Source organism: Athene noctua, chromosome 2 (assembly GCF_965140245.1).
Source record: "Athene noctua chromosome 2, bAthNoc1.hap1.1, whole genome shotgun sequence".
NCBI classification, from domain to species: Eukaryota; Metazoa; Chordata; class Aves; order Strigiformes; family Strigidae; genus Athene; species Athene noctua.
Window position 1 is genome coordinate 142,084,554 of NC_134038.1, and position 243,793 is coordinate 142,328,346.

The following is a 243,793-nucleotide window of genomic DNA, read 5'->3' on the forward strand; positions in this document are numbered from 1 at the left end:
GAATAAACCAGAAGATGAAGATGACACAGGACTGGACTGTACAGTGACAAATGAACCTGACTCAGTGAAGGAATGAGCCTTACAAGATGACAGTGAGGTGGGTAGAGTTCAGGAGCTGGATGATTCCACCAGGTATGAAGCTACATGTTACAGTCAGGGCAACCTAATAGTAGCTCACTGCTGCCCACAGGGGGAAGATCCTGCTCTTCCTCTGCACCTTTGGCATTTTACTCACCCAGCAATAAGACATCCAATTTACATACCTATTAATGTCTTCTTGACAAGTAAAAATATGTGATGATTTTATCAATTTAATTTGGGTAAATTTGTTGTGATTTCACCTGAGGAAATGCAGCAGCCCACAAGCTTTGCACTGTACAGATAACTAAAGATGTTACAGGATGACGCTGTCAAGGAACAATGTTGAAGTCAATGTTTTCTTGAAAGAGGCCACCTTAGCAGAAACAAGGTAAGGCTCATGAGCAGACATTACAAAGCCAAAAACTCAAAACAAGCATATCCACCTCAAGGTTTTGAAATGCCTTAGCAAAGTGCTCCTTATCACTCACGTGCCAACCTACACTACATGATAAACCTTTGCTACTATCAATTATCACACTTGCTCAAGAAGTAAAAGACAGTGGCAAATCTAACCATTTAAAAAGTAACATGCAGATTATCAGTGCTGTGGCACACAATGGAAACTGATGGATTCTTCATAGCCTGCTTTCCTTGAAAGCTTAGGAAATCTTTCTCTAGACACTTTACTTCCAAGTACATCAATCCTGTAACATTGGGAATGTCAGAACGAAGTTTACATTTGCAACCTTAATTCTGCCTTTTGCATCTATGCATTATTTATACAGTACTTAAACAAACAAACAAACACTGTTTTCCACGGGACATCTGCATCAGTGAAGAGCAAAGCTCAAGTTTGGAAATGAATAAAAATGTATAATAAAGGAGCATACTTCCTTGTAACAGTAACCAAAGACAGCAAGCAAGCAAAATTAAGTTTCTAGCTAACATAACAGAGAAATGACCAGCAAGACAGTATTTTAATCCCTGTTTTCAGCAGAGTCATGCTAATGGAATGAGTTCATAACAGTGTGAGCTGATTTAAAGAAGGTCCTATTTCTTGCCCTGACTGCATACTGCCACCACTTCTACCAGCTCTGGCATACTTCAGACCCTTCCACAAGACATAGATCTGGCAGAGGATAACCAAACAAAAAGACTGCATAGCCTTCTGCCAGATCCATGAGTTAAATCAATTGACAGAGCTGATCGGGAGATGAGTGAGGGGAGCAATATCCTCACATCTAGCTGCAGAAAACTTATGTCCACTTAGCCGCCTGTGAAACTGCAGTTAGAACATACAGAACATTCTGGAAGTGATCTCTCATTATCTGCATATCAGATTTGAGAGTACACGGAGTACCAAACTGCATATATGACCAGCATCCACCTTTACATCTGAAGTCAACAAGAGCTGCTTTTGGAACACATAAAGAAACGCTAAGGACTTTGAAAACTTCTGCCAGTTATCTGTGTATTAGCTCCCACTTGCAACATGGAGATAATCACATCCTTTTCACCATTAAGATTAAATCTTTGTGAGAGATACAGTTATCAGAGCAGTCAATGTTATAGAAAAGCCTCAGAGAAAAATGAGTACCTGTCTTCAGAGCCAGGCTTACTACTGTTGTTTATAAATAAGGCCTAGAATAAGGATACAGTAAAATACTCTGCAGCCACTCATAATTTAGCATGGCTTATTCTAAAAACCTAATGAAGCAGAAAACCTGTGGAAAAAATGTCAGGATATATATACAGACTGAAATGGACAGAAGATAGACTTCATAACCCAAATGTTCTTTTTACACAGCTGTGAGCATTTCATTTTTAGAAGCCTCCGAATCCACACAGACACAGGTGAAACAGTCATCACGAGCTCTGGTTATCTGCAGAGGTTATTTCTTAGCAAAAATGTAAATCAACCAGTGATGCTGTCACCATTCAGAAAAACCTGGAGCGTTGTAACATTATGTAGTGCAACTTGAGCCTTCATACAGTCAATGACATGAATAGAGAGGGAGCTGCATAACCACAAGCTGTGGTTATGAAGCCCTGCCAATCCTGAGAGCACACAGTCATGGGTGATACTAAGGAGAAAGAGCGGGAACAACAGCTCCATCCCCTCCTCATCTGCCTATCCACTGGCATCTTCAGAGACTGGAGCAATGGGTATATGACATGCCAAAGCAGAACTCAATGGGAGCTGGATAGCTTACACTCTTTAAGCAAGCCAAAGAATTTGACAGAAGTACTTCTACTTACAGTCTCTTTAAAACCATGCCTCCTAAAATCATAATAAAACAATCTATGATGAGTAAGAAAAATGTACAAGTATGCTTTACAACAAACCTATCCATTTAATCAGACTTGGAAAGTCTGGGTTTAATTTTTTGCTCTGTGCCAGACATCCTCTGTGCCTGAGGCAAGTCACATTGCTATCGCATGTACTGATTCTTCCTCCATACAGTGACAAAGATAAGACTTCCTGAGGTAGCAGGAGAATGCACACATAAAGCTTGCGAGGCAATCAGACAAAACAGTGATGAGCATCCCAGAAAAGCCTATAGAAGTGTGTCCTCAATATTAATTCATTTTCACTAGTGACACAACGTACAGTACATCTCAGTAAAAGTTGTCAAACTATCAAAGAACATGAACAGTTCACTTTGAAATAAAAATACATAAACGTAGAAACAACTGCAATACATAAACATGAAAACAATTCCCTCCCATTTGTTCGGTGCTCTCAGTAACTGCAGTGCATCCCAATTAGTGTAACAAAAAGCGTAAGAATCCACAAGCGCAGCAGATAGGCACTAAGGGAAGTCTGCAAGACAAAATTTCTCAGCTCCCACGTTATCTACAAAAGCACACTCCTGTCCAACCACCTAATCCAAACCTCCAGCTTTTTCCAAATTCAAGTTCACTTTGCAGCAAGTTTTAAAAAACAACAAATTCACATCACTCTGGGCTGAACATACTGAACCGTACTAGAGGTGTCACATCAAGCGACATACCAGCAGCTCTTTGTCTCACACAGTGAGAGACGTACCGCTTTGGCTTTTCCTTTGACCTGACTTGCAAAACAAGAGAAACAGCAGCACACTGCAGGGCAAAAGCATAAAGGCTCTACCTGGCATCCTGCCAACTAGCTATAACAGATCTTGGTACTGTGTTGTTTTATATATAGCAAGAAGCAGGTCCCAGCCTTCTGCTCAAGCTTCAGATTTCCAAATGGTGTGAGCGAGTAATTGCTTGTAGAGCAGGCTAATTTTGAAGTGAAAGAGGGCACAGGCGATGGTGTGAGCAATACTGGCAGAGATGGTTGATGTCAGTCAGGAAGGAAAGAAATGGTGTATCTGTGGATTGTCATGTGAATTAAGACAAGACTATTTCAGACAGAAAAAAAAAAAAAAAAAAGGTAAAAATTGCATGAGACTGGACCTTCACCACTTTGATGTTTTAGATCTTCAGTGTCTCCCACTATTCTGTTTCCACCCACATGGGTGCACCTGTAAATATCTGTAACCACATAAGAGTTATTTAAGGTAAGTTAGCAAAACTGAAAACACTAACTTCAACCTCTCAAAATACTCCTGAGGGAGCACAGGGAGCAGAAGGGGAGGAAGAAAAAAGAGCAGTAAAGTATATAACCTGGCAGACTTGTATTGCTTTACCATATGAAACTTGGATAAAATGCAAATTAAGGAAAAAAAATCCATATTAGAGTAACAAAATAAAAAGGGGGAGGGGGGAGTGTAAAAGAACCTAAAATCTGGTAAGCTACAACTAGCTCGAATTCTCAATAAGAGAATTAGATCTGGTAACTTATAACTAGCTCTAATTCTCAGTAAGATCTCTGCATGTAAGCATTATGACTCAAGACAGGCTTATTTAAACTGAAGACAATTGAAAAACTATTATGTACTTACTATCATTTAGTGTTGTGAAGTCCAGGAACCGATATTCATAGCAAACATCTATCTTGGTTTCTACCTGGGGCCTCTTCAAAGTTGAATAGATATTACCAGGTCGTTTTTCATCATGTTTCTCCAGTTTGTTCAATCCACAACCCATTTCAGCAGCTCCTGATACAAAGAGGCAGGGAAAGGGAAAAGGGAAAATGCATAAAAAACATTTATTTTTGTTTTTTATTTACAGTTTCATGCACCACACTCACACATCACAGTGACTTTGTTTGGAAATGCAAGCTACCTACAAACTATATGAAATAGTGTAATTAAATAAACGCTCGGACAGTAACTGAAGTATGTACTACTCATATTAACCCTCAGGCATGCTATTATTTTATTGGAAAATTGACAGTTTAATGCATGTATTTTACATCTTTCAAATGTATTCAACCATATACTCTGGAAGACATATGTTCCATTATAAAAAACAGCTGAAAATGCAAAACAACTTGCTGATATAATGGTTGACAACTTAGTAACAATTTCTATATATGCAGTTACTATGAAAGCAGATATCATTATCTTTTATACAGATCTCTAACATTCAAATCATATCTAGACTTGTAATTCAATGGAAGAAGCAGGTTTGCAGAGAACTACCAGCATTTAGGAAACTACCTCACTTCCTTCCACCTCGTTTTTTCCAGTAAATCCCAGGAAAAAACGGCACTTCACAGAAGCCATCTTCAAACCAGAAGAGGCACGTGACCACAGAACTGGACTAGTTCTCTTTAATAAGCTGCCAGTCCACAACATTTTAAAGGATTACTCCTGACAACCATTTCTGCTACACAGTAAATGTTTCTCAATATCCTGCACATTACAGCTCATCTGAATATGAAAGAATAGAAGAATTGCTTGGTGAAAATACTCAGATGATCCAAATCCTCTCAATCTTCTTCAACAATGCTGGTCAGATTGAGGCAAATTATTTCAACCAGCAACGAGTATGAAAAGACACAGACACACCAGCTAGGTACCTGAGGTTCTTGTATTACAACCCACCCAGTATCCTGCCTCTGTTTATATGGAGAAACTCATGCTTTGGGGATGGGGAGGGGAAACGCAGAATAAACACTCAGCAACAAAGAGGGGCTCCCACAGGCCACCTGGACACTTTGAGGCATAGGATCCATTCAGTGTAATCGCTCTGCATGAAGCATCACGAAGATCGGTATTTCAGCCTCCCTGCAACCTCTGATGGATAGCAACAAGCACCTGAAAAACTTCAGTCACGGACTAGGGCTGCCTTTACCTTGACAGTTACTAAACCTAAAGGAGAGAATGAAAAATCAGTTGAGGATCCCTGTCTCCAAAGAGGTGCTTATAAGCTTATGCCACAGCTCCATCCCCCAAATGGTTAGAAAGTTAGTCAAATTTCCAGCCCCAATGTATTTGGTATCTATTTGTAGAAATTTATTCATACTTACATTGTGCTTTAACTTTTATAATTTTTGTCCCTCCCTCATATTTCCTTGTGAAATCATTTTTAGGAATAGTTACCAAATCCCTTCCCGTATTTTGCTAGCACAAATGTGCTCAAGTCCTTCCCTGTCACTTATAAGACAGGATTTCTGCTCCTTCCATCTCTCCACTCACTTTCATTTTTATCACTCCTGTTTTCATTTCTCTACGTGAACACAGGTGACCATATGCTCAAAATGAGATTTTAACAAGGTCTATTAAAACAACATTGATGCTTCCCTGTCTTCACTGCAAATAACATGCCTACCTCACCTAAAATCATCATTCACAGCTGAATCACATTCACAGTTTACTGTCAGCTTCCTAGCAAAGAACCCATTTGTCTTTATTGTCATCCAACACAGCTAACAGGAGTTTCCAACTCATCCCCCATAACTTTCGCATTTTTCTACTACTCAGTAATAATCTCATCCCATTCTCCCGCACCCCTGAAAGAACTGGAAGTCTTTCCAGGCTCAGCAATGCCACCCACCTTCACATCATCTGCAGAGTCCATAAGTGCACATCTACACCTTACTGCAAAGTCACTAAAAAATACATCAAAATAGGACTGACCAACACATGAAACCTTAAAAAAAAAACCCATAGTAAATATTTGATCACTCAGAAACTAGAAGCAGAAAAAAAAATTCCTAGAAAGACTTGCAGCATCCAGAAAAACGGATGATGTGTCACACATGTTCCTGAACTTTAAATATTTGGGGGATTCATCCACCAGACAACAATCTTCCCTGATTATTTTGACAGAAAAGTAAAAACTACTTTAACAGTTTCTATAAATGAAAGCTAGGTCTGGGGATTTATTTTTTCTTTTTGCATTTAAGGTTAGAAATCCTCAGGATCTTTTTCTGTTCCCAAAATGATATATTTATTCTTTTTTGTAATGACAACTACTACCATTAAGTAAAAAAAGGTTATTCTTTCATCTATGCAGCAGCTTCTTTCTTTTGCCCACGCAATATAATTAGCTTAAGTCTAAAATGTTATTTAATATACAAATGTATATTGTATATTAACGTTCCTAACATGGACTCTAATGAAAGACATCTAGCAGTATACTTGTGCTTTAATATATTGTAGAGTGAGCAACTATGACAGCAGTGTTAGCAAGTGTATCAGATTTCTTGTTTCAGCAATGGCCCAGTAATTCTTACACATCATAAGTATACAATACAGCATTTCGTAAGGAAAAAAATTCCATTTTAGAGGTCATTAGGCAGTAGTGCCTGCAAACCTCAGTTATGCAAAGGGTCTGAAATCCACAGGCCTTTTCAGACAGTGATGGCTGCAGAGGAGGCCTTTGGGACTCAATATTTCACATCACGGAAGAGTTTTGCATTCTTTCCTAATTTAGGGTGAAAGCGCTAGAAAATACAAGCCTGCTCTTCCAGCAGCAGCCATGGGCACTCTCCACTGCTTTTCTAGCAAACATTTCCTCAGCCCTTTTGAGAAAACCAGTCTACCCTCACTGCCCCTGCGAGTAATGATCTCTGCAAACTGTGCCAACCTAAAAGCCATACAGTATGGAGATACCTGCTCACCTGGGATTGGACTGAAAACATACATTTTTTGTATTAGTTCACTACTAAGTGACTGCTTACCAGAAGCCTGATTTTCACCTTCCTACTGCTTGGCTAAAACTTCCATTAGTATCCTCGAGGATAAATACTTCCTCACATTTCATTAAGTATAGGCACAGTTATATTTATGTTCCTAAAGCACACATACGAAAAAGGATGTTTTCACTTGAATAAAAATGAGGTATCAGTAGAAAAAAGAAGTTTCACAACATCACAATCTTTTCCACAGTAATTAGGATGCAAGTGCTGCAGCAGTAGAAAATCTCAAGAAATAAAGTTCCTACTTTAATGCAGGAGTCTATTAAAAAAATTCCAGAGATGTATGAATAGTTAAAGTTTTCTCAAAGATACTGATGATGTGTGTATGACAAGTAATCACTGAATCACCAAATTCTGCTCAAAGTTATCCCACAAACTTCCTACTGGGACAGCTTGCTTTATAATCTTCCAAAGATTTTTAACATTAGTTACTACCCTCTTCCTTTCTTTTGCAGCAAAGTTAATGCTGTTCAGTCTTTCCATCCTCGTCTGAAAACATCTCCTTGCTTTTCAGTTACAAATCTAGTTGTCAGCAGGACATATTCACCTTCTTAATTTCCTACATTGAAGTTACCAATGAGTGCTGTAAGAAATGGTCATCACTGATGCATTCAAAGTAATCTAAACCCACTTCAATCCCCTTTTTCAGCAGGTATATTGTTTTGCTATAAGTGATGCTTGAGGTTACTGTACTACATATATTTATCCTGGCTTTCTACACCTGCATGTGATTTTTTTTTTAATTCAGTATTAAAACAAATTATTATCACTAATATTCATTTTTTAATAAATTAAAAAACAATGCTTCAAAACCACTGTAAAATTGTCACATATTTTTTGCTCTGCCAGTAGGTTCTAAGACAAAGGTTCTTTTTCCTTTCAATTAAAATTAAAATTATCAACTCGCTAGTTCTATACTTACAAGAAATACCTTGAGTGAGAGAAAAAGTAACATCCAATGCAGAACACTAATCACTACAATTAAGATTTAGCTATGGGCTCTTATAGCTACACATGCTGGAAAAACTAATTCTGTCCAACTTAGATTGTGAATTAATCTTACACATGCGCTATGATCTTAATAATCTCTAAAATTGTTCTTGTGTTCAGCCACACGATGATAAAAATAGAACTGAAACCCAGATCTAACAACAGATTTATTTTTTTTTGTCTATACCTCATTTTAATTTTGAGAAACATGAAAAATGGAAGCTGTGATGAGTTGCAGAACAACAGCAAAGCCTACAGTCAATTCCTAAACTTGTCTTGTGAATGACAGCAAAGGCCCCACTGGTTAGGAATCAAGCAGTTTGCATCTGCAAACTAAGTTCAAAAATTTAACCCACGTTTTGTACATCCCAAGCAAACACCCAACTTGCAAGCCACAGAAGAAGCCTCTTGCCGCCACCACCTCCTCCTCCTCCCCATTACTGTCCTTCAATTTGTATTTTAGGAGCAGAGGAGCCCTGGAGAGCATCTGGAGGAACAGGGCAGAAACCCACTCCACCACAGCAAATAACCTGCCCCTGAACGCTTCTTCCCAATGCAAGTTTTATTGAAACTGGTACCATCCTTTGCCATGAAAAACAAAAAGTCACAACAAATTGTACTCAGCAAGAGGAAAAAAAACAGTATTTCCATTTTTAAGCACCTACATGATCCATGAAAATGAGCATATCTTGAATAAAATACAGGAATTTTTATAGCTCTTTTAAAGATCTGCCAAGTTTTCAACTCATCATCTCTGAACCTAAGCTTTGTTAAAATACTCTCTACAGTTCGGGTTGCTTTCTCACTTTACTAGCTTCTGTTCAAAATACATGAAAAATACAAGTTCAGAATTAGCAAAGAAGAACAACAAGCTAAAAGCATATCAAGAAGCTAACGACTTATTTTCTTGATAATAGTGGCTCAGGCCCCAGGATTCCTTTTCAGCAGGAAAAGGGCACAAAGAAGAGAAGGAAAAAAACCCTGCCTTCTATCTGATTTTCTGTTTGGGGCTTTTTTGGGAACAAATAGAGCTAATTTTCTGATGTATGCCCCCCTCCTTTCGTGGAACTCCGTAACAATTTATCTCCAAGGAATAATAATGAAAATTACACTGAAACGTAGCAGAACCACATGGCTAATGGAAGCTTGAATAGATTACCAGACTAAGTAATTTAAGGGATGTTTATCAACTGACTATATATTGGCTAAACAGTTTATTTCAACTATATCAATATTACAGAAAGCATTGTCAATGACTACCTACAAGGATGATTTGAAAAGACTTCCTACACAATTCTTCTAAGTATACATAGTATTGAACTGCTGAGCATACAGCATTAGACTGAACACTCAAATATCATCTAACACACTTGTAACTGCAATACACTACCACCTGAAACTAAAACAAGGTGATTTTGATATTTATAATGGCACCCAAAATAAACATGCTGTAGAGGCTGATTACACTACTGTCAGCTTGGTTTTAAGCTGTTAGTGAGAACAAGCTTGCTTGCATTAACACATTTTAAAAATTTATTGTCCAGAACTAGTGACCTAATTTTGTAAGCTTTATGATAATTTTTTTTTTTTTAAAAACATATCGTAAGCTACTGCTAAAGTTCCTGTCACAAAATTATGGAATATGATTCTTACTGGTGAGTGAAGCAGTGACACAAGGTAATTGCAATGGATTAATAGGTTTTCTCTCTTGATTTTGGTTAAGCCCTTTCATCCTGGTTCTTCTTTCCATGGGTAATACTTAGCTACCTCACAGGGATGCTAGAAGGCTTTTACAAATAATTACAGGACTTCACATTTGTTGTGCAGTAATGAGATGCACTTATTTCCTTAAACCCTCACTCCTGCGATCCTGACCTTTCCATTTTCAAAATAATAAGCACTTCATGCTCAGCTCAGTTCACTTGCTAGCATGTGGTCACTTAATTCTTGCATCCTTCCCAGTTTAAAAAACATCAGAGTGTTTAGTCCCCAATTCAGCTCTAAACAAACCCTGAGAGAGCTTGTAAATTATGACCGAGTCCCTTTCCTAGCATAGTTAAAGCAATGAAGCAGAAGAGCAATAACAAGGCAGAAAAAAACATCAGCCAGGGAAGCATAACCAAAGCAGAGGATTAAAAACACCAAACCTGACAAACTGGGTGTACAGGCAAACAAAGAAAGGAGAATAGTATGCTAGGATTATCCTTTATAGGTTCCCAGAATAGAGCTGTGCTCCTGACATATCCCCATTTTTCCCACTCTGGCTTACCACTATATGGGGGTTTTTGTGAGATTACACTCACTAAGAGGGAAATTCTATACCAAGAGATACCTACTTGGTCCTTTTTGAAGAGTATTACCATATAGGTAACTATGTAAGCATATATTCAGTAAATGCTGCAATAATTGTTCTTTGTGGGGAAGGATCGTTTAAGTAATTAATGTTTACCAAACAATTTAAAAGATTCTCAAAGATTTATTTTGAAAATACAAAGAACAATTACAGTAAAACAGTCCTATCCATTGCTGGATGTCACAACTGACCAGTTTTTTTCCCCGTATACTTACCAATTCAACTGGCGCTATCAGGATATTAGACTTGCAGATGATAACTAAACCTCTGCTTATAGAAAGGTTGGCGAAAAAATAATCCTAGATTTATTCTTTATGATTGATTTTCTTTAAATTAAACAGTAGAGCGACCCAAGTAAATCTCAATTAAGGTTTTCAATTTCAAAAAGGCGAATCTCAAAAACTAGGGGAACTCATTAGTGAGATGAACAGCAATGAAAAGTTGGAGGATGTGAACATAGGGGAGGTCTGGAACATGTTTAAACTACAATATGAGTATCTGCAGAATTTGTAACCCAAGGAAGTGACAAGAGAATTCATAAGAAGGTTTCCAGACCCAGCGAGATGAATTACCTAATAAAGAAGTTAAGGTAGAATAAGCAGAGAGCTTTCAAAGGACAGGAAAAAAAGCTCAGCAGAGGAAACTACAGTCTCGGATCAAGAAACACCAGCATCAAGTGAAATGTGCCAGAAGCCAAGCCCAGTTAGAGAGGCCAAAGATACCACAACTAAACGGAAGCAGAACACAAATCAGGAGGACTAATTTGGACTCATACCAAGAACCCTGGAAGACCTGTCACGATGAACTGCAAATCCAACTCCTAGAATTAAAAAGCAAACTATTGCACCAGGTTTCGCACCGTCTCTCTGGGAGACAAGAGAACATACTGCCTACATGAAAAAAAAGGGGAAAGATAATTTAACCAGTTAAGACAATTGCTAGTCTAGCCTCAAGAATTTGCTAAACTTCAGGAAGCTTGAAGAAAACAAAATAATACACAGATAAGTATGATATGGATTCAGCAAAGTTAGAACAGACTGGTAGGTCTTAATCACAGCTCACGGAGAAAGCACATGCAGCACGTCAAGTAACACACCGCCACAATAACATGATTTCAGTAAAACATTATTAGGTGATCTTGTTTTTATTAGGGTGTTCACAACACTAGTTTTGGGCTCAACTCTGCTGCCCTACATAACACACATGCACTTTCCTCTGCGCTGTCCCTGGGCCCGCAGGTCGCCGGCTACCTCAACCAGGGGCTGCCACCAGCTGCGCTTAACCCTCTCTAAGGAAACAAAGCTGGTTTGTGTGTGTGTGCGTACACGTGGGCAAGAGGGTGGGAGGAAGAAAGCAAACAGAATCAGAGAGAACCGGTAGAGGAGCAAGGCAAGTGTTGTGCTGGTGTTGGGGAGCAATCTGAGGAACAGTAGGCTGATGGAAGATCTTGCTTCTTATCCCACCTACATCACTCTATAGGATTTATCCCAATGATTTAATACTGGGTGATACCATGATGCTGTCTTTCAGTACAAGAAAAGGTTCAGATGTACCACACAGTTCTACAAAACACTTTTAGGCAAGGTATTTCTGGTCACTGGATAAAGCACAGGTAAAACTTCTTCTGAAATACCACGGCTGCTAACGTTCAAGCAAAATGCCTCCATGTGAAGACAAGAGACTACAGAGTTGCCAAGAAGGACTAGAGAAACACTCTCAAGAACTTAAGGGGAAACTACAGCAACCAACATTTATTGTCTAGCAAGTTAAAGACTGAATGGACCCAACATAAGCATGCATAGGAATGTTAGATACGAATCCAACCTTCCTTTAAAGTTAATCCAATGCCACTCAACTCACAGAAAACAAGCATGAAAAACAGATTAATATTGCAAGGTATGCACAGAAGCTTCAAGGACAGTGAATAAAACCATGGTAAAACACCAAGTTAGACAGACTTGACAGTCGTATGCTTACTGTCTTTTGCTAGTTTGCCATGGAGTAAAACCCTGGCCAACCCATTTGGTATAAAAGTGGACCACTGAAGCCAGATGTGAAGCTGTGGGATCTCACTTGAAGTTGGGGGATGGAATCATAGTATGGGATTTTAAAGACAGGCTTCATCAATTTTGATTCTTAATTCTTTGAAAGGCTGTGGCTCCAGCTTTTCAGCTTTTACAACACAGATTCTTAGGCCACTTCATTTCAGCCAGTATGGTATCTGTGTTTCCCACTACCACCACTCATAACTCCCCGAGGTATTTAATCACAGCTGTATATACTCATTCCGTGCTACATTCTCGCTCTCATACCAGGGGAATGCCAGCATTCAAGCACTGGAAAGCCCCTTGTCTAGTGTAACTAACTTGAGGTTAAGTTAGATTCCTAAAATAACCCTTCATTCTGAGACCTATTTTTCCTTAGATTAAAAAAAAAAAAAAAAGAAATTAAATACACCAATATGACCACTAGTATTGTGAAAAAAAGGGTTATTGCCAGTAACTTGTTATTCAATACCAGAAGCTAAAATGGCTTGGATTCATTAAAAATAAAACATAAAAGCAGATGTCCAAAAAGATCTCCCCTTGTAAAGCAGAGAGCAGCTATGCCTTGACAATGTTGGTTATTCTCCTACTAAATAAAAAAAAAGCCCAACCACGTAATTTTTTTATATATATAGGAATTAAGATAGAAGCCGTATAAAAGCATACCATAGCTTCCAAATGTTGGCTGAATACATTAAAGAACGCTTTGTCAGGTATGGTTAAATTTTTATTATTTCGCACCCAGCAAGCACTTTAGCACCCCAGCCGCCCCTCCCGAGACCCCAAGTGGACTCCAGCCCCGCCGCCTGTCCCGCCACAAGCAGCCGCTGCTTCAGCCGGCTCTCCGGGTCCGAGCTGGCGGCGCTCCGGAGCCAAGCACGCTCGGTCGGCGCGGAGAAGGAATGCCTGCCATTAATTACCTGACCGAGGTGGAAGTATCTCAGAAGAGCTCTAGAAGTCCATCTACGTAAATTCCCCTTTTCCAGCAATACGCAGGCTGCGAGCAGGAGTTTGCTCCGCCAAGAGTTCAGATAAACCAGAGAGGAGAGAGATGCATTCTCTACTCAGACATACAGATGCTGACCCGTGGTCACCCTGCCTCTCCTTATATCGTAACAAAAGCGTGTTGAAACAGCGTCGCGGACTTGGAAAAGGCAATATCCAGCCCAGCCTCTGAAAACAACTGTAAAATCACAGACCCCCGCCAGCCACACGATGGCACGTCGCGGTACCGCCGCGCCCCGCTGCCCGGCATGTGCCGAGCGGGGCCGGGCTGGGCGGACATACACACACACACCCCCCCAGCCCCGCTCGGAGCACGCTCCTGCCCCGGCTCTGCCCCACCGCGGCGAGGGCTGGACGTGGGGAACCGCGCAGCGATTCTCAGCGGTGCCGCCTCCGGTGCCCCGGCCGCAGAAAGCCGCGGCGGAGCCCCGGGGGTCCCCTCACCGTCTGACAGGACGGCGCCGGCCGCCGGCCCCGCCGCCTCCCCGGGCCTAACGCCCAGCGCCGCACCGGCCCCTCGGCAACGGAAGGAGCGAGGCGGCCGGGACCGCCGCTCCCTCCGGAGGAACGGTTCACCGGCGCCACGCAAACCGAAATCGGCTGGGGGAGAGGGCGGGAGGGGGTGCCTCCCCCCGCGAAAGCCTCGAGCAGCCCCTCCGCAGCCGGGCACGCCGGCTAGCCCGGGCCCCGCTCCGAACTTCGGGAGCCAAGGGGATCAAGGCGCCTCAGAGCCCCGGAGCCGCTTTCCCGGCTCTGCCGCGCCGACCCTGCCCAGTAGCCACCCCCCGGCCGCCCCCTCGCCAAGTTTGCCCGCCGGGCCGGGCGGGTGCGCGGCGGTACCTGGGACAAGCGGCGGGCGAAGCGCAGCCCGGCGGTGCTGAAGGATGCCCGGCGGGCGGAGACGGCCGGCCCCACTGACAGTGCTTCCTCCTCCTCCTCCTCCTCCTCCGGCTGCCGCCCGTGCCCGCCCGCCGCGCGCCGGGGCCGCTCCCCCCTCGGCTCCGCGACAGGGAGGTGCCGGGGTAGCGCCGCGCCGCCGCACGGCCCCGCTGCCCGGCAGAAAGTTTGTGCCGCGCAGCCCCGGGGCGGTGGCACGGTGCGGGGAGGCGCCTCCGCGGGGCCGGGCCGGGCAGCTCCGCTCCGCACCGCGCCGAGCCGAGCGCGGCCGGGCTGGGGCCGCGGCCACTTCCTCTTCCTCCGAGCTGCGGGGCCGAGCCCCGCGCCCAGCGGCAGCCGCGGCCAGGCAGGGAGAGGGGCAGCGACGCTTCCCGCCAACGCCACCGACACGGCCCTGAAAGGGGGAGCGCTCCGCCCGCCGGCCAGGGCTGGAAGTCCCTCACGCACTGCCCGCCTCGGCCCCCGGCCCTACCCCCTGCTGCAGCTTTGCTCCCTCCTCTCCGCCCCAGGGCCGGGAGGACTCTGCCTCGGTGCTTTCAGCCCCACACCGTCGAGCCACACCTGAGGTCTCCACAGTGCCACCGGCCGCCTCCTGCTCAGAGCCTGAGCCTCTCCTTTCAGCGTGCCTGTTATCCTCCCTCAGGTGGAGGCAAACCTCCGGCTCAGACAAGTTCAGCTCCCTCAGCCTCTCCTTGCAGGCGCTGTGCTCCAGCCCCGGCCTTGGTGGCCCTCCACTCAACTGTCAACAACTTTCTTGTCCCAGGACTGTGAGGGGAAGGATGACACACCTGGATGGAGCACAGCGGTCGAGAAGAGCTCTAAAGAGCACCGAATAGAATAATCGCTTTTTCCAAGCTGCTGCCATGCTGTTGTTACCTTTGTTGGCTGTGGTCACGTGCCCACAGCCTTTGAAACAGAGCTGCTACCCAGACAGCAGTTCCCAAGCCAGGTCTGTGCAAGGTGCTCTCCCTCCCCTAAGTAGAGCATTTGTCTTGGTTAAATTTCAAAAAGTTCACGCTGTCTTGTTCCTGAGCCTGCCTAGGTGCTTCTGGACAGCAGCCCAGCCCTGATGCATGTCAGCTGCACCCCAGTACGGGGTCACGCACGGACATGGCAACAGCGGGTCCTGCCCTCTCCTCCCAGTCCTTGCAAAAGATGTTAAAATAGGCCTCCAGGCAAAGTGCGACCCATTAAGCTGCAGCTGTCTGAGCTCAACCACACGTTGAGCTTTTTTACCCATCTAGCTGTCCACCCACCTAGACTACAGAATCCAAGCACATACAAAAATAGCATGGGAGCCAGTGCCAAGCACCTTACTGAAGTTGCCATGGCATCCATTACCATCGCCCCATGCCTACCAAATCAGCCACTCTATCATAGAAGGCATCTGGTGAGGTATGATGGCACCCTTTCTAGACACATAAGCAAGTCTGTGCCAAGGGGACTCAGTGATTTCTCCCAGGGACCAATTTCCTCATGGTTCCTCAAATTGTCCTTCTGGGCTTTCCTGAATATGGGTGCATGTCTGGCTTCAGTTGTTGTGGACCCTCCTCACCCCACTCTTAAGGCTTTCTGCTCCCAAAGCATCAACCAGTTCTTTCCAGCACCCTCAGACACAGTTCAGCTGGTGTAAGATTTGTACAGGTTAAGTTCCCCAAAACAATCCCTGTCGTGATCCTCACCCATTGCTGGTAGTTTTTTACTTGCTTGAACCTTGCCTCCAAGCACACAGTCAGGAAAACCGACGCAAAGGCAGCTCCGAGTACATCGGCATTACCTGTGCTCACGTTCAACAACGGGCTTATGTGCTCCTTGTTCAGCCTCTTAGTGTTAACATAGATTCTGAGAGTAACAGGAGATTCCACAAGCCCTTGTGTGCATCAACACCATCCTCATATGCCTTGGTAGCATGTCTAGTAACTTCTTCGCCATAAACTGCTCTTGCTTCTACAACGAGTTTTCCAAGGAAGTTGTCAGGTGTTCCACTTAGCCTATAGCATCCCAACTCATCAACTTTTCCTATTTGGATGTGCCGCTCTCGCATAGGCAAGACGTTCCCCTTAAAAACGTGGCAGGTTCATTCACCCTTCAGTTACCTTCCATGGCACCCCACTTACCAGTTGCCTAAATAAGCTGAAGTTTGCTCTATGAAGTCCAAGGACTTGCCTTCCTCACTCTCTTCAGGATTTTGTGCTTCACTGTATGATCATGACTACAGCAAGAGTTGCTATTATCACATTCCTGAACACCTCTTCCTTGGTAATAGACATCCATTTGTGCAACACCCCTGTTTGGCCCATTCAGTGTATCTACCAAGAAAGCTTCATGGAATCTGCTGGATTGCTTGCATCCCACCATGTTCCCCTTCAAGTTGGCAAGGAGATTAATTCCTCTCAAAGAATGAGGATCTGTGATGCCACTTAGTTGCTAATTTAATGAACTTTCATCATGAGTAGCTGGTCTGTAATGCACCAACACATCATCCTCAGCTGCTACGGATCAAAGGAGAGGCTTTCTCAACCAGTTATTGTTGTTATCCAAGAGTTTTATATGTTCCACCTGCTCTTTTTACAGGAGCAACCCTTCACCCTCATCTTCCCCATCTCTCCAGAAAAACATATACCCATCCCAAATGTCATATTTGTGGACCAAGTCTAGAACTTTGCTTACCACCTTCATTGTAATTCCCCTTATTAGGCCAGAAACCTATTCAACAGCTCCTGGAACACCCTTGATTAATACTCAAAACTGCTTGAGACCCTTCTGTCCAGCAGACCCAACTACATTTGCTACACTCTGTCCACTTAATTTCTCTCCCTACTGTGTAGGCACATAAAATAAATTATGTAAAAATATATAAGCAAACACTATGTTAGCACCCCAATTCCTTCCTAAGTGCAGAAGACTTCTGTATTTAAGGCTGCTAGTGTGACAGATTAAATCTATTTGGAAGCACTTTCTCCATTTTTCCCTCAAGTGCCATCAGGGAATGAGAAAATTTCCTGAGTGGTCTCTGTCTGCATTCAAGTTCTCTTAAAGCACAACAATCAGCATTAGCTAGTTGTCCATAGCCAAAGGCATAACATCAAAACACTGGAAGTGGGGAAATCAAGTTACTTCTTTACCGGTGCTGAACTATGAAGCTAACACCAGCAGTGCCTTTTGTGTGGTGACTTTAGCCATCTCCTCCTTCTATTTCCTTTTGTGTGTTTTGTTTTTTTCCTCTCCATTTCTTTTAATTGTTTAGTTTTTCCTCTTTCCTTGTCCTTCATCATTTTTCCTCCGCTCATTAGTTTCTCTGGCTTTCTGACTGCGTGAGAAAGCAGCATGCAGTCACAACAGGGTGCCATGTAACTGAGCTGTTTTTTCTGATACTACTGTTAAAGCATATGGGGAAGGATTGGCTAAATGTGTAGGAAGAAGTGAAGTGCAGCTTTCCATGTATTATAAACACTTCAAGTCATAGATGGCTCCAGAAGGAAGATTCTAGGCCCCAGACCTTGCAGACATTGTAGGATTTGCAGATCACACCTCAGGTTGAACTGAAAGGATGTCTGACAACATTAAAGACTTCTGATGGTGCAAAGTCTTCTCAGATACAGAAAAGATCATCAACACTAAGAAAACAGCATTCCTGGATGACCATTGATTGATATGAAGCAGTCCTGTGCAGATGAAAACTGTTCCAAATTAATGTTTACAGGGGGTCAACAGAGCACAGACCCAGGCACTACAAACCATCTTTCTACTACCCACTTCACATTCAGTAAGCTTGTCTGCAAGCTCAGAGCTATCAGATACAGGGTGTTTTGATGCACCATTTTCAACCTGGAATTCCTCCAGTGTTAAGGATACAACACACTAAGAACATTTCTGCACTTTTTAGAGACAAATTTCAATTAAAATTTTGTCCTGCAGGATTTTTGACATGAAGGTGTTTTTCTCTGACTACAGAAGTCTATTACAGAAGCACCAAATTAATTACCAGGATAGGATACACCTAAATAGGTGATAGTAGAGGTGTCTACATTGAAATTCAAGAAAAATAACATGGCTCAAGAGGCTAGTATCAAGGCACATAAGCTGAAACATACCATACAATCTAAACTGATGCTGTACATCTAAACTATTGTTTCTAGACTATCACTGTGAGAATTTCATAATTCCACTCTGGCTTGTTAGTGTTCATATATTCTTAAAAAAAGCCATATGCACTGCTCTTATTTTGAGATTATTTACCTCTCAGAACCATTCTGGTACAGATTTGTTATGACCTAGAACTTATTCTGACTGTAATTTCATGTGGTACTCAGAGGAAGCAACATTATTCCTATGAGAAATTTGATGAAAAAACCTCAACAATCATCCTAAACATTTTGGAGTTTTTTCTCATATATACACACACAGAACAATAAACTACTGCAAAGTGCAAGTGACTTGGTAATTAAATAGTAAAATACAGCTCTAACAACCATTTAACTATGAACAACTGAAGGACCTTACTGCTTTAATCAACACCAAGATGATGCCCCTTAGACACTCCATGAGGGAATATTCATTTAGCTTCAGAGTTAAAAAGTGCTTTGATACATTTGTTTCTAGCCATCATCATCTCTTGCAGATCCTACACTGCTAAATGTGTGAGCTCTACAACCTTCTGTATCACGAGCAGGAGTGATCACGTTTTCCATTTGCACTTTGTAGTGTGGGGTGCAGCTGGGTAAGGCAAGTTCAATGTAGGTGTAAATTGCTACTGGTAGGGCACTGAAGAATTCTGCTTTGCCAAATAGCTGTACTGATTTTGGCATAGGCAGAGAAAATTACACATTGTGAAAAGCAGTGAGAAATCACATGCGCAGCATTTCTGTCTCATGCAAGGTGTTTCTAGTTGTGCCACTAGATAATCCCTTGCTTGGTTATTCCAAGTGTAATTTGAATAACCAGTTGGGAAGATCCACATACATGTAAGCCATTTATTTTTCTTTATGAAACTCGGTGTAATGTCAGTTACTGTTTTTTTTTCACTACAGACTCCAGTATTCAAGTTAACCACATCCCATCTTTCCAGTTTTGACAGTAGTATGAAAAATATATTTAAAGCTGATTTAGAACAAAATTTGTTTCCTGTCAAAAAGCAGACACCTGTAACATCACACTGAACAGGATTCAGCAAAACTTAAGTTATTCTGATTAACTTATTCAGAAATAGATACAAAAATACCAGTAAAGAAAATTGAGCTTTGTTATTTACCTACCACTCTGCAGGACCATGTTTAGTATCTACTGAGATTTTTATTAAGATGACAAAACACAAAAGAAAAGCAAAAATGAGAAAAACTAGACTATTTGAAGTAGACAAATCATTTAGTTTATTTTCCTCATTTATTGTTACTGTTGAAGTTTCAGATCACCAGTACAAACTGCAATGGAACAGCTCACTCTTCCAAGATCAGATTTTGTTGACAAATTACCCTTCTGATTTCTAGTTTATATTCTGGGCACTATAGTAGAAAGCACTTCTGTCTTACCAATGCAAAATACATCATTCCCCCTGTACTCACTACTGCTTCCACCTTAACTGGTACAAATTGGTATGGCGGCTAGGGAAAACCATTCCTTTAGTTCTGCCTGGCAATAAGGAATTGTGCATGCAATCTGCAACCGTGGTAGTTTCAAGAAAGGATCTGTAGCTGTCTGACCTGTGTCCGGTTCTGATTTGTTTTTCCAAGGCTCTTGCACTCTCAAGATCTTGAATATCATAGTTTTCAACAGGTTTGAGTTATCAACAGGCTGAAGCACTCAAGACGCAGAGGTGATAAGCTTGAATGAAATTTTTCTTTTTTGATGAACCATTTTATTATTGCAAAGAAATTATTTCACTGAGTGTAATATTCAGAACTAAGCCATAGCTTCTCAGAAACACCAGAAAAACTCCCTCCAAATCACAGAAGGCACCAAGGCTTAACAGAAAGGTACAAAGAAGTCAAGTCTATACTGCTGCTAAGGAGAGAGTAAGACCAGTCTCCTACTGCTGCTGGTGGTATAATCCTTTGTCTCAGCAGCACACAATCCAACCTTTGCTCAGAAACAGTAGCTACTTTTGCTGTTTCAGGTTTCCAGAATAGGGAAGCAGCCTATGCATGCTTACATTCTCAGACTGGGTCACAATTTTAGCCCAATTAGTTACTGAAAATAGCTTGTATTTTATTTCCAAAGAAGAGTAACTTAAATGTGACTCCTACCACTACAGCATTTTAACGGCACAGGAAATTTTTAAAAATGTTTTATTCTTTAAGCGCTTCTACTTCTCATTTGTAGGCAGCTACTAGGGAGCTGCAGAGGCTACATATAATTAAGAATCAATTCTCTGTTTTGGAAGCTCTTTCTGAAAGCTGGTTTCTATAGTCTTGAAACTTAAAATACATTTATGGCCATACATTTCTGAAGAATGCATGTAACATTACACGCGTGTAATTTTGACTTGAACAGTATCTGATAGGATATGCCTCTGTAGGAGGAAAGCTGTGACTACATTGAGAATTACTGACAGTTATTTAGTTCATCCCCATTTATTTTACCTTTCTTGGATGTTTCAGTACACATCTGACACAGATTTCACATTCTCATTTCATTAATATTTTTGGTTAAATCCAAGCTGCAGAAAAACCCTCCGAACCAGGAGAGAGATGGCCCAAAATGGCAGCATATAAAAGGCTGTTGGCCAGAGAGCAAGATTTATTGCTGTATTGAAGTTGGTACTAAAGCAGCTCTTGCTCTAGGTGATAAAAATGGTGGCCAGATTTTCTCTGTCAGAAGAGCCAATCTAACCAACCATGAGAGAAGCTATGACCTGTTTCAGATTGTATTACTCTTGCATCTCTTCTCAAAAGTAAAAAAATTGAGAGTTATATTACTTTTTGTAAGGTACTTCAAAAAACTACAACTGAAAACCCTATATAAAAGGTCAACTAGTAATAAGGCAGTGCAGAAGGCTAAGTAAGACTTAGTGTTAACAAGAAACACTAAATTACTGAAGGAGCTAGAGCATCTTTTTCCTTTGTGTGGGTATCCAGACTAAACACTACTCAGTACTATCAGTAAGGAGTCAAGATATGTACTCATACATATTTCTGTTTCTTTAACATTCCAGAAGTTTAATAGAGCACTGTAACCAATTAATCTATTTTTCAATTTCTCCAATTGCATTAAGCTAATTCACATACAAGGGAGAGTAGTTCTTAGAAATCTAAACCATCAAAAGTTCTATCTACCAGAAACCTAGTGCCCAACTATACTAACAAGGTTAATGGAGCCTCATTAGACTAAATTTCACTAAAATGAAAAAAGACTAGGCAACCAACACTTTAAATAATGCAGAAAGATTAAGGAAATTTTTAGTTAAGTCTTAAGCAGTCCATTACCTTTATAGTAGATGGATAGTTAAGATACATCCCAGAAAATAAATACTCCACAAATCTGCAGCAGCCCACCTGTTCCAATGGTACAAGCAGTGACTAGACCAGGCAACAGACTACAATGTGTCACTACCTTAAGTTTATGAGCACTTTAGCCCTACTAGTCATATCTTGTAAAAGTTTGGTTCATTCCCATCTGAATAAACACTACACAGATACAGTCCCAGGAAATTCAGTACTTAATGCAATGATCTGAAAACTGGTACTTTTGGTAAGTACAATTTCCTAACCTATAGAATTAAGTATTTCTGGGTAGTAGAAGGGGAGAAGCAAGAACAGCTTGGTATAGGAACTTAACAGAATCTAAATTACCCAAGTAGATACTGCTTTTAACTTAATGATCTGGATCACAATCAGACATTCCAGTCAAGGAACACTTGTCCCAATTCAAAAGCCACTTTACTAGTTTAACAGGAAAAAACGTTAAGACCCTTCAAAAAAATACATCCCATGGCAGCCGTGATGCTTTACATGGCCCTCAGGCTGAGCTCTGGTAAAGGAGGGTAACAGCAATTTCTAGTCAATTTCACATTTGTTATCAGGGAATTTTCTACAAGACGACACTTGAGGCTTATTAGTGACAAAGTGATCAGATCTGTAACAGTCTCAATGGATGCACAGGACTAAGATCCAACTCTAGTTTCCAGGTAACAGCATTACAAGGACATGAAAAACACCACATGAACAGACACTGCAGTATGTAGAGCCTGGTTTACACTCAAATTACTATCTCAGAAATTCAGTATTGTTGATATATTTGAGCAAGCTTTGATGAAGTCCCAAACTTAGGAAAGATGTTGTACAGACACCCAGTACATTCAGTACAAGGTACATCATGTGACATCAAGCAACAGTAACTGGGGCAAAGTGCCTTGAGCCTAGGTGCTCTGTGAATACACCCCAACATTCAGCACCCTTGGAAGTATGTACCTACACAGGTAAGGCTATCAGGATGAAAGGGTAAAGAGTCTCAGGCAATTATTTATCAATTTGGGGCAGAAGAGAATCTAAAGATAAGATACAGAAACCTTGGAAATCTTCTTTTATAGCCAAGATCTTTATAGGCAAGTATGAGGAAAAATTTCATACATGCTGCAACCCAACTGAAAATGCACAGCCAATCCTCCAGTAATTACAATTTCACCAGCTCAGCAGAATTACATATAGATTCCTGACCTGCAGGTGAAAACTAACATGCACACCTAAGAAAATCATTACTAAGTATGGCAAACCAAACTTGTGCATACACAGCAGATGCATCTCCATGCTAGTTTGGAAACAAACACATCACTGAAGTGTCCCAATGATTACTGAATGAGAAAGCCGTAATGAATTCATTATTTTCCCAAACTTAGGATCTCACACAAGTTGTACATGAACTGTATATTTTAAGTGCGCTAATACACCCAGAAGTATCACCTTGGCCTGAACTACCCTACCTTTAAGTTTTAAGAATACTCAGACCTTCAAGTCTTCAAACAGTGCTTTACCCTCCACAGTAAAATGTGCAAAGACTTTCTATCTTCGTTGCGTACTGGATGAGATATAGCCAATAAGATCATTCTTGGCAAGGGAGAATATGAACAAGGACGATGGTCTACCCCAGACTCCCAAGAGGCAGTATAAAGAATTAATATAAAGAAGCACTTTCTATACTAGATACAACTAGACGTAACAGTTCAGGACAGGATTAGCCTTCTCCAAAGACACTCAGTTATCAAGAGACAAGCATGAACAGAGGAACTACACATTAGTTCCAGATTTTGAAAACTATAAAACCATACTGATCTAGGCAGTTCCATTATGGAAGAATTTCAGCATGCAGAACTTTAATCTGTAACACAAGAGACAAAGCCAGTGGTATTGAAGAGAAGCCACTTGAACATATGACATATTAACAAAATAGTATTAGAACAAGGTAAATGTGGACTCAATACTCATTAGCATTTTTATACAGATACAATAAAACATAGGTTTGTCTGATGTTATCTGTACACTTAATGAAGAATTTTATTTTACTAACAGGAAAAGCTCTTTTCACTATTGTAGTTTTCTGGGATGGTAAGGTACAAAACCTGCTTCAAGTCTTCAGAAACACTATTCTGCTATGCAATGCACTTAGGGATCAGTATTTGAAAAATAAACCCATTAAGTTTCATCCTTGACATTACAGTTAAGTTTGTATATTTAAAATATTTTTGTTATAGGTAACATACAGTAAAAGAAAATACTAATGACATTTGTGACTAGTCACAGCACTCCACTTTCCCTGCTAGCTCCACCTTCTCTTTATCACTAGGTATGAAGCACAACACACAGGATGAAAGAGCAGCTAACAGGATTCTTAAAATTTGGTATCACAAAATACAAGTTTTCAAACTTAAGTTTCCCAACAGGTCAACTCCCCATATTATTTAATTCAGACCAAAGTAAAAATGAACTTTTCTCTTGAATCAGGCAAGAAATATCATGTCTGTTTCCCACTGTGCCTTGCAAGAGGCACTTAACCGTCATTTCAGCCAATCCTCTTAACTGCTTCTATGCTTAAAGACAGAATTCTGTTTCCAGTGATGTTTGAGATTTTTGCTTTCCAAGCTGAAAAGCAGTATTTCCAGAATAATTAATAGCACTATGCAAAATAATTAGCAGTACAATACAATTCTGTTTCATCCTTTGCTTGTACATGTGTGAGGGAACAGACTCAGCAACATGAATTTTTATAGTTTCTGAAGCTGCACATTACAGGCCAAGCAAGCTGGTTTGAGATAATACATCATCTGTTGCCCAAACACAGAGCCCTGCCACTTGGATTCAGAGACCACTGTAGTAGCTGAACTCAAAAGCTTCAGAACACAGTCATTATTAACTATGTATGTCCCCTACATTTATTAGAAGAATCTTATTCGGACAGTACTTTATCATGCACACTAGAACTTCCTCAATTTAGCTTGTCTGGACACAACCTGTGGCCTCAGGAGCTGCTTCTAATCCCACATGCAGGACATCTTGGGCTGGTTAGTCAGCATATATGAATACACTAAGTTTCAAGTGCTGTGTATAACAAATACCAAGTACTTCTGGAGAACTCTAGATATAATACATAGTTATTATCTACTACTGCGTTCTTTTTACGCAGTTCCATCACAGGGTTGGGTTTTTCAAATACAGAAATTAAATTATTCTCAGAACACTTGAGCATGGCAGAAAATCTGTTAAAGGATCCTAATGGTCTATGAAATAAGTTTGCTTTGTGGTTTGATTTATTTTTTTTAAGTAGCAGCTTTGTTGCAAATTAATGGATTGTTATTTAGGTTAAAACATTACTAAGTCTGTAAAGACAAGCATAAAAACATATGGGACTCATGCAGCAAATATAAACTCCTTTTATTTATAACTGCATTCTGTGATATTGTGGCAAAATACTGTAGTACAGACTGCCTTGCTACTCCGTTCAATATATAACAAAAGCAAGGATCAAAAACAAGATCAGAAATCCTGAGGCACAAGCTGCTAAAAGCTGAGCATGTTCTTGAGGATCTATTTTCTCACCTTTTTACTTTTCCATTTACAGACAGGTTTTGAATAATGACCTACAACACTGAACTAGACAAACCTTGGTCTGGACAAGTATAGTAGATCTTAACTAAGACTGTTAAGGGTCATCACCAATTGTAGGAACTCAGCAAAATACTACTTTATTAATTTTTGCTTCTTGGGCAGTGCTTCTATAGTAGGATAAACAAATATCAAAGTGAACCCTAACTATTTTTTTTAATAGCCTGTACACTGTTGGCTTCATAATACCCTAATCATAAAGTGTCATTTATATTGGAAAATGTCACCCAAGAAAGCAAACATTTCAGCAAGCTCGTAATTCCCTAGGGGAAGCAGAGACAGCAACTGAAAATTAAGTTATCCACAATTTCTGCTAGATAACCACCTCCCCCCCTCCTCCAACCAATCTATTAAGGACCTGGTCCTAGGGAACACTGAAAACAACAGACAACACTAAGCACTAGTAGCAAAGGTAAACCACATAGCTGCATTCCCATCCATTGTCAGTTACTGTGTTCCTTTTACAAAAAGATCCAGAATGAGTATCCAAGTTTAAAGTGGTCCTTGTTCTTACTCATTTCAATCCTACCTCTGTAAAAAATGCAAAGGTGACTTAATGCATACATTCAGAATATACTGAGCTTTAAGTATCACTACAAGCTTTTCTTTCTACTATTTTGAATTAATCAAATTCTTGGGATTGTAGAATAAACTAGAGTTACCTGAAAGCAGGAGGAAGATCAGCACCTTTTCTACTTACACCGCTCTGAAAGTGTCAAGTGCACTTAAGGATTTGATTTGCAAGCACAAGGAGAGGAACTGAAGAGAGTTATGAACAAACCAACAGGAATTTTTCAGCTACAAAATACATCAGTGGTTTAAACTTCCCTATCCTGCTTCCCTATGAAGTGCCCAGCTCAGTCCTGACAATATACTCAGAACCAGTGTCAAACCTGCTTTAACAAACCCGGCATTTCTGTCAAACCCAGTCACTGTAACACAACCTTTGGTAATCTAAACAATGTTTTCATTACATTTCTTACAGCTGTATTTTTTTAACACAGAAATTAATTAGTCTACAATAAGAACTGCAACATTCTGCAGCGGACAGCTTTCATTGTAAAAAGGACAGACTATAGTGTTCAGTAAGAGAAACGTTTTATATATTACAGTATTTGCTAGGTTTTTGTTAGCTTAATGCCCCACCTGCTGGCTGATGACTAAATTACATTGTGACAGTTATCAAAGAAGTCACATGTCTATTATTCTGTTACCAGCAGGTAGCTATACGCTGTCATGGCAACTGGTACAATCCTATGTAAAAGATGGACTGCACAGCTGGGTCCACCACAGTGTGAAGATTAACATACAGAAATAGAACCTAAATGGTTATAAAACAGACATTTGTCTAAGATTTTTAATATCCATCTGGACTGACCACATGGAAGTATTACAAAGTGTAGTGTGAATAAGAAATACTACAAAAAACAGTGAATTTCTCATCTATCCTTAGTCTGTAAGAATTCCTACACCTTCAGCTGTGCCCAGCTCAGTCACCATACTGGGCTGTTATATTCAGGTATAGTTTCTCAAAAATGGATCAGAGTCTAGCAGAAGAGACAAAAGTCAAGGCTTATAACGTAAAAATATTTCCATCTTATTCGTGAATGCCATTTGAAAGAACAGTTTTAAAGCTTGGCTTATTTTAAAGAATGCATACAGTCTACTGCTCACTTTGTAACCAAACCTCCCTTGGTCAAAGGAGCTCTGTTTGCAGTTAGCACTAAGCCTGAGTTTAGGATCTGTTTAATTATTTGAAAAAGCATGACTAAGGGACCCTTCAGAGGCAAGATGGGCCTGTCATGTCCATCCCCTCAAGCTCAGGGAAACAGAGTCAACAGACACGTGCTCAGCTATGCCAAGACATGAAATGTTTCTGCAGTGGCCCTGAATTCACACAGGAATGTTCTTTTCCTGGACATACAAGCATTTGCTAAAATGTCAGTTCTAGGATTATCTTCTAGTTCAGTCCCCTTACTCCCCAGCTCAAGACTCCTGAACCTCTTGGAGATATTCCTGCATAGAATTAACTGCCTAGAAGACAGTTATTAGAAGCTGAAGAAACGTAAGTCAAGTAGCAAGGCAAGTCAAAAATCCCTATTCAGGCTTCCTTCACCCCAGCAGACACATTTAGTACTATCTCAGTGTTACAAAGCGTGCTGTGGCGTGAACTGTCACACAGCACAGCAGCTCCTCATTTTCTAGCAACCTAGCATTCTTGAGTGCTGTGCACTTAGAAAATCCCCAGAAACCACAGCAAAACAAAGCTGAGCAGCCCAGCCTTCACAATTTACTAACAAGCAACAACACTAAAATATAGTTTCTGAAACTCCACCACTATTGATCCTTTTTATCTTTGAAAAAAATCTATTTTTAAAACCTGTGAAGAGAATTGTAGTTTTAATGAAACTACCACAGACCACCTAAGAAAATGATTTTTGAGTCTGGCCATTTCCTAAGTCAGCAATAACTGTTGCAACAGTGAGATAAGCACAAATGACATTCTATGAAAGCTATTGTCACATTCAAATAGGAAGATCACACACACTTATTCCCCTGTCAAAAATAGGTAACACCATCATTTACAGGATATGTCTTCTCAATAAATATCTGTTGCAATATTTTTCCTTAGAAGAGATAACTGCTAACTACACACACAGATCTCTATTCTAGTGAAAAGTAGAATCGGAAGCAACCTCAATTAGCATTCCAAACATTTAGTGCTGTACCAGTAACTTACCTGCACAAGCAAAGTATCTAACAAAAGGAAAAAACACCCTTTTTCAAGTTTTATTCTGGTATTGCAAACAAATCAGTTCTGCACATTTGCTCAGAATAAAAGGTAATTAACAGCATTAAGGCACAGTAAGGGAGATTTTCTTCCCAATGTAAAGTTCTGCCTATATGCTTTGTATACATCTCAATCAATGCTGTTTTCAGCTTGATTGCTGTCTGACATCTCTACCACAGTGACCCTTTTCTGTAGCCCTGAATGTGAGAGACATCCAATGGCTACGGTGAGAACATGTATAGCAAACTTGAAATCTACCTGCAAATTACAGGGCAGCTGCTCAGTTAAATGGGGTATTGTCCTACAAATCCTGATAAGCCTGAAGAGGATTTTCTCCCAGTAATTAAACACACTACTATCAGAGATTTCTACCCTAGCACATAAGACAGAGGAAGATACTTCAAGGGTATGCCACAGAGCTTTGCAGGGAGAAAAATCACAGACCAAAGCCCAACTGGAACTTAATCTGGCTACTGTAGCAAAAGACAGTAAAAAACATTTCTATAAACGCATTAGCAACAAAAGGAGGACTAAGGAGAATCTCCATCCTTTATTGGGTGCAGAGGGAAACAACAAAGGACGACAATAAGGCTAAAGTACATCTTGCATCCTTTGCCTCAGTCTTTAATAGTAAGACCAGTTGTTCTCCAGGAACCCAGCCCTGAGCTGTAAGGCAGGGACAGGGAGCAGAATGAAGGCTCCACAATCCAAGAGGAAATGGTTAGCGATCTGCTACACCGCTTTGACACACACAAGTCTACGGGGCCAGATGGGATCCACCCAAGGTGCCAACCAAACTGTCAGAAACACTCATCAAGACACTTTCCATCATTTATCAGCAGTCCTGGCTGAGGAGGTCTCAGTTGACTGTGTGACACAAATCCAGAACAAATGTGACACGTATCTACAAGAGCCACGAGGATCAAGGGAACTATAAGCCTGTCAGTCCGACCTCGGTGCCAGGGAAGGTTACAGAACAGATCACCTTGAGCGCCATCATTTGGCACGTACAGGACAACCAGGCAATCAGGCTCAGTCAGCATGGGTTTATGAGAGGCAGGACCTGCTTGACTGACCTGAACTCCCTGTGTGACAAGGTGACACAATAGAGGAGGGAAATGTTGTGGATGTTGTTTACCCGGACTTTAGTAAAGCTTTTGGGTCTCCCATGGCATCCTCCTGGAGAAACCAGCTACTTATGGCTTGGATAGGTGCTCTCTTTGCTGGGTAAAAAACTGGCTGGATGGCCAGGCCCAAAGAGTTGTGGTGAACAGAGTTAAGACCAGTTGGTGGCTGGTCACAAGTGATGCTCCCTCAGGCTCAGAACTGGGGCCAGTTCTGGTTAATATCTTTGCCAATGATCTGGACAAGGGAATCGAATGAACCCTCAGTAAATTTGCAGACATTGAATTTAGCAGGAGTGTTGATCTGCTTGAGGGCAGAAAGGCTCTACAGGGGGATCTGGACAGGCTGGATCGATGGGCCAAGGCCATTTGTATGAGATTCAAGAAGAGTCAGTGCCAGGTCCTGCACCTGGGTCACAACAACCTCGTGCAATGCTGCAGGTTTGGGAAGAGGGGCTGGGAAGCTGCCCAGCTGAAAAGAACCTGGGAGTGTTGGTGGACAGCCAGCAGAAAATGAGCCAGCAGTGGGCCCAGGTGGCCAAGGCAGCCAATGACATCCTGACTTGTTTCAAAAATAAGTGTGGCCAGCAGGACCAGAGAAGTGATTGATTATTCCCTTATACTCAAGCACTGGTGAAGCCACACTTCAATTTTTGGCCCCTCACTACAAGACAGACACCGAGGTGCTGCTATTTCCAAAGACAAGCAACGAAGCTGGTGAAGTGTCTAGAGCACAAGTCTTATGAGGAGCAGCAGAGGGAACTGGGGATGTTGAAAGGAGCTTGTAGGGAGGTGAGTACTGATCTCTTCTCCCAATTAAGAAGTGATAGGACAAGAGGGAACAGCCTCAAGTTGCACCAGGTGTAAAAGGAATAAGCTTTTAGAAAACTCTTTTCTCTTAGAGTATTATTAATAGCAGGAATAATTAACATATTGTTTTATAGGTTTATAAGAGTACAGATGCTCTAGAAACAATACTGGCAGTTCAATGCATATACTGCTCATTTGTCCCCTGTACAGACCTAATCATGGCTGCCTTAAAACCCAGTCAAGCTGAATTACTAAAAATTTATCTTAGACATTAGGTTTTAGACATAACAAAAGAAATAAGTTATTAGCTTGGGGTAAGCAATTTAGAAAGGCTAGGTAATGAAAAACTAGACATATTTTAAAGTATATGTTAAACAGAATATTTTGGGTCTTTTTCAGAAGTCTAAATGTGAATTATGATTAAGATTGTTCAGAAGATAAGTAACCATGATGACTGAACTGCATCAGTGAGCAGTGGCATCAGAAGAATTGGAACAGAACAATGGCAATTAGCAAAATTGTGGAATATAATGGACTTTCTAAAATTAATAAATTTAAAGCTGAAAGTACCCAGGAAATCACCAAAGATTCTTTGTATTCCGTGTTATGTAGAATCATATATATAGAGGGCACTTTTTATTAACTAGTGCCACTCACTGAGGTGATGGCCCAACTCTGAGTTGTTAATAAAGCAAGCCTAGAGGTACCCAGAGTCTGGTGAAATCCTTCAACACCAGGCAAAGTTCAGATTAGGTTTAGGAAAAATTTCTTCACCTAGTTGAGTCACCATCCCTGAAGGTATTTAAACATGCAGATGTGGCACTTAGGGACATAGTTCAATAGTGAACTTGGCAGTGTTAGGCTTACAGCTGGACTCGATCTTAAAGGTCCTTTTCAACCTAAATTACTCTATGATGTAGCATATGGACTCTGACCAACACATATTCTGTTACCTGCCTTAATATCCTCCTGAAAGTCAGAGGTAGAAGTGTGCACCCATCCCAATTACAAGCATTCCTAAAAAATTACTCCACCACATGCATGCAGGATCCCCCTTTGCATATTTTAAGAAAGGCATTTATCATGCTTGTCATGATGCACAGGAGCCATCAGTCCTGTTTTAATCATTTAACTGCTTTCTACATCAGTTTAAAGCCAACCTATGGCAAGAACTGTATGGCTGCACAGCTCAATCACATATGACCACATGAACTGCTACAGACCAAAACTTTGAGAGAGGCGATTCTCCCCCTTTACGCCACTCTAGTGAGACCCTATCTGGAGTGCTGTGTCCAGCTCTGGAGTCCTCAAGCACAGGCAAGACACAGACCTGCTGAAGCAGGTCCAGAGGAGGCCACAAGAATGACCAGGGGGCTGGAACACCTCCCCTGTGAGGACAGGCTGAGAGAGCTGGGGTTGTTCAGCCTGGAGAAGAGAAGGCTCCAAGGAGACCTTATAGCGGCCTTCCAGTACTTAAAGGGGCTACAGGAGAGATGGGGAGGGACTCTTATCAGGGGGTGTATAAGTAGGATGAGGGGTAATGGTTTTAAACTAGAAGAGGGTAATTTAGATTAGATATAAAGGAGAAAGTTCTTTACTGCAAGGGTGGTGAAACACTGGAACAGGTTGCCCAGAGAAGTTGTGGATGCCCCCTCCCTGGAAACATGGGGATGCCCTATCCCCCAAACAAGCCAGGTTGGACGGGGCTTTGAGCAACCTGATCTAGTGGAAGGTATCTCTGCCCATGGCAAGGGGGTTGGACTGAAGACCTTTAACGGTCCCTTCCAATCCAAACCATTCTATGATTTTACAGTTCTAAGCACCAATTTCTCCCAGGGAAAAAAGTGAACAACCTCTATTAACTGGTGGTTCTAGTCCTAAATTGTTCTAGGAAGACTTCACAAGAAGTCTAAGAACTCCTTGAACACTCATTCATGGTGTACTAAAAGAACCAGCACAAATAAAGGGGAAAAACATTTGGTTGTTTGTCCTAGCCAAAAAAAGGCACTACTGAGCACAGCAATATTCCTCTAAATTTAAGACAGAAAGCATTAGTGGATAAAGTCAGACTTACCTTGAACTGGGTAGGGGAAGAGAAAAATCAGCCTCCTTGACAGTTCAAACAATACATTGAAATTTGAACACCTGACTACATAAGTACCAATAGAAACAGTTTAACAGGTAAAACCTTAACAGGGCATGACTACAAACACACCCCAAGAAGTGTAGAAGAGTACTGCAGACCCACAGGTAAAATACCATCTTACAAGTAGTACCTCTAATATTCCACTGTATCAGGAACATACTGACTGATTACAGCATGTATCTTTACTGGACTATGTATTCAGGGGTTTTCAGAGAGGTTTTGTGATTTTAATTATGGTCCTAGTCCTAAACAGTTACTGTATGAATAAAGATCCTTATTTTCAGCTCTGACATCATATTTTAGAGCAACGTATCTTGAAATGTAAAACCTGTCCTCCTCATTATTGTACATACTAGAACCTCCCTACCTTAAGCTAAAAGAATGAACAACCCTTTTTCATGTTTGTCTTGAGCACCAAGTACACAGACATTCACTCCAGATCTACTAGAAAAAAATTTTGTGTTCAGTCACTAAAGCCACAACAGTCACTGGAACAATACAAAGGCCTTTGTAACCTCAACTAGTGCCATCTTAAAGAAAAGAGTTACAGTGAAAGTGTTCCCCTTCTCTCTCCACACCCCTTCATGAAACTTTAAAGTGCTATTCACCTCAGAGTAGAAAAATAAAAGAATTCATCTACATTGTAAAGCTACTTAAGCTTTTTCTTGAGATGTAGGTTCTATCTGAAAAAGCTTTGATAGTTCCTCTTTATAGCATGAAATCATCTTTTTTTTAAACTTTCTCAGTTACATTGTAAGTTGCAAACATTCAAGCTTTTAAATTACACATCTATCCTAAAATACTGGTCTACTAAGTCATTCCTGTAAGAAATAGAGACTGCATACCTTTAAAGGACTTCAAAAATCCGTTCCATTAAGGTATGCAAAAGAAAACCCTGTGAAATACAGCTAAGGGAATAGCCTTTTGTTTCATTGTAGCCTTCAAGGATAAGATCACCTTCTCATAAGACAGAATTCAGCATCTTGGTTTAGCACACAAATACCTAGAAGGAAAAAATATTTCCATTTTGACAGGGAATTAGTGTCTGTGCCAGACAATCATTCTAATGGAGATCCAAGAATACCATCTGGCTGGCTGTCTTATTCCAAGAATAATTCTGTCAGGTGGCAAGGCTAGTGAACACAGTATGAAAAGGCCACAGCACCAAAAAGCTCACTGGGACACTTCAGGTAAAGAACTATAAAACAAGCCAAGTGTCATTCTATAATATCACGTAAAGGCAAGAATTTAATATATTTATCTTGTCTTAATCATTTTTCTTTTGACAAAAAACCTTTATTACTATTTACAGGAGACTTGCATGCTTTTGGGTCCCACAGAGACTGTATGTACTCTGTGCAAGCAAAGGCAGATCCATAAGAACTCCTTACTAGCTCACAACTAACACAGTCCACTTGATTTGATAATACAAGAGGTACAAATTTACAAGAAGCTCCAATTGTGCACCTATTTTGGAAATGCCTTCAGCTACAGCCATATTAAACAGATGTTTCAACTTTCTGAAAGCAACACAAAAGAGATTTACCTACCGTTTCTGTGTTACGCTTATAGGGTACTTCAAAAGAACATTAAAAATGCATGTCCTTAGTTATAACTTGTTACTTTTACTGGCTATGACACAAGATGTACAATTCCCAGATGGGAATAAAAAACCTAAGTTTCCTTAGGGTGAGAAATGGCTAACTAAACCAGCACAACATCATCTAATGGAAGAGAAAATAAATGGTGCTCATAAGGCCTAGGCTATGCATTTCACTGTGATAAGCCTTCTCAGCATGCTTGCAAGAACAGTTCCTATCTAGCACCACCATTTCAAACATACTGAACAATCAACTCACTCACCAGATGGTCCTATGGGTAACACTTGGTCAAATAAACATAAAATATGCACTCTATGTAGATATCTTGTTTTATCTCTTCTTTTGGTGTTGACTCTTCAATGAGAAGTACACACAGGCACTTTGTGTTTTCTTACAGCTCAAATAAAGCCTCAAATACATCCCAGGGCAATCAAGCCAACTACAACATTAAGCCAAAATGAAATCTGCATTTGCAAAGAAACAATTACCTTTATCAATAAACTGACATCATGGCTTTAACAGCCTGAGTAGGCTGTTTAGGTACATGCAGAACAGTCTGAGCAGAGGAAAGGTAAACTGACCTGAAAAAGCAAAGCTGTTAATATTATCAGAACATCAGTACAACTCTGCATAAAGGGGCTCAAAACCTATAATCATTTCTATTCTCCCCCTGCCCCCTAAATCAAGTTTCATCCAGAGCACTCCCAAGCAGGCCTTGAATATTTTCCATGCTGCAGCCATATTCCCTTAGATGTCCAGGCCTGCAACAGCTCAGTTCCCTTGTATACATTTCACTAACATCTACTTCTGGGCAAGTCTTTTCCTAGCCATTACTACTTCTAAACCTTCTGGAAATCTGCAGCAGAACATACAATCTTATTCAAACTCATGTATACATCCTCAACAAGTGAGGCATCATGTCCTTTTTTGTCTGAAGAAATTGAGGTGTTGGAGTAGGATGAGAAAAGCAGACTAGGACCCAACATGCAAGACTGAATACAGTTCTCAGTTCTACTCTTTCAAAACTGCAGCTGGTAACAAGAAAATGACGTTTGTTGCTACAAAATTGGAATTCTCATACAGGGCAATACATTTTTAATAGCGTCAACAAATCTTTATTATGCTCCAAGTCTTTTTTCAAGATAGTTTAAAATTAACTCTAGTTATTATACTAGCATGTCACCAGAAATCTGGGAAACCAAGTCAAAATAAAAATTTCTTTCAAATTACATGACTAAAATCTACATAATTATTAAAATAGGCTTACAGATATTCTTTGATTAACTGTTTGCATGACATTAAGGCATATTTTAAAGGCAGTATTTCCTCTCACAATTTTAACATACAGGTGTTGCTAAAATTTTTCAAGTAAAAAGTGTACTCTACTGAGTAGCCAATACAGCTAATTCGTGCATCTTAAATTACATATAGGAATTTTAGGGTTCTCTTAATTACTTTCCCAAAACTAATAAATGCTCACGACTGTAGGTACATCAACTGTCATTCGGGAACGTAACCACATTGATTAGGTAGTCCAAAGACAACCAGGACTTAAGGGCTTCAGCTAAGTTACAACTTAATCAGTGGAACAGAAGACATTGAGAGCTCAGTTGTAAAATACAAACTCTTGGGCAAATAACTGCTTCCATTTTTAAACTTCAAGAGGTAACTGGTCAGTATTAGTCAAATTGTGGTTTAAGAAAAACTCAGTGTAACATACAAACTGTACCTTAAAGCTCAGAAGAAAATCCACATGCATCAAAAACAATGTGTTTTTCCTACATAAAAACTCTTTTAACATTCCAGTTACCAGCAGAAACATGCAAACAATTAATAAAACCTGGAAGTTTGTCAACTTTTAACTTTAAACTTCAAGCTACTCAAGCAAAAACAACTATTGAAACAGGTAGAACAGGAACACAAACTTCAACTGGAAGCAACATTCTGAAAAAGGTTATACTGCATACATTGCTCAACTGAACTGTAGTAACATCAAATTAATCAATTCAGATACTCTTAAAGTCTTTGTTCAAACACTTTTGAGTACTGCTCTTCCTCTTCTGAAGTGATGCACCTTCCTCTCCTAGATTGACACAGGAGAAAAGATGGAAGACAATTTTTTATAGATAATGATTGGAATAAAGCAACTGAAGTTTCATGAAAAGTATCTCAAGACATTCTGCACTAATTTACCCCCCTCCAAAACTGATAAATACAGCTTCTGTATTCCTGTTTCAGAGTATATGTGCCTAGTTCATGCGTCTGTCCTTTTAAAAAACAGCAGTCTTATAAGATTAATAAACAACAGAAATTAAACATCACTTGGAACAGCATCAGAAACTGCAATTCTACAAAGACTGAAGACACACACAGCAAAAATATGATGACCTGCTACCAGCATGGAGTAGTTTATTGGTTAAAGCATAGGCATTTACACAAAGTATGAAGAGCTACCATCCACAGTGGGTACTTAACTGGTGTAAAGACTACAAAAAGGCTCAAACTCAACATCCTCCATCCAAACTGGGGAGTAACCCACTGTCCTTTCAAAAATTGTCATTGAGGAAGGATCAGCAAGCCTCATGCTCTTAAGTGTGAGTTGACTGTTAAGCAATTTTTTATGCAGTCTTGATTAAATCCACTCAGAGCTGAACCCATACATCCCAGAGCAGGTACAAGAAAAAAATTCAAATGGCATTCTAGATATGAAACCCTTAATCTTTATGATATCTTGCAGGTGAACAAGTTGAAGGTCAGCTGTGGTTTAGGATATGATTTTGCTTTCACTACATACCTTAAAGTAGTCTTCCTGCGATACAAAGGTGTTCCTCAGGCGGCTCTCGGGATTAAACAGACAGGATACTACTGTTTGTATGCTTCTGTCCACAGACTTCTGAAATACAGTTATACATCTACAACAATACTGATTTTCTTAGTTAGCCCACTACCAGCAGTGTGGGTGTCACTGTTTACTTTGCATTCAGGATTCCTCTCAACTGCCTTATTTATGTTTTCTGAGCTCTTGGTCTTTTTTTATCTTTTAATGCTGGTAACTCATTAATACCCTTAGATGTTACAACATAACGATTCTAACAGTGACATCTCAGTTCAGTTGTGGAATAGGGTGACAGCTGAAAAAGGAAGTCTCCTTTCAAAATTGAATTCAGTGCAAACTGCTGACCAAACTGGGATCACCTTCCACAAAAGAAAGCGAACAAGGGAATAAAGTGTTACCAATTCATAGGCTTGAAGCTTAAAATAAATCTGAGAGATAGCAGGCAGCACTACCTAACCAGCTTTTTCAGTACCTGCAATTTCCCCTGTAATTCTCAGACTAAGGAAAGCCTTGTCACTTAAAAACATTATTATACTTAAAGCAGAACATGCATTTTATACAGCCCTCAGCACTACAGACAAGCACTAATAGTTTCAACAAAATGTGAAGCTTCTGACGTTGTACACAGAAAGATACAGTAGATGGAGCAAACTGTTTAATACAGCAACTGCAACCTTAATTTCTAGGAGACCTGTCAGAGGCCCTCTTTACTAAACCACATATGCAAACTTCTGGGAATAGGATCGACAAAAAGCATTAGTTTTGAGAAAGCACTTACCTTTTGTGGACTGTTGGCAGACGACTGTGCAGGCTCTGGAACAGCACATTCTGTCTGTATAAATTCTGGATCCTCAGTGCAGTGATAGCTTACTGAAGTATAAACCTGTAATTTTTTTAATATTGCAGTATTTCAGTAACACTAGGAAAATGCACACAGTTGTGTTGTCACTGGTCCTCACCTATCCATAAGTATGCCAACTTTATCTTCACACTTTCGATAAAGTTTCATGAGTGGGGGAAATACCATACCTTGATCCATTAAGACAGTTCTACTTTCTTCCAAAAAGCATGTATTCTAACATCTTTCCTGCCCACTGTAATCACTCTTGAGATTTAGCTCCCCAACCTACTTCCTCCATGTATGGGTTTTGCCACCAAGCATATTGATCAATGAAGGAATTCACTGAGAATTTGAGACAACCAGCACATAACTTCAAGAAATTAAGCACTATAATCAAATGAAAGGGGAAGCAAAACATCTACTACTGCTGCCCTTCCAAGAAGTTGCTTCTCTCTGTACAGTTCCTTTCTTGTTTGAAGCTTCCTTCATGCTAATTAACTGAATTTTTTTAAGATGTAAAATGGTCTAGAAAAGCACAAGCCATTTTACAGATTTTTTTTTTTTTTAGAAGAAACCTCTCCCTACTTCTCCCTGCTTACAGTACAGTGGTAACCCAGTGCAGAGTTTAATTACAATAGCAAAGAGGCTGATAAAGTAGTTACTCTTTATGGAAGCACCCTTCCAGATGCTTCCAGAGAGGATTGGCAGCTTTTACAGACAATTTTACCAGGATCAAAGACAAGGTTAAGTATTATCACTTTTCAGGGGCCAAACTTTCCCCTCCCCCCCTCAAATTAGTCAGGTTTACCCAGACAGGACAGTAGCTTTCAGTTTCTTGCAACACCAGTCTTAAGGATATTGTTTGTGACTATACACAAGGTGTGCCACCCAGCACTCTCAAAAGCCCTTCAACACCAGAACTGTAATTCCAAGCTGACAATACTGGGAGAGGCAGAAGCCTACAATGTTCAGACACTATTCCTTTTCTGAGCACCATCCCAAACCATCAAAAAGGGTATCATCATATCTGACCTCATCACAATGTAGGCATTCCATTTATGCATGGAATTGTGATTATCCACCAAACAAATATGTAGTTATAAAGCAGTAGTCTGAAGGATGAAGTTTCCTATCTCCTTACATGCTTGTCCTCAAAGAATCTGGTGAGGAATGCTTAAGAGTCACTTAACTGAGCTACTTCCAAAAAAATTCTCTGCTCATATAATCAGGTTTAAAATGTCTAATGAGAACCATGATGCACACCTACTCTAAAAACTCTTTGGCTTGCTACCATTTAATTGTTGTGACATACTACACATTCATGGATGGTAGTCAATAAAAATTATTTCAAGTCAACAGGGTAATCAGTATTTCAGTGACTTCTGAACTCTATTTATTTATGCCCCCATTAAGTAAAGGTAATTCTCACTAAAAAACACAGACTATCCATGGAAACAAAAAGGCTGCTTCTCTGCCAAGAAGTTGAAAACAAAGCTTAGTTCATGACTGAAAGTGAGCAGAAATAAAAGTATTGTTGTAATATGATCAGATGCTTGTGGGCAGCAATATACATGTACAAAGTTCAATTTCCTTCATTTTTCCCCATTTACCTTCCACAAATTCTACAGACATCTGCTGGGAATTAGCTTAAAAGACTACTGTTCAGAAGAAGATTAAGTATTACAGCTTTTAAACGCTTAATAGGAACTGTACTCAATAAATACAAGATTATACCCAAAGGAACCTAAAAATGCCCTCAGATGCAAGTTTAAGTTCCAACACTTAAAGAAATACATAAGATTTTCTCCTCTCTTGTGGATGTCTCTTGTGTGAAGTCACAGAAAGCAAGCAATTTCTTTAGAAGCCTTCAGCACCATCTACAGTCTGCAGTAGTCTGGCAAATAATTTTAAAGGCTATTAAAAGGAGCCAAAAAAATAATTAGTACTTGCAGAGCAGAGTATATTGAGGCTTTTTAAATTTAAAAAAATTGCAACAATAAGCAGTAACATTATACAGATCTTTTAAGGATGTCACAGGATTGTGCATCAGGTCACTGCTTATTTTTCCTTCAACTTTATGAAAAATCAATTCCATTCATGTTAAATTTCCAGAACTCTGTGACCAGAACACAGAGTAATGCCATAAAACAGGTAGTTCTGTTCTGCCAGGCAGCCCCCCTGAAAAAGCACCATGTCAGTAGGAAATCCGAAACAATTACCTACTCTTATCAGCAGCTACAGATTTGTATAGACCAGATTACATACAGAACCAGTCACACAGCAGTTTGACTTCAAGTATTAAACTGTGAAAACAGTGTGCTAATTGAGAAGCCAGAAGTTTAACTTTGTAGACTTACCGGAGGCATAACATAATTTCTTTGCTCCCCAGCAAGCCATTGTGGTTGAACCTTAAACAAGAATTGGACAAGAACCAGCTTTTATTGATTCATTTCCAACACAGACTTTTTAAAAGCCACCATTTATAACTTTTCATGTCTGGATTTTTCATTAAACAGTAGTTAAGAAGTCTTCTGTCCAGCAAGATAGCTTTTTCATGTGTACCTCATGTAGTCTTCAACACAAAGTCATCCTTACCACAAACTCAACTTCCTCCTCTCCTCATTCCAAGATTTTTAAATAAAAAAATATTTCCAAAGATCAGGAAAATAAGTGGAATCACAGCAGCAACACTGAAAACTTCTCAAACCTGTAGTTCCTTCCAGTTGCTAAACTACTTCTAGTTTAGTTTCAGTAATAGGACTTACCCACACACTTGAGTTCAAAAAAATCAGTATCAGCTAAGTGCCACTTTTAGAGGTCAGGAGCACATCCCCTCTATATACATCCCGGATTTACGGTCTGGTAAGACTCAGTGATTCTATTTTAAGTAACTAACATCAACTACCTGCACTACAGCATGTAAAACCACAAAATTCCTTCCCATGAGAAAAAGTACTGCTGATCCATCTACCTTTTGCTAATTTGGAAGTTCTCTTATCATTGCATATTTAAGAAAAAAAAATAAACTAAAGAAGTATGCTAAGTTATTAAAATGTTTTCACTGTATTAGAATATCACTTTTTTTTTTTTTTCTGTGAAGCAGGAGCTGAAGGGAAATAGCACTCACAGAAAGAGAAACACAGAAAGATCAGGCTCCAGTTAACACTTTATTCCATTTAAGTTTTGTTAAGCATCAACCAACCTTTCTGCTGCTACTAAGTTACGTACCTGATAGTTGTAGGTTGGCTGGTATCCTACAGGAACTTGCTGCTGTATCAATAAAGCTGGTGAACTGTATGGATATGTCTGCAAAAATGAAAGGTTTTTTAAAAAATGCAAGATTGAAGCAAGATAAAAAGTATTATATTAGAAAGGTATTTATAAAGCCAGAAGCACATTTTTAGAGGTATGTAGTCACATTGTAACTTCAATTCCTGTTTCAGACTAGCTTTACTATTTAAAAGCAACCCTTCTAGATTACCCATTGGGCTTCATAGCTTCAGGCACTAAAAAACTCTAGAAGTGAGATTGTATTACATATCTAAAAATCCCACATCTGCTTGTAGCTGATCTTAAAGTCATTTCAGAACTCATCCCATAAACTCTCTAAAATAGATCTGAAACAGATCAACTACCATGAAGTAATGGACTGAATATCAGGTTCTTGGAGCCAAAGGCAGACTAAGTATTACAGTTCTGAAGTTTCCAGGCGTTTCTTCACTGCAAGCATTTTAACACAATGTTAACCTGGAACCTTCTCAGCTTCTTCAGAGAATAAAGGCACATTCCAGCATTTAAGAGAATTAGTTCCTCCGACACTATTTCACTCTCCCAATAGACCCAAGAGAATCAGCAACAGATCTACTGTCAAGTGCTCTACTTCAGAAAAAATATTTATGCAAGTCACTGCAGTTTGCTCATCTTCATTTGCTTAAGAAAAATACACAAAACAATCACTGTGTGACAAATATTGCCCTGATGGATCGTCGTATCATGTAGGGTTAATACAGGAAGAGACCATAATCTGGAAAGCCACCTATTCACTGTATAGGACTCAAAACAATGCTAGAAGTATTCTGCCTACATCTCAGTAAGAATGCTTAAGTACCAATCAAGTGATGTCCTGTAGGTGTACAGTATTGGTCACAGCTGTTTAACAGCAGATGCTGTTACATTGTATTCTTACAAAGACACAATAGTAGTTCAGAAACAAGAAGGGGGGGGGGCAGAGTACCACAGCCAAGTTCTGATTCCATACATATTTAGAAAAAGTATTTTTTCAAGTTTATGGTTTATTCTGACACAGGGCAGCAGCACATTAAATATCTGGATGCATTTGATTTGTGAAGTGCATCTGTAAGAACTGTTACATAATTAAATCTTAGCTCCACCTCTCATTCTCAAAATAAAAAGTATCTCCCTTTGTTTTATAACAAAAGAGATCACATCAATGAATTAATTTTCCAAGGTTGTTGACATTCTTTAAAGTGGTTTGAAGTCAGATGCTTCTTTTTGGGGAAGGTAATATGAAAACAAGCTGGTACATGAAGATTGGAGTGTCAAATACACATTACTAAAGTTGTATGTGCCTGCACCTTCAAAAATATTTAATTAATTATGTTTCAAAATCATTGACATTAACAGTCTTACCTGAACATACTGTGTTACTGGGCTCATTACAGCTGGAGGCTGCACAACTATCTCTGTATTTTGATTACCCCATACACTATGGAACTGTGGTGCAGGAGGATTGAGGATTAATGGGCTGGGATGTACATAAGAACCTTATTTTAAAGCAAAGAGAAATACAGCAGTAAGACATTTTCACATGTATTTCATTAGTAATCTGAATTCAAGCTGCAAAAATCCTTAAGTGTTTTGACTCTCAAATTTAACTCAACATTAACTGTATAGTACTGTGCTACCAAACTGAGTTACCACCAAAACTGTACATCACACAAGTAGTGAGGTCATAAAACTCAGAACTGAAGTTTAACTGTAATATACATGTTGCATCAGATAAAAAGGATTTGCGAGGATGTTAACATATAATTAAAAACAACTCTAATATATACTTGTAATATGAAGAAATTTGTTTATATATACTTACGCAAGTTTTGTTGCTTTCTAATTGCTGGCCCCAGTTTCAGCTTTTTGCCGTGGAAGTTGATTTGTGACTGAAAAACAGGTTATTGTGTAAACTGGGAAATCAGCAAGGTGGGTGGTTGGTTTGATTTTAAAGAGACTATACACTATACTCTGCTTCTACAGCAGAGTATTCTCAACTCACATACAGGCTCAACAGCCTCCATCCTCCTCTCCTGCCTCAACATCTTACACCTATTACCTTTAATTTCCTGCAACACTCTTGGCACTCATTTGCCTACTGCCTTTCCAAACCCATTTACACACCACTTGCTTCAACAGCAACATACACTACCAGTAGTTTGCAACTATGTATTAGTAGTGACTGTCAGCCTTCTCATTTTCTACACAGACTTCAACTATTCTTGCCTCAGTAAGGATATTTACATAGTGACCATAGTTCCCTTGAAACCCCATTTGCATCATCACTTATCTTCCTTACCACAACCTTCCTAAGACGCTCCCATTTAACACGTTAGAAGCTGCACACCTAGTATTAAAGGAAACAGAAGGGGTAAACCCCACTGTTTACCTGCACATTACTGTATTTTCTCTAGAGAAATTTTCAAGTCCATTCCTTCAGAACATTCAAGCACACTGGCATTTCAGAACTTTTCTGGCCAAAGCATCTATGTAGCACTAATCAAGAAAGAGTGAAACTGAAGTAAGGTCTGCATGTTCCTCAAATACCCAAACCCAGCATCTGAAAGACTTGCAAGACAGGGCTGGAAGCACTCCTCAGTAGTCAGCAAATGCTGGAAACACATGTAACTTCTCATCCTCCCAAGTTCTGCCGAAATGCTAGTTCACACAGAAGGCAGGATTCCAGACTTTCAATGATCAGTGACTTATTACTGTTCTGCAGCACAGTATCTGGAGCCATAACAAAAGCACAGGAAGAATTTAAAGCACTCTCCCTCCCTGCAGAAGTTGAATTCTATGTTCTTCAGTGAAACTGCTTAAGAGTTTGAAAACTAACACATTCACTGATGAATGTAGGTTGAAATGGCACCACAACATGCTTACACTTCTAGGTTTATTTGGACTGACTGTAGAAGAGGGCCTGTAAGATCTGTTCTCTACAAGATTACAGTTTAAGTCTGAAGTATATAAAGCTGCTTTAATACATGGATTTAAGCAGATTAATGTTTGTTCAGGTGCTCAGAAACTTCTCCACACAAAACTCCCAAAACAGAATTCACTTTTGGGTCTGACCTCACATCCTCTGCTAAAATGGTAACTAAAAACATGTTTACATACCTATGAAGATGTGCATAGCATACATGACTACCTAAACTAGGTACTGTTACAGTTCAGAGGGCTACATTGATGTTTATAAATGCTTTACACTGAGGAGATTTTTGTCTTACCCCAATTAACAAACTTAGTACCAAGTATTAAGATCAGAATTAGATGCAGGTACAGACTATGTAGATTTATCATGTCATGCCACACACTAAGGACTTGCCTGCTTCAGAAGAAAAACATGCAGTTTGTAATTTCAACAGACACCTCAATAAACTTGTTCTCACATTTCTAGTAAAGAAAGTGCTTCGAACAGACAGAAGCAGCTTTATTGTCCAATGTAAAAATAAGCAAAATAAGCAGAAAAGATAATATAAAAAAATGTCTTCTTCAATCATCTTCTCATACTGATAAAAATAGAATAAATAAGACATGGGTGGAAAAAAGGTGAAACACCCTGACTAGTAGTTTGACAGGTTTGTTTTGGTTTTTTTCTAACTGATCCTGCAATACTGTGCCCAGAACCATGCAACCACCTTTTCCACCTGAGCAATGAGAGCTCTTGGAAGACAGACCTCCCCTCAAAACAGAAGGCAGCTTTCTGTTCTGAACTGCTAACAAGTTCATGATGGACTGAAGTGCAGTTACAAATGGAATCAGACAAAAAAATACTTTCAGGTTGCACAAAGTTATAGAGCTAGGCAGATAAATACAGGCATCTAGAGTGCTAACCATGGAGAGACTCTATTGTGTTCATTTACATAAAACATTGTGACCACTCACTACAGATAATGTCCAAAACAGCTTAGCAAGGTGATCTCTGCTTATGACTTGAGCTCTAAAATGCAGATGTTCATTCTTTCCCTTTTTCCATCCCCTTCAGAAGTCAACAGCTCTGTAAGATGACTTCTATCTGGACATGCTTCTTCCTGACAAGGCAGCAATTATTTACTGCCTGTACACCTGCAATTCACACTGAAAAGAAAATCCACCATATATACCTCCAAGTCTTTCAAGACCTCTGGTATACAAAGTCACATCAGTGAGTCCTATATTAGTAGAGATACAGAACACTTTTATAGTTTCGAAGAAATACACAGAAAAACATCAATGAGCATGGATCAAATGACAATGCTACTCGAGACCTCTAAAGAGGTTGCTGCCTCACAGCAAGCATTCCAACACTGATCTAGTACAATAACTGTAACCCATGGTAAAAAAAGGTGATCTCATATAAAGTCCAAATACAGCAGTATTTTTGTCAGCTTACCATGAGTTAAAGAAAGCAAGCTTTTGAAGCTTTTTGGCAAGCATCAAGAACCTCCCGCTTAAATTTCACTGCTCTCCACTTTGTTTGAACATGTTCTCTTCCCCTTTAAGGAGCTGGACAGCCAGTAAACACAGCTGAACATATCACAGAACACTAGAATGGTGCCTGGCACACTTATCTGGATTTGTCTTCCAGATCTACTCTATCTGAGAGCTTCAGAAGCAAGTGAGAGACTGTTCATCCTCTAGGAAGATGGGAGTTTTCTGAAGCAAAGACTTCAGAGGGAAGTATTTCAATACACATTATTTTCAGTTATTCCACTCCATTTTAGGAGATAGCAAAACAAAAAGCTTTGTCAGTGGTTTGTGACCTGCTGAAGTCTATCGGAGCCAAATAACAGATTTGGTTGCAAGCACCGAAATTTAAAATTTCTCTGATACTGAACTCTAAGAGCAGGAGAGCTATAACAGTTCTAGCCCTTTACCTCCTGTGTGAACTACAGGAAAACTGTATGACATGTGAACAAGTTGCATCTTACAGTCTAGGAGGCTTAAAAAATACTTGCCCTCTGGGTAACATCCAAATGCACAAATACTGCAAGAGAAACACATACTTCAACTGCTGAGGTGAAAGTAAAAAATTAATGCTGTTTTCCATGTTACTGTTATTCCCAGTAATAATGCCGACTATTTATCTGCCAAAAGCACAAGGGTTCAAAGATGATCATCCGATACAGAAAGCAAGCAGCCAAACATACACGTGAGTCTTTCAAGCACATAAATGAATGAGAACAACCAGAAACAGAATGACATGAGACATTCAAGTACACCAAGGCTAAGACTAATTTTGTTTCTTTCTCAAATATACAAAGGCTCTACCCACCAGTAGAGACTTCAGCAAGTTTGCTTTTTGGCCTTGCCTTTACTCTACAGGGTACATAATTTGGTTTCCCCTGAACATATCTCCAACCTTCATGTATTAACTTCTTCAGATATTTTAGACAAAGAGCTTACTTCCACTATTTTTTGAACATCCACATTGTCCAGGAAAGATACAAATCCATACCTGAAAAAGAAAAACCAGGTTATTCAATAATCACATTTTGATCTGTTAGCTGCATCATTTGGAAGAAGATCTGTCAACAGCATATATGCCAGGTACATTATACTGCATGACAGAAGTAGGGCATGAATTTATAATTCAGCATGAAATCTATTTACTGCTGACCAGCAGCATATACTAATGGGCCAGATGAAAGGAACTGAATGCCAGATTCTAGAGTAGTATGAAACAGAAGGGCTATTCTTCCATTTCAGCTACTCAAAATGAGCACTATTGTTGATATTACTAACTCAAAGTAAAAAAAAGCCTTTTAAGATCTGAATTATCATCCAATTTTGTATTTAGTACAGAGTATGGATGAAGGCAGGCATTACAGGAACATAGTACCAGTGGGGGAAGTTATCCTTGAAGGTTTTTCAATTTCACTGCCCCCCTAGTTTATCTAGTCCATAAAATGGAAGATAATTTCAGAGCATTATAGGAACACAGTTGTGCCAATTAATAGAGTATGCCAATTCATTATTAATACTCAGAACATACACTGCCTAATGGCACATCAGAATTCACCATGAAGACTAGCAAGTGATATGAGGAAATAAAACATATTTCCAGCCCATGAATTAATACATATGCCTAAGATAAAACAAGACCTTTTAGGATCTGCTTATAGAATGATAGAAAAGGAACTGTGCTAGAAGAAATATCCAGAGAGTAAAGCCTCCTTCTCAAAGCAGGGATAACTTCAAACCGGGAAGAGCTTCCCCAGAACCAAGGTCCTACACATCCTTATCTGTTTCACCACAGACAATTAATTGAGAATTCTTCTATATATCCAGCGGGAACTTCCCTTGCTTCAACTTTGTTCAGTTTCACTCTTCAGCCAAATGAGTTTGGTTGTTTTCTCTCTAACTTATCCCTGAGTGTCAGAAGATAGCAGTCCTACTGCCTGGAATAGATCACCTACCCATTCTCTTAGTCATCCTGAACTCCCCCAGGTTGTTGTTTCTGATGGCTACTCTAGCCATCAGAAAAGTCCTATGAAACATCTGTCTGCATAAGCATCATACAAGTTTCAAGCTTTGTTTCCACTGGCTAAGTGGCAATAACCCTCTTTTCCCTGAACAGATAAACTGAAGTCAGAAAAATCAGGCTATTCTTTGTAAGATTATACAGATTACAGAACAATATAAATATACAGGTTTCACAGCGTTAATTTACCACGACAGAAAAATGCACCTAGCATTAAGGCTTAAGCATGTCAAGTGTGTTGCGAAGCAGCTGCTCCTAACATCTACGACAGAATTACAACCACCTAGGCAGCAACCTGAAACAACTATTCATGTTCTACTCACCCTCTGGAAACTCCAGTTCGGTCAGTGATTACTTTCACCTCTTTCACAGTACCATATCGTTCAAAGAAACTCCGAATTTCTGCTTCATTCATCTAAAAGAAACCAAGTCTTAAACTTCTTCAAACACATTCAACTGTGTAGAACTGATTTAAAGCAGCCAGTACCATTTTTTAAACCCTTCTTCTACGACCATAAGAACTGAAGTTACCCACCTGTTCCAAAATTCTCTCATGACACTGCAATACCTTAAAATTGGTAAAGACACATTAAATAAAAAACCCCAGGAGTTAAATTCCCATTTCCTTCCCACTGAAGTGCCCTATACCCATCTTAAGCAATTTTAAGTATATAAATACCTTTATATCAATGCCACCAACAAAGACTGTGTTTGGCATAATTTTTCCTTCTGGCAAAACATAGCCTGTACTGGTTGTTGACAAAGGGGTATTGTCCTCTGAGACACCTGCACGCTGAGCCTCCATGTTTGCCGACTGAAAAAATTAAACACAAATACATATTTAAGTCGAATTATTACAGTACACTTCAAAATACTAGAATGTCTGCATCTTTCTACAGATATAGCCTGGAAGAATGAATTTCAAAAGCACCTTCCCAATTCCTTAAAGGAAGTACTTGCTGCAAACAGATCGTTCATTGGAAAAAAGTTTAAGTAATTATTTTAAGAAGCTTTAAAAATTTAAATCTAGACCTAACCTAGGCTAATTTAAGTAGCCCGGTCTGGCTATATGAAGCTTCATGACCACTGTTGCTACTACCAGACACACAGCAAGAACACCAAAATAATTCATTTCAGAACTTTACTGAATTCCTTTCAGATGTAAGCAGTATAATATTTAAAGAATTTAATTTATAATTTACTGTAAATTGATTAGCCAACAGAACAAATGCCATCACCTTTCTGGTCAAAAGCTTTGAATACTTGAGATGTGAGTAAGCTTACAGTCTTAAGTTTAACTCTTGTTACCTGTGCTCTAAGTCAGCTACAAGAAGGGAAGTGAGACCTTGATGGAATATTCACACTGTTAATTTTCTCAGAAAAAAAGATTTTGTCAGTTTAAATACAACAGGAATATAAATGACTACAAACTTGTTTCTGAGTTGTCTGCACCAAAGCAGAATCTGAAGCATGCACTGCATGCACAAAAGAACATTATAGAGCAACTACAATCACGATATGCTTTGCACACTCCTGCTTCAGACACACCCTTTTGGTCCTAAAGCATTTTGACACAACCTAGGAGTTAGGGAATCATTCAGTGCAGAGGAAGATACAATGGTCCCTAAAACAAACAGTAATAAAGTATTTTTTCAGATGAACAGACCATATACAATTCCATTTCTTGTTACTGATGCTAGCAAACATGCACTTCATACTCTGTGTAAGGTCTGAAGTATGTTTTACAAGTGTATTTTAGAACTAAAATACAACATAAGCAGCATGGCCACCACAAACTCTGTAGAACCTCATGTCTTCTACTATCCTGAGTGAATAGTTCCACCAATGTGCCATGCTTTGCCTGGCTGCTAAGAACATAAACTACCCTGACAAGTTCAGTGTCACTCATCCCCCTGTACTTTGAAACATTAATAAGCTTTTCTTTACAATTCAACTGGTCTGGCATTATCCCTACTTCAGATATTCTGAACTTTGATTTAGTCAAAGTTACCTGCTATTTTGAAACCTAATAATTTGCAATAGGTAGCATCCAATTTTTCAATGTAACAATTTTCATGTTTAATGCACATTTGAACTGCAGCTGTGAGTGATAAGTATGCATTCAAACTGGACACCCAGTAAGGGAATGAGAAAATTACAAGAACCGAATTATACATGTAGCACTTGATTTGCCCAGCAATTAAACGAAGCCAAAAGAGAATTCAGCCCTCCAAATACGATTTCAGTGTGACTGAACCAAATTAACAACACACCATTACTAAAAGCCAGAGAGGGTTTGCCCGCACCTCCTCTGCACAAGTTCTAACACTTGTCAGTTCAAATTAAGCTGGCTCAAGAAATTTGGCAGGAAGATTAATGTAAAGTGAGCAGTTTTTCACCCAATTAGTATTCTGCTATTGTAGAGAATTCAATCAGCTTACTATTGAATCAGACAAGCACCAGATCCACCTCAGGATCAGTGGATGCATAAGAGGAAACACAGATGGAGGCAGCTTAGCCTATTCTGAGAAGCACTAAACCATCAGTCAGTTCAAAACCAGTCCATGAAGCTACACCCCGGACAGAATCCGATTCCATCACACCAGATACTGTTGCCTATGCTCAATTTACTTACCAACTATGCTTCCTACTGCAAATTCTCAACAGAAGTTTTAACTTGATCCTTTCCCTTTATCATCTAAGGACACCCTCTACCCTCCAGTGAAGTTACGAGACAGCAACTTCTACTGTTCCATGGCAATAAAGATTGTGTAATACAACATTTCTGCTGTAAACAGAAAGAGGGTAGTTCTCCCCCTTCCTTCCTATTGTACCACAACAACTCTTCATATCACCGTGCAGGAAAATCAATCCTACGTTTACATTTCACAGGAGAAAAATTTTGTACTATTCAGACACATCCACTTCTGATCCGAGCTCATTCTGCAGCTAGGTAAATACTTGTGCGAGTATAAGAATACAAGTGCAAAAGCAAAACAAGAGGTGAGAAGACCACTTCTGTGGCTGCACCCCAAGCTAAAGCGCATTTAAACCGGAATCTGAGACTGCAACTCCACAGCAACCTTAAGCCGGCCTGACTTGGCTTCTACTTCTCTTCTAGCCAGGTTTGCTGGAACAGATCCAGAAAAAAAGTATTCACTTTGCCGTGCTCTCTGGCAACCTAGAACAGGAAACAGCTCACAGCAGAGGCACCCAACAAGTGCTAGAAGCAGCACAAGAGAGTGGGTAGGCACGCAGATCCTGCTGGTATGCAGTCATCCATGGCCTCGGCTGCCATGGAAGTGCAGCATTCGTTTCTCACACTAATAACGCAGAACAGAATTTTCAACGAAAATACACTCATTTAATGCTTTTACAAAGGAAGCAAACAGGCTACTTAGGCATTCTAACAGATTGGTCAACATCAAAAATAAGCTTTGAGACCTGTTAATATCTTTATTTCTCAGAACCTGAAAAAGAGCTGTTGTTGAAAAATGCACCGTGGTTAAGTCTTACAGTATGAAGACAGGAAATAAAATCTTTCAAAGTTACTTTTCAAGTCTTCACTACTACAACACAAAAACTTCTGTCAACTGGAACAGCGTACTGCCCTACCTAAAACCACATTAATTACACACTGCATTGGTAAAATGTTGCTTGATTACCTGACGTAGCATTAGGTAAACAATATACTTTCACATACAGTATGGACAAAGAACTCACACTGCTGCTGAATCAGTGTCCAAATCCTAAACCACCTAAAGTTTTCAAAATCTGGAAAATCCTAAACTTGATAATTGGCTACCCCGAAACTACAGCATCAGCTGAAGTGACTCTTCAAAAATACCCTAAGTGGGGTTAAATTGTCTGTCCTTCTCAGTATCTTCGAAATCAAATTTCTGTGTATTAGGAAACTTAGGGCTTATTCAAAGGTTTTCACTTTATTGAAATAACATTTTTTCCTTTCATCACAAGGTAAATTTAATCAGCTTGCTCTTTGCATTATTCCTGCAAACATCGTTTAAATTGATGCCAGGAAACTGGGTTAACCTCTTGATTACAGTAGTCACGAGGCTAGTCAAGACTTTTGGCAAAATAAAGGTGGAAAAGGCCTACCGTTAGGGCCAGGTGGTCGAAATACCTAGCTACTCAAGTGGGTTACAAACATCACTCGGTTTCATGCACATCTAAGGGAGGAAAACCTTACATTTTTCTTTCGGTCACATAAGTCCCCGATTTCTTGGGCTTCTCCCTGTCTTTCCCCGACCTCATACACTCTTTGTTTAGAGAAAGTATTGAACATTTTGGGTTTTAATTTAAGTATTTAAAACTCCTGATTTACGTCTCGCACTTTCTGCGCGCAGGAATCGGTTACCATGACAACACACTACCTAAAGAAAGAAAATGTCCGCCGGTACAATGTGCTCTTCCCATTAGGCAGCAGGTGGAGCTATCAGTCAGGTACTTAAGACGCTCGCACGCTAACAGCTGCGACTTATAAGGCTTAACTTCTTTTAAAAACACCCTAGTCTTAAAAGGTGTTGCTCGAGTGTCTGGGTTACAGTCGCAAATTCAATTTCTCAAAAAAAAAATCCTTAAGAAGAAACAGCAACTTGCATGTTGAAGGAGCAACGTGCCAGTTCAGGCAGTAACTCCTACTGACCACACGGAGTCCACAACGCACTACGCGAAGTCATTTTTTTTGTGAGGTTGAAAGACCCGACAACCCAAAAAGTCAAACCACCACAGAGGGTGAACCTCAGGCGAGCGCGTCAGGGAGCCGGCGGGGCGGTCGCCTCACGTCCTGCGGGCTTCGCACCTCGCCTGCCAGACGGCCTCGTTACCGGGCAAGGCGCGGGAGTAGGGGGGTTGACGCCCAAAGCGACTCGGGGGGCGAGGGACGGGCAGAGGGGAGGCGCCCCTCCGAGGGCAGTGGAAGCTGTCTGGACGCCCCCGACGCCCGGGGCGAGGGTTCCGACCTGGCCCTCATGGCAAGCGGCGATGGGGTCAGAAGGTGGGGACGGGGCCGCCGGCGACGCTCGGCCAGGCCATGCGCAGAGCGGGAAGAGCCCGGCGCCATGTGGCAAGGCAGGGCCGCCACAAAATGGCCGCTCGTGGTGTGAAGCGCCTGCCATCGCGAAATCCTCACCAGACCGTGGCGCCGACGGCTGCCAGCCCTGGCACTTTCCTCCGCAAGCCCCGGGCTTTATAGCTGCGGTATTCCTTCCCTTGAGCTTAATCTCTCACTTCCTTTTAAAACTTTAAAATCCTCATGCTATTAAAAGTGGCAGTAACCCTCAGGGGCACACCCCAGGCAGCGGCGCACCCCTCGCTCCGTTACAAAGCGACACTACCGCGGCTGTGGGGATCCCAGTTCTTCACCCAACAAGCAAAAAAACCTCAAGTCTCACCTCCGCTCTCCTCAGAAGGACCCGAGCAAGCCACTACAGTCCCCAGCAAAAAGCCACCCCACGGCTCAGCATCCAAACGCACCCCTCCGTCCCACCTCCCTCGGTGCCCACCATGGCTCCCCCCTTCGTCCCGACCCCTACACTCACCATCATTCACTGAAGCTGAGGCAGCGCCCACACACTTAAAAAAAACCGAGGCCTTTAAAACAAAAATAAAACTAACTTTTCGGAGAAAACAAACCCTGGATAGTCTTTTTTTTTTTTTCTTTTTTCTTTTTTTTTTTTTTTTTTTAAGGTGGAGAAAGGCAGCTTCTTTTACGCACCGCTCTTCTCTTTAAGTAGCCCCAAGTGGGAAGGGGCGGGGAAAGGCCACACCCGCCCTCACCGCCCTCTTGCAGCCGGCACCGGCGCGGCCTAAGGGGGTCTCTGGGGGCTGCCCCCTCCCGCCTCTCACGGGTCAGCTGTTGGGTTGTCAGTGTTTTGGGAGACTGCAGACAGAGGCTGAAGGATATCGTAGCTTTTCACTTTGTTAGATTAGGTGGGACGACTATTTGTGGCCTTGTTGAGCGGGACGCTGTGGTAGCAGCATGCTCTTGTTTTGACAAGAACTAGAACTTCACTTGACTTGTTGAGGTTTCAGAGTGCTGTATTGTTGGAGAGGCTTTCACTCACTTTGAGACAAAAGCTGAAGCTTTTTGATCAGTGTTTTCATGAACCAATGTTGTCAATGCTCTGCATAACCAATGCTCTGTTCTAGAGCAAGCTGTTTCTATCACACCTCTTACTGCCTCTGCCGAAAACCAACCCGCTGTCTGTTCACCAATTGCTCTTTCTAGAGGGAAACCTCCCCTAAAGTCCTTCTGGTTCTACAGTAATAAGATGCTTCTGGAAGCATCTTATTACTGTAAATCGGTTTTAAATAGTTGTTTGCTACTGGTATCAAATGTTTAGAATAAAGACTGGTTTTGGAAAGTTTCAGGGAGAGGGGAAACTTACAGATGTCTTGCCAAAATAAACCTAATCTCTGACTAGGCTAGCCTAGTACATTTTTTGGGGTTTATGGGGTTTTTTTAATGTCAAAGGCATAAGAATGGTACTTGTTCAGGATGGAAAATGGAAGTCCAAAGCTAAACATAACCCGAATATATAACATGTAAGCTATTTTTTCCTGTGAGATGTTATTTCTTCTAATCCATAGATGTTTTTAAAATAACAGGTCAATGAAATGGATGAGATTTTGAAAATGTGGTCCAACGATGAAGGGAAAATATTACGTAATATTTACTTCAATAAAATGGATTAATATTTGGCCTTAAGAGTGGCAACAGGTTAGTACCACTAATTCTAAAGTGCGAAAAGAGTAATTATCCTTTTAATAACTCTTGAAACTCAAACTAATCTTAATAGTCCAAAGTAGAGCAGAAGCCAGATTGAGGGTGGATTGTGTGGGGGTTTACCTTATTTTCTTTTATGGCCCTAACTAAAAGTATTCTGAAGGATCTCCTGTTTACTATTAAATGAAAGATAACTGCCCTGGAAGTGATAATACAAATGCTCTTTCAAGAAAAAGAATTCTTTACCTTTTATCATGGAAATAGAGACTATTGTCCTTTTCTAGCAAAACTTGTATGATTCCAATGCAAAAGCAGAGTGGTGTAATTGCTATGGAAAAGCAACCCTTACAAAGGCATTATAGATTCTATTTTTTTGAGGCTATTTAGAGCTTTGGTGACTTTGGGTCAGGATCGTGTCCTGTTTTTCCTTAATTCGGTATTAGTTTCTAGAATTGCAGAACATCTGTTGCTCAAAACAAAGGAGAGAGTAATTTATTTTCTGCTACCAGTACACATCTCAAAAGGAGTCAAGGGAGTGGAGTAGGAAATTATTGTCTTGGTTTGTTTTATTAATATTGCTACTGGAATGGTTATTGCTTAATAGCTTTATTTGTTAAATGCACTAAGTAGCAGAAGAAGAAAAAAAGTTTTATATTCTGCTATACTGTACAGTACTTTTAACACACATTTAAAATAAAAAACCTGAGTATCTTAGCCAAATTGTGTTTGCCTGGAATCTTATGATTTTAAGTAACCTAGGAGCTATGATCAGTTATTGTGATTGTCTCAATGTTACCATAAAGATCGTCAGGTCTTGGCTTTCTGTCTTTAGGTTGTTTGTTTTTTGTTTTGTTTTGTTTTTTAAAAAAATTAAGAGTTACTGGTAAATCAAAATAATTCAGAGACTGCCTCTGGTTTGGGATCTGATAGGCTGCAGTGGGTGAGAATTCTGAAAAAAATCTGATTAAAAATTAGCAATCTAATTACAAAGTGTAGTGGTTACATTTTACAGTTTAATAGAAGTACATACTTTAAAGACCATGTTAGATCTAGTCTTCCTAGGTGTAGAACTGAAACTGGATAGCAAGAGTATCATACAGTATTTAAATTTTCATAGCATTTCTCAGAATTCTTCTGCAATTTTGGGACCTTTTCTTGAGAATCTTGTTGAGTCTTTCTGTAAAGCTGAAACAGCTAACTGCTTTTAGGAAATAATGTGAATATGAAAAGAAGAACATAAAAGAGATATGCAAGACATTAGGTTAAGAACAATAGAAGAAGGATCCAAGTTTTAGACAGCTAGGCAAGCTTGCTTGAGAAAAAGATGCTGAGTTACCAAATAGGATTTAAATGTCTGTTTTCTGAGTTTCCTATTTCATACTGAAAAGAGAGTACCACATGCATTTCACAACACCTTTAAAGAATCATGCCGCATCTAGTTAAATGTTGGACAACATTTATTTTACAGCTGTTTGCATCAGGGTAGCGATTTAAGGGGATATACCATGATGTTGTGATGAACATGATGAGGGGATATACCATGATGATCTGTATTTAAAAAAAAAAAAAACAAACCATGCTTAGTTCACATTGAAATTGCTAGAATTTCCATTGGCTTCAGTAAACAAAACAGAATCTATATTCTTATCACCATAGTAAAATCCTTTTAAATGTAGGGGATCATTTGCTGACTGATTTTTTAAAATGTTTTTTTCCCCCTAACTCCATGAGAAGTAATAGAACACAAATAGCTTATTTTAAAAAGACACAGTGAATTTCTGCATATAAAAAATTCCAATAAAATTGGGGTTTTTTTCCTTGATTCAAATGAAAACCAGAATATTGTTTTCAACATTAATCCACTGACTTAATTTTCATTAGTGGAATTCCTTTGGGAGCTTATTTTTATAGAAACTGCACTATTTTAGAACACTTTCATTAGTCTGATAATAAATTTAACTCAATACAATATACAGGCAATAATTCAGTGAAAACTTAACACTTAAACCATGCATGCTTGAGTTATCCATGATCTAAGCCAGGACAATGCTGAAGTCACTGAGATTGTTCTGTTGTCAAGGCTATATTTAACACTACCAATTAATTGTGATTAGCTTTTAGCCATTAAATTCTGACTAGTTCATTAAATTTTAACCTGAATAACTTTACCACTGTAGGAAAGCTGATACATGGTTTAGTTTGTACTATGACATATGGCATGACTAAAAAAAAAAATATATATTGTACAGATATGTAATATCCTTCATCCAAACATTTTACAAGAATGAATTATTCAAGTACATAGGAACATATAAAAATGGCTATATATGATTCAGATCAAAAGTCCCTCCAGTTCAGTATCTTTGTTCATGATAGCCAGCAGAAGTGCTTTGGGAAAGGATGTGAAGACAGGACAGGTGCAAAGTGGTTTTTCTTACTTTTATTTTCACTTTGTGCTTGGCAACCTCAGAAGCATTTCTTGAGGCCCCTTCATTACTTTATTTAATACTACTTGATTTTTCATGTAAATTTCTCTGGTCAGTCTTTGAAATCAACTTAAACCTAGCCCTGCACAACAGTTTGGCACCAAGTTGCTACAAGGCAAATAGGTGTTGTTTGGAAAAAGTACTTGTTTGCTTAAGGTTTTCTCCCAACAATTTAATTAAAGGCATCTTATTCATGACTTAACAGCCAACATTTGTCCTTTCGTCACATTTTGATGCCATTCATTATTTTATAGGCTTTTGTCATAGCAACCTTTCAGCTGTCTTAGCTTTCAGACTGGAGTCTTAACTGCGTTCTCTCTTCCCTCAGCTGCTTTGGCTTGCTCTGCTTCTCACTGGGCAGCAGCTCCTACTTTTGTTTAAACTGGTTTGTCTCCCTGTGCCACTAACTCATGTGCTACAGCAAGGCCTCAGCTACATCAGGCCACAATCAGCACAGAGCTTCCCCGCCATTTCAGGCCCAAGGTGTTGTGCTGCACCCTGAACAGAAATCCAGACTAGTTGCCTAAGTGTGATGAGACCACAGAGTCAGCTGGAGCTTGGAAGTGGATATCTCTAGGTCTTAAAATGATCTTTAAAATGAGTTCCCCTAAGGTGAAAAAGGCTTAAACACCAGAAGACCAGCTTTATTTGAACTGGTAATTAAACAGGACATGATTTTTTTTTTTTCCTGAAAGGAAAAAACCACCAAATAAGACATAATAGAAATTAAAATTGTTTATAAACAATCTCCCCTATGCTTCCATAAATCAACTTTATTAAGAGGTGAGAATCCACTGAGCCAACTGAAACTGAGCGGATAGGCAAGGGCTGCTCTGAATTGTAAATGAACTGTATACATCTCTAGGTTCCAGGAAGAGCTTTTCCATTGCAAGCGGAGTTTGAATATGTGTATGCTTTTCTCATTAGTTTCTTAGGTGTGCTGCAGGTTCTTCTACCTTTTCTCTAACCCTGCAGACTCTGAAAACTTTTCTTCCCTCAGCATGGTAAGGAGTGCTAGTTGCTTGCAATGACAGGTGCTGTGTCTGTTCCTTCAGGGAGTTTCACTTTAGTGCCTCTTGTGTTAAAAGAACAGAATGTAGAAGCTAGAACAAATAGAACAAATGCTATCTGTCACACAGGTTTCACTGCATGATGGCATCACCAATGTTGTCACTTTCTTGCAGAGCATCACCCTTCAATCTGCTACAAAAGAAAGAGGAGGCGGCAAAGCAGCATCCTTTAATGCTTTTCTGCATACTCTAGAGTGGATGCCAGCCTTAATAGAAACATACACCGATGGCTCAGAGAACCCTCTCAACTCTCTGCCTTGGCCCTGATTTAACACATCTTTTGCCCAGCTGTCAGCTTCTGAAAGGTTTCAGTGTGCTTCTGAGCCTAGTGGGTTCTCACGTGGTACGCTATATACTGTGGATATTTCTTTCTGGAGAAACTCTAAAAATCCCCCTGCAGTTCAGTACTATTGAGAACTAAAATGTTTATCCTCTTACGCCTCTGAATCCAAAGACAAATTTTTGCTTATACCATTTGGACCCATTCTTTGTTGTGTAAATTTCAACCAAGATGCCAGCAAAGCAACAACTTCCACAGAGTCTGCCTTTTATATTTGATGAAATCCAACTATTTGGGGTTTATAATTTTTCATGTTTATAAAAATTATCAGCTTAAAAGGAGAGAACTGAGGGAGGGGGTTACGGTGCTTTTAAACCTCTTATACAAAACCCTAATTCAAAATGCTATTTACAGTATGTGTTATAAATGCTTTGAGCTTTTTAAGATTATTTCTGACCACAGTTTCAAAGTTATGTGGGCATTTGACATGATTGTAATAGTGAGCTGCAATCTTATATACATACCCAGACTCTTGTACACTAATGTATAGAATTGGGAAACCCTAAAAAGAAACCTTAGTACATTGAATCTGCAGATATCCACTTGTATTTTGAATCTTGCACAAATCTTTCTGATTTTGGGCTCTCTTCATCTATGGATTAAAGTCCACAGGCTTCTTCTCTATCTTGTGATCTCTTAGATCTCTTGGTTCTGATTTCTAGCTGAGAGTTTTCACTTTCTATGGCACTGAACTCTACCCACTGGGATTACTATTATCTTAAATTCAAGCACACTGCATTCTACCTTCCCTGAAATTTTCAATCCTATATGCTAACGCTGTGAAAAAGATGGAAAAACAGTAGTGGGTCTTTACCATTTTTGCTCCTATAAGGAAAACTACCTCCTGATACAAACCTAGCACTGATAACACTGCATTTGCAGACGGCAAGTGAGAACCCACACTCTGGTTTTGGAAGCAAAATAGCTGATCCATAGTTAGGTAAAAGGGCTTATAACACTGGTTTGAACTCTTTCCGCTGCCCCATCAGTTTACTGCAAGACACTCCCTCCCTCATGGAACAGGGATCAAAGCTTCTCTCTTGGGAAGATGTCCCATCTGTCCTGTAAAAGTGACCAGAAACCTTTCCCTAGTCACCGAACAGCAGCACTTGGTATGGTATGAGGCTCCTTGAGTTTATTTATGGATGCCATTAGTCTGACACCTTCCTGACTTAAGTGAGAAGAAAGAGGACAATGAATTATATTTATCACCTGATGAGCTTTGTATCAGAATGAAATATTTACAGTAAACACTACATTTCTGGCTTGTGTTCTCCTTTCTTACCGAAGGAGTTAAACAGGCAATAGTAGGATATTTGTCAGTGGTTATTTGAGAGTTAATAGCTGTTTGAATGAGCTCTTTAACGGCCATTAGACCAGTAACTACAGACCTTTTACAGACCAGAACTGAATAGTTGAGGAGTATTTGCATATGACTGTCTACAGTTTAAAGGTTTGCTGGTAAAGCTACCTTTGTACTGGTCATGTCTACAAAGTCTTATGATGTAAACACAGTTCATATCTACATGACAAACGTCTAGAAAGGCCCATTTGCTGCAATAGGCTGTGTGTTACAAGAGAGGAGAAATAAAGTATATTATTCAAGTTAGTTCTTTAGTATAACTGCATTTGCAGTAGAATTTGTAGCTGAGAATACGGCCACCCCACCAGACTGCGTTCAGTCTGTGTAACAAGCATATTATGCCGAAAATCCTTGTTGTGTAAGTAAATCCTACACAAACTTTTGCAAACTTCGTACCTAAGCCTGTTTTCTAAAGCAACTTTGGGAAGGACAATAGCTTCCTAAACATGCTTTTGCCAAAAGGAGCCAACAAATTTGTTCAGGTAGTTTCTGGTATTATACCACTTTTTGTCTGTTGCAGTGTTGGTACTCACTAAGCCATTAACTCCCTGCAAAGTGCACTTGATTTGAGAGAGACGATTTTCCAAATCCTTTGCAATCTTCTATCTACCAGGTGAAAATCATACAGTCACACCATGAATAAGAAATATATAGGGTTTTGACTACACGAAGTTTATCACTGTGGTGTATCTCTTACAAAGTGTGTGTAGGGTTATAAAAAACAAAATGCACTTTATTTTTTTTTTTTTTTTCTCTACAGGATCACAATATCATTTGGTGATTGGTCATTTGAACAGGCAGCCAAAATCATTAGCATTCAGAAATATTTGAATTAAAGGAAACAAAGAGGAGGAAGGGCAAGTACTGAGAATAAACTTACAAGGGTACAAGTCTTAGAAATGTATTACCAGTCTAGACATATGTTATGCCAAAATTATTAGGTGGTGATAATATTGTTTGAACTGCAATACTAGCTTTGTGGCCTGAGCTGTCTGAAACCCTTCCTGGAAAACTCCTGTATGGGCATTTTCTTCTTTTCCCCTTCCACTTCAACACCAGTGTGCTGAGGCACCTCATTCCACCCTTTGTGTCAGGACAAAGCCAAGGTGATATACATGTATGACAAATAGTCGGATGGGGCTGTTGCTCTGTTATAGGAGTTCCTTTATTGCACAAGACTGAGGAAAAGAGAGGTTCCAGTCCTGTGTGCCATCTTCTAATCTTTGTCATGCAGTTGCTGTGGACTGTGAATCCTGACCCTCAAATAAGATCAGATTGGTTACAAAGTGAGAGACAGCTACAGGACCTGAAATCTAAAAGCCCTTCTTCAGAAACTTAAGACTTTTTGTGTTTTTTCACTATGGTGTATTTTTTTTTTTTTATACCTACTGAAAAAAATCAGTATATTACTCATTACTAATTAATATATTTTTATCAGGTATTTAATTTAAGATGCTCTTTCAAGGAGATCCATACAGATAGACCAGCACAAAACTTGTTGTGAATTAAAGCCTACTGATTTTTTTTTTTTTTTAATTTTGTCACAAGTAATTAAAATAGTCTACAAATGATTCTGATTAATTTCATGTACGGGCAACTCTCATTCCTGAGCAAACCAAGGTTTTTTAACTAAAATGGAATGAGGCACTTCTGTAATAAGAATGGCCCCATATGGAATTAATCAGGAACAGTTCCATGTGTAGAAAAGCTTTAATTAACTTTTGAATGAGTTTCATTTGCAGTGTCTTTGCTGGAATGTATATTTGGATCTAGATGTGTATATATAGGATACTAAACTAGCAAATCGGGCACGGAATCTTTGGTTTAGCGTTTTTGCCAGAAGTCTTAATGATTAATTTTTTTTTTCCCTTTCAAAAATCTTATTATAGATTAGTGGGAAAACAAAATTAGAACAAGAATATTTTTAAGATTTTAGTCAGTGTGTTATGCTTTCTGATTTAACATTACATGAGTAGCACTTTCCCTTTTTTAAGTTTAGGTTCTTGGTTTTACTCAAAAAATAAATAAACCTCTTACATGTTTTAATTACCAAAATTTCTCTAAGTAATATTGAATGCTCTGGAGTAAACTTTCACACTGCCAACTTTCATTGACAAAATGATTGGAAATGTCTTTATTAGGTAAATTTATAGATTAGTATGTTAATAGATCTTTATAGGTATGTTTGGTGTCCTTCCTGAGCTGTTTAATTTAGGACAAAAAGATAACATTATAGTCTAATGTTTTGGTTTATACTGGTAATTTAAGTGTCTTCAGTTTGAAATACAGTAAAGTCCATCCATTTTGATATAATAGAATAGTAAATCCCACTGTTCTATCTGTGAACATTGTCTCTACCAGTGAAAGTATATCCATTACAGAAGAAGGATGTTTAGGAATAAAAAATACATTTTTGTCATTTAATTGTTTCTTTTGAGTATGCACTAGCAGTAATTTAGCTATATCTTTGAGAATTTCCATTAATCTTTTCTCTTGTTCTGTTTTCCTTTAATATTAATGTTTTTTCTCAGTCTGGCTAGATTTTAGTGTTAGTTTTGTGCTGATAGACATTTCTTTGCATTCAGTTAAAATCATCATTTTATATGCATAAATCCTTTTCTCATTAGAAACATAGTTTTAATGGTGTCTAGAAAACCACTGCTCAGCTCTGATTTATCACAATGACTTGTATATAATGAGAGGATGGAGTGTTGGAGAGCAAAGCAGATTCCCAATACTGCTGAGTGTCTTTGTGTATAAAATGTACCCATAATTTCATTAATTATTTTTGTCTAAAGAAAAAATTTTCCATTTTATTCTCTGCTTTTAATATTTTCTTTCTTTACTGAATAGGACTGATGTCAAGGATATGTCAAGCTGCATGACTGGTGTCCCCTATTGGTGTGGCACAGCACTTAAGAAAAGTTATGAAATGCTTTTTGTCAGGGGAAAAAAGAAGCAAAGTCCTCAAAATCTTGTTTCCAGAATGAACCATTTATTTCCTTATTTATTGGAAGCATCAGTTACCTGCTCAGAAAACCCTTGCTTAACTGAATTGTCTGAATTACAGTTTACACTGTTTCTTTTGTGTCCTCCATTGCCTGTGCAATGCAGGTTAGGTGGGAAAGATATATGTAGCAGTTCATTTTGGAAGCCAGATTTTGAGATGTTTGCTTTTTATATCCCCTCTTCATTCACTTAGTTACAGTGGAATGTTTTCTGTCATTTGTGAATTATGCTTCTATGGCTATTTTTATAGAAACTTGTAACAGTCCTAAAGACAATATCTGGCCCTTTGATTGAACACTCTTTGACACATGATGACATGACACATGTAGTGTTGTGTAGAGATAGCTGAGTTATCTCAAATCATGTTATTTGCAAGAGCAGAAATGATCTAACCAAGTTGATACAGAGCTTTGAATAATTACTGCTGTACTTGGAAGACACAAATGGTGAAGTCAGGACTCCGATTTGCTATTGAAGGGAGACTGTTCAAAGAAGGCCGAATGCTATGTAAAACTCAAGTTCTTTTAGACAAGGATAAAGATTAGTGATTTGGCAGTACTGACAGCTGTCTGGTATTTCCCACTGCCTTGCAAGGCTGTACATAAGCCTGTAGAAGCGAGAAGTCTGACATTCCATGTATCCTGGTGTTAGGTATTGGAAATTAGGTATTGAAAGTTAGGTATTGGAAAATTGGGTGTTGGAAGCGTGGGGAAGGCAAAAGGGCAAAACAGTGGAAGGTCTGAGAAGCATACATTTTCCTTGACACTGAGCACCCAGAATAAACACAGCACCAGACCGTGGTGCCGTGGTTTGTGTTTGATGTGGTGCCAAGGAAGAATGCGAGGCGGGGTGCAGGTCGCGCAGTCCCATTCTTTCCCTTCAAGGACAGACTTACCTCCTGTTCTGCTTGATTCCCTTGAAATACGATTTTTTATAGCAATCTGCCAACTCTGTGCCTCATCCTCCCTTCCTTCCTACACAATCCAGCTGCACCTATCATATCAAGTTGACCTTGCTTCCCGTCCTCCCTCTTTTTTCCCACAAAAAACAGCTGTACCCCTTGGCACCATAAAACTAATTATGTATTAATGATAGAATAATGATTTGACTACAGTCCCACCCACTCACCATACCTACTACAATAAATAGTACCTCAAATTTGTACCTAACTTCGAGGGACAATAATCTGGCACCAAAACGGAGGGACAGATCAAAGGGTTTGTGCTCTCGAACCCCCTCAGAAGGGACACCTTGGCTACGCCGAGTGTATACCCGGGAACTCTGCGTGTGTGATTGCAGTCCTTTTTTTTTGTATAGTGCTATATAGTCAACCTGCAGTGTGTGCATTTCTTGTAGGCAATCTTAAAGAATCTGCAAATGTCTCATGAAAAATAAACTGTACTATTTGTGAATCTGACAGCTGCTCTTGAATGCAACAGACATACAGTATATGGGCTGTTTGGGCTGGGTCAGACTTACAGTCACGGTCTCAATTGGCATACCTATTAAGGGATAAGTCCAGCTGCTCCTAGCCCCTCTGGTCTCCGAGGACTGGGTAGAATGCAAGGGGATTTATCTCTTACCAGATTTATATCTCACCATAAACAAACAAAACACCTGGACAGCAGTCATTGCTCTGACAGTCCCAGTAAACATTTCTGCATACATATTGTTTCCACGTATATAAATAGTTACTTGTTGCTGAAGCTAAATTGCCTCTAGTTCCAAGCCAAGCTGCTTACAGTTAGCTTGGACCTTTCTGTCATACTATAGGATCTGCAGTAAGTATCCTGATAGATGTCACATGCATTTAGTGCTGGATACTGACTTCTTGTCATCTGGATAGTTCTGTCACTGATGCCTGAGTATGACTGGGCCTTGGAAGCAAATCTTGATACTTTACTAGTAATCCTGCCTTCTTATAATATTGACATCTCAAGCATTCAAAAATCATAGTTTAGGTCACAAATAATCATCACATGGCTTAAAAATTAGAAGCATGAGAAAGACACATTTCTGGTTCTTTTTGTCTGTTTTCTTTTCTTCCATTGCTTTGGAGTTGCATTTTCAAGCCTTTTTAGCAATCAAAAATTAGAAAAGTTTTCTGCCAGAACCAAGTGTTCAAAATAATATATTAGGTCTCCAAAAATAATTGATTTTAGAAGTATGATATTTTATAAAAGTACTTTGTCGTAGATTTCTGGGTGGGTGTCAAGCTTTTGCTGTGTGTATATATTTTGGGGGCCTCAATGGTTAATTGACTGGAAAGTTGTGTGGTTTTTTTAATTAAGAAATTTAGCATTTACATAGTTCTGTTAGTTTGAAGAACAATAAATATACCACTTCTGATAAAACCAGCATCTGTTACCTTACTGCATTATCTTGATGCATCTACCTAATTTCTGTCTTATCCGCACTGCAGTAGAGCAAGGGGATCTGAAAATGCCCATATGAAACCCTAGTGAGATGAAATTAGTTTCAGAAAATGAAAATAAGGCTTGCAAAATGAATTATGTCCTTTATGTATGTTAAAAATGCTATTTCTGTTGCATAAATTAAGATATCTCTACATCTAGTTATTATACTTACTATGATGATGAATGTTCTAGAGGTGCCTAAAATAAAGATATAAACAGTTACACTTGATTTTAGTGTGCATGTCCCCAAAGCAAAGGAATAGCTGGCAGATGCTCAGTACTAAATAGTGTTGACCCATGTGACATTTTACTTTGACCTTGTGTAGTCTGCACTAAAGCATTGGAAAGGTAGCTCTTTCCTTTAACAGCTAATTATCTAAGTCAGTGACAGAAAATATGTAGTAGGTCAGGGTGCTCCAAGCTAGGAAAAGGAAACAGAAATTTTATAATGAAAGTCTTGGAACATGATTTAAAACTAGTAGCTGTTGTGTATTTTCAGCCCTAAGTCTATATGAGCTATTCAGTGAGAGAGCTAACATTTCTGTAATTTCATCAGGCACTGACCTTAGATAGCTTGCCACACTTGCACTCCAGCATTAAAATGAGCTGAGATCCTTGACTGTAATGTTGAAATAAGATCGCTGGAAGTGATGCTACTCAGGCAAGTACTGATGGACTTTTGCTTAAAAAAAAAAAAAAAAAAGACAAAAAATTACTTTAGTGGTTCACTTAAATGTCTATTGTTCTGCATATCCCATTAATTATAAATGCATATTTTCTTAATTATAAAAATTCTATTATTTGTTTGGGAGTACTTGAATAGCAGTGGGCCTTAGCTCCACATGCTTCGCACTGACAAGGTTCAGGTGCAGGTGTGGAAACAGAACTTTATGTGTCCTCAAGAAATGCATTTGTGAAAATGTAGGGTTTGAAATACATACGGAGTTTGGTGGGTGTTTGGCAAATTCTGTATCTAAATGCTGCCAAGAGACTTGCCAAATCTCTCTGTAGGTCAAAGTGGGAATTTAAGTTAAAAAAAAGGTTTTGCTGAAGGTATTGTAGTGTGGCTAAAGTATCCACGTGAGTAACTAGAGTCCCAGGTGTGTTTATATGACACACATTGAAGTATGTTCTCTTGCAGTTCTCTTGGTATGTCAGCTTGTTAGTTCTTGGGCAGTACACATCTGTTTGCACATTTCACGTGACATTTGCCCCTTCCTTTGTAGTGCTATGGAGTGGGACTATAAATGAAGCGTAAGTGGAAAAGTTACATATTCCATATTAGGTGTTCTGAGTTATAGTCCTTATGCAGGGAAGCAATAGAAAATTAACTTGTTACCTCATATTTTATTTCTGTTACCAAAAAAAAAAAAAAGTTATATGCATTTGTCTGCAAAAACGTGGATGTGGAAAGCTATACATTATCTCAAATCTTCCTTCATTTACAGTACCATAAATTGTAAGCAATGTGAAGATGAACTGTGATAAGCAGTGATGACTCAGTGTATTGGTACTGTGGTAGTTTTATGATGTGATGCTGATTTTAAAGGGATGCCCTGATCTGCACAGCCTGTTTCAGCAGTTGTGGCTCAGGCTTTACCATCTTCCTCCCAAGTCAGTCTCCCAAAGGTGAGGATGGGTAGCTGTTGGCCTCTTAGCTCTGCCAGTGAGAAGGTGGAGAGACAAGAGTTGGTCTATACTGTTCCTCACTTCTCAAGTGATAGGGCTTTCCTTTTGTATAGTCAACAGAACATCTGTGTCTGACAGATGAATTTCAAACAGCTGTGGTCCCAGCAAGAAAGTAGGTAAATGAAGTAGTGCTTTTGAAAAAAAAATCATATCAAAGAAGACATCAGTGGGATCCCAACATCAGCATGCTGCAGCCTCCATCATGGGATGATGCCAGGCAGGTCCCAAGCACATCCTGACTTCTGACAAAATCACACTGATAAGGAAGCAATGAGAGAGAGAAAGAGAGACCCTTTTACCTAGTCCTTGTTAAAAGGCTTGGCAATATTATTTTATGTTTTGATATAAATATTGTGAAGGATTCAAACAATGTTGCCTCCAGCAGTTGTGAAGAATGTTAAAAAAAATGTAAGTATATAAGAAACATTCTACATCAGTTTTTAAGAGGGGAGAAAGCTGGGGAAAAAAAAAAAAAAACCAAACCACCAAGAAAATGAGAAAACAAAGAAGTGTTGGAGTATGTTGTTCATTCAGGGGTAACTGATGCAGTTTTGAATAGCTAATCAGTGTTTTAATGGGTAAATGAGATAGTCTTACACATTTTAATTTTTGTTTTTCTTACCTTGCAGTTCAACTTAAAATTCTTCAAATGTCTGTAATTAAGCTGATAAAATCCTTCTAGTGATGGTATTTACAGTTGCTTTTTTTGTGTGTGGCAATGTCTGCTTTTTAAAAAATTCTGTTTATATAGACTGTACCTAGTAAACATGGCACACAGGAGGCTGCAGACCCTTGAGGCTGCAGTATGAAGACCAACAAGCATCCTTTCCCCTTAAACTGTGGGTCGGTTTTCAAGTGCAGACAAAAAGTATCATTTTGATTTTGAACTCTGTAATGCTAGCAGCTGGATTATTGAAAATAAGCACAGTTATCTTCTAAAGATTGGACATTTTATATGACAATGCTTGTGAAAAAACAGTCTTAATCCCATACCTATTTGATGGTTGAGCTCTAATGAATATCTGATTCAAAATGTTGCTGCTGATAACTTGGGCCTCTTCATGAAAAATACCCTGCCTCCCATAATATTAGAACACTGCTAGTTGAATTCTTGGGAAAAAAACAAATAAGCAAATTATTTGAAGTCATGAAGAAAGCATTAAAATGCATGTTGTCATGTTTAAAAGTAGCCATAAGGCACCCAGCATTTGGAAACTCTGTGGGGAGGGTTGATTTGTCTGTTTTTAATGAGACTCGAAAGAGTTACTTGGATTTGGGTAGCAAAGATATGGGTTTGAGTTCAAAACTGGATTTTGAATTGAAAGACAAGCCATACACTGTTGTATTGAACAACAGTATGAAGATAATCATAGAATACCACGTTGGAAGTGACCTCAAGGATCATCTGGTCCAACCTTTCTGACAAAAGCACGATCTAGACCAGATGGCCTCACGCCCTGTCCAGCTGAATTTTAAAAGTGTCCAGTGTTGGGGAATCCACCACTTTCCCAGCCAGATTATTGTAGTGGCCGATTATTCTCATTGTGAAAAATTTTCCTTTTGTGTCCAGTTGGAATCTCCCAAGGAGTAACTTGTACCCATTACCTCTCATCTTTTCCACATGACTCTGTGTGAAAAGGGAGTCTCCATCTTCTTTGTAGCCCCCCTTTAAACACTGGAGCACGTTGACAAGGTGTCCCTGAAGTCTTCTTTTCTCAAGGCTGAACAAACGCAGTTCTCCCCAACTTTCCTCATATGGCACGTTTCCCCATCCTTTAGTCATCTTTGTGTCCTTTCTCTGGACCCTCTCCAGCCTGTACACATCTTTTTTGTATAGTGGGGACTGAAACTGAACAGAGGATTCCAGGTGTGGCCTGACAAACAGTGGGTAATGGGATAATGCCTCTGTGCTGGTGATGCCCTCATTGATGCAGCCCAGCATCTCATTGGCTTGCTTTGCTGCTGCAGCACACTGTTCACTCATATTGAGCTTTTTGTCCACCAGGACCCCCAAGTCCCTTTCCACAGAGCTGCTCCCCAACGAGTTACATACCAGCTTGTGCTGCACTCCTGGATTATGTTTTCCCAGGTACAAGACCTTATATTTGTCTTTGTTGAACTTCACAAGGTTGTTGTGAGCCCACTCTTCCAGCCTATCCAGGATTTCCCTGCAGTGTGGCATTTCTTTCCCAAGTGTCCACTTCCCACTCAGTTTGGTATCACTTCACCAGGATACACTTGATCCTGTCATCCAGATCACTTATGAAGATATTAAAGAGCTTTGGGCCTAGTATTGATCCCCAGGGTACCCCACTTGTGACAGTTACCAGTTTGAAAAGATTGGAGAGTCTGACATGAGCAAAGTCATTCTGAATTAATGAGACTTGATCCCTCCAGAGTAGTTGTGCAAAGTTAACCATTCCTCCCTACAGTAAATACTGCAGTACATATGCTGTACAAGTCCTGTCATATATTTGCATAAGGTGAATAGAAGATACAGGAATATATTTTAGCTGTGTTATTAAATTTGTTTAGAGAACTGCAGGGCTTCTATGTTTGTCTTTTTTTTTTTTTTTTTTTTTTTAAAAATCTCATCCAAAAATGGCCTGTGCATTTCAAATTGAGGTATGTGCTTAATTTTTAAAGTTTTCTGTAAGTTTGTTTCTATAAGTATTTTTATCACATAAGAAGTTAGTGAGTGACCTATTTCAATAACAGGAATGTCATGCTACTGCACTGCTTCATAAACTATCAGTATTTATACCCACTATGGAGTGTGTGTTTATATATAACCCATGCTAAGTAGTCCATGGAAAAATCGTTACTTCAGCCTTAATCAAAGTAGAACTGCCAGAATTTCACTTACATTAGTCAAGGACTTCTCACTATTTCCAATTTACTTAAGCAGAATGAATTTTATCCTTACTTGTTATCATTTAGGCATACCTACTGACCAAGTCATACCAAGCTGACTGAACTACTAGATGTGTTTTACCACTGGTTTTAAATTACAAAGCTGAAGCACCTGATTTTTGTAAGAGGTGTATACACTCGAGATCTCTGTCATAACATCTGTGTCCCTCATTTAGAAAAAGCTGTGTTATTATTATTATGATCCTTCCAGGAAGGATAGTTTTACTGCAGTGGTACAAACCTAGTGTGTCTATGCTGGAAGCACATTTATTTCATTGACTGTTACTCTAATACTGATGAACTGTAGATAGAATAGTTATTCTACTTTGAATTAATTTCCTGTCTAGAATAGATCATACTTAAACCTTAAAAGCTGAGTAAATTTGTTCATCTTCATTAAATTAAAAGTGTGTTTTTAACCTGCATGATCTAAGTAGAGGAAGAACTATTTTTCAGAACTCCAGTCTACATGGCTAACAAGTTGAAAACCACTGGGGAGTCTAGTTTCTGCTTTGCTAGTTCATATGAGAAAAGTGAATTTTGTGTCTTCAGTAGAACTGGAGCTCATCTTAATTACTGTGCCAGTTCTATACTGCTAAGATTTACTGGCAGAATGTTTTGACAACCCTTAAACATATAGTTATGCCAACACAAAAACTTTTGATAGTTTGTCAGTGTTATGTGTGTGGTGTCCAGAAAGAAAAGTGCTAGTGTTCTGCATTGTCACAAGGAGTGCAGCTATGCCATGTTACTGGAGTGGTGGAAATTCTTCTATTACAGGATAGCTCGTAGCCAAATTAATTTAAGAATTTGAGAAAAAGGCAAATGCCATGTTGCGTTTGGAACAAGCCTTCCAGTTGCAAATAAACCCATACTATTCCAGTTTAGTTGAAATAGAAATACTCAAATCAGCAACATAAATGGCTTCTCTAAATCAACACCTATTAAAGCACCAGAAAAATGGTGCTAATTACAGAATTTAGTGTTGATTTTAACCAGCATTTGTGTTTCTTACTTTAAATTGAAGCTTATTAAAATATATATGATAATAATAGTTCTGATACTGATACTATGCTTACTGAATAATCACAGCTTTACTCAAATAAGAGGAAATGGATTTTTGTCTCAATTGTATATTCAGGTTTGCTGGGTGTTTTTCCTGGTGGGTTCTGTGAAACTGGAACATTACATATAGAATCTGAGTTGGACTACAACAATCCTCTGTGGCACAGATGCCATGACTGCTTTTTATTATTCATAGTTAAGAGGGAAAAAAATTGACAATGGTTTTATCTTACTGTTTTCAGACATGGTTTGTTTGTTTAATTGTAGTTTTGTTAACATTTCCAAAAGTATTGAATCTGTCTGTCCACACATTTCCAGCAGACTTAAATCCATTCACTGCTGTAACTCTCCATACAAGCAACTTTCATAACTATGTGAAATAAACTCTTCTGTCAATCGAATCAATGACAAATTAGTGCTACCCACACCAGAGGCAGAAGAATCCCTTTTTGTGAAACTAGTCAAGAAGAAGAAAATTGATGGTCAAGGTGCAATTTTAAGGTAGCTTCATTTTGTATATGGAAGACAAACTCAGGGCTTGTTTACTTACGATGTAGCATCTGCTAAGAACACAGGAATGAGAATGCATGTGAGTGAAAGTATGAACAACTCTGCCTACAGCTAAATTAACCTTTAGAGTGGACTGCTCCAAAAACTACAGAAAAACTACACAAGCACTATGTTTTATAGTCTTCCAGCCAAGATTTTTGCTGTTCTATTTCTGTTAGAGCAGAAGTCAGGAAAAAGAACAAAAGCAGCCTCGGTGCCCGTTCTTAGCTGTGCCAAGGAATGGACAGTGTAGTCTCATCTTGCCCTTTATTTCTTTAACATCCTCCTGGAGGGAAAAATGGCAGTACTGTTGCAGCACCCACACAAGAGTCCTGTGCTGTCCAAAGACATCTCTGATGGAGGGATTAAAGGCTTTATCCTTCATGTTGGATTACTTGATAGTACAAAATCTGAACTTCCACCTTGTCTCTGGCATCATGATTATGGGCCTGATTTTCTCCACTTTAGCCAGGTTATTTTTTCACCCAATTTAATGGGAGAGTTACCCGAGTTAGAAGTTATACACCTGGATACTGGAGTTACTCCTTCTGTCAGTAATTCAAGACTTGAGCCACTACAATTTCACTGACTTTGATGAAATTACATTATGTTGGCCAGTAATAGTGTAGTTGAGAAAAGGATCAGTATCTGCATGGTTTTTACCATGTGATACTACAGGAAACAAAATGAACATTGAGTAAAAAATCCACCTTCTTGTGTTCCTTCAGATTTTTTAACATGTTATTTGAAGATGAAGGGGTAGGGAGAGAAGTGTTATGCAGTATAATCACTGAAGCATTTATTTATATTTTTCTAGCTCATATGTATACCGCATGGGAGAGATGAAGACTTTTAATCTATTGTTCCACTTACTCAATTTTTATGTTCCTTCAACTGCTACAGTGTTAAGTTGTATTTTCATTTGGAATCAAAGTGTGCTTTAGCTAATTTATCTTCCTCATTCTGTCTCATAAAATTCAAGTGCCTAGAAGTCACTGGATAGCCCTATGTAGGACTTGGCCTACACAGGACAATTTTATTCATGTTGTCAATGGCTTTACACTGAAATGACTTTACCCAGGAATTATGAAAACATTCAAAAAGTTATGCTAATAAACTATTTCAGTAATAGTATTTTCAGACTTTTGCTGGAAATCATCAAGGGAGTTCTGAACCGAGACATTACGCTGTGATCTCAGCCAGGACCTCATGACAGGTCAATAGTAAGGGTATGAAATGCTTTTAAAATAAAAAGAACCATCTAATTGTGATTCCTTGCTTATTGAGGAGCTGCCCACATCTTTGTCATAAGCCATCACTTCTGCTAGCTGATGACTTGGAGACCAGTAAGGCTTTTGATATGAGAACTTGTTAAAAGCCAAGAGCTTTTCTCAGGAAAAAAAAAAGACTCTGAATTCTGGACTTGAAATAAGCACTCAGGCTTACTGTCTTGTTTTCAGTTGACTTCGTAGTACAGAGAATGCTCAACCTATTAACCTTGCAGGAGACATCACAAGTGGTAAATCCTTTTTTTTTAATTACATGTGTCTTAATTGTGAATAATTACTTTGCATGTTTACACTTAGAGTTGGGTTGCTTTTGTCAGGTACAACTTGACATGATTATGTTAAGTGGATGTGAGACAATAATCTTTCTGAATGTGATTCCTGCATGGTAAAAATAGGGACTCTTAGGGGCCCAGTTAAGAACTTGTCACAATATTAAGAATTTAATAGTTCATCTCACTAACCCCAATCCTTGTAGCAGTCAGTCTGGTTCCTCTTCCTGCTGCCTCACTGTAACATTCGGCACACCTGACTTCTAAAAGTCACCATAGAAATATATTTACAAAGTGCCTTGCAAGCCAAGAGCTAACCAGTACATGAAGTAAATGTCAAAGTGTTATCATAGAAAATATTAAAGCATTAATCAAATACAGTAGCTTTAGACATTTTCCAACTATGAAATAGCATATTTTCAATGCTACAATATTTAAGGTGGTATCTTTGCAAACTTTAGGCCTGGGAAAATGTATAGAGCAGACACAAATTTGTAATCCTGTATATACTGACAAATCATTCCAAGATTTCATTTTATTTTACTATATTTCATTCCCTTGCTCCCCAAGAGATTAAAATGTAATGTTATGTGCACAGATTCTTTAAAGTCTCTCTCAGAGTGTTGTAACAGTCCAAGACAGAGATGCTTTATCATTTATTTTCAGAAGAAATAGCTATGACATTTCAGTCATTCAGAACATCAGGTAGGCAACATCAAAGCATATTTCCTGGACTTCTCTCTGCCTTCTTAAGAAGAATCTTCTCAGCCTTCATCCACAGAGATCAGCATCACATTTTCCAGGGTAAAAGTATATGTATGTTTGCAAATGCTACTACTAGCCACAAAATGAATGACTTAAAGGCTTAATCTGTGTAATCATCCTGTCACAAGACCACTTGCAAAAGATGCAACTGCAGTTGTCCCTTACATCTCTGAAAACTGTGACAAATAATTTACTACCATGATGTACAATAGTTGACAAATCATAATGGCTGAATTATTCCAGAGTTAGACAAGTATCTAAGAAATGGATCAAGAAATGGGTATAGGACAAAATGTAATAAACCATCTATCTGATTGTTGAAAGATCTTGCAGAAATTGAACAATTAATTTTTTACCTCTGTGACTGTGCCATTGATGTTACAGATGTTAATGCCAAAATTCAGTGTTGTTTGCCCATAACAAAGTACTTGGAGGCAGTCCACCCACTCAAACTCCCCTGATACAGAATGTTTCTGAGCAGCCCTATGGTTTCAGTGCTGGCAGCAAATGCTCTAAAAACCACAATCTTTAGCAAATCTGGAGTCACATGAATGAAAACTGCCAGCCTGTATGGCTGACTATGCCTGAAGTAGCAAATAATCTTTGATTATGTTATGATGGGGGATGAAAAAAAGTAAAGACGTTCTTCCAAAGTCTATTCTGTGATTGAGTTTTGGGGTGGGGTGGGGAGATTGTCACTGAGGTAGTGAATGCAATTGTATGGTCGTCAAAAATACAAGTATGAAAAATAGTAATAAAAACATAAATGGTGCTTTCTGATTTCATAATAGTTTCATAAACTGTAAACATTCTAGAAATTTTCAAGTTGGCTTAAGGGCTAGGTAGTAGCATATAAAGTAAAAATGACACAAAAATGTATTTAGAGGAGAGTGTTGAAGAGTGACATATACCATGCCAGTGAGATGCTGTAATCATTAATTTTATTTCTTGTTTTTCAGTTATTATAGTAGATATCTGAATACATCAGTTTCAAAGAAAGACCCTAGCCAGGAAATACCATCTCTGCAAAATAATTATTATGCTCAGCACCATTTCTTGTAAGTGACTACATACCTCAATTCCTAGGTCTTAACAGCAAGCCAAGTTCTTGAATGTTAAATCCACACATATATCCTATATTCATGCTACTGAGAGAAGAAAAGAGAGCAGTGCATTAGTGAATGCAATGAACAGAAAAGAACAAGCTATGAAAACTAGCAAGATGCCTACCAAGGTACTGGAAACTAAGAGATAATGCTCAGGAGGTAAACACTGGCCACATCTGGAATTGCTTTTTTCAAATTAGAGAAGCTGAATGGAGTTAGAATAGTTAATGTGTGTCCAAGTATTTTCAACAGGAAAGGTCACAGAAATAGGGAAATGTTACCAAAAAGCTAATGTAAAGCAATAGAGCAAATGGGAGAGATACCTTCTCCTTGTCCCTGTTAAGAGCTGGTAGAGTATATCTGTTTTGAGATAATTATTTTTAAAGTTTTATTTTCTAAAAAGTGTCATAAGATTGATCATCTTCAAAAGCAATGTGTGTCTGACATCGTCCTGGATCCTGTCCTCTATTGTTAAAATTTGTGTCAGAATTTATTCTGAGCAGAGATTATTCTCCCTCTGTAGTGTCTGCTACTGCAATTGTCAGAGACAGGGCTCAGGGATAGCATGAACCACTGGACCCAGAAGGGCATTTCTTGTGTTACTAGTCACTAAATCCAGCAGAATGGTGGGAGACCCTTTCCTGATGCTTAGAGCAAGGGTAGGGGGAGAGAACAGTAACACAAGGTGGGACAACTTCTGTCCTAGAAACCTCAATTTACATCACATTAGATATGAGACCAGATCTTCACTGCTACTATAGCATTGCTCGTTTGAGTTTTAATGAAGTTAAAGCAATCTGATGGCTGCCAAAAGAAAGAGAAAATATTATGACCATATATTGGAACAACTTTAGTATTTTTACCCAGCACTAGAAAGGCAAACAAAGTGAACATCTGTTGTATTTTAAACATTTGCTTTAAAAAAGAAAATTTCACACAAGCTTATACCATATACTTGCATATATGTAAGTGTAAAGTTCAGCTCGTTTCGCCGAAGTGAATTCACAAGGGATTTTAACCCATATAACATGCTCATACCAACACAGAAAAACACTGGTGGATTTCAGGGGTTTGAATATTTGAATAATTCCTTCTGTGCACCAGAAAGAAAATATGGGTAAGATGAATGTTCTTTGTCTTGTATCTTTGAGAAATCCTTTGGAGCCTAGGAATTACACAAGATACTTTTTTCACAGGAGGTAGGAGTATGCAGAAAGCTTTTCATGTGGCCCTGAATAAAAGAATGTCTAAGAAATTCCTGAAGGAAAAGATCATAGACTTCTCGATTCTTTTTTATTATTCTTTAAGAGGGTAAGGGTGGTTTTAAAAGTAGATGTTCCACTCACCTAAAAGATGGGTTTATAGTTGTGTAGTGTGTGGCTCTGGGATTTTTGGGAAATTCTGCTATTGTGTTGTTTGCATGTCACCTTTAATATAGTGATTCAGACATCAAAATCTTTGTTTAAAAAGTATTGTTCACATCAATGGGCACAAATTATTTTTAGCACTCATAGATCTGAGAGCACTAGCTGATCTCAGCATTGATATAAGGAGTTATTATGCAGATCTCCCTCTTTTAGCTCTACCACTTTATCACACCTCACAGCTTCTTGCCTACTCCAATCCTGAAAAATGAAGCATTTTTTTCTGGAATGCCTTTAAATAGCAAACTTTTGTATATGCTCGAAGTCAACCATATAATTTGGCAGCAAGGAAGAAAAGAAGTAGAGTTAAAACAGGACTTTTAATATCTTGAAAAACAAGTAACTGTTCAAACCTTGATGCTGTAGGTATTTGCTTTGCTTTGTCTCTGCTACTTGTTCCTTGCTTGCTTTGTGTTCATTTGAAAGGGAGAAAAATAGGTGATAGGTATCATTGACTCATTTGCTTTCTCTTGCTATTGAGACTAATATTGAACTATTAACATCTTTCTGCAATGCATTATTGATTTATTTGTAAACAAATGATACTGCATTTTAGGGACTAAACTATGTCATTTTGATATGAACATCTGATTTTTAAAATAAATTTTAAAAACAGATCTAATTGCTTTCTTTTCCACCCACTTTTTAAAATTTAGCTTTAGGATAGGCAGAACAGGTTAAAGGAAATTAAGAGTGACAGATGGTCAGACCTGGAGAATATAATTAAATTTACTCTAGACTAGCAGTTCCCAAACATTATAGGCAGTTTTTGCAACTTCCCCCATCCTACCTTTTGCATCTGCAGTGCCTTTTCTTCTAGATACAAAGCACTGCAGATTTGGCAACAGGGAATGAGGAAGAAGTAGGACTGGTAGGGTTATATAGCAGGGTTTCTCCTTCTTGTGCTCTGGACATGCTTTACTACTGTCTGGAGGAGAAAAGCAGTGCTGAGGGCCTTAGTGATGGGTGAAGAAGAGTCAGAGACACAGCACTACCTTCCTGTTCTCAGCCTGTGAACCTACAGGATACTCTCTTATTAAGAGATGAGAATAGAAGAAGCATCAAGAGCTACACTGTAAGGAAATAATTGGCTTCATGACCAAAGAGGTTGTGTGCAATATGATATATCTTGCTGTTAGAAATGGGTTTGAGGTTGTTCCATATTGCAAGCAAACAATAGAACAGAGACTAGAGGCAGAGTGAAAAATGACTTTCAAAGATGGGTTACCAGTGTTTTTCTTCAAACCGAGAGGGGATTTTAAGTTAGGTTCCAGCAGAGTCTGTCCTAAGATCATTTCTATTTAATATTATAATTAAGCACTTGGATAGTGGAAAGGAGAATGTGCTTACAAAATTTATGAGTAAGAGCAAGCTGGAAGAGAGGGCAAGTACTGTGAAGGGCAGAACTATCTTAACAAATTGGAATCATTGTCCACAATCAGAAGGATAAATTCACGTAATAGATCTGGAAAATCAAGACTTATGAAGCAGAAATCAGATACACAGAAACAGAATGAGGAATGACCATCCATCAGTTATACAGCAGAAGGAATCCAGAGCTTATTCTGGATAGCAAGATAAATATAAGCAAATAATTCAGTAGTGTCACAAAAGAGAGAAATAGTGTCGTTTGGGGAAATATTTGCAGGAAGGTCATGAATGAGATCATGAAGCAAATTATTCTGGTATGCTCAGCAGGGGTAGGACCTCAGCTGGAGTGCTGTGTCTGGGTTTTGCACCACACTAAAAAGATGTAGACAAACTATAGGAGGCGCAAAAATCAACAGAAATGAGAGGGTCAGGCTGGATGGTTTCCCAAGGCCTCATCTAGCCCTACACTTCTGTGAAATAATCTTTGAAAGTTTTATCTTCTATTTGCAAAATGTACTTTGTGTATTGTACTTTTGTAACTTTCCCATTTTTGCCAAGATTACATGATTGTAAAAGCCAGTTTGTCCATTGCTACTGTGTGAAACATGAAATCCCAATTTAGTTGAAATCTGTGTGAGTTTTAATACCAACTTCACTGAGACCAGGATTTGGCCTGAAATCTTTATCAAAATGTAACATTTACTTCTCAGTTTTATTTTGTACTGTATTTTTATTCTGAAGTTTATAGTAAACATTAGTTGTGCATAAAAGTAATTATTATTATCATCATGAAGGAATAACTGGGTCTGGATGAATAAATGTAGGGTTGAAATTTGGCAGATTCTATGTTTATACCTTCAGTATGGTTGCCTTTTTGCCCTGGCCATGTTCTCTATGCACTGAATTTAATCTCTTGTGAAACAACGATTCATAGCTACTTTTTGAGGATTAATTCTTGTTTGTATGGATTTGAATAAGAGTTATGCTAAGCATTTTTCTACAGTGATGTCATCTGTTATGTTTTCTATAACCACTCTTTATTCTTCCAAATCCATTAAAAGGTGAAGTAAACTCATAATTAAGATCAGGTATACACTCAACTCTTCAACAGCATTTGGTAGATTACAACTATCACAATTATAGGAATTGTAATTTGGAGATTTATATGGCTGGAGAGATGGGCTGAGAGAAGCCTCGTGAAGTTCAACAAGGGGAACTGCAAAGTCCTGCACCTGGGAGGGAATAAATCCAGGCACTCCCGGTGTATGTTGGGGCTGCCTGACTGGAATGCAGCTTGAGAGAAAAGCACCTGTGCGTCCCGGTGGACACCAAGTTGAACATGAGGCAGTAACATGCCCTTGTGGCAAAGGAGGTCAACAGTATCCTGGGCTGCATTAGGAGGGGTGTTGGCAGCAAGCCAGGGGAGGTGATCCTTCCCCTCTGCTCAGCACTGGTGAGGCCACACCTGGAGTACTGTGTCCAGTTCTGGGCTCCTCAGTACAGGGGAGACATGGACATACCAGAGAGAGGCCAACAAAAGGCCACTAAGGTGACGAAGGGACTGTGGCACCTCTCCTGTGAGGAAAGGCTGAGACAGCTGGGACTGGAGAAGGCTCAGGGGGCTCTTATGTATGTATACCTGAAGGGAGAGTGCGAAGAGGACAGAGCCAGGCTCTTTTCAGTGGTGCCCAGTGACATGACAAGAGTCAATGGGCACAAACTGAAACACAGGAGGCTCCATCTGAACATCAGAAAACACTTTTTCACTGCAAGGGTGACTAAGCACTGGCACAGGCTACCCAGGGAGGTTGTGGAATCTCCCTCTTTGGAGATATTCAAAAGCCATCTGGACGTGGTCCTGGGCAACAGGCTCTAGATGTCCCTGCTCGAGCAGGAGTTTGGACAAGATGACCTCCAGAGGTGCCTTCCAACTTTAGCCATGGAGTCTGTGATTCCATGAATACCTTGGAAACAGAAGTAACCCTTATCTAAATATTGGTTGAAAGAATAGGGTACTACAGAGCCAAACGATGTAAAGTACTAGGAAAAAGCATATGGTTAAAAGGAAAACAAGTTCGTTTTTGTACTTCTGTGAACAATGAACCCTCAGTGCAATTTTTATCATGTAATTTTGTTATGATGTCTGGGAATGTTTTAATTTCCTATGTGGTCATTTACTGTCCTTGCTTCTTTTACAACTAACATCCAGTTTAATCACTTGTCTTTTTCTTCTGAGCTTTACTCTGAAATTTATACTGTCCCTTACAAAATATACCTTTGTTTTATATTTAATGTCAAATAAAAGAACTAACTGTGTCCTTTTCATAATAAGTCCTCATGCTGTACTATGTTTGAAAAGATTAAATACTTAGTTATTTCTATTTACTTTGGCAGACTCCTTTAAAGAAGGTTTTTATTTACTTTGATACTTCATTTGCTAAAAGTAAGAGTATATGTCCAGATTTGCAGTTTGTTTTACATGGAATAATGTTGGTTATAGATTTCTTGTCTTCTACAGTGTTGACTAGAAGACAGACTACTCATTCCATTAGAGTACCTGCATTCTTCTTATGGATCATTTAACATGTACCATAGGATTCTCAGTGATTTAAAAAAATTATTATTATTTTTGGACAATTTAACCAGTATCAGGTTTTTATTAGGGAGGTGTCTAATCTACTTAATCTTTCTACTATTGCAGAACTTTCTATACCCTTGTAAGGTTTCCTACTTAGAAATCCAAAGACAGACAATTTTCCAAGGCTTAAAACTGTTTTACAGTGTGTTTTTCTGAATAGAAGTCCCAGTGCATAAATATAGTTGTCCTTGAGATTTTGGTTTTCGTATTCCAGCACCTGAAGTGAACATTGTACACCAGTCTACACAGTGAGTATGTATTTTTAGCTCAGAGTAAATCTCTCCATTCTGTTTCCTTACAGACACTTCCGAGTTATCCTTTAGGGATTACTTAGTAAATCTTTGACGTTACAAACTTTGTTCCAAGCAGAATGTACACACCTGAAAAGGGAGCTGCAAATGTAAAAGTTCTGTTAAATCTGCTGAATAACTTAAGAAGCTAGAACAAGTGGAACATTTAGAACATGAACTGCAAATTAGCCTTTTATCATTGTTGCTCACGCCACTCACTAATCCTTCTTGTTCTTCTCAGGTACCTCCCTTAGAGACATTTTGGGTTATTTTGAAGACATATCTAAAGATCATAGAAACATGTGAGTACAGCAGCTGTCAGCATTCCTAACCCGGATTAGTTGCCTATTGCAATGCAGGTGGACAGTGTGACAAGTGGCCTGAACAGATGTCTTCTGATCCATGAGGGAGAAGTCTGTGTGGCTGCAACTTCACTGCTGTGGGTATTCAAACCCTGAACTACTGGTAAGTATGGCAATCATATTCCTTGGCTGCCGTGCAGACCTGTCTTTTGTGCGTATGTAGTTAACCACACTAGAAATCAAATCTCTCCATCTAGAAACAAAGAGGTGTTTAAAATGCTTGTATATTTGGCATATGTGACTGCTCGTTAGTTTGCCATTTGGTAAATAACTGCCCACAGGTTGACATGTCCAGGATCTCAAGGATTTGTCGTCTGTTAACTGGACTATCATAAAGTGAGGAAGCAATTGAGTGAAGCTAGTTTATATGTGATATGAGAAGAACATTTTAATATCTAGCATGATAAATATTTATTTTTCCGTAGCTGATGGAGATATATTAGTGAAATATATAGAATTTTAATGTTGAATTTGCAGTTTACTTCTTCAGATAAATGCAAAATCTTCTTATGGCAGTGTTTCTTTGCTTATCCTTTATGTATTCGATTTGCTGCATTTTGAAACTCATATTTATCATAAACTGAGTGCATACTAAACCAAAACAGAACATATCTGCATTCATCCATCACTGTAATATTATCTTGTGGAGTTCCCCACTTGCCTTTCTGCCTCCAATGCCGTAGACCTTGCTTTACTATTTATTCACTCTTAGTATCTGGTCTTCATCTCATAAATCATGTTGACAATGAGCTAAATCCAAAATACATTCTGTTTTAACACGAGATTATGTTTTGCCTCTTGGGCACAGTTATAAAGTACATAAGAAAACACAGATTTTAATTTTGTAATTTTTATTGTTTTCTTTTTAATACTCTGTGATCTTTCTCACTGTGATTCTTACTTATTTTCCTAAATGGCTTACTCAAATATAATTTGATTTCCAGTTCTATTTCTTTAGTCTTGATCCACCCAACTCCTCTTAGCTTTCTACATCTGTGCTAATTTTTTCTTGCTCCTTGGTTCTTTCAGCCATTTCAATGCTTTCCACTTATTCATATTGACACTTCTGTTTTGACTTCCTGAAATTTCTGGGTGTTAGTAATTCACTTGATTTGGAAGAATGATGCACATTTCTTCATTGAGCCAAAATTGCTTCTCTTCTCTGTTGGTACCAGCTCACACATGATTTGCTTAAAAATTGGTTTCAAAGCAAAAAAAAAAAAAAGAGACTTCACAAAACAAAGTTTTAAGCATAACATTTGTGTAATTACCGTCAGAACAATTATTAATGCAATGTTTTTCAACCCACAGGGGTGAGGCCTCTCTCAAGCAATTTATTTGACATAAATTAAAATGGAAATTTAATTTTTATTACAGTAACGATTTACTGCAAAGGCTCAAGGTAAGATTAAAAATGCTTCTGGTGTTCTGAATTAATATAGATAATATACTCCTAAATAGAGCAGAATGGTTATATATATATATATATATATTCATGTTTACATTTTGCATATTATTTGCAGCAGCTGAGCTTTTGTACTACTGATTGTATTATTTGTTTCATTGCTGGGGCAAATAACTTTCTATTTCTTTCTACACTTGTAAAATGTGGATGTCAGTTCTATTTGTAATATTATAAGAAAGTAAGAAAACCAAGGATAACTTATTATCTGTTGGCCTGATAACGATCTCATTTATATCAATATAATTTCTCTGAGAATTATTAGTCCCAATATTGGGTAACTTTTCTTAATTTCCTTGGAAAAAAAACAACTTCTGTAATCCTTAGAAAATTCCACTGATATTTGTTCATTAAGCTTTCGTGATTTAAGGTATGATTTACTGTATTTCTCTTTCTCTGGTGGTGTCTATTAGTTTATTTAAATTGTTGTAGTGTCAAGAAAGCACCAGTGTTTTATAGTACAAATACATAGTAAAAGTATGGCCCTTTCAAAAAGAGATCAAAATCTTAGCATTGGTTCAGGGTTCCAGGTATGATTGACAAAAATTTTTAATTACAGTATGAGGATAAATCTGTAGGCAGCTGGCTTAAAGTATATGATAATATGAGATAATATAGACAAACTGCAGCAGACCAGAAAATTTAAATAGTTGTTATAAATCTATATTAAATTTTGGAAATTCCTAATGTTAATCATACCATAAATAGACAGTCATTCACTATATTCCAACTAACTTGTTGCTCTCTTCTGCTTTGGCAATTGGAGATTGATCTCTGCTTTGTTTAAGGAAACGTGATTTGTATATTCTTGGCCTAATTAGGTAACCTTAAACTCTATCATCAGTTCCTGATCCTGATGTTCTGAAAGAAATTGAATTTTGTTACTCTACATACAGACTGATGCTATAACATTATTTTGTAATTCTTTACTATCTTTCTTGAGACACTGGCACAGGTTTCCCAGAGAAGCTGTGGCTGCCCCCTCCCTGGCAGTGTTCAAGGCCAGGTTGGACGGGGCTTTGAGCAACCTGGGCTAGTGGAAGGTGTCCCTGCCCATGGCAGGGGGGCTGGAACTAGATGATCTTTAAGGTCCCCTCCAACCCAAAGCATTCTATGAGTCTATGATTCTATGCTTCATCTAAGTTTATAAAGCATACTTGTAAATATTGTTGAAAGAATATTACTAATATTGCAAAGTTAAGCACAAAAAAATAGACAAAGCAGTGCTTATGTTGTAATAGAGCAATTGCCTTTAGCTGTATGATACAGTATTTGCACAGTCACACTATTTTTTCACAAGGGTCCTGCTGCAGTCAGGAGAAACACAGCTGGTGCTCATTTCTGAGGAAGCATTTGATACTGCATTTCCTCCTAAGGGTTTGTGATACAGCCCTCTAAGTTATTGTTGAGTGTATGTCAGTCTGTCAGTCAGCTGGCTTTTGAATATCAGTTTGTTACCTAATTATGAACACATCTTTCACCTTTCAGAAGCCTAAGCTGTGTCACCTCAGGTTTGCAACTTGAAACCTTTCATATGCCAAGTGTGAAAGAACAACCAGTATTCCTAAATGAGCCAGGGCCCCCATCCATGTGCATTATGGATGGCATGATGATGACTGATGCACAGATTAACAGTGAAAAGGCAAACAGGAACAGTTTTTGTAAAAGCTCTCGCCAGGGCAGCAGTATGTGATGTTACATCATACATCTTGGGACTCTCCTCTCTCTTCTTGTAGTCTTCAGACTAATTAACCATGCAGTTTTCCATCTCTGCAGTGAGAAAAGTTGCTCCAGAAAACAGGCTCCATCACTGCACTTACCCTGTGCGCTAAGCATTGTGAGGGTTAAATGATCATTTAATTAGAGACTATATTAATAAAAATATGAACAATAAACAGAAATTAAGCTGTCACAGGCAATCCTAATCCTGGCATTTCTTATTTTGTATTAAAGACTTTTTTTTTTTTTTTTTTTTTTGGGTGTGCCATTACCTGTGGTTTTATCAATGCATGTTGAATAAAAAGAGATGTCACCACTGACATCTACAGAGGTCATCAGCAAAGCAGTAACTGCTATGTTAACTGTAGAAACTTCTGCCAACTCAAACTGACAAGCCAGCTCGTATCAGCAGACTGGTTGTCATCCTTTATAAGGGCCATTTCTAGCCTTGTTTCAAAGACAGTTGATAACAGCAGAGTAACAGTGAAACCTCAGTGGTTTTGTCTCATTTTAAAATCCCCGTGATTCTCCTACTTTGGTTGCCTTCCTCAGCCCCAACCCTCACTGCCTGTCCTCCTGCAGGGAGGGTGCAGGGTGGATAATCTCCATTCTGTTCTTCAATTGTTGTGCATACTCAGCATCCCAGCTGCTCGCCTGAAATCATGTGAGTCATTTTCAGCATCACCATCTATTCCCTCTTCTTCTTCCAAATCTGCAGACATATTTATGCTGCACACTGCAGTGCAGTGGATGCATAAATCACCTACTTAATGTGTATATGCATAGGTACTGCAAGTATCCTAGTGGCAGCTGCATGGAGCTCAGATGATAGGTTAATTTTTCTTGCCAAGAATTCTCCTTTTACAAGCTGGTCTGCTTGTGCTGCCTGGTTATACACTTGGCTGCACCTGTTTAAAGTATCCTGAAAGAATATGCATATCCAGCACTGCGATGACGACCACCGTGAGTGATTTTGTACCTCACACAGACTCTTTGATCTAGAAAACAGTGTATTTGTAGTTGGCAGCCAATACATGTTTTTAAATCAAATGCTTGTTTAATGAAGGGGAACACTGTGTGTGTCTTTTGATATTCTGTATCCGGATTCATCACTGCTTACAGTACATGACAGGTTTTGAAAAACAAAGCTGCTATGGCTTTCCTTTCTGTACTACTGCCTACTGGGAATGCAGATATTATAAAGTTACTCTTGGAGCAATTAAAGCAGTAGCAGTAAAGACAAATACTTTTGAATCTCTGCTTTAAAATTCTGCATGAATATAGTTATAAGCTATGTTTTTATGTAGAAGAGAAGATATGATTCCACTAAGCCACACTAAGTCAAAAATCTGAAAAGATATGAAGAATTTATCTGAAAAATTCTGAAGTCATAAAAATTCTAAGGAGATAAGAGTTCAGAGAAACCCTGCCCTTTATTGGGAAAACTTTTAACTGAAGGAGATATGTCCAGAAAGTAAATGAAAATTAAAAAAATATAAGACAAGAGGAGTGTTAAGAAAATAGAAACTCTGATAGCTCAGAGACAACTTCAGCTTAGAAGAAAATATGTCACTGGGATATAAGCCTCACTTGCCAAAAAGATTTCTGCTAAAATTAGCAGCAGTAACATAATTAATAATGGTAGTATGTGGATTTCCAAAGTTTTATTTCAGAACTTTTTACAGCACCCTTGTACCAGTCAGAGCTTCTGTTTTTCTGAAGCTGTTGATATGGACATAGACATGGCAAAGACTTCCTTGGGTCAATTTTGCTACTCTCTCCCTAATGCAGGCCACCGCATATATTATCCTTGCATTTACAATTTATTAATCTTCATCTTGAAATTGTTTAATTTTCTGCTACGATTACTCCCATCGAAAAGTTGTCCTGGAGCCTCAAAACTTTGTAGATTAAAAATATTTTTCTATTTCCTAGGTTAAATATATTAATGATCCCTTTATAGCATTTTACATTTCTTATAAAAAACCCCTGCCCTCTGGGTTGTATCTCTTTCTCCAAAGTGTCATTTATCATCTGATTTCTGTGTGGTCATTTTCCCTGGCAACCTTCATTTTTGCAGACTAAGTACACTGCACTCTTTCAGTCGCATGTCAGAGAGGGGCTCTGTGCTCTCTTTATCATCCGAGTAGTTGTGGTCCAGTGTGAATTCGTCTCTCCTAAAGAGTACGCAGCATGTATACAGCATTTGAGATGAAAATTCAGCAATTTTAAAAATAGTAGTATTCAGGTATCTTTGCTGGAAACACCTCCTTTTTACATTCTTTGTGATACTTGCCTTTTTCACAGCTATGCACATTTTGCCTCATAGTTTGAGTGGCTGGCAGTTGGCTGACAGTTTTCTGTGACTGTCTTATGTGTTTCTTTTCTTTCTGTATTTTCAGCCCCCAGCTCTTCATGAGGGTTCTTCTTGTTGCTCCCCAGCAGCATGACAGAGCATATACACTACCACATTTCATTCCATTTTATTATTCTGTTCATTAAGGGCATCCAGATTTTCCCAGTCTATAGCCTGGTCTGTCTCTGGGTTGATGACTGACATATGTTGTTAGTGCCAGAAAGCAGAACCAGGAGCCTGGACCTGAACCAAGAAAGCAGCTTGAATCTCTATTTTTTGAATCAGAACAGAATCCAAACCTTCCTCAGAAGGCCTTAAATTGCAGGTGAGTTTTTTTGTTGTTAATGCTTCAACTTCAATTTTTTGAACTTTTGTTACTGCAGGACTTCAACCAGCACAAGCTCTGCTTTTGCAGCATGGTTCTACCCTGTGCTGCTCAACAGGCACCAGCAGGACCTCCTCATCATGGTGATATCCAAGATGAACTCTAATTAAACTGCGCCTGCCTGGCAAAAGAGGGCTGGCCATTACTATGAATTCTCTTCTGCCCCTAGTGCTAGCAGTGCTCTGCAGAAGCCTGCTGGGCTCCATCGGCCTGAAGTTCCCCAGCAATCCCACCTGGGTGGGTAGAAATCGCACTGAATAGCAGTGTGGGGGTTTCCGTACCTCTTTGCATATGTACACTTGACATATGTGCATACATATGTTAGTTCAGTACCCTAAGTATGCAGGAACAAATTCACAAGGGAAAGAACATCCATCTCCTCCTCCTCCAGCATCTTGCAGGCGTCACTCATACATGCAGTTCAGTGCAGCATCACAAGTTCATTCTAGCTCCTCGGTTGTATTTTCCAGGGCTGGGGGGGAGGCTGGTGTGCCTAAGCTCTGACAGCAAGGACACTTATCTTTGCTAGTTCTTTAGCTACACTACACACTTTTACCAATTCCTGTCTTTAATATTTAAAAATAACATTTCCACATTTTAGAAATTTCCTTTATAAGCATAAGGGTAGAATTTACAATCCTGATTTTATTTTATTTATTTATTGGCTTATACTCTGAAGACAACTTATGCAAAAGAAAGTAGATTTAATGGATTTCTTTTCATTCCTATACAGGGATCTTTTCTTTATCCTCCTGAGAAATCTGATTCTTAACTGCATAATTAGGTGGCTGTAATAAAATGAAAAATTGCAGGATCAAAAGAGATATACCCGGTTTTATACCTCATCCAAGTAAATATTATTCTGGTCTAAAATTGCACAGGATGTAGCAGTGAAGTACGGTGGAAATTCAATCAGTGCTTGGGTTATGCATTTGTATGTCAGTGCATCTCTTATTGATACAGGCAATTTATCTCATTATCTACTGATATGTTATGAAATCTTGAATTTATAAAGCCTGTAAAATTCTTTTGCTGTGACCATGGCTGCATTGGTGCATTATATGTGACATGAAGGTGAAGGTCAGCTCTTATTTTCCATGGAAAAAATGGGAACCTGACATAATCTGATCAATGAAAAATATTTAACTAATATTCTCTAGGTTTATTCTGTCCTAAAAACTGAACAATATTAAAGTGAATAAACCATTGACTAGATATTTTTCTCCAAGCAGTTGTTATACAGCAGTCAAGCAATTAATCCAAAACCTATGTTTAAATGTGCCATCTCTTATTTCACTAAACTTTACCAAAAACATCTTTTTAGCTTTATTTTCCCCTTTCATAGTAGTGAAGGTCTGTATGCCCTGGTAGTTATTGCCATGTGTATTCACAAAAAAATCTTAAAATAACATCCAAACATGATATAACAACACATAGGGGAAGAAATTACAGTAATCGACACAACAGATGGATAGACAGCATTCTGATCTTCTAGTCACCTGCTGCCAAAGTCAGTCCAAATAATATGGCTCTAAAACATGACGAGCCAGCCACAAGGGAGAGAGGAAATAAGTTGATCTCTTAGTTGACCTCATGAAACCTCCTTTCCTGGTGATTTGTATTCCACATCCATGTGGTTGTCCAGCTTCCTCCTCCTCTGTATCTCCTGTGACCTCTCCTCCATTCCCTCTCCCCTTGCAGCCAGCAAGGACATGGGATGGCACGTGGCATCGCTGGTTGTGATCTAAACAGACTGTGGACTCACGCTGAGTGGGGGCACTAATTAAGGTGCCCTTTCTATTAGGCTTTTATTTCCAGCTGCCAATTACTAGAAAATTTGTAGGAGCTTACTATGTTTGAGATCTCTGTCCATCTGTCAGATTTATCTGAAATGGGCCAGTTGTTTCCATTATTACCAGGGGTCAGCAGAGATACAGGGTAGCCACAGAAGCCTTGTTTCCTTGGGATATCCACTTGAAAATCACCTGAAAATGAAGTAGTTTAAATTAAAGGTTTTGTTTGCTTGTTTCAGCTAAATAAATACATGCCTGTGGGGATGGATGTGAACTGGGACAGACACTGTGTCCTTAAAACTTTGACAAAACCAAGCAAAACACCCACTGTTTGGAGCAGACGATGGCAGCAGTTCCTGGTCCTGGATTGCTCTAATGAAAGCTCAGAGTTTGAGACAATCCACCCAGAAAAAACAGTAAACTTCTTGCATTTACTTGGCAAGAACAGCTCTTCAGAGAACTGTGCAGTGGATAACATTCATCGTAGTCCTTATAACTCAGATAAATAGTTCTTTCCATCAATCCTAACCGTTGTAAATCGTCCTGCTTTTGTAATATTGTAATATTCTGATTTTTCCTTCACACCTGTTGTCTTCATTAGCATATGTAGAACAGTCTTCTATCCCGTCACGGCGTGGGATGGATGATGGTATTACTAATCTCACAGAAAAACACCAGGACTGCAATTTTCATTTTTGCAGAATCGAGAAACATCATCTGGGAGAATCAGTGTGGTGGTGCAATTTGGGTGCTGGACAGAAGAGGGTGCCCTTCAGATAGCCTGAGATAAAGAAAGACGTTGGCTGTGAACACTGCAAGCAGCCAGAGGTCGGCAAACTCCCAATGAAAAAGGAAAACTTTCCCGGTGACAAGCCCAGGCCGCCTGCGCGGCATGGCCCGGGGGAGGGCTGGCTGGCATGCTGCAAGCCGCTGGGACACTTTAATAAAGACCGCCATAGAGCTCCATGTGAACAGCAGGACTATGAAATTACTAGTCCCCGGACTAGTGTTTCCATGTGGATAGAAATCCTGAGTGCAGCGTACTGGGAACGAACTATGCTGTTAATATTTCTGCCGCGTTCAGAAGGTGGCTGCAAGTTTATAGATTTAATGTAGGATACGAGTACTGGAGTCTCCATACTGTTCTAATCAATGCTTTAGAAGGTTGTCGCTTACTCAGTCAAGACTGTATCTCATAAACCACCTGAGGAAACAAATCCTGTGCTTGGTTGCCTGCACACCAATGTGATTTTTGACTCATAATTCTGGATCCCCTGACGTGTATGCTCCTACAGGGGGTAAGTTTGTATTGGCTGCATTGAATGAGCAAAAATGCTTCCACATTGTAAAACACTCCCATAACATTGATTCAAGTTTAATCAGTTACACCAGGTAGTTCAGAGAGTAGTTGTAGCTGTGTGAAGCACTTTATTCAGGGTTAGAATTTGTCTTAGTGTGATAACCAGGCAATAAACTCTGAGTCAGCTGTCAATTTTTGTAGAAATGAGGCATCGCTAGAGCTTAAAGATCTGCTCCAAACATTTTTATCAAACAGATCATATCTCCTGAGTGGATATTTCTACTGTTTTTGACAAGGAAGAAAGAAAATATTGTCTTTGGGTATATCTAGGGAAGTTAAATAACACTGGAATAATTGCAAGCCAACCACGTCTACACACAAGATTAATGCAGGTGTTCAGGGTGCAAAGATGCTTTTAAATCTTGATTTACACTGTGTTTTGCAAATTAACAGTGCCCTCACAGCTCTCACATTATACTCATTGGATCATTTTTGTGTCTACAACACATGCCATGTGTTTGAAACTGAATCTAATGCTTTTAAAGGAACTAATGATCAATGTTTTCAATAAGCAACCTGGAATCCAGTGTTAGTTGATGCGTCATGAAACAAGGAGAAGAACATACTACAATACATCATCTTAGCAGAATTGAAATTTCACTTTTTCAAATGCCACTTAAGATAGAATTGTCTTTTCAGGGGAACATACTTTCTCCACTGGAACTGAACCAGGTGCAGAATAAACTGCTATTAATTATGCAAGCCCCACCACTAAGAACATTACAAGTATTTTACTCTTCCTTAATTCTTACATTATGGTATGACAGCTTCATTCCAAACTATGTTTCATCTATAAAACTGTTTAAAGCATGAAATCTAAAGTGTATCCTGAACAAATGTAGCACAGCTTCATTCTGAATTGGTGAAAACCATAATTACAAGTGACCAGAGTTTATAATGTTGCGATACTTTATCTTTGCTGAATGAGGTCGAAATGTCTCGGGATAGTGTTTTGTGGCCACATTTACTCAAATACATGAGGTCAATCCTGAGAAGACCATTATGGGCTCTTCAGGAACAGTTACAAAAGCCAAGGGAAAAGTATTCCACCCTTGGAGAAGAAATACTGGCTTGCACGGGAGTAATGTGAAGAGGGACAATCTGTCTTTTGACCATAAATTCAGCTTCAGATGGATCATGTTCCTTTGCCCATTATTGTACAGACAACCCTGAAAAGACTCAGACAAGTATGAAGTAATATTATTTTCTTTATATGTGACATAGAAACAAATTAGGAGATGAAAATGTAATATCTGACTGCTTGTTTTGCTCATCTTTATCTTCCTAGAATACTCTGAATACTCCAAAGTGCTGTCTTCTACTATGGAAGCAATTGAACAAATCAGATATGTCTTTACTGCAGTTTCAGAAGAATAATATAAAGCTACTTGTTTAGTCTGTCTTGTTGAGCAGAAATTACATGGCATCCTGACAGCAAAATAGACTAATCATAACAAACTTAATTCATCTCTGCTATACTCTGAACTGGACTGAACTTTCTCTGCAAGACAGGGGAATAACTCATAAATGTATTATTCTGGAGGAATCAGAGGGAAAATCAATACACTTTGCTCATGATGCACATCAGTGTGTTGTCATAACAGTGATTATAAGTCTTCCATCAGTAGCCAGGGCTGCATGCTCAAGCTACATTAAAAGTTTCTCTCACTTGACCAAACAAACATGAGTCGGTACAGGTGATGCCACCCTATCTTTTTATTTGAAAAGCTGATGATTGACACTATAGACCTTGTTGCTCATTTGCCATTGACAGATGTTATGGTGTCATATTAATAGATTTCTTCAGTAAATGGCCAGAAGTAGTCTCTATCACAGGTCCATCTGCTTCAGTCATGACTTTCCATTGACTCTTTTCAGCAGAGAAAGAAACTCAGAAAACTAATGTTCACAAGCAGATGACAATTCCTATCTTTGCAACTTCAATATTTTTTCTGAGGAAGAGGAGTCCTTGTATGTAGACAACAATCGGCATTGTATCCTCAGGCTAATGAAGAACTAAATGCTACAAAAAAGCCTTGAAATAAAGATATCAGTGTGTGAAACTGAAAGGAAAATGTGAGGAGACTTTCATATTTGCTAAAAATATGAACAGCCAGGTGAAATGCAGCAAAGCTGGGAGAGATTTTCAAAGCAGAAGGTAAATGCTCTTCTGTTCAGATACTTAGAGTAGAATGTGCTGGGATTCAAGAGAAACCATCCGATGAAAACAAGAAAAATGAAAAATGTTAATAGATTAGTTTTGTGCTACCAAGGATCTGCAATTTGCAAATAATCTGTTTGTGAAAATACACAACCCTGTTAGATGAGGGGATCACAGTTTACATCTCAGTGCTGTTTGAGGGAAAAAAGGGACCTATTATTACAGCTTATCTGCTTGACAAATATGACGAGTTTTTCATGCTGCACATCTTACCTGTGGCAACGTGGAGATATTTTGGCATGTCCACCTGTAATCTGTGCTTTGTGTTAGTCTTTCCAGTGTAAGATGCACAACAGGAGTTGGAAAACCAACATCCTGCCAAACCTACTTAATCACCTCCATAAGAGGTAAGTAGTGCTGCGCAAGTCCTGAAGGAGCCTTTTGCTGGAATTATTTAGTTCTACATCAGTTTGTCAATTTGTTTCTTAGTTACTTAGCAACTTATTTCCTGGCTGCATAATTAGAAAATACTGATGGAATAAACTTCTTTCTACATGGCTAGACAACACATAACCGTGTTTCAAATCTAACAAATTAGTTCTGTTCAAGTAATGCTTTTTATCTGGGCTCGTATCATTCTTTCCCTTTGATAGCTTTTGTATCTATTGGCCAATGCAAATTTGGCAGAGAAGCAAAGGAGCACAAAGATAAGAAGTTCCTGTCAGCTTTGGGCAAATGGGTGCCCCCAGTGAAGGAAGGGCTTGCGTGCAAGTTACCTGCTCTGGTTAATCTGCTGCTACCCCTTCAGCACAGGTGACTGGTCAGTGCAGTTGTAGGGCAGTCACATCGTACATGGTCTTGCATAGTCAGAGGTTCGGAGGTGTGGTGGAGATGGGAGGTAGTATGGATTGAGGCTTTTAGTGTAAGTGAGGTCTTGTAAACACAGTGAAGGCAGCTCTGGTATTTTCTGACTGGAGGATGTAAGGGGTGGAGGAGAGGAATTGCGGTGTATGTGAATCCATAATAGATTGGGATGCACTAATTCCACTGCTTGTTGAATGACAACAGTACAAAATTACACTGAAACATCCATAGCAATGAATCAGGTCTGAGGTCAAGCTGGGAAGTCAAATCAGCAAGGCAATCACGGGATTAGCAAAAGATATAGCCAGGCACAGGCATATCTGTAACGCAGCTCAGGGAAGTGCTGATAGCAAGGGCCTGAGCTCAAATGCAGCTCTTGAGCCAAGGGGCAGAGGCCCCAGATAACACATCTTGCAGCTCTTTCTCACACAACACTTTTCAAAGAAGTCTGATCCAAAGTTGCACAACTCCACCGTATCAAAGCTGACCTTGAAGAGTGGCAGCCAAGCCCCTGGGTAGGGAGTGAAGAGGAAAGAGATTGTAGCGTGTGTGTGTATGTGCAAGTGGGGCCTGGCAATACACAGTGAAGTAGCTTTAAGGATGTAGGGTTGTTGGTTTTGGTGTTTTTCAATATTGGACTTGAGCTCCTAAATCTGTTGTTTCTGGAAGAAAATTGCAGAGATGGCTGAATTCGCGTTTATTCGAGAAACCGGTGATCCAACTGTGGTTTCTCATATGCAGATAAAATTGGCTCCTATACTAGTAGGACTTTCACCACGTCTAGTTATTACCTGCCATACCTATCTTTGTGTCTGCAGCTTCTCAGTTGGTGACCCATTGTTTGTAAGACAAAGACCATCTGGTTATCAGAAAAACTAGCTACAGTCGCATCAGAAGGTTGCTTCTGACCACCCTTATTCATACAAAGGAAATTGTTGTTGGACGCCTTGAAGGAGTTGTTTGAAGTAAATGTGCTGGCTGAACCAGGTGGTACTTGGGGCACATCCTTGGGCAAAAGCACAGGTATCTGAGTGCCCTTCTGTAGACAAGTTCTGAGTCATATATCCGTAGAAGTGTTCAGCATTGAATGTTACTGGAAAGAAAGGTCATTTGTGGAAAACTGGTTTTTAGCACATGCAGGCTTCAAGCATTTTAATTAGACAGAGAACTGGTTTGCTACCCAAATATTTCTTTCTCTGAGCTTTATGCTTTGATCCTGCAGCACAGATCTTGGCAATAGGGGACAGCTTGTTGGATTCAATCCTTGGTAAGGTGTACTATGGCTCAAGTGAGCACTAGAAGACATACAAGGAGGTCTCACAAGATTTGAATTGCTCTGGAAAAGGATTTGATATTTTAAAGATATTACAAAATTCTCATGTTTTCTGACCTCTGCTAACCCAACCTGATTGAAAGCTTGTTTGAAGGTTGGAAAGAACTGTTATTTTTACAAAATAAAAAAATCTGCAACTTTACTTCAGCTCAGCAGCTATAAAGCATAGCATATTTATTTTTCTGTTACTCTGAATATATTCAAGCTGCTGGAAAAAAATTAAGAAAGTACAGGATAGTCATATTAAAGTCAATAGGAGTCTTCAGTTTCATTGTCGTGATTTAAACTGTCAGTAAAACTGAAGAGTTATACTGAATGTGAAGTGAGGTTTATGAGAATGTATGTCTGTGCCTTGGGTTATACTCACAGCTTCTTGTTTCTATCATTGTGTTAGGTTCCCCCCACCCCCCACCCCGTGGATGAGCACTAATATGATTAGCATATCAACAGAGGGCATTTTCAGAGAAAAACAGCGTGTCCTTTTTTTTGAATGGTGATAGATCAGAATTTTTGTCAAACTCTGAAGACATTCTTAACTTATTTAATGTCATATATAGCTAATATTATTTTATAAAAGACAGATGCAAACCTATGTAGTTAAATAATTGGTTTTCAGGACTGCTTCTGTGATGGGTGTTTATCTTTATTCTGTCACAAACTGTTATACTATGCCCATCACTCTACAGCATTACTATTAGGAGGAGCTCTATAATGTCAGACCAGATGCAGTTACAACAAATATATCATTTCCCATGAGTAATTAATTCTGCTGTTACAGTGTTTATCTCACTTTGGTTTAAATTTTTCCAGCTTCAGCTTCCATTAGTTTGCTGTTGTCTTCTGCTGGATGGATAGGACGGGATAGGACAATACCAATTTTTCCTATGGATTTGTGTGTGTGTGTGTGTGTGTGTGTGTGTGTGTGTGTGTGTGCGCTACAGTAGGGTGCATCTGCCTTAGTTTTCTAGTTCATTCCTGCATTCATGCCCCATTGTGCATACTGCATGCATGTTGCTTCGGGCCCAGCTTCTCTTTTGGATCAAAGCAGCTGGTTCCCTGTAGGAGAAAACCGGGGTGTGTCTGGAGGCTTTACCTCAGTTACTGTTGCAGATGGGAGTAGAGATAAGATTGCACTAAATTTGACTCCTTGCTTTCTTCCCAGTCCTCCATTGCTGTTCCAGTATCATCTCAACCCCTACATGCCCTGGTGGTGTGCAGTACATACCCTCAGCATCATGTTACAATAACACTGTCCTCACATTTATTTTGGCTCTTGAAATGGAAAAGATAGGGGGGAGGGGAAAAAAAAAAGCGATGTTTTAGGATTGCAAGGGCAACAGAGGAGACTTGAAATTAGTGTTGTGCGCATGAGCACAGCCACCACTATTGCTGGTCCCGAGCAGTCTGTACGCGAGTCGCTCGCACCCCTGGGCTGGGAGGCTGCCTGGGGAGGACATGTTTAGAGGAATGGATGTTGCCTTTGAATCAAATTCCCTTCTGTGACAACCAAACATTTTCACTGATGTAAATGGGCGGCTTTAAATGCATTTAAAGGTTGATGTGGCCATAATGTAATTGGGGAAGGGAAAGGATTTTCTCAGTTACACTGCCACAGTGAGCTGGAATATGCACAGGGGCGTGACTGGTGGTAATGAGGGCTGTGCAGGTGAGGACAGATCCTGCCCCATACTTCTCTCTGTCTGTTCTTGTGTGACACTGTTCAGATCAGCAAAAATGAAGAGTTTTGCACTCTATGTTTCCTTTAGTTGTGGTTAGCAGTTAACAAAGAATTTTTTTTAAAAAAGAAAATTGCATTTTCCTATCTATCATTCCATCTCCCTCTCAGTAAAAGGTATACTTGGGCAAACAAAAGAGTGACGGGGACATATCTTAAGTGAAGAGCCTTGAACTCTAGAGGCAGGATGGACAATTCTGTATTTCTAATTAATGACATTCTTCTTCTAAGAGGTTTTGAAAAGTATGTCTTTAAAAAACTGATTTTTTACAATTATGTTTAAATTTGTGAACATCTTAACTATATTGAAAAATTATAGTTATGCCCATCATCTGTAAGGCTGTTTACTAGAAAAGCATGCTACATGAGGTAGAGATGAATGCCATGATTAGTGTTACAGGGTAATGGAGCCCTGAGTCTTTCCAGCTGTTTTCATTAGCCTGCAATGAACTTTCTTGCTCAGTGGTTTCATTTGTATCATCATTTTCCGTCACTAAACCATAAAAAATATACACTCCAATTCCCCGATCACTTTTGAGCACTTTCTGAATTAGATTTCATGACTGCTTTTGGCCTGAGTAGTATCTGCCTTCATTTAAAGTACTGGCTTGTTTTATGTATTAAGACTTTAGTCAGTTATGATGCTTTTCACTATATTTGCAGTCTTTTCCTTCTTGATTGTTTTGCCTTTCTCTGCTACCTGCAGGGAGAGTCTCAGCCCTGGCAAACTGCTGCCCCGGTTAAGGCTTGATCAACACGTAGTTACACCAATGTGAGAAGAATGTGAAGTGGTAGGGTTACAATTTCTTTTCCAGTAGTGCTACGTTGCACGGTTACTTGCATGCAACATTTATAGACAAACTGCTCTAGTTTATTCTGCTGTTCTATGACAGAATAAACTATTACAAGGTGAGCACCTTTTAATTGATATACCAGGGATGACACAAGCTAAACATACTCTTTTAACCTCTGTAGAATAACATGCTGCAGTTTTGGTGTGTAAACACGTTCTCCTAAGCCAAAGGCTTAAAAGCTGATCCCTCAGGTCACTGTGTTTCACCACTGCTTTCCTTCACCCCTATTTCAGGCCACGTATACGAAGTATGTAGATCACAGCATGCTGCATATCGGGTGTCTTCGACAGCTGGCAACACACTTGCAGTACATACATAGCACCAGTATTTCCAAATGCAAGAGGGAGCCCAAAGACTTCAAAGGTTTTATAAGGTTTGTTCATAAATTATGTTTTCTCCAGGTGGTGTTTCTATGTGTTTTGAAAAAAGTATTTCTTGTTTTCAAACTGAATAAATGATCAACCCCAAAAAAGCAGACACTCTACTGACCATATATCAGCACTTTTTTTCAGCTTTTTGAAGTCCTGAAGGGCACTCTGGGGACTATTATTTTTTTCCCCCAACATTCTGTAATATAGTTTCTATTTTAATTTTATACATTTTATCTACAATTTCTTGTGCTATCTATGCAGACTTTTCCTTTTTTTCCTTATTTTTTGGTAAGGAAAATATCCACAAGAAGAGAGAACTAGAGCCAAAGCAAGTAAACCTGATGTGATAGAATCTGGAAACTATACAGCAAAGGTACTTCCAATTCCTTTTACTGAAAGCAATGCCCATCCTTCCTCATATTTTACTATTGTATTGTAATGTATCTCTTCATATTGTAAGCTGGTTTTCAATATTTTCAATTATTGCTTTGTTTACCTTTTTAAAGTGACATCATTTCAGCTATTTATGTCATTATTTCTCTGATGGTAGTAAATGGAAATCCCAGCTGAGTTTCTGTCTTCGGTATGATAGTTACTAGACAAACAGAGTAAAATTAAATGGTTGCATATTGCAGCGTACTATCTGTTTTAACTATTTAACTATGGTTCCTCTAAAAGTGTTTACAACTTACAAAACAAATTGTAGGTTGGTCTTGAGGGATTTGCTGCAATATATGAATAAAATATATTATTTTTCCTACCTAAATGCAGTGGGAAAATTTCAAAAGTCACTTGCTTTAAATGTAACTACCTGAAGTTCAGACTATTGAAAATAAAATTTAAATCAGTTGACACAGAAGGTTCTGGAGAGAATTCAGATAATTTAGTTTCATTATTTAATCAGAACATGGCAGGCATATGCATTTATTGATGTAATACTGCTGATTGGAAGAGTCGATGTGTACAGAAAGACCACTGGAAGCAGCAGCTGCCCCTGTCAACAGATTAAAATCAAGGGAGAATTTAAAGTATATTTCTATTAATTGAAAATGTAATCATTTTACTTAGAAGTATTTTACTTTCACTTAGTCTCAGTGTCCTCATTACACACTTACACAGACTCCATGATCCTGGAATAAAAAATGGTTAGAGAGAAAAGAAAATGAGGTAATAGCAGAAGAGACATTTAAAAGGAGTAATAAGTAACCTAAAGACACGATGCCTGTGTAACTCTCACAGCACAATTGTGAATATGAAATAAGAGCGACTAGATTTTCACTGCAGACTTTCGGGGAGGTGGTGTTTTTGGTATGAAATAATACAGTATAAGCCAATATATACACAGAGGTTATCTAGATTTTAGTCAAGTATGCCACATCCAGAAGATCAAGCTAAGGTTGCCTGTCCAAACACAGTTCTGTTGCTCTATAGCCTGTCTTGGGCTCTAGGCAAGAAGGTTATTTGGCAATGCCTAGGTTACACAGTCAATTATCAGGCCACCAAGTCATAATTTTGAGCGCTTGCTCTTGCATCCTGGTGCTTGTCTTTTATTGAAGGCTAGAGTACTTCTGAGAGCATGTTCCTTGAGACAGTTGTTCTTATTAATTTGTTTCATAAAAAAAAAGAAGTTAAAAATCAATTAAAAAAAAATCACATGCTGAGTGAAACAGATTTCTATTCTATTCCATGGCTTTGATTGAACTCTGGGACAGGAGGAAAAACATGTTAAGAAATAGCACTGAGTGGAAACAAAGCAGTATGAGAGAGAGCAATGCTTGTGACTGATCTAAGGCAGAAGAGGCATTTTGCAACTAGGGATGGGGGACAGAAATCCTATTAAAAAAGCCCAGATTGTGACTGGGACACCACAGGGAGAGACTGCTTCCAGACACAGAAATAAATCTTGCAGGCAGCTTCAAACCATGCACAGTCTGGACAGTGCGGCAGACGGCAACCCTTCCCAGAACTGCTGGAGAGCATCGCGGCACAAACCGAGCGGGCTGTCATTTTCAAAGCAAAGAGAAAGTGCTTTGTTAATTTTAAGTGGGAGTCAAGCACACCAGTCACTGCTGCAGCTGCAGCAGCCGCCTTAGCTTGGGAAGAAAAGCAGCTATCGGCTGAGGGTAAATGGGTAAAACTTGAGTCTTATTCTTCACGGTGAGAATATGTGAAGATGAAGAGGGGAAATGTTTGCCTTTTCTCGCCTCTGCCATGGAAGGAAGCTGTCTTGCTGCAGAGGTGTGAAAACGAGCGCAGCACTTGAGCATCGTAGTCAACACTAAAATGTGAAAGCCTGTAGGCACAGCAGGGTTGCAGGATCTGGCAGGCATCGGCAGGCAGAAAAAGGGTTTTGTCTTTGCATATGGAAGGTTAGCATTAGGCAGAGCTGGTCATAAGCTGTTCAAGGCAAAAAGGCCTTGCTGAAAACTTCCCTAAGAATGCAGGGGACATGTCATCTACAAACATGTTTACAAGCAGACTCCACCTCCAGAACAAACTTTAGGGGTGGCAGACACACTGTTTTCAGCATTGGATAGCAGTTCAGTGGAATAAACTGCTTTATATATAAGCTTGTTTATACGTATATTGATCTGAAAAGAAAAAACAACCAAATAAACCTGGCTGGACATAGATAAATGTGGAGTCCAATTAACTAAATTATTTGTGAAATCCTAAAGATCTGTCCTAAAGATATTATCATAGAAAGACCAGAACAGCATTACTCAGCTCTGACTTGACAATTAAAGGGGCAGGTTTCAATTTTATCTGCATTTTGAAGGAAAAAGGACAGACACTCATAATGAGTTACATTAAAATACATGAAAATGGATACATGAAGCAAAGGCATGTAAAAGAGTCCAAGCTGGTAGCAGTGAAATTGCTGGCCTCCTAAAGCAAAACAGGTATAGATTTGTTGAGACAACCTGAAAAAATAATCTAGCTGTATTTGTTGAACACTAGTGGTAGACTGCTGCCATTCACAGTCCATCTGGACGATTAAAGGAAGATTTTCTGTCCACTCACCACCTGGTTTTTAAAAGGAAGAGGGCAAAGGAATATCTTGATATTGATACTCCTCTGTAAAGATGAGTAGCTGTTCCATCTTGCTACACCAATTCAAAGGGAAAGCAGGGATGGAGTGATGTACTATGTCCCCTGACTTGTGACTTGATTGTCAGCAGCTAAAAATTACATAAAATTAACCCTCTGGCTACTCCAGATTAGAAAAGCTGTGGGTAAATGAGATTTGATCAGGTTTTACCCATTTTATGCACCTGAATTCTTCTGTTCCTTGTATCTTAGAGCACTGGATGATATTAGGGCCAGAACCTTCTTTTGATAGGGAGAGACTATCAGGGAGTGTGGTGATAGGATGATGTGTAACAGATTTAAACTGAAGGCGGATAGATTTAGATTAGATAAAAGGAAGAAATTTTTTCCCTGTGAGGGTGGTGAGACACTGGCACAGGTTGCCCAGAGAAGCTGTGGCTGCCCCCTCCCTGGCAGTGTTCAAGGCCAGGTTGGACGGGGCTTTGAGCAACCTGGGCTAGTGGAAGGTGTCCCTACCCATGGCATGGGGCCTGGAACTAGGTGATCTTTAAGGTCCTTTCCAACCCAAACCATTCTGTGATTCTATGATTTTTTTTCCATTTTCTCTTCTCCATTACACATCCATCAGTCATTCTTCACATCTGTCAGGGAAGGCTGTTCCTTGGGGATTGGGGCACCAGGAGCGAGGGGGTCTCCTCACAGGAATGTCAGGGCAGGCAGGGGGGCAGCTGGGATTGGCCCAGCATTCCCATTGCCAGACAGTTCACAGGGTCAGGACTGGGGTCAGACAAATGGGTCCATGGCCAGGTGCAGGTGTAGCTGTGACACAGCTGCAAGCACACATCAGACAGGAACCTCAATTTAAAAGCAGCTTCCCGGGAAGCAAGACAGCCCTTGCTGAGGTCTCTTCTCTTTCTCCCCAGGCCACCAGCTCTACTATCTTGAAGCTGACCCTAAGCCCAGGAGGCTGAACACCCAGGAGCTTCTGGGTACACTCTGCAGAACTTGTTTCATCTATCTGATGAGGGACTCCATCCTATCTGCCGCTTGCAGCTGACCCTAACTTCCATTCTCTCCTCCTTGTTGTGGTCTTCAGAACTCTCACATACTCTATGCTATCACTAAATCAGGTTCAAGGCAAGTACCTCTTTCTTTGCTACAAGGTCAGCTTTTCCCCAGTCCTTTGCTTGCCATCTTATGTGGGCAGGTGGTTCTCTGAGCCTCCAGTACTACATGAATAACAGTGCTTTCTGCTGGATCTATAAAGTGTATTTACAGCTTAGATTGCTGATAAATCTTTGAGGAAGTTCTGTCTACAAATTAAGTACATTCTGGTTTGCCATAAGCTAGACTTTAGTGGGTATGAATTTAAGTAGTTTGCAGAGGAGTACAGTTGAGCTGTACAAATATTGGTTACCCGACTGTCAATCTTACAGGTTGGTGGGAATATCAAAATAAGAAGCAAGCTATTAAAAATATGTGAAGTTAAACTCTGAATCTTATTTAGCATTATCAAGTTAGAGAACAGAACAAGTGAAACCTAGATTTTCAGTACTTATAATTCATTCATTCTTTTGGTTCATAAACCCAATATGATCATATCATTGGAAACTGGTATCAGAAATGCTGGGAACTCACAGAAAGATGAGGAGACGGGTAGATGGATCAAACCACTAGTGTGATTTGGCTCTTGGCTTGTGACATTTCTTGTGAAAATGACACTCTGCACATATCTACTGTAGAAAATAATATTTGAAAAAGCAGTGCTACCACAAGAAATAGCCAACGGTTGCATGATTGTTTTTGCATCAGAAGGATGCAGATTGTGGAGAAATAGTGCCTTATTTAAATACCAGGAAGGAGGGAGACAAGAGTATTGATTCAAATATTTTGTATGAGAAAGTCTCGGGCAGTAGGTATAGTATAGCAGCCTTAACAGCAAGGGATAACTGCTCCTGAATACAGCAGGAGTGGATTTATTGCCACCTGGCAGAGCTAGTGTTGATTCTTCAAGGTGCTGCTTTGAAGCACCTGTGGCTCAGGCGGCATTTCAAAGTAATTCAAATACCATCAGCTAATGCATTGACTAGTATGTGAAATTCTGAATTATGTTAATGTTGTCTGTTAGCATCGCTGTGTTTGGAAAAAGAAGTTATAACTGTCTCCCAAAGGGGTTTTCCTGTAAACCCCTTTGCTATAAACCACTTGGGAACAGATTTTATTCCGTTCATATGGAGGACTAGAACTTAAACTATGAAAGAAACAGATCTCTCATTTTCTTTAAGCATCCTAACTAAACAGAAGCTGTACAAAGAAAAATCTAGGCAAGGTGGGATTTAGAGGCTTACAATCCCTGTGTAATTTAAATGCTTTTGAAAATCCTACTCATGGCAAGATGTATTTATTAATGAGTATCAGAAAGCTTGATAAAATGAACAGAGCTTAAACTAACTGTTTTGGGGAATATCCCGGTAATTTCTGTTCTGCAGGGTAGGAAGTGGGGTTTGTTGAGTCAGTGAGAGCAACAATGCTGAGGCTACAGCCTCTGGCAGGTAGAAAGTTACATTCTTGTGTCCACCCTCTTCCACCATGGATATACATGAATCTTCATAGGAGATCAACATCTCAGTCTACTGGCTGAGAACAGGTACCTATTTCCAGCTTCCCTCTGTAGTGTTTTAAATAGGCTTTCCTCCAGGCTACGGCAGTTACTGTGCCATGTACACATTCTGACCAGTACTGTTTGTGAGTGCAATTGGAAATACCGGCTTGGCATTTTGGTGCTGTGCATAATGAAGGGTTAGATGTATAGATGGTCCATGACATAGTTCTTTATGTGTATTCCCATCATGTGTTTTGCACTTTAAACATACTAATATATGGAGATAAAAACATGATTAGCAATCTTAAGCAACATTTTCAAAATCAAATAAAACCCTTATCTCTTAAATCAATAAGCAGTAATTTTATTCATCTGATTCTGAGGATTAATTCTGTAAACCAGTTTACTGTTCAGATCTGTAAAGAAAAAGAAACTTGAGTGCTATAGTAAGACATGTTCCACTCGAAGCAATAAATGTGTTTTAAAACTTGAGTGCATCAGAAAATCAAGTTTGGCCTAAGGTTTTTAAAGCTTTTTGTCTATTAGGTTATACTGATGGCAGAAAATTAGTATTTAATTTAGGAAGCAAATGCTACAGATTTTAATAATTTTTTAACTGAAATACAAGTGGATACAAAATGTGAGCCTAGTTGAGTAGCAGGAAAAGTAACAAAAGAAGTCTTCTTGGCATATGAGGGGAAATAACCTTGTTCAGTAAAGATCTTTCCTTTAAATTATGGGATAACATTTGGGATTATTGTAAGAGTTTTGGCCAGACATTTGTTTTTAAAAGGGCTATTTGTCCTTCTTAAACTGAGATGTGAGAGCAGCTCTGAATGAATGAGGTGAGTTATTCCAGCAGACAGAGAGCAGATGTACTGCAGATGAAATCATCGCCCTGCAGAAAAACTAAGGAATGTTACATGGTATGGAACGCATCATACAGGGACTTGTACAGTGTGAGTGGGCTCTGGCATTACTCGGAGTGTCTAAAGGTCTGTCCACTCTGGATGCAGACACGGATGAATAGTTTCCTGCTAGGAAGACGCATATGCAAAAAGTTTCAAGGGACTGAGCATCTAACTTTGGATAAACATTTATATTACTGAAATCAGATATGTAAATATGCAAATACATATTCTGAAATCCGTTTGTATATTGTTTTGCTTATAGTATTTAGCGGTGAAAATATAATGCAAATTCTGTATTCCTTTCAAATGCTTAGTGAGTCCTTAGCTGTGAAGCATTATATTCTAGCAGTGACCTCTGCCCAGTGAAAGCTGTTTCCTGTTATCTTGCTGCCACTATGTGATGGCTCTTCTATACGCTGCCAAGGCTTTGTGTTCAATCAAGATATCTGAGTCCTGAAAATCATCTTGATATTTTCTTCTTAAAAAAACAACCATAGGTGAGTCAATAATAGGTTGATTATCTTTCTCTGGAGATGCACCTTTTTAGTGTCTATCGATTTCTTCTTCTAGCTACAGCACAATAAAATAAAATGACAGAAACAATATACCTAATTTGGTGATTCCCACTTAAGCAGCATACAAGAGAGGAATTAATTTTTCCTCTCTATCATCGAAATTGGACAGTACAAGAAGAATGTTAAAATTTTAGAATTACCCGTTATAGCTATCCTGAAGTTTTTCGCTTTCATTTGGCCATGTATTCATTTTACCACTGGGCAACACGGGGGTAAAAATCAATCAATTTAAACCCTTTTTTTCATACAGTGCCATTACTCCAGCTTCATCTTGCTGTTTGTGCTTGCTGCTAGTTGTTGTATATAGACTCTATATTTCTCCCATTATATTGTCACCTAATTAAAAGGGAAAAAAGCCCAAAAGTGAAACTCAAACAAGAAGAGGTGCCTTGCATCTCATCCAGGCCTTTAGTTAGTCCACCAAGTAACTTCTTTGCCCATCAGCAGCTGAAAGACAGTTTGACTCCTTTGTGACTTGGGTGGTGCTATGTGCCACCCTGCGAAATAGCAAACTAGTCCGGATGATGAGTTTTTTTCCTGCAGCTGGTCAGTCACACAGACAATATCCAGTTCTTGGCTATAGGGGCCACCTACAAGAAATTGTGTTTTCCCCAGTTGTCTGAAGGGAAGGTGCTTGTGGGCAAAACAGCTGGCTGTCACGGGCTCTGGTTACCCAAGAGGAAGGCACATGAGGCCTGGGAACCCTTGCTGGGCTTCCCCTCATGTGTGTCCTTCCAGGTAGTGTCTTCCTGCCCCTCCAGCAGCAGTCGGACCTGTGGGAAGGCTTGCTGGGGAAAACTATGTGGGAAGGAGAATGGAGAGAGCCTAACCCTGCTGAGCTGCATCTTTAGTGGCCCACCCTCCTGATTGATGTAGCTTTTAGACTGATGTAGGACTTCTGGCTGAAGTCACCCACTTCAGATTTATTCCAGCATAAGCAACATCAAAGTCAGACCATGCTGCTTACTTGCTGTGTGACTGTTATACTTCTATTCCTGTTTTTCTCTTCCTCCCCTTTATTATTTATAAGCAACAGTAGATTGAAGTTCTTTGAAGCAAAAGACATTTCCTCATGTATTTGTACAATCTCTAACATAGAGCTACCTTGTGTTAGGGTCTCTGTGTAATGCCTATTGTACTATGTAATACACTGTAAAAACAATAAAAATACAACAAAAACAATAAAATAGAAACGGTGGTAAATACAGTTGGGTACACTAGGGAGGAAATTTTTTCATTTCATTTTTGAACAAGGTTTTGGAGAGTCTTGTTTTGGTCTACCTTCTGCTGACCTAGGTAAAGATACATGTTCAGCTTTAAAATTGGATCAGCAGACCTTGTACGCAGGCAGCCAGCAGAGCCACGGTTCTACTTGTCACACCTACCTCATCTCATCCTTTTTGGCACTGAGCATTTCTGAAGAGCCTTTCAGTGTCATCCACTCTCTACCTCTGCTCAGCACATATATATAAGCCCAGAAAACATACCTTGCCTATTTTTTTCCCTCTTCTCTTGGAGCATTTCATGTAAAAGCTTGGCAGAGTCTTGCCCAAATTACCTGAAGTCATACAAAACAAACAGTTGGAAGGTGGAGAAAAATAAATTATGGTTTCAGTTATCTTGCTTATTTATAACTGACTGAACTGACTTGAGGGTAATTCTGTAGTAAATCAAGATGGAATTTAAAAATTATTATTCTCTTCTGCCTTCCTCAGCCTGAGTTTAGCTTAGTTCATTTTTGTAGCACTAGCGCTTGACATTGAAGTTTGGTTTTGTTTTGTTTTAAAAGCAATTTAAAAGCTGGATATAGACTTTTTTACAAAATAACTGAAACAGGTTTTTTTTTTTTTTCTCAGTTTCTATCTATGCTAAATCAGATTTTCACTGGAATCAGAACATTAACCTGCTTATATTTTTTCACAGACTTTACATTTCTAGGGACAAGGCATCATGTCACACCTGGGATGTCAAACAAGCCTTGCCTTAAACCTTGAAAAAGTGTAAATCTTTTATTCTTTTGTCTGCGCCTGTGGTCTACAGCGAGCATGGCGGTCTGTGTACAGATCTGCTCTGTAAATAGTGATCTTCAAGATACATTGTCCATATGCACTTTCATCATTTGTTCTCCTTCCTCTCTTTCAGGGACTTTAATTTCTTGGGATTCTGTAAGTGAGCAGGCATAATGCACGCTATATACCTGTGCTCAGTGCAGAAGGAGAAAGTATATGTGTACGTCCATCCTAAAAGATATTGCTAATTGAAAAGCATTTGATCTTGAATGTTTATGGCAATGTGTTTGAGGATGTCATGTCTAGAAGAATTCAGCTACTTTTTTTCTTTCTTACAGAACCACAAAAACTTTGCTCCTCAAAGTCTGCACCAGACATGTATTCTGATATGTCAAATTTCAGCTATATTTTAACTTTTTTAGCAGACTCCCAGATGCAACACAATGGAACAAGCGGAATTTCAGAAACTCCAAACAACCACAAAACCATAATCTTCCCACTTACGCAGACATTTCTCAGGCATTGAGAATCATTATAGACAAAATTTCTGCAAGTATTAACCATGAGCCATTTAACCCTGGAATGTGCTTCATCTCCAGCTGCTGGAAGAACCAGTGGTATTCCTTCCCTTGTAGTTTCAGATTACCATATTCCCCAAAATAGAACTATAAACCCCAAATTGTAACCAGAGTACTATCCAAGCTAGTAAAAATGGTTTTTAATTGAATGGGCACTTTGAAATCCCTATCCCAAAAAGGCTGAAATCATTTATGGGTGTCTTGGAGGGGAAAGAAGGCGGAAATGTTTCCAAGAAGAGCAGACTGTTCTTCCAATAATAAAATATAATCAAAACTACTGTTTAACATTTAGAATTTACAAGCTGGCAGTGGCATGCTACATGCTGTATAGACAGTAATGATAATAATCGGTCATGCTCTTTAATGCAGTACAATCACTCTGTGCTATAAAATAATGGCAGTAGCTGGCCCCCTGACAGAGTAACTGGCACAGGGAGGATTACTTCATTTGAAGTGTGTGCGTGCTGTAGAGACCATCTAGCAACATTACTACTTCCCTCTCGTCATGGTTGGTATATCAAAGCAAAGGAAGAGGACTGAATGAAAGGAATTCTCTGACTAGATTTATTTGGAGACCTTTCTGGTTTTTGTGACCTACAAAAAGCTACCTCTAAGATAAAGGGAATAATCCTGAGCAACAAGAAGAAGCAGGGATCGCGAGTACAAATGATGGGCAGGTTTAATCTTCATGTTTCTCTCCTAACCATGGAATTGGCAGCACTGAAAAACAATGGAGGATTCATCTCTGATTACTGTTAGACACACATTTCTAAGAAGTTGAGATTAATATCTGTCCACAATGAGGACAGTTTGGATAAGAGCCCTTCAGCAATTGTTAGGGGAAAATGCAGAATTTGCCTTCACTGAGAAATAATGTCTTGAACCTGAGTATGCTAGATATGGTGTGACTGGATTCTCTAATCACTGGGTGGGGGTTTTTTGGTGTTTTTTTTTTTTTTTTAATTTTTTTTTTAGCCTGCTTATTAATTGTGAAACATAACTTTGTTCCAAGAGGAAGAGAAGATTCCAAACTTTTTGCTTTTCAGATACTTTTGCAGTGACTTTCATACTTAGAGCCCTCAGGACTTGTGCTTACTAAATCTCATAAATACAGTCTCACTTTGAAGTCTAGACTAGAGGAGTTAACTGTAAGACCAAGTGAAATGCTCTTTTTTCCCCTTGAATATCAAAGGTTATACTATATCTAGGAATACAGCTACTTTATTGGAGAATTGAAGCAAATGCTGCTGTAATTAATTCCTCCAAAGAAGCATCATACAGCTAGGCCACATATGACTTCTGTCATCTCAGAAAAAAAGCTAGCTGAGAATTAACCCTCTGAGCCAAAGGTTAAGTATGTAACCTGTAAAATGAGCATTCCTAGGAGGAGAAAAGAAAAGCTTGACCTTGGTTTTAGAGACCTGGGACAAAATTATGTACAAGGCTCTAAGTAGAACTGACCAAAAAGACCAAAATAAGGGACTAAAAGATCTTTGATACTTACAACAAGGAACAAGCATTGGCAGATGAATGAGGAAATGGGGAAAAGCCCAAGATATCCAGAGAAAATGACCAGTAGTTCTTTGAAGATTTTAACCTGGCCAACATACTAATGAAAATCACTATTGTTGGTTTAAAAGCAAAACACTGCAAAACACCAAACTCTATTGAATGGGATTCACTAACTTTTGAGAGTTAGTGATTTCCAGGGGGAAATGTCATTCCTTATTCTACGGTGAAACTTGACCTGTAAATAACTTGGCTAGAAAGAACTGTCTCTCAGTAAATCTGTACTCCAGGAGGAGTTTGGGTTAAATTGGTTTTGATATTGGATTAGTTATACATAAAAGAGGCAGATACGCATTAAGGATAAATGATACTGTGATACTTGTACCTCTAAATGGCAGAAAGCAAGGCAGAAATTTAAGATTTGCTAGGACTGAGGAGAAAGGAGGGTTGAATATAAAGGACAGAGACATTTGATGGTGAAACAGTATCCAGAAAGTGAGATAGGAAATGGAGATTGTTTCCTTGCCCAGAGATATGAGAACTAGATCATTTTCTGGCAGCAAAAAGAGCCAGAGTATAGAGCAGAAACTGGATGGGCTTCAAGAGCTTGAATGAATAGCAGGAGGGATAATAGGAGAAGATTGCAGGGTATACAGCATGTACAGAAAGCGTTCTGAGGAACAAGGGACAGGGAGAGTCCCTGTGAGAAGGGAGTGAAAGATGCAGGCAGACATTTATGATATACTGTATGGAGGTAGGGAATAACAGACAGTACAGAAGGAATGATTTCATATAGGGTGGTGGTAGACATCAAGATCCTGGATGTCAAAAGAAAGAATGAAGAAAACAAAAACAGTGTGAAAAGACAGAGATGGGAGGGAGGGAGGGAGAGTATGGGGGCCAGGAAAAGTCAAAAACAGTTAAAAATAAGGGAAGGAGTGCAAAAGGCAGATAAGGACAGTAGGGACAGGGGGAAGGATAAATTTTACAGTGACCTCTAAGTATGAATCCATGGAAAAAAGCAATTTGTCTAAAAAAATCATATAAAATACAATATCAATATACAATACAATGTACAGTTTATTACTCCCTAAGCTCTTTTCAGGGCTGGAATAAATAGGATTTGAATTCTCTGCATAATCTGTTTTAGAGAGGCAGTCAATAAACTAGCCATTTAAACAATATTCCCAATCTATTAAGTCAAATTCCAGTTTGTGGAGTTTGTGCAATACGGTATTTACTTAGATGTAGTATCTGTGCAGATAGACTCCACTGCAGTAAAATGCACCACTTCTCTTTGTGGCCTGTGGTAAATTTTAAAGTTATGCCACAATTTATTAATATATTTTAAAATTATATAATAAAGAAAAAAGAAATCAAACACAATTTCTCAGCTGATGGAGCCCACAGGCAAGGAAATGAGTCACACGGTTCCTATGGCTCCAGTGTTATAAATGGTTTCAGCCTGCTGAAGAAAAGTGTAGGGAAAGAACACTAAAACTAAAAAGTGAAGAGCAGACATCTTTGTTGGACATAACCCAAACAGAGTATATGGGCTTGATGTGTAGATGGCTGTGTTAGGTTCTCTGACCTGTCACGCCTGTGGCCAGACTAGACAGTCCTACTTAGTTGCTCTACTTTAAATACTCCTACCAACATATTCAGTAGAAGGTAACATGAAAGATAAGAAGAAGGTAGCAATGAGAAACAGGATACCAGAAAGACAGTAACAAGCATGAAAAACTGACATTAGTACTTAGCTGTTTAAAAAGTGCTTTTCATTAATAGATTTGGGGTAACTTTTCCAATTAACTATTGAAAACTTTTGTTATTGTCATTACAAATGGGAAAACTATGCTGAATATTTAATTATTTTATAAATTACTAGGTAATACTGTATCAGGTGATACCAGGGGCATTCTTCAGCACTGGGATGTGTAGTGATGTTGCCAACACACAGTTGCATTCCAAGCCCTAATATATATAAGGCTTGGCCCAGTGTTTGCTATACTCAGGGGGAAGATTCACCCTGACTTTTCCCATGTTACAGAATCATTTCCTGGTTGCAGCAGTGTTTTCTATCTCAACCAAAATAAAAAGAATTCTATCTCAGTCTTATTCAAATCCAAACTTACTGGTGACATAGTAATTTTGTTGAATCATAGACAAACAAAATAACTTTATCAAGTTACAGAAGCACAAGACATTACTTAGCTACCATCAGGGCAGAATTTTGGTAGCTTGATTCTTTCCAGTCTTTTATGGTGACATCTCCAGCCATGAGTTTGTTGGCTTGATTATGTATTGATTACATCTACTGAGTCTTAAAGCATTAACATATTTTCTTTAACTGATTATATTTGTTCTTGGCATCTGTTAGAATACTGGCTGAGATTGTTTCCTGTTTAGCTTTAGAGCACAAATTGCTTGGGGAGATAGTGGGTAGATGTCATTTCTCATGACTGTTTTGTCCTCAGAATGCCTCACAAAGCAAGAATTTCCAAACTGTCAGTCATAAATTTGCCTCTCTTCCTTTACCAGCAGTGTTAGTACATTTTGAAATAATGGAGGTTCAAAAGTTCACTAGGAAATTATTGGTTTTCTTTGCTCATTGAAAAATCTTTTATCCACACGTAACTGTAATTCAACATCATGTTAACGTCATTGGGGTACATAACACAGTAAATACTTACATGTTTTAACTAAAACTCCAGATAATTCTAATCTCATTAGTAAAATATGTTGATGGTTTCTACAGCATTCTGCATCGTGTTCTTGCTGGTTTACTCAGGCTTTTCCAAGTTGTTGTTATTTGGATTGGGATGCTGGTATTTTTCCTTAAAATACAGCTGTCTGAAGTGACTGCATTAGCTGACTGTGACAGCTAAGATTCTCAGTTTCTTGACAGAGTAATTCCAAAAAATGCATATGGAAATTTTCATGGTCCTGTAATCAAATAAAAAAGATTCTAAGTAGGCTATTTTTTAAAATGCTGTAAAATAAAAACTGTAGGTTAGGCTTTTGATTGTGAAGCTGAGAGGGAGAATAAGAACCTGATGTAATAAGGCAAAGATCTGGCATATATGTTTGTAGAGATCATACTAGATTTCTCTAATATGAAAATGCAAATTCTGAGCAGGTTCCCTTCCGCATGGGCACTGACCCTTCCTAGCGCCTTCTGCTAAGCCTTGATTTTGCTCTTCAATTGGAAATAAGCCTTCCCTTGAACGTTGGTGCTACCCCCAAGCCTGGATTCTTTGTCTGCTCTGCTGTTCCACTTTCTCTGCTTCTTGTCCTGCCACAAAAAGGCCAGCATTTGTGACATTTAGGGAAACACAGCTCTTATATAGAGTATATTGCTCCATTCCTTTGCCTCCTTTCCTGCTCCTCACTAGTGTGGCAGTGCATGGTGCCAGGCTCCCTAACCAATGTAAGACATAGAATAATCTAGCCTAAACCTCCCCCTGCAGCTGCAGGGAATGGAAGCATCTCCTGAGTCAGCAGGGTTGACCTTGTTGTCCCTAGGGTGGTCTGGCTGTGGCTGGGATGGCCTTATCATTGCCATGCCTGAAATGCACAGCCAGAGCTCCAGAAGTGCTCTGAGATCCTGGGAGTGTGCTCATCCTGAGCATGGAGGTTGTGAGAGGGTGGCAGGGGCCTGCTTTTTCCTAAAAAACCTAAAAATGGCATGGGGGGGGAAGGGAGGAAGAACACACTACAAAAAGAGGTGGGTTTTTTTTTCCTCTCCCAGCATCTCATAATTTTCTTTCTCTCAGTGCAGTGCTCTGCAGCCCTCCTGCTGCTGCAGCCTTCATGAGACCTCTCTCTGTCTCCCTGCTGTTTGCCCCCAGGGCTGTGGCTTCTCTGCTCAGCACCAGCAGCCCACTGCTGGGAAGAAGCCTTTGGGGAAGGCAGGGAGGCCCCCAGGGTGTCTGCTGGTAGCGATCATCCCCGCAGGCTCTGCCAGCCTCCAGCTGGCAGCTGTGTTCTCCCAGAAGCGTTCCATGAAGCCACCAAAATACAGATGCTGCACAGCCGTTGGGCAGGAAAATTCCCACAGGAGTCGACTGTGCTGTTGCTCTTTTGCCCAGCTAGGCAGGCCTGCCCAGTATGTCTAAATTAGTTCCTTTTGGGATCTTTGCATTTTCCCCAATATAGTAGAAATCTAGATTATCACAGAATCACAGAATTGTTTAGGCTGGAAAAGACCTTTAAGATCATCAAGTCTAACCGTTCCCTGTCAAGTCAACCACTAAACTATGTCCCTCAGTGCCACATCTGCGTGGCTTTTAAATACCTCCAGGGATGGTGACTCAACCAGGTGAAGATTTTTCCCAATAAAATAATGAAATTTTTCCCAATATCCAGTATAAACTTCCCCTGGTGCAATTTGAGGCCAGTTCCTCTTGTCCTATCACTTGTTACCTGGGAGAAGAGACCAACACTCACATCCCTACAACCTCCTTGCAGGTAGCTGTAGAGGACAATGAGGTCTCACCTCAGCCTCTTTTTCTCCAGGCTAAACAAGCCCAGTTCCCTCAGCTGCTCCTCATAGGACATGTGCTCCAGACCCTTCACCAGCTTCATTGCTCTTCTTTGGACGTGCTCAAGTAATTCAATATCCTTTTTGTAGTGAGGGGCCCAAAACGGAACATGGGTGTTCAAGCTGCAGCCTCACCAGTGCTGAGTGCAGGGGGACAATCTCTTCCCTAGTCCTGATGGCCACACTATTATAACGAGTAGCTGAAAAATGCCAACCTATTGGTGTGACTGCAGTGCTCAAACCAACTTCTCTATTAGTCCTCTAAGAAAAGACATTAATCTACAAGAAAAGCTCTCTTAAAAATGTTTTAAAGCTTTCCCTGTGCCTCAGCCTCTGGGAAAACACCCTGTTTTTCCTTCTCCCTGGTGTTCACAGTCTATGGGCAGGAATGAACTGTACCTAAAGTTTCCTCCCTGAACCTGAAAAAGGAGTAGACAACCTTTGCAAAGGAGCAGAGATAGACAGTGGACAAGATGGGATGATGAAGCTAATAGTTATATTACAGGCTACAGGCACTAAAGCTGGGGGAGACCAGTATGAACTGCAGAAGGACTGGTATGTATGGTTGGAGCTATCACTGTAAGAGACAGTTTGAGTCCAAGATAAAGTGTGTCAGTGTGAATTGTGAGGCACTGTAATTAATGTCAGGCTGAAAGGGCCAGAATGATTTATGGGACTTAGAAGATACAGGGTTGAGAAGTGTACAATAAATTAATGTTGAGATGGTAGGCATGCCGGAACCTCTGACTGAGGATAAGGGATCCAGTTTTAGCCATTTGGAATTTAGGGAAAAAAACGTGTCTTTTGTGTGACCAAACAGAAGTCTGTGCAAGTATATGTAATTTATGTGAGTTATAGCATATTTGTCATTGTTGCAAAATGTTGCCTGTTTTGAAATGCTAATGGCATCTTGCATCACTGGGCCAAATTCTGCTTCAGTTACTGATAAATTCACCAGTACTGCTCAGATGAGAGTAAAATGTAAGCAACTGACTTTTAAATTTTTGGAGTCATGTTGCATAGCAGTCATTGACAGCATGTTAAAAACATCTACACTGCAGTTATTAAATCAGTGTTTTCTCTAAGCTACAGAAAACTTGTGAAAAATCCTAATGTCTGACTCTGAAATCACTTACACCCATTTCACACTGATGTAGAACTAAAGATGCCCGTAAAGTTACTGCAGAATTACATTAAGAACTATTCTTTATAGAACAGTATTGCGCAAAATCAAATGCAACTGAAATTTAGACTCTATTTAATAACGTGAGGGAAATCAGAAGGATACTTGAATCCCTACTAAATGAGTATAAATGGAAAGAGGAACTGTTTACAGTTGAAAAGAGATGCATCCATACTTGCCCATGTCAAAACTAGCGCTGCCCACTATCTCTAGGACCTGGTGGGGCAGCATATCTAGCGAAGCCTATTGCAGAAACAGGAAGCGCAGTGGTGCTGGATGGGGCAATGGCAGCAGCACCCCAAGGCCTGCTTGCTGCTGCTCTCAAACCTGTCAGGGAGGATCTGGCTAGGACCTGTCTTCTAGGGCAGCATATGGTTTGCTAAACGTTCTTGCACTGTAGGATGGCACACATCCAGGCGACTTTCATTCCCCGCCAGAATTTTAAAGAAATGTTAACAATGTTTACACTTTTCAGTTTTGACAGTCTCTAAAAATTACCTATTTAAACCTTCTCTCCCTCTCTGACAACACAAGATCCAGCTCCTCCTTCAGATGCAAAGCGCTACAGCACTTACTCAGTTCTCACTGCAAGACTCGGAGAAGACAAATCCTGTTCTTGTTACTGCCGCTGTCCCTCTGCCACCGTGGTGGAGCCTTGGTCAGTGCTACAGCTCCCTGGCTCCGGGTGTGCAAGTGCCTATGCCTGTGTCACCTACAACTGAGAAATGGGGACTTTCCCACAATGAAAAAATTCAGCACCTCAAATCTGAGGGAGTAGCAGTGGGATTTTTTACAGCTGAGGAGCTTTTGTATTATTCAGCCTTTTGTTTTTTAAAAAGAGGTGATTCTTTTCAGGAGATCCATTAATAAGGAAGGTGTGCAAGAGAAGCATGCTTGCTTGACCAGGGCATGAGTCTTGATAGTTGACTATCTTCTAAGATATGGAACTGCCCCTCATGACTAGATCAGACGCTCTTCTCTCAATCCCCTTTTTGTCTGAATAAGCACATCTCTACCATCGGAATGATGAAGTCTGTTTCTTACAGTGTGGAGCAGGCTAATGAAAGCCATGGAAAGTACCTCCCTCACTATGTTTAGAAAAGAAAGTAACAAGGCTTCTGGGAGATGCTGTTAGTGGAATACTATAGCACACCAGGGAATGTTTAAATGAAATGTAAAGACCAATATTTTTTGCAAGGTTAAGGACAGAGACCACAGCCAGAATGTTTTGTTTCCAAATGGACATCTGGCAAATATTGATCTACAAGCGTATTTAGTATGGAATGGAAAGTACAGGTTGTGACACAAGCAGTCAATAGTTTTTTAGACTATTGATCCTTACAGTGGCTATTGATTGTTTTTTAGGAGATAGCACAATCTATTTTTTCATCTAGCTTAGCTTAAAATAATTGTATTGCAAGTTGTGTGCCTGTATATGTGGAACAGGACTCAATATGCAAATATTGTTTTAATCATTGGCAATGTAAAAAAAATTAATACTAATAGTGGTTTTTTGCTCCCCTATTATTTAGCAGGACCACTCAAATATTATAACTCTGATAAGGTAAAAAGTGAAGTTTGCTTCAGGGGAGTCCAGATGCCACCATCTCCCCTCTGCTGCCTGAAATTTCTTTTTTCTCAAAAAAATTCTAATTCTGTGAATAAAGTCAACTGTTAGAATGAACACATACGGGATCTAGCTGGTTTCTGTACACACATTGTCTTTTCACTCACTCTCATCCAATCTGATTTAATTGTTTGCTTTCTTCTGCAGAGAAAATATGGTGTTGCCTACCGCTTGGGGATTTTATATAAGGTTCAGTAAGCACTCTTGAGTGTACTGGATTTTATGAATTGCAAAATAAGCTGATATTTTTTGTTCAGTTAAAAGAAGCTGTACATGGGGAAGGACTGGCATACAAGAAATGGCAGTAAACTGCAAGCCAGGTCATGCCTTGAGGTGTTAGTTCTTGTGATTGCTATTTATATTTCAGTGCAGACTGGCGTCTTTCTTTTGACCAAGGCGTAATATTCCCACTACAGGCAATAGCCAGCTAACGTTACAGCCATTCTGTGAATAAGGTGTTTGCGTTTGGTCCTTCCTGTGAGAGCTAGAAACAGAACTGAGGTGTTTATTGTACTGACTCAATGCTCATCTATGCTGACTTTTGGAGTAAATAAAGTGTCAAATGTATGCATTGAGCAATGCTATTTATGTTATCTAGACAAGCTGAGAATGCATCATTATGCTGTACTGCGCTTTCCCAGATCCAAGAAAGCAAACCACAAATCTTTCTGCTGTTATCTAGCAAGTAGTTGTATACTGCTTTTACATCAACAGCAGTAGGGAATGGAACTATATTTTCAGGTGTCGTATATATACTGATGCACTGTCTGTCCTGAAGGTCATGATTCAAATAATTTTGGGAACAGATTTTTATCTAGTCTGACAACATTAATCACTTACAGTTTTACATCCAAAGTAAAGCAAACCAAAAAGAAGTGTAACAAAAATGAAATCTACCCTTCTAAGTTTAAATAAAAAATGTCTTATAAAATGATGCAATTTGACAACTGCAGAATCAAAAGCAGGCTGTTGAGTATTCTGAGATTTCACTCTTGACATTGTTTTAAGATAAATTTGTGTAACACACCTGTGAGGGCTGCATACCTTTTTAGTATTTAACAGTTTGGGATTAAGAATTCAGTACATTGCATATTTTGGTGGGATTACATGGGATATTTGTTTATAATTAAAGATCTCTCCTTTGTTTGGGGAGTGAAAAAACTGCAAAAGCCTTCAATTTCTTATCTTAGTGTTACATAAAGGAAAATTTGACCTACAATGTGAAATCTGAAACTGAATCACAACTACATAAAAGGACTAGAGTTACTTTGGTCAAGATCTAGAATCAGACCTTTCTTGAATGCAATTTGATTCCAGATGCAGGGCTGCAAACCATCCCTCCTTCTCAGGGATGGTTTGGATTAAGAGAAAGTGTGTGGTTAGATTGGATCTGGGCCCATCAAAGCCCATCAAAGATTTTTGGGCAAACTGCTGAACTTTCACGACTTTTACTGACATCAAACCAGCAAACAAAACAGAAAGAAAAAGAGCTTTGTCATACAGACAGCATTTTAGTCTTTAGGACACTAAAAAGTACTTTAACTTGATGTCTGTAGCTGCTTCATTAGTTTTGCCTTGATTGTAAGAAAAGGGTTTATGTAAGTGCCTGTAGAACCTAGAAGGCTGTTAATTGTCTGAAATAACAACTGAAGCAGCTTTCTTCTGCAGTGTGGTCTATTTTAGCGTTATAAATTCACTTTGGATGGGAGTTTCTCGATTAGAGAAGGTTGTGGGTTTTTTTGGTTGGTTGTTGGTGTTGGTTTTTTATTTTTTTCCAATCTCTACATTTCTATGAAGAAAGAAATCAGCATTTTAAGCATTTAAATGTCTTCTGGGCAGTAACTATTTATCACACAAGACAGTATTCCAGGACATCTTTATTTTCTTTGAGAAACTCTGCAAAATACAGTATAATGTCAGTTATTGCTGGATGTGCATGCAGAGCAATATTGTTCTGTTGCCTGGTAACCAGTGAGAGGGAGGCACTTTGGAAACGCTGATAGAGAAAGAGAAAGCTTAACTGCACACACTTGAGCAGAAGACTTATAAAACTGGTGTTTGTTCCAGGTAGGTTTGAAGAGGAGTTTGGGTCAAGGTTCTCATAGGGTTTTGTGAGGGTTTTTTTCCCATTAAAAAACCCAGCAGGTTATTTTCTTGTGTTAGAATTTAATGACTAGGCTTATTTTTTCAAGCCATGTTTAAAATTTGCATGCTTTGGAAAAAAAGGATTATTCCCTTTTCTTACTATACATTCTTGAATACTTTTGGAAGGTGTGTTCTCCTTAGAATAGTGCATTGATAATGTTGTAACAAAACAAATACGCAGAAGTGTTTTGAACCGATATTCTTAACCGCTCTGGATGATCACAAACGTATTTTCAAAGCCAAAATGCTCTGACAGTTCCTGGATTACCGAAGTGTTAGGTATTGTAGTAAAACAACTAACAAACCATAGATTTGCTGAGTCAAACAAACACAAAAGAAAAACAGAAAATATTTTAGCTGGAATTGATTCTGGCCATAGCTTCCTGTTGCACATGCAACAGAAAGTCAGCACAAAATTAAGGCACAAGAGATTAGTTAGGAACCAGTTTAACCTTTGGCCAAGTCAGACAAAGTGCTCGTGAGGATTTTAACAGGCTGGGTTAACGTGTTGTTCTCTGACACCTCCCCGACTTCCTGGTTCTGACCAGTGTCAGAGGCAGACGGTCTTTTTTTGCGTGGTCATTCTTACTGTAGAGCGAGCAGGAAGTGCTGATCGCCTGTGAGGCAGTTTATTGCTGCAAGATTTACAACACTGTTTTGAGAAGTTAAAAGGGTTGTGTAGCCCAAGTGTGATTTGCGATAGTCTTTGAACTACAACATGTTAATTTGAATGGAACTGAATGCAACTTTTCTTTTTTCTGGCAGCTAGTTAAACTCAGAAGCTTTGTAAACCTTGTTGGTTTTACATGTGGAGTAATGTTTTACTTCAGGCCAAACATCGGTATACAATGAAGGAATGACGCATCTTCAGATGTTGATCACTGATTATTGCATACTGGAAAAACTAAGGTCAGAGATCAACTCCTCTGTAATAACCTTCTGTGACATTCAGCTGATGGCACAGAGTTCATGTGCAGGATGAAGAATGCACGAAGATGATATCCTTCAAAGCAGTGTGTTAGCTTTTCACTTTTCTTCTTCCAGAACAACTTGAGTATCATAAAAAATATAAGTACACAAACACTGGAAAATTCTTAGTTATGATCTCATGGATGGCTATTTCCTGTTTACTTATATAGGTAATGTATACATAACAGGACCAAGAAGGACTTTTGCTCTAATAGAAAGCCTTGGAATTTTTGCTAAAATCATTAATCTAAGTTATTTTATGAAAGTCTGAAGGAAGCTGAAAGACAAGCACTGCTGTTCTGACTCCATGATTGTGTCACTTGTTAACAAATAAATTTCTCCTAGTAGAGTGGTTTGCTAAGCTCTTAAAGTCTTGCACCCCATGTGTCCCAGCAGAAAGAAGCAGTATCGGAAAGGTCTGTAAGGGCCAGACAGGGCTGGACTTTCCTATCAGGCCTCATAAAAGTTGTATTCTCTTTCCCTTCTGTGCTTGGTACCTCAGAGAAAGAACTGGTAAGTGACCACAAAACCTCATTCTTTGTGAATTTCTGTTAATTATGCTACACAGGAAAAATATATCAGTAGTGAGGGCAGACAGCCATTCAGTTATTGTAGAGGAAGTCTGAGCTATGTCTCACACTGAATAATCAACTTGCTGGATTATAGGGCAAAGAACCAACATTCAGCTACCACGCTGCATGATTAGACAGGCAACATAATGCTGAGGTATCCTGATGTTCTTTTTCCATCAAAAATGCTAGCAAGTTTGGGACCTGGTCATTTGCCGTGTTTTAAAAAAAGCTCCCTCACAAAGATGCAGGAACTATCATCGCTGTAAATGTTTGCCAGAGAGCAAACTAGGGGTGACAGAGACTTAGTCATGCTCCATGGGGCAGGTTTGAGGTCACACTCAGACCCTAGTACATCCTATCCTTTCAATCTCAACGCCCCACAACACTACAGAAATTAGAAATACCTTATACTTACTGGAAGTAATCACGTACCTTTTCCATGGGGCTAGATTGAAATTTGATACAGTAATTGTTCACTGAATATAAATATGCATATTTTAAATAATTTGGAAGGCAATTATTCTTGCATAAAGCATTTGTGCAATGATAATAATTGTGTATGATCTGAGGAAAGGTTCGATCATACAAAGTGCTGAATAGTCTGTGTCCATTGAACAAAATATTTAAGGGCAGGTTTAGCTTTACACAAGTAAGTAGTCCAATTGACCTCACTAAGGCCACTCATCTACTTAAATGTCAACATGTATCTAAGTGCTTTCCTGGATTATGGCCAGAACATTTTGTCTTTTGTAAGACAAGGCCCTAAGAAGACCTGTTGCAAATGGCTGTAGTCTGCAGAGTCCTGGAAAGATGAAGCAAAATAAAAAAGGAGAGTATCACATTATAACATAGTTGTTCATTTATTTAAGGAATGTAGTTTATCATTAATGATTGGCAGGGAAGACTATTACTATATAAAGACGGCAATACTAGGGAATGGAAGGGAAACAACATTAGGTTTTCAGAACATGGAATAGCCCTGGAAAGCAGAGGGACTTTGACTGAGATCATGATTATTTTGTTAGTGACTCAGAGTTACAGGGTTCTTTGGCACTTGTTTTGCAGTGTGGGACTATTCTGTGCACTATTACTTCTGGAGTCCCAGCGATGGAGTGGGCTCATATAAAAATGAATATAGCTTCAAAATTGGCTTGCCTGAAGGATGGAGTACAGTCCTTCCCTCCTGATCCTTAGCTCTCTAAAGGGTCCAAACTATATGAACTTCAGTTCACAAAGATTCAGTGTAGCTGATTGCTCTTGGCCCCATTAAAAAAGTGGAAAAATGTAAATACAAGTGATCGTGTCTCTATCTTGATCAAAGTGAACATAATGTGAGCCCAAGAATGTCACCCTTCAGGGTAGCTAATGTAGCTGTGGTCTGGCAGGTCATACTCTTGGTTGGTGTAGCCAACATCATTTCATGCTCATGTATCTAGATAGACAGTCTTTAATTTATGTGCTGAATTTCTCAACTACTGTCTTTTTACAAGAAAAAAAAATCCTGTATATAATTCTTTTTACTTGAAAGCATGATAATATCCTGAGAGCCTTAGGCTACAGAACAAAATATGGATATTCAGATAATTTCTGTAAGTTTTAATTAAGTCATAGCTCACAAGATGTAAAATATGTAATATCAAGCTGCTGCCAAGCACTTTTTGCTTCTCTGGCAATAACTGTCCTCCTGTTTGTATTACACTGACTTTTTGCCAGTCTGACAACCAGGGAATCCATATCAACTTAGCTAGCACTACTCTTTTAGGCCAAGGTAGAGCAGAAGGGAGGCTATAGCTATAGTCTGCATTGAAAGAAAAGCAGCTCTGTATGTAGCATAGTATGTTGTAATACTTGGTGGATTTGTGATGTTCAAACTGTTGTATTAAAGTGTACAACCAAGATGGAAGCTTTGCTTTGCCTGCAGGTATTTCAGAGAAAATTGTGATAGTGAACTGAAAGGTCAGTCTTTAACTACAAGGAAAAGGAAGAATTACTATGCAGTTTGTATATCTTACATTACTCCCATTAAAATTTAAAAATATACTAGACAATTTCAGAAAAACTAGTTCACATATAATGAAACAATCTTAATGCCCTAGAGTAAAGATTTTTTTTCCCTGAATTTATTTTGGATTCCCACTGGATTTCTAAGTCATTCATATATTAAAATCTAGTGATTCTAAACCCCAGCAATTCAAATAAGGTACCCATTTATGGAACCTGCTGTTTTTCCAGCCAATTTTTCTCTTTTCCTTGGGCAACTCATGTTTACATTTACAACCAGTATTTGTGAGGTGTTTCCCATGCTTGGTTCTGGAGAACAGTGCTGTATATTTAGCTTTATTTGGTCCCTTCACATAGTTTGTCTTGCTGGAAACATCTATTTCATTTGCTTCATGTAACTTCATCTATTTTTCCCAGAGCACAGCTTTGTATTTTTTTGGGAAAAACAAAGGATAGTCACCACAGAATGTGGAAACAAAGAAAATAGTCATGAACATGTGTGTGTGCGTGCATACTCATCATCCAGAAACCATGCTGATAAACAAAGCATTATTAATAATTCAACAAGCTAGATGAGAGCCAAAAAAAAAAAAAAAAGGCCAAAGAAACTGTTTTTTTCCAACTGAACAATATTTTAATGTTTTAAGTGGTACCTCCTCAGTCAGAAATAATGACTGAAATCAGCAGAATAGAAAGTTCTGAGATAATTGGTCAGAAAAAGAGCTGAACTTAGTTCTGAGAAGTTGGGATAAACACACCTGCATTTCTAAATGCCCAGGGAGCCTTTGTAGGGCTTTAAAAGATATGAAGTTAAGTAAATCAGTCCCTGAATTTCATTGCCTATCTTATGTTAAAATGCTGCACTTAATGAAGAATAATTAAGATAATTTTCCTTTCATTGACACCATCACCCTTTGCACCTGTACAGAATCATTTATGTAAAATGGCTGGTATTATTATAGTGCCTCTTACTTAAGACTTCAAATAAGATTAAATTGTATGAGGTGCCTTAAAATGAAAACAAATTAAAATGTAAAGATGCAGACTGGCAGAAATCAGTGAAGCCCACTGATGGACACTGACGGATCCTTTGGGCACACACAGTGCTTCAGTTCTTCACTGCTCTTTGTCCTAAATTCCTTCTAGCTACACACATGCGCACCAGAAGATGTTTTTCCAGAGAAGAAAGATGATCAAGTACTTAGAAAGGGGTTCAGGACTTCTGGAGGTCCTGGATCCTTTTTCAACTGTTAGACATTTCCTAAATTACCCAGAGAATGTCTATGTGGTCTTCTGTGAGCAGATGCCAGATCACACTGTTTACGTTACAAGCGTGAGGGCTAGGTGCCAGCTCTGAACTGGATGATGCCATATATTTATACAGTGCCATCAGCAGTCAGCCTTGATCTTGACTGGGGCCTTTAGTCTTCTCTGTAATGCAGATAAAAATATCATTAGTTTAAAAAAGATTAAAATCAGTAATCTGATCTTATTCCTCACAGATATGCAAATTCATGTTTTGTTTCTTGCTTAGGAAGAACTTGGGAACTTCAAGGAAAAAGAAAGGAATTCTAAATGGAGCAAAACCCGAACATCCTCTTGCCCCAGATAGTGACTTTATTAAGTACTGAAATGACTCATACCAAATAATCAAGGGGCATGCATTTAGGCCTCAGTTGCTTCTGCTGGACAAAATGTATATGGAACATAACAATGCTAGCAATGTAGTCTGAAAGAGAAAATCCCTTCTTCAGTCTGTGTTTGTTACTTCCTCATTGTATCTGAACGTAAGGAGCTCTTGCATTCATAACCATCTCATGAGATCCATCTAGTTTTCTTCTTCCCAGGTACAGTCATAACCCTGGACAGCTAAGTAAGTTCTTTGTGTTCTATTGTAATATTTTATCTCAAGACATTCTTTGCAATAATACATTTTTCTTCTATCTGATCAACTTTTTTTTACTTCCTTCTGTCCTCTTCTGTCTTCAACTCTGTTTTCCAGTTCTAGTGCTAACAGTTCTTATTTCCTTTCTCCTATCATAGCTTTCCATTTACCAATTCCTTGGTTTTATCTCCCTCCCCAATTTTGACTCACCCTTTACCTCACAGTTTATTCTTCTCTTTTTCCCTGGCGCTATATTAGTGCTATGGAATATAATGACAGTAATCTGTAAACCTGTTTTGAATAAATGTTAATAGTTTTTACCATTATGTCCTTTTGTCCTTCTCTGCAGTGCCTTTTCATTTTCTTCATTCATCCTTTTCCCCTATATAGTATTTTCCTAGTTTTTCTGGGGTTCCTTCTGTCCTTGGGCAGGGACTTAGAAATGCTCAGAGGATTGAACTTGGTTGTAGGTTCTTATCTTAGATGGAGGAGGAGGAAGCAATTTGTACAGTGAGTTCAAGAAAAGTGAAACATATAGATTCCTAGCAGAAAGGAGGGGAGAATAAAGGATGGAAGGATTTTTTCTGTACAGAAAGGAGTTAGAGGAGTGCCAGCTGGAACAGCTTTGTTTCCCCAGGCTCCTGATACATTCAGGCAAAAAGGTGAGAGAACTGGAAATTCTTCAAGTACTGCTTAGTCTTACCATTGTCCCACCAGAGATTTCCTCTCCTGGTGACTCTTCTTCCACGAGTACGTTGCCATAGGCAAAGAACAGAAGTGGGGAATTTCCCTTCTGTTTTTTTGACAGAATAAAAGTGGTGCTTTCCCCTTACTTCAGCTGCTGCTTACTCAGAAAATGAAGTTGACATGTATTAACAGTGAGATCTGTGTATATACATTTATCTGAAAATCCAGGGAATATAGGATAAGTTACATTAACAGTCAGGACCCTGATTTTCATGGATGGTTTATACAAAATCTAAATGTTTCAGAGAAATTAAGAAGAGGATTTTCTGCCTGCTGCACTTCTATCAGTTTCTGGTAATGATACAATAGATGCTTAGTTAAGGTCTTCTGACCAGATGTTTCAACCATAAAGCTATTTCCAGTAAAGAAGTTTTGAATATGCATGTGAAAGGCTCTATAAATACTGTAACTTATTAGCATTTTTAGAGCTAAAAATAAAGAAAAGAAATATGACTGTTGACTTACGCTTCGGAAGTTGAAAGATTGGTTAACAAATTAAATGGTAGAATTTACTTCTATTAAGACCTGTGCTAGTTAGTGCAACATACCCAAGACTACCACCCCTATGGGACAAAAGCTGATGTTAATTTTACATATGTGAGTAATACGAAAGAAATTAATGGGATTAAGGAACTGTATTACAAGCTTTAATACACGATACAATCTCACTGGCTGTTGTGATGCAGTCTACCACTCTCCACGTCAAACAGCATGAAAAACTGTGTTCCACCATGTATTAGTAACCTTTTAAAAAACTGTTTCAAATAATTTGTGCTGTGTGATCCTTCTCAAATGACTAAAAGGAAATGCATTTGTGTCTTGGGGTATGACAAGTTTAATCAACTCCTGTTCTCCCTCCATCTCTTTTGTGGGCATATACTAAGAATACTACATGCTTTCTTGTAATTCAGAAGAAGTTACTAGGCAAAAGTGAATAATGTGGATTTTACTGCCATTCATTAAAAAAACTTAATTCCTCTTTTATATATATCTTTTCATCTTTCTGTGGTACTGTGTGTTGTAAACTTTCTAACAAAAGAAACTGACACCAGCATATAGTTAACTGGTTATCAGCAGAAGTGTGTATGTGTTAACTTTCCTATTATGTCTTCAAAGTGAAGATGTAACACGCTGCAATTCCTACTAAGCATGTGTAGACCCAGTGTTTACCCTCATGAACATGATAATATGAAGACAATTTTAGAAGGAACTCGTCTGACAGAAATCAACCTATTTTATTTACTTACTCTCCTATAACAGCAGAGATGCAATTTTCCTCAAAGCAGTGAAAGTGTTTAATATTCTGCTATGAAGAGAATTCACAAAGCATATCACCCTGAAATTACAAACTAAAAACGTTAAGCTTTTTTCTACGTGAGAATTTAACGAAAGATTTTGATCAGTATTAACTAACTTCAGTTAGTTTGCAAAAGAAAAGTTTAGGCTTGAAGAAGTTATAAAAGCTCATTGTGGGCTATTTTATTTGCATGCTCCTGTAATAATAGAGTCAGATGCCTCAAATTACAAAAATAGATGACTTATGAAATGCCTTATGTTCCAGAAGTCAAATGCCTCTGTATATATCCAACAGTGACTAACAAATATAAGGAGGGACAAAATGAAATCCAATCCTTTGCAGAATTCTGGCTCTCAGCCCATTTTGTAACCCTGTAGCTTTTCCTTAGAGGGCAGAGCACAGCGCTAGGAGATGGCAAACACTGTTTGTATGCTCTTTTTAATGATGCATCAGAAACACTTCAAGAACAGGTTTGTTGTTGCAGTCTTTCTGGTAAAACATATGTGCCTCAGCTGAAATGTGCATGATGCAAGTCTTATCCACTGTGTCTGTCTTTCCTAGTAGAAGAAAACACAAATTTTGCTCCATAGAAACCTTACCCAATATAACCTCAAATATTATTGTTACAAAATAAGTTTTTCCAAATGGTGATACTAAAATCAAACAAAAAAGTTGTGATTTTCAGCCTTTTTGAGAGTGGCAAACAAACAACATGCTATTAGAATACAATAAACTCTCATTTCCAGTTAAGAGAACTTCAGGATCCCCAACAGAATTACTCAAAATTAGTGCCTAGGTCAAGACTTTCAAAAGGGACTTAATTTCTAGTTTGCAAACTAAGGCCTTAAGGGAGCCTGATTTCCAGACAGTCCTTCATGTCTGCTCTTTAGCTTTCCTTTAAAGTGTCTAGTTCACTATTCTAAAAAGCAGGGAATACTGTTGTTTGGTTTTGAAATATCTTGACCTTTTAAAAAACATATAAATAAAGAGACTCATTTTTCAAAGCAGTGTGATTTAAAGCTACAATGCAATCAACTAACCCCACAGCAAGACAGTCTCAGTAACAGACAGTTTAGAGAAGAACTTTTGAATGATCTTGATTTGGAAAAACACTCCTTCTGGATTCAATAGTCTGGAGGGGAAGGGTTGATTTACTGTTAAGCTCTTGTTAATGCTCAACCATCAAATTTAGTAGGCTGGTAGCCAAACTAATTGGCATGATAGGTAGGATAGGGAATAAACATTCCTTAGGCTGCAATTAATAGGCTGAAATGGTTGGTCTACTTGATAAAAAAAAAAATCCTCATACTTACTGCTAGTACAAAGAACTTTCCAAAATTATAAACAATTAATTTAACATACACAGTACACAATGTTAACAAATGCTTTCCAGTAAACAAATCTGCCAATTTAGCCTATATTTGCCTACCTATGTTTTTGTTGTCTTTAGTGCACATCCGTTCATATTCCCCCACTTGTACTGTCTGCTCTTGTTATGTGCATATGACACACCTGCACTTTACAGATGTTGTATACAATAATGCATTATTTATAGCTAAACTTTCCTTTGGATTAATTATGAATTAGATTCTGACTGTAATGGGACTGCTTAAACATGTATATTTAATTATAAACAAGTATAATAAACAAGTATGTGCAAGACTGTGACCCGAACAATCAAGTCAGGCAATTAAAAAAAGTTATCAGTGGAATTATAGAGATACTTATAATAATGAAAAAACATATTCCGAGCAGAGATGTCAGAAAAACAACATTTAAGTAAGATAATTGCTAATTAAAGTTTTTCATGTTTGGAATAAAAATATTTAGTATATTAGTAATAATCTTGTATTTGGCTTATTTAAATAATGGTCATTTTGTCACTGGTTAGGGGTTTAAACATAGCCTCTTTCTTGGCAGGTTTCTACTGCCACACTGTTTGAGTTAGAAAAGTTCAATGGGTAATATTAGCTTAGTTGTGGAACTCTTGATATTTAATAGGATTTTATGAAAATAGCTAATATGTGCACAAGACAGCAAGTTCTCACAGTTAAATATTATCACAGAGGTGTCTTTTGATTCCATTATTATCCTTATTTCATTTAACAATTAAACAAGTAGAGCCTGCTGAGGTCACTACTGAGTAATGATGATGAGAAAGTTTCTTCACCCCATGCTCTTCAAAAAGTTGTGGCAAAGAAAGTATATGGTTTATGTTAGTATAACATGAACTACTTCAGAAACCTGAGCTCACTGGGGTTAAGAAAGTCTCTATAGGCCAGTCTTGGTGGCCATTACTGGGACTTTGGTTTAGCAGAAATGCTTCATTTTGTATATGGAAATATTTTTCAACTTAATGCATTCAAAGTGCATCTGAAGAAATGCTTTGCTAATACGAGGAAATTCTGTAAAACAGAATGGGGCAATAATAAAAATCAGTGAATGGTCATCAGAAAAAATCTCAGATTCAGAGAAATAATTATTTGCTCCCTCCATCTTTCTAGCAAAACCTTTCTAGCTTAGTGTCTGGTGCCATGTTTTTATCAGTAATTAAATTTCAGTATTTAGAAGAAGCGTAATGCTGATACTGTTACACTGATTTGCGGGCATGTGTCCTTAAGATGAGGTTCAGAAGTTTTACTGGTTCCTTCGTATTAAATCATCACTTTTACAGCCAAAAGTCTGGCAATGTCTGCAGGTCTTGATATCATTCATTACAGAACTGCCAAGGCTAAAGTTAAATGATTTTTCAGTGGTGTTATCTTGTTTCTATACAGGTTGGACAGATATGCAGTGTTGAAAAGGGAGGGGTTTTTTCTTATTTTTTCACCGAGACAGGACTGATCGAATTTTGCTAAAGGCCTTAAAACTGGTGTTTTAGTATGTGCATCTTAAGTAGTAAAATGACAGAAAACACACATCTTGCTCACCAGTTTACTGGCAACACTCTGTGACAAATGATTCTAATAACATTTTGTACCTGTTGCGTGTAAATCTCATCCTCCAGAAGAAACAGGGATGATCCTAACAACAGAGTGTCTCCTGTAGGTATGGTTTGTGATGTGCACACCTGCAGATACAATACTGAATGTTCCTTTAATATCCAAGGCTGCCTTTTCCTACTTGAATGGCAAGGTAAGATGTTCAGGCAAGAGACGTTCAGGTAAGGTCAACTGGTAAAATCACTGTATCTCCAGATAATGAAAACCACAAAGTTTGTCTATTTCAAATCTTAAGTTTAATATTAGTGTCTCTCAGTGTTTACAGCCTAAATATTGCAAAGGGCTAGGTTTTCGTTTAAACTTAAGCCCTGTTAATAGTTTGATTAAAATCGGGAGCATTTGTATGAGTTGATGTAGCAGTGTCAGGTTCTGAACTTCCTTGACCTACTAGAAATGATACTAAGTAATATCCTCCAAATAGGTTCATACTTTCCTCCAAGCTGGATCATACTGCGTGGTCCCTTTTTCCTACAGCGACGAACACCATTGTCATGGACCAGAGCTGAATGATTTACTACATGTAGTTTTATCGTGCACCTGAAGCAGGTTTATTCTGTGGGAGTGAGGTGGCACTTCCATGACACAAGAACAATGGTTTCCTGTAGACCTCTCACCTCAAAGGTGAGTTGTTTGGTCCTGTCTTTGCTACCCAGACAATTATTTAATAACCCCCACGAGCACATTTCTGTGAACTGCAGTCACGGTCCCACTTGTGCTCCATCTTCTTTCTGGCTCAGTGTCTCTTGGTTTCCTTTCTATAGTGTGGCACAGCTTCCCGAGGAGAATGCTCTCACCAGGACCAGTCTGTAAGTTGGTAGCTGTCTAACAGCAGTGGGAACACGGATGTGAACCCCTTTAGGAAGAGAGGGGATTGAAATAAGGGCTCTCACACTCCAATAGATCTAATCACTAAACACAGACTGAAAAAGGCATCACCCCTGCGGCTCTTAGCGTTTCAGAGGTGTGAGCTGCCCCTTGGTGTTCCGGAGGAGATGGAGGTGCCTTCCTTTTGGAGACCGCTCAAGGCAGTGGGCCACCAACGGGTAGAGGCACTGCTCTGCAGCCCATGGTAGCGCCCTGGAGCCAAGGGACAGGACTGAAAAGGCCCTTTTCACTCCAGTGTTTCCACTGTGTGACTCCTCACCAGCACGCCGAAGGGGGGTATTTATGCTGCCTTATTCTAGGTATCCACAATAGATGTCTGATCTCTGGTGCCAAGGCTCCGGACACAGTCAGCAATCTCCAGAGAGCAACTGAGGGAAGCTAAATTAAAAGCGCAGTGCTTTCTTTCGACTATAATCCAAGCCTAGCTCCTGCCATAAGCACTTCAGCCAAATGCCGAAGGTCAGATGGCGTGGGCCGTTTTAGGTGTCTCTTGGCTCAGCGTGACTCTTTGCACTCCTATTTCTGCGATTCCTAATTTTGCCCGTGCTCGCTATGTAGCACCTCCCTGCCTGACTCAACTTCTGAATTTCAAGCAGAGGGCCAAGCGCCTCGGCTGCGGCGTTCCATTTCCCTTTATTCAACTTGATCGTGAAATATCAAGCTCTCGCAATACGCAGCCGCATCAAGAGGCAAAAATAAACGTGCGGCTCTGTGGGTTGTACCTCATACACAAAGTCACTCGTGTTTGTCTCGTGGCAAACGTACACAAGCACGGACGGGGTAGGTAAGGGCATGCTCGGGTCGCCCACAGCTGCTTCGGGTAACGGTGGAGTTGCGGTTTTGACGAAGCTGTTCATATTCCAGCACTCCGTCACGTTCTCTCCTCGGCCGCACGGGCCGGGGCCCGCTGTGGGCTCCGGGCGCGGCCCCGCGGCAGGGCGAGGCCACCGGCCCAACGGCGCGCGGGTCCCCTCACGGCGCGCGGGAGCGACCGTTGGGCCGCCGCCCGCCCTTCCTGCGCGCCCTGGCGGCCGCCGGCCCCGGCGCGGGCGCGGAAGGGCCCCGACGGGAGGGGCGGGAAGGGCGCGGGGCGCGCCGGGGGCCGCCGGCCGGTGCGGGCAGCGCCGCGCCGCGCCGCCTCCCGCGGCGGAGAGGAGCGGAGGATGCGTCCGGGCGCGGAGGATGCGGCGGGGCGCGGAGGAGCGGCGGCTCTTTTGTGTCAGCCAGGGGCGCCCGCCCGGGGCGGGGAGCGTGCGGAGGAATCTGCCGGTAAGCCCGGGGCGAGGGAAGGGGCCGGCCGCCGGCGGCGGCGGCGGGGCGGGCGCGGGTCCTGCCCTCCGGCGGAGCCCCCCCGCCCCGAGCTGCCGGAGGGGGGTGCTGGCGGCGGGGCCGCCCAATCCGCGCGGGGCCGGCCCCTGTGATTGGCAGCGGCGGGCGGGGGGGGCCGAGCCCGGCTCCGCTCCCTCTGCCTTCCCCGGAGAGTTTCCCAGCGGGGGCGGCCGGGGCTGCCTCCCCCTCGGGCTGGTGCCGAGCGGTGAGCCGGGGGAGGCGGCGGCAGAGAGCGGCGAGGGGAGCGACCACATGAATCGGTTTCTCTCTGTATCCGGCTCCGGGCAGAGGCGGCGACCATAGCGGGGAGGAGGGGAGCGGGGGGAAAAGCGGCTACTGCAGCGGCGGCGGCGGGGCTCCCCGTGCCACCTGGCCGCCGAGGTGGGTAGCGGGGGCGCAGCGTGCGGGAGGGGGCCGGCTGCGGGGCGCGGGCAGCGGCTGGGGAGGGCGGGGGGTGCGGAGGTGCCGCTGCCCGGGCCGCGGCTGTAGCCGCTGCGAGGCGGCTGGATGTCGGCGGGCAGCGGGGAGAGGAGAAAAGTTGCCGATGGCGCCCGGGGGGGTGCCCCGTGGGGCGGCGGCGGCCGCCGCGCTCGTGTTCCGCCGCTTCTCGCCGTCGCGCGTGGCCGGCGAAGGGCTGCGGCGGGTGGTCCCCGCTGTGCGTGGGACGGGCTTTCCCCCGCGGCTGGGGCCGGGGGGTTCGGGCTGGGTTGTTGTTCAAGTTCTCTTTTCGCTCCCGCGTCGCTGCTCCGCGGTCGTGGGTCTCGCTGTACGGCTGGAAATACCGCCATCGGCGTCTCTCTCGTGTTCCTGGCTGAGCAGCCCGCGCAGCGCGGTTCCTCCGGCCCCCTCACGCCGCGCCCCCCGTCCCCGGTAGCGGGCAGCGGGTCGGGGCGGGCCGGCCACGCTTCCTCCGCGGCGCGGCCGCGGTTCCCGCCGCGCCCCGGGGCTGCACCAGACCCGCCGCGTCGCGCGTGTGCCTTGCGTGGCGCCTCGCGGGGACCTCGCGCAGCCCCTCCCTCCCCACGCGTGTGTGTGTGTGTGCGCGCAGGGGAGCGCGCCGCGGTGTAAGGCTCCCCCGCCCGCCGCCGCCGCCCCGGCTGAGGGCAGGCTGTCACGTTTCGCTTCTTTTCCTTGCCCAGGTGCTGAAGGACGGGGGCTCGCCGAGACGCGGCGGAGGCGCCTGCCCCCCTTCCCCTCCTGGAGCTACGCGGCCTCAGCTACCAAATGCGCGGAGGGGAGAGACTTTTGCTCAAAATCCCCCGCCCGTAAATACACAGAAAGCGGAAGAAGAGCCACCGCCGGGTAGCTGCGGGAGGAGGGGAGGGGGACAGCGGTCTTGTTTCTGTTGTAGTCGGGGAGGCTGATGGCGGAGTTTGGTAGCGGTGGCGGCACCGGCGGCGGGGGGCTCCCTGCCTCCCCGGGGCCGGTCCAAGGGAAGGTGGCCTTCAAGGCAGGAGATGGGGAAGGAGGAGGCGGAGGTGGCGGCGGCGGCGGCGGGAGATCCCGCTTTGACAGTGCAGGCGGCCGGGTTTCCAACGGGGACTGTGCCCTGGCGGGAGCCGGCGAGGAGCTGGGATCAGCTCCTCCTGCAAGCCCAGAGAGCAGCAGCAAAGAGAAAGGATTTTCCACCAGCCAGCAACGAGAAGGCAAACCCGGCATCCCCCGGAGGAGCAGCATAATTAAGGTAAGAGCACTTGCTCCTCCCCATCGGGGTCTTGGCTCTTTCTCTGTGACAGGCATGGAGATGCAGGCGATAGATTTGGCTCAGCTCACAGAGCCTTGGCTCTAGATCAAAGGATAGGCGGCTTTTTTCTTTTTTTTCCTTTTTTTTTTTTTTTTTTTTTTTTTTCCTGCGGTGAGGGGACTTCATTTTTCTTTTGTCAGAAGTGGACAGCAGTGAGAGAATGGCTTTATACACATCCACGCTTGGAGATGTGTCATCTTTTGAGGTTTATTAAAACAGAAGGCTCCAACTCCTGTTGGAGAAGGTGAGAGAAACTAGCTGGCTTGTGAAAGACAACATGGGCACCAGCCTGGCACGGAGAGACACGGATTACATGGTATCCTTGTTATTTGGGATGCACCTGTGCAGAGCAATTTTGTGGCACCATTGGCTTGTGTGTGTGACAGGCACACAGCAGGTGATGAGAGATGGGGCTGGGAGAAGGTAGAATAGAGAGCATTCTTCTTGAAAGTGACAGCTTGTTTAACAGTAAACTGTGTTGTACTTCACCTATAGAAACATCTTTATTTATACTTAGCTCTGCATGTTCTGAGTGTTTCAGCTTGAAAAGTAGGGGGAGCATCAGTGGTAGAATGTAGATCAGGGAAAATGCAATGGGAGTGGTTTTTTTCATACAATTATTTATACAAATACAGTTGCTCTCTTTTCTTAAAGTCATGGTTCCTGGGAGGTGATACTTTGTCTTGGGTTAGCTTTCCCAACTGCAGGGAAAAGGTTGAGAGAACATAGAGAAATTACTCCATTGGTATAATGGCTGCAAATGAAGCACAAGTTCAGGTACTTCAGAACTGAGTTCAATCAAGATCAGCTAGATTTGTCATCATCTTAGATATTTATATGCCTCCAAAATCAGCTGTGGTGGCGTGACCTTGGCTGGATGCCAGGTGCTCACCAACAGCTGCTCTATCACGCCCTCTCCTCAGCTGGAGAGAAAATATATCAAAAGGCTCGTGTGTCCAGATAAGAACAGGGAGACATCATTCACCAATTACTGTCATGGGCAAAACAGACTCGACTTTGGGAAATTAGTTTAATTTATTAACATTCAAATCAGAGTAGTAAAATCAGAAGTAAAATAAAAACTTAAAATCACATTCTCCCCCACCCCTCCCTTCTTCCCAGGCTCAACTTCATTCCTGATTTTCTGTACCTCCTCCCCCTGTGGCACAGGGGGATGGGGAATGGGAGTTTGGTCAGTTCATCGCATACTGTCTCTGCAGCTCCTTCCTCCTCAGGGGGAGGACTCCTCACGCTGTCCTCTGCTCCAGTGTGGGGTCCCTCCCACAGGAGACGGTCCTCCACAAACTTCTCCAGGGTGTGTCCTTCCCACAGGCTGCAGTTCTTCACAAACTGCTCCAGCGTGAGTCTCTCCCATGGGGTGCAGTCCTTCAGGAACAGACTGCTCCAGTGTGGGTCCCCCACGGGGTCACAAGTCCTGCCAGCAAACCTGCTCCGGCGTGGGCTCCTGCCTCCATGGGGCCACAGGTCCTGCCAGGAGCCTGCTCCAGCGTGGGCTTTCCAGGGGTCACAGCCTCCTTTGGGGCTGCTCCAGCGTGGCGTCCTCCCCGGGGTGCAGGTGGAGATCTGCTCCACCGTTACCCTCCCTGGGTGCAGGGCACAGCTGCCTCACCAGGGGCTGCACCACGGGCTGCAGGGGAACCTCTGCTCTGGTGCCTGGAGCAGCTCCTCCACATCCTCTTCACTGACCCTGGTGTCTGCAGGGCTGTTTCTCTCACATATTCTCACTCCTCTCTCTGACTGCTGTTTTTGCAGCAGGTTTTTCCATTTCTTGAATATGTTATCCCAGAGGTGCTACTCACATCACTGACGTGCTCAACCTTGGCCAGCGGTGGGTCTGTCTTGGAGCTGGCTGGCACTGGTTCTGCCAGGCACAGGGGAAGCTTCTAGCAGCTTCTCACAGAAGCCACCTCTGTAGTCCCCCTGCTACCGAAACCTTGCCACACAAACCCAAGACATTCCACTCCTTGCCTCTGTGAATAACATACTTAAGAATTATCATTAAAATCCACATTCATCACATGGTCTTCACAAACTTCAGTCACATTGACAAAGAATTCCCCACATCAAAATAACATCATCACAGCACTGAACTAAAGTGGGCAATTTACACACAAAGTCCACCCCTCGTCCCTTCACCACAATTAGAACAGAAATTCCTCACAATCATTCTGCTCCCTAACATTGTTCAGTCCATGTTTTGCCTATTACCTCTGTTGTTCTGTTGGCGAGATGATAGAAAAACACATGTGGAAATTCAAAACTAGTAGTGTATCTCAAGTTGTGTTACTGTCTTCTGGACCTTGCTATAAAAATCAAGGGGAGAACAAGGGCAGTCAGCAGTGGAACGCATTTGACAGCCTGCACCCACCCTTCCTGTTCGAGCAGTGATGCTGGGCGTGTGCGTTTGTGTGTGTGTTAAAGAAATAACAATAGACAAGGGGCAGCTGAGCTTGGTGTTGGAATAACTTAATTATTACTTGATTTGCCAGTGATTTTTTTTACAGGTCTGGTGTTTTTTAACACTTCTGTTTCTTCTGTGGTAGCCCAAGAAAGATACTATTGTTGTTTTCAGTGTGTATTGTGCCATCATACTACTTTGTAGTGTATGATTTGGTTATACAGCAACCTTCTGCCTCTCTGGGGATCAAAGGAGGATACAATACCTAGGGATTCGTCATATATTAAGATCAAGAAGCGTGAGATAAGGAAATATGTTTTGGATTACATTTCATGAATATTTAAGTCAAGGTTCTTAGTTTCTACAGAAATGAGAGCACTTTGGAATATAAAATTACTCAACTTTCTGGTATTATTACTGATTAATACCATTTTGCAGATGTGAACAGTAATCCATTTAGCTGCCAAGAATTGATTACTACAACTTCATGTTATCGTTTGAATAATTATGACATGAGTGGAAAAATCTGACAACACTACATTTAAAGTTATGTGGTCCGTATTTATTTTAGATATGACTGTTTTAATACTTCAAGGAAAAATCACTTGTCTTCATATATATGGAGTATTCTTCAGCCTGCTTAGTTCAGCAGTTCACAGGTAGTTTGGATCTGATTGTGTAGGTGCATAGTTTTCAGTATGAAACCTTTTGGAAAATCTGGCATGAGTAGTAAACTTTAAAATACTTCTTGTTCTCTGCTCTTGCAGTACAAAAATCAGTAAAACAGAGTGGAAAAAAGTAAAATGTAATCTATTTTTGGAAGATGTTCCTGGAGGTTTAGTAACAATCAATGATGTAAAACAGCTCTTAAAAGAATATATGGAGTAACTTCAGGAAAAAGGTTTGTCCCATGCAGATTTCATACCGTCATGCAAAACACGACATAGTTAATGGTAAAATCCATGTTTATGGAACATCTAATGCTTTAAATGTTTTGCCTGCTGACTGCCGTGTAGGCTTTTGAGTCACAGACAGAAAATTGACGTTTGAATAACAGGACCAGTTGAGATTAAATTCTTTAGAACCGTATGTTTGTATGAAAGTCAGGGCGACAGAAATGTCTTTTATTTTGTTTTTAGTCTGTGTTTCCATTGGTTGTTGATTTTCATAACTCTTCTCAGAGCAGTTGCTGCCTTTTCTCCCTTTCCTTTCTTACTTGCAGTCTCTGTTCTATTTTTTCACTAGTTCCACATTTTTTTCTTTCTATTTCTATTTATTTTGTTCACCTGCGTAATTTTGGCTTTTTCTTTCTTGTTCGGTACAAAAGGAAATATATACTCTTCGATGTTGAGGTGTCATCTAGGGTGATGACAGGTGGTAGGGCCACTATTACTGGAAAAACTAATACGCTTTTCATACCATAGTAGTTTACATGGACTTTCACTCTCATATATATAAGCTGCATTTAAGCTGAAAGTGTTACAAATTGTATCCTTCATTTGTAGCAATTTTTTATGGAATAGCCAATTTCATTGCTAATCTTTGCTGAACCAAATTTGAGGGCTAGGGGCTACGTATCTGTGTTCATAGAGACTTTTTCACTTTCTATTTTCTACACTCCATATTTGTGAGATTCTGATTTTTCAGAGGTGATAGTGACATCACGTTGTGCATTCATGGGATTTAGGCTCTCCAGGTACTTGATCAGTGAACTAATTTATGTACCACTTATTTGTACATAGTGGGTTTTTTGGTCACTATTTTGTTTTTCCATAATATTTTCCTTGGTGCAACTAGCTATGTTTTTCTATAATGTCACTTCCTACAACAGTTCCTATAATATTCTGTAAAATGAATTTACAGTGAGTCCATCTTGCATTTCAGAGTGGATTTAAGCATCCTGTGGACTTCCCTTAGCTGCTCTGACAGTTAGCAGTGAGCTTGCTTTATTTTTGTTTGAGGTCCCTCTGAATCTTTCTTAAAGAGCCTTTGAGGTGGTAGGAGTTTGAGAATCTTTAAGGCAGCAAATGACTTATGGTGTATATGTTTCCTCAGAGCTGCTTGCTTCCAGGGGTCTCCAATAAACGCCTACGGAATCTCACAGTTTGTCAAAACTGTAGACCTAGACAGAAAGAGAGGCAGCAGGATAAATATGTCTTTATTAGGAGAGGTGTTACAGTAATAAAATGAGGGGAGATCCATTTAGGAGAGACTGAAGTTATTTAGGAAGACAACAAAGAGAAATAAATGGAGAAAGGTGGCTTGACATTCTGTGAGCAGGAGCGTTGTTATCAACATCTGCCTGGAAGCAAAGTCCAGGGTTGTTTGTTTTTTTTTTTTTTTTTTTTTTCATATAGCAATACTGATCTCAGTGTCAATAGATTTCTTGGCTGATACTTAAACAAATTTGTGTCTCCCTTTTTTATTCTGGGTGTAAACTCAAGCTTTCATGTTGTAAAGTCATGCACTTGCTGAGCATTGGCAACTTTTAAGTTCCAAAGTCTGTGAGAAGAGAGGAACCAAATATAGCAGGTAGATATTCTAGGGTATAATTTTCAGCAGAGCTTCGCTTTTGAAACTAAAAATTCTTATATCTGTGTCTTCCTGCAACTGGGAAGTTCGACAGCATATGCATCAAGATTTTTTTCTTATTAAAATGCTAGCACACATTATCTCATTCAGTCTTTTATGATCTCTAGTTCTTACTCTATACCTGTTTGTATCAGGTGTACAAAATTTGAAATATGGAGAATGTTATGCAATATTTTCTACCACAGTGATTGTTTTAAAGGCTTTAATAAAAAGCCTTTTGTATTCATGGTAAACTCTAAAGTACTATTTTCAGTAATCTAGGTTCTCCGGAGTCCTAAATTACCTTAGTCACAATGGCACATTAGCAAGTCTTCATGGAGACCCAGGAATAGATCATACATATTCAACTTCCATCTAAAAGGATATAAAGGACTTAGGTTGCTGGAATCAGTTTAAAGTATATGTATTTACCTGATGTTCAGTCGTCTTTTTATATTGGGAAAGAAACCTGTGTAATGATGCTGTTGAGATTTTAAAAATATTTTTATATATATATATATACACACACATATATATGTATGCATTAACGCTCAACTAACTTTTCAATGTGATAGACATTTTCAAGTAAACTTGATCGAGCAGTCACAGGCTCAGAGGTGCTAGGGCTCCCTAAGTTCAAAGAAAACAGCCATATAGAGTAAAGAAGGAGAAAACTAACATGTCCTTTCTTTTTTCACACCCTTTCCCATTGGAAACAAAATGCTACAGTACCAGGGATCCGTGTGGGAGAAAGACATGAATGACCCAACGACAGGAGATATTTTGCTCAGAGCACACGATAATTGACACTGAAACTGACACCACAAAAAAAGCATCTATTTAGGAAACAAGGCTGTGATAGTTGAGCTACTCCTACATCTTACGTTGGGCAGGCTTTCAACTAGACAGCCAAAGCGTAGATTTTTCTATGGAGCTGTTTCTGGATCTGTTTGTTTCTTAGTTTCTTGTTGATTTATTGTAGATTTAGCTCATCTCTTTGGTTTGTCAGATAATATGAGAGATCTGAACGGCTAACCGCAGCTCCATAAATCCCGGAGCTTGCTTTTAGAGGATACATTCTCTTTGATTTTGTTGGACTCTCAGCTAGACTATAGAAGGTTACCGACACCTATCCATACTTGTATTCCTCCTTCTTCATCCTCTACTACTTACTGTGTACTGGCTTCCTAATTTTAAAAAATATAATCTATATTTTAAAACAACATATAGTAGCTCTTCCTAAATTTTCTGTCACATGAAAGCTGTATACCTTAGGTATTTGCAATATATAGTATCTCATATATACATTAGATGTACATATCGGGCAGTTCGCTACTTGTTAACAGTGACAGTGGACTGAGATATGTCACAGCCACTGAGTGGGTAATTTGTGTATTGCATTTGGTACATATTTTTATTTGCATTAGTACTTTCTGTAGACCACAGTAATCAGAATTTTGTTGGGATATATGTAACACAAACAAAAAAAGGGGTGTTTGTAGGAATGTATACATGGGTATACTCACTTTACCCAAGTTCAGCACATAATTTAGTTAGTTTATGTACTATAGCCCATGAAGAGAAAGTATTTTTTCCGAAAGATGACTTGCAGCGGGAGCTTAATTTGGATGAATTTAGCTTCTCTGACTTCTCTTCTGGAAGAGCTTATCTATTTCTGTTGACTGAGTAAGAGCTTGGCTAGTGTGAATAATAGCAACTCCTTCACCCCCTCCACCCCCAAATCCTTAGAATATCCACAAAACATGTTCTGTCTGTTCAGTGGCGAAAAAACAATTAATGGAATTTAAAAATCATTATAAATACCCGATGAGATTTTTTTAATGCCTATTATCAGGCTTGATCAAAGAAATGACTATTTAGACTTCTTTTAAACTAGGAATTAGAGCATTGGTCTCCTACCCATAGCTGACAGATAATATGTGGCTCTCATGATTTGATTGCATTCATGTAAGATTAAAAAATTTAAACTGAGAGCAACAGGACAAGTTAATTGCGTAGTTTCCCAGCCTTTGCTGGTCCATGGGTGATACTGACATCAGTCTTTGTATTATTCCTCCTGACTCTATTAAAAAACCCACTTAAATAAAATTTGCTGATTGTCTATCTTTAAGGGCCAAATTAAGTTAAAATGTATTATAATATTAGTACATTGATTCTTAAATATTTGTGCATGCAAATGTGGAATTGTGTTCAAGATTCAGAAATCTAAATATAAACAGACTAGCAGGTAGATTTTGAGGGAAGAAAGGTGTATAATAATTTATGTTTAACATACACGGAGAAGAGGAAAAGATGATAAAAAGCAGCAGATTATGTGTTGAAGAATGTTTAAAAATAGGGCTGGAAGAGACCTCAAGAGGTCAGTCTACTCTGCTCCACTGCTCTGCTACAGGATCAACTGTAGCAGTTAATAAATTTCAGTATGATGCTCTTTGTCTTCTAATCACCTTTTGTTTGTGATCCTTCTATGCAGAACTGCTGGCTGATTATTCCTCTTTGTATATGGGCAAAAGCAATCATCTTTACAGAGTTTAAAAGCTTGTACTTGTCCTACTGACTGCATTCTAGTTATTTGAGATCGTATCTTCAATTTGTCATGGTCTTTCTGATTTTAACTTACCTTCTAACATGCACGCAGCTCTTCCATCTTCAGATGAATAGCCAATTTTAACTATGCTCTCGTTTTCATCATATGATGGTACATGGGTTTTTTTTTTTGGTTAAATGATTGTAGTTTATGTGTTTTAAATATAAATTCAAACTCTGTACTCCATGGTTAAAATAAAAGTCAGTTATTTTTACCATCTGTAAGCTGGGCAATATGATGTTGCACAATCTAGTTCAGAAATACAATTTATGAGAATTTCTTTCCTGCTAAATATATTTAAACAATAGTAAGTACAGATTTATCATATACTTACTAGATTGCAGCACTGCCATGAAAAAGGGTTCTTTGAAAGGTTCTGGTTTGTTTGTCTTCAAGGAGAGTATGTAGCAAGTGTCATCTTTCCCTTTTTGCAGTTGTGTTTATAAAGAGTATCATTACTGTTTTACAGCTGATTTTTCACATCTGGCATGCCTTTTAAACATAGGGTAGTGACATCACTGTACTTTTCGCTGTTGTAGGAGATTATGTATAGAGTGATCCTTTAGAAGGATATGTTGCCTGTTGTCTTGACTGCAGTACATCTCTTAATTTCTACTTAACTAATTTCTTTTTAAGAACTATCAGCATTGACTCATCTGCCCCTTGCTTATGAAGAGGAGCATGCCTGAATTCACCCACCTTTACCCTTCTAGACCTTGACCTCACAAAACACTGATGTTCTAGACAGTGAAGAGTGCAACATAGCATGTGACTGGAAATCAGCAGTACTGAGGCTCACAGTGTTAACTGGTGCAGCCTTGGGAAAGTTAAATATGTGATTCATTCTGCTCCTCCTGGGAATTCCTTTTAATGTCATTTGACCCCCTGGAATAAGTAATATCCCTGAATACTTCAGATTGTATACTGTGTTCAGAGAACTTTTCAGATACCAAACATTCATGTTCTGGAAATTCTAGTACGTAGTTCATAAGTGCAGGCAGACAGGAAGTGCCTTTAAACAAACAAACAAACCCCTTTTCAGAATAGCAGCTGAGAGTTTTAGAAAATAACAAGGTATTAAGGTGCATTTCCAAACTTACTATAAAAATATTTAATAAACAAAACTTATTTGTGGGTTAAATTTTGGTATCAGAAATAGGTATCTTACAGATATATAGCAGATAATTGATATTATGTGCATTAGTGTCACGACTGTCCTACTTTGCTAAAATTGCTGAAAATGGTTTGATAGTTCCTCTAAATTATGAGATAATCAGTATGGCAGAAGAAAAAGAACTACTGCTTTTTTGTTAGAAAGCTCTTCTACAGAATTTTCAAGTTCTTTTTATGGTTGAGCTTGTGTGATTATAACTTATTTTTTCACCACCCCCACCCCCCACTTTGTTTTTTGTCCTTTCTTCTTGCCGGCATTATTATTTTGACTTCACTGAAAAAGGCAAAGCGTTACAAGGTTTTTTGTGTGCTTTGATGTGTTAACATCCATGTATGTGAACATATCCCTATCTTTTAGAGCCCTTTTTGGTGTGGGATGGGAGAGAAAGAAGGATTGTGAACTTCTTCAGCAGCAGAAGGGTCTGCATGGTTTTTGTTTTGTGAAGCACCTCTTGTGATGGAAAATCCTGGATGCTTTATGTATTTCATTACCTAGTTTCCGATGGCAAAAGTGTTTGGCATTGTCTGTCAACAGTTTAACTGCGTTTCTTAAAATAAAGTGTGACTGTATATTTAAATTAAAAAATATGGCTTAATTATTTGTATTATTAAAGTGTAATTTGGACTAAAAGGACAGGAATTCAGCTGTCAAAGCTTTTGTTTAGATTATTTTCTTTCTACAAGTTATTGAAATTATTGTCAATGTTTTTAGGATGGGCATTTATTTATTGAGTTTAGGTAAATCCTGTAAATGGTACAGGAGCAATTGTTTAAAAAAACCCCAAAAAGCAAAATGGCAGCAACGTTATATACTCTACCATGCTTTTTTCCTTTAGTAAATTAGAAGTAGAATGAATATCTTTCATGTATGTGTTATAGAAAAAGTTCGTTTCTGAGTTGCTGAAATAATACATACATTCATTTATGTGCTTACAAATACATACATTTTTGCTACATAAGGCGGGAAAAACTCAGTAATAAGTGGAAATAAATTGCTTCAGGAAATAGCTTGAATCAACTGAAAAGTATTTTGCCATTTACAGAGAATGGTCACTAAATTTTCTAGATATGCTGGTCACTAAATTTTCTAGATATGCTGGTAGCAGATTTTTGCAAAAAGCATTTCCAGTCTGAATCCTAGAGTTATATTTATGACTAATATTTTTGTGAAATTAGAGTGTATTTAGTCATGGCACGTTACTACCACATAGTGGAGAAAGCTAGAGAAGACATAAGTAGTTTGAGTTCAGATAGTACTCTGTTTTTCTTGCTTTTGAAGATCCCCCAAGAGCATTTTATGGCTTATAGGATGTACTTTGTTTGTTAAACTCCAACTCTCCTTTATTTTCTCTTTTGTTCTCCCCAGTTGTAGTAGTTGCAGTGATGCATCTCACAAGCACTGTTTGAGGTTGACACTTTTCAGCTTTGTTTGTTCCTCATCTGAAATAACGCATACCATGTGCCTCACACTTGGTCCTTTTTCAGCGAATGGCCAGCCTGGTTTGGAATCTGCTCTGGGAGTGGTGATGTAGTGTGAAGGCACTGAGCGCTTTTTGGTTGTGATTGTTATCTTTTGGTATTTTGTAGATTTAGAAGTGAGGCTGTGGAAGAATTCGTAACATATTTTACTATCCTGCTTAGCCTGGTTCCAGTTTGTGTCACCTTGTCTATTGTGTCACCCTGTCTTTTTGTCCCTCCCCTTCTTTGGTCTCTCCCCATCCCTCATACAGCTTGGCTTTTCTGCTTCAGCAGCAGAGAGATCACAGACTGGCCTTACTCTGCTGCTCTTCTTTAACAGAGAGTGATCCTTCTACTCCCAGCGAAGTGCTAGAGCAGAGAGGAGCTCTCTGTGTGGGGTGTACAATACTGCAATAGTTCTTGTTTGCTTGTGAATCCCCAAAAAGGAGTAACAAAAAGGGAGTACAAATTCCACTGCAAGGCTGTCAACCTTCACAGTGGGTTTAAGTCCCACAGGGTTTGAGGCCTGAATATACGATGAAGGCTGACTGCACAGCTTAGGGTAGATGCATCTGTTTCAGTCTTCAAAAGTTGCCAGCCCTTGTGAATTTAAGAAAGGCTGCCAGGGTCAGCCCAGAAGTCCCTTCAGCTCATTAACTTGCCTGCAACAGCAACTGATATGAGATAGAAGAATAGAAAAAGCCTCCTTTCCTCACATCATTAAGTGATTTGGAGCTAAGACATCTTTGTGTTTAATAATCCTTATTCTTTTTTTTTCCCCATTAATTGTCAAAGACCAGTTTGACTTTTGCAAGCTCTTCACTACTGTAACATCCTCTGACAGTTTCTTAACTATGTGAAGAAGTCCTTTTCTACCTGTTTGTACCTGGCAGCTACTTACTTGTTTACCTGCTATCCCCTGGTTCTTGTGTTATTCTACAGAGGAGTTGAAGGGTGTTGATCACGTTTGCTTTATATCATCTTTTTTTCCCAGGCTAAAGAATCTTAATGTATTTAGTTGTTCCACCTATTGAAGCTTTTCTGTGGTGTTTTTTTTTTGTTTGTTTTTTTTTTTTTTTTCTTTCTGGTGCCCTTTTACGTATATTTTTCCTTCCATTTTATTAATTTTTTGCAGTGTGGAACTGAAATGGTATTCCAAATGCATGCCAGTCAAATGTGTAAATCCACTATGGCATAATGAAGGTTTAGCAATATTGTGATACTAAGTTGGACTGTAATTTATTTATTTTTAGTGTTGTCATCATCAAAGACTTAGATGGTATCACTGTCACTAATTGACGATGGAAGAGTGCTGTTAAAACCTTTTACTAAATATTTAAAACCTTGCCTTTGAAGAACTGTGTAAGAATGTCTGTACTGCTGTTTGTGTTGGAAGTGGCTGGCATTAACATCTTTGCAGGAGACTGAAGTTCTGTTAGAAGTCTTTTAACATGTTATGAAGTCTTTTTATGGTGCTGGTGACACAAAACTTTGCTGATTAGTGCATCCAGCTTCTAGCTATGGTTGAATACATTCATTTTCCCAGTAATAGAATAAAATGGCACGGACATTGCATAAAGCTGAAAAATCTAGTACTAATAAAAGTGCTTTCATTTTATAATAAGCTGTAAAATATGAAAGAAAGAGGAAGCACCTTACTTTTGTAAATGCAATTTGTTAGTATTTTGGATCTCCTAGATTTTTTGAGTTTTAAGGTTCTTGCCCAACACTCATGTTAATGGATTATTTAATCTTTTATATCTTTTGCTTTTATAATGTGTGAGGCTTTTCAGGATGCCTGTGTCAGCATCCAGAAGAGCCAAGAAGGCATTTCTAGTCTTTAGGAAACTCACACAAAGTGTAACAATGAGATCAGATAGCTCTCTGAAAATAAAAGAACATCTAATGTTTCACCTCAGAGAAGTCGTTTGAGGATTAAAAAGGTTATTAAATAAATGGTTACAGTAAACAATGAAGGATAAAAATAACTAGAAGTTTTTATGTCCCACGAGACTGATACAACAGCATTATCTTGGAAGGAAATCCCAACACTTTGTCACTTGAGCTGTTGAAAGTAGAAATGGTGTGAAGTATTAGGATGCTGTCCTGAGATTTTTTTAGGATTATCTCCTTCCCACATCCTCCTTTTTTTTTTTTTTTTCTTCTTCTTTCCTTCTCCTTTGAGGAGGGAAATTGCTTTGTTTTCTTTTTCACTTCAGAATTTTCTGGCTACTCAGAAGGGAAGTAATCCCTGTTAGCCTCTTCTTTCCCAGTTGGGCTGCTCTATTGAGACAGAAGACACCTTTTTTACTCCTGAATTCTTAAGGATTCCTGAATCCTCATGCTTTTGTGTGTCCACCTTGTGACAGAGTCCAGTCCCTGACCATAATTTCTGAGCATCACTGCCAGCAGTGTTATCTTTGTGTAATTCTTAAATTTCAAAGCTTCAGATAATTTTACCGCTGGTGTTAAAATGTCTGATTTTGTGTTACTTCTGTTTGAAAGTGACATGCACTCAGTTGGAGTAACAGGAATTAAACATGACACCAATTTACATAGTTTTACATGTGGAAATTAATATTTCCATCCATAAATACCAAATTTAACTTGCCAAAATAGTTTAGGAGTTCCTGCCTTGACAGGAGAAAATTTATCTTTTTTTTTTTTTTTTTTTGTCCTGGTAATTGCTGATTAATTTTTATATTAACCAGAAATCATAGCTCAAATATATACTTTCAGTGTGGTCAGCTACAGCAAATATATTTTTTTTTCTACCACATCTAATCCCAATTCCATCTCTGTCCTTAGTGGATGTATAAAATTTACTATAATAATTTTAGGGGGGTGGTGGGAAGTAAGGGGTATAAAAAGAAGCTTTGTGATTAAAACTTTGACCTCTAAAAGACAATTTGCAAGATTAATCACTTGCCACAGGCGTAAGAATATTGAATTAAATTTATTTTAAAAAAATTAGATTCTAATGTTTATCTTTATAGTACAGTCTGCAAAGAATCCCTGCATGTATTAGAAATATTCTGAAATGAATAGTTAATTATTGAATTTATTTCAGGTCTTTCTTACTTTTTCTGGTGAATTTAGTAAAATTCTGTTATAGAATATGATCAACTAAATGCATCTTTTGCTGAGAAAACATACCACCTTGCAATTTAGCATGGTTCCTTATTGTCCACCATAAAATAGGTTTCATATTAATTTGGTAGATGCTCAAAGTACTTTTCCACATAGTACTTGTAGCTGAGTCGATGGAGAAATGAAATTTTCTGGTGTGTTCTGTTAAAATACAGCATAGGTGTTAAATATTAAAAAAGTTTTTGCATAAAACAAATACAAGTGAGATTATGTAGCCAATGAAACAGAAATACAGAGCAACACTGTAGTTTTTTCTGTTTGTTTCAGAACCTTGCCCCTATCTGCTGTGTCACTAAATTTTGCAAGGGTCAAAATTAGTCATAGTGAAAGCTACTCCTTGCTTTTTTTTTTTTTTACTACTTAAAATATTTAGAATACAGTTCTGTATTCTAGAAATGCACACCTCATAACCCTTCCTTATTTTAATTGTCTGATCTGCACCACTTACAATGGTTGACAGGAATAAATCATGGGCTTCTACTGCAAACTTCTTTGATCATAAGCCCAAGTGGGCTCTTGTGTTTGTTTATTTCTTTATTCCAGGCTTTTTCAAAAATACAGTACAGAGTGAACTCTTGGCCCATTGATTTAAAAATCTTATGTAATTGTTAACAATGCAGTTGTATGAACCTTTCACTTTTTACTTGCCTGGAAGGCATTGCTGACAAACTTTTGGAGGTCCTTGCAGGACAGTGTAAACAGTATCGATCTTGCACCGATCGGTTGATTATGCAGTTTAAAGCCCTTTGACTGTCCTTGAATTCTGATTGTATTCAGGATAAAACCAGTATTATTTAATATTCCTGTTCATGAAATTGTCTTGCAGTAAATCCTCATGAAAAGCAAGCTCATAAGCATAGTGGTAAATTCTTCAGCCTTACCCTTGAACTTTTTGGGACACCCCAGCTGAATTTTTTTCCTTTGTTGATCTCCCCCATTGCTTTAGACAGTGCATACTCTTTTCCTTAATTTCATTGCCCTTTTCTTTGTTTTAACTGTAATGAAACCCTTTGAGATAAAGTGCATGAAGTACATGTTTTGCATTCCTGTTATGTTTACCTACAGTTCTATCTAGCCTCAACATTCAAAAATCACAAGTCAACTCCTCAAACTGTTGTTTTTTTTTTTAAAAATTGCTAAGACATGAAAGTTAATGTATTGGTTTTATTGGTCCTTTGACTTAGGCCATTCTGATGTGCACAATATTTTCCAAGTTTTGGCATAGGAAGGTATGAATACATGTAAAATTTAAGTAATTTGGAAATTTCCACATCTGAGTATCCATAAGGACTTTAAGAAAGCATTAAGTAGTGAGATTTGCCATAACATTTGGAAGACCATTTGATTATTATATAGACAGCTGTTATGTTATTATGTTGGGCAGATAGCACTAGATAACAGAATATAATACTGATAAACTGTGGTACTTTTTATCAATTTACATAATTGGTCTTATTAATTTGTTTTATTAACAAGACTAGTGAGATGCTAATGTATATTTCAGGTAGTTTCAAACTCCTCCTCTTAGCAAAGATTTAATGATTTTTGTAGTTAATTGTCTAATGTTTAGTTATGTTTAGGAAGAAAGTTAAGTGTTCTTTAAATTGATCCTATATTTAAACTAAATGTTTCAGCAATCTGAGAGCAATTACCATATATTTCTGAATTGTGTTACAGTAGAGGACCTGCAAGCTTTATCCACATACTGTGGTGATAACAGGAATCAGGTGCACAAAAATTTCTGTTTAACTGACTATTTATGAAAAGTTCTCTAGAGGAAAAGAAATTAGGCTAAACAGTTCTACAAAATTCTCAAAACTTATAACCAGTTACAGAATTCTGAGGACCTAAAGTATACCAGTTAAAAGAAAGTTCTGATAGTTAAAAACTCTTAAAATGCTGTTCTTGAGGGGCAAACCTTCAGAAAAAAGAGTGAGGCCTCAATTCAAAGCTCTTAATTTGTTATACTAGAAAGAAAAAAAAAATCGTTCTGTATTATTTCAGGCCAACAGCTTGGCAGGAGTTTAAATTGGAGTGCCAGGTTTCTGAAATCAGAGGCTTGAGAATGTTAGCAGGTTTCAGAGCTAGTAATGAAGGGGAAAAACAGTGATTTCACAGATAGCTGAGCTATAAATCATAGTCACAATGTTTAAAGGACTTACTTGGAAAACTTGAAATTACATAGGATAACAAACAGGAAGAAGTGTTTCAAGTGTTGGCATTAGATATGTACCTTGTTGCTAAGTGGTTGGGCAATTTTTGAGAGTCAGTTAAAAAAAAAAAAAAAGGATTGTGGGTCAGGATGAGTTTTATGCCAAGAATAATGTGACTGAGTGATGCAAAATGTTTTTGAGTCCTTTACCTATGATTTCTGTAGTTCACAGATGACTTCAGCATGCTATAGCATTTTGGAAAGCTACAGTTAAAAGTATTTTGTGGTGGTGGGTTTTTTTTTTTTGTTTTTTTTTTTTTTTTTTTATGGGATGCCAGTTAATTTCTTGCTGGAAATTGTCTTGGGAGATCTTATTGTGAGAGGCAGTTGTTGAGCAGCAGCAAAATCCCTCTGTGACTTGTCAAATCATCTTCTCTCAGCATTACAGAGTATGAAATTAATGTGACATTTCTTAACCCTCCTTCTTGGAAATATGGTTCTTTTTATGATGGCTCTTATAAGAGAGCCATTATCTTAAATTTATAAGCTTTCTTTCTTAATGTAGGTGGAACAAAATTTTGTTTCTAATGTATTTTTCTTTTGTTTCTACCCTGCTTTTAATGAAAGTCATGGTCATCCCAGGGAGGAAGCTGTGTTTTCTCTCAGTCGGAAAACAAACAGGACTGCCATTCTTGGCACCTGCTACATTGATGAAAGGGAGAGAAGCAACACTAAAGAGAAAATAAAACATGTTTGGACTTCTCTCTTGTATTGCACTACTGCTCAGGAGTAAGATATGTTTATGTAGATAATACAGGAGAATTCACTATGTTTGTGGTCATTCTATGTATTACACTAGCTGCAGTTCTGTGAGGCAGAAATGATGCTGCTTGAAACTTCCTCATTTCCATCCGTGTTGTTTTTGCAGCTTGCCAAACTTGTTATTTGTTTTAAATCGGCAATGAAAAGCCATTCGCCTTGCCTCCAGGAAATCTTTGTTTTAATGTGATTTGTTATTGTAAAACATGATAAGAAATGTACTAAAACTGTAGGAGACTGTACTGAACTGTTACTGAAAGATGTACTTATCTCACATTTTACATTTTCGTTCAGTGTTCACAATAACTGATTGAGAGAAGGTGACACCTGCTAGAATTTTATAACACTGTTTTCTTTACATGTAAGAAAAAAAAAAGTATGGTTTTTAAGCTCTAACTTCAATAACGAATGCTAAAAAAATTTCAGCGTTTATGGGCATCTTTTCTGCAATTCCTTGACCAAATTATGTTAAGATTCCTTACTAAAGGTATTTGTTATGCTCAACTTTTCACAATCTATTTTTTTACAGTTATTGCAAGGCTTATTAGGGCTGAGACACTTGTTTGCACTTGTATGTCAAGAGAGAAACAAGGTCTCAGAAATCAGTGTGAGGGACAGCACCATGATCAAGAAAATGTTTCTTAACAAATACCTTGAAAAGCTATCTGGCAGTTTTTCAAATAGAAGAAAATAAGCACTTGATGCAAAAACCTGACTTCTAAGGTGGTATCATGTAGCTCTTTCACTTTTAATCCCATCCACGTGGTACTTTTGTACTTTTTTTTTTTTTGTGGTGTTCCAAATGAGTGAACTGGTCATAGTGATACCAGTTTGCTGTTCCAGAAGGTTTGTATTGTTAAAAAAACACACCACAAACCAGGTCCGAGCTTTAAGGGAGAGGGTTTAATAGAAAAGGAAAAGCGAGCTTCATGAGTTGTTGCAAAGGCTCTGTATGTAAGTTCCTCAATAAAACCTTCCATCTAGCTGGTGTTCCTGTTGGAAAATAAAAAGTGGGTTTGGGAAGCTGTTAAACTTGTAGTTAGCAGCTACCCTGTTCAGCAGTGTGCTGTAATGCTAGCATGGTGGTGCAGCAATCTCCATCATTTGAAGTGGATCAGAGATTTAAAAACTGGCATTAAAGTTGTTTATTCTTAAACAGACATCTTTAAGCTTTCTTAAGTCTTATGTTAAGAATGACCTTTCCACAACTAGCCCATCTTATCTCCAGTGAGAGTGGGCATGCAGAGTGCTTGAATGCAAGCTCTGAGAAGCATGCAAGGAAGTCGAAGCTGAAGGTCATCTAGGCAAAGGATGAGCAACAGGATAAAATAAACTGTATATAACTGGGTGAGTGCTCACTGCATATGGGGACAGTCTGCTCAGAAGACTACAGGGAGTAGAACTGAATGACTTAGCAAAAGCTGAACTCTGAATAACTTGAGTGCTGAATGTCCGGGTTGCCCAGTCCCTGATCCACCAGCACTGGCTGGATTCTAGCACAGGAAAGGACAAGGTAGCAAAGTACCACATTGGAGCCCCTCCAGCAACCCAGGTGCTTCTCAGTGAGGTCAGCTAGAGGATGTGGTCACACCAGGGCTGGTGCAGCCATCACTGCTGCCTTTGCCTCCTGAACTGCTTTGTTTGCCCTTGAGCCGTTAAGTGCAGTCAAGGCTGCCAGCCTAGGGAAGCTGGGTGAGAGCTGCAGCAAAGCAGCTTTATGAAGCCAAGAATCCAGCTTGCGGCCTCATCACCTCTGCGGAGTTTAAGAGGCCTCAGGGAGGTGCCCAGGTACTGCAACAGCCTCTCACACTCCGCACTGCTTGGGAGCAAGGACAGCATCCTTCATTGTCTCAGAAACCTCATTGAGGAGGAAGGAGGAGACAGGCAGGGAAGTCCTGGTCTCTGCTTTGACTTTAATAGTAAAAGAGTACCCCCACCCTTGGTTTTTGCAGAGAGAAGTGCAAGGATGAAGTAAATGTGTATCATTATCCCTCAATATTGACCTAGTATTTTTCAGTGACCTGTTGTTCAGTGGTTTTCTGAGTCAGAGGCGGTATTCTCATATTTAGTATCTACATTTAAAGGACAAGATTTGCTCCTATTATTTTTCCAAGTTTCTTTTTTGAACCCTGTACGCTTTGGCATCTGTAGCCCATCCTGTGGCTCGGAGTTCCATATCTTTAATGTGTTTGTAAGGAAAAGGTATTTTCTCCTTTTTATTTTGAATCTGCTGCCTGCTAGTTTTATTTCATGTCTCCTTAATTCTTTCTATAGGGTTAGATGGTGATCAATCATTCCTTATTCGTGTGCTTCATTACACTTTTTAATTAATATGCTGATGTCAAATTTACTCTTCTATAGTCACGTATGATGTATAACTTAAAAGTTTTCTTGAGGTCTTGGAATCATATTTTTGACATAACAGCTGTCCAGTCTACTTGGAAAGAATTGAAGTCTTTAATTAATAATGTGCTGTGTCCCTCATCCTCTTTTTCCTTAGTATGTGAAAGTATCTTGGCCACACCTGGAATCTCAATGTGTAGGGATCTGCCAGTTGGAGAGGACCTGGGGGTGTTGACTGACAGCCGGCTGAACAGGAGCCAGCAGTGTGCCCAGGTGGCCAAGAAGGCCAATGGCATCCTGGCTTGTGTCAGCAATAGCGTGGCCAGCAGGGACAGGGAAGGGATCTCACCCGTGTACTCGGCACTGGTGAGGCTGCCCCTCGATTCCTGTGTTCAGTTTTGGGCCCCTCACTACAAAAAGGACATTGAATGACTCGAGTGTGTCCAGAGAAGGGCAACGGAGCTGGTGCAGGGTCTGGAGCACAGGTCGTACGGGGAACGGCTGAGGGAACTGGGGGTGTTTAGTCTGGAGAAGAGGAGGCTGAGGGGAGACCTCATCGCCCTCTACAGCTCCCTGAAAGAAAGCTGTAGAGAGCTGGGTTTGAGCCTCTTTAACCTAGTAGTAAGTGACAGGACAAGAGGGAATGGTCTCAAGTTGCACCAGGGAAGGTTTAGACTGGATATTAGGAAGCATTTCTTTCCAGAAGGGGTTGTTAGGTGTTGGAATGGGCTGCCCAGGGAGGTGGTGGAGTCCCCATCCCTGGAGGTGTTTAAGAGTAGGGTCGTTTTAGCGCTGAGGGATCTGGTGTAGTTGGGAACTGTCAGTGCTAGGTGAATGGTTGGACTGGATGATCTTCAAGGTCCCTTCCAACCTAGATGATTCTGTGATCTTGTGATATGTGTTGACAGAGTTAATCTGTTTTAACTGTAAGCCACCTTGCACCTATAGCAGAACTCTTTCATGATAACAAACAGATTATCTTGACTTCATGAACTTGTGTGCTGGTAGTAATTTCCCATTGATAGTCTTCATTATATTGAGTTTCTGAAACATCTGTCACATTAACATCCTCATTTAAAGTTCGGCATTCCTGTTTTTCCATTTTGTTTCTCTGCATTATTTAGATGTCTCTGTTCTGTTTTATCCTCATTCACTATTGATGTGTAGTTACTTCCTATGCTTTCTCTTACTTGACTATACAGTGTTACTGTGATTCTTCCACAAAGGATTCATCATCTTAAACTGTGTCCTATTCCATCCTTAATGGCATTTCTCAGCTATTAAAAAGTAAAAGGTCACAGAAAAGTATTGAATTAAACTGCTGACAGTGTTCCTTTTTGGTTTAGATGAAGTCTTCTTCCAGTATATGCTCGCTCTGTTTCTTCTGGTTTTGGCACATCTGCTTGAAATTATTATTCCCAGGATTAGCCTCTCTAGGGAGACAAGAGCTATATATTCTTTTATTTATTCTCCATTCACCTATTCTACCCATATAAAAAAGAAAACCTTCTTAGTTCTGAAAATGATTGAAATGACTTGATGACATCTGTGTGTGGAAGAGAGGAAGGTTATTTTCTTCATTCTTGAAGCCTTTTTCTCTTTTCAAGGAGTTCAAGCTGGCCTTTTGTTAACAGGAATTGCTTGCTGGTTGATTCCATTAACAAAGTTCTTGTATTGAATTTAAGATATCTGTGGCTATCTCATGGTAGGCACCGGGATTATTTCTTCATGCTCAGAAAGGGAGGAAAAGTGGTTCATATGAGAGATGAAAATGAACAGAAAATTGCTCAGTGATTGTCCATAGTCTTTAGTAATATATTGATGGGAACTGATAAAATCCAGTTGATCTGGAGGGTCCTTAGCAGGTCAGTCTGAATCATTTGGAACTGGAGAATATTCTGCAGACATGAAAATGACAGTTCTCAGTGTTCATCCCTAAAAGCTGAGGCTACAAGAGAGAGTTTCTTTCACAGCTCCTGATTAGAATTCAAGCTTTATTGCTGCCATGTTTTTTTTTTACTGATTGAAAGAAAGTAAGATAAAAACTATTTGTATTACTAACATTCTTTTTATTTTTTTAATCTTTAATTTTTTTTTTTTGGTACTGTAGCTCCAAGTTAGAGCATAGAATTAAATACAAACCCCTAAAACTTAAGGAAGATGACCTTTTAAATCTGGTTGCTTAGAATGGCCTGGAGGATTCACAGAATTTGTAGCTTTGTTTTCAAGTGAGGATTTTTTTGTTACTTTTGGTACTAGTTGGAGGCTTTGAATTTCGGTCTCTGTCAAGACCTGTGGGGGAAATCTCCTTTTCTCCCAAGAGAAATATGGAGAATGGTTAGTTCCTCAGAAGACTGTTAGACACATTTTCTTTCTGGAGTACTAGAAGCCACAGATAATTTGGAAGTAGAATCTACAAAAAACAATCTGTACTGTGACTGGTTAGACTAAACAAATCGCAGTTTCTGGAGTACTGAGAAAAAAATTTGGAAACACTTTGGCAACACAGCTGTTGAACAACGTGGTAAAACGACTCTTTCTAACTTAAGAATCTAAAATGATTTCTGTGACTTACAGAATTGTATACAGGTTTAGCATCAAAGTAAAGAGAATACAACCCCAGAAGAAATTGAATTGGTAAGTTTTCTTAGCTAGAAATTTACCCATTTTATTGCTTTCTCTGCAGCATTTTTCTTGGTTGTGTTTTTTCCATATTTTTTTTTCTTCATTTATTGCTCTTTTAAATACAACAAGGATAGCGTTATTAATCCGGAGAAGGTGCTAGTGATGATCCTTTTAGCAGAAAACAGGGCTGAAAAGGATCTTGAAGTTACCATGTGTAGTGGGTTGACCTTGGCCAGCAGCCAAGCACCCAGAAAGCTGCTCACTTGCCCTCCCCTCCCACGGCCAGAGGAGAGAGTAGGAACAGCAACAGCCAGAAAACTCATGTTTCGAGATAAAGACAGTTTAACAAGTGAAGGAAAGAGGAAAGAAAAAGAAGCGATGCAAAGGAAAGCACTTACTACTTCCCACAGGCAGACCAGCAAGTCTCTGAGCAATAACCACCTTGGAAGACAAACCCTCCCCTTCTACTACTTGAGTTTTATTGCTGAGTGTGATGTTTATACAATATGGAATATCCCTTTGACCAGTTCAGGTTATTTGTCCTGGCTGTATTCTCTCCCAGCTTCTTGTCTACCCCTAGCCTGTTTGCTGGAGTGGGGCCAGAGTGAGGGGAAAAAAGAGCCTTAATACTGTGCAAGCACTATCCAGCAGCAGCCAAAACATTGACGTGTTATCCACACTCCTTGAGTCACAAATCCAAAACACAGCTCCATATAAGCTGCTGTGAAGAAAGTTAACACCATCCCAGCCAGACCATGGTTTTCCCATGTCCCATAGCGGAGTTATCAAAATAATACACCTCTCCCGAATAAATGCATGTATAGTTTGGAGTTTCTCTGTGTCTTTATTTGGGTTTGGTATGCTGATGTCTTTTAAATAAACCACTTCTTGTGGTTTGGTGTTGATGAATGTAGGGAATATGATAGATTTGTGATCGGAAGACTTGCATACAGCTAGTATGGCTTTGAAAAACAATTGCCTTTAAATGCTTAAGAGCTCTTTACTTAATTTTTTAAGCATTACATACATTAATTAAAATTTTTGGCTCAATTTGTGGTAGAGATTGAATCACTGCAAAGCTGGCACAGCATGCAGGCTATCAAGGCTGGCTTTACAACTGCTCTGTCTTCAAATTTCCCTGGCTGCCACTAATAAGTTTCTCTCTCTTCTGCAATTGTACATGTCTCTTTCTGTCGTTTTGCCAGTTGAGAAGAGAGTGGTATTAATAAATATCTTAAGGCTATCTTGTATTTTCAGTCTTAGCAAGAAAAAAAGATAGACCCTGGTCATTTGGAAAATGGTGAAAATTCACTCCTGTTGGTGTCAGGGCGCCAAAAATCTTTGTGAGTTTCTCAAAGTACAAAGTTTAATTTTAGTAACAGGGAGAGACTTCGATCAGTTCTAATTTTCATCTTACAATCTACCCAGTGCATCAAACTTCCTTAGAATTTCAATAATTGTATGTCAGTTTTTAGGAACACTCTAGTACATGTAGGTCAAAAAGTCTGGTAAGATAATATTTTAGGAACATTTTAGAACAATTAATTGCTCCTGAACTGTCAAAAACTTGTTTTGAATTAAAAGAGAAAGTGCTGTGACTTGCGATGTATAGTACTCATATATTTGGGAAAAGGAATTTTGTCTTTCACATAAAAACTGTTACACAGAAACTGTAGAGAAATGACCATAGTTATTGTTCCATTGTTCAGACTGTTTTATTTCCTTTATTATACAGGTGAGTAACTGAGCAGGTGTTCGTTTGAGAATTAGGTCCTAGATTTTGTATCGTGTACCTCTTTCTCTGTGTGTAGGTATCTAGAACAGAACCCTAAATTAACTTATCTTGAAAGCCCTTGTGTGGTTTTGTTTGTATAAAATTTTGGTTTAGAAGGTTGACTTAACATGACTTATAGGTAAAACTTCAAGTTATTATCTTTGTATAAACAAATCAAAGATTTTTGATTTTCCTAGTTGTTCCTCAGTGTATGTGGGCTTTTTTAAAAAAGTGAAGTATTAAATGCTTACAGAAAATACAGAGCTTGAAGTGTTTTCCTGTAACTATGTTGGCACAAATAGGCACAATTTTATTCATGAATGGTTTTGAATTAACTGAGAGATACACCAAGTGCTAAATTAGCCTTAATTCAATTGGCATACATCTATTACTACTTTCTGTAGGCATTAGAATATTGCCAGCTAAAGTGCTCTTTGGTTGACATGTGAACATATATTGTACATACTCTCACTGATGTTTCTTTGATTATTTTACAAAACAAAGCAGTGTTAATTTTACTTCTGTATTGTTACAGAGATCAGTATGTGAGTGCCCTTAGTATCTCAGGGTCTTCTTGTGGTTTTATGCAACACAAATGGTGGTATTGGAAAGAAAGCCATTTTGCTACAGAAGAACTTGCACACTGGTCTACCAAGGAGCCTTGCATACAGCAGCAGCCTAACAGGCTAGCAAACAGGTCATCAGAAGGCTTGAGAAACAGCCAGGAAGACAGCCGTAGACTGAACTCTTACTGACGGAAAAATACATTCCTGGGCTTGACGTCTGAATCTGCACTGCCAAAAATATCCATGAATGGTCTGTTCTGAAACACATTGGGGAGAAAAGGTTAAAAAGAAGCACAGTTTTAATACTACAAACAGGAGGAAGCAGTGCCAAGGTAGTGTTGGATTTATCCTATGGCCAGTTTTCTTTCTAGCCTCAGTATGGTAGAAGGCCCAAGTGTGAGTTGTAGATTGTGTTTCATTCACACCATATAGAAGTTGCAGAGAAAGGATTGCTGTGCAAACATCCACTGTCAAACAGGTTTTGGTCAGCTCTTACTGAAATGCCAAATAGTTGGGTTTTTTGGTTGTGCGTTGTTAGGGAAAGTTCAGTAGTCCTATTAAAACATATTAGTTCCATTAAACCCTGTATATTCGAAGAGGAGTGAAGAACTGCTTTTGTTTTAAGATCTAGGAATTCCAGGAGTATATAGAATTGTTAATGCTGGAACAAGGATATTGTACTATTAAAAGCAATTGTTTGAAGTGGGTATTTTTACGTTTTTTCCTGGAAGTCTTAAACTCCTTAGTAGTCATAATTTAACATATAAAACTTGCCAAAGTTAAATAGAATGTGGGAAGAACATACTTGTTCTTAATTAGCACTCATTTAGAAATTGGGGAACGGTGGTGGGGAAAAACGGCAGTTTGCAGAATCTAATATTTCTCTTGGATTCTAGTACTTAGATCTGTTTCTATGTTCCTAGTCTTTGAAATGTAAATCAGTTGGGTTTTTTTATTGTTTTGAGGCTTAAAAAAACCCCAACCCATGTTTAATAGATGGATGTGGAAAGGAAATGTGAAATATCCTTGAATGTTAAAGAGCCAATTGGATTTTTTTTTGGTGCAGTGCTGAAATGAAGAAGCCAAATCATACTGATACTGCACTTCGCACTCACTAAAGTAGAAGTAAGCAGCTGTTATATAGCTTGATGTTAAACACCATAGGTGCAAGGGTCATACCAGTAAAAGCAAAAAATTAACTTGCCATGCTGTGTTGGAGAATTTTTGCATGTGCTGTTCTCAAATGAAGACCTGACCTGAAAGGTAGTGTTTGCTGATTCTAAGTAATGAGATAATTGTAATGCTTTTGTGCATTGCCTCCAAAGATGAGACTCCAAGTAGCTGGTGTCCCCCTCCCCCCTTTGTTAAACTTACCTATCGAAGGAAGCTTTTATCGAGATTTTGTGGTCAGCTGAACAGCATTGTTTTCTTGACTTGAAGTCAGAAACAATAACAAAATTGCAGATGAGCTTCAGTACTTTGATTTCAAAGAAAATGGCATCTCTCTAAATTGTAGTATATAGTTTGAAAACACTTGAAATTAAAAATGTAACTTTTCCGTTTAATTTGAACTTTTATCAGAGTGCTTGTAATATTTAGGCAGGACCAGTGTGTTAGTATAACATAGCAAAATAATAGAAAAATCATTCAAGCTTGAAGATAAATAGGTGATTCTTAGATTGCTTGGATAATTCATAAAAATAAGATACCAGAAGTATACAAATGGCACGACCATTTTCAGAATCTTTTTGTAAAAAGATTTGTGCTCTTGTAGAGACAGTAGCAGGCCATGGCAGCCAAGTGACTTCCCTAATACTGTCTGTTCTTGGTCACAGTATAAATGTACCTTTGAAAGGAGTAAAAAAGAAATTGCAGTCTTTTTCAGTTGCAGAATTATTGAGCTACATGTTCAGAGCTACCGATTATTAAGGAATACTTACTCCAAGAAGTAAGAGTGAAGATGGTTCTATATGACTGTTTATAAACATGCCTGCAGAGCACCATTCTGACGCTAGTGCGTTTACCTCTCTAGGGACTTGTGTGCTGGGGAAGAGGTATAATTTCTGTTCTATGAACCTCATATCTAGAGATTGTTTCATTCCACTGTTGTGTTGTTTTTCAGTGAAAAGTGACCCAAAGGTTAGGTTAGTTACCATGTGAAACATTGCTGAGGAGTCACCACTTCTTCCCCTCTTGTGAAGACTTCTTCAGGCAGCCTTTGCATTTTACTCCAGTTCCGTGATCTCACAGGTCAAGCAGAGCTGCTTTCCTATCTTCATCAACTTGAACAAAATCCAGTCTTAATTTCTTAAGAAAAATGAACATACAAAATGAATATGGCTTTTGTCACTTTCTTCAACAGTGCTGTTTGTTTTCCTGTGGTTGCCTGTGCTTGCCATAGTGATACAATATCTTATTGCTTCCCTTGCTTCTCAAGGGAATGCCTCTCATTTTATTTTTATTTTATTTATGACTTCCCTAGGTCCTACCATTCCCAGTGGGATACCTTTAATGACTTAATTATTCTCTCTGTGAAGTTCATTCTGTGTGCCCTGTCAACAACGAAAGGGAGCATACCTGTACATGATTTAATACTGAAGGATCTAGTAGCTCAACATACAATAAAATTCCTGATCTTGAATGACACATTCAGACTTACTGTTTAGCAGTTTATAGAGCACAGAACAAAACCTATGGACTCTTCATTTATTCTTGTAAATTCTGGGACCGGTCAGTTTCCAATAACTATGTTCTAGTAACTCATAAGTCTGCATTTTGGAACTATCACAACACACTACAGTGATTGTTTAATTGACATAGTTTTTCATCCACTTCTGTATACACTTTGGATGACGGTGTAGAGGTTATGTCTATTCCTACTGCTGGCCTTCAGGAATTGGCAAAATGTGTGCAAACATTTGTAATCTCTCACCCAAGAGCAGAATAAATTTGCTGAGATAATTCTGTAGTCAGTATGCTTGCAGTAGCTGTTAGTATTTGCTTAGATTTTATAGCATGGCAGCTAGAAATGTGAGTATGTAACTAACAAATTAGTTGATTACAAATCAGCAGCTTGTACCAGTTGTAAATAATGATTGGCGCAGAATGCAGCATTAACATTAGCAGCTTGGTTTTGTAATGTGTTTATGTAAGTATACTATCTAGATTTTATAATTTAGTAAAGCTTAAAAAATATTTATGTTGGCCCTACTGGCATCTCAGTTTTCTTGTATTTTAGTTAAAACAAAACTGCAAATGGGATTTGAAAGTACTCTTACTGTATTAAATTATATAATGGATGAGGCAGTGTTTTGAAAGCTACTCCTGCTATTCATATAGAATATCCTCCTTCACTGGGGACCTTGTAAGTGGAGAGTTTTAAGTGGAGAGTACAAGCTATTAGTAATAAGGACATGGATTTGACAAGGTAATATACAGTGTAATGACAGAAAAATGGGTAGGAAATTGACTTTCAAGTTCCCAAGTATAAGTGAATGAATTTAAATCAATGTTTCCCATTGTTATTAAGGTCTGTAATAAAAAACTTCCAAATCAATACAGATACTTAAGTAGCTTCATTAAAAATGAGAACTTGAAAATTATTTTTGAACTGGTGTTAACATTTTAAGTTCTGTTGGGATATGTCTAACCATTTACATCATGTTGTGACAGATTCTCAGTAAAGTGTGGGGTTCAGGCACATTCCTTACTGCCTTACAAAGAAGCATCAGGATTTCTTTTTTTGTTTGTTTGATTGCCAGTAGTCTCAGGAAATAATTTCTTCCTCTCCTGACCAAAGCAATTCCATGTTTGGCCTTGAAAGTAATTTGAATTGCCCCAATATTTCAAAGACTTACGTGCCCTTTGACATAGAATCTTTTTTTGTCTATCAGATCATTAGGATCTATATCACTAGAAAAAAAAGATGTAATTGTTTTCACGTATTTGATTGTGGCTGCTGCCCTTGTGTCAGTATAAATAGGTAGTGCAGTACTGAAAAGTGGAATGTGTGAACCACTGACTTAATAATCTCGGTTACTTCTTACTCAGTTACTTCTGTTTATCTGCATACTTCACTGTTTGCTGCTGATGCAATCGGAAGTTTGAAAATAGCTTGTTCTGTTGATGTTTTTTGTAGACAAGTATGGGTTGGGAGAAGAAATCACTGAGAGGTTATATAAATAAATTGCTAATGCAGATGTTAAAATTACTATAAAAATGCATGGAAGTTGAAAGTGTCAGATTAGGATTCACTTGGTTTTAAAGTACTTTGGAGGTATTATGAAGTATTTCATGTGTTTATAAAGTGTTGATTGGGTATTACATTCTGCTGCAACAATCAAGTTTTGTTGGATCGGGTTGTCTGAGGAAATTTTTGCACATGTAAACATATACCAAAAGATGAGTCTGCATTTTTTAATGCTTAAAAGAATAAGGTTCCTGGTTAACAAGAAATCTCCAAGTGTTGTTCTTAGTTGGTAAAGTTTTATGACCCCATATAAGAGTAGGTGAAAGTAAAGTTATTTTTTGGTTTACAGCTGAGGAAATCCCAGAACTTGTAACTTGTTGCCAGAAGAGGTAATGATAACTGTTGACTTCGGCACATTTCAGGAAGTAATTCAAAATAACTTTTTTTAATAATTTTTGGAACATGATGTCCTCATTTGCAAAGTAATTTTAAAGGGAATAAATAAATATTACTTTTTTGATATTTAGAAATAAAGTTGAGAGCATTTCATAGTATTGTGATGTGTGTTTTGATTTCAGGTTTCATTTTTTAGAATCACTGGACACTTGTAAGGATTCTCTACATTTGTATGTGCACAGGAATAGATACCAATTAATGGAAAACATGTAAAAGCTATAGTCAATGTAGTGACTGTTACTAGAATCCAATGTTTGGGTCAGCCCCTGCTGACAAAGATTAAAGTCAGGAGTAATAATGCTTGATTATTTGTTAAGGGACTCATGCTGTATTGTTGTTGAAGACATCTGGAAACAAACCAGAACATGTGATTGGTTTTAATATATCTCGTTACCTATCAACAGTGATCAAACCTCAGATGTACCGTTTTCTGCCTTGAATAAATAGCTCTATGCACTTAAGAGATAGTGCTAATTTATTCTGCAAATCAAATCAGGTCATTAGTTTTCAACGTTTTTATTCTTAGCTGACTACAATTCTGTAAAACTCAAAATATGCCCATAACAGCAGTGAGACAGCATCCTTTAAAACCTGCATTTGTAAATTAGAAATTCTAGTGTAAAATTGCAGTTGGGTCGGATGGTTTTTAAAACTGCACTATTATCATCATCATCATAAAAATACTCCACTCCAAAAATATGAGATGTAAACCGTTGCAGCGTGGTATCTTTCTGGGCTTTCTATAATCCAGAGAAACTTCTGATATTCCATAATCAGTTCTACAACCCAGGGGGAACGGGATATGCTTTATTTATAGGAGGATACACCATGAGGATATTCTGGGGCTGATGAGAGATTTCTGATTACCATCTGCTGCAGCTACTCAAGTTTCAGAGTGGATTAACTATGTATACTGACACTGTAAGATCCTAAATCCAGCTGTAGGCTGTTTATCAGGAGTGGTAGACTATGTGAAATCTCCTTGGGTAGAATGTCTGAACCCTTGTCTACAGCAAAAGAAACTTGGCACTTGGAAGTTACAGTGTTAATGAAACAGTTTCTCAGTCAAACCACAGATTTTTTTCCTTCCATTCTCCATTCTGGAGAAGATGAAATTGGAAATTGAATCTCTTGCATCTGAAGGTGAGACAGTGGCCAAAATGGCTTTGTAGGAGTTTGCCGATTCAGCAGCCATGGTTTTGCTGTCTAAGGAAGCTGAAAATGAGAGTAGAACATACTTTTGTTTGAAATCCTGGATGTAAGACATGATTCAGTGCAGTTCTTAAGATTATTGAATGCTTGACTTCTGTGCATCTTTCTGGTTAGGAACACAAGGTGGTCTATAGGTAGCAGAAAAAGTAAGGTTTACAATAATAACTGTAAAGTTTGATACATATCTTCAGAAAATGAAGAACTTTACAGTAACCATTGTGAGGTCCTCCTGTTAAGCTCCATTCCTGAAGAGACAGCTGTATAGGTAGCTATAGATACATACCAACTGGGTGACAGGTTTTGATGAGCAGCTTAATTTTGCCCGCTTTTTCTAGTGAGAAATACTAATTTAAGTCTCCCTCCTTCTTGCACCAGTTTTAAGGAAAACTGCTGGAATAAAATGATGTTAACAGATGTCTTGTCTCCTTTTTCAAATGTCATTAAGATAGGCTAATTTGAAAGCTATGAGTAGGGGACTGTAAGAGGAAAAGATAGACAACTAGGTGAACATTGAAAGTATTTAAATGATCTAGTTCTTAGAGAAAGTTAATTTAAAAGTACAGACTTTGTTTCTGAAGGAAGAAACTTAATTTCATCAATAAGGATAAAACCCCTTTAGAAAAATGTCAAGACCTCATGTAACTTTTGTTGTGCTTCACTTGTCAGTCTGTCATAATTTTCTTGCTTGGCAACTGTCATCCACTCTTCTAGGGCAATTTGCGTTTTTTTAGGGAGGCTTTTTGCTATTGATTTATGATAACTATATAACTCTGGTGCTAGTGAAGCTATATAATCTTTTCCTGAACCATAGTCCAGAATTGTAGCCTAACTGAAGTAGTTTCTTAATTGAATAGGTGTTGCTTTCCTGCGATCTGCTGCATCCTTACTAACTCCTGATGCCTGTTTACTCTGTTAGTTGAACCCTACAGCCTGAAAAGTGTGCAGGGAAGCTTTTTAATCTATTCTTAAAACAGCCGCAACAGGAAGGAGAATAAACCGTGCTTAAAGTCGTTTTGGTCCCAAGCTAATTTTAGTAAGCATGTTTTGTAAAGGCTGTAAAATTAAAATACATGCTCTGAGAACTGTCTTCTTGTTTTTCTGTACTTTTTATTGCAGTGGTTGTTTAATTAATGTTTGTGGTACGATCAACAGCCTTATGAGTGGTAGTTAGAGGCTCTTGTGGTTGAGGACTTGGCCAATACTTTTAAATTAAAAACACTAGCTAGTTTTTGCAAAATGGGTGGTAATCTTTCTGACAAGCTGAAGTAGCAATAGCAGAGGAAGAAACATTTTTACTGTGGACTAAAGAACTTGCTTTCTAACTTCATGTTATTACCGAATTGATAAAAAAGTAGTTTTCACTCCTTCTTGTCATTTTAGTTGCCTAGGAGCAATTGGTTTACCATATTGGAAAGTACAGAATGGTAAAATTTCACAAATTGGATGTTATGTGTTCAGGAAATGATGAGTAATTTTGGCTTCTGTCATGATTATTGTTGTTGTGATGCACACTTCTCTACTATGAAGATTTTTGCAGTGTCTGAAGGAAAAAACCCACCCATAAAATGAAACTCATGGATGAATTTCCTACAAAGTTATATGAGGGACTATGGAGACTCTGAACAACAGGATCATAAGTTAAATTCTAAAAATGGCCAGAACAAGCCAGTTCTAGTGTAATTTTAAGGCTATTGGGACAAATTCTGCCTAGCTGCACTTCACTGAAAATCCAGAATACTTTATAAACATTTGATCTGAAAGCAGATTAACGAGAATCTGGATGCTATTCTGCAGCTAGTAGTTAGAGAGTGGTTAAACAAAGAAATAGTTTTTGTTGGTGGAATTAGAGACAGGGTGGAGTAGAAATGTCATCAATTTTGGAACCAAAAGTTCTTATTCAAACATTGTTACAGATTTAATTTTTTAAAATAATTTTTTAAACTGTAGTTTTTGCCTGGAATTTTTAATGAAATTGTTTCATCTGAGTTATAGTAACTTCTAGAAGCCCTCAGGTAAGGTTTCATTTTGCAGATTGTGAGCATTTAGCTAAGAAAGAATATATGTATTAAGAAGAGAGGAACAGATCATTTTTTGATTCATATCTAAAAATGTGATAATATATTTGGTTATAAGTACAAACTTTATTATTTGCCTTGTAACTGTTTTCACATATAATCATTCTTATAAAAGGAAACCTTTTTTACGCCAGTGTCGTTTCTGCTTATTTGTGGATGTTGACTTTACAGGATTAGACTCAGTTACAAAGATGGATTGCAGAGCAGACATGATCTTCAAAGCAGATAGTTTCATCATTGTCTGTTTTGTGTGAACTGGATAAGCTTATTTTTAATCATCACTAATTTTCCTCTTTTGCCTGTTTTCACAGATGAAATTCTTCCAGGTTAAACCTATAGAGTCATGTGTTAACCGAGTTGACATACATGGTTCAAAAGTTACCTGTATCACAGAAGTTCCAGATCAGTTGCTTACTCATGAGTCTGTGTATATGCTATGGCTTCCTAAACGCAAATGCTTCTAGAGGATGTTAGAAAACAATTTGATTCTGAAATAGATGGATTAAAATATCTCTCCCTCTTCCCAGTCAGAATATGTAGCCAATACCCTTGAAAATGTTCCAAAAGCACAGGACATTCCTTTGGGAGTAATCTGCTACTCATTTTATAGAAATTGAATAGATCTACAGGTATTTATGTGAGGGGCTAGCACTTTTGTGGGGGACTTCAAAACTTAGAGAATGTGGGGAGGGTCACTTTATGCAACAACAAAGGATTTTCTGCTTCCAGTCTGCAGCTATGATCACTGTATATTTAGAAGTGAGAAAATTCCTGGAAACATTTTCTGACTCTTATTCCTGTATGTTAGTAAGAACAATATTGCATATTTTCTTTATTATAAAATGTAGAGAATATGTTGTACAGATGTGAGATGTAGAGAATGTATTGGGTAATACTTTGAGACCAATCTAAATAAACATTTACAGTTCAATTTTATTTTTCATTCCTTTTTGGTATATTCCACTGAGCTTTCAGAATGAATACCAACTATTATTTTTTCTTTCCCACTTAACTGGTGCTCTGATATTATATACATAATTTGGGCCTCAGATGTTTTGGGTGAATGTTGTAATTCAAATAACATTTTTCACTGGAAGGAGAGCTACTATTTTTCTAGAAATTCTTGTAAACTGTTTTTCACAGAGCTTGTGTTTATAAATTATTGAATGTACGCAAACTGCCCATAATCTACAGATCTGGGTAATTCTTGCTAATTGTAAAGCACTGAAAAATCAGCTTGAAGTTTGTTTTGATTAAATTTTGAAAGCCTGTTGCTCTGAAATCAGTGCACTACTACATGTGACAAATTGTATGCAAACATTCTGTAAAATTCTGATGCAATCATATTTGTATCATTAGTGCTAATGAGAAGAAAGTACATGGTACAGGAGATTCAGTACAGGTGGCGATATTTGGTAGGCCTTGTGCTTCTTTTCAGAGTAGAAACTATGTGAGACTAGAAGATGTCAATTCCCCATCCCGCCTTTTTTTGTGTGTGTGTGTGTGTTTACTTGTGTGTACATGCACACACCCAGAAACCCTTAAATTTCTTTCCCCTCCCAGGTAGAATCATTACTGTCATCTTCTATTCTTTTAGTGTAGAGCATGGTGTTCTGTGCTTGAGAATCATGGCTTGGTCTCACTGTAAAAACAGGCCCTTTTTCAGAAGTTTGAACCTGTACTGTGAATTGTTTTAAACTCAAATAAGATGTGAACAAGAGATTATCTTAAAATTGAAAATAAAAAGTAGCTTTTTTTTTTTTTTTGAATGAATGGAAAAACTTCAAGTCTTCACTCCTTTTTAGATCAGTTTTAAATTTTTAATAAAACTTTTTTAAAGTATCAGTTTATGGTGAATGTAGCAATCAGATTTTCTTTTGCTACCACTGTGCTGAACAGGAATAGGATCAGCTATTTTGAAAGTGATTCCAGAGCTGTGCTTTCTTCTGTCTGCAATCCTCAGCTCGGAGAACAATGCCAAAACACTTACTGATCATCTCAATCTATTTTGTTGAAAGTTTTTGTAAATTAAAGGACACCACTGGATTTTTCTACTGGACTAATGGCATCTGCTACAGATGAGCTTTTTCTTTATACTACAGACTTGCTCAGCTAGTCTCCTTCCAAAACCAAGACATAATAAAGAGGAGATACTGTTCTGTAATGCTGATTTAAAATCTCAGCAAAAGGCTTATAAACTAAACTAAATACAAAGCTGTGATTGTTTTCAGAGAGTAGTGCAAATTAGTTTGAAATGTAAGAGTGTCTGTAGTGAAGTAAACAAATTAGAAAGTTCTGTGTGGCAGCATGATTTACTGTTTAAGCACTAAAATATTTTTGATAAATGAGAAAACACCCTGGGTTTTACTGTGTTTTCTCCAAGTCTGTAGTCTTTTCTCTCCTATAAAAGCTATTATTTGTTTTTTATAAAGCCAGCAGGAGACTTGATTTTTTTTGTATGTGATTCTTGTCTGGAGTGCTCAGACAATGGAAAAATAATCTGATTTTTAAGGTTCCTGGATGCTAAAAGTAAATCCTTAAGAGGATTTTTTTTTTAAGAGACAAATGATAGTTGGAATGTGTGTTTCCCATAAAACATGTTTTCCCTTTAATGATTGGGAGATCCAGACAGATCACACCTCCTTAGTTACCGGGGGGGAGGGGGGAGATGAAAGCTAATGAGATGTATGGTAAACTAGTTACTTTGATACCAGAGTTTAATCCAAAGATTCCAGATTGTATTTATGAAAGATTATAATTCTATGAGAAGATAATTTTTCCAGCCAAGTTTCCTGAGGAAGTGAGTTACTGCATCTGCCTGCCACTAGCTAATTTCTACCAATAAGACTAAAGGGTAGAGTTTCTGGACATAACTCAAGTTTTTCAAAATTTTATGGACATTTACACCTGGGTGGAGAAAAGAGGCATTGTTTATTCTTCATTACAGTAACTTGAGGAAAGTATAGTCACTATCTGTTCTTTTAGTAGTGACCTACTGAGTAGGCAACACTTCTGTATTGCCTAGCTTTTCAGCATCACTGTCATACCAAATGAGCTACAACATGTGCTGTCTCTTGGCTGTCCTGCAAGCCACATAAGCAGAGTACAAAAAAGCAAGGATCACAGTTCATGGGAGGTAAGTAGGAGCACTGCTGGGATTGAGAGGGAACCATAAAAGATAGGAAGAGGTAGTGCAGAGAAGCATGTGTGATCGGGAAGATCACAGATGTGATCAAAAATGAGACTTACAGCAGCTGTGGAATCTGGCAGTGTGAGAAGATGTGGCCTCAGGCTGTGTGCAGACATGTTGAGGTTGAGAATGACTGTTTTGTTCCCTGTGTTCTCCTTTGTTTTGTTAAGAGAAGTTCTCTCAAGTACACTTCTGGACTTGGGCTGTCCTCTAGTCCTGCAGCAGCTGTACAGGCTTGATGCAGTGTGGTGGGTTGCATTCATGCATGGCACATGCAATTTTAACATAAATTGGAGTCTCTTGAAACATCTGTAATTTACAGTAGCTGACGATGACCTCAGAGGTTACCACGGTAACTAATGTCCCAGTAGCCTCTGTAAATATACCTGAAAAGTGGCCCAAAGTCTATATGCCAATGCAGTGTCTAAAAATATTGAGTAATTTTGTTTATATTTAAAACTGGTTATATCAAGGTGGTTTTAGTCACAGACTCACCTGAAACTGTAAGAGAGCATGCACTTTGAAATTATATAGGTTGAAAATGCCTAAAAAAGACATCAGTGAGCACTCTCCCAATTTTTGAGCCATTATTTGATAATGCTTTCTACATTTATCATAGTGACATAATTAACAAATGAAGTTCATTTAGAGAAGTTATATTTAAGTCATTAGAAGCATGACTTCTGCGTTCATATGGTGTAAAAGGAAGAGGTGTGGGTCAAGATACTTCCACGCTCTCTACCTCTAGATGAAGAAGCCAAAACAGTGCAATGTTTTACCTAGGAGACACAAATGATAACTGCTGTTGGTGGTTCTTTTGTAAAAGCTTCAGTAGAAAACAGTTATGTGGTGGTGGGATGTTCAACTGAACAAGTCTCTCCATGTCTTAATTATCTAGAATTCAAATACTTTATATCGTGGTCAGATTAATAAAAATAATTTAATAAATAATAAATTATCATATTAATTTTTTTCCCCCTATGGAAAATCCATACAGATTAGTATTACCAGTTGAATGTTTGATAGTTTAGCAGAGTTTTGGTAAATAGAAATTCTAATAAAGGAATAGTTCTCTTCATTGTAAGTATTCGTTCCCTTTCTTTCCCTTTCTCGCTCTTAGTTGTGAACCCCAAACAGGAAGTGGCTTAGTAGTGTGGGCACCTTGCATTTGTTTATGCAGTTCAGAGGAAGAATGAACTGCATCACCACTAGCTTTTAGTTGGAAGATTCATAGTATTGCCTAAGTCATAAAATACCATAGTTACCTTGGCTTCTGAAATACTTTTTCTTTTGTTTTGTGGATTTTAATGACCAGCTATAAATATAAATTTTATAAAGCAGTCTAGTTTATTCCATTTAAGAAAAAGTGGGACTTGTGAATCCTTATTTAAATCTTGACATGTGGTGCATATTTAAATTTAGTAGCTGTACAGCTTGGTTTCAAAACATACCTCAATGGAATTTTCCTAGTAAAACAAGAATTTAAACCCTTGTCATGAAGACTTCCTGATTCTACTGTAATTTCACTAAAATAAGAAAAACAGATACGTATACACTAGTGACAGTAATGGATAGCGAATGATATAATTGAACAAGAATATATTAAAATGTCAAAAAGCGTTAACAACATATACAATTGCTATTGTTGTGAACTTTATAGTAGAGTAAGGGTGGTCCATTCCTGAAGGAAATGTTGATTTATTCTTCAAAGGGAATCAAAGTGATATTCCTTAAACTAGTTTGTGGTTACAGAAACAATTTATCTAAATACTGGCTTTAAATAAAGAAGCAAAGATTAACAGGTGGATGTTACAACCATATCAAGCAAGCTTCAAAAGGTCATAGATCCTATAAATACTGGCCTGCTGTGGTACAAAAATACTGTTCACCTCTCCTGTGATGTATAAGGGAGCTGACTATAAGGTAAAGAATAAATGATTGAGCCCCTTGTCTTTTATGCTCCTGAATCTTAGTCTTATCTCTGTAGTCTTCATATTCTTTATCACTCTTTATCTGATAATGGCAAATAAGCCTGTCCATTTTCCTCAGTCTTTGGACCACATGTAACATTAAAGTAAGTTAAAACAAATCAGTGTCACACAGTGAGTCAGAGTTACAGTCTGAATTTGGAACGTTTTACTGAAGTTTGTTAAAGTTTTTGGATGAAAAGTACCCAAAAGATTTACTGTTGTTTACCCTTCGGGTTCAGCTGTTCAGTTTGTTTCTGGAACCAAGCAAGGACAGATGTGTGTTCAGTCTCACCATTAGCACTCGTTGCTGTCCAGTTACTCATTTTTATGTCTTTTCCACATGCTGCAGGATTCAGAGCTATAAGTCTGTCAGTTTTTCTTGAGGAATCTTGTATTGCTAATGTGTATGTAATGTTGTTCAGTTGTGTCCATGACAAAAGGATGTGTATGGCAGACTTGCTATTCATAGAGTTATGTATATACCTAGAGTCTGGTTTTAGATACAGTAATTTACTTTCAATGTCAAGCAGAATTGCAGTGCTGTTACCATACAGCATAGAGTTGTAGGAAAGTTGCCTGTGTAAACATTTATTTTTAGCTGCCAATGTCTTACAAATCAGTGAATAATGTACTTGCCTGCATCCATAAAATGTATCTATTTTCCCTGCATCACATTTTTTCAATCTGGCATCTGAGAACAAAACTAGAATCATAATTCTGTAGCTGCAATACATTCACAGCAAAATGCAGCAAACAGCTAAATGGAGTAGAAAATTTTGGATGTGTTTTCACGCATCTTGAAAGATAATACTGGTTTTATGATACTGCTTCAATAACTATTAATTAGGAACTAAACAAGGGTTGCAGTCCTGTAAGATTTCCCTGATGTTGAAGATATTCACATTAATGTAGGAAGTGCTGATGATGTTGGACTGTTCATTTTGTAGGTGCCTGACTCCAGCGCCTTCTTAAAGGAGTGACTGATTTTTGCTAGGGGTCTGGAAAACAGATCACTTAAAAAGGTTTAGTGGAAGCAACTGAAAGTTGAGCTCCGAAAATGAATAGCTGCTCCAGAATGTTTAGGGCTATGTAATAATAACATTTCATGAACTTTCTGGGTTTTTTTCTAGTGCATTTTAGTCTTTGTCTAGTTTATAGATCCCCAGAATTATCTAGTAGTGTTATAAGAGGGAAGGTGTCTAACAGTGCTCTTGCATTGAGTTAGCTTTTATGTATCACTTGGAAATGATCCAGAAACCCTGAAAAAAAATCATAGACTGTAAGTCATAAACCTTGAGGAGCTTAGAAGATACTATCTTGATGTTTTTCAGAATGTTTATCATCACCACTAGAAAGCTAAACAGTAAACGGTGGTGTGTGTAGTATTGTTTTGAAGGATTTTCAGTTGTGCTTCTATCAGTGCTTTCTCATTAACCAGTGTGTAGGTTGTGTGATCAAACAGGGTCTTTTCTCTCTAATTTATAGAACATAAAAAGATGTGTGAATCAACTAACCATTTTAGGATTAATGTATGTACTTGTGTATGTTGTTTTGTTAGAATAAAATGCATTATGTCTTGGTGTCCTGTAAAGTTATACTATAAACAAAACTCTGTGTTAGCTTCATAAATATTGTGAAGATAAAGAAATTTCTAACACTGTTACTCAAAATAATACAGCCATAGCCAGTTGCTTTCTCAACATGTTTTCCTAAAAGCGTGGTAGTAATGGATATGCTAGAGAGAGAAGCGATTTTTACTCATAAGAATTAACGTAATGGAAGGAGGTTGTCTTTCCATCCCCCACACTGTATATACAGTCCTTGTGTATTGAAATTGTAACGGATTTTTGAAGTCTTACTGAGCTTGATATATTCAGCTGCTTCATCTTTGAGGCTGATAATGATTAGCAGAACAGGCTATTAAAAAATAAGCAAAGGAGTTCCTAACAATGGATAAAGAAGCCATGACAGCATTGTCACTTTGTTCGTTGAGAATACAAGTGACTGCTAAATTATACTAAAATTATCATAGGTTGTAGTCAGTTTGAACCCTGTGCATCATGAATTTTCATTCCATTTATTTCATAAGCACAGTACATTTAGGAGCAAAGCTCCTAAAATGGATTGTGTTTAAAACAAGCAAATACATAGAAATGGTTCTAACTTGTGATAAAACCCATCAATAGTATATGTATGACTAGTCTGTTAGCTCAACTTTTCTTTTTCCTCTTGGCAGTCCTTTAGCTATTTTTGTCCTTTAAGGCACCTGTCAGTGAAACATGAAAATGTTCATACTTTGCCAAGAAGGATCTTGGTCAGATGCTTGTCCACCAGGACTCCATGAGCCAGGAATGCACCCTCATGGCAAAAAAGACCTGAGATGCCAGCAGGTTAGGAGAAGGGATTCTTCCCCTTCACTCAGCACTGGTGAGGCCCCATCTGGAGTAGCTAGTCCAGTTTGGGTCTCTCCAGTACAAGATAGATGTGGCCCTGCACTGAGTTTGCTTCGGTAAGTCCATACGAGGGTTAAGGGACTGGACCATCTTTGGTCCATGAGGAGAGGCGGACAGAGGTGGGACTCTTCAGCCTGGAGCAGAGAAGACTCAGTGGGGATCTTACTAATGTATATAAATACCTGTGGGTGGGAATAAAGAAGAGGGAGTCAGACTCTTCTCAGTAGTACTCACTGACAAGGCAAGAGGCAATAAGCACATACTAAAGAAAGAGGAAATACCATTTGAACGTAGACTTTTTTTTTTTACTGTGAGGGTAGTCAAACAATGGAAGAGGTTGCCCAGAAAGGTTGTGGAGTCTCCGCCTTTGGAGATACTCAGTACCCAACTGGACACGGTCCTGGGCAACCTGCTCTATGTGACCCTGTTTGAGCAGAGGTGTTGGACTACATGATCTCAAGAGATCCCTTCTAACCTAAACATAGAATCACAGAATGGTTTGGGTTGAAAAGGACAGTAAAGACCATCTAGTTCCAACCCCCCTGCCCTGGGCAGGGACACCTTCCACTAGCCCAGGTTGCTCAAAGCCCCGTCCAACCTGGCCTTGAACACTGCCAGGGAGGGGGCAGCCACAGCTTCTCTGGGCAAAAACCTGCTCCAGTATCTCACCATCCTCACAGGAAAGAACTTCTTCCTTATATCTAATCTAAATCTACCTTCTTTCAGTTTAAAACCATTACCACTCGTCCTATCACTACACTCAGTGAGACAGAGTCCTTCCCCATCTTTCCTGTAGGTCCCCTTTCAGTGCTGGAAGGCCACTATAAGGTATCCCCAGAGCGTTCTTTAGGCTGAACAGCATTCTTCGTCTTCTCCAACCTAAGCTCTCTCAGCCTGTCCTCATAAGGGAGGTGCTTTGCCCCCGATCATTTTTGTGGCCTCCTCTGGACCTGCTTGAGCAGGTCTGTGTCTTCTGTATGCTAGGGATTCCCAGAGCTGGACACTGGACTCCGGGCGGGATTTCATGAGAACAGAGTAGAGGGGGAGAATCACTTCTCTCAACCTGCTGGCCACACTTCTCTTGATGCAGCCCAGGATACAGTTGGCTGTCTGGATTGTGAGCACATGTTGCTGGCTAGTGGTCAGTTTTCCATCCACTAATACTCCCAAATCCTTCTCTGCAGGGCTGCTCTCAATCCACTCATCACCCAGCCTGTATTTGTGCTTGGGATTGCCCCGACCGTTGTGCAGTACCTTGCACTTGGCCTTGTTGAACTTCATGAGGTTTGCACAGTCCCACCTCTCCAGCCTGTCCAGGTCCCTCTGGATGGCACATCCCTTCCCTCCAGCATGTCGACGGCACCACACAGCTTGGTGTAGTTGGCAGACTTGCTGAGGATGCCCTCGATCCCACTGTCCGTGTCACCAACAAAGATGTTGAACAGTGCCAATTCCAGTGCCAACCCCTGAGGAATGACACTCGTCACTGCTCTCCCTTGGACTTCAATCCGTTGACCACAACTTTTTGAGTGCAACCATCCAGCCAGTTCCCTACCCACCAAGTGGTCCATCTGTCAAATCCATGTCTCTCCAATTTAGAGACAAGGATGTTGTGTGGGACAGTGTCAAATGCTTTGATGATGTCAGTTGCTCTTCTTCTAAACAGTTTTGTGTGTCTGCATCAGGATGGGACTTCAGTGATACAGAAGTTAAAGTTTGGTGTGAATCAATGCACAAAGGGTTTTCTGAACCCTGTATGTATATGAACCCTGTATCCTGTTGTCAGGAATTTGCTAACATTGACTTTTCTCACACATGTACGTAGTTCTATCTGGCCATTTTGGTGTGATTTCATCTAACCAGTGTTCACTGTTTCTTCATTTTTCTGAGTCAGAGACAGTCAGTAGATCAACAGCCTTAATGTGTTTTCTAATCTGTGTGCTTTACAATGTTCTGACATTGTCATTCATTAGTTTGTAGGTGTAATATCTGCACTGGATAGAAAAGGTCTGCAAATAGAGAACAGATCCTGCTGAAGTTGTCCTCTTAATTTATCAATTACTAAGCTATGAAGGTTTATTTATCCACATGTAATGAGTTCTCCAATCACTATTAACCTTTTAGCAGGTATGCACCAAGTTATATTAGCTATCAGGTAACAGTAAATATGATTCTAAGTATTTTGGGGTTCTTTACCTGGGTGTGGGAAGATAAGCAACCTATGTGATTTTTAGGGGGAAAGGAAGTGTTAGCAATTGATTCATCCAGGTTATGGAATTCTGACCAATTTATTACACTCAAACTCTTCTTATGAGTGCAAGGAGTTACACCTTGCAGGGGAAGGTAACAATTTATTGCCAGTCTATATAAAATCTTTGCAGTCTAAAGAAAAAATTCTTATTAGTCCAATTACAATAGTAACACAGTTCACATTATGTATGGTTAAACTCCTTACACACACAGTTTCTAGTATATACCCCTTTCTCTTGTCAGACTTCCACTGCCACTGCAGATGGATTCAGCAGTCAATGGTTTCATTTGGGATTGAGGTCAAGTGTCAAGGCAGATTGTCGTTGTCAGCCTTGAGTTGGCCTGTGAGCAAGCTGTCCTTCAAGAAGAATATGATGTTGGTGTTTTTTTTCCCATTTTCACCCTGGGATCTTCTTGGGATCATTTTAATGTGCTTTTTAATGTGCTCAACATCTTGCTCTTACCTCATCGATACGGGTTTCTACATATGTTCATATTTGATTGTTTTTGCCTTAAAACTGTTCTTACCCATTTTTCAAGGTTGCATTCCTTTGGCTAATGATAATGGACTGTTAAATCCGTTGGGTGTCCAGTGTCATCCTGTGTGTACCTTCAAGGCCCCTGCTGCCTTCCCAGCTCTATGCTCTATGCTGTGTGTTTATTCTAGGGTCACAGACTGTTTATTCTATACAGGTCATCAACTCCTTATTACTGTCTGTTAACTACAAAAATATATAGCGATACATTGTGCAATTGACCAAAATCTAAAATAAAGCAGGTAATAATCACCTGGTCATCGATCATTGCTATTACAACTAGACAAGCTAAAACAAAGCTCCAGGCAGGCCAAGACAAATTCAGACAAAACCTGACACACTTTTGGTACTATGTTAGCTCAAGGCCTGTGCCCCCTTAGTAGCCATATCTACAGAAGAATACTTCAGTTAACTCCATACAAAGTGCTTATCCTCCCTAAAAATAAATCAGTTGAGATTAGGGTAATCTGTACTGCTTTAACACAAAGAACTCGATTCTAAAAATCTTATACTTTAATTGACATGTTGTAATACAGACAAAAGACTGTCTTAATAAAAGGAAGTTTTGTGACTCTCTTGTCTGTGTCCACCACTTGTCACTACCTGCTAAGGCCACTGGGATGGGTGGTTTTGTTTAGATGCAATTTTCAGCTGTCTTGGTAGAAAAAGAGGGTGAATAGTACAGTGCTGGTTTTAAGCACTTCAGGCAAGACGTGAATTTCCTCCATTGAAAGAAACACCAGTTTACCATAGTAGGGATTTTGACCCAGGTTAAGAACTGGTCTGAAACCTTTCCTGTTCTCTCAAAATCGCCAGTAACTTCTGAGGGAAGACAGCAGGCCGTGCTCAGATGAGATAAGCCTCTCTGTGGTTTCTTGCCTAGAAGAGATAAGGAATCTTAGACTCTGTAGTAGCAGAGAGCGTTGCCTTTGAAGAGGCAGGTACTCTGCACCTGCCCTTCTTGGAGCAGGGCTTGACTGATAGTGTTATACAAGCAGCTTTTGTTTTTCTTAGCAAGCCCTGGGGAGTTCTTGGCAATGCCGTCATGTCTGCTGAGGAAATCTGAGTGAAAGGCAGTAAAGAGAGGTAGTTCAGAGTGTTTAGATCTGAGTGTTGTGTATCGCTTTCATTTATATGAAGCCAGAATGAAAAAAATGAGGAGGAAAAATTATTCTTTGGGCTAAAATTTTACTCCTCTTGAGGAGACAGGACATTGTGAAAAGCAGCAGGATCTTTTCTCTGCTTTGGGCTTGATTGTTTCTTCCACCAGATTAATGACTTGTGATCTCCAGAAGGATTGTGTCTTCTCAGTGGACTTGGAGATCCAATGAGCTCTGAACTCTTGATCTGTGAGTTTTTTAATATCAGAGTTTTATTGATTCTTTTTTACTTCTTGGCTTCCTGGTACTGGAAAAATCTGTGGAGCCTCGTTGTTTTTAGATCTCTTTTGTCAGATTTAGTTGAAATCAAGAAATACACTCTAAAGTTAGGAGGAGGGATACATAAAGAGGCACACATAGACAATGTGATCCCTGGGATTATTTTCCTAGGAAACCATCTAAAACATAATATATGGTTCACTGGTAGCCCTGGAAACAGCCTGTTTCTATCTCAATCACTTCTATCATCATGAAGCTTACTCTGCCGTGATTTCCTTCTCATAAGTCTGTAGCTTGTTTTTAAGAAATAGTTTTTATTGTAACTAAATGCTGTTGTGAGGTGTGCAAATACTGTGGTAGAGAAAAGAGTAAAAGATTCTGTGTAAACTGGGATATTTCTGTTGTATTTGAGTGCAGATTGTTTAACAGAGTTTTCTGAAGGTTGAACTCCTTAACATTCTGGAAATAATGTTGTGCTGGATGGGACCTGCAGGAGAGGAAAGTTATTTAAATGAAGGGTATTTATATTAAAGTACTGAGGGCAAAATGAATCCTTTGCAATGTAATGCATACAACTGTCTGTTGTTAAAAAATGCTTAAGTAAATAATCTCATGCAGTAGGCTGGGAACAGATTGTTGATTTTCCAAGTTTGTAAAATTCATGCACTTTTCTATTGTAAAGTTAGTTTGTTTTCTATTACTACAAGTTCAAATAGCTAATTTATACTTTGGTAAATCTTTGAAATAGAGTTGTAGTATAGAGCAAGTTACTGAAGGCTTCAACGTATATTGAATTCTCGAGAAGTTACCAAACAACAGTGAGATAGTTATACCATTTATTGTTTTTTCTGTCTAAACTATACTGACAGTTAAAATCCAATGACACAGAAAGATTGGCCAGCAACAAGTTACTACAGATATCAATAGACAGTTCTGTTAATACTGCCAGAATGCTTTTGCTGTGTTTGGTTAAATTTGTACCTCAAGAGAATTGTTTGATTTATAGCACTTTCGATTATAATATGACTGTTTTTAGTTCAGAATTCAAAGTGGATAACAGATAATGAAATCTATATTCAAATGTATAAATATGCAAAATACAGTATTCAAATAACAGTTTTGTTAACTTTTCAATTAACCATTGCATCAAATTAATTCAGCAAATTATTTTCTCTTACATGTATTCTTTCTATTCTGTTATAGTGCAGAAATCTGAGTCTTCTAAAGCAGCATTCTGTTAATGGCACATCTGCTTCCTCAGTTTTTACGCTTCCCTTTGGCTCCTTTGTCATTTCAGACTTAAGTTCTGTTGAATCTAACAGGGCAAGTCATGCTGTAGCATGAATTTACCATAATGTGTGGAAATTCAGGTTGAAGATGTGCTTTTAAAATGTTTTACATAAAATCTATTTTTAAAGCAAAAAAGCAAAAGTTTAGAATATTAATCTCAGTGCTTTTCATTGTTTTTTTAAATCTAATAATCTCTTTGGTTTTCTAAGAAGTTAGAAGACTTACTATTTTAGTTTGTGCATTGGTTAAACTATTCTGAAAGTTGTTTAATATACAAAATGTTGTACCTTCAGTTTTTTATTATAGCAGTTGAATGCTTGCCTTTATTCTCAGGGTTCAAATGTAAGTATTAATAATGAAGGCTTGTCTGCTTTTGACTAGATTTATTGGTGACATAAGGGGGCAGCTCTATTTTTAGGGACTACACAGATTCTAACAGCCTGATTCTTTTGCTGGGGTAATTTAACTACTGAGAGAAGTAAGCTTGGTAACCAAAAGACATACTTGCAGATACAACTGTGTCCATTCTAGTACTTTTCTGTTACACTGGTGTCATTTACAGCTGGAATTTTCTTTACGCTACTGTCCACTGTAAAGGCAAACTTTCAGGTATAATCTAAATATATTCTCCACCACATATTGATGATACTGTCTGCATATGCTTTGTGTACAAAAGTAGTTACTGGGATTTATTTTCATTTCTGAATAATGGTATTAGGAAAACAAGACATTTTTTGCACAAATGTTTCTGTGTTCAAGTGGAATGTCTAATTAATTTTGAAATAATGAAATACAAACTACTGAAATATTAAAATGTGTTTGGAAAGTTTTGTTAAATTAGTAATTATAACAAAATAGAAAATAAACAGTTGCATGTAGGAAGCTGGGAGAGTGAGGGGGATGACTCTAATTGAACAGTTCTAGTTTCTGTCTCTCTGCTACATCGAAAAAACCCAAAAATTCTCGTCATGAAGTAATTTAATTACTGTGAGGTTTCATTGTGAGTCATTATAAGATTGAGATAAGGAAAATTAATATAGATTCTAAGTATTGTCTAAACTTTTCTTCAGCCTTTTCTTGACCATCCAAGGCATGCTATTTTTTCCCATTGATTTGGGCAGATGGGCCTTCATGGTGAGATACTGACCTGATTTCAAAGGATAGCAATCTGTACTGTGAGGAGAATCAGTGGAGGCCTTTGGTTTCAGAGTAAGCAGACAGTAATTCAATTTGAAGTAAATAGATGAGAAGATTGTTTTGCTTCTGTGATTGGTTTTAGTTTGTAGATGTTGTTTGAGTTAATTTTTGTGCTCTACAATGTGACTTTTGGAGTATTTGTGATATGTAAAACATTCAGAAAGCTGCATACAGTGTATTGACATATGGTGCATGAATATTTTAATGAAAGATTGGTGATACTTCCCTAGTATGAGTTAGTAACTTGAGTCCTGTTTTCCTAGTAATCATCTTTTCCTCCACAGAACACAATTATGGTATTACTATATTTTTATTATTGTCCATACCAAGTGTTAAATACAGTGAGCTCTGAAAATTAAAAGTCAGAGTACTTTTATCTGCCATATTATGCTGAAGTTTGAGTGCATACTGAATCTGTAGCCCTGCTCCACATCTAGAAGGTTTGTAAACTTTCAGATATTTGCAATTCTTGCATACTTACTACTCCAAGTGCTAGAATTCTAATCTATATTGAGATCATTAAGATCATCAACTGCTTGCTAAAATGCTGCTGTTGTAGATGGGATTGCAGAAATGGTCTTCAGTGCGTTTGCTTTCAACTCTTTCATCCTTTAACTGCTTAAAACTGTAATGTCCTATAGTGAAGCTTACTCAGCATTCCTCACAAGGTAAACGTAGCAAATGAACAGACCCTTTTAAAATAGTAAAAGTCTGGAGAAAACTGCTATAGCTGGTAATTTTTATTTGTTTAATTGTGATTGTTTGGTAAAGCCTACAGATGACTTACTAGGTTTGGTTTGTTGACGTTCTGAACATTTATATAAATTTCAAATCTAAAGACCATATGCCTTGCTTATTGTTTGTTGGCTTAGGATAAACAAATATTTTATACTATTTGATTTTTGTAGTCTCGTGCCCTTCTGTCACAGGCATCTTGTATTAAATATTTATAGTTCACTGTTCTTTTCTAAGTGCTTATAACTTATGAATAATTAAAGAACAGAGTTAAGGGGGAAGAAGGGCGTTGATGTAACATTCAGATTGACAATTTACTATAATTGTTTTGACAACTGTAAATTGCATACATCTGAAAATAACAGGGAAAACGTATCAGAAGCAGCAGTGTGTGGTTAGCAAAGGTACTTGGGTTCACTGTGTGATTGCTGAGCAATGGTAAGCTAGTCAATATTTTTCGTCTAATTCATAAAAATTGCCCTCTTTAAAAATAAACAGTTAATTATCACCGTTTAATTATCATTGCCATCTAAGTAATGAGGCTGAAGTAGCAACTCAAAGAAGAATTTGCAAGGCAATCTCTGTTTAGCAAGTAGTATGTTTTAAAAAGTTGCAACTTTTGTACTTAATACTGAATTATGTATGTGAACTCTTCATGACATTGCAGAGTTAATATTCGTAATGGTCACTCTCCTACTTGACAGAAAGTAAGTTATCTCAAACCACAAAACCAGAACAATTCAGCTTGTGAAGTTCCATCTCTTTATTTAGAGTTATCCTATGAAATTTGCTAGTCCAGTTACCATTAGTCAAGAAGCAAGTGTGAAGACACCATTGATCAATCACTAGAATGAAGTAAGTCAGTTGATGAATGGAAATCTGCGGGGCAGAGATAATAATAGTTCTTAGAATAAAAAAATTTTCTACATTTTATTCTTCTTAAGTCTGAAATTTTTTTTGTATAAAATAATCTTTAGGCAATAATTTTACTTTTGTGTTGTTTTTGGAAAACACTTAACGACACAAAAGGACAAAAAAGACACCGGGAGGTTTCCAAGAGAGCAGATGACATTTGGATTTAAATTTGGACAAAATATATGAATTGACAGTACAGGTGGAAATGAACATTTTGTCACATCAGTGAAAGTAAAATTTTGTGATTTAGTCATAGCCCTGTGCTGAGTGGTTGGGTAGCTTGACATGTATGCATGTGTGAAAAAGGCAGTCCTTTAAATTATGTAACATATCCATGGTCAAGCTTGCTGCTCATTTTTTGTGAGCAAGAGTTGTTCAGCAGTTAAGGGAGTATCATATAGACCACTTAGTAGAGGAGGGACAACCTACTTTTATGCTGACTAAATTAGTAATTTATAACTACAAATTTTCATTTGTTGTCTGCATTTGCAGCATTAAAATATATGAATATTGCCTGCATGGAGTAGATGTCCTTTTCCATAGTATTGATTTTTAAGTATTTAAATCTGTGTAATTTCAATTGTATCCTGGGGTACGTATCTGTGATGGCACCCTAAGACACGAACTCTGCAAAGCATGTTTTGTCAGGTGGTTGTCCCTCTTGTCTCCCTTAGTGCTGGGTGACATGCAGTACATAGGAATGCTGATACTCATAAGATGAAACTTCATACAGTTAGGTGCAGAAGGGCTTCAGCATCCCAACTCTCATTGAAAATAACTTCCATCTTTGCATTGGAAATGTCCTTCAGCATAATCCCTCAGGATGATTTGTTAACTTGTCTTCTGCAGTTCTACCATTTAAAATCATACAAAAGTGGGAAATAACTGTATGCATAAAAATACATAAAATTATGTTACTTTTAATAATTAAAACTTAAGTTCTTCAGAAGTAGTTTGTTTGTGAACTGATTCTCAAAGGTAACAATTGAGAGGCTGGCACGTTAAAATTTACCTGTTTCGTGAACAGAGGGCTACCAGCTTTGTCTTCATGTTTCAAAGCACATTCAGTGAGTCTTGCTTTTTTTCACCATTGTCAAATTTTTCAAAGCCTCATTTAATTTTACTTTGCTTATTTAGATGTAACAGCAGTCTTTGACTTGTGATCAACACATTGTATTTGCACCAATCTGTACAGAAATTGCCTTGTGTGTTGTGAGTCAGATAGGATAGTGTCTGGGTGTGCTAGGTAGGAAAGTTGGTAAAAAACCCCCAAACCAATCAAAACAAAACCAACCTTCATGTCTGTGGGAAACTTTGGAAAAGCTTCTGGGGAGGCTTTACCAACAGGGGTGGGAAAAGGTAGGGGGACTTGAGCCAGTGCTCACACTGACTTTTGTTCCTGCTTGTTGACTTCTCTCTCCTCCCTGATCTTGAAGAGGAAGCAGTACAGGGCCAGGTGAAGCAGCTCTCTGCAGAGAAATTACAAAAATCTGTGTTATCTTTATAAGTCACCTACATGCTGTATTTTTGCTTTAACTTGTGAAGCCTGACACCTGTGTTACAGAAGTTACTTATTTTGTCAATTCAGTCAAATTGTTGTTTATGCCTGAAATGAGAAATGGAAAGAATGCTCTGCTTCCTACCAGTGGAACTGACTTGCAGCTATGAATACTTGAAAAAAATCTGATATTCAACTTCAGAATGATTTCTGTAGTATTCTGCATATTAAATCTTGTTGATAGGTTTAGATTAAAATGCTCATGAAAGCGTGTCTTAGCTATAACATTTGGGTATTTAAAACATTACTGAAGAACTGAAAATGAAAATGCTCACAGTTTAAATAGTTGTAGATATATGCAGAAAGAGTATCTTGCAGGTTTTAAGGATAACAGCAAAGCCTTAGAGGCTTCTTCATTCCTAAACTGTACTGAAACCTGTTGAGACAACTTGATTGTTCGAATCCTCCAGTACCTTCATCTGCAGTGTCAGCCTTGTCATTTTCAGTTATTCTTCAAGCTAAAAGCTATTGTTCCTTTTTCTGATAATTGATAGCTGAAAAAATGAATGCTTATAATAAGTATCAGTTTCTCTGTAGTAGTTAAAATGGTCTTTTTGTCATAGTTCAGATATAATTTCTTAGAAATTAGGAGTCTAAAATATTTTTTACTTCTTTATCTAGGGTTATTACCCTTTTCATGCCATCAAGTAATTTTTAACATCTATCAATGTAGTTTCCTCAGTTTAAGACTGAACAGTACATAGTAAGTGCTGGTTTTCATAAATAGTTACTTTAGTTTATATGAATTTGGTTAAAATATTGCTTGTTTGGATCCGAAACAAACATGTTTTGCTTTTATCGAGTTTGTGAAAACTGAATACCTCTTTTGCTTCATTGGAAATGCTACCCAGAAGTCTGAACTGTAACTGACTCAGTAAAATTAAAAACTTGGACATTCATACCAAGAATAACTCAGGCTTTGGCTCTCTCAGTGCTCACAGCAGTCTGGGTAGTTTCCTTAGTTGCTTCTTATTTATTTTCTTTTGAGATTAGACTTTTCCCCTTTTCTGCGCTCATCTGTATTCTAATTTAACCCCTGAAACCAAATGCTCCTTTATTTTAATATCATACATATGCAGATGTACTTACATATGAAAGAATGCCTCATGGTGTTTGAATGTAATTTTTGCTACCGTATTTTAATATTCAGATACCTTATTATCAAGTTCTCTCATTATGTGTATTGCTTTATAAATAACTTTCCGAAAGCTACAGTGGGTGCTGCTAGAAGGAAAATGTACTTGGCAGCATGAAACTGCAGAATGGGGAAGTTTTAGTTACTACAGACTTTAAAATTTAGGTCAAAATCAAACATAGTATAAGTAGTTACAACTTTATTTTCAGCAGAGTGAGCAATATCAGATTGTTTACTTTCTTCTGAAAAACATGGAATGGATTTATGTGTGCTGAATGAATATGGTGAAATACTACCGTGATTTGATGCTTTGGTTTAAAAAAATCTAATTATTTGATCCTTGAGATCGGGCATACATTTTGCCATTAAAAACGTGGCCCTAAGAAGAGATGGCTAAACTATTTCCGTTATGGTTAAAACTGAGGCTCAGAATTAAAACTTAAAAACACCTGTTGAAACCCAGGAAAAACAGGAATGCTCTATGTAATCACTGTTCTGTCATTTTAGTGAAGAACATTTTTAAACTGAGGTGTCATTTCTTTTTTAGTTCTCTTTGTAAAACTTACCAATATGACTTGCAAACACTAACAGCGAGGAATATAATACAATTAACATTTAGAGACATGAAATGTGTGTATGCTGCTTTAGTGAGTTTTAGCATTGAAGTTAGGTCATTCTCTTACCTTGCTCAGCTTGTGTCATCTTTAAGAGCTGAGTGAGAGGGAGCAAGCAGCAGCATGCCTGTGGATGTCTTGGGCATCTTGGTGGAAGAAGTGTCTGCCTTGTAGCAGAGGTTCACAGAATGTTCCCCTGCAACATACTGTGAGAGCATCTGAATGCTGAAGAACCTAAGGAAACTTTAAGACAGCAACATAAAAAACATTAAAAATATGGTTTCTTTACTCGTGGTAAACTGATCAAATGACTCAATAAGCTCTTTGGTAAGAAATTTTACAAAGCAAGCCTTTGTCCAGACTTTATTTGCAAAACCATATCCTGTTATTTCCCTGCTCATCGCAGTCACAGTCTTTAACTGCGTTAAAATCGCCTGCTCTATAAAAGCAGCAAGGACAACACAGACTACCATTTTTCTCTGCTCTTTCTAATAGGTAGTGTAGTAGCAATCTCTCTCATATAATGTACTCATAAATTTTCTGGTGTCCTGTTTTCTTGAAGTGAGGCAGAACAAAATGAGCCGAAGGAGCCCTGAGAACCTCAATTCTGTTACTTTATGTGTTAGTAGTTCTTCCTTATAGATACCTTGCCTTTATGTTCAGTATGTTTCTGAAATTGTTGAGGTACATTCTGTGAGATGGACCAAGGTGATAGATTTTGTTTTCCCCAATGACATAAAGTTCTTCTTGTCAGGTCATGTAGGATCTGGTTTCAACATAACAGTTTCAACTATATTGATTTTAATTGAATTAATTTATTGATAAAAGTGAGTGATTATGTTCTTCCATTTTTAATCAATTCCCTATTTCTAGTGGTTATTTTCAACCAGCTTCTGATACTTACCTGATTACATGACAAATTGTTTCAGCTCCCTGAAATTGCAGAAAACTATTGCAGCATAAAAGAGATTTTTTTGTTTCCTGAGGTAGTGAGGTAAATCAGTTTACTGGGTGTTAGAGAGGTGCTAATGTGGACCTAAGGAGCTGGGGTGAGGAGAAGAGAGATGCAGCTGGGACAGGAGGAGGAAGAGACGGGACAGAAAGTTAATGTTTTGAATAGAGTTTGAAGAGGGAAGTGGTTTAGCTCTATCATGAATCACACAATTAGGTGATCTGAAATAAAATAGATATTTTTTTTAAAATATTGAGCTAAGACTTGCCCCTGTGTCCATATTCCTTTAATAATTGAATTTCCTCAGTGAAAAAACTTTTTTTTTTTTTTTTTAAAAAAAAGGAATTGTTACTTGTACAGCTAATCTTCATATTTTTCTTTTGTCCTCACTGTTATTTATAACATTGTGTAACTGGGTCTGGCTGGGGTCAGCCCACCACACACTGAAAAAATAAGTTTGTCGTAAAAGATTTGTGCAAACAGCAGATACACTATGAATACCAGTTGGAAAAATACTTAAATGCTGAGCTCCAATATAGTGATTCATGACAAGTGGGAGGCCCTGTGTTTTCCAAATAGCTGATGTTTTATCTCCCCCCAGATGCCTATTATTTTGTTTGAGGACTCTTTACTTTGTCTTAAATACAACTGCTTAGTGCTGTGTACCGTTAAACAGTGGCTACAGTTCAATTCAGAAACTATTGTACATGATGTGATTTATTATGTGCTGTTTCTGAAGTGTTTGGGATTCTGTCAGCTGAACTGCTGATCACTTGGAGAGCTTTTTCTTGTTTTTTCACATGCTCTGCAAGCTTTGGACAGCTGTGTTAAAACATTATAAAGTATGTGCTTTTTTGTGAATTTGGGTCACTGTATTAGTATGAATCTCCTAGTAATGTCAGCTTAAAAGGTACTACTTAGGAAGAATGTAGATACGTGGCTGCAGGAGAGGCTGAGTGTGGCTGTCAGCAGATTCTTTTGCTGAGTTGTTGATTCCAGGAGAATTAGGCTGAGAGGGGGTGCACTGAGGATGTAGACCCCCTTTGAGAACATAGCTCCTAATAGTGAAATGCCTTTCTTGCCCCACCTTCTCTCTTCTTTTTCCCTACGCCTTTCTCCATTTTCCCCACCTTCTTCCAAAGAAGACTCTCACTCTGCCTTTAACTGCATTCATTGATGGTTGGACTGCATGATCTTCAAGGTCTTTTCCAACCTAGACAATTCTGTGATTCTGCATGTAACTTTTGAAATTAATTTGTGTGAGAACGATGAAATGTTGCTGATTTCAGTTACTTGTTATTTTCCTTCCTTTTTTCTACTAACTCACACAAAACCTGGCTTAGCTTCTTTTATAGTGCTGTGTGTTATGTTCTGGAATGAGCTGGCCACTCTATGTAGGCAACCTGTACATAATGGTAAATTATTTTTGTGTGTGTGTTTGCAGAGATAAGTTGTCCTGTTTATTATTGCTGTATCAGTTAAAGGTATTTTCAAAGAAAGCCCTAAATATTTTTGTGGTGAAAATATTTATAAAGAGAAGGATAATACGATACTGCCATTGCATTTATAACTCATTTGCTGATCTGTATCTACTTTTATATCTCTAAAACCACAGGTGAAACCTTGGAAAAGAACAAATCACTGATACTATAATATTTTTATTAAAATGCATTTAGAAATGGAATGTTTTAAAATACTGCCTTAAATATCTCTGTTTTTTCCTTTGAATAGAGTTGGCTCTATATAGACAAATCTGAATGCTTTCTCGAATATAAAGAAAATATATAAAATTCTGGGTTTTTGTTTTGTAGGATTCTGAAGAAAAATGCTTAGGAATCCTAATTAAATAAACAAGGCTTCATTTTATTTTTTTTTAACTAACCATTTCCTGAAATAGGCTTATGTTACACTTCATGTTGTTAAACTAGGTGATTTTGCAATTGCTGCTGAATTGCATTTGATGAAGACAGGCAGTTTTCATACTGAAATTGGCTACGTAAGCATCACATGTGCTATAAAAGCAAGTCATCAATGACTTGTATAGTGTCAGAAGAATAGATCACTCCATGTTCATTGTGAAGATCATTATTCTGTCTGTTCCCGTCATAAAGTAGTGTTGTATTGCAGCTGTTGGCTACAGATGTACATTAAACTACTTCTAAAACAGCTTTTACGCTGTATCACGTTAAATACTACTGTGATTTAAAAAAATAAAATCAACAAAATTTAGGCATGTCTTATGCTCTCACATACTCACCAGTAACAACACTGACCCTCAGATTCACAAACATGTCACTTAATTCAGAAACATGCAAAAAAAATAAATTCATTTATTTAAAAGCTCTTGAGACACTGTATGCAACTGCAATCTTGTTACTACACATGTATATGGACATTGCCACCTTTTCTAGGCTGAATGGCTCAGCATCCATGTTGTTTCTAAGCCTCTTTGGGATTAATTAAGTAGTCATTCTCAGGACTGGCTCCTGTGGACTGTGTGCCATCATTGCCACAAAGTGTGTGAGTTTCTTCACAGCTTGTCAAAGCACAAACATTTACAATCAAAAAGCCTGTGGTGAAGTGCTGGGGTTGAAAGGAGGTGTCTTGTGCACTGTTTTTTATGTAGTTGCTTGGCTGGCAGAGCACTCACATACTCATTGAGTGATTGGGCTCTAGTCCTTCTATCTGGGGATCTTCAAACACGCAGCTCCTCATGTGCTAGCTCTCAAGGCTAGGAAGGAGCTACCTGCCACACTTCTGATGAACCTCTGTTATATAAACATGAACAGAAATTTTTGTATGCTTAGAGCATAAACAAGAAGCAGCAGGATCTGTCACCAGGGGAGGTGGGTATTCTTCTGAGAGGACAAAATTCGGTGTTCAGGTCCCTGCTGCATGGACTGTCCATTTTGCATTCAAGCTCAACAAGTGAAATGTTCATGGAGTAATGACATAAGGGACTTTCACTTCCCAGATGAGTGCTCGAGTGCTCTAAAAATATGTCATTCTGACACTTCCTTCTGTTACCATTGTCTTTTCTGTGTAAGTCTTCTGTCCCAAAAGGAGTATCTTACTGGGATAAGTGCAGATAGAGGCCTTAATCTTCAAAACACAGTTAGCATAACTACCTCCTCAAAGCTGTAGGTAGCTGCTTTAGTCGTGGGGAGAGGCAAGATCGCAGGCACCCATCTCTGAAGTTTGCATTGGTGAGTGTTGTTGCGGCGGTATACCAAAGCGGCTTCACACAGATAATAAACTTGAATAAACTTTAATTTGGAACCAAATCCAAACAGCCAAAACTAACGAGATGATGGAGGTAACCAAAACAACGCTCCAATAACATTTAACAAACTGTAAATTGGGTATACCAGTTGGGGAAGTTATTACTACACAACGACACAGAAGAATGATGACATGTAAGAATGGTGACTCTGAAGTGTGCACACACTCACTCACTGAGGGGGAGACCTCTCACTCATGGGTACCCAAAAGATGTAATTGCTCACCAAGAGTGGGTGAGGGCTCACTCAAGGATATCCAGAAGTTTTCACTCACCATGGTGGGGGGTGAGGGTACTCAATCCCAGGAAGTTTCCTTGGGCAGTGTCCCAGTCCCAAGGGGATGGCTTCTGATCACACACCCACTGCTCCGAGGAGAGCCACTCAGAGGCGGTCTCTGGCCGGGGTCCCTTTTTATAGCCTAGTCAGATCTGAACTGTGGTCATCCATTGGTCATGGTCCCAGGGCTCCCCCAGTCCAAGGTGCCCCATTGGCTGGGGACCCTGCCTGTTGGCCAGGGGCCCCACCTCCCTCTTCCCACTATTGGGGGTGATGGTAGTGGTGGTGAGGAGCATGGTCCATGGTGTGCCACCAGAGGTGCAAAAATAAGGGCATGAAAGAGCTGGCAGCCCTATCCCCAGTTGGGATGGGGGGAGGCAGGGTGTGGGGGGTGCTCCTGCCACCAGTGTAAGGACCGTTCTGTGTTGACTGATGGAAGGACTGTCATGTACAGTGCTCCAATTGCAGCCCCTCAGTTCCCACCTTGGGGGGTAGCAGGGCCCCTCCTTGGGCTGTAAGTTTCTTCACAGAGTGTTCTAGATTCCACTGTACCGAGCAGTACCTAAACTTCTTGGTAACTCCGGGATTGAATGTTGAAGTACTGCTTTCCCCGTGGTGTCTCCTGAGGCGTGGCTCATTTGGGCATTTACAGGTTGTTATGTCCACTTTTTGCCTGCTTTCCTTGAGTAGATGTTCACAAACTTTGCACTGTTCATTGTTTCTTCTATCATCCTGACCTATTACGTTATCAAATCTCTGTTTGAACTCTGCCACTGTGCCTGTCGGTACCTGTGGTTATTGGAACGGCTTTTTAAGTAATTTTGTCATGAAGTTACATATATTAAAAGCTTTGCTGCTCAGGAATGATGTGTGTATCTCTCTGTTGAATTCAAGATTCTTGGTTGTCTCCACAATTCTGTTTTGTAGATAGTGCTGTCTTAGCCACACAACCATTTCTTTGTCAGTACCTTGAGAGGAATAAAAAAAAAAAAAGTTATCATCAAGATACTCTTCCCTTTTTGCTCTCCTAAGCTGTTTTCTCCAGCTGTCTCTGTCTCTTGATTGCCATAGATGTCAGCTGGGATTATTTCTGTTTTTTAAGCTGCTACTTTGCTTTCTGTTTCTACAAACTCCTGGATAAGTGAAACTGTGTTATCACTTGTAATGAATATTAGCAGAGTTCTGCAATAATTTTATCTACGGTCTGGTCTGTTTCTCAGAACTTCTTCCAAGTGACCTTGGATGTGATACACAGTTTTAGGAAATGTATTGATGAGGTGGGCATTCTGGTTTCAATGGTAAAGCCTTGTGAAGAACAGGCGGTCTTCAGGGGAAGCCCTGAGTTCTGATGACAATACCTATTATAATCTGAAGATTGCCATGGTCTTCATTGTGTGAGAGATCCTAGAATGGCTCTGAACGTTGTTTCAGCACAAAAATTGCAGCTTCAGCTGTGGACAGAGTAATGCATCTGCACTGTAGAGCCATTCTCACTTCGAGCATCTTTAACAGCATCAAGAACACTGCAAATCTCATGAATGCCAAGAAGTCACTCCTGTGTTTGTTCAGATACATAGTTTTCTGATGTATCAGCCTTTGGTTCAAGATAGAATTAAGGCCATGGGACACCTGATCCAGCTCATGAATGCCATCCCACTTGCAGGGTGAAATACTCCACTTCATGTAGCAGAATATATCTGCCTCCTTCTCCATACCAGACTATATCTCTGAGGCTCACAAACCTTTTTCATGCAGTTTGAGCATACTCGATGCAATTACATTCTCTGCTTATGAGTGAGAGTTTCTTTTCTATTTGTTTCAGACAAGTGGATAATTCTGGCCAGTGTCTTTGAGAAAATATCCTTTTAAGTTAATCTGTGTATGAATATTGATGGGGACCGCCATGTCTCTGTCAGGCTGGGGACTTGCACAGGCAATCTGGTAGCTCAGGATCTCTAGAGAAGCAAAAATTTATGGAGGGTGTTCTGGACCTCAGAGCTGTGTGAAACTCACAAGAGTATTTTAGAATTTGTCTTGGTGGTCATCACATTCAAACAGTGATATCTACCACCAGCAGGCTTTATATGAATAAGCCAAGTGCTATGATTGCTTTACCCTGCAGAAATGCAGAATACTGTTGAACTGGCTTCAAATTAATCTGGCAGGCAAGCAAAGTATCTTGCAGGTGGTAGCTTGAATTATTTCCCCGCATGTGTAAACTCCATTTCAGTCTTTAGGTAACTAGAGTTGGGAGTGGGGTTGCCTCAAGATGGACCTATTTACATCAGACAGCATCAAGAAATGGCAGATTTTTTAATTCCGTTGCCAGTCAGTGTCTTGCATGAGACACAGTCTTGACTGTAGAGAAGAGACCTTCTTTCTGTTTGGTAAACAGGGATCATGGTCAGGCAAGGTAATACTTCCCAGGCCTCAATTATTCTGGTGTCAGGAAGTTATCTGTCAGCTGTCTCTCACTGAAGAGTTCAGGAAATACATTCCCCTCCTAGATATGTGACTGAGAATTCTGGAGCATTAAGGGGTTTCAGCATGCTTCTTTTCAGGCCCTGAAGTACTGGACAGGAATGTCATTGTTCATTTCTGTGGGGCTGTACCTTGCCACTTTTTTAGGTTAGAAGATGTAGATAGGTAGCCAGACAAGAAGTTAGGCTTAAAATAAAACAAAAATATTTGTAAACAAAAATGATATTTATAATATTTTTTAAAATTAAGGAAATTTGCTTTTGTTTGAAAGCAATCCTTATGCCCAAACTACATGAGGTTCTCTCTCTTGAAGAGTCAACCCTGTGATATCCATTGCAGGTGTTAGATCTGGAGTTAGAAATAAAACAGTCCTCCATTGGGTTATTCACTTTTACTGGTCTCTTGAGAACTTGTGTAAAGCAAATTCTGCTGTCATTAAAGGTGCAAGAATCGTATGGTTGATTAATTTTCTCAAACACAGAACAGCAAATACTAAGTCTGCCTACTTTACTAGTAATTGTTTTCAATGAAAGCCTTTTCGGATGCTTACAAATTAAATTACAAAAGCAGAATTCTGCATTTTTAATTTAATGCAATTAAACATACAGCACATATGCCCTGAACTGGAAATGCATTCTGTAATGGATGGTTTTTATTTGAACATCTGTTCAGTGTAGCAGTCGTTAAAACTTTTCTTTCACTCTCCTTTCTGCCATATAAGCAATGCTGATTTGCACTGGAACACACTTCAAATGGAAAAATATGAGAGGAAAAATCAACATTCTTTTTTTATAAAACTGGAAAAGTAATTTTTTGAGCTGTGTTGGAATATAAGAACACTTCTCAACAGGGTATCTAACATATAAATATTTCATGGAAGTATTATTTCAGACTAAAAGTTAGCTTATCAAGACACATGACGCTTTTATAAAACAAAACACAGCATTTTTTCAATCTCAGAAAATGCAGATAATGAAAGCACACAGGTTTCTTGAATTCAGTTCTTTGTTGTCAAGTTGATTGTACTTAAGTCATCTGTTAGTGATTTCACTTTAATACAAACAGCAAACAGGCAGGTAAATTACATTATTTTTTCTTGGCGCCCCCCCCCCCCCCCCCCCCCTTTTTCTTTTTTTTTTTTTCCCATATGTCTTACATATCCAGTTTTTACCCAACCTTTTTCTAGAAAACTGAGACCTCTGGGTTATTTCATTGTTTTAAGAACAAAGGTGAATCACTTTTGCTTCTCTTCCTGACCAGCTCTTGCATTTTTCATTCAAGTTCCTTCTAACGAAGTTCCTTCTGCACCAGTCCAGTCACTTGTGTTTTGGTGTAGCTTCTTAAGACTAGTGTGGATGTTTTCCTAGTATAGGGGTGGGATGCACGTGTCAGTGCTCTGGGCAGTCCGTGGATGGGTGTAGTAGAGAAGGAAGCTGTGCCCAGTAAGTGCTGTTAACGTCTTGTATGCTTAGATTAGGACCATGTCCTATGAATTTTATGTGGTTAATTGTGTATTAATATTTCTCTGGTGTTCACAAGGATTCTGTCAGCATGATATTAAAGCATTATATTCTCTACTGAAAAAGTTCAGCAAGTATCTGTAGGGCTGTATAAGGATCAGAGAAAACCTTACTTCCTACTGCCTTGGCTGTAGAACCCATTATCTCTGTAAGTAGGTTATTACTGATAAAATAAAATGCATTTATACAGCATTATTATTTCATTAGCATTCAGAACTTGCTTTAGTTAATTTTGTGTTCGTGCAAAATAGAAAGGAAAAAAAGAAACCCTGGAAGATTACTTACAGACAAGAACAGATATTAAGCCATTATTAGTATTTTCATTTGTCGTGATTCCAGTAAGAATTTCCATCATACTGGTCATTGCACAGATGTTAGACCTTTTTGAACTACCATATGAACATTCAGCTTTAAATTGAAACCTATTTCAATGTTGAGCAAAATCATACTAATACATGTTTTCTTTTTCCCCCTCCTTGTTTACCAGGATGGTACAAAACAAAAGCGAGAACGGAAAAAGACTGTGTCGTTTAGCAGTATGCCAACTGAGAAAAAGATCAGCAGTGCAAGTGACTGTATAAATGCGATGGTTGAAGGCTCTGAGCTCAAAAAGATTCGATCGAACTCCAGGGTGTATCATCGATACTTTCTTTTAGATGCAGATATGCAGTCTCTACGCTGGGAACCTTCAAAAAAGGATTCTGAAAAAGCAAAGATTGATATTAAATCAATCAAAGAAGTAAGAACAGGAAAAAATACAGATATTTTTCGCAGCAATGGAATATATGACCAGATATCAGAAGACTGTGCGTTTTCAATTATATACGGAGAAAACTATGAGTCACTAGATCTTGTTGCTAACTCAGCAGACATTGCAAATATTTGGGTTACTGGCTTAAGATACCTGATTTCTTATGGAAAACATACTCTAGATATGATAGAAAGTACTCAAGATAATATGCGGACTTCATGGCTTTCACAAATGTTCAGTGAATCAGACGTAGATAATTTGGGACATATACCCTTGTGTAATGCTGTACAGTTTATAAAAGACTTAAATCCTGGTCTAAAAACTAATAAAATAGAACTAAAATTCAAGGAGTTACATAGATCCAAGGAAAAAACTGGTACAGAAGTAACAAAAGAAGAGTTTATTGAAGTTTTTCATGAGCTTTGTACCAGACCTGAAATCTATTTCCTGTTGGTTCAGTTTTCAAGCAATAAAGAATTCCTAGATACCAAGGACCTTATGATGTTTTTAGAAGCAGAACAGGGTATGGCACATGTCACAGAACAAATAAGCCTTGAAATTATTCAGAAATACGAGCCAGCCAAAGAGGGCCAGGAAAAGGGTTGTCTTTCTATAGATGGATTTACGAATTACCTTACTTCACCAGACTGCCACATATTTGATCCAGAACATAAAAAAGTTTGTCAAGATATGAAACAACCTTTGTCTCATTATTTTATAAATTCATCTCATAATACATACTTGATAGAGGATCAGTTTCGAGGCCCTTCTGACATCACAGGTTACATTCGTGCTCTTAAAATGGGTTGTCGGAGTGTTGAACTGGATGTATGGGATGGTCCAGATAATGAGCCTGTGATTTATACAGGGCATACAATGACATCACAGATTGTCTTCCGTAGTGTGATTGACATTATTAACAAGTATGCATTTTTTGCTTCAGAATACCCTCTTATTTTGTGTTTAGAAAATCATTGTTCTATTAAGCAGCAGAAAGTGATGGTACAACACATGAAGAAAATTTTGGGGGACAAACTACATACACAGTCTCCAAACATTGAAGAGTCTTATCTTCCATCACCGGAATCGCTTAAAGGGAAAATACTAATTAAAGCAAAGAAGCTTTCCTCTAATTGTTCTGGACTAGAGGGAGATGTTACAGACGAAGATGAAGGAGCAGAAATGTCACAGAGAGTGGGGAAAGAAGGGATAGAACAGCAAAACTCAATGATGGGGAAACGATTTCAGCTCTGCAAAGAACTCTCTGAGTTGGTAAGCATATGTAAATCAGTTCAGTTCAAAGAGTTTCAAGTTTCATTTCAGCTCCAGAAGTACTGGGAAGTGTGCTCGTTTAATGAAGTGCTTGCTAGCAAATACGCCAATGAAAACCCAGGAGACTTTGTAAATTATAACAAACGTTTTCTTGCGAGAGTTTTCCCTAGTCCTATGAGGATTGACTCTAGTAATATGAATCCCCAGGACTTTTGGAAATGTGGCTGTCAGATAGTAGCAATGAACTTTCAAACACCTGGCTTAATGATGGATCTTAACATTGGTTGGTTTCGACAAAATGGAAACTGTGGCTATGTCCTTCGTCCTGCTATCATGAGAGAAGAAGTATCCTTCTTTAGCGCAAATACGAAAGACACTGTGCCTGGAGTTTCACCTCAGCTGCTTCATATTAAAATCATTAGTGGGCAAAACTTTCCTAAACCCAAAGGATCAGGTGCCAAAGGTGATGTTGTGGATCCTTATGTCTATGTTGAAATACATGGAATCCCTGCTGACTGTGCAGAGCAAAGGACGAAAACTATGCATCAGAATGGGGATAATCCAATTTTTGATGAAAGCTTTGAATTTCAAATAAATTTACCAGAACTAGCTATGGTGCGTTTTGTAGTACTGGATGATGATTACATTGGGGATGAGTTTATCGGGCAATACACTATTCCCTTTGAGTGTCTACAGACTGGTTATCGGCACGTTCCTCTGCAGTCTTTAACTGGTGAAATTTTAGCACATGCTTCCTTGTTTGTGCATGTGGCCATTACTAATCGAAGGGGTGGTGGGAAACCTCATAAGCGGGGCCTCTCTGTGAGGAAGGGCAAGAAATCAAGGGAATATGCTTCTATGAGAACATTATGGATTAAAACAGTAGATGAAGTCTTCAAGAATGCTCTCCAACCCATTCGGGATGCCACGGATTTGAGAGAAAATATGCAGGTACAGTTTATACAATGAATTTATCAGTTATTATGTGTATTTTTGTATTATGATGTATATGGAATATATTTTTAAGAGTCTTGCTGCATTTTGTAAGTTACATGATTCGAGTTCATTGCTGAACAGCTTTAAAAATTAATTGTGTCAGAGCAGTCTTTGAGGTGATATTGTCTACTGAGGTAACCTTGGATGCATATGCGTATTTTGTTGAATGTGAACTGTAAATATGATGCCAGTGTTAGAACTTAAGCCTGTTGACTCATCCTGCATCTTTGATGGAATGTTACATATATGCTAGAGGAAAGTATGGCAATATTTTAGTTTCAGAAAATTAAGGTAAATAGAAACACAGGAGGAAGATAGAACTGATTGGAAAATGAGACTTTACTGCTTATTAGAAAACTTTGTGTACGTGAACGTATGTTTAGCATAGTTTCACTGAGGTTTTATTTTTTCCTCATTCCCAGATAGAAGGCAGTACTTTCAGAAAGACCATTTGCTTTTCATGATTCTTCCTAGCAACAATTTGTTAGAAATACATGGAATTAGCGCTAAGGTGTTAGAAGGCATCCTCTAGAAGAAATTATCTTACTTTAAAGGTCGCATGTGGTAAACACATTGAATTTCAGGAGAAAGTACAGGCCGAGGTGCTTGTTTTTGTGGAAGCCAAGAGATCCCACTTAAAAAATGTATTGTTTGGAGATTCCAGTAAAGATTCCAGGTAAATAAACCCTTACAGACATAGATTAAAGTGAGTTGTAAAGTCATGTTTTATTTAATAAAGCTTTTAACTATCTATAAACTTCTAATGGAATACTAGCAGTGATCAGTAAAGTTAAACATAGTAATTTCAAATTAAGTGACCTATTAAATCCTCTTATGTAATGTTGAGGGGAAACTGATTAAAGGAAATGTCTGAGACTTGATTCTGGATTTTAAAGGCACATCAGGGTAGTTAAATTTTCTTCGTAAATAATCTTATCTTGAAGAGATTTTAATAGTAATACAGTTTTAAAAGATTTTTTTTTTAAGATGAAAGAAGAAATTAGTACAGCATTATGAAGTTCTCCTATTGCACTTTGTATACAAAATTGCTATACCAAAAGACTATTAAAAAATATGGGGAAGTTATTTTGACTTGTGTTTCACATTATGGGCTACATATAAAGTGAACTTTACCTGTAGTTAAACCTGAGGGTTATAATTCTATCATATAAAGGATTTTGTATTTTAAGATATCTTTCAAGGAAGAGCTGAACCTAAAATTTGAGGAAACAGTGAAAACATACAGCTTTTTATAGCTACTTTAAACTCTTTACTGTGCATGCTGCAGTATTTTCCAGAAATGATATAATTGAAAACAGGCTCTACAGTATGGTTTCTTTGAACATGAGATATTAAAAGGTATTTTATATATTCTCTCAGTTTCAAAGTTGTCCTATCAACTAAATTCATCATTATGATCTCTCAAAGTGCTATCAAGAAGATATTTTAGATACATGAGGGAATATTAGTTTTGCGTAGCTTTACTGACAGATTATGTAATGTGCACAATTTAAACTCTGCGTAACTAAGGTTTTACAGCTAATAAGAGCAAACAAAGCACTCAAATATCAATTTGTATCAGGGATTGGGAGTTTTGTTTAATTTCTATAATACTTAAATTTTGTGTTATAAAGCATTACCATTTTTATGATACAGAAATAATGTCCACACAAGCCAGATTATAAAGAGCAAAGTTTTATTTTTTTAAAATGTAAGATAGAAGAAGAGAAAAAAAGAATGTGTGCAGCAGTGAGTTTAATGGTTTCTGTAAATCTGAATACAAATAACTAGCCTTTTTTCTTCCTTGTTAGGTACTTCATTACTGTGACAAAAGCTGATGTCATAAATTGTTACATATTAATCACTGATAAAAGTATAACTTGAGTGATTAAACTGGATGTGATGTTGCATGTTTAAACTGCTTGACAGTGTGAGGGATGGTGTCTGGATATAGTGTTGGAAGTCCAAAGGCAAGAGTTATAGCCATAGTTCTGTCTTGCTTGCCATTAGTTAATATATATGTTCCCTGGGTCCTCATTAACCTCTCTGTAGAATTGTTGTTCATAATGGCTTCCCATGATGTTTATCTCAAACAAAATTTTTGTGAATGGTCTTCCCAGGGTCTGTCTTTTCAGCTATGTAATTATTGTGTCACTAAGATGTAGTACAGTTAACAAAAGTAGTTTGTTTCCTGGACATTACTAGATGCTACTAAATATTTGCTTAAAGTACACTGTAAGTGACTGTAGTAGATGTAATTTAGTATTCACATATTTTGGTGTGAATATGTTATATATACATATTTTGAAGTCTACTTTGGGTATTTTGTCCCATAAAGGGACAGCAAATATTTCATGTTTGATTCTTCTTTGCATTAAGGTTGGCGTTATGTCTCTCTAAGAAGTTTGTCCACAAATGAGTGTTACTGTGCCCACAAGATGGAAAGTGGTTTTGGTTAAAATGAAAATCTGTGTCAGATACCCTGATTGGATAAGACATGAGAGAAAGGAGCACTGAGCACATTTGTAACTTAAATATACCATGTTTTTTTTGTTTTTGTTTCCTACAGGAACACAAACTCCAGACCTGCCATAGATCACCAGCTCCCACTTGGTACAAAAATCCTAAATTCATTACAGTGTTGAGAATATTCCCACCATGGAATTTCAGTGGCTACTTGGAGTCACACTGTATTTCTAATACTTCAAGTTTAAATGTATGGTTTTATATTCTACCATTTTGGATATAAAATACAACAATAATAAATTTTAGGGAAAGGTACAAAATTGGTATTTATCTTAAGTACCTTAAAAATTCACTTAAGTGTGATTCTGTGATAGGAATGACATCGATAGTGGAGTGCTGGATTTGTGAATCACACCAAATGGGAGCCAGCAGATCCACAGCACGTCTGGACTGTAGTTCAGGTATGTTTAAAGTTACAAATGGGCTGAATACCTCCTTCAGCTTTACTTTGCTTATTTAGGACATTCAGCACCTAATATTTTGTTTCACTTGGTGGCATTTTTAAAATTACTTTGAAATGTCTTGTAGATTTTTTCAAAATACATAACCAATATGCTTTAGAATTCATTTATTTTATGGTTAATTTTGGTAGTGATGAGAAACCAGATATACTTGTCCTAGATAGATTTTTTTTTCTTGTGGCAAGTATTGAATTCTGTTTGAATTTTTAATATTTTTGGTAAAATATATGTGTAATACTGGTTGATTTGGAAAACTGCTAGTTTTTCAGGGAAAATCTGTGGTAATTCCACATTATAGCTCATCTATAACAGTGAAGTATTTTATCCTGAAAGAATAAGACATTAAAATTCATATTTAACTGTAAAGGAAACTCTTTTTTTCCTTTTTGCAGAATGCAGTAGTTTCATTCAAAGAATTATGTGGCCTCTCTCCTGTAGCAAATCTTATGCAGTGCATTTTGGCAGTGTCTATGCGCTTGGTTGGGCCTGATAATACACCCTTGGTAGTAGTGAATCTCAATGATCAGTATCCGACTATGGAGCTCCAAGGGATTGTTCCAGAGGTCTTGAAAAAGATTGTAACAGCATATGACATGGTGAGTAGTCCTTTGTGGTTATTTTATATGCCATTTGAAAGACTTTCTTTTTATAATGTACAGTACCATGCCTGTTTTGAAAGGTCATTTTAACCTGTGACTTCCTATTTCATGCTTCATTACATGTACTTGAAACTTATTCCCATGAATGTACAGCAACTGATAGTGTTTTCATACTGAGTAAAACACAGATTAATGTACTGCATGCAAATACATAAGTGTTTGTACACTTGAGAAGGCAAAGTGATTATAATCAAGAGGATTTAGCCTGAAGAGGATGTATTAATTTATCTGTTTTGCAGTAACTTGAAACTTTTTGCATATCTGTAAACCTCTTACTTTAATTTGCTACTTTACATTTTCCACTTTGTGGAACTTTTGGCTTTGACTCAACACAGAATAGAAAATGTCAGGAACTGCTTTTAGGAATTGTAGTTTTATAAGCACCTTGAAGTGGTAAATTCTATACATGCTTTTCCTTTTGTTTTGCTGTGTCTTTCTTATAGATCTCATTTGATTAGGCATTTTTACATCTATAAGCAGCTATAATGTTAACTTCAGCCCTTATACTTCAGTAAGTATGTAAACTGTGTCTTTAGAGACTGGAAATTAAACATTTTGCAAGAAGGAAGGAAGAACTAATATACTGAGAAATACTGATTTACATCTGCCTTTGAGATGTCCTCCTTACTTTCACTGAAGTAATCTGGCACACAGTAATTGAGCTTTTATTTATTAATAATTTCTTTAATTTGATATATCATCTGACAGTAAGTAAACTTTTCAAAGACAATTTTACATTAATTTTGTGCACTAAAATGAGAAATCTTACCTGGCAGGATCAAGTCACTGCTTTAGAAACAGTTCTTACTATTTAAAGAAAGAAAATGAAGGAAAAGAAACCAGTAGCCCAGTTTCATATATATCTTTTAAACTGCTTTCTAAGGAAAAAATAGCTTTAGAATAATTCTATGCCAAAGTCCAAAAATCACTCATTGACAATTAACAATTTAGGTAGAGTTTATGTAGTTCAGTGATGATGTAAATGCAAAAGAATTTGATTAGAATGGTAGCACAGTTAGAAGGAGATGGTGGTATGTCCTCTTAGTGGCAGCTTATCGGATATCACTATAATTAGGATGCTAACAAGCTTGATTGTTGGGATTACACCTGTAACATTTATGTAATGAAGTTCTGTCTTGTTGATGGAGATGTCTTTACCTGCAGTTTGTTCTGATATGGTGATGCTGCTTGTTAGTTATTAAGCTATTCCAGATACTTAAAATCTTTTTGTAAGTCTGGACTAAATTTTTTGTTTGAACATCACTTAGATAGAGGTGACTCATGACTCCAGAAATCTTTACAATCCAAGTTTGTTTTTCTCTTTGTCTCACACATACATTTTTTTCCCCGCATATTGTAGTCTACACATGATTTGAATATTTGTGTACTTTAGAAATCTATACTTTATTTGCATATGGAAGAATAATAGCATATTTATTAAGTGGCATGTTCAAAGCATTTTTATATCTCCTCTTCCTTAAAGACTGAATTTCAAGCAAAGATGGAGTATGGTAGTGCTTCTAGCTCTAAATGATATTGAAGATAAGTAAAAATCAAGATGATTTTCATCGAGTAAAACTTACAAATTAAAATAATGAGATGTGTTTCAATTTGTGAAGCTTTGGTCTTGCCAATACTCCATCCAGTTTGACAACAGGTTTTAAACAATTAAAATCTCTAGGGTATTCTACAAAATCAAATCAACCATGGGAGCCATACTGACAGCTCTTGTTTCTGAAATCACACTGTGAAACAGTGGGAGACGTCCATACCATCCTTTCCTCAAGGAGAGGAGAAGAGATGTGAAGCTATTTAGCTCACATACTGATATTTGCTATAGTGGCAGATGTTTAGAATCTGATACTGTCACTGATAGTGTTCTTTTTGTGTGTCTTTGGTGTAAATTAATACAGTGAGCCCTCAAAATGACACATTTTATCTCAGTGGTTGGTTTTGACTTGGGGATTTTTTTGACATGATTGATTAACAGGTGGGTGTAAAATTCAGCTTAATAATGATAAACCTTATCCAGAATTAAGAAAGGGTACATGTACTGTCAGATGATTACCTACTTCTCTTTATTTTCTGCTGGCTTAGGCCTCAGTATAGTTCAAAAATATATAACTATGTTCTTCCAATGTGTCAAGTACTGTAAGTATGAAATCATGTTGATAACAGAGTTAGATGTTTATTAAATAATCCTTCGTTAGTACCATAAATGCATAGGCTGTCATTACCCTGTGTGCATTCTTAATGTAGCACACATAATGATATCTCAAAGTACTGCTGTTTCAGGATCACAATGTTTTTGGCTAATGAAGGGCTTCTTACTTGTCAGAAATACTTTCCTTTTTATAAAATGATAATAAGCATAGCAATATTTAGCCAAAATTTTTAATTATTCAGAATTTGTTTACATTGGGAGCGCTTTGAAGGACTCATCATTGCTCTGTAAAGTGAGAAAGGATGTAAGATCTTTACAGTGGGACAATTCAGTCTGCATTGAAATAATTACAAAAGAGTGCAGGGCTGCAGGGGCACACTGAAAGGTGAGAATATCTTCAGCATAGCACAGGTACATATATTTTTTAAAGAAACAGTGAGACAAATGATAAATTAATTAGCATATCACTAGATACTTGGGTTTTTTACATGTAAACAAATAACACATAATGCTTGCTTAAATTGTTACCATTCACTGCTACATTAATGGAGGAGGTATAACTGATAAAGGCTAGTACTATTCATGTGTTAAAATATTGTGGGTTTGAATTTAATGAGTAATTTGTTACCAGCATTATTGGAACCAGAAGTTTACCCAGGAAATAAAAGGATCTTTTGCTTTTATCCATGTTATAGGAGCTGGGTGTCTTTTCAGAATAGTGAAAAACAAATAGAACTAGGAATTTTTGAGAAAGACAGAATTTTAAGCTGTGTATTTTTCTATTTTTCTTCATGCTCCTGAGTATTTTTCACCCTAACACCTTTTCACTGTTTAACAATGTTTTATTTTTCCCTCTCATTCATGAACTTCAGCTTCCTTTATGTGATACTTCAGCATGCACTCTGTTGGTGTCATCACACCCATCACTGATCAGTGCTGCAGACTGAAGCTTGGAGTTAAGGCAAGTGCCTCTTCCACACCATTGCATGTTTATTTTTAAATGTCTTATAACATTTAAGATAAAAAGTAAGTAAACCTTAAAAAGTTATTCTCTGGCAAGAGAAAAAAAAAAATATCCTAAGTCTGCAGCATTATTCAGTGATGAGTATAATACACTGCAAAGGTATGCTAGAGGACCATACAAATGAAGCCAGATATTGTTGAGAACTTGACTGTCTCTGTCTGCCCTTAGTGGAGGATCAAAGTGTCCCATCTGATAAAGACAGAGGTGCAAGCAGGCATTTACTTCTAAGAGGAAAGCTAACACAGAAAAGGCAGAGAACTATACTTGTGTGCAAGAAGATAAAGTAATGTTGCTACAATAATTAGGATTAAATGTTATTAAATCCTAATTAGATAATGCTGCTGGATCCATTTTTTCACAGTTTCTGGTGGTGTGTTTGTTTTTTTAATTCAACATATCTTTAGACTACAGTATAGGAGGTCTGTATTTGATTCAAATGAAATCAAATAAGATTGATCGATTTTGTATACACACCCTAGGGATAGGCTCAAGAGTAGGGCTGTGTTTATTGATGGTGGGGGTTGTGAGATGATGAAAATGAGAGGTATTAAAATACAGCAAAGCTAGTTAACTGTAAGACATCATATGATTGGTGATAAGTAGCTCTATAGTAAGCTTAAATCTGTTTATCTTATTGTTGGCTCATTTCAACTACTGACTCAATACAGCAGATTTCATATGCAATCACGTGGAAATTAACTTCATGTTATTAGCAGATCTGTTTTGAGTTATGCTTAGCTCATAAAATCTGTATTAGTTACCTTGTTGTTGATGTAGGTCCTTGGTTATGGTTACTTTGCAAATACGGTAAGAGGGTTTTCCGTCATTCTGTGGTGGTTATAGAATTGTATCTTGAGAGAACAAGTAGCTGAAGACTTTTCTACTTCATCTCAGCTTACTAATGTGTCAGAGTTACTTGATTGAGAAACCTTTGTTCCACAAATCACCCTTCAAGGTTGCAAACTTTTGGGGTAACCAAAAAATACTAGATCCAGTGCTGGTAATTACCAGTTTATCTCCTAAAACTGAGTGAATATGTTACTTTAACTCTTGCATAACTTTCTTTTGATCTAAATACTCAAGTTTCTGATTGTGGCAGAGAAGGCTGAGTTCAAGATGGTCAGCAATCTTCTGTAATCAAACTCAGTCTTTGGATCTCTGGTGTTTTTACATCATGTGATAACATCTGACTGCTGTCTGCTTTGTGTACCTGAAGAAAATCTGGATTTTTCCATCTGGTACCTTTTCTGAGAAATACATGACTGGCATAGACTGTGTTAGCTGTGTTCTGTTTCCTGAGTGGTTCAGAATTTTGTTCTTGAGCCCATGGGTCTTCTGGAGTCCAGCTCCAGGGTGTCCCATGGTACAGTTTAACTCTTATTATCATCTGGCTTATAAAACAAAGAATTTAGGCCTTGCACAGAAGATTGAAAAGCTATTATTCCTTGCTTTTTTATCTGAGCATAGTTACATAAAAATAAGGAGCCTTGTTAAAACAAGAAGTTAAGTGAAGTATCCAAAAGGACAGACATCATAGACACTCTAAAGATATGACACACAGAACTTGAAGTAAATATGTACCATTTATCAAAAAACACTTGAGAAGGACAAAAAGAAGGCAGTACTGTTCAAAAGAGGATGATATCTTCCAAAAACCTGAAGTCACCTGCAAATGAGGAAGATAGGATAGATATTTAACCCTGCTATGGTTAGATAAAAAATACAAGAAAGCCGACATTGAAGAATTGCCGGAACAACCTGCACAGACTTAAAAATAATAGTAACCTATTTTCTGAAAACACCAGAAACAGGAAGCCTGTCAAAAAGTGTGTATGACTACTAGTTGACCAAGTATAAAGGAACGCCCCAGGAAAAGAAAGAAAGCCACAACACTAAATCAGTTTTTGCATCTGTTTACTTGGGGAGATTAAGGATTCACATGAAACACTTATCTGTGAAGGACTTACTGAAGAATCCATCTCTAACTGAAATGCCAATAGAAGATACTACCCAGGAAAGGCGAAATGACTGAGAAAAATTACCAGCAAGAGGTGATATTCATTCAAGGGTTCTGAAAAATCTCAAGAGTTGATATACCCAAACTGCTAATTGTTGTGTGTATCCTCTCACTTAAAACTGACTATCAAAGTTGTTAGTGTGGTGCCAGTGTTTTAAGAGGTTTCCAGGGAAGATCATGAAATTACAGATCAGACAGGCTGACAGCTGTACTGTGAAAATGGGTAAAAACTGTTTTGAAGAAGAGAATTAGAGGAAACATGGGGAAACATGTCGTGTTGGGGAAGAGTCAATACAGCTTTTATAAAGTGAAGGGCTCATTAATCTCTTGGAGTTCTTTGAAGTCAAGAAGCATGTAGACACGGAAGATTAGTCTGGTTGGATTTTCCAAAAGCATTTGACAAAGTCCCTTTTCAGATGCTCATACTGAAATGAAGTTACTGTTAAATTTTTAGCTTTTAAAAATCTTAGCTTTTCTCTAATAGCTGGAGTAAATGTTGAACTTAACCTGGTGTTCCAACAGGAAAAGAACTGTTAAAGACAGTTACTTGTGTTGATTTTTGCATTAGGGTATGTTCTTCCAGTAAGTGGATTAGATATAATAGGTATAACTCCAAAAACTTTGATCTAGCTAAAATAGCTAAGTACTCTGGAAGATTTATGACTTAATGATGCACCAAGATTTGCAAAGATCATCCAGGTGTGAGGTATATGGGTGCTTAGAGTTTAAACTCGGTCTCAGTGATGGACTGTTACAATGTGTGTTAAAACAATAAGTTTCAGAGTTGGCAATATAAATACAATATTTAAATCCCGGTAATACACACTGTCTCATTATTTCTGTTACTGCCTCTGGCTTTGTACAGTATGTTTACTTTCATTATCAAGTCTCTGCAGAGTTAGAAGTGTCTTTATTTAGATAATAAATGTATACAGTTCACTAATGAAGAGATCTAAGGGAAAACACACAATTCAGTGCAGTTTAGTATTGCAAATAGGCCAGGTAATGGTTTTTGCAGTGTTTAATAAATTATAATAATTGTAGATCCTGGTTTCTGATATGAATTTAAATAGTTACTCATTGTTAGTCTGTCACAAAAAGTGATGGAAAACAAAGTATTGATGGAAATATAGTGAGTAGCTTGAGCAGTTTCTTCAAAAAGGGTTGTGTTGCTTATTATCAGCTTTTATTTTCCTGTTTTGTAACAGGACAGTAATTCTAAACTGAAGGCTGCAATTATGATTCCAAAAACAGAGCTGCAGATGATAACCTCAGTTTATGTTGGGTTTTCAGTCCACAAGGGCAGAAACAAACATCTAATTTTGGGTATTTCAGATTCCAGTGCCAATTGTTGTAAAGTATGAGCTGTTTTACATTGGTTGAAGAGCTCTAATAATGACAACTTGATGCTTCTGGGATGTTAAAATTTCTTAATTTTTTATTAAGAGCATGAACAGTGAAGATTTTTGTATCCTTTTACTAATCCCATTATGGCTAATGACTGACTCACAGTATTCATGAGCATAAAATAGTATGACTATTTAGGAAGAGGAGTTAATCTAGCTTACTGTCCTATTTCTAATGTAGTCCAATGGAATGTTTATGGAATAGCATAAGAATATGTCAGGTGCATAGCTGCTTCTCTTAAATGTACTCCATATTTCCAATAGTAGTTCTCTTTTTCTTTCCCAATAAATTCTTAATCTTCTGTTTGTCTTTTTACTCCTGTGTGAAAAAAATGTGGTTATTGGAACTGTTACTGACAGTTTTAGTTTTAAAAATAACACTGCCTATTAATTTTTTCACAAGGTTGATAAATTTCTCCTTCTCTTTACAGATATAGGATATTTTCCTTTCACATATATGTGCTTCTGTATTGTCCACTTTTTATGTAGTGTTTTCATTCTATCAGCTTTAGTTTAGAAATTATGAAATATCATTTTGCTGTAACAGTCTGACTGTCAGGAAAGGAGAAATGACTGTTGGATTTAAAAGGATTTAATGTCATTGTGGGCATAGTTTAGAAGAGAGCTGCTGATTATTTTATTTACTCTGTCTTCAACCTAGTCTTTCTCAAATACTTTACTCAAGAAAGAATATAAAACCTTTTAATGGAGAACTTGTGGACTGTTTGTTCCTTTGGTAATGGTAAATTTTCTTGAACTGTGAGGAATCTAATTCATTTTGGGATACTGCAGAATTAAGAACAGAGGATGTCCTATTTTCTTTTGGGCCTACAAAAAGTAGTTTTTATAAGGGGATTTCATCTCTTATGCTCCTGCACTGCATCGTGGCATAATCTTAGCTTGCTTCTTTCTGAAGACAAAAGAAACCTGTTCCATGTATGTGTTTCCTGGAATATAAGACATCTCAAAAAGAGGTGAGAGAGAAAAGGAAGGCTGAAAAAGTGAAATTATGAGGCTGTTCCTCTGTTTCTCCCACTTATGGAGATAAACTGCCACTGTCAATTAGTTACAGCGTTATGATTATATCATAATATGCCAGTGAGTTCAGGAAGCATAATGGAAATTTCCTCTGCATTTGTTTCAGAAGAGGACAGTGTTCTAAAGTCTAAAGGGAAACATAATACTTAATGATATCATAATATATGATATATGTTATGGTCAAGGGAAGTGATCTTTCCCCTCTGCTCAGCACTGGTGGGGCCACACCTGGAGTACTGTGTCCAGTTCTGGGCTCCCCAGTACAAAAGAGACATGGATATACTGGAGAGAGTCCTACAAAGATCCACTAAGGTGATAAAGGGATTGAAGCGTCTCTCCTCTGAGGAGAGGCTGAGAGAGCTGGGACTGTTCAGTCTGGAGAAGGTCTGAGCGGGGAATCTCGTCAATGTATATAAGTGCCTGAAGGGAGGGTGCAAAGAGGACAGAGACAGGCTCTTCTCAGTGGTGCTGAGCGACAGGAGAAGAGGCACAAAATGAAACAGGAGGCTCTGTTTTTGTTTCTCTGTCACTTTTTGACTGTGGGGGTGACTGAGCGTGGGGACAGGTTGCCCAGAGAGTTTGTGGAGTCTCCACTTTTGGAGGTACTCAATAGCCATCTGGACATGGTCCTGGGCAACCTACTCTAGCTGGCCCTGCTTGAGCAGGGGGTATTGGGCCAAATGACCTTCTGAGGTCCCTTACAAACTCAGTGACTCTCTTTCTGTGCTAAATTTATTTCCTTGCAGAGTTGGAGAAACAATTTCAAATTTGGACATCCTTGTTTACATAGAAGCATTGAGGTTGGAAAACACCTCTGGAGATCATCTAGTCCAGCTGCCTTGCTCAAAGCAGGATTAGATAGAGCAGGTTGCACAAGTCTGTGTCCAGTTGGGTATTGATATCCCCAAGGATGGAGACTCCACAACCTCTCTGGGCAAGCTCTTCCAGTGTTGGACCACCCAAGATCCCCACTGAGCCTTCTCTGCTCCAGGCTGAACGGTCCCAGCTCTCTCAGTCTCTCTTCATGTGAAAGATGCTCCAGTCCGTTCATGAATCATCTCTGTGGCCCTTGCTGGACCCTCACCAATACGTCTGTGTGTCTCTTGTACCTGGGAGTCCAGACCTGTGTGCAGCACTGCAGGTGTGACCTTGCCGCAACTTCTGGTCCACCAGGACACCCAGGTCCTTTTCTCTGAAGCTGCTTTCCAGCCACTCAGCCTCCAGCCTGCACTGGGGCATGCATGTGGTCATTCCTCTCCAGGTCCGGGACTCGGCACTTCCCTTTGCTGAACCCTTTTCATGGGGTTCCCGTCAGCCTGCTTACCCAGTTTGTCAAAATCCGTCTGAGTAGCAGCACAACTGCCTGCCGTTTCCAACCTCCTCCAAGCTTTGTATCTTCTGTCAACTTGGTGAGGATGCACTTTGCCCCATCATCCAGGTGATAAATGAAAATGTTTAAACAGTAGTAGTGCCAGGATCAACCCCTGGGCCACACCACCAGTTACTGTCCCCTAGGTGGACTCCACGCTGCTGATCGCAATGCTTTGAGCCTGGCTGGTCAGCTAGTTTTCAGCCCACCTCACTGCCTGCTCACCTGGCCTCTATTTCCTTCCTTAGTTTGTCTGTGAGGATGTTACAGTGTTGAAAGCCTCAGTAAAGTCAAAATAAAGAGCACCTGCTGCTTTCTCCTCCTCTGTCAAGACAGTCACCTCACTGTAGAAGGCTGTCAGTCTGGTTAAGCCTCATTTCCCCTTTGTAAATCCATGTTCACTTTCTCCAGTCACCTTCTTGTCCTTCATGTCTTTGGAAATGGTTTCCAAGAGGATTTACTCCACTGCCTTCCCAGAGATTGAAGTGAGCCTGATTGGCCTGTAGTTCCTTGGTCCTCCTTCTTACTCCTGTAGATAGGAGTGAAATTTGTTTTCTTCTGGTCCTCGGGAACATCCTCTGATTGCCATCACCTGTCAGAGATAACTGAGAATTACCTTGCAGTGATATCAGTCTGCCCCCTTGGGATTCATGGGTACATCTCACATAAATGTCTCAGTGTTAGGTGAAATTGTCATTAAGCAAGGCTCAGTGTATCTGTTGCAAAATCAACACCTTGTTTACATAACATGAATTAATTGTTGAACTGTCTCTGGTCTTTCTGTGTTAATTTCTAATATTTCTCTGGCATTTGAAGAAAAACTTTAAAAGAAAAATAATAAAAATCTTTTCTACTGGGACCTTTGCAGGTTTTTTCCTGTCTTGTCAGTAGTTGTCATCACATAGTCGTAATCTCTTAAAACTGTTCAGCTATCTTTTTTCAGTTATCTTTTCCATGCAACTTAGCGAGGTATTCTTCAGATATTTTAAAACTCTGCTAAGAAGTCTTTTGGAAGAATGTAACTTGAACCTGGGACAGAGAAAAGTATATTGTCTCTTCTGTTAAAGATGCTATTTTGCAATCACTTCAACATATTTCTTTGCTGTATATCACCCCTATTTGGACTTGAGGACTTTTTACTCTTGAAGACTGAGTAACACTGATCTAGTGGTCCTAGCAGTCTCAAGGGTGGTAGGTGTATGGTTTTTATCACTGCTTACTGACTTTTGAACTGAGCTTAGTAACATGAACATGAGTCACCTACTTTTTAGAAGTCCACTTCTGTTGTTAGTGGTGGTGCTGGTTAAAAGTTGGATGTTTCAGAATGCTTTCAGTATGGTGTCCAAACTGTTAGAATAATTTGAGTTCTGAGGTTTAATACGAGTTTAGAATCTGATTTTCTAGTCATTTCCTTCCTGACTGCTTTAACACCATTTTTCTCCAGCAGAAAATCAAAGGCAGTATATATGGTTCAAAACAATCTTTATGCAACTTCAAAGCAAGCTGACCATGGCAGTTGTCACTGACGGAACTATGAACAATTCTGTTGCTTGTTCCAGTGCCACAACAAAAATGCCTTCTGGTGCATTGACATGAAATACTGGACTTACTGGATACAGTTTATACATATATTTAATTAGAACTGACCATATTTTGTTTGAGTTCCCAGTACATATAATCGTTCTTAAGAACAGGAGTGTTTATCTGCTGTCCTTACCAGAGTTCCTTTCATTCCTGTTATTGCCTGGGGCAATGGTAGTAACTTCTGACCCTCTGCAGGTCACACACATCTTTTGAAATGGTGCAGGTTCCATTAGCAGTTTATATATTGTAGTTTGGGATGCCCTGTGTTTGGTTTCCTTTTTTATGAAGTGCTATTTGCTATTGGTGCTATTAGTACTATTCTGGATTTAATAAAATGTCTGGAAAATGCAAATTACATTTTTATTACTACTGTTAAGAGCAGCTTGGCCACTGAATACTAAACTGTTTTCAGAAATGGTGTAGTTTGTGGTTTCAGAATTATATCTAATATTCTGAGATTTGAGATGAGAGGAGAATGTGAGCAGCAATTTTGTGGAGAGAGCCATTTTAATAAAGATTTGGTTTATACCTACTGTAAGTATGGTTTCAATTTTACGGTTGGAATTTACGTCTGACGGTATTGGCAGCACATATTCACAGATTTCAAAATGTAAACGTGTAGTGTGCTTTACTTGTTAAAAACAAAGTTCATCCTTGGTGCTGCAACTCTGTCAGTGAAGGTATTTTCTCTCTCTTGAGTTCCATCAGCCAGACACAGTTTATTATTGGCTGGTTTTTCCATTTTAAAATGCAGGTGATGTCTCTTGGTGTGCTACCAACCAGTTCCACATACAGGGGAATTAATAAATCCTGGGATTTTTTAAAGCTTTTTTCACAAGGTCTGTGTTCTTTGTTAAATGTGATGTTAAAAATATTTAGGGTTGAGTTCAATTTACATCTGTTCCCTAAATTGTGGGCATAAACAGAGTGTTCTGTCTTCTACCAGAAGACCTGTCTTTGTGAGCCTAGAAATACATGCTCGTCTCAAATACATGCATGTGAGCACTTATATATGTGCATAGACATACAAAGCGTTCATAGCACTTTTCTCTTTCATAAAAGAACAAGAAAACAGACTTAACAGAGCTTTGCAATATAAAAAATAAGCCTAAAGGGTAGTCTAGACGTATATGATTTTAAAAATTTTCGGTAACTGTCTGTCTTAATGAGAGACTTCTGTTTTATTGAGAAAGAGGATAGATATATTTTTTAAGTATATGACTTTTTCATTTGGTTTATGAAGACACAGTCACATAAGTAGTCAATGGTAGTGTTAGCAACACAGTTCCATCAGTTCGAAGCAAGAATTGTTTTGATTTCTAACCATTGTCATCATGCTTTTTAAGGCAGAGACAATATATAATAATACAAGTCTCTAATCCTCACTGAAAACTCTGTACTGATAATTTAATGTTTATTTCTAAAACCCCATAAGAATTATGTATTTTTTTACATCTTTCTTGACATTTGTCCTTTTATTAGAAATACTCACCGTTTTCCTGATAACTAGGTAAAATGGTTGCATGATCTAACAAATAGACAAGTGATCTATTGACAAATAGATCAAGCTGTCAGCCTGGCCTCTGCAAAAATGCGATGTCTTCAAGGCTCATGAAGCATACCATTCTGCATTTCCCATTTTTCATTGAGGAAAAAAAAAAAAAAGCAGGGGGAAGATAGTCCAGTATGTAGTGAGATTGGGGGGGGTTGGGAAGGCAGGAATTTAAGGGAGAGTTGAAACAATTCCAGCATGTTACACGTTCTGTATTTAAAATATATTTGTTGGCTATTTTGAATCTTTACTTCCAGAAAAAATAACATAGGTTAGAGATGGGAATTATATAGTAAAATATTTGCTAGAAAGTATAGCTATTAAACTTTATATAGTATGATTTTTTCTTGAATAGCATGGGTAATTTGCAATACATTTTTAATGATCAGCTGGTAATCGGTTGTTCCCTATTAGAATTTGTTTGTATATCTCTTTCCAGTTTTGTCACTAATAATACTCTCAAAGTTGGCTGTGGTTGGCAAATACCTGCTTATTGATTGGCTTGTTCAGTGTAGACTAGTCTAATATATACTTGACTCTACTTGATCTTTCTGCTCAATTTACACAGTTAATCTGCCTTTAGAATTTCATTCTGCTGCAGTCATACTGGTTTTCACACTGAAACTCCTGCTGACTCATAATTTTCTACTTCGCTTTTATACCACACGCACGCATACATGCAAGTATCATTTGGATCAGGCTAATTTTCTTTTTAGATATAACCATTTGTACTCAGTTGTTCCATATGCTGTGTCTACCAGTAGTCTTTCAGTCTCTGTTAATATCTACATGAATGTTTTTGTGATGTTATAATTTTGTCTTGAACACCAGAAAGAATTTATATGTTCAAACACTACATAAGAGTCATTTAACAAATAGCTGAATACATACTAAAAGGTGACTGCATGGTGAAGAGCAATACAAGACTGAAATTATAATGAACTAATACTATTACTTTATTAATCAAACACAACTAAAAGGTGAAAGCTGCTCATGCACGCAGTATAGTGCTCAATTATTTCCTTAGTGAAGGACATCAACAAAATTGGGGTGTAGCGTAATACTGATTGAATGGTAGTGGCAATCAACCACTGAATTATAGCTCAGACAATTTTGCTTTGTGGTGCTGTTAATCTTAAATACAGCTTTGTATGTATTTTACAGTCCAAAGTTAAAGAAAGTAACTGTTACTGGCCCTGGTAATATAAAAATTGATATTAGAATGATTTCTGTCACATGAAATGCATTGACATTTTTTTTCAAAAGTTGCAAAGGTGGTGTTGCTTTTGATCTGGGAGTATTTAGGCAAAGCAACTTTCCATACCAAAACTGAAATTTATTATAAATTATAAAATATGTAATAATATAACATTATTCTAAATTCTTCTTCAATGTTAGCCTTGTTGTGATGAAAGAGCCATAATACAGCCATTAGTTTAATTTCTTTTCAGCTGCAGAACTAGTGCAACTTTCTTATTTTGTCAATACAGAAGGTAAATAAAGAAGCAGTCATGTAAGCATTTTTTATTAATCTTTGAATTCTCATATCTGAAAATCAGTGCAGTGTCTCAGTAAGTTTTCTAATCTGCTAAGACTTGTTCTCTACTATTTCTGCATTATCAGATGTGCATGTAGAATGTATTGTATGAAGGAAGCAGAGCAGACAGAGATGTTCTGTGTCTGAAAAGGACATAACTGTGATGACTTAGAAATTAGGTTATTATACACATGGGGTCAGGAACACAGAATAGACTAACACAGGGCAGTTGCAGTATTTCATACAGTTCCTCCAGAACAAATACCTTGAATAGGCAGCACAATTGGTTTCTCTCTCCTATGAACTCCAGTCAAAAGGGTTCTTGGGTGAGAGGATTCTTATTAGCCTTTATTATTGTTTATTAGCATCCCGACAAAACAAGAGCCATACATGCTCAACATTTCATTTTTCAAGGTGATTTTCAGTACCTCAGTGGAGGATGCTTTACAATATCCTTTCAGCTAGTTAGCAAAATAACATCAGTTATTGGAAGTATATTTGTAATTCAAGTCAATTGTGTTTTGACTTTCTTCATTTAAGTGTATTACAGAAGCAGATGTGTTACATGACACATATTGAAACAGGTAAAAACCTTGTCTTTCAAGCAAAATTATAGTGGCTTTATTTCAATTTCTGAATACTTTTTTAAAGACCAAATAGTAATGAAACATAGTGAAATGCAGCTTTCTCCTTGACGCATCAGGCATAGTCAGTTTGCAATGCTCCCTATAGAAGCCTACCTGAATGAAATACAGTATTATCTTATTTAGGTATGCTTCTCTTCAAAATACTTGTCATCAATTTATTACATCTAATTATTAATTGACAATTCTATTTATAGGCGTTTTTTGCTTGAATGAATAGTGATACTTACATTCAAAGAACAATCCGGTTAAAAATGGGTATTGCAGTTTAGCAACCTGATCAAGTTATTTTTTTTCTCATTTATTATAATTTGATTTTTTTTTTTTTAAACTAACAGTATAAATCAGGGTAAACAGATACTTTAAGATTATGTAGAGGTTAATCAGGATGTGAAGATTAAATTAAATTATGCAGTACAATGACCTCTACATACTTTAAAGTTGCTTGTTCATAGATGGTTTATATGTAGCAAAAACATGGAATTGCAGGTTTTGCATAATTTTCTTTATAATTTTCAATTGTAGTTATAGAAGGAGAACTAGAATTATTTTTGAACTTTGTAATTTACATAAAGCAGATTTTTGTGTAGCTAGAAATAAAAGAAGTCTGTAGAGCAGTTTACATCTGTGCATATGTTCTTCCTCCTTGCTTGCACACTTGCCATCATCAAAAATCTGAGGCTTACTTGCCTGCTTCTCCAAATTGATTTATGCCTCAGAGCAATGTTCACAAAAACAGCCTCAGTGTCACTTGTCTGGAGAAGGCTCCTTTTAATACATGTGAGGAAGGACTACTATAGTCATGCCTCTTAAAGTATTATTTCTCTGAGGAAAAGTCTTAGGACTGGTGAAAAGAGTTTGGGTTTTTTTTCTGTAACATGGAACATTCCTGCTCATAACAGCAGTTTTGGTCTCCAAAGGAGAAGACATGAACACCCACATAAGTAACATGTCAGACTTCAGTCATTGTTTTAGTGACAAGAAATCTGTCTGCTTGAGTGGATACCAGAGATGTCAGTGGGTAAGGTGTGAAACAAAGTCATTACTTCTCAATACATACTCTAGCCTGAAAAATCTGCACAGTTACATCTTAATTAGTGTGCTTTCAGCTGCGCTTCCATGAAAGGCTTTTTGTTTAGAAAGATCAGGTAAAGGTATAATTTATTTTTCCTTATCCTCCAGTACCAGCCTCGAGTGATTTGTTTTCCTCCATAGAGTGTTGTTTCATACATACGTACAGGTCAAGCCACAGAAAGGGAAAATATAGAGGAACAAATGTGGAAAAGCAATGGGATGATCCCTAGGAAAAATGAAGCACTGGGTGGTGAGTGATCATCATCCTGAATGTCGGAGTGAGTGAGGAAGAGGAAACCTGCATCCAGGTTATCTCATCCAAGCCACCAAAAGTAAATGACCTGGTAAATAGTTGTATAATTTCCACTTGCTTTGATAGGCAATGAATTATGGAGTAGACATTTTACTTCAGTGTTCACAGATCCCAGCCCAAAGCCATCATATTTCTTTATGTCTTTACACCACATTTAGAGCACTTCTCTGCCTGGTCATGACCAGGAAAATGAATGTATTCATTATGTTAACCACAAATATTAGATTTTTGATTTGAGTTCAAATTTAAGCATCTTTTACAGATCAAAAATTTTCAGTAAAAATTGAATTTTACTGATATTTGTGTATATTTTAATTTATTTTCTCTACAGATGATTCAGACCATCAGGACTCTAGTTGAAAATACAGATAGCTTATATGAGAAGATAGTACAGTGTCAGAAAGCAGGTAAGTACAAGATGTTTTTTAAAAATGTTGCAAAGAATTTACCGCATTTTTCTCTATTTCCCAAACTTGTTGATTGATTTTATTTATTCAACTGTAGCAAAAAACCCTACCCCAAAACAACAACAAAACCCAAACCAAACAAGACATTGTAATTTAGGCATGTACAATAACAGTGAAAAGGACATTTCAAATCATAGAAATAAAAGATCCATAGAATTACAGCTTGTCTTTGGAAATTATGAGCATTTTATGTATGGACAGTAGATTGTCAATGTAGTCATTTCCACAAATGCAAGCATAAGATTACAGGAAAGAAAGTGAATGATCTTCCTGCACAATGAAATCTTTTAACCATTTGCTCCTATCTCTTTTACTACATGAGAACTTTTCCTCTTTTGTCATGGTGGGCTTAATGTCTTCAAGAGCTTTGGTGAAGTACCTTGCCTTCTGATAGTTATGTGACAGTAGTTCATATACATAGTCGCTGCATTTCTCTAGGTCTATTGGATGGATACTCTCAGGTTCTGCTGATACATTACTGTTTCATCTATTGAGAATAAAACTGGTTTTGCAGACAGTTACATGTATCTTCTGTAGTAGGCTTTTCAAACCACATGGATGCAGAAAGTCTGTTTTTTAAAACTTTGTTATGGCCTATTGGTCCCACAGGATACTCTGGATTTTTTCCTCTTTCTGATACATATTTGAAACAGATTGTGTAGTTAGTTCTTAATCCCTTCACAAAGTGCCTCTTTTTCATCTGATACAGTGTGATGTTGTTTTCATTTAAACATGACTTTGAGTTTTGAAGGTTTCTGTCCTATTTTGAATAGCATCTCTGACCTTGCTGTTTAATCACATTTGTTTTCTTTTGGTCTTTCTTAAGTATTTTTTAAACAACATTACAAATTTACTCAGAGTAGTGATGCATCACATTTTACATCAGAAACAGGGAAGTCTTCTGGAGAGCCAGTCAAAGTGTCTACGACCATGTCTTGCATGACTCAATCAGAACAAAAGCTTTTTATGTACAAATACATTTTATCTATCTGATATTCAGCATCCTGCTGCTCCCATCATCTTCCATGATTTTCTTCCATTCTTTGATCTGCTTCTGTGCTCTCCTATAAATTTCATTCTCTTTTCTTCATTCTCTTTTTCTGAAAAGAAAAAAATAGTGCTCTTTCACCCTTACCCTTCCTTTACAAACTCTTTTTTGTTAGCAGTGTCTTCCAACTCAGTTCATCAGCAGGAAGGCTTACCCACTCTGAATTTCTAGAGCTCCCCTTTATTCACAGCATGTATTCATCAGGCTCTGTGAACTTTAGTCAAACGATAGAAGTGTCAAAATACTTGAAAATTTTAATTTGTTCTATTTCAAAAATAATCATAAATACCATGAGTGACAAAATACTATTTCACATATCTTGTTGGTAGATGCAGAGATTTAGCTAGAATACCAAACTCAAAAGATATGCTGCCATAAGGACATTGTCATGTAGACTTGTATGCTTACTTCTTGAATCATCTCTCATTTTTGTGGTGATAGTGTGCCATATTTTTTTAGCTTCGTCAGTTTCTCAAGCAGTTTAGATCCTTGGTTAGAGGTAAGACAAAAGCTAATTGCCTGGTTTACCTCATATTTTAGAATTGTTGGCCCTCAGAAAAGATGTCTTTCTACTAGCTCATACAGATTCCAGTAAGCTTTTGTATGTCTGATTTTCTTAAGTCTTAAAACCTTATTTTATATGAACTGCAGCTTGGTCCAAGAATCCTTTGTTTAAGAATGCTAAAGACTTAAACCCCATGCTAAATAGCAGAGATTTTGATCTCATTTAAATGAGAAACCTCCAGCATGGTGACATAAGGCTAAGTATGGATTATGTAATAGATCCTGCTATTTAGGGCAGCTTTAGCCCTGCAGGGTCAAGGTACTCTTTAAGATGAATGAGCTGAATTGAATTACCTTTTAATATCAATGGTTTTCAAAGATTTTCTTATGACTAATTGATCTCATGTTCCCGGTAGATGCCACTCTATTTAATTCTGAATAAAAGATTATACGTTTTCCTACATTGTTTCTTGATAAAGAAAAAGCAAAATTATGCCTTTGGGCTTTTTTGTTGTGTGGCTCAAAGAGTGAAAAAGCTACTAAAACAAGAAGAAATACTCAAGCTGCCAAAGAGAAGTAAATTTTTGTTGCCATGAATGGGTTTCTAAGAGAATTCTTAGAATTAAATAGACAAAGTGGAATCACTCTATTAAACCCTTTTCTAACAAGTTTAATAATAAGACTTCTGGCCTCCTTTAAAATTAAGAACTAATTTTAAAATAAATGCACCATTATTTTTTACTTAGGTTGATGGCCTGTTGAATAAGCAAAGGTACGATTCTCGAGATGGCTTTTTTAATATTTCAGGTTCTTTGCTATTAATATTCTCCAAGAGCATATAACTGTAAACCTCTCTACTCATTTTGGTTCTTTAAAATCAAACCGTGTGAAAAAACCTTACCTGTTTTCTTCATATCAGCATATTAATTTCATTTCAACACATTCTGTTCTTAATTAAATACTTACTGAAAGCATTTTAGATACATTAACTGATGAAAAGATAAGGGAACATAATAATGCTTTGGTTTCCACTGTATTTCTCATTCTTTAACAGAATTAAGAAAAAAATCTGCATCCCTTCAGAAAGATTGCAGTGCCATTTATTTTGTTGCTATTAAGGCAGTTAAAGATCCTGCAAGAAAATAGAGTGTAGTTGCTAAAGGGAATTTAAAGATAATCTAGTCCATCCCCTTAAACTGTTAAAGACCTAAAATGCTCTTGTATCTACAGTAAAGAATTTGAATGTCCAGGTCACCTTATCCCATTCCTAGCCTCCTTTGACCCAACTCACATCATTCTTGTACTTCTCTTTTGAATCTTCCACTGCGTTCTTTTTCTTTATAGTTTAAATACCTCCTGAGCTCATCACTGGTTGAAAGAGAGAACCACAGTTTAGGAATTCGTTTTGGTGTTCAGCAGTGGGAGCTCAAAAGGACATGTGATATTCCAAGTATTCATTAAATGATCAGGGAGGCAAATGATGAGTGAACGCAGTTTGCTGGTGACAAAGAATCATTGAACATAATCAGGTGTAAATATGACTGTGAAATCTGGTGATGCTGAGAATTATAAAATAATGTGTGAAATTTAAGATCAGTAAGGGTAAATTAATGTGTGTAGGGGAAAAAGTAGCCTCAAAAATACCTAGAAGAAATGGTCTCTAAGGTTTCAGTTTTAATTCAGGAAATGAAGTTACTGTATGCAGTTTTAACAGTGTCAGTTTACTGCTAATGTCATGCAGAAGTATGCATTCCAGCACCATGTGCTGATAATTCAGATAGCTTTTTTCTGTGTGGTTTTAGAGGTATAACCTTCTGCAGTCATCTGTTTAGCTAGAACTCTTGTTCAGGTTCTTATCTTCTGGGATCTCAGCTACACTATCCTTTTCTCTGAGTTTGACCGTTACAGTTTTGCTTTATGTACGTCATTTTCCTGGTGTCGTTTTTGATGATGTCTGTCCCTATGTTCATTTCTATACTTTTTCCTCATTGAACATTAGGACTGATCTGCTTTTACTTTTGTTGTGTTTACTCATTTGCTAGAAAGTTTCCACTACCTGATAGATTGTCAGCCGTTGTCATGCCTTCCATCATGTTGTCCCACAGTCTTATGGTAAACATCCACCAGGCTAGTTCATTTGAATTGTTTTTTAAAATTATCCCACAATTAGAGCTAGATTGACACATGTCCTCCTACCACCTTAACCAAAATAGTTTTCGTTGCTTCCTTGTACTCCCCACTCTTTCTTTATCCATCTGTTCTCTTTTTTTCTCATACTTTGATTTTAAGTTGTTGGAGCAGGGACATTATTTATTCCATCTGTACAGTGATTAGAACAGTAGGGACTTAGTGCATTAAATAATGCAAGTAGTAAAAGACATAACATTAGTACATTTTCTAACAGGTGCTCCAAAGCAGCCCTTCAGCAGTGTCAGAGACAGAATACAGCTTCAAGAAAGGGCTTATCCAGCCGTTCTGGATGCTGTCAAAGATAAGCACGGTGCACAGTATCCATTGGGAAAAAGTTATGTCTGAGCTGCATGCAGAAAAAGATTAGGATGATGGCCACACAAGCACCGCAAATACTTCTTCTAGTTGAAAATTAAAGTAATAAAATCAATTTTCTTCAAATAACTACAACTCTCTGTTCCCCACTGTTACTGCTTAAGCTTTTCAGCAAAATGACAGGTTTACTGAGCTGTTTCTTTTACTCTTTATTCCTGTTATTTGCATTCTAAATTGTTTTTGACTTAGTGTCCACCGAAACAAAGCATGTAAGATGAAGAAAAAGTAACGTTGTATGTTATATGTTATGTACAGATTAGATAATCCATTAAGAGAGGAAAATAAATTGATGTAATTAAATCTTGAGAAGCACTTTTGACTGGGTATGTAGGCATGCAATTGAGTTTTTCCTCAAGCAGTGAGAAGAACTGACTAGATCAGTTGTTCCCAGCATTTCTGTAGTTATCTCTGACTTGAAAGAGAATTTGTGGTGTTCATGGTCTGGATACTGTGGGGTTTGTACAAGTTCATCAGAACTTGTTTATCGATGTCTCCTGAAATACTGCCTTTCATCACAAGTCTTGACTTTGTTTAGAAGCGACTGCATTTAAACTCTGGCTTCATATGTAGGGATTGAAGAAGTGCTGCTTTATCTGTTACCATTTGACTTCGTAACTGGGCAATATTTAATGTGTTTGACTGCATCAGTAGGACATGCTGATCTTCAAGTTAAATCTTAGAATTGGATCCTTTACTATATTTTTCATGAGGTTCACTGTTAAAAGTAAACAATCTACAATATTTGCCACATTGCATAAACTCCAGCATCACCTGTTATGACTAAAACAGCACTCTGAGGCCCCTCTCAGCCAGTCTCCATTCTTCTGAAATACTTGCTTTTCCCTGTTTTCTCCTTGATCCCTTTTTCTAAGCCAGCTATCAAATTAACTCCTTTCTCCACACATGTCACAACATCATTTTGAAGGTTTATTAGCACAATAGACTGTCTCTGATAGTTAAGGAAAGGTGTCAATAGAGGGCATATTTGGGGCAATCCTTTTCTTTATACGTCTCTTAACTTTCTTTCTGTATTCAGTCCATCATTTTACCTCTTTACTTCCTTTCCTCTTTTAGTTTATCTGCTCCATTTTTTCTTCCTATTTGTCCTTTTTCCGCAAGCAACTCAATTAACTGTCTCCAGGTGCAGCTCCATAGCAGCTCAGGTTATACTGTCGTTGCAAATACTCCCTGTCTCTGTAACCCTGTTTTCCTGTGCCATGAATATTCTTGAAGCCACATTTTACTGGGGTATGTGCAGAGGGAAATGAAGAATTGCGCTTACAGCAACTTAGGTAGATTGGTGAATAGATCTTTTTTTTTCTTTCTCTTCAAATCTCTCTCTCCATTGTTAATCACACTAGTTATACACCATATTTTTCATATATTGGTCCTTGTAGATAGCTCACTGTAATACCTCGGATGGTGTTGGTATTTTAGGGAATCTGATATATTCTACACTAGAGTGGATGATTCCTAGGATGCATCTCCCATACTTCTAGATGTTCTTAATGATCTCACTTGCTGCTCCCAGGGCAAACACTTAAACTAACAGACTTTTTTATTGATCTCCTGAGTTTTCCCCTTCACATGAAGCCCTTTCCTACCTTTAATGCTGTTCTAGCTCAGTAAAAGGTCAGATAACATTAATGATCACTATGTAGAGGTACATGTTCAACTTTCAGCAATCTCAGTGAGCAAAAATGATTGGAAAATTTGGTTATGTACTGGAAATCACACTAAAGTTTTAAGAGGTTAAAACAGAATTCTTGATTTTAAACAGCCTTTCCCAGTGCAGAAATATCTACAAAATTAATCTATTATATTAGCTTGTTGTTTCATATTTTTTGCATTCTACCTGCTAAAATGATTAAAGATGCAAGATTAATGAAATCTCTTAAGGTATAGAGAAGTATACTAGAGTGCACAAATACAGCAGACATTTTATGTACTAAGATCAGCTCAAAGGCTACACTGTTATTCTAAATACAATCTAATCCAGAACAGTAGGAAAGGATGAGGAGTCCCCTTATTCCCCCCTTGGACTATCTGTATCTGCATGTGACAACATAACTAGTACAACAGCTGCTGACTGAGACTAATCAACAGTTCCAACCTATCCATAAGGGCAGGAGTTAGCTGGGCTCATTGACAGAGCTTTAAACTAGATTTGAAGGGGGAAAGGGGCAAAACATCGTCCCATCTGAAGTGCATGTATACCAATGCACACAGCATGGCTAACAAACGGGAGGAGCTTGTAGCCGTGATGAAACAGGAAAATTACGATGTTGTTGCTATTGCAGAAACATGGTGGGATGTCTCCCATGACTGGAGTGTGCCAATTGATGGTTACAAGCTCTTTAGGAGGGACAGACAGGGAAGGAGAGGTGGTGGGGTGGCGCTGTATGTTAAGGACTGTTATGATTGCTTTGAGCACAGGTGTAGTGAAGACAGGGTTGAGTGTCTCTGCATTAGAATCAAGGGGAAGACCAACAGGGCAGATGTTGTAGTAGGAGTCTACTATAGGCCACCCAACCAGGACAGAGAGATGGATGAGATATTTTATAGGCACTTAGGTGAAATCTCACGATTGCTTGCCCTTGTTCTTGTGGGCGACTTTAACTTCCCAGACATCTGCTGGAAATACAACACGGCAGAATGAGACCAGTCCCAGAGATTCCTGGAATGTGTGGCAGACAACTTCCTGACGCAGCTGGTGAGTGAACTGACCAGAGAAGGTGCCCTGCTGGATCTCCTCTTTGTGAACAGAGAAGGGCTGGTGGACAACGTGGAGGTTGGAGGCCGACTAGGGCACAGCGATCATGAAGTAATACAGTTCTCTATTCTTAGAGAGGTCAGGAGAGAGCTAAGCAGGACTGACATCCTGGACTTCAGAAGGGCTGACTTTGTCTTGTTTAGGCACCTGCTTGAAAGGATCCCCTGGGAGACAGTCCTGAAGGGTATAGGGGCCCAGGAAGGCTGGACGCTCTTTAAGAAGGAAATGTTAATGGCTCAGGAGCAGGTAGTCCCCAGGTGCTCTAAGAGAAGCCGACGCCAGAGAAGATTACCCTGGCTGAACAGGGAGCTTTGGCTGCAACTCAGGGAGAAAAGGAGAGTTTACAGCCTTTGGAAGAAGGGGCTAGCCACACACAGTGATTACAGAGAGGCTGTGAGGCTATGCAGGGTGGAAATCAGAAGGGCTAAAGCCCAGCTGGAAATTATTTTGGCCTCTGCAATCAAGGATAACAAGAAAAGTTTCTGTAAGTATGTCAGTAGCAAAAGAAAGTCCAGGGAGAGTCTCCATCGCCTGCTAGATGCAGGAGGAAATTTGGTAACAAGTGATGAGGAGAAGGCTGAGGTGCTTGATGCCTTCTTTGACTCAGTCTTTAACAACGACATTAGTTGTATTGATGAAATCCAGCCTCCACAGCCGGAATACAGAGACTGGGAGAGCGACCCCGCTGCAATCCAGGAGACAGTCAGTGACCTACTGCATGACATAGACATACACAAGTCTATGGGACCAGACAGGGTACACCCGAGAGTGCTGAAGGAGCTGGCTGGGGTGCTCGCCAGGCCACTCTCTATCATTTACGAGCAGTCCTGTCTGACCGGGAAGGTCCCGACTGATTGGAAATTGGCCAATGTGACGCCCATCTATAAGAAGGGTCAGAAGGATGATCTGGGAAATTACAGGCCTGTCAGCTTGACTTCAGTGCTCAGGAAGCTGATGGAGCAGCTCATCCTGAGTGCCATCCTGCAACGCATGAGGGACAACCAGATGCTCAGGCCCAGTCAGCATGGGTTTATGAAAGGCAGGTCCTGCTTGACAAACCTGATCTCCTTCTATGACAGGGCAACCTACTTATTGGATGAGGAAAAGGCTGTGGATGTAATTTACCTTGACTTTAGTAAGGCTTTTGACACCGTTTCCCACAGCATTCTCCTGGCAAAAATGACTGCTCGAGGTTTGGACAATTGCACACTTCACTGAGTAAAAAACTGGCTGGACGACCAGGCCCAGAGAGTTGTGGTAAATGGAGTTAAATCCAGCTGGAGGCTGGTCACGAGTGGTGTCCCTCAGGGCTCGGTTTTGGGGCCACTCCTGTTTAACATCTTTATTGATGATCTAGACAAGGGGATCGAGTGCACCCTCAGTCAGTTTGCAGATGACCCCAAGTTGGGTGGGAGTGTTGGTCTGCTCGAGGGTAGGGAGGCTCTGCAGAGAGACCTGGACAGGCTGGAGCCATGGGCTGAGCCCAACTGGAGGAGTTTCAATAAGGCCAAATGCCGGGGGCTGCCCTTGGGCCACAACAACCCCCAGCAGCGCTACAGGCTTGGGGAGGAGTGGCTGGAGAGCTGCCAGTCAGGGAGGGACCTGGGGGTGTTGATTGACAGCCGGCTGAACAGGAGCCAGCAGTGTGCCCAGGTGGCCAAGAAGGCCAATGACATCCTGGCTTGTGTCAGCAATAGCGTGGCCAGCAGGGACAGGGAAGGGATCTTACCCCTGTACTCGGCACTGGTGAGGCCGCCCCTCGATTCCTGTGTTCAGTTTTGGGCCCCTCACTACAAAAAGGACATTGAATGACTCGAGTGTGTCCAGAGAAGGGCAACGGAGCTGGTGCAGGGTCTGGAGCACAGGTCGTACGGGGAGCGGCTGAGGGAACTGGGGTTGTTTAGTCTGGAGAAGAGGAGGCTGAGGGGAGACCTTATCACCCTCTAACAGTTACCTCAAAGGAAGCTGCAGAGAGCTGGGTTTGAGCCTCTTTAGCCTAGTAGAAAGCAACAGGACAAGAGGTAATGGCCTCAAGTTGCACCAGGGAAGGTTTAGACTGGATATTAGGAAGTATTTCTTTCCAGAAGGTGTTGTTAGGGGTTGGAATGGGCTGTCCAGGGAGGTGGTGGAGTCCCCATCCCTGGAGGTGTTTAAGAATACGATTGATATAGAGCTTAAGGATATGCTGTAGGTGGGAACTGTGCTAGGTGAACGGTTGGACTAGATGATCTCCAGGGTCCTTTCCAACCTAGATGATTCTGTGATTCTGTGATAGATGTGGGTTAAAAGAAAGCAGAGTTAATGAAGTGTTGTAATCAGTGTGGTTGAAAGACAAATATTGTAATATATGTTATTAGCTAAAGTGATGAAAAGTTGAACAGGCTTTCAGATATACATTCTCCTTCATATTTTAAGCGGTAGCATCTAACAATAACCATTACAGGTTGGGGAAATGGCTCTAGGTTTAACTAATTGCGTTAATCAGGCGATTTGAAAGAAAAAGTTACCCAACTTCTCTGGAGCAGAAAGTGATACTAAAGAAAGGAGAAGTTACATTCCTGTGGAAGTGAAAGAGGTAATAATTACTATTGCCAATGAAACAACATAGGCTTAGCAGGATCTGAAGACTGGGAGAAATTACAGTGTGCCATAAATCAATGTGTTTATTAAGTCTGCTTTCTAGCATTCAATAAAATCAGAATATTTTTTTCTAAGACTTTCATTGATTTCTCTTGAGGATCAAGGCTGATAAATAAAAGATGGAAACAGCAGTCTGTGGAAAAAAATCCTCTCCCTTGTAGTTCTGTGTTTCTGCTCTTTATTGACATAATTAATTCATTCTCCTACATGATAGTGGCTTAAATTCACCCACATTCAGAAATGTAGTCTGTCTTCATGGAGTAGTGTCCTTGTGGATGAAAGTTTTCCCTGCGTTGGGGGTAGATACAAGAGTTGTCTTTTCAGAGCAAATGTTTTAATATGTGTAGTCCTGGTTTTCTGTGTATTTTGTAGGACTACTGTTTTGGAGGTATACAAAAAGGGTTGGTGTGTGGATTTTATGTGATTCATAGCTTGATATGCATTTTGTTGACTTTGGCATCTAGGTGGTTAATGTCACATAGGAGTCTTCTTGAAAGTGTTTGAGGAGGATGGAGCTGGTTACTCAGCTCCTGGAAGTAACTGAGTTTTAATTAAGTCAAGTTCAGATGTCACAGATGTCCTTTTTGTAACTTCATAATAGCGAAAGCTTGGTGCTGCAGCTGTTTGAATCTCTTCTGGCAGTAGTTCCTTAAGAAGTTGGTGACCATTTTATGTAGTAAGTGGTCCCCCAGCATTTAAGACAGTGTCTCACATTGAAAACTGAGTTATTGTGATTGCGTGTGGAACTGAATGCGTCTGGATTGGAAGACTAAATATTGTACTAATTTAGTCCTTGCAGAGAGGATGGCTTTCAACTGGCTGTGATGCCATTGTCGTTTTGGATAAGAAGGTTATCTCAAGCATAGAATTTATCTTTGTTACTTTTAAAGAATAAAAGGGCAGCAGGCACCAAAATGTATTTTTAGCCATCTAAGTAGAAGCTGTACGTGGCTGGCTGTGTCTGGGGAACATTTCCACTTACTATGGAGATACTCCACATTGCCAAAGAAGTTGAAAAAATTTAAAAATACTGAACTAATGTACCTAGTGTATTATTTCATCAAGTATTAATCTAAATATTTTGATTGCAAATTATTCAGACCTGACGCTTCTTGAAGCTGAAGCACAGCACATTCAGAATCTGCAAAGAAATTCTGATTCTTTAGTTATGACGTAAAATATTTTAGGTGACCTCAGTGGGGAGTGGGTGCTTGCAAGTACTTGAGGATCTAATCCTAGTTCCTGTTAAGATTTTTCGCAGTTAGTAGTGATCCTTAGATAGTACAGAAGTGCTCTTAACTATTAATGTGTTAAGGTTAATTTTAAATCTTTGTGTGAAAAGTGTTCTGTAAGCAAAATATGTGATAATTTACAAGTATAGTAACTTCTGTTGCTTCTCTAACATGATTTATTTGTTTTGTTGTTGTGATCTGGTAGCCAGACTCCTTTCCCAATCACTTTTAAGAGGAAGTGTTTGTGAGGTTGAAATACCTGAGTGTTTAAGGAGTATAATCTGAAATAAAATATTAAGAAACATATTTAATGCTGTAAAAAATCAAAGCCCTGGTCTTTCAAATAGGTGGCCAAGTGTAGCAGTTGTATGTGTAGGTTAAACATTTATGTGGCTATGAGTACTTACAGGTTAAATTATTTCCTAGAATTATTTCCTTTCCTATATTACCATTTAACCTGCACAGTGTAGGAAGAAATATTTTAATGTATAAAGTACTTTCCTGGATTTTTTTTCTGGAAAATAAGAAATCTGTGTATGCAAATTATTCATAGAAACTTTGTAAGCATTCAAGATGTGTATAGATAGTAATTGAGCTGCAGTATGTGATAACCTAATCAAGAGCTGTATGGTATTTTCCTTCCATTTTAAAAATATTTAATGTTTATTTCATTTTTATTACTTATTTATTACTCTTTTGAAAAGTACTTTGTTTGCTTTTAAGTCAAAGTGCTCTACCAAGAATGAAATACAATATATTTGGCTTGACTGAAGTTAAGTGCTTACTGCAGTATTATCACTGTGTATTTTATATAGGTATAGACAAATATTCTTTGCTACCCATTTCATATTAGACCTACACAGTATATATATTTATTGCCAAAGTTTTACCATTGTGCTATTTCATTGATGAAGTTCTTTGTTGCAAGAAAAAACCTATACCAGTACGAGCCCACCTGCTGTGTAGTCATGTCTCAGCTAGGTTGTAAATCATGCTCTTGGCAAGAAAGCTTTCATCAAAGAAAACAAATGAGAATGTCAAGTAGAAATTTGGCTTTAGAAATACAGTATAGCAAGTGTTGTGTTCGTTGTTTTCCTAAGGATTCCTTGAAAAACTCTCAGTTAAAGGAAAGGTGTGAATTTATTTCCTATAAACTGAGGTTGTATGCCAGAGCATTTCTCTTTTCCTCATGCTGCTTGAAGTTGTTGAAAAGGGGGAGAAAAGAATTGTTCATAAATTTTCAGAAGAGCATCTCAAATGGTAGGGTATTCCCAGAAGTGTTAAAGACATCTAATGGATTCCAGGGTTGAGGGTGACGGTCTGAGGGAAGGAAGAGCTGAGACAATCATGAAATTCAAACTAAACTAATCAGCATTAACTGGAGAACGTGATTTGTCCCTGAACAGGATAATAATTACTTGGAAATACAGAAGGATTGCTTATGAGAATCCTTTAAAAAAATAATTATACTGCAGAGGAGAAGGATATGCTGTGAAATCTTTAATTATGATTGGGGAAATTTGTTGGCAGTGTTTTGTTCAGTTTAAAAACCTGCTACTGAATAATGCTATTGCTATTTTATTACGTATATTACAGTGTATTTACATGACTTAAAACAGTTTGAGTGAATATATCACTGAAAAGCTGGCCTCTAACATGGAAGACTTGAATCAGATTATGAAAGATGGAAGTGTTTTTGTTTTGCAAGCACTTAGGAAATCATATGACTTCTGTCAGCTGTCCCTTACTTACTGTGGACTAGGGGTGATCAGACTTCTTAGTGCAGTTTATGCAAAATAAGTGCCCTAATATTGCACAAGCAGAAACTCAGAAGGGAATCAAGTAATGATGTTTGAAACCTCACCACACTGTCATAAGCAGTAGAGTTTCCACAGTTTAACAAGTTAAAGAAGGGCAAAAAGTAGGACCAGGCCAGTCAGGCTCACTTCAATCTCTGGGAAGGCAGTGGAGTAAATCCTCTTGGAAACCATTTCCAAAGACATGAAGGACAAGAAGGTGACTGGAGAAAGTGAACATGGATTTACAAAGGGGAAATGAGGCTTAACCAGACTGACAGCCTTCTACAGTGAGGTGACTGTCTTGACAGAGGAGGAGAAAGCAGCAGGTGCTCTTTATTTTGACTTTACTGAGGCTTTCAACACTGTAACATCCTCACAGACAAACTAAGGAAGGAAATAGAGGCCAGGTGAGCAGGCAGTGAGGTGGGCTGAAAACTAGCTGACCAGCCAGGCTCAAAGCATTGCGATCAGCAGCGTGGAGTCCACCTAGGGGACAGTAACTGGTGGTGTGGCCCAGGGGTTGATCCTGGCACTACTACTGTTTAAACATTTTCATTTATCACCTGGATGATGGGGCAAAGTGCATCCTCACCAAGTTGACAGAAGATACAAAGCTTGGAGGAGGTTGGAAACGGCAGGCAGTTGTGCTGCTACTCAGACGGATTTTGACAAACTGGGTAAGCAGGCTGACGGGAACCCCATGAAAAGGGTTCAGCAAAGGGAAGTGCCGAGTCCCGGACCTGGAGAGGAATGACCACATGCATGCCCCAGTGCAGGCTGGAGGCTGAGTGGCTGGAAAGCAGCTTCAGAGAAAAGGACCTGGGTGTCCTGGTGGACCAGAAGTTGCGGCAAGGTCACACCTGCAGTGCTGCACACAGGTCTGGACTCCCAGGTACAAGAGACACACAGACGTATTGGTGAGGGTCCAGCAAGGGCCACAGAGATGATTCATGAACGGACTGGAGCATCTTTCACATGAAGAGAGACTGAGAGAGCTGGGACCGTTCAGCCTGGAGCAGAGAAGGCTCAGTGGGGATCTTGGGTGGTCAAACACTGGAAGAGCTTGCCCAGAGAGGTTGTGGAGTCTCCATCCTTGGGGATATCAATACCCAACTGGACACAGACTTGTGCAACCTGCTCTATCTAATCCTGCTTTGAGCAAGGCAGCTGGACTAGACGATCTCCAGAGGTGTTTTCCAACCTCAATGCTTCTATGTAAATAAGGATTTTAGTAAAGTTGACGTATCTGTTCTAAATAAATTTTTAGAACTGAGCTTTCTGGCTCAAGACAACAATCAATAATATTTTCATTACATTAGATAAAAGCATTTGTGCAGTGGGCACAAATTAAAACCCAGGAAATTCCATCTGAACACAAGAAGAGTACATGTCCTATATAATCCTTGTGATCTCTTAGGAACTTGTGGATAATATCCTTTTTAACATCTGCCGATATAAATGGAAAACAAGAGTAACTTGTGGGTTTTGGATTAAGCAGGTGGCATATGCAGAAGTATATTAAGAGTAATAAATCAGGTTAGTATTATGTCTCTTATTGTCCAAGAGCTCTCATGCAGTTCAAAGTTACTAATGGACTAGTAATTCCAGAAGCAATTAAGCCTCATAAAAGTAATTTTCTTACTGTATTTTAAGGAGAATGAGACCTGAATTTTTACTTGCAAGGAGTTAGAAAATTCTGTGTGTTTATTAAAAAAAAAAAATACACTTAACATTCTATTTTCTTTGCAGGCCTATCATAAAGGCACTTTTACATGATTTTATATGAACATTTTTTTCATTTTATTAATTCAGCTGTAAATGAAAAGCTCTTTTATCTTTTTCCCTTTCTCTGTTCTAAAAAGTCAGTTTCATTCTGGAATTTAACACTTTTGTTGGTACTTTGCGACTATTAATGCATGAAATAGTTCCAAGGCAAAATGCAGGAAAACCTGAAAACAGGCAAAATGCAATCAGGGACATAGGGAAGGGAAATACTAAGAGAGATGTAGTCAACAGTTGTACTGCACTCATACTCTAAAATTAAGTTGTCTGTATATTGTGTAGTATCTTTCATTCCATTCAGCAGATGGAAAAACTGGGACTAAGAGGTACAATAATCCATTTCGATTTATCAGGCAAACTAGTAATAGAAACAGAAATAAAATTCAAATTACTTGCCCCTGTTTCTGTATTTAGACTTAGAGTAGGATAGCTTTAGTTTAGCATGATAATGAGGAGTTGTCCTATCCAGTCCGTAAGAGCTGTCAAGGATAGGGGGTGATTAGTGCTATTTAAGCAGGAAGCACTTGATTGCTGAGGGTTTACATGTGTGTGCCCTGGTAGGATCATCTGACTTTGTTTTATTTTCTGGAAAAGGACACTAAGATGTTGCTGCTAACTGCAGGGAATATTTAGCTGAAGTGGAATGGCTTTGGCAGTACAGAACAGAAATAGGACATAGCATGAGTGTAAAGAAGGGAGAGAATCACCACAGAAGGTGGTCAGTGAACCAGAAAAGAGCTCTTCTGGCTAGCAGAATATGTGGTCACCACTGTCTCTGTGTTTGTGAGATACTAGTGACTTTGTATATGTAAGAATAGTCTGAAATCTACAAAGCAGCAATTTCACATTGATCATGCAGACCGTCACCATTATTCTTAATCTCTCTCTGAGCGGCTTCAGTTCAAGGTTATTATCGATCACTAGTGCCTGTGGATTTGAAGAGCAATATTTATAAAGGTGGAAATGAGGTACAGAACTCCTAATGTTTAGAAACAGAGTCTCAGAATTCATGGTGCAGATGAGAAAATCTGTATTTTTTATGGTGGTTCTAGAAATGTAATGCTGTAAATATAGATCTGTGCATAATCTTTCCATGATCATATTGGGGTATTATTTTTTTGGTTGATGTGAACAGGAAATGAATACTTGGAAACAGTGATGGATGAATGAACTTTCATTTCTCACCTGGTTAGAAATCTGTTTTGGGGAAATATAGCATGAATGGTTTACTTGAGCCTGTACTCTAGAGGCAGAGCTATGAAGAAGTATTTGAAGTAATAATTATAAGTAGTTTAATTCAGGGAGAATATTTGCCATTTATTTTCCTTGTAAGCAAATTTAAAATAGCATGAAGTGCTAAAAAGAGCAATCTTGTCTTTTAAATGAATTTATGAATCGTTTTCAAAATGTGTGTGTGTATATATATATATACAGGAATAAGATAAGGGAATATACAGTGAAAACATTTAGCCATATTTCTTTCTTGTAATGAGACATGAGGGTGGGGTAGATGGTTTACAAAGAATAGATACTACAGTGTCCTTAAAAGTTAGTCTTCTCTAGGATTAACAGCCAATGTAAGTTTGTAAGGTTATTCCATGATAATTAATGACATGTAAATTTTGAAGCATATATACCCACTGGGCCAATAGAAGATCTCGGTCAACATAGTTAAAATGATCATTTGTAATTAAGTTATAACTTGGTTTTACACTCGTAGGTGTAAGTCACAACCACTTGCCAACTTTTGTCCTCAAAATACCCTTTATGTTATTATTGATGGAGATCCTGAGAGCACAATTTAATGTATCATTTCCATAGGAGAGTTGCTGTAATACATGTTGGGTTGATGTGTGTACTCATGGAAGGACATTTTACTTCCCCTGTATGAAGGAAAATGTTTCAAATTTATTTTTATATGACTTGTAACAGCAGCATGGAAAGCAAGTTATTTTTCTTTTATCTGTGCAGTGTGCTGAGTTAAAACTAAAGCTCTGGTCACTCAAAAAAATTTTTTGCCAGAAATTTTTGGTTTGGACTTTATCAGATACAGGTTTTGTGGACACAATAGTTTACACGGGTGTGGTAAAATGTCCTTGGTGGTTCATTTGGCAGTCTTCCTTCACAGTTACTCCTCTTGTCCTCAGGGATATGGTGAGAAGGTTATTTTCTGGGCTAACCCCAGCATATAAACTGTTAACTGGACGACCATGATGTAAATTAAGTGCATACAAGAGCAGAGCACAGAATAAATTTGTTGGGATAGAGTACTTAATGAAATTACAGTTTCCATTCTGTAGCAACTCACAGAAAGGTTTCTACATATGGTGCAACAAATTCAGTTCTGCTTAAAGAATATTTTTGTATAATAAATATTTGCTTGGCTCCATCTTTGTATGGCAGTGACCCAACAGGTACTTCAGTGTGGATTTTGACTTAGAGACATTTGTGTATATTGGCATATTGTATCATGTTGCACATTACTAGATCAGATACATTTGTGCTTGAAGAGTAAAATTTCTGAGGCTTTTTCACAGTCCTTTTGCCTTGTTTGTTTCAAATCACTAAAATGATCACAAAATGCATTAAAATAGATACTATATTCCTCTCTTTTATTCTCCACAGCGATGGAGTTTCATGAAAATCTGCACAATATAGGAACAAGAGAAGGTTTAAAAGAAAGAAAACTGCAAAAATCAGTAGAAAGTTTTACGTGGAACATTACGATTTTAAAGGTAATGTCTCTTCCTTTGGTTAGCTACTGTATTTTTCCATTCACAGCTGACATTCTAATATTGTTATTGGTCATTATTTTGTGTCACAGTTCAACTGGATTTATTAACTTCTGGAACCGTATTCAGTTTAGTTCATGTAACTTGAACATGCAGCAGATATGAATTCTCAGATGTGAATTCTCAATGTGAATTTTTCTTTTGTTTTGGGGGGTTGTTTAGTTTTATTTGTCTGACATTTTCTTCTTGGAACCTTTTAACATTAACAGGATCAACTGTAATCTTGAACACACAGGTGAAACAATGAGTATTGATTTCTGTGAAGTGACTCAGGGTGGGAGGAATCTATGCTGCTGTTTAAACCCTGCTTTGTGATTTGAAAAGGAGCAAGAGTGTTAAGGTTAATGCAGTTATTGAAAAACAAAAGGGAAGCTGTTGTTACTGCAGTCAGTGATGAATGGTGATTAATGATACATAAATTATATTAGTAATCCAGACTGGAGTAAGTTGAGTGTATATGAGCTGGAGATTCTCTTTGCATTTTGTTGAGTGCATTTGCTTATGTTTTGACACAACAGTATGAGATGAAGTAATAAAAAGCTTTCAGCCAGAGAGCCTCAGGAAACTAGAATGTGGAACAGTTCAGGTTTCTTATCTCTTTGTCTTTCATCTCAGCAGAGTATATAAAAATTTATAGAGATAGCAAAACTACTTCCCTTAATTTATTCCCTTGACGCTATCCTTCTAGCCCAAATTATTTGAGTTTTGTGTTTACATCCACTAATTAGTTCTTCTCTCCCACTCAGTCAAATATTTCATCATGACATTAAACTATAAAGTCTGTTTTAATTATAAAGAGAATTATTTTCTCCCACATATTTTCTTATTTTTAGTTCTTACTGAAAATAGAATTCCCTCTTGCCTCTTCTTACAGTGAACTACTGCAGAAAAGCAGTTATACACATGCATTTCTCCAGCTTTCCACCTTGGTTTCAACTGTTAAGTTTTTCACGGTGTTGCTGGCTGCTCTGGTCCCCCTTGTGTTATACTGCACAATTCCAGTGCAGAGGAGAATCAAAAAGAGGTGAAATTTGCTACAGTGTATACAGTTAATCCATTCTAAAAGTATGTGTGTAGCTTCTGCTTATAGGTAAAAGGACCAGACTATCCCTTCTCCCTCATTAGAGTTTCCTGAAGACAGTGTATGGGATGTGTCAAGTACCATTCCTGTGCCTCCTAGGGGATAGAGAGGAGGGGAGTCAGTTCACTGGGTTTGGGCAAATGTCAAAGAAATAAATTCTTATCCCTTCTTTACTTTTTTGTCAAAGGTATCAGATATTAGTTTGGGTAGGCAAATCTATTTTAATGCTGCCTGAAACAGCAGTACCTTTGCTTCATCTCTGCTTTCCATTCAGAATGTAAAGGTTGGGGATGGGGGTGGTGGGGGTTTGCAGTTGATGAGTGACTGAAACGTGAAGTCGTGATTTCTGTGTAAGCCAGGAATCAGTGAAGCCACGTGGTAGATCTAGCTCTTCAGAGCACTGAAGGGCTTTTGTGCATATCCTTAGGATTAACCTAATTACAAAGTGAGAAGGTCTTCCTTTTGAAGAGATTACTGAAAAAGTCTCTTCAATGTTGACTTGTTTTTTTTCTGCTCGCAGGTTAAGGTGCTTTCTGTAGGAAGGCACAATTTGTCCCTCAATTAATACTTTATCAAAAGAATTGGTGAGGTGTTTAATCAGCTTGTGTTTGAAACTTAACAGGAGGTGCTACAGAAAGTTCTGGTATGTTGTTAGGTCTTAAAAGTTATTTACAAGTATTACAGTTCGCATAGGCATCTATTCAGTGCTGTTACTCAAATTTAGAAAGAAAATTAGAGGTTGTGATGGGTTTGAAGTAATACATTGGGCTTTTTTAACTCCAAACTCTTAACTGTAGGCTGTAATCATAACTTCTCCTGTGTTGCATAATTAAATAGAAAAGTTTATCAGTTTCTAAGACACTGCTCTTCCTGTCTGGAGAAGACGACCTACAGTCATAATTTTGATCTAATACTGTGTTTTTTCATTTCCATTTTTCCAGCTCTCTAAAAAATATGCGAGGGCAGGGATAGAAAGTGAATTCTCATATTTTTTAGAGTAAAAATTGATCAGGAGAGTGAGCCACTTCAAGAATAATTTCTTTTTTCTGTTGAAATCCCTTCCTACATCAATTTCCCTCTCGAACAGCACAAAAATAAAATCCTGTGTATTCAGGGGCCCCAAATTTTGCTGTTCAACTAGACAGTTGACCAACCAACACACTTAAGGCAGTGCCATGCTTAGATGGATACAACTTTTTATTCTTCTTGTAATGAGGACCAGTATTTTAAAAACATGGTATCTTGACTATGATTTAGGAATTGCTGTGTGGCTCTGAACAGCATTACTAAATAATTCTGCATGAACACCATGCTCAGCATCCTCACAGAGGAATCGCAGAATGCTCACATGGTGTGGCTGATGTATTTTCCAAACCGATTAAGCTGCATTTTACCCTCAAGATACATATTGATGTTGGTTTTTTTTTTCTCAGTGGGGACATTTTGACTTCAGTTGATGCAGTGGAAAATTTGATGAAAAAACAAAGTGGACAACTTAAGTCTAGGGGAATTCTTTGTTTAGAACATCGGGCATAGCTATTAAATATCTATATGTATGTGTGTGCATGCATGTGTTGCAATTACTATTTTAAAGGATTTTATTTTTCCTAATTTGAAGACATGTGGCCAAATTTATTATTGGTATAGTATGTTTGATTTGAGCTGAAATATCTCTATCCAGTCGATGTATGTGTGTATGTACACATTCACATACTTATGCGCCCCAGTATATGCATACTCATTTAACTTCAAAAACACATATATGCACACTCATTTAACTTCAAAACATCACTTAGAGTAATTTTAGTTTGCTTTAGTGAACTTTGTTGCCTGAGAGATTTAGACATTGTACAGTGTAGAATATTCCTCTTTCAAATAGGCAGTTTGCAAGATCATTTGCTAGTAATTTCTTTATTGTTATTACTCATATTTAATAGCACTCATATTCTCTAAACATAGATAATAATATTTCCTGCCAGAAAGAGTGCACAGTTGAAGAAAGGAAATAAGTGCTGTTGCAGCAGACTCCTACAAGCAACCTAGTGTAAAAATTTAGACTTTTCTGACTTAACAAAACATTGGAAAAAACCTCTATAGGCTCAGAATTTGAGATGCCCATAGGAAGAGCATAACAGCATCTTTAGATTAGTCTTTGCAACAAAGAGAGCTGTTCTAAACACATAGGGAGAGTTCAGTGGAAGTACTCAGAATGAAGGTGGGACTCCTAACTCCAGCATTTGTTAGATGCCTCTTGGTGGCTGTGAGTTTTTAGAGATGTCACGTTAGACAACATGAACTACTTTCTCTTGAAAGAAATCCCAAGGCGAATCTGTTATCTCTGTAATGACATTGGTTCTACACCTACATTATTTTTATAAATACATTTATAAATCAAACATTCAAGGCACTTACAGGGGTACAACTTCTTAGGGTTTTTTTTAAGTAATCTGAATTTTATGGATCAAATCTACCAGAGAATTCAGACTCCACTGTTGTCACCATGGGGCATTTGTAAAACCTCTAATAGCTGCTGCGTAGTCCTCTGGGTACTCAGAAAACCTCCAGCATCCCAGTTCAGTTTAAATATCTAAAACTACTAGTCTCCTGATGTTGCTGGACTGATGGGATTTTGTCTCCTAATTAAACCCGTATTTAGAAGTCAGGAAGTTAAGTGCTTTGTGTCTTGATTCTGTAAAGGCACTCAGAGCATGTCAGCTAGGCATGGAGCACTACAGTATGTCCCATTGTACCTAGCAGCCACTGCTCAGAGAAACACTTTGAGAAATGAATACTGGCTTCTTACTTTTCTTGATAATGAGCTTTGGGTCCCAGAAGCTGAGCTAAAGCCCAGTTGTTACTGATACAGTTTCTTGGGATTTTGGGGGCAGAGGGTGCTCATGCAGTTATTTCAGATGTCATGTCCACAGTTTTACTTTCATGTTCACACACTCACTGAAGAACCTGTTAACCAAAAATCATGAGTGAATAGATACCAGATTATGAAGGCAGCTGTGCTGAGACATTCTAGTAGATGCTATATCCAGTTGACTCTGAAATATTTCATAGGTATGAGAACTGATAGACCATTTTGGTTTTGTTTTTAATTACCTTTCAAGAGCTATGATTTAAAAACATTGACTCTTAGCTGAAAGCTTCAAAACAAACAGAAGATTTTTAATGTTGATTTAAAAAAACCCAGAGTAGTTGACGCAGGCATATTGGAATGGAGAGGTACAGTGGATATCAAATTGATTAACATCTTTTATTGTTTTGTTGTTGTTTATTAAAAGCTTATGAATGAATGAATATGAGTTTTGTTCTTTGATGTTCTTTGAGGTCTTTTTCAAGTCTGCCTCCAAGACAGCTTGGTGCTTGATTCTTTTTCTGAAGCTTGTAAACATCAACATGTGAAGTAGGTATTAAAGTTACATAGTACTCAGTTCTGTTAGTGAATTTTAACCGTGGTGAAGAAAAGGGAGCAGCGATTGCCATCTGCTGCTGTGAGGACAGTGCTATCGCAGTGCCCTGCATTTGTGATGTGCAAGGCCTGTATTGGTCCTGTTCCCACTTGGGAATTATCACAAACTGCCTGTTAACCACAGTGCTGGGAGTAAATTCGGATTCTCTGGTGTGTTTGCCAGACAACACTAAGGAGTAAATTAATTTACATTTTGAGTTATCTGAGGTGAAAGCCTGGCAAATGCAGGTCTACCATACAGTGAGGAACATATGGGTTTTGTTCTGCAACTGCTCCAGATTCCAGCATTGAGTTGTCCCTGCAGATCAGCTTTGTTTCTTTGACTGTAGTTTTTTTAATACTTCCTTATGATGAATCTGCTTGACTAAGGTTTGAGCCATTGGTAGGTTTCTTGTATTGGCTTTACAATATGCATTTTATCACAGTAAGTAGCATACAGCTATTTGGGACTGGTCAGAAGATGAAAGACCTCTGAGTAGTCCATGGATCTGAGAAATTCCTGCATTCCAGCTTGTAGTCAACTGACTGTGCTATTAACTTACTTTTAAAATCAATGACACTCACTGGGAAAACCAGGATCTTACATAGCTATAGAATGCATAGAATGTGAGGAATTGAAGCTGAAACTTGAGAGCCCTTCAACAAGAGACATTTGATATATAAGTAGAAGGAAGGTCTTTGAGTTCTTTTGAGTGAGTGGGGGCAATTTTTTCAGATCTGAATGACTTTTTCAGTTTTCTACCTTTCAGATGCCTTGTATTACTGTTCAACAGTGTGCACAGTTACTACAACTTGAATTTTTAAGGTGCATACTGCTTTTTTTCCCCCAGCATATGACTTGATGATGGTTCATCAACAGAGCTAGGCGCTTTACATCAGTTGTGCAGACCTGTCTCACTTGAGCTTGTGCCATATTTGGTAGCAGTGGTTGGCTCTTGTTTTATCTTCAGATCAAGACATGCCAGCAGATAATGACAACATAGTCGGTTTCACAAACACTTTTCTGAGTCCAATGGCATTCAGAAATCAATGGCTTCATTCTAAGTGTTGAAGAGAGGAATGCACACAAATTCATTTTTCTATTTCACCCTGGTCTAAATTTGATCCCACTTGGCTGAACGTGTTTAGTGTGAAACCCTCTTGTCTGCAATAATCCAGCCCCTTATCCTAGATCCTCTCTTGGCTACAAAGTTCATATTCCCTTATCCGTCCTGTCCAGACACTCACAGTTCCCTGCAGATAATCTGCTCATACCCGCTTCCTCCTTCCCTTCTTTCCTCCATCCAGTATTCTCTTCCCATTTGGTGCCTAATTTTCTCTTCTGGCAGTTTTTCCCATTGCTTTACAGTTCATATTGCCCCTTCTTCACCTCCTTTAGAGATCCTTCCTGATGAATCTTAATTTTAGTTTCCTCATCACCTTACCTGATTTCGGTGTATTCTACGGTCTTCTCCCTGCTCTTCCCCCCCCCCCTCTCACCAGCTTTTAGTCTCATTACCAAGCTGTCTCACTCATTTTGGGTTGTTAGTCCTTCTACTTGTCTGTCATTTTCAGGCTTCTTTCAACATGGTGGATTTTGTCAATCTGTTTTCTTTCTGTATTTGTCGTGGTTTAAACCTGGCCAGCAGCCAAACACTATGCAGCCGCTCATTCTTGGGGGATGGGGAAAAGAACTGAATGGGTAAAGGGAGACTCGAAGGTTGAGATTAAAACAGTGTAAAAATTGAAATAAAATAACAATAATAGAAAGTGCAAACAGGTAATGAATGCACAATGCGATTGCTCACAACCCGCAGACTGATACCAGCTAGAAATCCTGAAACCTGAGATCCCGCAATTGCAATCCTGGAAGCAAGAGAGAACCCTCTCCTTCCTGGCTGACCCTCATTTATATAGTGATCATGCCGTTACATGGTATGAAATATGGGTATTCCAAACTGGACCAGTTTGGGTCCAGTGCTCTGGCTCTGCTCCTTCGCAGCTTCTTGTACACCTGCACATGGAGAGGACATGGGGAATTAGAAAGTCCTTGATCTCTTAGCAACAACTGAAAACATCAGTATATTATCAACATTCTTTTCATACCAAATCCCATACTGAATCCAAAACACATCAGTATTCTAGATACTGAGAAGAAGAATTAACTCTATTCCAGCCAAAACCAGGACAGTATTCCAATCCCAAATGTTGCCTCAATCTTTCCCTTTCTCCTCTCACCTGTCTGATCCAAATTCAGTGTTGTTGTACTGTGTTTGTTTTTCATTTTTTCACAATCTCCTCTTTTGGTAAAATCTAGTCTCTACTTTGTGTAGTACAGTCCAACTTCCCTTTCTGTAATCCTAGACTTCTTGCCAGGTCAGTCCCAGAGATTGCTCTTGCCCCCTCCTTTTCTCCATCTTCCTCCTCACCAGAGTCCCTGTCCCAGGCTTTTCCTTCCCCATCTCCTGTCTGGCTTTTGGACAGCCTGCACTGGCAACCAAATGTTGGTGGTAGGACAATTTGGAGAAGCCATACAGGAAAAACCCGACTTTTTCTTCTAACGCATACTCATTATTGTGTGGGAATGGAATATGCATTGTCTTGCCACATTGCTGGAGCTGTCAAGAGATGAAGAACGATCGAGAATGAAATCCTGAGTGATTGTACTAACCACGTTCAAAATCTGATTTTTGTTTATTAAAAGCTCATAGCTTGGATCCACTAGTCTGAGTCCCTGAAGTCATCTGAATTACAAGTCCCTACCCCAAATGGGAGTGGGGAGGGAAGGATGGAAGACTGTTAAAAAAATTCTGGCAGCATTCTCCTGTCTTTATTCTCAGAACTGAATGAACCATATGGATGAGGTTAAAGAATAATATTAAACAGTAATAATAATAAAATCTGCCAATGGCAAAAATCCTGCATAGAAAGTATCAGCTTAAGTAGTTAAAGTTTGGCAAGTATATAAGCAACTGAAAGCAGGTTTTTTTAGAAGTTTGGGGCAACCTTATTAATAGACTGTTGCTAGCAGCTTTGCCTATAATAAACAACTTGATTAAAGTTCCAGAACTATATTCTACTAATCCATGTAAAATGGAACTTGGGCTAGAAACAGATGCACTCCAGATATGACTCATTTAGTCTGCTGGAGTGTTTTAAATTAGCTTTTAGTTGTTTGTCAGTTTGGAAAAAAGTATGTGATTTAAAGAAAAAAGTAGCCCTGGTTTTCTTTAGAAGAAAGTACTACTGAAGCTTTTGCTGTGTTTGGTGAACTTCTAAATTTTTTCCTGTCTGGTAATCAGAAAAAAACACTTTGACTATTGTAGTCTTGGATAAGGGGAAGGGAGGTATAATTTCTTTGAAGAAAGCAATCTTTGTTTTCAATTTGTGTGCCTCAAATGCGTAATTCTGCTTACTTCATAGGATAGTATTTATGTTCTCTGTTGCTAAAGAAGTAAGGCTGAAGTATCACACCATGAGTGCACACATGTTTTTGTCTGACTGCTGTTTTTCTTTATTTTTTTAAAATCATAAAGTAAAATTGGAGTTCAACCTTATTTGCAAGGAGAAGAGACAACATATTGGTTATGTCTCTAGAAGAGACATTACCATCTCTTCAGGAGAAGTGTCTGTCAGGAGCCAGAATTTACACAGGACAGACATAAGTACGCCAATTATGGGAAAAAGTGCAGTCAGTGTTCATACCTTATTAGACATTATAGCAACTGACAGTCTCAAGGAACTACAGTACCTGGGTTTTTTTTGTTTGTGTGTGTGTGTTTTTCTCCCCTTCAGCTGGAAATGACGCTGTTTAAGATCTGGTATTTTTGAAGCATCATTAGCTGTAAGCTGCGGGGCAGTTCTCCTTTGGAAGTGCAGGCACAGTGGAATCTCTTTGGCCCTTGCAGACTTTCTGCATGTGTTCGTGAACTTTTCCTGTGTCCACCGATAAGGCAGGCGCACTCACCATGTGCTGCAGCCTTACCCATTCCTTGCACGTGGACAGGGCAGGCGTAACGGCCATGGGAAAGGCAGTCCGTAGTCTGCTAACTGGACCTGTTGCTGGGAGAAGGCTTTAATCAGTGCAAAGAGATGGAGTAGCTAATACTGCGGGACAGAGCCAAATCACCTGAGTCTGGGACAGTTTCTCTTACAGCTTTACTTAAAACTTAATTACTGTGAAGAGTAAGACTGCAAGTAAAGGGGGACAGTGATAGCACTGAACTGCCAGCCCTGTGAAGTCTTTGTCAGCACTGTCCTTTTTTTACGTGTTGCTTGCCAACCTGTGTTTTCATGTTTCATGCTTTGACAAACATTGATTCTTTACCGTGCTACTATTGAATGGATCACATTGCTAGGAAAAAAAATCTCTCAGAACCAAAAAAAAGAAAACAGTTTAATGGCTCCCTGGAGTATTAAAATCACCCTTTGCAGTTTTCTCTATGCAGAAACATTTATAGTCCCCATGTATTAGAAATACAGCACAGATCACTTTCCTGAAAACTGTTAGGTAGGAATAATCTCTATCCCTTTGTTTATGCAACTGGTTGGCGACAGAGAAAGGAAAGAGCTTGGTTCTTACTAATGTCAAATAATCCAATTTTTAATTTTGTTTGGGGTTTGGGGGCTTTTTTTGTTTGTTTGCTTGTTGTTTGTTGAGCAGGGCAACTGTATCATCTGAAACAAACAGAAGAGGAAAAAAGAAAGAGAATCCTATTATCCCTTGTGATTTCTAACTGCATTTTTATTCTTACAGGGGCAAGCTGATCTCCTCAAATATGCTAAAAATGAAGCACTGGAGAATCTGAAACAAATCCATTATGCCACTCTTTCGTGTGGACTCAATAAGCCAGGCACTGAAAATGCAGAAATCTCAAAGCCCCGTCGAAGTCTAGAGGTCATACCTGAAAAAGCAGGTGATGAAAATGGAGAATGAGAGAAGACTCTTCTCGTAATTATGGAGTTTATAACTCTGTGACCAATTGTAGCTGCATAGGACATTTGCTTTGCACTTACTGTTGGAAAATATTTGGAATTTTCAAAGCACAACTGGAGAAGCTAATTACAATCTATTGAAACTGTGAATGTATGTAGCAGCTCTGCTGTGAAGGCAATGATATTGTGTAACATGGAAATTACATTATTGGCCAAAATATATTATATATGTAAAAGATAATGTAATTCAGTAATAGCGTGCTGAAAAGTTCATTATAGTGCCATAGGGAAATGAACATTTTTTTAAATGAACTGTAACTAGAGGGAAATCAGTTGACAAAATTTGACAAGATGCCTTGATTTTCAAATGAATTGGATGCACAGGTCCTTTATTTCTCTGCACAATTTGTTAATTGTGCTGGTGAGTTGAATTATTCTTTTGAAAATCAGGTCCCAAAAAGTAGAATCCACATGTTTCACATTTTATGTAATTCAGCTGCTCAGATATTTGGATTTGAAGTGGTATTGATTTTATTGTTGAGCCATAAATTGAGAATGTAATTAGACAGTGATCGCTGACTTCAGTGCACTATAGGAGAGCCATTATGTAAAAGGAAAATGTGCAATCAATCTGATAGCCTATGTCAGAAGAAGATACATACCTATTTTGCCTAAGATCTTCTGCAAATGTGTGTAGATAATGTGACCAAACTGCAAGGAAAATGTTGTAAATAGTTTTTCATTCTGTGAAGTGAAGTGCTCATATTAAAGAGTTTTATGAGATTGCTCCCAGACAAGTAAAGCTTTTAACTAAATTTTAACTTTTTTATTTTTCGAATATTTTCTTCCTTACAGAATAGGTGATATCTCAATAAGCAGGTTTGTCAAAAAAAAAAAAAAAATTAAAAAAATTGCTGTTCTGGTTCTGTTTTGGTTTTCTGACAACAGTAGGTAAAGGTATTGTAGCTGATATGCTCATTGTAAAATGACTATACCAACCTAGAGTGTTCTCTTACTGTTTCTGATTTAACAATAAAATGGACTATATAATTATAAAAGCTAATAAATTTGAAGAAAAACAATCAAAATCCTACAGAAATCAAAATGCGGTGTTTGTTCCGTTGTGGGGAAAAAGGGTACTATGGTGATGTCTGTTGAAAAGTATTGTTTTAATTAGAGGTCCGCAAGGCATGCGTGCTACACTGATTTTTTTTAACCAATTCAAGATGCTGTTTCTGCATTCAGATTGTAATGAACATCTACATATATATAACATCCTCTACAAGTCAGTGGAGCTCTGGCCAGGAACATCAATGTATTTGCACTTAATCTGAGTTATTAGGGACTTAAATTTATTTCTAGTCATTGTAAGATTAAAGGGGAGGAAGATGAAAACAATTTGCATAGTAAATGTCACATCTTGAGCCTGCACTTTTAAATGTCAAACTGCATGAGTTAGGAGCAGTTTTAGAAGGTGCTAAGCTCTTTCACTGTCTAGTGACAGATTGTATGCCTCAATATTACAATCTTGCCAGGAGCAAGTTCTCTTCTGTGTTGTACAAAATGAAACATTTAACCTGTGGTAAACACCTGCAAGTGTTGCTTTTTAGACAGCAGTTCTCTATGTTGTCAGCTGGAAGTCTTCTGATTGCACCTGAAGTTGATGGGAAGCGGCATGAAATTCACCACTGCTAACTGTATTCTGGGACAGTATGAAATTAGTCTTCCAGGGCCAAATCTATCAGATCTAAAATTGATTTATCTACAGCAAAATAACTGTGTTACATCAAGATTCAGCTGGCCATAAATATACAAGGTGAGTTTCACTTTATCAGAAAAACCAAAACCTAGGCTGTTGGAATTTTAGTTCTGACTTCTAGTCCTAAGTGAAAGATGTAGACTGGAAAAACGTTGGTACAGTTAGCGTAATACTTCAGAGTAGCCTAAAAGCCAGTAAAGCTCCATTTGCAGTCCTGGCCCACCACTGTTTGCATGGCATTTACAGAATGACGTAATTCATTCGACAAATGAAGCATTTCTGTAGAGTCTCTTTCTACAGCCAGGTTATCAAAACTGATGGCTGAGCATTTCTTAGCATTCATATGTTGAATATATAATAATTATATATAATATTATCTATAATATAATATTTCATAATGTTTAGCACATTACAACCTTGGAAGAGGTGAGGGAACATTGAAATGATGGCACAGTTTGGTGTTTCTTTCTTCATTTTAAGGCCAAAAAAAAGTAAGTGAAAGATGAGTATCACATAAGCTAGGGCTGACAGATTTTGTATGTTCAACTCTACAATATATAGAACTCTGCTTACTCTGATCCTGTTCTGTTTTGTTAGAAAGGAAGATAATACTTTTTTTGAGTAATATCTTTACGTAGTATCTGCTTTAAAATGAAGAAAAAAGTTAAAATATATGCATTTAGCTTATTTATGCGTTTAAATAGATTTGGATTCAAATGTAGTGCTGATCCCTTAAAATGGAAGTCACTTTTGTGCATTATTCATACTCGGTCCAGATCTGTATGTACCAGAAATCCTTAAAATTAACTCAGTGAAGCAGATACTCTGAAAGATGATGTGTAGCTAAAAATCCTTTAGGGAGTTTACATGGTGCATGTTAAAAGAATGCAGGATAAACTGCAAGTAAAGTATCGGGCTCTATTGTTAACCGAGTGATGATAATTTCAAAACTAAATTTATTAGCATATTTTTCTCAGTTGTATTTTCTTAAAGCATTCTTTGCATCCGTGATGCAATTTACTTTCATTATTAGTCCATTTTTACAGTGTTTATTTTAGATTATATAGAAGAAGCACCCAAGATCTGGTGAAGTATTC

The 243,793-nt window shown here is 38.6% G+C and overlaps 3 protein-coding genes across 4 annotated transcripts in view; 1 reads left to right on the plus strand and 2 right to left on the minus strand.

Annotated features, from left to right (window-relative positions):
• The window catches only part of RFTN1 (raftlin, lipid raft linker 1), a 101,805-nt gene extending 87,311 nt beyond the window's left edge, over positions 1-14,494 (minus strand). The window contains exons 1-2 of the mRNA XM_074898087.1: positions 14,390-14,494; positions 4,011-4,166 (exon numbers count right to left, since the gene is read on the minus strand). Of these exons, the coding sequence (XP_074754188.1) occupies positions 4,011-4,155 (145 nt within the window). The 5' untranslated portion in view covers positions 4,156-4,166; positions 14,390-14,494. The remainder of the gene's footprint in view (positions 1-4,010; positions 4,167-14,389) is intronic.
• A 21,484-nt stretch (positions 14,495-35,978) lies between these two features.
• On the minus strand, positions 35,979-52,571 carry DAZL (deleted in azoospermia like). The gene is made up of 12 exons (XM_074897507.1): positions 52,238-52,571; positions 50,490-50,617; positions 48,116-48,250; positions 47,760-47,851; positions 46,359-46,410; positions 42,796-42,862; positions 42,336-42,469; positions 40,914-40,991; positions 40,043-40,093; positions 37,623-37,727; positions 36,803-36,901; positions 35,979-36,091 (listed from the first exon to the last, which is right to left on the minus strand). The coding sequence occupies exons 1-12, from the start codon at positions 52,569-52,571 to the stop codon at positions 36,038-36,040; spliced, it is 1,329 nt and encodes a 442-aa protein (XP_074753608.1). The 3' UTR covers positions 35,979-36,037.
• A 77,665-nt stretch (positions 52,572-130,236) lies between these two features.
• PLCL2 (phospholipase C like 2) lies at positions 130,237-242,018 on the plus strand. Of its 2 annotated transcripts, none has more exons than XM_074900499.1 (7): positions 130,237-130,349; positions 131,549-132,093; positions 191,963-194,449; positions 197,874-198,077; positions 214,194-214,269; positions 231,298-231,407; positions 240,759-242,018. In XM_074900499.1, the coding sequence occupies exons 2-7, from the start codon at positions 131,773-131,775 to the stop codon at positions 240,936-240,938; spliced, it is 3,378 nt and encodes a 1,125-aa protein (XP_074756600.1). In that variant the 5' UTR covers positions 130,237-130,349; positions 131,549-131,772; the 3' UTR covers positions 240,939-242,018. The 2 variants fall into 2 exon arrangements, with proteins under 2 accessions (XP_074756600.1, XP_074756599.1); XM_074900498.1 differs by lacking the exon at positions 130,237-130,349 and adding an exon at positions 130,602-130,790.
• Positions 242,019-243,793: the final 1,775 nt, after the last annotated feature.

Bases quoted from the DNA above. Each gene is read 5' to 3' on its own strand.
- DAZL (XM_074897507.1), bottom strand. From the start codon at position 52,571: ATGGCAGGCGCTTCACACCACGAGCGGCCATTTTGTGGCGGCCCTGCC. The intron at 42,863-46,358 runs GTAAGCTCTTTG...CCTGTTTTTCAG, and splicing joins ATGTTCAAAAAATAGTGGAA to TCACAAATCAACTTCCACGG. The intron at 37,728-40,042 runs GTAAGTCTACAA...AAAAAATTACAG, and splicing joins GAAATTATGTTATGCCTCCG to GTTTATACTTCAGTAAGCTA.
- PLCL2 (XM_074900499.1), top strand. From the start codon at position 131,773: ATGGCGGAGTTTGGTAGCGGTGGCGGCACCGGCGGCGGGGGGCTCCCT. The intron at 194,450-197,873 runs GTACAGTTTATA...TCCTTTTTGCAG, and splicing joins ATTTGAGAGAAAATATGCAG to AATGCAGTAGTTTCATTCAA. The intron at 214,270-231,297 runs GTAAGTACAAGA...TATTCTCCACAG, and splicing joins AGTACAGTGTCAGAAAGCAG to CGATGGAGTTTCATGAAAAT.